The sequence below is a fragment of the Lynx canadensis genome, chromosome C1 (genome assembly GCF_007474595.2).
Source record: "Lynx canadensis isolate LIC74 chromosome C1, mLynCan4.pri.v2, whole genome shotgun sequence".
NCBI classification, from domain to species: Eukaryota; Metazoa; Chordata; class Mammalia; order Carnivora; family Felidae; genus Lynx; species Lynx canadensis.
In genome coordinates, this window is record NC_044310.1 from 3,599,979 (window position 1) to 3,849,973 (window position 249,995).

At 56.9% G+C, this 249,995-nt stretch overlaps 3 protein-coding genes across 10 annotated transcripts in view; 1 reads left to right on the plus strand and 2 right to left on the minus strand.

The window, feature by feature from the left end:
* Positions 1 to 47,294: 47,294 nt before the first annotated feature.
* Positions 47,295 to 157,047, minus strand: NPHP4 (nephrocystin 4). Its single transcript, XM_032594185.1, is given in 40 exon segments — positions 47,295 to 47,770; positions 48,362 to 48,505; positions 48,745 to 48,924; positions 49,523 to 49,694; positions 50,537 to 50,622; positions 51,178 to 51,263; positions 52,029 to 52,185; positions 55,375 to 55,426; positions 55,428 to 55,456; positions 56,259 to 56,430; positions 56,553 to 56,779; positions 60,520 to 60,557; positions 60,560 to 60,648; positions 60,650 to 60,728; positions 62,191 to 62,200; positions 62,992 to 63,110; positions 68,988 to 69,053; positions 69,056 to 69,206; positions 73,065 to 73,198; positions 86,090 to 86,207; positions 86,209 to 86,278; positions 86,712 to 86,794; positions 86,796 to 86,904; positions 87,052 to 87,203; positions 88,593 to 88,618; positions 88,621 to 88,663; positions 88,665 to 88,701; positions 90,585 to 90,645; positions 97,489 to 97,600; positions 97,602 to 97,628; positions 101,099 to 101,281; positions 114,162 to 114,288; positions 114,978 to 115,159; positions 117,047 to 117,183; positions 128,211 to 128,366; positions 131,760 to 131,824; positions 132,939 to 133,111; positions 140,933 to 141,085; positions 150,696 to 150,868; positions 156,669 to 157,047. Coding segments are annotated over 39 exon segments (4,281 nt in total). The 5' UTR covers positions 150,831 to 150,868; positions 156,669 to 157,047; the 3' UTR covers positions 47,295 to 47,629.
* Positions 157,048 to 158,034: 987 nt separating this feature from the next.
* KCNAB2 (potassium voltage-gated channel subfamily A regulatory beta subunit 2) lies at positions 158,035 to 243,492 on the plus strand. 8 transcript variants are annotated; one of them, XR_003971205.1, is made up of 17 exons: positions 181,491 to 181,651; positions 191,965 to 192,093; positions 193,259 to 193,300; positions 217,658 to 217,701; positions 218,508 to 218,545; positions 225,250 to 225,329; positions 228,067 to 228,111; positions 230,073 to 230,117; positions 230,827 to 230,870; positions 232,116 to 232,202; positions 235,917 to 236,002; positions 237,780 to 237,900; positions 238,056 to 238,150; positions 239,098 to 239,218; positions 239,553 to 239,641; positions 240,728 to 241,259; positions 243,367 to 243,492. XR_003971205.1 is itself a non-coding variant. In XM_030327424.1 (16 exons), exons 2-16 carry the CDS (start codon positions 192,017 to 192,019, stop codon positions 240,815 to 240,817), a joined length of 1,104 nt encoding a protein of 367 aa, XP_030183284.1. In that variant the 5' UTR covers positions 158,035 to 158,135; positions 191,965 to 192,016; the 3' UTR covers positions 240,818 to 243,492. The 8 variants fall into 8 exon arrangements, 7 of the variants coding, with proteins under 7 accessions (XP_030183284.1, XP_030183288.1, XP_030183283.1 ...); XM_030327424.1 differs by lacking the exon at positions 181,491 to 181,651 and adding an exon at positions 158,035 to 158,135 and having other exon boundaries at positions 240,728 to 243,492; XM_030327423.1 differs by having other exon boundaries at positions 240,728 to 243,492.
* Positions 243,493 to 247,195: 3,703 nt separating this feature from the next.
* The window catches only part of CHD5 (chromodomain helicase DNA binding protein 5), a 43,729-nt gene continuing 40,929 nt past the window's right edge, over positions 247,196 to 249,995 (minus strand). The window contains 5 exon segments of the mRNA XM_030327453.1: positions 247,196 to 247,528; positions 248,387 to 248,440; positions 248,542 to 248,656; positions 248,779 to 248,942; positions 249,702 to 249,897. Of these exon segments, the coding sequence (XP_030183313.1) occupies positions 248,433 to 248,440; positions 248,542 to 248,656; positions 248,779 to 248,942; positions 249,702 to 249,897 (483 nt within the window). The 3' untranslated portion in view covers positions 247,196 to 247,528; positions 248,387 to 248,432.

Below are 249,995 nucleotides of genomic sequence, written 5' to 3' on the forward strand. Positions count from 1 at the left end.
GGGACCCATATTCCTGGTATTCAGGCCTGGGGGGGGTCCATGGGAGAGAGTAGTGTGTTGAACAGTGGGCCCCAAAAAAGATACATCCACATGCTAACCCCCAGAACCTGTGACTGCTATATTTCTGGAAACAGGATCTTTGCAGCTGTGATTTGAAGTTAAGTGTCTCCAGATGACATCATGCTGATTATCCAGGTGGGCGCTAAACCCAGTGACAAGGGTCCTTATAAGAGAAGCCCGGGGAGTGCAGCACGCGGAGAAAATAGAACGTCATGTGAACACAAAGGCAGAGGCAGAACCAGAAGCTGGAAGAGGCAGGAAGGATCCTCCCCTGGAGCCTCTGGGGGCAGCTCGGTCCTGCTGACACCCTCATATGAAAGGCCTTCTGTCCTCCACACTACGACAAAATAAACCTGAATCGTTTTAAGCCCCCAGTTCGGGGTAACTGGCAACGACGGCCACAGGAGACTAATGCCCACAGCCTGGCTCTTCCAGGTCCGACCATGCCCCCCAGCTGCTCAAGCACTTCTCTGACTCCCTGGCACCCCCACAACAAAAGTCAAATTCTTTAGGAAGCCTCCAGGGACGTCTACAGCCTGGCCCCATGTGCCATTTCAGTGGCACTAGCCCGACCCAACTTCAGGCAGCCTCAGTGCACCCTGGTGGGCCAAGGGTCACAAGTGGGGGCACAGACCAGGTCCCTTCTGGGGTGCTCTGGATTTAGAGACCATGAACAAGGCTCATGGCAGGGCAAGAGGACCCCAAGTCCACAGATGACTTCTTACTCTAACCAGCCATGGTCCCTGGTCCTCCACTGGCCTTCCTCTGAACGATCCAGGGCCAAGGGGGGCAGGTGGCCGGATGGCAGCCCATAGGACAGTCTTAGCAGATCTCAGGGACACCCCACTGGGACAAAGCCACCGGGGCTGCAGGGACACCGACTGCTCCCGGCTGCCCCAGGGGCTGCACCGCTTGGCCCGGAGAGAAGTGGGACCCAGCTGACAGCATCCTGCCAAGGTAGGCAATTGATGAGCCTACTTTCTGCCAGGCTCAGCCCGCTCTGCTCTCCTGCAGGCCACGTCTGTGATACGTATGAGGAATGGCCGCTCCCGAGACCATTTCTGTCCACAGCCGGGCTCCACGTCCCGGTGGCCAGAAGACTCACCACAGTGCTCTCAGGTACGCGAGGCCACGGCCAGTCCGCCCCTTGAGGGATGCGTGGGGGCGCTTCGTCCAGGGAGTGAGCAGAGAGGAAGGGAGGAGGTGGGGAGGCAGCTACCGACTACTGCTGGTATTCACGTGACTGGGAGACCAGCCCCCAAACATCCACCCTGGGCCCCCCACCTGCTCACCGCAGGACAGCAGCACATGGCCCTGGACCATTCGGGCCCTGGGTTTGCATCCTGGCACGGCCGCGTACTAGCTATGTGACCTGGGGCGAGTTACCTACCCTCTCTGCACCCCAGTTCCCTCATCTGTAAGTTAAGAATGATGCTGCTGATACTAATACCTATCACAGGGCTGCTGTGCACTAGTATTCGTAAAGCTAGAAATTAATGAGTAAACTGTGTCTCTGAACCTCGGCTTTCCCAGCTGTAAAATCATAGAATTTTCCTGAGGGACAAATGGAATGGAGAATGGTGGCTACTTAACACAATCCCCGGAACATAGCCCATGGTAAGGAGTGGCTACAGTCCCTCACCGCTGTCATCATCCTTGTAATCTCCCCATCGTCCCCATCGTTTGCAAGGGGGACAGTGGTGTCTTTGCCCCGAAATGCACAGGGCTGGAGGGAAGGCACCTGAAATTCAAGAATACCTCACAAAGGCATTGTTCTTATTGTTTCTGTTCCCCCCCCCCAAAAAAAAAAAGCTGAGCCCTGCTTCTTTGAATCCCTGAACACATCTTCTCAAAAACCGATCTCAAGTTCCTGCACCACATTTGTTAGGATGCTCACCCTGCAGTTCTAGGCTCCCTGAACCAGAAGTCTCATGCTTCCCTCAGTCCAAGGGTTAGGGGCCCCCATCTGGTCCTTGGGGTGCAGGAAGATTGCCCCAGACCCCAGCCAGCCAGAACCCAGTGTCACCAGAAGGAAACACCCGTTGTATCAATTAAGCCTCTGACCCCTGAGTGCTCAGCCTTCCTCTGCCCCCAACCACTGTGAATACACACACACACACACACACACACACACACACACACAATCTCCTTGGCCAAGGAACCCAAGATTAGTTGGGCAACAAGCCAAAACCTCCCCTCACCAAAAACATCTTCACATTTCACATTCTCTCTCACCTGCCACAACAAAATGCCACCGAGTCTCTGGCCCCTCCCCACTGAACCGATCTCATCAGTGTCAGGCATTTACACATCAACTGGGCATCACATGATGCACCTGAAAATGTCAAGACCATCGGGTCAGACATAAACAATTTAACAGAAGCTGAATGAGTCTCATTCCGAAGCCTCCATTCAGTGCTGGAGCCTCTAGTGAGCAGAGCGGCAACAACGTGAATCTCCTCCTCAGACAGAAGTCAATGCCTATCAGGATGCCCAACACCTGAGCCTCCCCCACCAAAAGGAAGTGCTTTCTCAGAGCAAAAGAGAAATGATGGGGGGAGGGGTAAGAGTCAAGGACTGCCAGGTTCTCTGCCAGAGCCTGGGGCTCTGATATGGTTACTATAGTCTACCAAACAAGTCGTTTCTTCTTTCCGTCCATCCATCCATGCATCTTTCCTCTTCTATCCATCCTTCCACATGCCCATTTTTTGTTCGCTCAGAAGTGACTCTTTCCCAAAGCGTTTTGCATGCAGACTGGAACCTCCCACAGCCCCTGGGCATCATAGGAGAACCCCTCACATGTAAACATATCAACTTGCTCTGTGTACTTTGGAGCCCAAGCTACAAATGGCTCCAGAGGGCATTTTTACACAGTGATAAAAATGGAAGAGGAGACCCTTTGGTTTTCTTTTATCAGAAAGACATGAAGACTTCTTTATTTTTTACATACCTCAGCAATAAGAGTGTTGTTTGGAATATGCCTACTCTGCTCTTATTTCATTCAGTTCTTACAACGTCATCACAGTGTTTGGAAAAGCCAGATCTCCCTGGGGGCAAATTATCAGGCAAATGTCACGATCTGCTCAGAAACCTCATCCTGCTACCAGCAGGAGACCCTGAAGACCTCGCCTTCACTGGGATCCCTTCTTGACCCACACTTGACCTCCACTGTAGCATTTCAGTCCTTCAAACGGGACCATCATACGAGTGTCAGCATGGCTTCCCGCCCGACTTTGGCACAGCAGTTGACTGAACAATCCTAGGTGATGACGAGGTTGAGTAAATACAAAGTCACAATTTTCCCCTAGGAAAATAGCAACAAATTAAGCACATTAGGAAGAGAAGTATCAGATATTATTCTGCATAGGTTTATTTTATATTTTTATTCTGAGACTAGGCAATCAAACTTGTGTATATCCTGTAACAAAAAAGCCAACATAGGTATCCTTCAGGTTGCCTCTTTAAATCTTGTCAGGTTGGAACTTTGCAGGAGGACTATCAAAATAGGCATACTTAGCGATGCCCTATTCTAGAAGTCACCTTGGCAAAAAAAAAAAAAAAAAAAAAAAAGAGTAGTCAATTTTAAGGGACCAGAATTATTGATACAAGCCCATAATTGTCCCTATTTTTCATGAGCTACATGCTCAAACTTTGCAAAATTATCTGGCCTAAATATTTTGACTACCTTCATCTCTCTTTCTGCAACTTGGATTGGCTTCAAGAGCCTTTCAGAATTGATTTGATGTAATGCTGCTCTGTTTCATTATCGATTTTAGTTCCAGAGTAAAACAAGAGGTTTATGTCCACATTTAGAATATAAATGCTACCACGCCATCTAAATATTATACCTCACTGTCACGGTGCGACACTGAAAGCGTACACATACTTTGATTGACCTTCAGGCACTTAGAGTAAACATAATTCATACTCACGCCAGGATTGGAACCTCCCTTCATCACGAATACAATACCTTCTGGCTGTGCAAACACTCACAAAGCCATCTCTCTTCATTAAAAAGCAAAGACATATGGAACCTTCCCCCGACAAGAGGCACTCCGTCTATTCACTCCAAGAAGGCCGGAGGGACAATGAGTATAAGTAGTGTGTCCTCCTACATGACAGGCAAGCGGGTAGGTCTTCACCAACCTAGAAACCGTTTTCTCTTTCTGGAAACACACAATGGTTTTGGTGAGAGAAGGTTAAACATGTCCAGCACCATGGACAGGGCATGGGGTAAGCCATCCACCGCATTTCCTAAAGGGAGAAAAATATAACCATCTACCCAACCATTTTCTTCCAGAAAAAGAGAGAGAGAGAGAGAGGTAAATTAAATCTGGATTAGATGGGTTTTTTTCGTGTTTAATTCTTTAAACAGGAGTCAGCGAATGTTTTCTTAAAGAACCAGATGTAAGTAGTTTATCTTTACAGACCATACCCTCTCTATTGAAACCACTCAAATCAAAAGCAGCCAAAGACAACACGTAATAAATAGATGGGTGCAGCTGTGTTCTGATAAAACTTTATTTACAAAAGCAGGCAGATTTGGTCTGTGGGCTATAGTTTGCTAACACTTGCTTTAAGTTAGTAAAAGTGTTGAGAAATGGGCGAGGGCATCAAACAGACGGGAATTCTAGGGTGTCTCTGATTTTAGAAGGACTGCGATCATGTGGTCATGTCATGACTCATCGGGAACTTACCCTTCTGGTAAGGAATCAGCACTGTGTCTCCTGATACTCAACCAAGTCCTGTCGATAAACTTTTTTAAGTTTATTCCACGATTTCCACCTCCTTAAGCTTCAATTTACGAACTTGACAGCAGTAAAAACTGGAATGATGAAAAAGATCAGAGATCCCAATGAGCACCTCTCTAAAGATCGTTCCTCTACCCTTTACCCAGGTGGTCATCCCAAGGCTGGAGAGAGCCCCATCGAGCAGAGAGAGTCGATACTCGGGCTACTGATCCCTCACTGTTACCCTGGTAACAGAGCATCTCACTGACACCTCCAGTAGCCTCAGAAATGGTGGAGGTCTGAACGGGAGGTTTGTAAGGGAAGCTGGTTCTTTGGAGACTACAAATGGGGGAAAATGAGGAAAGAGTAGGCAGAACTGTGTTGAAAAGCTTCAGGAAGGCTCTGTTCAGCGGTAGATCTGAGCGCTTCTCTCATAATTAAACACTCCAGCAGCTAATTGCCTCCAGCAATTTTTTAAAAGACTAGATTCAATTTCCACTCCCTTAAAATGCAATCTAGACAATTTATGAAAAGCAACCAAATATACTGCAGAGATGAATAGACTTTTTCTTGCCATAACCTTCCTTAAAAGCACTCGGAGAGGTAAAAATATTCTTAAATCAAAAGGAACATCATACTTAATAAAAGGAAAGCTGGCATAGTTAATTTAGTGGCTCCTTTATTATCATAAAGGACAAACAAAGAGATTTGTTTCTACCTCTTAGGTTTTCTCCTGGATGAGTCCACTAGGACAATTTCTAAATTTTATTTTAGAGAGAGAGTGCGCGAGTTGGGGAGGACAGAGGGAGAAAGACAGAGAGAGAGAGAGAGAGAGAGAGAATCTTAAGGAGGCTCCATGCTCAGTGAGGAGCCCGACATGGGGCTCAATCCCATGACCCTGAGATCATGACTTGAGCCAAAATCAAGAGCCAGATGCTCAACCGACTGAGCCACCCAGGCACCCCTAGAATGGACAGTTTTAAAATGAGGACGTTTCAAGCTGCTAAAGAGAAGTGCAGACCCCATAAAACCTCCTGCTATTCAGAAAACACACATGGCCTTAGCAGGAAACACAACCCTTAGAAAAGGGGAGGCTGAGAATGGCCTCCAGGTGCAGAGACAAGAGGCAGGGCAATAGTGACTGGGGTCTACAGACTCAAGTGCAAAGCTGAGCTGGGAGTGTCTGGAAGAGGAATAAAAAGTGTGGTGGGAAACCTGTAAACAGGAGAGACAGAAGGTGCTAGAGGGAGATGGGGAGGGGTAAGGACCCGCTGCCAGGAATCCCCATGTGGATAAGGCCTCTCAGATCAGTGAACGCGAGCATGCATGTGCGGAGTCCACGCATGGCACACGGAGAGACACAGAGGCTAGTGTAGACACACACGCATACAGCCACATACACACGTACACACGCAGACACAGGCACAGAACAGCGGGCATGTGCACACACACACACACACACACACACACGCACACACAGCCACACCCTCCCACGCACTAAACACACAAGCACACAGACACAGAATGGGCCAAAACACACACATTCAAGTGCACGCATCTATGTGCACTCACACACCAGCACAACATACATATTACACGCAGCTGAAGAAGGAAACAAATTTGCTTCAGGGCCCAGGTCTCGGATGTCTCTCGAGGTGACTGGGAAAACCTCACCTGAAGAAGACACGAGAAACTTTATGCACATCTTGCTAAGCACTGTGTTCGGAAGATGAGGAATGATGTATCATTCAATGATGTTGTCAACAGTCAACACGGGACCGGCACATAGTAGGTGCCCGTATATGTTGCACGAAGTACACATCGTCTAGAGTGTAAGTCCAGAATCTAAGACCAGTAACCTGAGGCTTCTGGCTCCTGACCCCCTCCCAGTCCTTCCCACACAAGGAGCGCATAGGGGTGCCTTTCTAGGCTGACCACTCCTCCCCACTCAGGGTCACACAGACACCCACCGAGCAGGCACCTGGCTTCACGCCTTCATTCTCCAGAATCCGGCAAAGGAAAGCGGCCAAGCATGGCTCTGCCTGCCTTTGAACCTCAGCTCTGCCCCAAATCTCAGCTCCGAGCTTCGCAACCTCAGGATCCTTGCTCGGGTCTCCGCATCCGTCTCCTTGTTTGTGCGTGGGAATCTGAGCTTTAGAGAAGCTGAACCATGACGCTTTCCCCCCAAACCTGCTCTACCTTAGTCCTCTCTGTCTCTGCCGATGGCAACTCCTTTCTGCCACTGGATTCCTCTCTTTCTCATGCGCCTAATAGCGGCTCTATCGGCCAATCCTGCTGGCTCTGCCGTCAGGACAGATCCAGAATCCAAGCTCTTCCCCCGCCCCTGCCCTGTCGTCTCTCACCCGCAGTGGCCTCCCACCTGATTCCCCAGCTTCTGCCCTGAACCCTCTGCAGTGAGCCCTTCACTCATCCACCAAAGTGACGCTTCACAATCCAGTAAGCAATCCCTACTTCGCCCAGAGTAAAATGAACATCCTTACCCTGCCCCCCACCCCAGGCCCACATGATCCGCCTTCCGTTAACTCTGGACTCACTCCAGCCACCCCCTTTCTCTTCCCTGCACACAGCAGGCGGGTGTCCACCTGGGTTCACAGCTGCTGCCGTCTCTGCCTGGAATACTCTTCCCCAGATACCTGCACCTGATTCTCTCACCCCTTCCAAGTATTTGCTCAGAGGCCATCTTTTTCTGGAGCCCTAGTGTGGCCGCCCTGGTTTCTACAGCCTTCTGCCTCTCTCCCACCCTGGCACCACTATTCCCAAGCTTGGCATTTTTGCACAGCAATACCACCTTCTAATCTAGTATATCACTCGCTGATGTATTATGTAAATCTCCATTTTTGCTCGTCGCTGTGCCCCAAGCACTTAGGACAAAGCCTGATGCACAGGAAGCACTCGGTGGAGATGAGTCGAATAGATGAATGAGTGGTCTATAGGTCAGATGCCTACCGTGTGCTCAGCGCTAGGCATGGGGGATGAAGGAGTCAGAAAGAAAGGGGGATGTGCTCAGCTCCTCCCCCACCAGACCTTCTTTCTTTACCTTTACAACAGTTCTGTGAGATAAGACACCCAGGGTTTCCCTCCACTTCAGGGCCCTGCCCAAGGCACTCGGTAAGTAGCAGAACAAGAAGTCAAACCCAAAATGATCACCCCAGATTGTGCACTCCGTCTTTTAAGACACTCAGGAAGGATCGAGGGGAGGTGAACATGCTCTGTAAACTCCCCAACGCCGGATAGAAATTACTGCGGTTACTAGGGACACACCTTACTCTGAATCCGCATATGGTTAACCCGATAAGCAAGCATGGGTTCAGAGGGGAGCAAAATCCAAGGAGAGGATCTGAAAGCAGTTAAAAGTGTACATAAGAACATGTAAATAAAGTATTTACCAATTCATTTCCTACCATTTTCCACCAGGTCTCAGAGCCACAAGAAGCATTGTTAAAAAATTCATTATGAGCTCAAAGAATAAAAACCTAAAACCAAGAAACAGAATATCCCTCAGTTTTGCCATAAGCGTGGAGTCTTTTTTTCTTTTTTTAATGAAAACATGCTGGGACCCAGGCCTGAGAGAGTCCTTTGAGGGACTCTGAAAGGTGATTGGGGGAACCTGGGGAAACCTTCTCCCTGCAGCACAGGATTGGGGCAAGGAGGCTGTCTGGGGGCTCATTCATCCACCAAGAAGGGCCATAACCTTTCTTCTTAAGGCCATGGGACAGCCCTTTAAAGGAAGCATTATATGTCAAGGCATGTTTCCTTCCTGGGGTCTCTCCCATCTTAATTAAAAATTTTTTTAATGTTTATTTTTTGAGAGAAAGAGACAGAGCATGAACAGGGGAGGGGCAGAGGGAGGGAGAGACTGAATCTGAAGCAGGCTCCAGGCTCTGAGCTGTCAGCACAGAGCCCGATGCAGGGCTCGAACTCACGGACGATGAGATCATGACCTGAGCTGAAGTCAGACGCTCAACAGACCGAGCCAACCAGGCGCCCCTCTCCCACCGTAATTTAAGTTGATGTCAGTTTCATCGTCCTTGACCCACAGAGAGCCTGTCCGTCCTCCATAAAGTCTCTTTCCATTGGAACCTTCCACTTAAAAGCCTTGTGGCCTTGGGCAGGTCACTTGACCTCTCTGAGCTTCCATGTATTTTCCTGGCCCACCTACCAGGCTGCTGGGAGAACCCAATGGGAGGAGGGAGAGGGGCCACCCCCCCAAGTCATCCCCCCACTTTCCCACAGGCTCACTGATGCCTTTCTGTTACCTTCTTATTCTAGAATGTAGTTCCAGCTCCTCGACAACTTCTCTGTGAAGGCTCCTCTACGGTTTCCTCATGCTTCTCACCCACCCACACACCATGCCTACGCCCACGTCTACACACATTCTCTCACGCTTCTGTCCGCACGCACACGCACTCACACACTCACACACTCCGAGGCGCAGAAGCTTGTGTGGATCCCAGCCCCTCCCCTGCAGAACTTGATGCACCCACCAGACATGAAGTCTCCCCCCTGCAAAACGCCTGCCTGATGTTTCCGCCAGAGGAGGACTCAAAACGATGATGCCTCCTTCCTATGCCCCATTTGCCAAGAATTTCCTCCCTGTGCCTAGTACACTGATCTCAAGATACTCGAGGTGGGCTCTTGCCCAGCGGGGACAGAGGCTGGTTAGGAATCTAGACAGTCATGGCCACGGCATGTCCCGCCTGCTAAGGAAGGAAGAACCCACCTTCCTCCATAAGTACTCATTACAGGTGTCTAGGACCAGCTGGTCAGCCCCTGCTAACAGCTTCCAACGGGCTCAATGGACATCAGCCTGGAAGCTCAGAAACGATGCTGTTTGCCATTTCAGAGCTATTACCACTTTCCAAAAAGCCAGACTCCCTTCTGGGGTCTGCAGGTGCACTCTAGAATCCCCACAAGGTGAAAATCTCTCATATGCAGAGCAGAAGGCAACTGTCAGAGCTCTGATGCCCCTGGACACTTGCTAAATGTGTCTGCCTTCCAGCTTTGTGGAGCTGCTCAACCCCCACTTCAATAAGGAAGGAGCCTCTGGAGAGCTGGTGGGACTCCACACGAGGAAATTCCGACTGCATTTGGCTCCCCTGGATCCGAGGGGATAAAGACACCTTTCACGGATTTGAGTTGGGAAGGTTAAAATTGTGAAGTCAAGACAACCTGAAAAGGGAAATCGATTGTGCCCAGCTATGAGCAGGGACCTCGCCCAACCGCAGGTCTAGGCTATCACCCCCAGGGATCTGAAGAGACAAACCCCATGGCTGAAAATGAGGTCATTCAACTGGAAATGCCCTCAGAAGCCATTTTTAGATTGAGGTGATAACGGACGCATCGATCCGACCAGCTGAAGACCTGAAATTCTGCTTCATTGAGCCCAGATGTGAAATGAGATGAAAGGAGGCCAAGGAGGCCAGGAAAGAGAGTCTTCGCTGAGATTGGCTGACGGGGGGGGGGGGGGGGGGGGGGGGCAGAATGGTCTGGTGTGCAATCTGCATCGCTTGAGACAGTATGGTCACACTGCAGGTCACCAAAGCAGATGCCACCTCGAGAAAGCATACAGCCTGCATTCTAGAACCCTTGGGTCAGACACCATGTTCTCTCTCACGCCTTTGCACAGGCAGCTACCAGACCTGCCAGGCTGCACGCCATTCTCTCCCCTCGAAATCCCTCCACGACCCATCCAGACTGAACGGATAAATCCATGGGGCATGCCGACCGATGGGAAGACGGGATTCAGGCAGACCTGCCCTCAAACTCCAGCACCGGCTCTCACTGCCCGTGCGAACCCGGCCGAGTCCCCCCTTCCTCATCTGAAGACGGACCCATCGATGCCCGCCTCCCCACAAGTTGTCCTGGAGATTAAACAACACGATGTAAGAAAGCATTTACCCCAGAGCCTGGCCTAGTGAGTGCTAGATGAATACCGATTGTTCAGATGAAGACAGCACTGCCCACAGCTTCTCCATCCTTACCAACGGTGATGATCGGCAGGAGTGTCTCCTGGTTAATAGGGCTTTCTGGCCAAGAGGACGTATTAGGGCGGTTGGCTGCTCTCCGCAACAACACCAAAACCCCAGCGTTCTCATAATCCCAGTTTGTAGCCCTCTCAAGCCGCAGTCCGGAGTAGGCCAGACAGCCCTTTTGAGTCTCGTCCAGGCGGTGACTTGGAACTCCAGGCTCCTTCTCTCTTGCGATGTCATCTTCAGACCTCTGAGGTTGCCAGGAAGGGCAAGTGAAAAGGCCATGGCCAGGCCTGAAGGTGGTGTGCACCACTCCTGGTCTCATCCCATTGGCTCATCCCATTGGCTAGGGGCCATCAGGTGACCCTGATCTAACCGCAAGGGAGGCTGGGAAGTGCAGACTTTATGTGTGCACAGGGAGAGGAAATGCAATGGATCGTCCTCTAACAGGCTCAGAGGATTAAATACGAGATCCTTTTTATTTAATCGTTGTCGTTTTACAGTTTTCTTTTTCTCCCTTCTTTTTTCTTTTCAGTTTATTTATTTTGAGAGAGAAAGAGAGACCACAAGCAGAGGAGGGGCAGAGAGAGAGAAGGAGGGAGAGAATCCCAAGCAGGCTCTGCTCGGTCAGCTAAGAGCCCTACACGGGGCTCGAACCCGTGAACCGGGAGATCATGACCTGAGCTGAATGAAGTCAAGAGTCGGACGTTCAACTAACTGAGCCACCCAGGCGCCTGTCTTTTTTTTTTTATTCATTTATTTTTTTTTTAATGCACACAGTCTTCCTCTGTAGTAATACTCCAGTCTTTCTCTGATGACTTCAGGGTTATCCGATACAGTAACGGAGATACGTAAAACGTTTTAGATTTGCCTCTATGAATACTGACAGCAGTGTATCCATTCTATGGGGAAATTTTTTATCAAAACCTTGATACAGACATTTCCCAGACGTTTTCAAGAGGGGAAGAATTGGTTCATTCAAATGTTATTTTTGCTCCAATCTAAATTTCACTTCGAAATTTCATTTAGAAATCAGCCATATGAAGGCCTCATTTTACTTTTCAGAAAGCTAAAACCAGGAGATCAGGTGACCACAAAGAAGCGGCCACATGTGTGTTCCTGGAAAGAGGGAGCATGGCGTGATTCACTGGCCAGCACACCTGGACAGGCATCAGACTATCTCTGCAGGATCTATGCAGAATATCTCTGTTAAAGTGCAAATATCTAGGGGCGCCTGGGTGGCGCAGTCGGTTAAGCGTCCGACTTCAGCCAGGTCACGATCTCGCGGTCCGTGAGTTCGAGCCCCGCGTCGGGCTCTGGTCTGATGGCTCAGAGCCTGGAGCCTGTTTCTGATTCTGTGTCTCCCTCTCTCTCTGCCCCTCCCCCGTTCATGCTCTGTCTCTCTTTGTCCCAGAAAAAAATAAATAAACGTTGGAAAAAAAAAAAATTTAAAAAAAAAGTGCAAATATCTAAACCCCGCCCCAGCGACTGGAGACGGGATCAAGGTAGGTAAATAGTGGCACACTCTACCCGTGTTTCTGGGGCTCAACAAAGTGTGAGAACCCACCACTGTTGTAGAAAGTAAACAGCCTTTTGGGACTGGAGAGTCCTGGGTACCAATCTAAGCTCCCACTCCGATACGATGGGCTCCCTTGGAGGAGGTATTAAACTTCCCGAATCTCAGCTTTCCCATCCATAAAATGGGGGTGATACTTCCCCCCATCGATTATTGAGAGGAGTTAACGAGACAACAAAGCACTAAGTTCAAAGCCTAGCACACGACAGGAGCGCAGTCACTGGCGGCTTCTGTGAATGAGAATGATCTCCGCACGTTGCAAATGTCCGTCGGAAATCAAGTTTCCAACTCAGAAAGTAAGGGCTGTAACGCTGATCTGCTTTTACCTCAAATATGCCAAAACATCCAGGGTGAACAAGAAAGGGAGAGAGGGACACAGAAGGCTGCTATGATCTCTGAATGCCTTTGGGGCGAGTGGGGGGTCGCCATGAAAGCAGAACCATTTCGAAGGAAGCCAGCGAGGTGGTAGTGAGAAAGGGGTGTCTCAAAGCACCCCGAAGCCAACCCGCTCCCTGGAGAGCTGCACAGATAGAGAAAAGCAGCTCCCAGCCAAGCTCTCTCTCTCTGCGGGGGGGGGGGGGCTCTCTCTCTGTAGGGGGGGAGCGTCTCTCTCTCTCTCTCCCCTCTCTCTCTCCCCTCTCTCGCTCGCTCTCTCTCACTCTCCCTCTTTCTCTCTCTCTCCCTCTTGAGAGGAAGTCTCCCCCAAAGCAGTGTGAGGAAGGGGGGAGGACGAGAGGGGAAAGTTCCTCAAAGGGTGAGACAGGAAAGGCTTAGAAATGACTTTGGGTGGAGAAGCCAAGCCCAGATGCTGCTCTAAATGACACCGACTCCAGACCCCCATGCAGAGAGAGCTTGAGTGGCCAGGAGAAAACCTCAGCAGCTCTCTCTAAACATGCTGACTTCCCTCCTTAATGAGAGAGGGAGGGGGAGGTGGGGAGAGGGGGGAGGGAGAGGGGGGCAGGGGCGGTGAGGAGGGGAAGAAAAAGGAAAGAAAAACCACAACACAAGCTGCTCTCAGGTAAAAGCCAGTATTTGCCGCAGATAAAAAACATCGTTTTCGCTTCCCGAAGTTTCTTTTTACAGTTACCCTTCTATTTTTGAAAAGCGGATTCTGGTGTTTCATTTGGGACAATGATATACATACATTTCCCTTTGGAAAGAAATGTATTTAGCTGAAACGCCGAGTCCGTCTGAAGAATTATAACGACGAGACGGTACCAGTATTAACCGGGGATGGCCATGACTGTGCAGAAGGTCAGAAATGACTGAGGTTTGGGCCGGGTTCCCCACGCCTTCACCCGACAGGTCAGAAGTCTGGACACCTATGGAGCTTCCTTTGCCCACACACCTTACGCTCTCGGGTGTGACTGGGTAGCACTGTTCCTCTAAGTATGAACCCCAGCTTTCCCAATGACACTGGCAGACGTATTTTTCATCCCCGCCCAGTGGCAAGGTCTGAGACTCAGGTCTGAGGGGTCGGGAGAGGATGGCACTCTCTGCACCCAGAGCCCAGCCGGCCAGAGACCCACAGGCGGCACACCAGGGCTGCAGCCGCTCCCAAAGGTTTGCTGTGCTTGTCTTTGCCTCCTTAAGTGTCTCTCTTGGGGCTCTGCAGGGAGGGGGCTGCTGGGCCAGGGCAGAAGGCAGGGGTCCAGGCTTCCTAACCAATATGTTGTCCTAAGAGCTCCCATCCCCCAACTTGACACCCTGTGTGACCGGCCCTGTGTCAGATGCCTCTGTGGATGTCTCATGTAAACATACCCACATTCTCCAAATCACGTTCAAGTGGCCTTGGGGTGCCATGAATAGGCTCATCTTGGTTGGAAAGTTGACCAAGGAAGAAGAAAGTCGAAAATGCCTCCATCAGTTGCCCGATTTTCTTTCACCAGCAGGGTGCCCAGCAGCTCTGATGTCCTTGCTTCCCCGATCCATCAAAACGAGGGCTTCATGGGAACCAAAGGGTCCCCCTCTCCGTCCAGGGGCCGACCTACACAGGACAGACACCTACCCACACAGACACATCCCTCCCAATAACACCTCCCTCCTTTCCCAGAAGCCAGAAGGCACGGGCTCCCCTTAGAGACGGCAAAATCAGCCACCCACCTTACAGGGCCGTTTCCTCCGTATCTTTATGAGGGGTCGGAACTTCCCATGCGCACATTAATAATTAAAGCGTATCCCAAATTTGGGGAAAGGAAATATGATGCCCACTCAACTCGCCGATATCCTGCGAGAGCATTTCCTCAGTCTGCCAGAGCACCAGAGTCTCTGGGGAGCATAGCTTTGTTTCCCTAACAATGCGCAACAGCCAGGAGCCCAAGCATTCCGCAGCCCTGAAAGTTAGGGGTTTTAACCTGTAGAAACCGGCAAGGAGTAATGGTTTTATGTTTCCAGTGGAGAAAATGGCCCCGAAGGTTCTCTTTTTATTGCTCTGTAGGCCATTAAGTGGTCTTGAATCTAACTTAGCAAGCTTATTTCAGCTCATTTCAGTTTGCCTTTCCCCACTGACTTGCCCCTGACTTGTTCTTCAAATCAGCTACTTTTAAGTTCCTGCTAGCTCATTAATTCATTCCTTACTAAAGTCAATTAAAGTGTAACATGCTCTCGTGCATATGTAGGAGAATTTTGTCTTAAGCAATGCAACGAGGTAGAACCAGTATTTGTAGGACAGATACGTCAGCAATATCAATAATTATAATGAACAAAACCCAGCATTTGTTAAATGCGTATTCTCTGCCAAGCAATGTACTAGGGCCTCTATAAATATTATCTACTTTAATCTTCATATAAGTTCCAGAGAGTGTGTAATATGATTGTGCCCATTTTACAGACGATGAAAAATGAGGCACAGAAAGGAAGGAACCAAGGTCACGCCTCCAGGGGAGAGAGAGCATTCAGAGCCAAGCTATGGGCCCCGTGCAAAAAAAGAGTCAAAGACACGCTTGACAGGATACGAGTGACAAAATCCGCATCCCGTGAGTTTATGGCAAACTTGATAGGTCGCAGAAGCTCCCAGTGCTAAGGAGTGAGCAGTAGCTAAGATGCTGACACCAGTCCGGCCCTAACCTCTTACCTTCTGTCCTGAGTTTTAGGGGCCCACTTCCCCCCTGCTCCGGGAGGGTGGGAGATCAGGACAATGTGGTATGTAGCCCATGCCACCCTTTGGAAAGCGCAGTGTCCAGGGATTATGGGCTCTGTGTGGCCGCGGGGCGCTGGCTCTCTCCATCTGTTCAGAGTCGGAGCACGCCTTCCTGGACTATGGAAGCTGCAACGCTAAGAACTACATTTCCCAGAACCCTTTGCAGCTTGAGTTCAAGCTGAGCTGTAGATTCCACCCATCACATGCACCTGTGCAGGACTTAGGCTTGACCTGAGCTGGGTGGGTGAGTGGGCCCGCCGGCTCCTGGGCAGCTTCCTGTCCTTCCACCAGGCCGGTGCATTCCGTGGCGGATTGTCTTTCCCGGACACTCAGCTCGAATCTCTTGTTTCCGGCCTCCCGAAGTTTCCTGAAACCATTTAATACGCGATAGTGAATCCCTTTACACTTCAACTAAGTGAAATAGATCTTTTCTCTTCCACTGAACCCCGAGCCGCACAGGAACCGGCACCAGAAGTGGAATCTGAATTGGCTAGGGGACCCGACTACGCCTAAAGGGAGCGACGGATTTTCGGGCCCCGGAGGATAGAGCTCGGTGGGGAGAGGGAGCCATGGTAAACTTAGTGATGCGATTGCCCTGGGATCTCAGAGCAGCAGCGCTCATCCCCCAGAACCCAGGGGGTACGGTGACCCCAATGAGCGGCCCAGCCAGAATGCTTACCGGAATGGCTTCACTCCAAGCGCTCACTGATAGCGAGCGATTGATCACGGAACCCCGGGGCTAAAATCGGTGGCAGCCTGCCGCGGTCCTGCTCGATCAGCCCTTCGGGCCTGGTGAACAGGAGCCTGACCTGAGGCACTGCAGTAGTTACCGCCCCTTTGCAGCCCCGAGCCCTCTGAGTGAAAAGGAGGCCGGGTCCCCTGGGGGTCGGCACGTGTGTCTGCTAGACCTTGCTGCATAACAAACCACGCGAAAACCGAGTGGCCGAAACATTACTATCGCTCATGAGTCTTGAAGTCAGCTAGGAAATTCTGCCTCTTAGGCCGGGCTCAGCTCGTCCTGGCCAGCCCCTCACGAGGCCTGGGGCCTCGGCCAGCTGGCCTATCTCTGCCTCCTGTGGCCTCTCATCCCCGAGGAGGCCGGCAGGGCTGGTTCCAATGGAGAAGGCGGGGTTGCCAGGGAAGGAATAGAGGCAACTAAGGCTTCTGAAACCCTTGCCCCGAACTGGCACAATGTCACTTACACTACATTCTGTTGACCAGAGGAAGTCACAAGGCCACCCAGATTCAAAAGGAAATAGTCTCTACCTCTTGATGGGAGTTGCCGCAAAGTCACATTGCAAAGGGATGTGCGCACAAGGGACGATGGCCCTGTTTACAAATGGCCTCACACAGCCCCACACGTGTGTCCCGTCAAGCTTGTTAGCCTTCCCCAAAGGGACCTGTGGCCACAGACCGGTGCGCTGCCCACGCAGGAGAGAATACCCAGCCCTTGGACGTGGCTTTGAGCTACGGATGATCCTGAGACCCCGGGTCCACTGTGGCCCCGTCAGCATACAGGCCCGGGGAGGCCACAGCACCTTGACACTTGAGCCTCAGCTGTCTCACGGTGAGCCCAGCAGGCTCACCAACCACACCGGCTATTTCGGCACTTTCTGAGAGTGTGGTTGGGTGACACAGGCACGGAGATTGGCACAATCCTACACGGGCCCCAACCCACGCAGCGAGAGTCGTTATGAAAGGAAGGAGCAAGGCCGAGGCTCTGGGACTACCGTGTCCTCCCCCAGAGCAAATGAGAGCCACCCTGCCTCCCTGGAGAGATTCAGGTCCCGTGTCACCATCAGAGACATATTCCTATGTCTCCTTGTCACAACCCCGTTAGGCCCACCTGATGGATCCACGCAGAACACAAGTGGGTCTCAGAGAGCAACCAGGGGCCATCACAAACTTGCTCACGTGGTGACTGCAGTCACTGCCCCGGGGTGGTCCCCTTGATGGAGTGCCTGATACTTGGCTATTGACCTGGCACGTGCTTTTTCCTCTGTCACATTTCCTCTGCCACAATTCCATTGTCGTACCTGGAGCTACATCAGCTCTCTGTCTCAGAGTCCTAATTCCATCCATAGGGGCCTTCATCACCCCCAGGGCCCCCTAGGGGGTGCTGGTGTCCTTGTATGGATGACCCCATGGCAACAGGGTCTTGGAGCAAGAAGTCCCGGGCAGACCTCTTTTTTTTTTTTTTTAATTTTTTTTTTAACGTTTATTTATCTTTCAGACAGAGAGAGACAGAGCATGAACAGGGGAGGGTCAGAGAGAGGGAGACACAGAATCTGAAACAGCCTCCAGGCTCTGAGTGGTCAGCACAGAGCCTGACACGGGGCTCGAACTCACGGACCGTGAGATCATGACCTGAGCCGGAGTCGGACGCTTAACCGACCAAGCCACCCAGGTGCCCCTCGGGCAGACCTCTTAAACCTTGCTAAGACCCAGGTGTGCCAGAAGGTAGGAGATAAACCTCTTGAAAATTCAGGGACCTGATCTGGGGTATGTTCCGATGTCCCCTCCAATGGTGAAAATAAAGAGGTTGCTATACCTTGCCGCTTACCACTAAAACAAGGCACAGCCCCCCCCCCTCCCCCGTGCAAGACTGGGGCTCACAGTGGGAGGAAGCTCGCTAGCTGGTCCGGGCTGTGGCCAGAGCAGCATTTCCTCTTGGCTCTTAAGATCCTTGAGATCTGGCAGGGCTCAGAGTGTCTGTGGCAGATGGGGAGACTGTATGGAGAATCAGCGTCTGTCCCTTGGGTTTTGAAGTGAAGTCACAGCCTCTTCAGCAAACAACGATTTCCTTTAGGGACAACTGCGTCTCAGTTGCTATTAGACGGAACAGAGACTGTACTTCTAGTCAGGCACAGATCCCTTCAGAGTGCCCAGGGACCCAGTGTCACCGGATGGGATCCCACCCCCTGGGCCACGCCAAGCAGCAGCCCCATCTAAGGCGCATACAAAAGACCAAGGCCAGCAGGCCCTGAAAACCCAAGATATCGCATCAGGAGGCAACTCACAGCTACTCCAATGGTGCGGCCACCTCTCCTTCCACCCACCCAGGGGTCTCCCCGTGACGAGCCGACTAAGGAAGGAAAAGCCTAGTCTGCAACCTCTGCACAAAATGCCGGCACCGACCAAAAGCAGATGTCGCTGTGCCAAGGCTCTCCCCCGGGAGGGTCCTAAAGTGGGTTGGCAGAGGGAAATCTTCCCTGTGGGCAGAACCCCAGCAGCACAGCTGATTTTCCACCGGGTCCCAGAAAGAGAAATGAGAGCACACAGGCCCAGTGAATGTGGGAACGTCTAAAGGTTTGGCCGAGGGGTTACACTTGGGAAGAGAAAGGGTGGAGGAGTGTGGGGGCTGGGCCTCTCAGAATGAGCCCCGGTCCCCACTGCAGGGAAGGCTCTCGAGAATCAGGTGGACCAGCCGACCCATTCTGCAGATGCCAGTGAGCCTCTGTCCCCGGCCACCCCCATGTGAGCTCAGCGGGCTCTCGGACACAGAGACGTGGAGGCCAGGATGGGGATTATGGGAAATGTCAACGGCCGGCTCTCCGCTCCCAAGGCAGCTCCACCACCACCCTCCCAAGTGCAGCAGAAGTATCAGCTGAGCCCCGACGGGAGCACACACACACCCTGGGGAACCAGGCTCTTTCCATCAAAGATGGGAAAGCCAGTTGGCCTCCCTGGAACAGACACTTATCTGGAATACAGATTTGTTTTCCCCACTCACCGTGCTTCTGCAAATCTATAGACCTGCCGACTGCCTTCCGTGCCACCTCACACAGCGCGGCTCCTGGCAAAGGAACTTGCCACACACACACACACACACACACACACACACACACAAAAGGAGGCGATGGTGTGGCATGTGGAATGCACCAGTCTTACCCTGCACCTGTCACCCAGAAACATGGCATTCCAGAGTAATGGCATGAGATAGAGGACCTTCCAAAGACTCAGTCATGGTGCTGGATAGAAGCCGATGACGACACATCAGGGTGAGCGCCATCTTGTGGGGTGCGGGGTGAACTCTGAGCCCGCAAGTACCCTGCAACACTCCCCCAGGGAAACACTGGGTGTAGGCACCCGATGACTGTTTGTTTCATGTCTGCACAACTCCAGGCTCTGCCAGTTTAGAGGCCTTGGTGCCCTAGGGAAGACCTAACTGGAGGACACAGCAATGCATCCGATGAAGAGAAAGGACCCCTTGGCCATCTGGGGCTCATCGTGCCACTGGATCAAGAGAGAACATTGTCTGGGAAACTGATCCTGAAACTCAAGGCTGCTCACCTCAATGGAGGTAGAGGGAGTGTTCTAGATGCCACACGATTTGGGGGAGCTGCTTCCTGTTACTGGAGTGTCTTGTGATGGGGTTGATCGAGTCTACAGTAGCCCCACAGTGGTGGGACCACCAGGAGCTCAGAGCCAGCAGGGATAGAGCTGTGAGTCAGCCTCCAGGTTGGGAGCCCAGCCCTGCAGAGGCGCTCACTGAGGATCAAAGAACAGGGAACAGCAGTGGAAGGAAAAGTTACAAATACCGACGAGATGGCTGACGGGCCAGTTGCATACAGAGAAGGTGTCTTGGGTTTCCTTTTTCCCTCTCTTTGCCCTACTACTTTAAATTGGGTGGGTGCTCAGTGGCTGATTTTAGAATTTGGTGGAACTTGGGTCCTCCTTTCGGGGAAGGATATGGACAGTTGACTTTTATGACAGATGTCTGCATTCCATCACACAGGAGCAGCTGGTCACTCATGTTGTTTGCTCTGGAGTTGGCATTTGGGAAGGAGTAGGGTCAGGGGATCTTGGCTGCAGAGGGTAGACCATGAGATGCCTGAGGCCCGCCTGCTGGTGTCTGTTTCGGCCTCCTCAGGGCTGTCTTATTCTGCAGAGGCTGGGGGGGGGGGGGTAAAACTACCTCTCCCAGAATCCCCTGCGGCCCACCCCAGGTGTGGTCTAGGCTCTACCGTCAGTGGAATGCGCTCCCACAAGGCGGGCGCGTGGACCCGAGCTCTGGGGAAGGGTGCAGGGATGTGCTCCACTGGTGGGGCTCAGAGCAGGGGCCTCTGGGTGCCAGAGCCTGCAGTAGTATCAGGGGGCCCCAGTTTAATGGAAACAACTTCCTGATCATACCTCAGAGCTCACACTGGAATCTGTTTCTTCAGCGCCCCACTCCCCGCCCCCAACAGTTTAAGAAGCCATGTAGTACTCCATAATAAACCTCTTTCTGCGACACTCCTGGGGTAAAATTCCTTCTCTGTGAGTGGACCCCACAAATCTCTGGGATCTTCCCACACTAGTGTGCTGCTCAGAAATTGAGAGGTGGGGGCGCCCAGGTGGTTCAGTCGGTTAAGCGTCTGACTTCGGCTCAGGTCATGGTCTCGCAGTTTGTGAATTCGAGCCCCGTATCGGGCTCTGTGCTGACTGCTCGGAGCCTGGAGCCTGCTTCAGATTCTGTGTGTGTCTCTCTCTCTGCCCCTCCCCGGCTCACCCTCTGTCTCTCTCTGTCTCTCAGCAATAAATAAACATAAGAAGAAGAAGAAGAAGAAGAAGAAGAAGAAGAAGAAGAAGAAGAAGAAATTGAGAGGTTGAGTTAATTGAGGGGTGATGATAGATTTAGGGTCCTGAGAAAGAAAAGGCACGTGTGGATTTAGATCATTTAATTCTTGTTTCCCTACTTAGGGTTCCTTCCTTTGGGCTCCCTACGAATATTGTAATGGCAAATTATCAGCTTAGAAAAGACACAGACACTAGATTCTAACAAGGAAATCTTTGAGTCCTTGATGTACAGGCTCTTTGAGCATCAGATTCACAAACCAGATCAAAGGTTAAATTGAGAAGCAAATAAGTGGTCTTCTCTACTCCTCCTCCCCCACCTGCCACCTCCCAGCACCCACCACAGGTGCCACAGGATCTGCCTCCCTGAACCAGGCCTCATCCACACTTGGCCACTGCCACTGTCCTCTGAAGTCCTGCCCAAAGAATGGCCAGGGCTGGGCAGGAGCCCAAGTCCCAGAGAACGAAGAGAAGGAAAACACCAGCGCTCGTGGTCCATGACAGAAACTATTCTGACATCTTTCGAAACACAGAGGGTGGTTTCCTCAATGCCTAGAGGCTTTTCCTCCAAATGACAGTGATTTTCTTCAGACGAGGGATCCTGGCTGAATTAAAGACCTTCTCAGTTGGATAGAAACACAACTTAAACTTGCTCAACCATCCCAGGGGACCTTTTTGGCTCGTGTCACTGACAATTCCAGGACGTGTCCGAAACAGCTGCCGCCTCGCACTGGAATGATGTCATCGGAACTCAGTTTCCCTCCGTATTGCTCACTTCTGCCCTCCCCACCGGTTTCGCTCCCAGGCAGGCCCGCTCCTGAAGCTAGCCCGTGACGATGTAAGCCTGCATTCAGCCGGGTTCAAGATCAGAATAAAGAGATTTTCTCTTTGCAAACAATTCTAGCAAGAGTACCAGGATTAAAGCTCCTTGAGTCAAGGGGAATCATGCATTCCGTTATTCTGAGAGCCCAAAGCCCAAAGGAAAAGTCTAACTGATTAGGTCTGGATGCCATCTTTACTCCTAGAACAGGGTCACGGAGCAGGGAGGGGGCGTCTAGTCCATACGACCCCCCACACGCAGAGTAGAGAAAGGTATTCTCCCCGCCAAAAGAAAAAATAAATGGAGGGAGGGGAGTAAATGCCAGACGAGCAGAACAACAGATGTGCCGCCTCTGGCTGGCCGGAGTGGACCAGCTCTCCTTCAGAAGGGACAGCAGGAAGCCAGAACTCTACACAAAGTGGCGGCAGGCCGGTCAGTGCAGAGCAAGCATCCCAAAGAACAAGCTAGTCTGGGTAGCCTCTGAGAGCAGGACGGCGACTCTGCAGGGCAGGACACAACCAAGACCTCTCCAGCACGTGGTGCCCGCTCTGTGAGCAGGGCCAGAGGAAACACTCCAGTGCCTACAAGAACAGACAACTCTACAAAGCTCCGCTGCTCGAAGTGAACGCTGCAGAGGCCACTCAACAGGGAAAATGGCATCAAATAAAACGTTCCCCAGAAGGAAGAACAACAGATCACCTTCTTCTTCCCAGGCAAAGATGTCCTTCTTGACCTGCTCCTGGACGGGTCTCCTTTTGGCTTCTCTTCCCAAGAGTGGGGCCGGCCGGGCACTCAGCCACCACACCCCCCTCCAGTCCGTCCTCTTCAGGGAGCTTGAGTGCAAAGGCCCAGGCACAGGGCCCGGCGCAGGGTGACACAGGCCACGGAAGGCGGGGGGAAGTGGGGGTCTGCTCAGCACTCGATGTCGGAGGCTGGAGGCATGGCTCGCTTCTCCAGAGTTCCCACAAGAAGACCCTTGGGGTGAGAGAAATGCGGTGTAAACGCATAGGCCAGGCTGCTTGCTGAAAGAACTCCTTTTGCAAATTATTTTGTGCTGTGAGAAGTCACCCCTATCAGTCTCTGTGAAAAGGATTCGTTTCCCAAGTGGGGCTCCCTTTACTATAAAAAATCATCGTTGCCAAGTAATATCATCTTTTGTTGGTCACCAGGGGCTTTTTTGCCATCTGAAGCTCACAGAGATCCTGATAGAGGGTGGCCGTGCTGGTGGCAGTGGTAGGGATGTGGACGGTTAGGGTGACAGGGTTGTGCTGGGCGGCAGTGGCTGGGGAGGTGGTGATGGTGGTGATGATTGTGGTGGTGGTGGCCGGGGTAGTAGTGATATGGTAGCAATGGCGGGTGATGGGGACAGTGATGTCAAGAGCGTGGTAATGGTGGTGACGAGGATGGTGCGGGCAGTGACGCGGGGGACAGCTCGCAATGGCGACCATGAGGCGACTTCCACTTTGCTGATAACGAATGTGACTTGAGACTCTTCAAGCTCACAATGTTTTGTCCAAAAGAGATGAAGTTTATTAGCTATGCTCCGGCCCAAACAGCAACTACCCAGGTAGGGCTGTTTCAGTAATGTTTAAACGATCAGGTACCTCATTTCACTTTAGCCGTGCATTTCACGAACTTCCTGGATAACTGAAATGCGCAGGACCCGTGTTTGGTCCTTCCGGGAGCTCACTCTTGGAACCCAGCTGCCACGCTGTGTGTGTGTCTGCTTCCACACCTGGAGGGATTGCGAGAGGGCAGAGAATTTTAGCCTGATTTTCCTGGATGTCAGAAACTCCTTGAATGTCCTGAAAGTGTTGGCAAAAGTGGGTGTTAAGTGCATTTCTGGGAGAGGGGGCCACATTTATTACTTATCTAAGACAGCGTTAACAAATCGTCTGAATTTAACAGCTATGAACACTTATTATGTCACAGTTGCTGTGGGTCAGGAATCTGGGAGTGGCTTAGCTGAGTGGTTCTGGCTCAGAATCTCTCTCGAGGCTGCAGTGGGGCTGTCGGCTGGGGCAGCAGCATCCGAAGGCCGGCCTGGGGCTGGGCTGAGAGCGGCCAAGCTGGCTCACTCACACGGCTGGTAGCAGATCTCCGTTCTCACCGGCTTCTGGCAGGAGACCTGGTCTTATACAATCTGGATCCACTTGAGTAGGGACTGCACGAGTGTCCTCGCAGCGTGGCAACTGGCTTTTCCCAGAGTGATCCAAGAGAGAGCGAGGCAGAAGCCAGATGATTTCTGTGACCCGGCCTCAAAAGTCATCGTCTATCACTTCTTCAGTATGTTACATTACAGACTGCAGAGGCTAGCTCTAGGTAGTGTGGGCGGGGACCGCGCGGGGGTGTGGATATCAGAGAAGGCCAACTCAGGGGCTGGCTCCCGTTGCTTTCGTCAGTCTCAAAAAGGCCCTGACACCTCAAAAGGGTGTCCTTCAAATCTTGAGTTCCAGGGGTCTGTTGCTACCAAGGACCCCCTCTGCTTCCTTCAGAAATGGAACCAACAGGAAAAGTGACAGTGGCTAGAAATGGGAGCGTACATTCTCTCCTGACCTGTCCCATCTCCAGCAGGTGACTAAGAACAGGGTGGAAGAGGGACGAGGAAATGTCGGTCTTATTCTCCCATCTCTCCCGTCAGCCCCCTCACTGCCCCAGAACAAGTCACCCACACACCTTCCGCTCATCCCAGCACGTCCCAGAAAAGTCAACGGCCCTCTCTCCCGTCAGAGCATCTCTGCGGTTTCAAGACAGGCTTCAAGGCAAAGATGTAGGGATGTCTATATGCAGCTCCCTGAGAGGAGGGCCGTAAGCCCCATAGTGACAAGCATGGCCTTGGAGGTGGTAGGTCTGACTTCTGACAGCGGGCCCAATGTCAATGGCGATATGTATAGGGCAAGTGCCTCAACCTCCATGAGTCACCTTGTGTCCTCTCAAGGTCGTTGGGGATCATTTTAATAAGAAAAACGAATTATTATTACATGCCCAGCCCTTTCCCAAGTCCCTGACGTGTTCCACCTCTGACCCCTGGCATCAGCCCCATTTTACAAGAGGGTAGAATGAGGAGAGGCAGGTTACGCTCAAGGCCACCAAGTTTGCAAATGGCAGAGCCAGAAATGAAACCAAGAAGTCTGATTCCAGAACCTGAGTCATTCATTCATCACCAAATGAGCCCAGAGGCTGTGATAAAGACAGTAATGGTGCTGCTGCTGCCAATGATGTGGTGGGTAGGGATGCAAACGTGGTAGCCTGAGGCAGGACCTGCCTGGTAGTGATGCTGATGGTGGTGGTGATGATGATGGTAAAGATGGTGATGGTGATGATGGTGATGCAAACATGATAGCTGATGGTGATGGTGATGATGATGATGTTGAAGAGGGTGATGATCATGATGGTGATGATGGTGATGATGGTGATGGTGATGATGGTGGTGAAGATGATGGTAAAGATGGTGATGGTGATGATGGTGATGGTGATGATGATGGTGATGGTGACGATGGTGATGGTGATGGTGATGATGGTGATGATGGTGATGATGGTGATGATGGTGATGATGGTGATGGTGGTGATGATGATGGTAAAGATGGTGATGGTGATGATGGTGATGATGGTGATGGTGATGATGGTGGTGATGATGATGGTGGTGATGATGATGGTAAAGATGGTGATGGTGATGATGGTGATGATGGTGATGGTGATGATGGTGATGATGGTGATGATGGTGATGATGGTGATGACGGTGATGATGGTGATGGTGATGATGGTGATGCAAACGTGGTAGCCTGGGGAAGAACCTGCCTGATAGTGATGACGATGATAGTGGTGATGATGGTGGTGATGATGGTGAGGATGGTGATGATGCTGATGGTGGTGATGATGATGATGGTGAAGATGGTGATGGTGATGATGGTGATGATGGTGATGATGGTGATGATGGTGATGATGATGATGGTGATGCAAACATGATAGCTGATGCTGATGCTGATGATGATGATGTTGAAGAGGGTGATGATCATGATGGTGATGATGGTGATGATGGTGATGATGGTGATGATGGTGATGATGGTGATGGTGATGATGGTGATGATGGGGATGCAAACGTGGTAGCCTGGGGAAGAACCTGCCCAATAGTGATGATGATGGTGATATGGTGGTGATGATGGTGATCATGGTGATCATGATGTTGATGTTGGGGATGACTGTGATGATGGCGGTGGTGGTGATGATAATGGCGATGATGATGATGTGATGGTGATGCAAACTTGGTGGCCTGGGGCAGAACCTGGCTGATCGTGATGATGACGGTGGTGGTAAGGGTTTTAATGAAGCAGGGGAAAAGACAAGGTCCCAAGACAGGGGTGGGGTCTTAGGCCAAGATGACCAGGAGAAGTTAGGGGAAATGTTAGGCAGGAGACCAAGGTAACGGGTAAAATTAGGAAACTTAACAAGGGGAACAGAAACCCAAGGCAGAAAAGAAATGAATCGTGTTCAACTCTTTCATTTCCCAGATGACCAGACCAAAGCCTGGAAAGAAAATCCACTGGTCCAAGGTTACTAGCCTGCATCAGTGATCAGGCCCAAGCCCCACATCCCAGCTCCTAGTGAGGAGTTAATCACCCAGCCTCTTCACAAAGAGCTGAGTGCCAACATGGTACCGGGTCATGGGTGGGCTTCCATTCATATTTGTTGAATTCCCACTGACTTACAAAAGTTCCCAGCATGCACCAGAAATCTGGAAGGATGCCACCATGCAGCCAGCAGAGTATCCAGTCTTGCTTCTAGGGAAGACTGAGGGGTCCTCTAGGGCCCCAGAAAGATCCTGGCAAGAGGCAGAATACCCCAACAACAGAGCCTTTCTGACAACCACAGGTACCGTCTCAGGAATGGGGAGTGGATGTCAGACCACCCAGAGCTGGGCTAGGCCAACCATCAAACCACAGCTGCTGACCTGATCCGCTGCCCTCCCCACCCATCAGCTGCTGACTGCAGACCCCCTTTCCAGCTACGGAGAGGTCTTAAGCTATCCCCAGGGTGCCAGGAAGCCAGCACAAGGAAGACCGTAGGCTGCAGAAAAGCCAGGAGGCTGGGGGGTGGACAAGGCCGGCGATGCTGGCTCCCTAGCCAGGGCCGCCCAGCTGCTCCTTCCCTGCCCCTGTCCTGGTCTCCAGGCCCTCCCCTGTCCACTGTCCAGCCACCGTCCTCTCTGCCACCGAGGAAGGCCAGAGACCTCAACAAAACTCAGTGGTGGACTCGGGCCAGGAAACCTGCAGGGCTGTCTGGAAAAGAGAGGACTCACTGCCCAACCGGCTGCCCTAGCCTCCCCCCCTCCCTCACTGGCCCCGGCCCAGGAGCCTGCAGAGCTGGCTGGCCCGGTGCCTGGTGTGAGCCAACAGCGCCACCATCAGATGCCAGCTGGGAAATCCTCCCTCCCCCTCCACCAAGACCCACCCTTTGAACAGAGGCTCAGCACCAACAGCTTGCCTGTGCCCCGGGAACCAGAGCCATGATGGAGTGAGGGCCTTCCTGTCCAAGTGTGTGTGGAGAGCTACTGGGGAGTCTGAAAGATCACATCCGCCCTCTCCCTCAGCGGTTCTAGGGCTGGGGCGGCCATGCTGGGGCTGAGGATAACAAGCCAGGCCATCTCCAGGCACCGCAGGCCCAGCACAGACGAAGGCAGACAGACACCGGCCTGCGGGCAATCAGTAAAAAGAATAAGGAACGTTGCCTGGGCTGCCGGCTTGATATTAGGGATCCTCCCTGGACACCCACATCCGAGGCAGCCACGGTCTTGTTCCCTGGGTCCACAAGAGGGATTGAGGCTCGGAGGTGTCAAGGGCGCTCCTGGCATCATCCCAGAGCTGGCAAAGCCACACGGGGGCGGAGGGGAAGCTCTCACAAGGTTGCCCTGCCACCTGGACCCCAGTCACGAGGGACGTCTGGATTGGCAGCTGCTGCTCAGAGAGAAGGAAGATTTTGGTATCTCCCCCTGCTTAGGCCTTCAGATGTGCCCTGGGGTCATTCCTGGTGACCCCAGGGTGCCCAGAGAAGATCAGGGGTGCATGCACCTGTCAGGACCAAGCTAGTCTCACACAGGCCCTTCCAGGGAATAACCCTGGATGAATCCATTTTGAGGTAACATGTGGCTAAGCCCCGCCCAAGATGACCAAATCCTAGGTTTTCCCAGAGGTGACGGTAAGAGGGCCTGGTAAAGTGGCAACCAGCACAGGGTCTAGCACGTGGAAACACCCAATGTGACCACGCTGCACGATGGGTCTCTCTAGTCCCAAAGAGGGCTGCCTCGGGCTCCCCTGGGGCTTCGCAGAGGTGAACGGAAATCCTACAGGCCCACACAGAGGCAAATGCCACAACACAGCACAATGAGAGTTCGTGGCTCAGGCGACACCGGGGATCCTGAGTCACTGGACTGCGGAACGACCACCTTAACCGGCTGTGGTAGAATTTGGAATTTCCTGAGTAATAGAACCATGTTTTATTCTTCATGATGAGCCCCTTTCAACCCTACACGAGTTTACCCTAATGAGGTGACTCTTGGTGGACCTCTAGTAGCTTCTGGGTGGGGGCCGGTTGCCAGGGAAACCAACCCAGGGTTTAGAGGGTTGGAATTTACACCCCACCCCCTGACCTTTGGGTTCAATCACCAGCGACCAATGATCTAATCAAGCATGGCTTCATCGTGGAATCTCCATAACAACCCTAAATGATGAGGTTTGGCAAGCTTCCAAGGTGGGGAGCCCGTGCAGGTGTGGGGAAGGTGGTGTCCACACCCCCCACCCAACCTCGCCCTATGCATCTCTCCCATCTGACTGTTCTGAGCTGTATCCTTCAGGACAAACCAGTAAACCCACGTAAAGCACTTTCCTCAGTGTTGTGACCTCTTCAAGCAAATTATCGAACCTGAAGAGGGGGTCGTGGGAACCCCCAATTTATAGCCAGTTGGTCAGAAGCACAGGTGGTCTGGGCCGTGTGACTGGCCTCTGGAAGAGGGGGCAGTCTGTGGGACTGACCTCTTACACTGTGGGGTCTAATTCCAGGTAAGTCCGCGTCAGAATTGAACAGAATCCTTGGACACCCGGCTGGGGCCGGAGAATCAGACGGATTGCTTCAGAATGCTGACGTGGCCGGTAGGCAAGCCCGATTCGGAGTCCCCTGACCCACTGACAGCTCCCTCCAGGTGGCACCCATGTCGCCCAGGGTTCGGAACGGCCGTGTCGGAAATTCAGTTTCAAACGCGTTTGCCAGTGTCCCTCGGGGACATCCCCGTGGGGGCACCAGGGAGGATGGGCCTGAGGTTTGAGGGCTTTCCCGCTGGGTCTCCCCTGCCCTCGGCTCAGCCGCACGAGGGAAACACTGGGCTTAGCAAGGACCGCTTCTGAGCCCAGGGGAGGTGGGCATCACCCCGTATGTCTGCTCGTTCCAGCTCAAACACAGCCTTCCTCCTGCGTCGTAACCCACCCCGAAGTTCCTCCCCCCACACACACACTGAGCAAGTGAAACCCGGAGCCTGGGCAGCACCCCAACCTTGTCCCTCTGCCTCCCGGCTCCTGCCTGGGCTGCGGTGGATGGTGTGTGATGTCTGAATGGGCCGATGACATTGCTTTTTTCCCCAGATCACAGACTCGATCCACAATCCAGCCAGACCTGTCAGAAACCAACAGCTGGGGCCGGTGCAGAGAGAAGGGGTGTCCCCATACCATCCCCCAAGTCCACATCCAGACCAGGATGACGGAGGTAGCCTCAGTCGCCCCGAGGTACAAGAGGACAGGAAGAAGGTCTCAACATCCTTGCACAACCACCATTTTGTTAACGTGACAAAGATTCTGTCTTTGACCAAATTCTACAGGTTCCTCTGAGCCCTTTACTTTTTTTTTTTAATTTTTTTTTTAATGTTTATTTGAGAGAGAGAGAAAGACAGAGAGAGAGCAAGGAAGGGAGAAAGAGGAAGACACAGAATCCAAAGCAGGCTCCAGGCTCTGAGCTGTCAACACAGAGCCCGATGCAGGGCTCGAACTCACAACCCATAAGATCGTGACCTGAGCCGAAGTCGGACGCTTAACAGACTGAGCCACCCGGGCGCCCCTCCTCTGAGCCCTTTTCAACCAGGCCTTGATTTTGACTTTCCATGTTCGCCTCCCCACCGTCTAATTTGAGTACGAATCCTGCTGGGTCAGTCTAGCCAGAATCCCCTACCCTCCATATCTGACAGGGTCCCTCATCGCCCGCCATCCCCAGGGGGTGTCTGATCACCCGGGTGTAGCCCGCGTCTCTCTCACTCCTGCTGTTTCCTCCTGGTGATTTTCCATCCACTGCCCCCACCCTTCTCGGTGGCTATAAATCCCCATGTGCCCATTTTGTGCTCTGAATTGAGCCCCACCTCTCCCCCACCGCAAAACCCCACCGAACCTATCGCGGTAGCCCGCCCCCGGAGCAAAGCCTGCCTTACTTTGTTCTTTAACTAGTGTCACTGAGTAATTTTTTTTTAACCAAACCTTTGGGAACGTAGAATGCCTGAAGGCACGCCAAGCCGCAACTTGGCACGGAGAACCCCAAGTTTAGAAGCGATTGCCCGCTCCTTCCTGCCAACACTTAGCTGTTTGCTTTCTCCCAAGCAGCCCAGCCCCGAGTCCCACTCGGCGTGGGCATCACAAAGCTGCGTCTCAGGCTGTGAGCTCACGACGATGGGGCTGGGGACGAGGGGGAGGGATGTGGAGGCAGGACGCACGTGGCACTCACCGAGTGGGGACAAGATCTTTGGTCTGCGGTGTCCCCTATGTCCCGGGCCCAGAGTGGCACCTGGCACAGAAGAGGCATTCAGACATCACTCAGTGATTGAAGGGAACAGACAAGTCTCCCTGGGGACACGGCTTCCGAAACACGCAGGTGCACAGTGGTGCAGGAACGGTCGGCTCCCAGAGGAGAAGAGGTGCACACGCCGGCTGGGTGCTATGGCGTGACCTCTGGCCGTCTGCGGCAAGGAAAGGCCTCCGCGGGAACTGGCTGCTCACGATTCCCCGCCAGGCCAGGGAGAGCGCCCCCACTCTGTCTTCTCGGAAACCCAGTGGCCCCCCAGGCCCGAGCTGTGAAGGGCCAGCTGGCCCGCCCAGATGGAGTCCCCGACCGTGGGCACGACAGCCCTCCCTCCAGGAGACAGACGCGGGAGCCTCCGCAAGAAAGGGAGGGTTCCCACAGTGACACAAGGCCCCTGGAAAGGCAGCCTGGCTCCGCCCTGGGGCCCCTACCGCGGGGTCCTGGACACTCAGCTCCATTTCCAACCCCAGGCACTGGCCGGGCTCTGGGGAGCCACCGAGGACGTCACTGTCCCCGAGGGCACTGGCAAGCCCTTGTCCCCTCGGCAGCCGAGCCGAGCTGAGCCATTTGCTCAGATTCCCTGACTGTCAGGCGAGGCGGCAGGGCCTCAGGGAGCTCCGAGAGCCGGGTCTGTGCCCAGCGGGGGCGGGATGTCCCCGACTGGTGCAGCCTCACCCTTCTGCCAGACCTGTCCCCGTCAGCTTCCAGGGGGCTGGATCAGGTCCTGGCCTCAAGCGGGGGCGGGAAAGGGAAGCAGAGCCCAGGGGAGGGGGAGCCAAGCACGGGGTCGCGGCCCTGGCCCTTGAGTCCCTGAGGCTCACGTGTGGGGTTTCCTCCCCCAAAGCCTCCGCAAGATCTGTTCACACACACGCCTCCCGCCCGCTCCAATACCCCTTACTGGAGCTTACCCCAGCTCCAGCATGCCCGCGGCCTCCCGCCCTGCAACACCTCCCCAAAACTTTCTTATTTCATTTTATTTATATTCAAGTAAGTTAACATACAGCGTAGTCTTGGCTTCAGGAGTAGAACCCAGTGATTCATCTCTTACATATGACACCCAGTGCTCATCCCAGCAAGTGCCCTCCGTAATGCCCATCACCCAGGGCGCCCGGGTGGCTCAGTCGGTTAAGCCTCCGACTTTGGCTCAGGTCACGATCTCACGGTTCTTGGGTTGGAGCCCCGCATCGGGCTCTGTGCTGACAGCTCCGAGCCTGGAGCCCGCTTCGGATTCTGTGTCTCCCTCTCTCTCTGCCCCTCCACCGCTCACGCTCGTCTCCCTCTCTCAAAAATACATAAAAATTTTTTAAAAATTGCCCACCACCCATCTAGCTCATCCCCCCACCACCTCCCCTCCAGCAACCCTGAGTTTGTTCTCTGTACTTAAGAGTCTCTTATGGTTTGCCTCCCTGTTTCTATCTTAGTTTCCCTTCCCTTCCCCTGTGTTCATCAGCTGAGTTTCTCAAATTCCACACATGAGTGAAAGCATATGATATCTGCCTTTCTCTGACCGACTTATCGAGACAATATGGTCCTGGCACAAGAACAGACACTCAGATCAATGGAACAGAATAGAGAACCCAGAAACGGACCCACAAGTGTATGGCCAACTAATCCTCGACAAAGCAGGAAAGAACATCCAATGGAAAAAAGACAGTCTCTTGAGAAAGCGTTGCTGGCAAAAGTGAACAGTGACAGGCAGAAGAATGAAACTGGACCGCTTTCTTCCACCGTCCGCAACAATAAATTCAAGATGGATGAAAGACCTAAATGTGAGACAGGAAACCATCGGAATCCTACAGGAGAAAACAGGCACCAAAAACATTTTTAAGCCAAGCCTCTGCTTACTCCTGGGAGCAAGGAGAGCTGTTCCTCTGCTTAGCCCCTTCCTGTCGAGCCCCTTTCTGGAAGGATCTGCCCCACTCCTTCCCCCCACCCACTTAGGAGAGGATCTCTAACCGGCCCCCTCTTCTCCCCGCAGGCAGCTGAGCAGATCCCGAGATGCAGTATTGATAAGCCCCTTGTTGCTGTGGGTTCAGACAGATGCACCCAGCCAGGCTGTCTGTCAGTGAGAGCCAGCTTCCAGCCCCCGCATCCCGCATCCCGTACCCAGCCCCCGCATCCCGCATCCCAACTGAGAGCTTGGCCCAGGGAAGCCAGGTTCCTCTTTGAGCCTTGTTTGATGTCTCATTTCTTCCCCTGGGCTTGCAGCCTGCCTGGGGCCCAGAAAGCCAAGTCTGGGCCCCCACCTTTCAGCACGAGGGCAGAAAACAGGCTAAAACCACACAGAAAATCAATTCGCTTTCGGAACCAGAGAGGACAGCTCTGTCCTCCCCACCCCTGCAGAAGTCCTGGGGGAGCCTCGCAGCCCTCTCCTCCCTCCTCAGCCTGCCCCTGCCATCAGACCCCAGGTTCCCTGGGACTTCGTCTGCAGCAGGGCCAGCGGGACAAGGTGAGGGAAGGGGTGAGGGCAGCGGTAGCCCAGGCTGTGAGAGATGCGAGTCTGTTGTCAATCAGCCCCGTGTGGGGTTGTCGTAACGGCAGCCCAGCTAGGCAGGGGCATGGGAGTGGCGGAGGGCAGTTCTCCGTTCCGATTAGCGTGCCCTGTCTACAGGACGTTTTTCCAGAGTGTGTCTGTCCTCATTCTGAGCACTTACATATTCTCTCCTCTACGAAATGAGCGTGGCCAGAATAGTCCAAGTTTAGAAGGAATTCTTTCAATGCCCTTACTTAGCAAATAAGTTAGAAATTCCAAACTGACTCTCTGGCATTTTTCTAAGTTACTTTTATTGACCCATGACATCCAAAAGTTAGCAGTTCGGGTGGTGAAACATCTCCCCCCACCCCGCCCCGAGAATGGCCCACCCAGGAGCCCCTCAGCGGCCTAGCCGTGGCGTCTGCCTGGCTACCAAGCTTAATCGCTGGCTTCCAAAGAGCCAGTTAGTTGAGCAGGACCAGGCTGCTGCCATTAATTCTGTCCTAAGTGGTCACACAAGGCAGTGGCTGGGTAGCAGAGGGGGAAGCTACGGTTGTAATTTCCATGAGCTGAGCTCATGCGTGTTAGAGAATTAAAAATAAAATTAGAAAAATTCTCACCAGAAGCAAGCCAGAGTCAAGCCCACCCCATTACATTTCATTAAGTCTGGACCACTGATGTGTCTCTGCGGAGACATGGACACGGGTGGCCAGGTAGGACACAGCCAGGGGGGACATTTACCAGAGGCTCTGAGCCCTGCGCAGAGGCGCTGGGGACAGAGAGCTCACCGAGGCGACTCCAGCGTGGATGATTCCAGAGACTCCCAGGCCCGTCCATCCTGGGGAGGTAAGGGGGCGAACGTCCTGCCCGTGAGTTCATCTCACAGTCGCCAGAAGCTGATTTTCCTCCTGCTGGGGAGGGGACAGCAGGAGAATGACAAGCGGGAGTGATGTGCACACAGTGTCGCTACCGGGGACAACTCCATCAGCCAGCCCAGACAGCACAAAGATCACACTGGCACTTCCAGGTGGGTGCCCGTGGGAGACCCCGGCTTCCCCCCAGTCAAGCTGGCTGGTCCCTGCATTCTGGGGCAGGGGGATGTGTCCGTGGGTCCAGTCTGCCTGTGAAGAGACGGGGACGCTCCAGGCCTCTGGGGCCGCTGCCCTGCGCTCTCTCCACTGAATTTTATTCTGGGGGCCACGGCCCGAGAGACTCCAGCCAGGACCCCTTGTAGCCAAGGTCGAGCGAGGCCGGGGCCACCAGGCTCAGGCCCAGCATCCTGGCCTCTCCCTCCCAGAAAAACCAGGCCTCTCCCCGGCCCAGCTGGGGTCCCCGCCCCACACCCCTGCACGGTTTCTCTCAACAGACAGAATTCACACACGTAAAACTCACCCTTTTAAGGTGGTTTTCGGCACATTCACAACGGGGCACAACATCACCTGTACCTAGTTCCGGAACACTTAATCCTCAAAAAGGCCTTGGCAGTGCTCCCCACTTCCCCCAAATTCTAGGCAACCACTAATCTGCTTTCTGTCTCTGCATTTGCCTATTCTGGACATTTACGTGGAGGGAATCGGATGCTGCGTGGCCTTGTGGGTCTGGCTTCTCTCACTCGGCACCACGTTTTCAAGACTCTTCCGTGCTGTAGCTCATGTGAGCGCCTTGTCTGTCCTTCCACGGGACGGATGGGCCACGTTGCTGTACCCGCTGATGAATGAGGCAGCTCCCGGACATGGTCCCCATCAGGCTGCACCTCTGATGGCACGGAAGTTCACGGTTAAGTCGAAGCTGATGTCGTGAGGACAGACTACCAGGCTCGCCCGGGATCCTGGAGGCAAGACAGGCGGGCGGCCCCTCGTAGGTATGGGGCGCCTCCCGCACAGAGAGGCTGGGGTTTCAGGCAGGGCAGTGCTGGGCCTGGCCGGAAGGGGGTCCGGGCCGAGATGCCAGCCACCAGAAAGGCCTTCACGCCTGGACTGTGCCTCCTCACCCCCAACACCGGTGACGGCAGCAGACCGGCGCTCACTGCCCACCACCGTGAGTGACGCCGACCCTGCTCCCCAGGTCCCCACGCTGCGAGACGGCAGGAAGTGACCACGGGCAGCACCCAGAGGGGCCAAGCTGGCTCCTGCCGATCCACTCGCTTGTTGCCTCACTTTCTGGCAGAGGAGAGCGCCGGGTCTCGGGAGCTCAGGACCCCGAGGCCAGGAGTCTGCAGTGAGCCGTCCGGCCCAGGATCCCGGGCACAGGCGGGGCTGCTGAAGGGAGACGCGCTTCCCGGGAGAGTCGCCTTGCTTCCTCCTGTGCGCGAGATTCACGGCCAGCAGCGGCTGCAAATCCAGGCTCCATTCTGATGCTCATTAAGTGCCATATGTATTAATGAAGAAAAGGCCTCGCTAATTAAGGCTGTCACATCATCGCTTTATGGATCTCACCCAGGCTGAGTGCAGCCGGGCCTTAATTACCTGCTAAGGTGGCTGAACTTTCACAGGAAGCCGACTGCACTGAACAGCACCCCCTCCCCTCCGGCTCCCCCAGGTAACAAACCCCCGATGCCAAGACTCGGGGCCAACACAGCACCCAGAGCGCGTCCTCTCCCTGCTCCAGACTCCAGCCCCACCCCCGCCCAGCTGCTGTCGGTCGGTAGAGTGGGGGTCCTTACACCCCACCCCCTGCCCAGCGGACCGTGGGGCTCAAGCGCTCTGGGCCCCACCCTCTCCGATTCAGGACACACCCAGTCCCCCAGCGCCTGCCTGTGCTGGACAGTGAGCCCGAGGGTGGGCGGACCCCGCTGTGTTCTCCCCACCCCCGCCCGTCTGCCTCAAATGCTCTTTCCTACCCACCCACACACCATTCTCCCCTCTTAAATCTCAGCACAGGCTTTTTTCCCTCTGGAAAGACCCCTGCCAGCCCCAGGCCTGAAGCCGGGCGAGCAGCCCCTCTCTCTGGGTTCCCCCAGCCCCATGGTCACCTCGAGAGCCACACGCCCACGTCCAGGAAGCATCTCTCCTACTGCTCTGTCCCCTCGGCCGCAAGCACAGAGCATCCCGGGGGCGCCGGAAGTTTCCCCTGAGTGGTCCTGGCCAAAGCCAGCACTGTAGGTCATGCTGTCCCACCAGATTCCCCGTGGCGAGGGTTCTCAAAGCCCTGCTCCCTCAGTCACCCAGCACAGCTGCATCTTCCAAGAGTTTGTTCACCAGGCGGCTGGCCTCAGGGCTCAAAGATCTTCCAAAAACCCAATCTTGACCCTCATGCTGGGGTCGGAGCGGGGGGTCACCACACAAGATCCTTGGGGCCGCACCGGATTACAGTTCAAAGTCCCGCCTCCGTCACTGCAGGGGACATCACCGCATGCCCTTGGGGTGTGGCTTTGCAGTACCTCCCGGGAGGGCGAGCCTGGCGGGCCTGGCCGCGGGGCCTGCTTTGGCCGACAGAACGTGAGCGGGTGTGAGCGAGCCAGGCTCTCACCCGCCCGGCACTCTGCCGCCCCCCGCCTTGCTTCTGCTACCCGTGAGAATGGGCCCCGGGAGGCCGCTGGTCCCAGCACGAGATTCACGCAGGGCCAAGCTGACCCTGACCTGCAGCCCAAAGCGGAGCCGCCACTGTGACCAGAGAACCGTGAGCAAAGAAGAAACGCTCTGCTGGAAGCCACTGAGCTCGGGAGATGTTTGTTTCGCAGCATTATTACCGCCCGGAGCTGCCTCATGTGCCTCCTACGCCCACCACGCTCTGAACCAACAGGGATAAAGGGAGCATCAGGTCGGTGCAGACGGCACGTAGCTCACAGACAGTAGCTCGGTTGTCGGGCAACAATGGCTTCCTGCCACTTGCCCCGAACTTGGGTAGAACCGTCTACCTGTCACAGGGAGGGGCGAGCAGCCCGGCACACGGGTCACCGCAGGCTGGTGAGTCCTGAGAAGAGAGACGGGCCCGCAGCTCCTCCCAAACGCTCCCATCAGGGGTTCACGACACCCGCCTGGGGAAGCCCTGCCCCCACCCCCACCCCAGGGGAGTGAGAGGGAGGACTGGCTAGGGAGTTTGCAGGGCCCTGTGCAGACTGAAAGCCTGGAATGCCTTGCGGAACAATTATTCCACGTTTCAAAACAGCAATAGAGCATTAAACCGAGTGCAGAGCCCCCCCTAAGCAGAGAGCCCCCCCCAAACAGGGAGCCCCCCCCTAAGCAGGGAGCCCCGTGCGACTGGATAGTCACACACCCACAGAGCCATCTGTGACGGGGAAGAAATGTCCCCGCCTCCACACACGTCCAGCCTGGGCCTGACAATGACTGGCTGACTTTCTCCCTGCACAGAGGGGGTCTCAGAACCACAGGCTCTCAGAGGCTGACGAGCTCAGGGTTTAGCCTCTCACTGACCTCACTGACCTGGGTTCAAGTGCTTGGGCTTGGGGGAGAAGGAGCTATTCCTGTCCCCCCGGCAGGTGCACATCCTCAAAGGCGGGGGGGGGGGGGGCATTAAACTTTCCCACCCCAGGCTGCAGGTGCTGGGGACCCAGCTCAGCTCCTCCCTCTACCTGGAAAGGGTGACTGGAGTCAGACAGCTGTGCCCCCCCACCCAGCTCCAGCCCCCACACCCTGGAGAAAGCTGATCAGAATCTCAGAAGTGCCCAGGCCCCCTGTCCAAGCCGACAAATCCAAAGACCCAGCGGGATAAATCTTTCCCAGTCTCCTCAGTACCGCAGCCCCGGCACCTGCCGCTTCCTCAGCTGTTGCGCACGGGGCGTCTTAAAGATACCTGTGAGCGAGCACCTGGAAACTGCAGTCTCCGATCGCGTTTAATCTCCACACAGCCCCGGAGCCTGCCAGGGTAACTCTGATGCCCGCACCCGCCTCCGTGTTCCCAGGGGAACCTAACGGGCCCTGCAGCTTGAAATGGTGCCCTGGAGCCACCCCCGGACATTTCTGGCTCGTGGCAGCTAAGGAGAGACCAGGGCTCATTCACAATCCTTAAGAAATGTTATTATTCTGGGAAAATTGTTCAGTGGCTCCACTTTAATAACCCTGTGTAGGGCCCTTGATGTACTGTGGTCTTGACAGAATTCTTTTCAGAAATACTAGCTGTCACTTTCCATCCACAGAGCTACAGAGGCACCCGGCATGGGCCCTGACGGGGGTGCCCACTTCTCAGCTTACATTCCTCCCCGCAGGGCATCATCTCCCCGAGCCTAGGGAGGGTTTGGGGTGCAGACAGGAAGAGCAGTGAGCGGCTCCTAACAGCACCCCAGGCAGACCAGGGCCACCCTCTGCCTGACACTCAGGGAACCCAGGGCTCACCTCCATCAGCACAGTGACCTTGGGGACTGTAAGTGAGCAGCGATGACTGGGCTGTGTTCCAGGGATACAGAAATAGAACGGAGTGTCTGGGGCAGATGGACGTCACCCAGCACATCAGAGATCCCTGAGACACAGCTGTTGAATGAATGAGTGAATGAACAAATGAACGAATGAACAAACGAACGAACGAACCGATCAACTCACACAGCCTCCCGGCAGAGTCATAAATACCACTTGATGCCCTGCCAGCCCACACGCCCGGGGAGATTGGCAGGCGCTGGGAGCTCCCCACCCTCCCATCTGCCCCCCGCATCCTAAAGCCTACAGTCGTCTCTGCCTAGAGGCCCCCAGCCTAGGACACCTGCAGCAGCGACCTCCCGGCTGAAGACCAGGCCCTTCCCGGGGCCCAGAGCGGGTCAGGGAGAGGCTCCGGGTGAGGTAGCCCCTCCCTGGGGACCGGGGCCCCTCTCTCCAGTCTGTCCCAGGCCCCCCTCGGGGCCGACACTTCAGATCTCTTCCAGACCACGCTGCTTCTGGAAATAAACTGTTTCCAGCAATGTCTGTTTCCAAATCCTCATTGATTTTTGTCTCTGTTTTCTCAGCGTCCTCTCACAACGGGTCATTGCAGGTGACGGACAGGAACTCACCCTGCATTAACCCGCCTCCTCAAAGCTCTGGCCTGCTGGGGTGTGCGAAGGCCTCTCCCCTTCCTACCCCGGGGGTGGGGGGAGCCTGGGAAGCACAGCTGGTATTCCGGGAGGCCCAGCTGACCCATCTGTCCTGTCCCCACTCCCCACTGCAACAGGTTGCAGGGGCAGTTCAGCCTCCCCTCCTGCGTGGCACCTGCCACCTCCCGGCACTGCCCTGCCTGGCCAGCCTCTCCTTCTCTCATGCTGGACACAGCACCAAACACATGTCCTCAGAGCCCCTGTGAGCAGGCACTGCTATTGTCCCACCTTACAGGTGAGAAAGTCAAGGCTCAGACAGGTGAGTGGTGGGCACTGAGCGGACAGAGACCTGCCTAGTGATGAAGATGCTACTATTGTCCGGGAAGGGCTCATCAGGGCTTGCTGACCTGGAAGCTGGGGCTCAGAGGTCGGCCAGTCCCCTGGGCCGGGGTGAGGAGGGGACATTCAAGTGCAGCGGCCAGGGTCGCCCTCCCCCTCCCTGCTCCACACTGGGGACCTTTCAGACCAGTAGGGCAGGCTGCTTCTCCTCTGCCTCCGAGGGACCTGCTCTACGCACTGGCCGTGGGGACAGCAGGGAGCGGGGCCACCCTGACCCAGGCAGGCAGGCGTGAGCATCTTCCCCAAGACCAGATTCACACACTGGTAATAACTCTAAAGAGAGAGGGGAGTGTCCCTGGGCCACACGTCCCAGACAGTGGCAGCCACGTCAGCTTGGAGCTATTGGGACACAATGAGGGGGCTTCGAGCTAGAACCAGTGAGTGTCAGGAGGCCTCGGAGGCCCGGCACCTCCTCGTGCGTGGGAAGTGAGCAGACATGCCAGCCAGTGCAAGACAGAGGGGGGGACCCAGCAGGGCCTCCCCAGGACACAGAGAGACTGGCTGGTCACCTCCCTCCTGGACCCTGGGGCCTGGCTCCACACAGAAAGCTCTGCCCTGGGTGCGGGGAGCAGGCAGGCCCCGAGGCTGAGGGGACGGAGCCTCTCTGAGCCTCAGTTTTCCACAACTGGTTCATACGGAAGGTTCCTACACGTTCTTGGCCACCCACCGCCAAGCGCAGCCACGCGGGAGGACAGAGCGGGTTGGCAACATGGTGGACGTCCCCGAGTCCGGGCCTCTTGGGGCACAGCCGAGCATGACCGTCAGCGGAGAGCGGGGACCAGGAGCGGGGGACGGGGCGGCTGGAGGGAGACAGGCCCCTTCCTACCAGTGGGCACCACGCGCATCCAGACCCCCAGTGAGGCCCAAAGCTGCCATGGAGGAGGCTCAGAGGCAGGACCGGGGTAAGGGCCAGGCTGACCCAGCAGGGACCGCATCCTGCCAGCAGCACCTGAAGCAGGGACGGGGGGGGGGGGGGGGGGGGGGGGGGGGGGCGGGCTGCAAAGTCCAGAGCACCAGCACCTGGTGACGTCAACGGGGCACTCCCTCCCCTCCCGCCACTTCTGGTCACTGGTGCCGTGCGTCCCGTTGTAACCCAGCGCCGGGGGAAGGACCCAGGACGTGGACGTGGGTGGGTGGCCTAGGCTTCTGACAAGGCGCCCAGGCCACTGAGCCTCAGTTTCCCAGCCTGTTAGGTACGGTTCCCTGGGGGGGGGGGGGGTCCCTGAGGCCCAGACAGCGAGTCCAGAGAGAAGGCGTGGAGGGAAGCCGGGCTCTGTGATCTGTCAGTCGATGAGTGAACGAGGCCAGGGGTTTGGAGGGGTTTGGTGTTGGCCGCTATTCCGGAAGCAGAGCAGCCGGACCAGGACACGAGGAGGCTGTCAGGGGGCCCTTGCGACAAAGTGGCGGCGTGTCCACTGTTTGTTCTGTGGGACCCACCGGTCACAGTCCCACCGGGACGCAGGGGGCTCTCAGAGGGCGGCGCCCAGGAGGGGAGCTGTGGGCAGGCCTTCCCTGCCGTCCCCCATGCCTGCTCCCTTGGGACACAGACTGGCGGGGATGTCCCCTCTCCAAGACACCCCAAAGGGGGCACCTAGCCAGGACGCGCAGGTGGGCTCACACACAGCCCAGGGGGCCAACCAGGAAAAGCACCCACGGCCCTGACGCGTCAGATCCCCTAAAGCACCTGAGGCCACAGACCTGACCTTCCTCCGGTGAAGGTGAATGTCTGACCCTGGCCTCACCTATGCAAGTACCCTCACCTCAAAGGGAGGACGGGGGACCCCGCCTCAAAGGGAGGACGGGGGACCCCGCCTCAAAGGGAGGACGGGGGACCCCGCCTCAAAGGGAGGACGGGGGACCCCGCCGCAAAGGGAGGACGGGGGACCCCGCCTCAAAGGGAGGACAGAGGACCCCACCTGACAGAAAGGACTGAGCACGCCCAGAGAGGCCCCCGAAGGAGGGTCTGCTGAGCAGACATATGGGCAGGGTTGGTCCGTGGTCCTCGCACCCCCAGAGGGAAGCCAAGGGGTGAGGGAAAGTGTGGATGACGTGGGAGGGAGTTCAGAGACTTCGGGCCTGAGACAGCGTTGCCGTCCTCCCCACTGACGGGTGTACAAGGGAGGCCCTGGGACTAGGCTTGGGTTTCCTAGGGTCTCGCTGCCCGCCGGGGGCATGAGCTGGCGGGCCATGTGTAAGCAAGGAGAGCAGCCAGGAGGCGGTGTCTGGCCGGGCCCAGGAGGGAGAGAGGAGGAAGCGCAGATCCAGGCCTCCTCTCCCTGCACGTCTGAACGTCAGCACGAAAGGAGGCTCTTCCTTGTCTCTTCCCTTAAATGTGGTCAGAACCCTGGTCCTGGAGACCCTCCCTCCCGGGGAGGAGCGCGTCGCTCCAGCACGCGGTTATCTCACGGTTGAAGTCTGGCAGAGAAATGCCGGAAATCCCTGAGGCACAGATGAGCTCGGGACGGCTGACAAACGGGGACAGACAAGTGGAGGCTGCTCCTGCCAGAGGAGGACGGCCACGCCGGGGCTTCTCCCCACGCACCAAAGTGCCCCCTGCCCGTGGGCCACTCCTCAGATCCACACCACCCCTCCCCCCACCCAGGGACCAGAAATCTGGACCCCCGGGCCGTGTGGGCCCCAGAACTCCTTCCGTGTTCGTCTCCCGGGGCTGCCACAACCGACTACCACGGGGTCAGTGGCCCTGGAACAAGGCACTTTCACTCTCCCCCCGCCCTGGAGGCCACAAGTCCCAATGGCAGGTGTGTGGGGGCGGGGCTGCTTCCTTCCAGAGGCTCTGAGGGAGAATGGGTCCCAGGCCTCCGTCCTAGATTCTGGTGCCTTCCGGCAATCCTTGGTGTCCTTGGCCAGTCCCTCCTCCCTCTCCTGTCTCTCTGTGAAGCTCTCTGCGCACATGCCTGAAAATATCACCGATGCCACTACGCTCAGACTGCTGGGGGTCAGACCAACAAATGTACCTCGACCGCGTACAGGAGGAGGTAGGAAAGGTTGTTAAGGGAAACGTAATGGTTGTTTTCTCCAACCTCTTAGAACCTGAAGCAACAATTTTAAAAGGCGCCTTAATTTATTTCTAAATCGAGACAAACATAGCATTAAATCATTATCAGACATGAGAAAAGCAAAGCAGCTAATCTGGCTTTCATTTGACTCCATTTAGTTAAAAGTGGCTTTCAACAGGAGTGGGAGGAGGAGGGGCAGGAGGGAAGGAATATAATAATACCCAAAAAATGCCCTTGATGGAAATGATAAGGTTCCCGCGTGAAGAAAGCCGCCGCGAGGCTTTCTCATGCAAATGCCCCGCTGCCTGGGAAGCCAGCTGCACCCTGGGACTGGAAACCGCACAGAGAGTCCCAGTGCCAGTCCTCGTCTAGGGCAGAAGGCTCGGGGTTCACGAAGGAGGGGAGAAGGCCCACCCTTCACAGCCCGGACCGCACAGCAAACCAGACCTGGAGCCCGGGCCCCAGCAGAAGAGCCTGAGTGGCCAGATCAAGGCCACGGTGCTGACCTTTATCTGACACTGGAATTCTGTCATAAGAGAAATCTCTGTTCTTTGTGAGAAAAGAGGAAGGAAGGAAGGAAGGAAGGGAGGAAGGGAGGGAGGGAGGGAGGGAGGGGAGGGAGGAAAAGGCTCAGAACAGCGTCAAGTTTCGAGAAGTATGAGCCCCACCTTGTGCCCGATGCTCACTTCCCAGAGGGGCCCCAGGTCCCCACCTGTACCCAGGAGAGGGCTCTGTCCCCCACAGGGACCAGAGGCCACGGTCCCGCTGGGGAAGGGGCAGGGAAGAGGAAAAGAACGGCTGGGTGTAGACAACCTGCTTTTCTGATGTAACCAAGTGCAGCTGCACCCTCCTTGCCAGCCGAGCCCAGCGCCCCAGCCCCGTAGGCACCGAGGCCGCGGGCAGCCTGTCCGTGCAGATGGCACACGCCCTCGGGTGGACGCTGGGCCAGGTCACTGGGTTAGAGCAGGTCACTAATTCGGCCCCAGGTGCCGGTGCCAGGGCAGGGCGTCTGTCCACGCCCGCCCCATAGGCCCCTGGTGACCCCAAGAACCGAGTCCAGACTCCTCCCTGCAGCCCAAAGGCCCGTGAGCTGGCCCAGACCCTCGACTCCTGGCTCCTCCTTTTCATCCCGTATTTTGCTCCTCAGGCCTCAACCTCCTTTCTGAACTAGAAAACCCCAGGGTGTCTGGGGGGGCTCAGTGGGATGAGCGTCAACTCTCAGTTTCAGCTCAGGTCACGATCTCGAGGTCTGTGAGATCGAGCCCCATTTGTCGGGCTCTGTGCTGACAGCGCAGAGCCTGCTTGGGATTTTCTCTCCCTCTCTCTCTGCCCCTACCCTGCTCTTTCTTTCTGTCTCTCAAAACAAAAGCCCTGTCACTGCGTTTCCCCTTCACAGACTCTATGGCTAACTAACCATGTAGGATGTGCCATTTTTTATCGTCTGGGCCCCAGGAGGAGTTCCTGACCTGGGGCAGGGACCGTGTCTGTCTCGAAGCACCACAGACCCCTGCCCCTGCACGGTGCCCAGCATAGACGGGTGCCCATGAGTCCAAGTTGGGGGAAGGGAGGGAGGGAAGAAGGAAGGGAGGGAGGGAGGGAGGGAGGAAGGAAGGAAGGAAGGAAGGGAGTGGTGAATAAGTGACGGAACTCTCCAACCTCTCCTTCATGAACCCAGGTCAGCTCTGGCTGATTGCATCTGTCTTGCCAAAGGCCCTGGGGTGCTCCTGGGGTACCAGTGAATGAGCCGCCTACAGGCCAACCCGGGCAAGCCCAGGAGGGGCACCCGCCAGCCACTGCCTGCCACCAGGGGTGGCACCGTCTTCCTGCCTCCACACGGCAGGGGCACAGCTGGGCAGAGGCGTGCCCCCTGCGCTAGCTAGGCACACCGATGTGGTGTGACGGCACACTTCAGAGCACTGCCAAGACAGCTTGGCCAGGTTTCCACAGCCTCCTACCTGGGCACCCAGCACAGAAGGGCCCCAAATGACCCCTTTCAGTCTTGGTCTTACAGCCTACATGTGGGATAAGCAAGGTCCGTGACCCCACCGTTGCACAAGGACAAAATGGACTCGAGGTCGATCCGCCTCTCTAGGAAGAGCAGTAGTCCTGTGACTTCCCAGCTCTTGGAAGCATCTGGAAGCGGGAGGAGACGGAGGTGAAAGGGTCCAGCGCCCCCCCTCCCCCACGGGCGACCCCTCCTCACCCTGTGTCACCAGGACAGCGAGCGAGCACAGTGACCAGATCTTCTGCCGGGGCTCAGCAGCACGCCAGGTGTGAGAGTAAAGTCGGGGCGTTGTCCGCTCGGCCAGTCCCAGCCTGTGAAGCCGGGAGGTGTGGGAACCCAAGTCCTCAACCCCCGGCCACTGGGAAGACAGACCCAAAATCCTGACCTTCCGCCGGGAGCCACACAGCACAGGCACTGAGGGACACAAGCCACAAGCAGTGGGGAGTGGGGGTCGTCAGGGAGGGCTTCTCTGTAAAGAGCCCCGAAGGCACCCCCATTTCACAGGGTGTGCAGGTCCCTTAGGGGCACAACAGAAGAATGACCGCCTTCTCTGCTCCCTTGAGAAGCCAGCCTGCTTCCGTCACCCACGGCGTCGGCTGCCCCCAGGGAGGCCACCTTTCCCCCCTCAAAGACACAGCCACCCGCGCGTCTGCCCTCAGAGACCCCCTCCTCCCATCCTCCCTGTCCCCGTGTGGCCGTGGGACCGAGGACCTGCAGTCCTGGAGTCGCGGAGCTGGCCTGCTTCTGTACCACGGGGGCCCGCCGACCGCCACCTTGCAGCCCAGCGGGCCCTGAGAAAGGGGCCCCCCGACTCTCCTGTCCGTCTCTCACCTGACTCTCCCGCGGCCCCAGTCGCCTGTCGCCCACCCCCAGCGCGGACTCCGTGTCCGGACAGACCTCCGTGCATCTGGCCGAGGTCTTCTCCGAGAGGAGGAGGAAGTGGTCCCAACCCCCCTCCCCAGCGAGAGAGAGTGGCTCCGCGATCACATCCACCAACACCGAAGCCATCTGGCAGGAGACAACCCGAGCAGCTCGTCTCCCTGCCGGTCACGGGCAGTGGCGACTCACGAGCCTTGATCGCAGCCGCGCAGCCTTGCGGGAACGGCAGGAGACTCAGGAGGCGAGGCCGACGGAGCAAGGCCGTCTCCCCCCAACACCTCGCTGGGCGAGAGCGACAAGGCTGCCCGGATGGAGGCCGTGAGCGACGAGACCCTGCAACCGCTGCCACAGCTTCGCCACGCGGCGCTGGGCAGGTGGCACCGCAAACCAAAGCCTGGAGGTCTCCCTGCAGGCTCGGGGCCAGCTGCCTGGATCTGGCTACACGTGCTGGGCCCGGCAAAGGGTGCAGACAAGCTGAGCTCTTGCCCTGTGACCCAAGTGCAAACTTAGAGGCCACCCTTTAGGAAAGCACAGCGTGGGGCGCGCAAACAACAACAGAGACGGAGATGAACTTTGGTACGTTGACGCACGGTAGAAAGACCCATAAGCACACCTGCCGAACTTGCCCCAGAATCCGACCTCCACGCTGCGGTGCACGCTCGGGGGCAGGGTTCGGGACCCGTGCCCAGGCAGGGCACATGGGCAGCAGGCCGGCTCCAGCACAGATGATTCTCTAAGCCCGCCAACAGGGCCCAGCTCTAAATCAGGGTCCTCGAGGGCATCTGACGTCCTGCCCCTCACCGCTGGGCTGCCTTGAGGACCGTCTCTCCAGCGTCTATTCACAGCCGTTTGTGAGCACACCCGTGCCCTGGGTCTTGCTCCTAACTGCGGGAGGACCCCCGCCCCCAGCGCAGGGTGCCCCAGAGACCCACCCCCACAGGCTTCCTCTCTCGGTGGCCTCGGCTACCCGTCTGCACACTCGGACGGCTGGCCGCCACTCTGCTGCCTTCCCATCACCCCAGATTAGGAACAGCCTGGTCACTACCTGCCAGGGCTCAGGGTCCCCCGCTTCCCGCTCATCTGTGTTTGCAATGAACTGAAAGTGAAGTTTTTGCGGTCAAACCGCACGATGCTCTGCGCCCTGGTTATGTTCCATCCTCTGTCCTGTCCCCCCACCTCCGAGTGTGCTCCCAGCCCACCCAGGTCGCAGCTCCTCCACCAGCAACTGTGGCAAAGGCCGCAGTCGTCCCCCAAAACCCGCTCCACCGGCTCAGTCGTAACACCCCCAGTTATCTGGACACACGACACCCAACAGAAGGGCAGTTCCCAGACCCTGTGGAGCTGGGTGCAGCCACGTGACTAGGTTCTGGCCAAGCGGATTCCGGTGGACAGAAAAAGGCCCAGGGTGACCCCATCCTAATCCCTAGAAGCTATGACTAAGTGACCCGACATGCAAAAGGGGACTTTGTGGGTGGGATTAAGGAAAGGATCTTGAGACGGGACGGCCACCCTGGATTTTCATGGGGGGACCCAATGTAATCATAAGGGTCCTTGAAAGGGGGAGGCGGGGACCAGAACCAGAGGTCAGGTACCCTACCCACCTCGGCCAGGTCCAAGCCAATTCCCCGGGAGGCCAGAGGCCCCAGGCCACCCCACTGCCCCTCAGCCATGTTGTCCTCAAGGTCAATACAGGCTTATGCCTGATGATGCCAGAGCCTCTGACAACAGTGAAAACAGCAGAAAGCACTCAAGAAAACCGTCAACAGAGAAAACCGGAGAAGGTTTAGTATTCCACCACAACTTAAAAAAAGATATGAAATAATACCAATATAAAACATTGCATAGCAAATCACGTTTGTACAAAATCCAGTAAGAAAACATAATTTTATCATTTAAGATGATTCATAAAATACACTTTGCTGAGAAGCAAATCAACATCATAAACAGTGACGATCTCCCGAGCACAGCAGAGAGACACGAGCCCCGCGCTTCTCGGCGCCGTGCCCTCGCTGAGGACGCCCGCGTGGCTCGCCGCGTGGCTGGTGCCGAAGTAAGAGCGGTCAGGAGCACGGCGCCCCCTCCACCCTCGGCCACGCTCACCAGTGGCGCCGGCAAGGCACGAGGGGAGGAGGGGCCAGAGCACGTGCGTCTGTCCCCGTGCTGCGGCAGGAGGGCCGTGCCGGCCCCTCCGGCCACCACTTCATTGGTAGGTGACCTTCACGCAGAAGGCCTCTTCGTTTTTGTCTTCGTGGTCGTTGATGTAAATCAGAATCTCTTCCTCCCCGGCGCTCTGGCGAGATGCAAACCGCAGGCCGATGGTGTAGGTCTCTCCTCCCCCAACCTGGACGCACGCAGGTAAGCATCAAATCCTAGCCCCACCCCAGCCACTACTCTCTCTATTCCGGCAAGTTCTACATGCGCAACCCCAGGCTGACGGAGGATGTTAAGCTGAGGCTCCAGCCCCGGGTGCAGGGCGCGTGCGGGGCCCCCAGGCGCCACATGTTCCGAACTCCTTTCCCAGTGTCCCCGGCCACACCTGCTCTTCCCACGTCCCGGGGGACGCTTCCCGCCTGAGGAAACGCCCTCCCCTGGCCGCCAGGCTGCCAGCGCCATACTTGCCTTGAAATACCCACAACGGAGGAAAGGCTAATTTGCAGGGCACTTACAGATGAAAGCGCTGATGAACTGAGGGCAGGCTGGCCACCAGAACCCCCACAACGGTGCCCAGATAGGGGGGCCCCAGACGCACGGGCAGAAGAGCTCAATGAGGGGTGTCTGCTCCCCCCACCCCAGTTCAGAACGGCTCTGCTCCCTCCCGGGCTCTCAAGACCGTCACTGGATAGAAATGCTCCTAAACGCGGTGCTCACCTCACACCGCAGGGTCCGAGGGGCCCCCACACAGCCCCCCCGCCCCGCGCCCGGCGTTGCGCACCTGGAAGGACTCCTCCCTGAACTGCAGCAGGTCCGGGCGGTCGCTGAGCAGGCGGTAGGTCCTCGGGGTGGGGTAGGGGTTGGTGTAGGTGATGCGCTTGTTGGCGCCCTTGCCTTCCCCTGCGGCCAGTGTGATCTCGAAGGCCTGTGGGGGCGAGGACAGTCACCCTTCCCGAGCCGGCTCAGCTCGTGCGGCCCAACTTAGGGCACGTCCACGAATACGACAGACGGGGGCTCACCGTACAGGAGCAGCCCCACCGCCACCCCCAGGCCACAGGCGACGGAGAAGGCAACCCCCGCCTGAGATCAGGTCGTAGGACCAGGTGACAGGTGACGAACCACCCATACCCTGTGGCCCACCACATTGCTCCCTCCCCCACTGACCTTGGAAATGAGAGGAGGGCGGCACGAGAGGCAAACGAGCCACGAGGCCACCAGCTGGTGGTAGTCCACATCGACCAGGTTGAGGTGGATGAACCGGGTCCCCGCCCTCCGGGGCGTCACGCCCACATGCAGGTCCTGCACCCCGCGAGGGGGCAGCACGAACACACCTCTGGGGTCAGTCTTCGAGAGCAGAAGAGAACCGGGTCAGGACACGGCCCCTCGCGCTGTGCAGACCAGGGCTTCCTGGACGCCCGCGGCGCAGGGAACGAAGGGAATCTGAAGGGAATCCCAAGGGAACCCCAGCTGTTCCGGGGTGGGGGGGCCCATGTGCCCTGCACGAGGTCAGCAGGGGCCCGAGGGACAATGTCAGCCTCGCCCTCGGCATCACGGTGCGGCACGGTCCACATCGCCACCCATGCGGGCAAGTGCCCCCGTGTGTGACGGTCCCCTGAGCACCAGGGCTGCCCCGGCAGGGGAGACCTCAACGAGCTCCTCTCTCCACCCTGGCAAGAGGCAGGGAGTCCGCACAGCCCCCGTGACCCGGATTCTAAATTAACTGCAGAGTCGCTTTTAGCATTTACCTTCCACCAATCCTAAATATCGGCCTTTGGGGTTTCTAGGTCACTCATCCAGGATGGCGTATCTAACAACCTGAATGAAGACGGCCAAGCCCCAAGCCTGTTCTCGGGACTCAGGCTGGCTGCAGCCAGTCCCCACGCCGTCCGTTCCCAGGGTGGGGTGAGGGTGAGGAGAGGCCAGAGAACACCCAGCGACCTACTGTCAGCTCCTGGGGGTGTGAGGTGAAAGCTTGCACTCTCCTAACCGCCTGTGTCCCCCGAAGGACAAGGGACAGGCGGGTCCGCTGGCCTGTGACGCAGGACACGTCCACGCGCTGTAAGGAGTGGAGGTGGATCCGCCATATTTGGACAGGTGTCGCCAGCCAGCGATCCCTGTGTGGGACGGAAGCACCAAGCGTGAGAGGGAAGCCAGGAGGAGGCCGACAAGGTGGCCAGGAGGACAGGGGCCAAGGGGACAGGGTGGAGCCCGGCCGCTGTCACGTTCACACCACTTGGACTCTCCTGCACGACACCCTGCACGAATGACGACGTGGGCTTCTGCCAGAAATCAACAATCCCAAACCAGGGGGTCTGGGGCGAAGCGCGTAACATGGAAGTGCATGTGGGCCTAGAGGCCACGCGGGCCTGAGCTCGAGGGCCCCATCCCAGCTGCCTGGGGCCACAGGACACGGACCCTTCCTGTGAGTGGGGCTCAGGAGCGCTGCCCCTTGTCCACACAGCCCGAGACGGGCCCTGAGCTCAGTTAGCCCTGCCCCAGTCCCGGACGTGCTATTCGAAAGCCCCCAGCCGGCCCCAGTTTTAAAGGGTCCTCAAGGGGTTGGGATAGGAGACTTCCGAAGAAGAGGTAAAAGAAAAGGGTCATTTCGACTGAGTGAGAGAAGCAGGAGGTGATGTGATCACCATCTCAGGCATCGAAGGACAATGGCCGCCACCTCCCGTCTCCCCTCATTGGAACCAGGCACCGTTCTAGCGCAGAGAGCACCTTGGAGGGCTCTCTGTGCGTCCCCCAGGCTGCCGGTGCCTCTCTGAGCAGAGGGCGCCCTTTGCGAGGCTCCTGCCAGTCCTGGAGTCTCACCTCCCGTGACCAAAGACCCGACAACGACCCCCGTCAGGAGCTCAGGAAGGCCTGGGCCGGCCCTTCCAATGCCAAAGCCAGAAGTTTCTCACCCATGCCCGCCCCTCCAGACCTCCGGGGTTCAGGTTCTCAGACTTACGTGTAAACGAGGACAAAGAAGTCTTTGCTCTCTGGGCTCCGACCACTAGCCACCTTCAAGAACACGTCCCGTGGCTCCCCAGGGCCCTGTGAGACACGGGCACACCCTAAGGACACCGCCTGCCTGCCCACTCCAAGCCCAGCCCCCTGAGCCACACGAAGTGAAAACAGGCATGAACCAGGCTCCCTTCCCCCCAACAGGTGTTTAATTTTCAGTATTAGTCAGAATTTGCTATCTTTTTTTACTGCCAAAAAGAAAATCATTAACTTCTCGATTTCATATTGAGTTCAATAATTATATTCTGCAGGAGACTTTATCCAGTTTCCTAACCAGTCATAATACAATTATTGCCATTATTCTTTACACAATGGCAATTAATAAGTGGTTTAATTACCACTCAATCTATTCACTCTGCTTCACGCCTTTTTTCTTTCATTTAAATTCAGATCATCAAAGAGCTGATCTACTAGCAGAAGAGATGAGAATTCATGCATAAAGCTCCCACAAGATGTCCAAATAGCCCTTGAGCACCTGAGAAAGACACCACTTAATGGAAACCTCACAATGAAGAGGCCGCAGGAGGTCAGGGGCTTGGACGACAGGAGGAGGGCTGGCTGGGAGATGGGCTAAGCGGGACTTACCACATTCTGGGTCTCACAAATGACGTTCGGGTCACTACATCGGACATGGACCTGGGGTTCCTCGCCAGGTCTTCCCACAGGAGCACCTGGTGAGGGGGATCATCCAAACAAACATCTTGGGGCGCCCGGGTGGCTCGGTCGGTTGAGCGTCTGACTTCGGCTCAGGTCATGAACTCACGGCTCTGTGAGTTCGAGCCCCGCGTCGGGCTCTGTGCTGATGCTCAGAGCCTGGAGCCTGCTTCGGAGTCTGTGTCTCCCTCTCTCTCTGCCCCTAACCCACTCACATTCTGTCTCTGTCTCTCTCAAAAATGAATAAACATTAAAAAAAAAAAATCTTTTCTAGACAGGCCTGGGCCGTCACAGGGGCTCAACAGATGCCCGCTGGGCGGTGGGCAACGCCACCCTACCCCAGTCCCGCCTGCTGGGGCACCGGCACCTCCGCTGGGAGCCGCGGCCTCGGGGCCTTCTCCAAAGGGAGGGACCAAAGTAAACGGGGGGCAAGGGGGAGACGACGGAACAAGGCGCCGTCGTGCTCTGAAGGCACCGGGCCAGAGCCACGCAAGTGAGTCGGGAGCGGGAGGCACGCGCGTCCTCCCCGCACAGCCCTCGGGGCCGAGGAGGCACCAGCAGCCGGCCAAGGACACGCCCCGACATCTCAGAGCATGCGGGAAGGTGGCCGTTTCAAAATCCAGAATCCAAAATTCAAAACGGCAGAATGTACGGACGGGTCACAGGTTGGAGTCCGAGCATCGGGGGATAACACGATGATGCCACTCGTGCCCCTCGGGGAAAGGCCCCTTCCCGTCCGTGGAGCCTGGCAGACGCGCGCCGCGGGGACAGCTGGGACCTGCCTGGGAGCGTGTGCCAGGGGGGCAGGCGGATGGCCTTCTTCAGGAAGGTGAGCTCCGGGTGGTAGAAGCGGAAGACCTGGTCCGCCGCGGGGGGCTGGGTCTCCACGGTCAGGCAGAGCACGGCGATGGGCTTGCCGCCGCCGCCCCGGAACACGACCTGCGGGAGCGGGGGGCGCCAGCGTCAGGACCGGCCCGCGGGCTCCGGAGAGCCGCACGCGCCACACCCCACGCCGGTCTGGTCTCCGCGGGCCCGCTCGCCCCGGGGGGCGGGGGAGGGGCGGCCGCATCAGAAACGGGGCAGAGTCCGCGGCGACGTACGCCCACGCCGAAGGGGCGGCACCCGGCACGTGGCTGCACGCGGGCACGCCCCTGGGGCACACGGGCCACGCGGGGCTGCCGCGACTGCCGCTTCTCGTCAGCCAGCCACGCCCCTCAAGCGCCGCTGACGAAGGTTTGCGGCCCAACGTCGGCCTCATCCCCCTCCACCAGGCGTGCGCCCCGGGAAGGCGCTCGGGGGCCTGACGCTAGCGGAGGGCAGCGGGGCACGGGCTGTTTGATTCCGGGCGGTAAAAGGGGGCTGTACCTAAAGCAGAATGGCTACAAACATAAACTTCCTTTTAAAAAAAAGTTACCTAACTTCTCTATCCCAAAGAGGCACTGCTGTGGACGACTGACAGGTGTCTTCCTTCCCCGAGCCCTCCAGGCCCCTGAACGGGGGCAGGCAGGCAACCTTCCCACGTCCACAGAGAACCCGGGCCTCCATTCAGACCCTCCACACACGGGACGGACGTTCCGCGCGGGCCTGTTTGATCGTGGAATCCCTCAGATGTACACACATAGAAAGCTGTCCGTGTAAAACTACGTTCAAGCCACAAATCGTAACAGGACGGCCACCAAGGGCCCACATCCCCGCGGGGACAGCCCGGCCATCCACACCGCTGAGCTCTGGGTGCCCCGCCAGCCCCGCCGGAAGAAGCCGCCCTTCCAGACTCCAGGGGCGCCATCCTGGCTTTTCTTTGCTGGTTCCCCACCTTCGGCCCCTCGAGCAGAGCTGCGCGTGGTCGTGCCTATTCGGACCTTCACCCGAGAGGTCTCCTTCCCTGTCTCACGCGTGCTCACCCGGCTGCGAGAGCAGCTCCCACGGGCCCATCGTCTGTGCCCGGACCCTCTGGCCAGAACTGCACCCCAACGCTGAGACTTCACGCCAAAACACCTCCACGCATGGATCCAGCTGCCCGTGCTCATTACACGCCAGGTCTCTGCCCCCCACTCTCGCGGCTGGGCCCCCCCACACCAGGTCTCTGCTCCCCAGGCGGCTCCTGGAAGCACAGAGGACAGCCAAGGCTCCGGAGAAGGGAAACTTCCGGTCAGCCTCACCCAACAGGAGCTCTCCCTACAGCGGGCTTGGATCCAGAGTGCGACCGTCCACACCGCAGACCCTGAACGGCAGGATGGCGCCCTCCTCGAGACAAGTCTCAGGCTCACCACCCACGCTGAGCCCCCCGAGTCAGGATTTCTGGCTTCTTCCCTCTGTTCCCTAGCACAAGTGGGGCGAGTAGCCGCTTTCTGCCATTTCTGCCTCCTTGAAGGCTTCGAATTCTGGTTTTACCCCTTCCAGTGACTTGGTAACATCAGAGTTAGCCTAGTTAACGGTGCTTTGAAAGGGAGGGCGGTGCCAGAGGGAGGGCAGGTCCAGCGTCCAAGGCTGGCCACAGCCGAGAGAAGCAGCAAATATAAACCTGCGTTCACAATGAGACTCCAAAAACTGGGCCATCCCTGGAGGTTGCTAGGGCACAATTCATTATTTGAAAATGATAAATAAAATGAAAGAGTCCAACATGTACCCTGACTTTCTGGTGTAAAGTATCTTTCAGGCGCAGGGCGCCTGGGGGGCTCAGTCGGGTAAGTGTCCGACTTCGGCTCAGGTCATGATCTCACGGTTCATGAGTTCGAGCCCCGTGTCGGGCTCTGTGCTGATAGCTCAGAGCTTGGAGCCTGCTTCAGATTCTGGATCTCCTCTCTCTCTCTGCCCTCACCCACTCACGCTGTCTCTCCGTCCCTCTCTCTCTCTCTCTCCTCTTCTCCCTCTCTCTGTCTCTGTCAAAAATAAACATTTTTTTTTAATTTAAAAAAAAAAAGACGACATTTCAGGGCAACCACACTGCTGGTGGGAAATGCTTATTTCCGGCAGAATCACAGCAAACAAGCACAGGGAGAAGGAGAAAAGTTGAATTTCCCCGTTTTCCACCCTGAAAATGAGCGTGGGCAATGAGTCCGAGGTGGACAGCAGAGGCAGGGCACGGGATCATTGGCCCGGACTCACACAGACCAGAGACAGGCGAGCACAGAGTGGACTGTTGGCGGCACGGCAGGGACAGTGGCACCGTCCTCACGTGTCAGGCACACAGACTGAGGCAATCGTGGGTGAACTCCTAAGATTTCTGGGGTTTGCTTTCAAACTCCAAATTCACGTAAGGAAAAGGTACCAGCCTCTCGGATTTCATCGACAGCCCTAATAAAGCGCTGACGTATTCCTTAAACAAGGCAAAGCTGTGCCTCCACGTCTAGGTAAAATATAGCCATTTGCACTGGTGATGGGGCCGTGGGCACCAAGCTGCCACCACGGTGAGACGGGGACACAGGCCTTCCCATTGGGAGCTGGCTCCTCATCTGGGACTCACTGGAATCCTCTGTCCCTCGGCAGCGATGGGGCAAAACCTTGTCGCTTCTGTTTTTACTTTCAAACTACTTCAAATGGGCATTTGTCTCCCCCAGAAAAGCTTCAGAAACTCCTAAACACAAGCGCCAAGCTCTCACTGAGAACATTCTGAAGGCGGCAGCTGTGTGTGCAAACACGCTTCCCTCAGAGGCGGCAAGAAGGATCCCCAGAATAGCCCTCCCCCACCCCCTGCACTGACCTCTATGGGACCGCGGGAATGCCGCGGACGAGGGTCAAGGGGCCCGTCTGACCCCCGTTGTGTGTGTGGCCGCATGCTGGGGACAGCTGCGCTTGCAGGGGCCGTGGGGTGGCACACACAAACCAAGAGCTGCAAGGTGCCACGCGGCCAGGGAGACGCTTTCCACTCCAGACGCCCACCCGGAGGCTGTACCGGTATCGGCTGAAGCTGCCACCCGCCCCGTCAGGACACGAAAGTCCACCTCTGGGGGCCCTGCCCCGCCACCAACCCTCCCTGGCAGCAGGGGCAGGGAAGGGCCGAGGCCGGGACCCAGCGGCCGAGTAACAACAGAAATCGTGAACACCTCACCGGGTCAGCTCAGAGGGTACACCTGGCTCTCACCCCAAGACCCTGCGAATGTCGGGGACCAGAGGCCTCCCGCCCCCTACCTTGGCGTGCTTGGTCGGCGTTGCACTGCACTTCTGGGGCGATCCGGGTCCGTGCCTTCTCAGAGATCGGCTCAGCAGGGGCCTGTGAGACACCAATTGGCGCCAGGAGTCACGGGATGGGAGTCGGAGGTTGACAGGCACTGTAGAAACAGCTGTCCACCTTGGGGCCCCTGTGCACGGTGTCCTTTGCTCTCTACTGATAAACATTCAGGGCTTCACTGTCACGAACCAGCCTCGCTACCCCAAAGAGGAAGCAGGAGCTGCCATGAGCCGTTGCAGCGCCACCAGCCCACCGCGACCCCGCTCTGCCTGAAGCCAAAGGCCTGATCTTCACTGTCCCTACGACCTCTCGTCCCAAAAGTGCACCCGAAGAGCTGCATAGGGATCTGTATGCCTCCGAGAGTCCCTCAGGCCCCTTTAAGTGAGGAGCCCTGTCCTACAGAACTGACCTCAAAGTCAGTAAAACGGACGAACCGCGCGCCTCGCGCCGCCCCCCCCCCCCAATCACACGGGCACGTAGCGCTCACGTCCCTCAATGGAAACCCCCACGCCCGCATTTCCCGCAGCAGCACACACGCCACGGAAGACGTGGGCAAACAGCATTAACTAGAGAACACAAAGTGCTGGGAACTTTCAACCCGTTAGCTCTTCTGAGGGAAGGGGCGGTTCTGTGCCCACGCGGATACGAGCATTCAGAGGGGACGGGCCGGCCCTTCCCGAGGCCCGCTGTGGACACACACGCGCAGGGGCCGGTGGAGCGGTGACACCCGAAGGCTAATCGGCCTGCAGCACGGGACAGGAAATGGGCCACCGCTACTCAGCCTGGCGCGATTCCCCCGCATGCCTGTCCAGCCCGGCCGGCCCTGGAAGGGCGGCCTCCCCACCTGCCCCACGGAGAAGGTCTGGTATTTGAAGGGGATGTGGGCGGTCTCCCGGGGGCGCAGGAAGAGCTGTGGGGCGAGGCCGCCCCGCAGATGGAACATGTCCTCTTCCACCGGTGTGTGCAGCTTGGCCGCGTCTTTGAAGAACCTCCACTCCCGACTGTCCGAGATGATGCTAGAAGGTGGGGGAGACGCGCTGCTGAGGCAGAAACGTGCTTCCTGGCGAGTCCCCTGCCCGCCCGCTCAGAGATGGCACTGGGGACGGAGGACCCCGTCGGGGCCGCCGCTCACACGCACCTCAGCTCAGGGATGTCCACCTCGATGGTCACCGTGTGCTGCGTGTTGTGGGGGTTCCGAAGGGCGAACTCGAAGAACTCGGCGGTGCCCAGCGTGACATGCACGGTGTGCTTCGTGGTGATGGCCAGGCTCAGCGCGCTGGTGATGCTCTCCGCCTTCGTGCGCTCCCGATAGGCGGCAATGACCTGCAGGTCGCGTGCGTGCTGTGCGCGGACGCTCTGCTGAGCCTGCGGGGACACGGGTGCCCAACCGGGCCACGGTCCTGGCCTCACTCTCCCTCTCAAGGACTATGTGGCCACCTCCCCCCCCCCCGCCCCAAATACCAAATTTCTTCTGGAATCACCACCACCCCCCTCCTCAGCCAACCTGGGTTGATGGGACTGGCCCGCCCTAGCTCCAGAGGACAGAGAACAACGGGTCTACACAGCACTCCAGGCTCCTCGGTGCCCTGTCGAGGTCAACCCCGGGGAGGCAGGGTCTGCCCTGCGTGTTCCCAAGAGACCACAAAACCGCCGTTTGAGGCCACTCCCCCCAGGGCCTCAATGGCTGGCGTCTGGGCGTAGTGGGGAGTGAGTAGAAGCAGAGGTTGTCAACAAAAGAGGAAAAGAACGGCCTCAGAACGAAGACGGGACAGGCTGCTGCGCAGGTCTCCAGCGTGGCAAGCAGGAGCCTACTCTGCGAGCAGGGGCCCGAATGACCTGAGCTGGGCCAGAGTCCAGACAGTGGGCACGCTGCCTCAGTGGGGCTCAGCCACAGGTCCCTCATCCACCTCCTCCCTCGATGCCCTGACTCCTTGGGCTCGGCAAAACGGAGGTGTTCTAGAGGCCAGAGGCCGGCCTGCTCTTTTGTGTGACTTACCAAGGAGTGAGGCCCGTGGAGTCTGCCCCACAAGATCTAAGACCTAGAAGGGGACCCCCACACTGGGAGGCCCCGTGCTGAGAACCTCTGAACACCAGGGAGGCCCAGGCATCAGAGGGCAGGGCCGCTTGGATGCCTGTGGACTTCACCTCAAGAGGTAAGGACAAAATTTGGTGTAAATTATTTGGATATTGACTTTCCAACATCCTTTGCCCCCCCCGCCCCTGGCAAGGGGAGCCTTCCATTCTCCCTGTGGATCTAGAAACAGGAGGAGGGTTGTGTCCACACTGGAGGCTTCCCTTACATGGACAACCGATGATTAGCGCTTCTTCACAGAGTACGTGGCAGCACGGCCAGACAAAAATTTAGGCCGAGAAACAGAACACAGAGCGGCTTTCCAACCAAATTGAGGCAGTGCACTATTCTGACCCACTCCCAAGTTGTGGGGACAAAATCTGAACTGCCCCCCAGTGGACGACACACGGCAGGCTCGAGGGGAAGAGGCCGGGGCAGGGCACCACGACATCACTGCCTGGTTTAGCACAGACCACACGTGAAAGGCCCACAGGCGGAGTCGGCATGACCCTGCGGGTTGTGAGGAGGGCTCCTCGCCGGTCCCCGCGCCCTTCCATCCATACCACAGAGGCGGCTAGTACCAGGCGGCCCGGGCCTCCCTCCACCCCCACTGACACGGGCGACTTCTCTGATAGAAAGTTCTGGAGTAGGAGCCAGGCAGCCACAGCCCTGCCCTACCCTTGCATCTTCCTCTTGGGACCCGCCTGCCTGGACACAGCATCAGGTGCTCACTCTGGTCCTCGCCCGCGGTGCGGGGTGGCGGGGGAGAAGGTGCCGCCGTATGGCCTTGCCCGGGCGGCTCGGGTCTGGCCTTAGCTCCATACTCCGTGGCTCGGCAGCACCGTGCCAAGTCTCCAGGATCTGCTTTACGGTCACTAGAGTCATCAGTACCAGAGTGACACTTTGGTCTTCCCTCTGCCATACTACCTGACTTCTCAATTCAAGATCCAGGCAGGCAAAGGGTGAGGACACTTAACCGGATCCCTCGGGTCCCAACAGGCAGCAGAGCCCCTCCCTGCATGTCCCAGTGACCAGGTCAAGGGCGAGCGCGTTACCCTGCTCTGATTGGGCCTCTCCTCCGTGGCACTTGGCACAGGATGGCCACGTGAAATGGGGTAGTGCTGCCAACGGCTACCGTGAGGGACGATCCGGGGGCGGGAAGAGGCGGGGCGGGTCCCAGGGCCTGACAGCAGCAACCTAGGACCGCCTGGCAACACCAGGCTCAGGGTGCTGGGCACCTGCTCAACACGGAACAGCCGGTCTGGAGCCCAGGCGGGGGGCCCTGGGGACCCCACTGCTGCACAGACCTGCGTGCGCTGGGCTTTGTCACTGCCGCCTCAGAGGACCCCCCCCCACCACACACACACACACAAGGAGACTGCCAGCCCTCCTCCCCAGGCTCAGGGGCGAGAAGGGGCATTTGTGGAGAAGGTGCCCAGACCGAGGTCTTCCCGCAGCCTGGGACTCGCACACAGCACACAGCAGCTGAGGCTGATCCGCCGCCAGGAAGCAGGGCCGCACTGCCCCGGGCACCGGACACAGATGAAGGGGCCCACCGCAGGTGGAGGCAGTGACTGTCCGAAGCAACAGCCAGGATGCGAACACGGGCATCTGGCCTCTCTCCAACGCTCTCCACTGGCCCAAGAAGCCCCCAGGCCATCAGCATCCCTCGAGTCTGTCACGACTGCCGGGGAAGAACACCACACCCAGAGCTGTTCTCCGCCCTCCCGAGGTGCAGCCTCGGGGCCCAAGACCACCAGGCGGCATGAACCCGTCAGGCGCCAAGGACCAGGCCAGGGGCCCAGCGCCTCTGCCGTGACAGCCTCTCCACTTCCAGCGCTCCTCGCCCAGAGGACGGCGGATGCCCTGAGCTCCTACCCTCCTCTCCCGGAGACGGTTTAGATGCGAGGGAAAGTGCGCCCGTACCCGACAAGCAAGTCACTCTCAAGATCATGAGAATTTGGTGTAAGTCTTCCTCATACTTAGAAACCCAATTACTTCCAAATTCACTGCTGTATTCAGAATGAGGGCTCCGAGCTGCTGAATCTCTACCAGAACGTGTCAATATGAGGAGACGCTTCCCCCGCCCCCGATATAGAAGAACCGACACCAGCGCCGACTCTGGCAGCTGCCTCACTGAGCACGTGCAGTGCGCCAGGCCCACCGCCCTCCGGGGCAGGGCTGCTGGAGAGCCCAGGTGGCTACCGACACAGCCAAGGGGCCTCGAGCCACCAGGCCCCTCAGCAGCTGCCGTAGGGGAGGAGGCCCATCCAGACCCCAGCCCCGCCAGCTCACTCTCGGGCCTCTCCTCTCCCACCACGCTCTACATCTTGCTCGCTGAGCTGTCTGCGCCTCGCTCCCTACAGCCCCCGCCTGAGGGCGGGGAGCCCTCTTCCCCAGCTTCTGGGAGCCCCAAGGGCCGAGCAGGCTTTGCCCCTGGAGAAGACACATCTCTCCAGACACCTGCCTGCCTTGATGTAGACGGTGACCCTCAAACATCTTTCTCGAGATCCCTGCGGCTTCTTGACTCCAGGAACCCTTCAGGTACAACCACCCTCCCGTCATTTTGGTGCCGCACGATTTTACACCAGGCTCTTCTTGAGATTTTTAGCCCAAAATGGGAAGTTTCTGGTCGGGATGACCAGTTTGATTTGCACTGACAGCCCAAGACACGGAAACCGTTCGCAGCTCTGACCCCAAACCTGGGGGACCCTCAGGATCCCCCGCGGAGCTTCCGAAGAGCCCCGGTTCCCAGGACCCCCGGCCCGACTGGACACAGGATTTGCAGGCGTGCCGCCCAGGAACCGGCTTCTGTCAAAGCTCTCCAGGTAATTCTGGCTTGAAAACCTCCCTTGATGGCTGAGAGGGGCATCTCCCCTACATTCTACAAGTAGGATTTGGGAGGGAGAAGAGAACCACGCGGGGAAGAGGGGACAAAGGACAAGGCTGCTTTCGCTCACAATGACTTTGCCCCCCACCCCCTACCCTGCACGGGGACACCCCGGGGGCAGCGGGGGACGGACGAAGCCCTCACCAACATGCTGGCCCCCCAGCAGCTGAGCTCTCCTCGGACTCCTGAAGGCGCACGGACCTCATCCGCTCCAGCTTGCGCCTGCGGACGGCGTCCCCCTCGCGGCCGGCGCCCTGGGGCCCTTTGCTCCTGCTGCGTGGGCACAAACAGCATGGCGGCCAACTCACAGTCCACATCAGCCAGCTTCTGTGCTTGGACCACGTTTTTTACTGCTGGAAGGTTCAAGAGGAGCAAGAAGTTAAAGTGTAGAGTTTATGTTCTTTAAGCAGACCCGGCAACGGGCCTCCGGCCACCTCACCCAGGGAGGGAGCCCAGCGATACGGACGAAGATGGTAATCCTATAACCTGGTCTCCACGGTCCCTCCCTGCCTCCCTCCCTTTACTAGCCTTTCAAATGAAGGAACTGATCTTGGTCCTTACCGACAAATTAATACACTATTAGATGATCTTCCAGAGGAGAAAAAGATCAGTGTTCTAGAAGATGATGCTCCCTCGATTCTCAAGGGCTGCCGACACCCTCACCCAGGACATCCACCACTCTGCGCTCTCAGTCCTCAGACCCACCTGTGAGCTCCCATCAGGAATCAGGGGCTCTGAGGAGTTGCCCACTTGGACTGAAGCCCCAGGCGGCTCAGGAGTGGGTGGGGCTCAGACCAGACCCGCTCTAGAGCTCATGCCCTTGACTCTGCACCTGGCTGCCTCTAGACAGCCGGGCCCCCAGGGCACCGACTCCTTTGGGGGCCTCTGCTCAAACCACGGATGTACACGAAAGCCATGTTCGCAGACAAATGGAAGCCGAAATAGGCCAGGCACCAGCAGGAGCCTGAGGGCGCTGCACTCCCTCAGGTGACAAAGCCACACGTGGCTCACAGCAGGTCACAAGCTGACACACGAGGTTCCCGGACCACCACTCAGCTGGCGCAGGTGGGCAGATGGGAAGGAGTACCCAGCTTAGGACTGGGCCCTCCCTGACTCCTGGGACCAGCAGACCCCACGGGAAGTGAGTGTCTATTTTAAAGGTGTTTAGCTGCTTTTCAGACGCCATGAGTTGGTTTAGACTAGTAAAATGTCCACCCCAAAACAATGTTTCTCACATCTGCGGTACAGGCATGTGCGGGGGCGACCCCACCCGGGCAGGTTGGAGCGGCCGAGGCCCACAGTCCCGAGGGGAGAAACGGCAAGAGACAAGCAAGGCTGGGGGTTAATCCACGGCTCACGTGTCAGACTGCGTCACCCAGTCCCGAAGACACCAGAAACGGGATTCCAGCACTGCAGAGAGCCTAGAAGCACTTCCTCAACTCTGCACAACGTCCCACTTCCCGAGCCTTGCCCGGTGGGGGAAGACAGGCTGTCCGATGAAGCGCCCGTCCTCTGGCTTTGATCAAACAGCCCCGGTCGGGAACCAATGACTCCAGAGACTCTCAATTCGCTCAACAAACCCTCACCGGTCACAGCTGCCTGCGCTGTCTGGCGAGCCCCTGACCTGCTGGGTCCCGAGGCCGTGCCTTTCACACATACTCCTAGCCTGTTCTTGGCCGGCCAGGATGGAAAACCAGCCCCTAAGTGGGAAGTCTGGATTCCCACCCAAGTTCACCACCCTTACCCACTCAACAGGGCACATCACAAGACCTCCTCTGCCTCGGCTTCTTCAACCTACACCAGGAAGCCTGGAACGCCTCTCAGCCTGACTGGATCACAGCTCTCAGACCCCTCTGAGCATCTGGAGCCCTGGGCCCCTCTCCAGGACAGCATACGAGCAGCCACGAGTCTCGGCTGGAGTTTCAGGGAGCTCGTGGGGTCCCGGAGGCCTCGAGGAGCGGGGGCACGGTTCAAGGCCAACAGCATCAGAGGACCGTCCACACGGGAAGCGCAGGGCAGTTGTGGATCCACACCCGGTGGCCTACAACATGGGGACACTGCCCGGAGGGCGCACCCCGCGTTTCGTCCCACTGACACCTACTTTGCGTCCAGTCTGCGGGGTTATCTAAGGGACGGAAAACCCTGGACGCTCCCTGCTGTGAACAACATTCTCAGCAAGTGCAGCCTTACTCCCAGCTCCGTAATGCTTTATTCCTCTCCCCGATGTGGGTTTTCAAATTTGCTTTTTAAAACTCAGTCTCCGTGCTTCCTGACCTTTTCTTCGTTTCCGCTTCCCCTGCAGATGGGCAGCTATCCAAAAACATGCTACTCTCGCAGGATTGGAATCTGTCTACAAACAGCGCAGACAGCCTCCACAGAGCGCGGTCCCCAGCGTGCTGGGTGCTGGGCGGCCTGCCGGCCACTCAGGCAGGCACTGAGCTGGACACGACGGCCACGGCGCTGCCCCAGATCCAGAACGGCAAAGCCCCACCCGGCCCACACGTGCACCTGCGCGCACGCACGCACACACACAGCCCTCACTCCACCCCACCCCCACACCAATCTCACGTGCAAGTGACCCAGCTGCCCCCGCCCACTCCCCACTCACGTCTCGGCGCCCCGCCCTGAGCAGCTGCCTCCCTCGAAGTGGCCGGTTCTGTCATTCGAGATGACCCGTGACCTGGAGGGTGGCAACGTGCTGGAATCCCTTCCTCTCTGCTCACACACGTGACCTAAATGAAGTAAGTCATGCAGAGAAACAGATACCATATGTTTTCACTCCTATGTGGATCCTGAGAAACTTAACAGAAGACCATGGGGGAGGGGAAGGGAGAAAAAAGTTACAGAGAGGGAGGCAAACCATAAGAGACTCTTGAGGACTGAGAACAAACTAAGGGTAGATGGGGGGTGGGGGAGAGGGGAAAGTGGGTGATGGGCATGGAGGAGGCACCTGCTGGGATGAACACCGGATGTTGTATGGAAACCAATTTGACAATAAATTTCATAAAAAAAAAAAAAAAAACACCCCAGCATAAGGTATTAACACTGAAAAGGAGTCTGATGAGACATCAATATTCTCTGCAGGAAGTTCTGGTTTGCAAAGGGCCTGTCCGCACCCCAGCCTGCTAACACCCCAAAATGGCACGCTGGGTCCCGAATCTGCTTGGTGGTCGAGACGCGTCCGCTTCCCCACAGCGAGCTCAAGCTGCAGGTACTCAGGGCGCCTGCTCAGACTCAGGTCGTGATCTCCCCAGCAGCCCCGTGATGTGGGACGGCTGTCACACCCCGGCGCCAGCCTTTCCGATGTCACCCTGCTCAAGGAAGGCCTCTGTGCACGTCCGCAAAACTCTGACAACACGCTGAAGGTAAAAGAGCCTCCACAAGCTAGAATCTTCTGGAGCTGTTCCCATAAAGAAGCCTCAGACAGAAGCATGAGTTTCAGAGGGATGGGGCACGAGCCCAGAGGCATAGGGCACCGCACAGCTGCCCAGGCTGCTAATGGGCCGATGTCTGCGAGGCCGGGGACAAGGAGTGTTGCCTGCAGAAACATCTCTCCCGGGAGGGAGGACGGAGCCTCGTGCCCGGACACGACTCCCACCGCAAGGAGGCAGAGCACAGCTGATGACGTCAGATTTCCACACGAAACACTCGTGCGGCTGGCTTCCCTGAATCCCACTGGCCGGGGCGGAACACCTGCAGGTGTGGGGCGTCCTGGCGATCTCTCTGGGAGTACCCCCTCCCCGCCTCCACTCTGCCCAGGGGAGGACAGGACAGAGTGGCTTCCCGGCTCCACTCTGCCCTCCTCTGCCTCTGTTCTGCCAGAGGCGGCCGCTCTCAAGGGCGAGCCCGGCGCCGGGCACACGAGCACCGCCCGTGACCACGGTGTGAGCAGGTCCTCAGCAGTGGTGACAAAAGTGACATTTTCATCTCCAGCTGCCTGACAGAGGGTCTCCCTCTCGACGGGTTCGGAGCTGAGGCTGGGGAGGAAATGCCCGTCCTTCAAGGCAGGTCACGTGGTCTCTGCTGGCCACCAATGGGGCCACTGCTGCAGCCACCCCTGCAGACCCGGGGATTAGCAGCTGGACCCTGCAAGCGCAGCCGGGGACCCCAAAGATGTGGTGTGACAGCAGACCACTCTCAGGAGGCCAGCGAGGACAAAGGCTCTAACCTGGGCGTGGGGGAAAACGCTCGATTCAAAATGACAGATCACCAGCTCTGGCCAAATCAAGGAGTGACTCACTCGGTGTGGTTGAGAGGCCGGCGATAACGGTAAGCAGGGTCGTCCCCTCTGGGGACTTTTGTCCTTCTCGTTGCAAATTCCTCGGTTGTCTTGAGCGCCTCTGAGCATCCCAACCAGACTGGCCTTCCCCCCAGCCTTCGTGCGACAGGAGCTGCTCCTGGTCACCCGCCCTACTGCCCACAGGTGCTCACAGCTCCACAAGCAGCCCCGGCAGGCGTGTGTGACGCGTCCTCGGCCTCCCACGCCCCGTCAGGGAGACCACCGCCTGGGGCAGGGGCGGAGCATCCTCTGACACAGCACCTCACTTCAGGCCTGGGGAGCGAGGGGGTCAAGCCACCTGCCCACAGCAGGCAGAGAGCAGTCCCGGAGCCCAGGCGCCGCCTGCCGGGTGCACGCCAAGTCACCGTGACACGCCGGACGGCAGGACTGCCTCCTCTGCAGGCAGGCCCCTCACTCGTCCGGCCACTAAGGCGGCCGCTAAGGTGACAATCCAACCCGTGCCGGCCCTGTGTCCTGAGAACGCGCTTCTGGAGCCCCGAATGTTCTCCGTCTCTGCTCTGCTGGGAAGCTGAGAACTTGCCCACAGGGGTCCACCCACCGCCCACCCTCCGTGACAGAAGCTGTGAGTCTCCTGCCAAACACACTCCTCTCATCTCCTGGGGGTCTGTTTACCGCAGTGTCACAGGCTCGTGATGCTTGTCCCCAAGAACGGAACCTGGTGTCAACATCCTGCTGACGCCTCAGGGCTGCTTTGTCCCCTCAAGTCCAAGAGGAACAGAAGTGGAGGCAAGACGGGGCCGCCTGCTTGCTCTCCACCCGTTCGTGAATCTCTCACCACCAGGCCAGATCACCATGGCCGCTGCTGGTCAAACACCCCCACAAGGCAGAACCAGCAGTGACCCCAAGAAGCCCCGGGGCCCCTAGGGGGACAGATGGGCAGGGACACACAGCCTGGTCAAGCAGGGCCAAGCTCCTGCTCCCAGGAGCACAAGCCCCAAGTCTGACTCTCAACGCCCTGGTGCCAGCCAGCCACAGGTGCCCAGTTCCTGCCGCCAGCTGGGGCTCCTGGCTCGCAGCGCGGTTTCTTCCTGGTGAGGAGGGCGGCGTGGGGCCAGAGGGTCTCGCAAGCTCCCCACCCCACCCCGAGGACCCGCTCTGTCAGTCACCTGGCAGTGGATTCACGCCACTCCTGAGGGAAGCTGGGAACCATCTGTGACCCTCCCTGAAGCACAGGCCAGGCGGCCTTCACCGCAGTCTTGCTGAAACGCACACACTGGTGACAGCTCCACTGGGAGGGATGCACGGAAACCCGGGGAGCACACGCAGGGCGGGGTCTGGTGCAGACAGCTCACAGGGGCGGCCGGCGTCCTTGTAGCCCCGCCTCTCAGGAGGAGGGACGACAGGTCACCAGAGCGTGCCGGCGGGACCAGCAGGACCACGTGATCACCTCCGGACGGACAAGGGCCTTCCCTGAGCTCCACCATTTCCTCTGACGGTATCTGTGCTCACGTCGGTGATTCATTCGGAAGCGGACAATAAACCGGATAAGCTGAACGTACACGTGCTTCCTCAAGGCCCGGACGCAGCGAAGACACAGGCCCTCCTCCGGGCACGGTCCGCGATCTCAAACTGCTGTGGGTTTTCTTTCCCTTCAGGGAGACTGGGTTAAGCTGCGGACCCACATGTTTGCTGTGGGAGCAGAAACTGGCCTCCAGGCGGGCAGGGCTCCCGACGCGGCGGCCGCAGAGCATGTCACCGCTGTCCGGCCCCAAGTCCAGGCTCCCTGTCAAAGCGCACAACCACCTGGTCCTCCTTCGGCCCTGACAACCCGGGGATCCGCCCACAGGGCCGGGGATCGGGGCAGCCCCTCACTCTCCCGGGGTCCCCCAGGAAGGGCTGCAGACACAAGTGATAACTGAGCTTCCCGATGAGCCACAGCCACACCGCACAGCCAGGACCGCTGGGAGGGGACAGCATGGCTCTCGCGATCCCTACGTGACCCACGATCACCGAGAGACACGGCAAACGAGGCCACAGAGACCATCACGGAGCCCGTCGGAGCCGAGAGGCCGCCGGCAGGAGCACCACCCCCACCAGGGAAGGTTCACGGGAGGCCTGGGCGCGGAACGGGCCCCTCGTCCCGTGGCCTCGCGCTTCACCCCACGCGCTGGGAATGCAGAGCCACGGAGCACCATCCGGGAGAGGCCAAGCGGGCACTGTGACACCGGCCATGACCCCGCTCCCATCCCCCGGAGGCTCACACGGCCCTCATCCGATCTGCAGGCCTGTGCCTGCAGCTCGGCGCAGAACAATCGGTTTATAAAGAAACAAAAGCTACGACACTTCTTTGTTTTATCCGAAAAAATGCAAAATTTACACAGGCAACCACAGCGCGCCGCACGGACACAAGTGTGCTGCTCGGCATCTGTCCTTTGTCAGCCCCCCCTCCGTCCTCGCCCGGCCTCGCGGCAGCGTCTCCAGCTCTCTCCCCTCAGGCGCTATCGCTCTCTTGCAGGCAAAGTATGGAAATGACAATTTAAGATAACATATAATGGAGCTAATCTTTCTTCTGAAGATAAGATTTAAAACCCGGAGTCACTGCACATTTGTGGGCTGGTGAATAAATAAAAATAACCAACGCAATCTCAGAAACAGAGTGCCTCTCGCAGCTCCCTCGCTCGTGTGAGCTTCTGATGATGTCTGCTTCTCACATGAGCTCATTTATTTCTCCAGAACCTAATTGAGTTTTGCTGTTTCCATATTGTCTGTTTTCAAGGCTGCCTCGGATCCTACATTTGTAAACAAGCAGGCAGAAACCTCCAACCTGACTTAATGAGCTGTGCCCTCCTCCTGCTGCGGCCGCCCCAGCCCGCCCGCCTCTGCACCGCCCGCACGGCCGGATGGGGCCCATGGGGCTCCAGGCTTTAAAGTCGGGCTGGGCTTCGAGGAATGGAAAATTCCCCAATAAAACGAGAGAGGTTTGAGTCTCATCTAGATAGACACGACTCCAGAAACCTCAAATGGCTTGCTTCCATCCTGCTTGCCATTTCACCCCAAAAAACCCCAATCCTTCCACAGGCCCTCAAGGGAGACTGCGTGGGCTTGCCCTCTGGCCCCACAGGCCCACTCCGGCCCTCTTCCCTGCGGGGGGCACAGGTAGGCGTGCCGGCCCAACGTCTGTCCATCAGGGCCTCGGTGGAGCTCCAGAACGTCCAGGCGGGACCACCGTAGCCCCGCCCAGCACAGCCCAGCGCCCTATGCTACCCACACGAGGACAGAGGGGCATCCGGGCTGTGCTCAGTGTCTCTGGGGAGCAGCCCTCGGGACACCGTCAGAAGAAGGTCGGAGCGCTAGGCTCTAAAGAAGTGTGTTTCTCTGTTCCTTCCTCCCCAAGCTGCATGGAGGTCGAGGAACACTTCTTGCCTCTCTTGTGATGAGGTAATTCTATGGGCTGATGCTCTAGATGAAAATCTTTCCTGAACCAGGCATTTCATCTCTGTGACAGAGATGCCCATAGACAGCACCAAGAAACAAAACGTGGGCAAGGCTGAGATGATCAGAAATCGGGAACACCAGGGGCGCCTGGGGGGCTCAGTCGGTTGAGCGTCTGACTTCAGCTCAGGTCACGATCTCACGGCTCAGGAGTCTGAGCCCCGTGTCAGGCTCTCTGCGTCAGCACAGAGCCCACTCTGGAACCTCTGTCCCCCTCTCTCTGCCCCTCCCCCGCTCACATATGCACGCACGTGCTCTCTCTTAAAAATAAATAAACGTTTAAAAAAATAGGTTTAAAAAAAAAGAAATCAGGAACACCAAACAACTGGTGCCAGGACAGGCTCGGGGGTCAAGAGCAGACCTGGTGGTCGAGGACAGGCTCAGGGGTCAAGGACAGATGCCCAGTAATCAAGGACATATTCCCAGTGGTCAAGGTCAGGTGTCCAGTGGTCAGGGACAGGTGCCCAGTGGTCAAGGACAGAAGTCAGTGGTCAGGAACAGATGATCATGGTCAAGGGTAGATGCCCGGTGGTCAAGGACAGATGCTCGTGGTCAGGGACAGATGTCCAGTGGTCAAGGATAGATGGTCAGTCGTCAAGGACAGATGCTCATGGTCAAGGACAGGTGCTCAGTGGTCAAGGACAGATACGCACAGTTCAAGGACAGAGGCTCATGGTCAGATGCTCAGTGAGTAGTCAAGGACAAATGCCCAGGGGTTGAGGGCAGACTCAGTGGTCAGACGTGAGAGATTTTCTCAATTCCTACTGATTACGTGATGCCCACGATACGGCCACGAGGGAGCTCATGCGCCAGCTAAGAAAATGAGCGTCCACCCAGGAGACGGCACAAGGCCAGGCAAAGCTACGGGCCTCTTACCTATTGTTGGCCAGGGTCAGGTGTAGCCAGCCCTTCACCACCGCGTAGACGCCGACGGGCTGGATGCTGCAAGCCTGGTCACGTCCCCACTCACCACCACGTCCTGTTCATATTCGGTCGCCACGACCTCGAGCTCGTGCGAGACCTGCACGGCCGGCCGCCCCTGGCGAAGGAGATGCTGCAAAGAAAGCGGCAGTCAGAGGGCGGCCAAGGCAGAGCTCACCTGCTGAAAACCTAAGTCCTCTCGGGTTTTCCCGCAAATTCTTTAATAAAGTGCACCCGATTCACCAAGTAAACGCCACGGATTCACAAACAGGCCGGGCAGCCACCCTCCTGGAGCCCCCCCTTCTGTGGGAAGAACTATGGAAAATGAGCAACGGAACAAGGCTGGGGACACAGAGCAGACCCCGTCCCCGGCGAGAGCTTCAGGAAGGAGGTGTAAACCAGGCAGGGAAGGCCGGAGGCACAGCAGGCCCAGAACGCAGAGTACAGACCCCCACGCACGCGGGCTGGGAACATCGCACTTCAGCGTGGCTGGAAGACAGGTGGCGGGTGGGAGCAGGGTCACGGGGTGGCTGAGGCCCGACTGTGAGGGTCCACACCAGGACCGGGCTGGTGACAGCCAGCACCAGGACCTTCCTGACCCGGTTCCCTCTGCCAACCCAGCTCACCCCTCGGTGCTCTGCCTGAGCCCAAGCATCAGTGAGGCCCTCAGGGGGATGGTGGGACCACAGCCACCCCCAGGCCCAGCTGGGCCTCGGAGGCCGTGGTAAAGTCACCTGCCCTCTCACCTAGTGCTTCTCACACACAAACAGGCGCGTGGGACCAGACGAAGGTCCCGGCTTTTGGAATTCTTCTGCGTCTACGGCACCAGGCGTGACCGGCTCTGGGAGCAGAGGTGTCCAAAATGACCCCTCCTTAGTGGGTCTGGCGGCTTCCAGGTGCTTCAGACCCTGCCTGTTTGGCAGCGCGGGTCCACAGAGCCCCACATAACCACACACACGTTCACAGCCAGGACCCCCCTGGAGAACGGCCAACCGATCTCCGTTGCAGGAACCACACCCTGCCACACCGGGAAGCAGACATGCCAAAAACCCAAAACAAAACAAAACAAAACAAAACAAAAAACAAGAGCTATCACTTCCCACTCTGAGATTGGAAAGACAGTCTTTAAGCTAACACCCTTAGAGGTGGGTGTATGGGACCAGCAGGCGCCCTCGTCCTCATCCAGGAGGAGCGGCCCCACCAGGCTCCCGGGCGGCACGCCGGCTGGCTCTGCAGGCCGAGGCTTTCGCACATGCGCACCTCTGACTCAGAAGCACGCTTCTGGCAAGTTCTCATCTGTGGACAGCCGAGCGTAAGGGCAAGGAGCACAAGTTCCGAGTCAGAACTGCGCGAAAAGCCTGGCGCTGCTCTCGTCGGTGTGACCTGGGGCCTCGGTTTCTCAGCCGGACATGAGGATAACGCGGTGTGAGCTCAGGGCCGGGTGGGGACACAGTCAGTGAAGCACGGGAGCCACTGTCACCATCACCCTAACTAACTACATGGTCGTATTCTCAGGAACTGAAGATGCTGCCTGCACTGTCGCTCGCATCGCTGGCTCGAAGGGACAGTCCCCCGCCCACACCAGCAGCAGGTGAGGGCAGCCACGCCCCACGCCTTGCAGAGCACCCCTCCCGCAGGCCCGGCTCCTTAACTACTCAGCATCTCTGAATCCAGGGGATTCTCTCCTCTCGGCCACATTTCCCGTCTCCACACTTTTAAAGACTTTATTTTTAAAAAGTAAAATTTAACCTGAGTTTATCCAAGTAAGTGTCAATAATCACAACAGCGTTTGTTTAAGAGGCTGTTCCTAGAGGACAAGAAGAAAAGAACTTCCTCTCCAGGTGACGGCACCCAGGGACACAGGGCTCAGCTGGGGATGAGGCAGGAGCCACAGTGGGTCCCAAATCCACAGGGGCTCCTCTCTGCCCCTCCAGCGCGGCCCCAGTACTGCCATGAGTATTCCTCCCACATTCGTCCACTCCCTCCTTCCTCCTTCCCCATTCCCTCACCCCTCCCTCTTCCTGCATTCATCTCTCCACTCACCATTCCCTCCTCCCGCCATTCATCCCTCCTCCCTCCGCTCCTTCCTCCCTCCGCCCCTACTCCTCCTTCCCTCAAGCCTCCTCCTTTCCTCCCTCCTCCCCAACTCCTCATCCCTCCTCCTTCCCGTATCCCTCTCCCCCCTGCTCTGTCCTCCCCCCACTCCATTCTCCCTCTTCCCCCCACTCCCTCACCCCTCCTCTCTCCATCGATTCTCCACCCTTCTTCCCTCCCCCCTCACTCCGTCTTCCTCCTCCCCTCCGCCCACTCCCCTCCTCCCATTCCCTCCTCCCTTCCTCCACTCCCTCCTCCCTCCATCCATTCTACCACCCCCTCCCCTCCTCCCATTCCCTCCTCCCTTCCTCCACTCCCTCCTCCTTTCCTCCATTCCCTCCTCCCTCCGTCCATTCCCTCACCCCTCTTCCCTCCTCCCTCACTCCGTCTTCCTCCTCCCTCCGTCCACCCCCTCGTTTCCCATTCCCTTCTCCCTTCTTCCACTCCCTCCCCCTCCATCCTTCCCATCCTCCCTCACTCCCCTCCTCCTCCCTCTTCCATTCCCTTGGTACCTTCCTCGCCTCCTCTCCACTCCTCCAGTCCCCCCCCTTCCCCCTCCCTCACTCCCTCCTCCTCCCCTCCTCCCATTCTCCTCCTTCCTCCACTCCCTACTCCCTCCATCCATTCCTCCCCCTCTTCCCTCCTCCCTCCTCCCATCCACCATCCTCCTCACCCTCATCCCCTCCCTTCCCCCCCATCAATCCCCTACCCCTCTTCCCTCCTTCCCCACTTCACTCCTCTCCCCTCCCTCCCAACTACCTTCCTCCCCCTCCATGCCCCATCACCCTCTTCCCACCTCCCCCTACTTCCTCCTCCCCCCTCCCATCCTCATTCCTCATCCCTCCTCCCCCCTTCCCCCATTGCTCTCTCCGTTTGCTCATTCTCAGTCACACAGCTCCATGCCTACTGTGGGTCACGACTGTGCTGGAGATGGGGTAACCGTCCCAAGCCCACCCTCCAGGACATCACCAGCCAGTGTGGGAAACACACAGTGGCCATGATGATCCCTTGGGGCCGCACCGGACAATGACCCAGGAAGGCCCAAGGGACCGGAGTGAGGACCGAGTGAGGACCGAGAACATGAGCTGACACCTGCGAGTGCGCGCTGTGGGCGACCCTGTTCCCCTGGGGGCAGAGATGGACACCGAGGCGGGTGGAGGGGGGACGCAGCCCCATCGGCCCTTAGGAGGAGGAAGGGGAGCGTGGGTCAGGGGAATCACGCGCATAGCCAGGGCTCACAGCGGGGGGGGGGGGGGGGACCGAGGGCCCCCGAGGCTGAATCTGGAAGGAGGTCAGCTAGTGGGTGACTCTCAGAGCCGGGGGGGCTGCAGCTGTGGAGCCGTGTCCTCTCGCACCTCCGTGCCACCGCTGGGACGTCGTGTCCTCAGTCCCTGGCCCAGGAGCACAGTGCAACTACGCTGACCCTCTGGGGCAACTCTGGGGAAGAGCCTTAAATTCACCCACGGACACAGGTCTTAGTATACAAGGAGGAGGGAAAGCTTAGAGACAGAATCAGGTTCCATTACAGTGAGGAAAGCACGACTCGAGTAACCGAGAGCAGGCACCAGGTGATCTTGGCACACTCCACTTGGGGCCCCAGCTCCTACCTCCGGGCTGAAGGGGGGACTCCCGCAGGCCAGGCCGCTGCCCCCGGGGAAGGCGCATCCTCACGTCGAGGGGGCGGGAGGGGACCTCACCAGGGGTCAGTTTTGGGGGGAGTGGACCGATGGCTGAGAAATAGAACCTGGTGTTGCACAGCTGAGACCCCCGTGAAAACCTTCGCCTCGGGGCGGGACAGGATTTGTGAACAAAGAAGTCAGACCCCGGTCCCGCACCGGATGATGACCACCGAGCGGGCGGAGCCTCCCAGAAGGGCCACCCCACCCGGGCCGGGCTCGGCCTGCAGAGCGCAGCCACCTTCATCGGACGGCTGCAGATCAACGAGGAGCAGAGAGTCTCCATCCCAGACGTCCACCTGGAGGGCCTGCGCGGCCAGGTAGTGGCTGAACCGACTCTGCTCTCCGGGCCTCAGGAATCCAGGCTCCGCCAGGAACTTGAGCTGAAAGCCAGGAGAGCCTGTGCAAGAGGCCCCAAATGAGTCCACAGGTAATTAGAGCCATCTATCATCTTCACACTTTGAGAGGATTTCTGCTCTGGTCACGATCACTAATTTCTGCTTCCGTCGTAACTACAGTTTAATAAACACATTAATCAAAAACGTCATAAAATATCCAAATTTACAAAACAAAGAGTCGTGTCCGGAAGTCTGCATTTCTTCCCAATACATACAATGAACTCCTCCCAAACACGATTAGGGTTTTCACCCGAACCCTCGGGGAACAGTCCCTCCCGAACGGGGACAGGCGTCCCGGTGGGGCTCGCCGGGGGGAGGCCGGTGATTCCGTGTGCAGAGTTTAAGGAGCATCGCAGTCTGTGTTCTGCGTCGCGTCAGAGCGGGGCCGGCAGACAGCCGTGGGTAGCTCTGCGCTGAGGTCGAGCTGAGCACCACGGGGCTTCGCGAGGCCCAGCCTCCGCCCCAGCACGGGGCATCGCTTCGGGGCTGTTCCCGGCCGCCAGGCTTATTACTGACAAGGGAGCAGACGGCAGCCCAGGCCTTCAGCCTCTCGAAGCGGCAACACCGTCCATTTCTACGTCGGCAGAGACAGCGAGCTGCAGCGCCGGGGAACACGCTCACGGAGCCCCTGGTGAGCCCAGTACTAAGTCTCGGGAGGAAGGGCCACGTGTTTACTCAGCAGGGGAACGGGTTCCAGGGTCCTCTCCCCACCCCAGGGGGGCCCCACACAGTAACGCCCCGTCTGCTCTCAGGACCAGGACAGTGCTCCCTGTGGAAGGAGGGAAGCCGGTCGGGACAGGACACCAGCACTGGGGGCTGAGAGCGGTTGGGGGTGGAGGGACCTCGCACGGGCCCAAGGGATACAGAGCCGGGACCAGCTGCCAACGGCCTGGCACCGGCCACAGCGAGGGAGGTCACAGGGGCACCTCCTGGAGCGGGGGAGCAGTTAGGAGTCAGGACAAAGGCTCAGGGAGGGCCGGCCGTGACACCGTGCAGGCCAGTCCCGAGCATCACATCTCCAGTGACCAGACAGAGTCACAGGATGAATGGAGGCCAAGGACACCCACCACCCCCTGCCCCGGTGCACCAGCCAGCTGAGACATCCGGTTGCTCTCTGGACACCCCTCATAATGGGTGGCTCAGAGGCATGGTGGACACTGGAAGAAAGACCTGTGACCAGCCCAGCCCCAGCTCAAGGCACGATGCCACAGCTCCACCTGCCGGGTGCACCTGCACTGCGGAGAAGGAACAGCTCGGGCACCGGCTTCCACGCCGGTCCGGCTTCCGACTCAAAGAGGCAGAATAGATCTGAACCCTGTGGCCCAACTTCCCAAACTACACCCATAGACACCTGGCCCTGGGGGCCTCCATGCTCCACCCCGGGGTCCCCCAGGCCCAGACTCTCCACCCGGGTTCTACTTGCTCGCCAGTGTCCCCGCTGGACCCTCGACGCTCCTTCCCACCCTGGCTCCTTCCCAGCCTGCGAGGCTGGCTCTTTCCCCCACCCCATCGCTACCTCCCTATCAGCTGCTCGGTCTTCTTGACGCAACATAATAACTGGGGCTGCCCCCACGCACCAAACACCGCGTGGGGACCACGGGAGAAGAGGATGACGGGTCCCCGCCTGTGGAGCTCACGGCCTCAGGACAACACACTTGAGCCCAGAGCTGATGGTGTGCTGAGCACCTGGAGGAGGCCTGTGGGGCTGTGGGGGCCCTCCTGGTCTGGGCCCAGCCTCAGGGCTCTCATGCGGGAGCCGCCCAGTACCCCCCCGCCCCCGCAGGCTTGGGTCCCTTCACTCTGTCCGGCTCAAACACCGGCTCCTCCGACGGCTCCTCGGCGGCCTCCCTGGCCTCCGTCCCTGTGGTCCATCCACATCACTGCCACAGCAGCCACAAAGGGAGGCCCTGTGCCATCTCCGCCACCCTAAGAAGTCTGCGATGCATGCTGACCATCTACTTAACCAAGACAGACCCCAGGGGCAGTGGCACCTCCCCAGGGTCCACTCAGGCTCCCAAGCTTACCTCCCTCTCCACCCTCACAAACACCGAGCCCCAGCCCCCCACCCCCCCCCCCGGGCTCCTTCCTGAGCCTCAGTCCAGCCACACCCCTGTGTCCAAGTCTGGCGGAGGCTCTTCCTCTGGCTGGACGGTCCCCAGCCTCTGCCCCTCCTTCCTGACTCACAAACACCCCTGCTCCGTGAAGGCACCCACAACTCCCACAGATGACAGGCATGTTCTAAGACTACAGTCTACAATCACCAATGAAATACAGCAGCTAGGAATATCTAGGCACCAATGACAACGCAAAAATCTAGAGACACAAGGAGAAACAGATAAAAACATAATTAATAGTAGAGAACAACTAATCACTTTGTTTTCAAGGCAGGTCAAGTCCACAATAAATAAGGATATGAAAGACCAGACCAGCTAATCCCTGAGGTGGAGCGTGTGCATATACGTACAACACTGCTCCCCAACAACAGAATACATCTTTCGAATGTATTTGGGACGTTAATAGAAGTTAATTATGTGTTAGGCCACAAAGAAAACCTAACTACACTCCATAAGGTAAAAATATTACAAATGATATTCTCTGATCACCATGCAACAAACCAGAATTGGAAACAACTTTTAAAAACAAATTTACAACTTACTTTTAAATAATTCAATGTCAAGGGGAAACAAAATTGAAATAGATTTTCTAGAAAAGAATGAAAATTCTACTTATCTGAATCACCAAAACATAATGCAGCAACCAAAGGAAAATTCATAGCCTTGAATATTCTGCATCCATAGAGACAGAATTAAAATAAATGAGTTAAATGACTCAAATTAGAAAAACAACAGTAAAGAACACCCGCCCCCCCCAAAAAAGTAATAAAGATAAGGTAAGATTTCGTTGGTTTGAAAACAAATAAACAGCAAAACCCACCATGAGGTACACTTCTGAGTCTTTGGAAGACGGTGTAAATAGAAATGAGCAAGTGAGGAAATGTCCCTGTGCCTGGCAAGTCTGCTCCTGCCCCATGAGGGCCATTCTCTTCATGTTAACCTAGGATCCCCAGAACCCCCTAAAAAGGGCCTAACAAGTTCATTTGGAAAACCAAGCCCAGCCAGAATGTACAGAGAGGTGGGGGACGGGGATGGGCGGGGCTGCTATAAATACAAAGCACAGCCAAGTAGCACCTCTGACCAAATAGCATGCCTGCCCTTTCGTGGTCAGATAATCTAATGCAGAGTCTGACAAACCACAGCCCACAGGCCGATCTAGCTGGGAGCTAAGAATGGCTTTCATCTTTTTAAAGAGTTGTTAAAAAAAAGAAAAGAAAAGAAAAGAAAAAAAAAGAAGATCCAGAGGGAACATATGTAACCCAGAAAGTCTAAAATATTTACTATCTGGTCCTTAACAGAAATCAGTTGCCAACCTCTGGTCCAATGGAGCAAAATATAAATCCAGAAATAAACCCACTTAATAAAAAATGTTGGTACGTGATAGGGTGGCCCTCAAGTCCCTGAAAAAAAAAAAGATGTCCTTTTAATAAACAGCACTGGGTCAAAAGGAGAGACATTTGAAAAAAGATAAAATTGGATCCCCTATCTCCCATCACACAATAGAATAACCTGCAAATAACCAGAAATCTCATGTGAAATATGAAACCTACAACCCTCCAAGAAAACGTGTGCTTCTCTCTACAAGCTGGCGAGGAGGACGCCCTCGTATCCAGGACTCGGGAAAACTCCGAAGCAATACAAAGGAAGACTGGCACATTAGAGGGGACGAAAACAAAACTTTCCTTTGGAAAACCCACCAGAAGCAAAGTAAAGATAAAGCAGGAGAACGTATCTGCAACTGACGTCACAGGCAACAGTTAATCCCCCTAATAAACAGAGTTCCCAAAACAGAGGACAGAACGGACAAAAACTCAGGGAGAGAAATGGAAAAAAGATAGGAATAGAAGTTTGCAGACAAGGACAAATCTAAAAGACCCTCACTTCACTCGTTATAACAGAAATGCAAATTAAAACTTCACAAAGATCCATCTCACATGATCAGACTGTAAAACTCCCAAAGGTAAACAACGCATTTTGTGGGCAAGGCCTGAGGAAAGAGCAGCCCCAGGCACTGCCAGTGAATCACAGGAAGGTCATGGGCTAAGCCGGGGGGGGGGGGGGGGGGGGGGGGGGGGCAGGGAGCGTGGGTAACCCAGTGGGAGGGGCTAACCCGGTGGGGGGGGGTGCTGGCACATCTGTAACCTGACAGCTTGCCAACGCACCCTAAACACACAGCGCCAGGCGCAGAGAACCACGTTGACCCTGGTTACTAACTACCACCTTCTCTGAAAGGCAAAGCCCTGGAACCAGCCCGAGTGTCCCTCAGCAGGAGACCAGGCCGAGTGAAGCACAGGGCAGGTGCCCAGAGCAGTTCGATGCGGCGTGGAAACCAGCGCACAGGGGCTCCATGTGGAGTCAGGTTCGGGGTTGTAAGGTGAACTGAGAAAAGCAATGGCGAAAGAGTGTTATTTGCTATGCTACCTGTTGAACAAAGAAACAAGGAGAAATAGAAATATCGTTGCTTACTTTTTAAAACAAACAAAAACATCAGAAGGAGAAGCTGGAAACTAAAAGGCTGGTTACCTCTAGGAGGCTGAGTGGGGTGTGGATGGTCTGGAGAGGACAAGGGGTTTATATTTTGAGCCATGTAAATATTCCAACATAAAATTAAAACAAATGGAAACCAATGAATCTGATCTGAATATCAAATTGGTACCAGCTCCCCAGAATCGTCTCCAGGTCTTTCCTCAGCGGGACGTGGCCCAGGAAGGGAGAACGCCAGAAATCTGACCCTCACCCTTAGCATTAACAGTAGCAATGTAATTCTTTTTTTTTTTAATGTTTATTACTTATTTTTTGAGAGAGAGAGAGAGAAGCAGCAGAGAGAGAGAGAGATAGCAGAGAGAGAGAGAGACACAGAATCCGACGCAGCTCCAGGCTCCTAGCTGTCAGCACAGAGCCCAACGCAGAGCTCAAATTCACGAACCATGAGATCATGACCTGAGCCGAAGTCAGACGCCCAACTGACTGAGCCACCCAGGTGCCCCCAGTAGCAATATAATTCTGAAAATACATGATAGAAATTGTAAGGAAAAGTAAGTAAATACAATTGTCAGGAAACACGATTCCCAGTATAAAAAGATACAAATAAATTCCTTTGAGGAAAACAACTAAATCTCAATGAGGAATACCAGTGTGAACTCATGCTACGATATACTCTCCAGCTCTACCAGGAAAGGCTTAGAAGCAATGCGACCCAGAATCAAAAGCACCCCAGCCCTGGGTCTCTAAGCGTTGCCCCACACAGGAGAAGCAGCTGGTCCAGGTCGGAGGCAGAGAAGGCACATGGGGAGCCCAGGACATGGGGCCGTTCCAGAAAGTGAGGCTGCGTCAGGGCTCCTGGCCCACTGGGAGGTCTCCTACCGGCCAAACATAGGGAAGCCTGAGCATCAGAAGTAGTAACGACTGGGGGTGCCTGGGTGGCTCAGGTGGTTAGGCCTCCAACTTTGGCTCAGGTCATGATCTGAGGGTCTGTGGGTTCAAGCCCCATGTCGGGCTCTGTGCTGACAGCTCAGAGCCTGGAGCCTGCTTCGGATTCTGTGTCTCCCTCTCTCTCTTGCCCCTCCCCCACTCACATCCTGCCTCTCTCACCCTCAAAATAAACAACAACAAAAAAAGTAGTAACGATGAATTTAACACACTGAATAAATATCAGAGTGATGTTCTAAAAACAAAACAAGAACACGGACAGGACATTATCAACTGTGGACTGTCCCTACTGGAGTAGCTGTTACAACTTCTTACTCTGCAAACTGGAAATTCAAGGGAAAGTATCAAGCTTCTGTTCTGTTTTGGAGCATGTATATGTAGTTCACCCTTGGTTGATAGGGAAAAATTTTTTGTTAATAGAAGAATGTCAGTTAATGGAGGGAAACCAAATGATAAATCAGAAAAACTACCACTTACAAAATTCCAACTGAAGTTTATTTATTTATTTTTGAGAGAGACGTGAGCGAGTATGCACGAGCAGAGAAGAGGCGGAGAGAGAAAGAGAGTCCCGAGCAGGCTCCACGCTGTCAGCGTGGAGCCAATTTGGGGCTCGATCGCATGAACCATGACATCATGACCTGAGCGGAAACCAAGAGTCGGGACGCTTAACTCAGTGAGCCACCAGGCGCCCCGACCAAAATTCCAGTTAAAGACTTGACCCAGGCAAAGCTCCACGAAGGATGTTAGAAGAGTGGGTGAAAGTTGTTGGTGGATATTCACGTGGAGCCCAAGAATGGCCTGAGAAGTCCGTGCTGAGTGCCAAGGGGAGCCACCTCCCTTCCCCCAGAGGCACGTGGGGCGGTGCCTCACCCAAGGGACCAAACCAGCACCCTCACCATGAGCCCTGACCTCGACACTGCAGACGGGATGTCACATGAGGCACGTGGAACGCTGGTGCCACCTCCAGACCCTGACGGAGCGCGTAAGCCCTGACCTCCGTGCGCAAGACCTACCCGAGGGCCAGGGTCAGTAACAATGTGCAGAAACCATCACATGCACGCAGAATGAGGGACGTTCTCCAGGACCATCGCCTGGGCCCTTCAACAGCCACTGTCGCTGGAAAGAGAAGGCAGGGGACTATTCCAGAGGAAAGGACGTTAAGAGGTAACCCCCAATACCACACAGGTCCCAGACTGCGTGTCACAGAGAAAAGCAGCCACAACAACGTTATGAGGGAAAACGGGGATGGGGCAGTGAGACTCCTGTCCCATTCCAGGACAACGGTGGAAACCATTTCTCAGTAAGCTGACACTGTGTTTAGAGGTGAAGTGTCACCTCCCCTGATACCGGCTTCCAAATGATTGAGGGAAACAGAATAAACAGCGAACGCAAGCGTGTCACAGTACACAGACACGGTTTTGGTAGGTGGGGACGTGAGATTGTACGTGGAGAAGGCACAGGTACACAGGAGAGCCACCAAGGAAGAAGGCAGCAGCCAATGGGCCCAGAGCGGGGCTGGCAACGCCAGCACGAGAGTTCTCCAGACCAGGGGGCTCCGGCTGACCCAGAGCTCAAGGACTCCAGCTCCGTGCTAAGAAAGGTCCCCATGGCCTAGACGTCGGGAGGAACGTGTTAGAGGACGCCCAACTCCAGGCCAGAAAGCAAAGGAAATAAGGGGAAGAAGGCGTCGCATGTGTGCGGGAGGATAGGGACCACGCACGGCTGAGCCCTCTGAAAAGAACAGGGACAGCAGTCGGCAAGGGAGCTCTGTCTGAGGAAGGACTGGCAACAAAACACAATTCTCCTCACGAGCCGGAACACTGAGAATGGGAGCCTGGGGCAGAGGCAGCCACCAGGTCCAGGGCCGTGGGTTCCAGAAATTCTGTCCAGGAGGCTGCCACGTCTCCCGCTGGATCAAATCTACTCTAATGGATGGGCATTGGGGAAAATCTGCTTGCCAAATCGACTAAGATGACACGTGTGCCCTAGAGCAGTTTCACTCAAAGAGTCAACACTCGTCCATGGGTGCACACCCAACACCAGTGCACGCGCATACATATGCACCCAAAGAAGGCGCAAAAGCCGGAAACGAGTCACATGTCTGTGGGCAAACCGAATGGATAAATGGTGTGGAATACTCAGAGGAAGAATTTCCATACAGCCAAGATAAAGGCGAACCACCGCTCCACGCGGCAACCTGGATGGACCTCACAGACACGTCCAGCAGAAGTGAGACTCAGAAGGGCACGCACAACATGATCCTGCTCCAGTCCAAAACCACAGGTGCGCTGGTCTACAGTGACAGACTCTGAGGGGCGTTCACCCCTGGGGAAGCCAAGGATGGGGGGGTGGGGGAGGCCCAGGTACCAGTCTGCAGTCCTATCGGGGTGGCTGGGCTCGTGGTCACCCAGCGGTGTTCACTTCGTGAACACTACAACGTTTATAAACATTAACTCAAAACGGATCACAGACCTAAACTTGAACACAAAACTCTGGTACCCGGGAAGACAGGGGACACAAATCCAGGTGACCTTGGGTGTGGTGACAGGTTTTTCGCTCTAATACCAAAGACACAAGGCACCCATGACAGAAATAACTGATAAAACCGGACTCCATTCAAATCAAAAACGTCTGCCTTCCCAAAGACACTGGTGAGACCACGAACAAGGGGAGCCGCAGGCGCAGAGAAAACATCCGCAAAACACACATCTGATGACGGTCTTTTGTGCAAACTAAACAAGGAACTCTTAAAACACAACAGTAAGAAAACCTAGTCTACAAATACGCAAAAGGAACAGGCAGACAGCTCCCCAGAGAGACGGGCACGTGGCAAGTCACTCTTTGCGGACGGCTCCCCATCGCACGCCATCGGGGAAACGCAAGCCAACCCGGCAGCGAGATACCACCGTGTACGTGTGAGAACGGCCTAAAACCCACAACACCGACAACGCCAATGCCGATGAGGGGGTGCAGCAGGCCCGCGCTCGTGGCTGGCGGGAACGCAACATGGTGCAGCCACTCGGAAAGGACAGTCCTTCAACAGCAAACATACCCTTACCTTGCGACCCAGCAAATGTGCTCCCAGGTGTCACCAAGAGCGCTGAAAATTTATGTCCACACAGAATCTGAGCGAAGATGTCTATAACTGCTTTATTCGTAAAGCAAAAACTGGAAGCCGTCAACATGACCTTCAGTAGGGGAACGGAGAAATACACGGGTTGGTCCCTCCAGACGATGGAACAGGACGCAGCGCTAAAAGAAATGAGCTACCGAGCCCCAAGAAGTGATGGAGGAATCTTAAATGCATGCTACTAAGTGAAAGAAGCCAGTCCGAGAAGGCTACGTCCTACACAATTCCAAGCATACGACACCCTGGAAACGGGAGAGACCGTGGGGACAGGAGAAAGATCAGTGGTGGGGAGGGGGAGGGGGGAGGGGGGCGGGGAGCGGGAGGGTTGAAGACATGGCCACGGGGCATATGTGCGGGATGAAGTATCGCATGATACTGTACGGGGATCTAGATGTTCTGTGTTTGTCAAAACCCGCAGAATGTACACCACCAGGAGCAAGCCTCGTGCAAACTCTGAGCCTTAGTTAACAACAAAGCGTCAACACCTAGTCCATTGACTGTGACCAAACGTCTCACACCTGTACAAAAGGCTGCTAACTGGGGAGACTCTGGGAGCTAGCGGGTATTTGGGAACTCTGGACGACCAGCTCAGTTCCTCCATAAAACAAACTTCTCCTTAAAAAAATAAAACCTATAATTTTCAAAGGCTGGTGCAACTGAACGCTTCGTTTACACACATGTTCTATCTCAACAACAGAAGAAAACATATCCTAAGTGAGGTCAAGAGAGGCTAGGTGCTAGACTGCGAGGACCCCAAGTTGCGCACAAGGAAGGACCCAAGCTGGGCCACAAGGAGGACCCAAGCTGGGCATGAGGACCCAAGCTGGGCCGCGAGGAAGGACCCCAAGCGGAGCCTGCTGGAGGGAGCCCAGGACCTGCCCAGGCAGGGGCAACATTGGCTAAGTCAGCTGGGTACGACACAGAAAGGAACTTTTTTTTTTGGACTTGAACTTAAGATTCTGACTTTGAATTCTAATTCAATGACAAATTTTGATTTGGGAGTTTTAACTTCTTTGGACCTCAACTTGCAAGGACAATTTCTTTTTTTTTTAAGTTTTTTTTAAGTTTTATGTATTTTGTGGGTGAAACGGCACAAGTACGGGAGGGGCAGAGAGAGAAGGAGAGAGAATCCCAAGCAGGCTCTGCACCATCAGAGCAGGTCCCGATGGGAGCTCGAACTCATGAACTGTGAGATAATGACCTGAGCCAAAACCAAAAGTTGGACACTTACCCGATCTGAGCCACCCAGGCACCCCAGGAAATTTAATTTTTGAACTAATTTCTCTCTGAGAAATTCATACGGTAAAGGAGTCTATATTCAAATCAGGCCTTCTGTCCGGAATCGCCTAAACACTATCCCTTAACCTCACTGCAGAACCTCCGAGAGCTGCCCTAGATAACGTGGCCAGATGGGACTCAAAACAGGAAATGGAAGAGGAGACACGTTCTCGGCAACAGGTGCGTGGGAGCCTTGAAATCAATGCACTATTCTGATCCATCTCAGAGCCTTCTGGGGACATGAGCTCAACTGTCCACCAATGGTCCCGGGAGGATGGGCAAAGAGAAGGCAGTCGGTTCGGGAGAGTGGTCCCAAGAAGGCTGGGAAACCCAGGGAGCTGAAGAGAACAAAACCTGGGAACGTGGCAAAGGTCCTTTCCTGGCCACATGCTTCCAAGCAGAGGGACCTCCTGCGCCCACCCTCTGCCCAGTGCAGGCTCCTCACCAGGCCAAGGACAGCTCATCAGCCAGAGGGTTTTGGAGAAGGAGCAGACCTGAACTGCACCCCCTTCCCCTCTCTCTTTTCAGATTTGCCTGCAGGGAGAGAGGATGCCAGGGGCCTCAGACAAGCAGGGGGCGAGGGCTCTGCCCTGGGGTCGCGGCTGGCGGCAGCTGTGCAGCTACCTATGCCGGCAGCAAAGCCCATCGGATGGAGAGGACACCAGCAAGACACCCGGCTCTCGGACCCACCAACGCCTGCAACAGCTCTGACCCTCTCGACCGAATTCTGACCTTGTGACTCCCCCCCACCCCCCGGCCCAGCAACTTGGCTGACCCTGTCTGCTGTTTTCTAAGCATTTATGCTTATTTTCAAATTTCTCTCCCTCCACTTTTTTGGATTTGTTCTGGTTTTTCCCAACTTCATGAGTTGAACAATTAGATCCGCATTTTAAAAATGCTTTCTTTCTTCCCCAATACAAGCATTTAAAGCTGTAAATTTCCCCTGGGGCACCTGGGGTGACTCAGTTGGTTAAGCATCCAACTTTGACTCCGATCATGGTCTCACGGTTTGTGAGTTCAAGCCCCACATCAGGCTCTGCACTCTAAACATACAGCGTACTTCAGATCCTCTGTCTCCCTCTCCCTCTGCCCCCCTCTTGCTTGCTCTCTCTCTCGAATATAATATAAAAACATTTAAAAATAAATAAATAAGTAAATAATAGTCATTTCTATTTTTATTTCTTCATTAACCTATGGAATAATTACAAATATATTTTAAAATTAAAAAAAACAAAAAACCTGGCAGTTCAGAGCCTTTTTTTGGGTGAGGGAATGGTTGATTTCTGATCTGCAGCGTTTCGGTCAGAGAATGCCACACCCATAGATCGGATACTGAGTCTCCTGGTACAAGGTGATGCACTGCGTGATGGCCTAAAACATACACACATGTCTGTGAATGATCAGTTTCCATAAGTCTCAAAGTATGCTTGAAAAGAACACATATTCTCTAAACTGGTCCTGCAGGGTTCGTAAGATCATCTTTTAGACTGTATTTTACAATTTCCCCCATTATTTCTGCCTGATATGTCAACTCACTGACAGGTCGGTGCAATCTTCTGTGACTGCAGGTTTGTCAATTTCTGCATAAAGTCTATCAATTTTTCTTTTATATTTTGAGGCTATGTTTTCTGGAAGTTCAACAGATACAGAATTTTTCTTAGTGATTATTCCCTCGATTATATTTCATAGGTTTCTTTATCCATAGCACCGCATTTGCCTTTTGCCTCTTTTGTCTGTGCTAATGTCGTTAAACTACCCTCATTTGATTAGCATTTTAACACATCGTTTTCCCCTGCCCTTTCTACTTAAGAGACACAAGGTACCCAGCTCTGCCCCTTACCATGTGACTGACCATCAATAAAAACAACACTTTTGATCTGTTTTGATCTACTGCAGTTTAAATCCACTGGTTTATAATGATACCAGAAACAAACTTTGGCCCCACTCTCGAAGGATGCTAGGGAACTGGCTAATTATTGTGAAAATTAGTAAATAAAAGGGAAGAACTGAGCATTACTCTGCCTTTCCTACGTGAACTGTACCTCAGAAAGTTTCTCTTCATGGAGGCATTCCAGCTGACAAATGAAGAGGGGTTCCAGAAGGAGAATGTCACCACTTAAACCCTGAGCATAATTATCCGCCCATCAGCAACGGACCTAGTGGCCACCGACACTGCACAGACAGAAGCGACCGGGCCCTGTGCAGCTGCCAGAGGTAGTGAATGCAACCCCGGCCCCGGAGAATTCCTAGCCCAAAACAAAAACATGCCATCTGGCCACGCACATAGATCTCACTCCCAATGTACAGAAAAAACAGGGACAGAGAGGTCATGCTAAATGTCATCATTGGGAAGCAAAACCCCAGTGCAGACTGAGGGGAGCTCCACGGGACAAGCAACGTGGCTACTTCAACAAACAAATCGGAAGCAGAGACTGGGGACGGCAGGGGGACCGCAGACAGACACGAGAGCGACGCCACTGCCACGTCCAGGGAAACGTACCTGAGAAAACCTTTAAAAATGTTATCATCCTCAAAAAAAAACAAAAACAAAAACCCTTCTTCAACCTCAAAATAAAATGCATGAAGTTACTGGGAAAATTTTAACATCAGCTATTTGATGGCATTATGGGATTATTATTCATTCAAGCAGGATATACTGAGTTTACAGTGTTCAGACAGGACTCCTTACTTTTTAGACACACGTAAGGAAACACTCGCGGATGAGATCAGACGACGTCTGGGGTTTGCTTCGAAGCGACCCTGGCTCGGGGAGGGGGTCTGGGGTGGGGGGCCCGCCGGCGGACACACTGGTTCCCTACACCGTTCCTTCCAATTCTGCACGTGCTGGAAATGTTTCATCACGCGTCATTTGAAAATAATAGAACTTGCAGACAAGGCTCGGTGCCGGGCTTCTCACGCCCACCAGACGCACGAGCACTTACCAGCATCGGAGGAATCATCTCTGTCGGCAAGAACCAGGAGATGCAGCAGAGAACCGGGGAGCGTCCTGCCCGCCTCGTCCAGCCTGACCAGCTGCAGCCGCGGCGTTGTCCCGGGCGGGGAAACGGTAGAACTGGAAGGTGAAATACACGGTCTTTGGCCACGGCGCTGCCCGGCTGTCTTGGGACACTCTGAATCCAATAAGAGCCCAATTAATCGAGCCTCCAGAGCAGAGAACCTGGGCTTTCAACAGCCCAGTGCCACAGGCCACACGCCGCCTCGTCAGCCCACCGGGCAGCTCCACCCGGGAACTCGGGGAGCCCGCTGGACAGCAACCCACTTCAGCCCCAGCTGGAGAACCTGCCCACGTAGCACACGAATACCGAAGAATTGACCAACACAACACATTCAATCACAGAAGACCAGGCAAAAGCAGGTTTGACCGCGTTCAGAAATGGCTGAGTGGGGGTCGTAGTGAGATGAAAATAAAAACAGACAGCGTCCTTAGGTCCGGTAAGATCTCAGCATGGAGGGTTCTCCCAGCTCAGAACCACACAGAGGTGTTTCTTCAACGCAAGGAAAGCGAGAGCCAGAAAGAGGAACACAGAACACTTAAGAACGTACCTGCTAAAGGCAAGAAACTGCAGTACTATTTCGTTGCCTTGTAGACAATCGGCTTCTTCCTTCTGAGGGTTGAATTGCACGGGGGTCTGCGGGATTTACAGTCTCGGCTGGTTGCTTATTGGCATCCAGAATCTCAGGAAAGCCGGAGGCCTGCAGGAGCACCATCGAGGCCCGCGAGAGCTTACTTCCAGAGCTGAAACAGAAAGACCCCCGCAGCCGGCCTCCAGGAAAGAGACAGGGAGGGGCAGGACCTGTGGCCCACCTCTTGGGGACAGCCTGTCGTTCAGGGTCCGTCTTCACGTCACAGCACACACCGGGCCCTCCCACGGCCGCCCCTCACCTCCTGGCCTGGACGCCCGCGACAATCGGGACGTGCACCGGTGTGAAAGGCAGCTCCTGCAAGTGTTCGGCAACAGATGCTCCCAGGACCAAGGACGCCTGGCTCAGCTCGGCTTCCAGGTGACAGATCCTGCCCTCCAAGGGGAGCCCCTGCTGAGCAAAGTGTGGGCCCGGGTGAGGCCAGCCAGGATCCCAGCCTGTAAGAACCAAGGATTGCTGGGGTGTGGGGGTTCACGGAACGAACCACCTCTGTCGGACTGCCAGCTTCGGCAAATGAAAACACAGGAGGCCCAGCTGCCTTTTAACATCAGGTAAACAATGAATAATCTCGGTATAATGTAAGTACGTCCCGTGAAATATCCACGACTGACTTATACTAAAAAGTCACCGTTTATCTGAAACTCGGGTTTATCTGGGCATCTCGTATTTTGTGTGAGTCGGGAAGCAACGAGAAAGGTAGCATCAGTTTTATGAACAGGTACCATGGGAGAGATGTGCTGTCTGAGAAGGTCAATTAACATAAAAACCACATTTATAGAACAGAAAAAACAAGCCCTCCTTCAAACCGCAAGACACACTGGTCCCCAGCCCCCGGCTGGCGCGTGCAGACCTTCCTCTCATCCCATGTCACCGGGGTATTCTAGTCATCCCTGTTATCCCACCTCCCATGATCCCTCCAGAGTAGAAGGCGTGTCTAAATGAAGAGCTTGTCTGGGGACCGAAATACTCTCCTTCGAGCCTGCTTCCCCAGCTTTCCGTTCCAGCTCAAAGGAACACCACAAACCAGGGAGGACTCTCACACATCTCAGCTGTCAACACTAAGAGATTTAGGCTTTCATAAACACACGAGCCCCGGACAGACTTTAGACCAAGGCATTTCACGGTCCTGGGCGTGTCTCAAATAGATAAGGGAACGGCACTACTTTTCCTCAGTAGACTCCCAGTATAGGACTGAAGACGCGGTTTACAGGAGCGGCAGCCAACTTTTGGAATCAGACTTCACGTGCGCTCCCCAAGGTCAGCGGCAGCACAGGCCTGAGCCCAGAACGCACCAGAATCCAGGACGGCGGGTTCCGCTGCTTCTCCTTCAGCCTGCTGACAGCGAGGAGAGTGTCCCCGAGTGCTGCAGGCTTGGGTCGGCCTCTATTTCTACCTCTGGCAAAACTGTCCTTCTCTTTCAGGCCCAGAGACCCGAGGGGGGTCTAGCTCTGTCTGGTCAGGTGGAGCAAAAGCCTGATTAAGCCCTGTGGCAGGAAGAGCTCCCACACCTAATGCCTCCTTGGTCAGCAAGACAGAACGGTGGCAAATACCGGAAGCAAGAACTGTTAAGCCATGTCCACACACACACCCTCCCCCCTCCCCCTCCCCCCCTCCCCCCCCCCCCCCCCCCCCCCGCGACCGTCACCATGCCCGTATCACGGAGAGCCCATGAGGGTCTCGGCCGCCTCACCAAGGCCCGGCACAGCTCGCAAAGCCAGAGGCCTCAGCAGAAGTCAGGGTTCGGAGCCACTCCCTGGAGGAAGGAAGGGAGGGCGTACTTACCGCCTGGGCCGGGGAGGGCTCAGAGCGGCAGGTTGCGGGGACGACGGCGTGGCCGAGCGGCACCGGGCGGCGGGACCGTGGGGAAGCCGCCAGCTGGGGAGAGAGAGAGCTGAAGGGGAGGAAGCGTGGACGAGACTTGAGACGCACCCCCGTCACGTCACGGCGCCGCCCACCCCGCTGGCACAGACCCGTAAGCGTGGCATAGAGGGCAGTGGGAATGCGACCTTCCGTGCTCGGTGGCTGCTCTGGAGCCCAAGACCGCTCCTGACTTCCTTCAGTTTAGCTGTGAGACGCGCAAGGGCCGTGCCCTCTCCCAGATGGTAACGTTTGCTACAAAATCTTTACTAGAACAACAGAGCAAGTGGAGAGAGGGAGGGCCGGGGAAGCCAGGGGTCTCTGCCACTCGCGGGCTGCAGGGCGGGCTGGTCTCTGAGCCTGGGGGGTTTCGCTTCTAGCCGGGACTGAACATCTCGAGACCCTTCGAGTCCCAGCACCTTGCTCCCGTGACATGAGCCTGGCACGAGGGCAACGACTGCCAATGGCGGCCCAGGCGGGCTCTGGAGACAGACCGCTGGGATGGAGTCCCCACGTCATCACTAGGATCACGCGACCGTGGGCAGGTCACCAGACACCTTTTTTTTTCCCCTCCGGTGTCCTGTCTGTACGACGAAGAGAGCACCTAAATCACAGGACCAGCTGGGAACGAAGCGAAGAAACCCGCGGGGAGGGGGGTGGCAGGGAACCCGGCACGTGGCTAGCCTTCCGTAAACATCACAGGCGTTCGGAAGCTGAGTGCGGCTGTCAAGGGGGCCCACCGTCCACTGGAGACCCCCCTCTCAAATCCCGGACTCTGTCACGCACAGCGACAGCCGGCCCGAGGAGGTGCTGGTGCAGAAGGACTCGACACACGAAGAGGTGGTGAGGGCATACGACCGAGTGGGGGCGTTGTGCAACAGGGGACCCCAGAGCCCTCGAGGGGGCAGAGGAGAGCTGCAGGGTCTGTTCAGCTACCCTCAGACCCCACAAGCTGTCTTGAGCCTCTCCTGCCTCTGGAAGCAGACAGCACTGTCCTGTGAGTCCCGAACATTAGGGTGACATGGAAACTTCTGGAAGGAAAGTGCTTGAACAGGCCAGCAGGGAAGCCTGGGAGGCTGTCCCCACACACGTGTCTTCTGGCAAATACAAGGCTCACTACTGAGCCAGTTTACAAGCTGCATGGTATACAGGAAAACTGCTTCTGTGGGGACAGTCTGATACCGAATTATTCGACTTTTCTAGGAAGTCAGGTCCTAGGGTGCTGCTGGCAGACGACGTTGGCTGGAAAACAAGCCAACCCTGGCCCTGTACAAAATGGCGCAGCCGGAACCGCGGGCGAGCACCACAACCACTCGGGTTTCCAGAGGCCAGAGCAAGGCAGGGCCTTCTCTTCCTACACAGGAAACCCTCAAACGCAGAGCCGTCTGCTGACGGGCGGTCTCTGCCGGCCGCAGCCTGTCTCCACCAGCACCAGCTGCTCAGCAGCCGCTGGGCCTGGCTGGTGCCCCAGGCAGCCATGACCTCGCTGGCCAGGACACTGGTCACTGCCAGGCCCCTCTCCTGGCAGAGACGTGGGGAGGAAGGAGACAAAGACCATACTATGGAGCCTCAGAAAAGCAACCAAGGCTGTTCGTCCCGAGAGACTCTCCAGCCGCTAGACATAACTGCCGGGGGAAAGACGTCATTTCTCAAAGTATTGCAATGTGCCTTTGATGGCTGACCGCAGATCACTGATAACACTGGTGGCCGCCGGATGCACGGAGAGCCGCGCAGCCAGGAGGGTGGGGCACAGCGGGGGCAGGGCAGGGACGGGACGCAGCACCTCGGCCCTCCCCTTCCCCAGCCCCAGCCCACCAGGCAGGACACCACTGTCCTTCAAGACGCAGAGAAATGTAGCTGGAACCTCGTGTAACTGAATTTGGAATTCTGAAACAGGCCTCTCGGGCCTGGCTTAACCCTGGTCCCACGGGCGAGTCCTGGGGGGCAGCGTGCCCCCGGGCTGGCAGCGCTGGTGGGCCTGGGGGGGAAACAGATGGAGGTGGGGAGGGAGCCCGAGTCAGCCAGGACCTGCCCCGTCTGCCCCCTGGCTGTGACCGGTGCCGCCCAGCGGCCCAGGCAGCAGCTACTGGGCAGAGTCCGGGGGCCCAGCACTTTGGAGCAGACTTGGCCTGGGCAAGAGTGAGGATCGTCTCTGCGGGTGACAGCAGAGGACGGAGCCTGAGCAGGTGCGCTGGGGCTCCAGCTTCTCCGCATGGCCTCGCGCTCCTCCGATCGTGTGGTCTCACCAAGGGTGGGCTTCGTGACCGTGAAAGTCCTTGCGTGCCTGCCCAGGGTATTTCCATCTTCCCGCCGCTCACTACACACCTGACTTCAAAGAGCTGGGTCCCGTGTCGGCGGGCCTGGCATCTCCCAGGTGTGGTGGACTTGACGTCGGGTAAGGAACTTCTAAACACCCCACTTTTCCTGTCTCCCAGCCCTGCTGACGCCCGCTCACTCCAGGTGCGGACGTGGTGAGACCGGGAGGGGTAGAGGCCCCCAGAGCAAGGGGCCACGTGTGTCCTTTGACCTCAGGGATGCCAAGGCAGGCTCCCACCGGCTCCAACCTGCATCCACCTCGGAGTCCAGAGGGCACCCCCGTCAGTGGCCTGCCTGCCCCTTGCTACAGGCCAAGGCAGGTGCTTCCTCAGGAAACTTAGAAACACTTGAGTCCCAGAAACTTCAGTGCCCCAAACTAGCTCGTGGCAAGTCACTGATCAAGCTGTGCCTCCGGGGAAAGGTGTCACCTCGCCAGAAGCAAATGCACATGAGGATTCGGCCAGCCAGGGCACCTCCGCTCCATTTCAGCCACCCTCCTCCCCGAAACTGTCCAGCCACCGAGTCTTGCTTTTGTCCCCACCCGGAACGGGGACCCTGGGAAGCCCCACAGCCTGACTTTGGCAACAAGCATAAAACTGCAGGAAACGCCTCCGTGGCCCTCCACTAAGAAAAACCGGAGCCTGCCGTCCAAGACCCCCTCCACGCACCCTTGTTCACCCACCTTCTCAAAGCTGGGTGCTGTGCGCTACGTTTCTTGAGGTAATAAGTCTTTACATCGGGACTTATGCAATCTTATCTTCCTAGAGAATAAATCAGCACAAGGAAGACTTTGGCGGCAGATTAAAAAGATGCCTGCCGGTGACCCCAGGGCCGGGACGCCCGGGGGGCAGGGCCTGGCGAAAACACACCAAAACCACAAAACATCCCGGCTCCAACTTTTTGTTCCAATGCTCTGGGCGGTAATAGGTGGATTCGCTGGCCATGTTGCTTCCCAAACAAGACCACCTACCAGCCACAGCCAGACAACGTGTCCTCCGGAGCGTGGCCACTTCAGTGCCTCCAAGAGGCTCCCTGAGGCCACAAGGCCGGACCCAGGATGGGAGGCCTGAGCTCCAGCACAGGGCACAGCCGGGGCCGGGAGCCACCGGGCAGCACGTGTGTGGTGACGGCCTCATCAGAAAGAGCCACGTGCACGCAACATGGACACACGGAGGGGAAGAGCGGCCGTGGTCACATGTGCGGCCTGGTAACAACCGGGGCGGGGGGAGGTCCTGATGTGGAAAGGGGACCAGAGAGGTCATGGTGTGGGAAAAAGCCAGTCCCCAAACAACCTGTGTCATCTCATCCACGTTCAAGGGGGAAAAGTTGGAAAAGAGCGCCGTGGATGCAGGAGCGTAGATAAGGCCACTGAAATCTATGCAACGGGGTGCGAGGGCGAGAGGTTATCACCTCCCCCTTGATGCGCCAGGGTAAGCATGCACATTCACAGGTCGGTGGTGAAATTACAAAGAACTTCGGGGTGCCTGGGCGGCTCAGCTGGTTAGGCGTCCAACTCTTGGTTTCAGCTCAGGTCATGATTTCAACGGTTTGTCAGTTCGAGCCCGTGTTGGGCTCTGAGCTGCGCGTGGAGCCTGCCTGGGATTCTCACTCTCTCCCTCACTCTCCTCCGCCCCTCCCCTGCTTTCTCTCTCTCAAAATAAATAAATCAACTAAAAAAAAAAAAAAAAAAGAACAAAATTTAATGTAACAATCATTACGAGGTGCGACTTTGCATCTCCATCGGAACCCGAAACGCTCCCAGCTGAACCAACGACAGCGGGCAGCGGGCAGGCGGCCCGCAGATGGAGACACCACGGAAAGGAGGCTGCTAGCCCCAGAGGCTCGCCCGCACGTGCCCCTTCTGGGAGCAGCACCAGCATCTGGCTGAGCAGCCACAGGGCTCTGGTCTCCTGAAGAACACGGAAACGCCGAGAGGACCAGCAGCCCGGCACGGGCTCTGGGCGGCTCAGGGGCCACGCAGCCTGGGAAAGCCACGTGCACCTAGGCCTCGGAGGTGGCACAGAGGACAGCGGGAAGGGCCTACCCAGGTTGGTTCCCCCGCCACCAGGGCTGAGTGCTGTGCGGACAGCATCCCCACCGACCCGCCCGAGACAGAGGACAGCAGGTGGGCCACCTGAGTGAAGACGCATCTTCCCCGACACCTTGCCACCCACTGGTTAGCCTCCACTTGCTGAAAACCACCGTCAACAGAAGCTCCCATCCAAGCCGCCCTCTGTCAGTTTGGCTTCTAGAAGCCCCAAACTGTGGACACAGACCCCCGGGTCACGCAAAGACCTGTGTCCTGGCACCTCCTCCGCCTGGGGGACGTGTGTGCAGGATCACGCAAATCTGAAACGTCAACGCTCCACAGACCGGGCCTTTGGTGAGGGGACTGGGCAGGGGTCACAGAGAGTTAGGCAAACAAGTGCACGGGTCAAATGGAAGACCAGGCGTTCGTGGAGGCTTCCTCCAGGCTGGAGGGAGCAGAGGCCTCTCCGAAATGCCGGGGGGCCCACAGCACACCACCTCCCTGCCCGTCCCCAACCAGGGGCCAGCCCGTACAGCAGGTACCACCAAGCCCTTTGTCCCAAAATGCAAGCTGTCTTCCGGGAATGCTTTTCTTAAACACCGCTGTGCGTTCTGGGGGGAAACTGAGGGAAGGAGTCAGCAGGCGGGCCGGATGAGGGGTGTTCACAGAGGAAAATGCTGTCCAGGGGAACAAACCAACCTATGTCCAGCTGAGGGGTCAGTCATGGACTAGCTCAGGTCTCGGACCAGGGGGTGGGGGGGGAGGGTCTGGCAACATTACAGGATTAGAACAGCAGACACCAAAAGCATGGCCGAGGAGGGTCAACACTGCTAAAGACAGTGTCACCGTGATTTAAAGAAAGACCTGGAGAAAACAGATTTCCTCACTGAGCCTTGAAAATAAAGGATAATAACCAGTATCTGATGGTTATTCAGACACCAAGAATTCATACGGCAAACCCATTTGAAAGGCCCTCATTCCTAATTATTTGGGGGTAAACAGCCATCCTCCCTGAGACTCTAACCACAGGAAATGGGGACAATGAACAAACTGCAGAGATTAGGGACAGCCAGCTCAGAGATGGCGTGGCTATGGGGCTTGGTGCTGCACCCAGGGTGCACGCGGGTGGCCGAGGGTTTCCTGCACACCGGATGCCTGGGGAGGCCCAGCACACCTGGGGGTGCTGCGGGGGAGGGCTGGGGCTGCCCACAGCTGCACAAGCCCCCCTCCACCCCCGCCGCAGCCCGCCGCCATTGCTTAGGCAGGCCGGGCAGTCAGGGACAGAGAGGGACACGCATCCCGAGCACACCCGGGGGTCCTAGGGTCCTGCTGCGCCAGCAGCTGCCACAATGCTGCTAAGTTAGGGCCCAGGGTCCAACATGCACCTGAGAACCTGGGAAGCGGCTCCCGCACCTGCGGGAGCAGCCGGGGTTCTTTGTGCGAGAGATGCGTGCACCTGGTAGAGACGCCCCAACCCAGATGTCCCTAAGCACAGAGGACACGGGAGAAGATGCATGCTCCAAGGGCTGACGAGGGGGTGCACCACAAGGTGTCACGTCTAATGTCTGTCCATCCTGCTGCTGGAGGTGCCACGAGTGCACCAAACCAGGCCCCAGAGGAGTGGGTGAGAGCCAAGGGGTGCCCAGAGCCTGAGGCCGGGGTCAGTGTCAGGGGCTGGCCACTGCAGGGACCTGCCCCTTGCCAAGGCCTCTGCTCTGGGCCACCCGCTAACGTCCTCCCCCAGAGCGCACACCTGGGATCCCTTGAAATCTGCTGGCTCACGTCACTCCAGCTGGACAGCTCAAACGCCCCTTCCTGAATGACTGCCCTGATGACACAACCCAGGGCAGGGAGCCGCCTGTCGGAGAGGACGTCCCTGCGGTGCCAACACACAAAGGGTCACAACCATGGCAAGAACCCAACCCAGGGTATCCTGGGAAACACCATGAGGACAGGTTTCCCACGACCCCTTCTACCCGGCTGTTTTTCAAATCCGTGAAGCGAACACACGGACATTCTGAGACCGCCAGAACATTCAAAAGTAAAATATGGTCAGGGAAATTCCAAGTTCCAAAAACCAAGAGCGAGTGCCCTCTAGTGGCTCCGTGCACTCGCTCCCGGAGGGTGATGAGTGGGCCTCTGCTCTCTCGTAATTCTCCAGAGGACATAAAAAAGATAATTCATAACAGAGAGCCAAAGTCCCTCACTTAACGTGACAGCCGCGTGTCGTCAAGATTTCCCACAGAACCGGGTAAGTTGGTAAAATATCGAAGGAGGAAAGGTTTCCATCACCGCTTAAGCACAAGAGATATTTAAGTCTCTTGCGTCGGGTCCTGGGAGGCCAGGCCTTCAAATGCTTGGAATCTGGGATGAAGGCAATCCTCTCAATGTGACGTGAATGCAGCGATAAATCCCAATTAAATAAACCAAATGCAATCAGGTTCCATCCGGGCGGACCTGCTGGTCCCCAGATGGTGGTGGAGAATGGATGGCACTGCCACCACACGTCTGTACTAGGTCTGGATCCTTCCAGCAATCTGTCTGCCATGATGTGAACCATAACTCTCCTAGTAAAGAACTCAGAGGGCGCAAACCCTGCATGCCCAACTAGGGCTCGGTGAGCCCCGCACGGGGAGCACACACCCCCAGCCAGGCATCCAGAGAAGATATCCGTCCCACTGACTAACATGATCATCTCGAGCCCAAAGCCAGCGGCGTCTGTGGGGAGGGAGGATCCCCTTCCCCCCTGAACCTCCACAACATGCCTGGAGCCCAGGAGTGTCTGGCTTCCCATGGGCACTGCTCTGTGCCTGGCTACGTGTGGAGAGCTGGAGAGACTGGGGTCCGAGGGACAGGCCAGCTCCCGCCGGTCTCCGTCCTCGCATGGCACAACAGGGGCAGGACTGCTGATATCTGTTCATTCGAACATCTCGAAACGCAGGCAAAGCTGGCCCAAGCTGGGAGGCCGCCCCGCGGCAGAAGTGGCAGAGCGCAGGGACCAAGCGGGGACTTGGGTCCGTGGGTGACACGTCTGCTGGCCCCACCCTGACTCCACACTCTCTTCCGAGAGCAGCACCGATGGCTGCCAGTCGGGAACCACGCGGACAAAGGCAGGGGACGCAGCAGGGGCCCCGGTCAGGACTTCTATGGAGCGTGTGAACGGAGGTTCTTTCTGCTGGGATTCCCCAGAGCTTCCGGGGTCACGACGCGGAGAAACTCTTCCCGGAAGGAAGCGAACCACGAGAGAGCTCAGGGGTGAGGGGATGAGGTGTGGGAGGCAGGCGGACAGACGGACATCACTCGAGAGCCGGAACACAGCCAGGTCTATCATCAGCTCTGCAAACGTGTGCTGAGTGCTTTACGGGCAAGACACAGAGGCGGACACACAGCCCCTGGCACGAGATGTTCCCAGGACGTCCTCGGCGTCGAACAAACCGCCCGACACCGCGACCTGCACCTCTGCAGCGGAGTGATGCTCCTCCCCCCGCCCCCCAAGTGCCCACTCCCAGTCCCAGAGCCCATCGCTGTGATGCTCCGCGGCAAGGAATCGTGGCCGCTGCTCGGGGAGGCACCATCCTGGATGACCGGGTAGGCCCGACGCCATCACAGCAGGCCTTGTCGGTGACAGGGTGACACGGAGGGCATCTGTCAGGAGCACGGACAAGGGCTAAGCCCCCTCTGCGGGCCGACACATTTGTTCACTTCCCAGCTTTCTAAGAGACGAGCCTCCTGTGATCTAGAACATTCTTTCAGCGGGCACGACCTCTAGAAGCCCCGGGCTGGGGCTCAATGCCCTGCAAGAGCGAACTTCCCTCGACATCAGCCCTGCTCTCGCACCCACTGGTGCGGTTCTCAGCCAGACGCTGCCTGGGCGTCCCTAGGCAGAAGCCAAGAGGCCCCGGCCACCAGGTGCTGGGCCGGCCGGACACGAGGCCGGCAGCCGCGGGTCACTGCTTCACCAACTGCACCAGTGCAGGACACGTCCCCGCCCACGGGAAGGACGCTGCTCTGCTGGTAGCCCTCACTCCCTTCCTCCCAGGCCCGAGCTGAGAGCAGACGCCCCACTCTCGGACTTGAAGCGGGTGGGAAGCGCCTCGTCAGAAGGGCAAACCCACGACGCGCTAACAGCACAACGCAGAGGCGCGCCCATGGCGCTCAGCGCGGCTCCGGCTCTCGGGCCCGCGTCTCGGGGACCCCCGTGCCAAGGGCCCCGTTACGCGTCACCGGCACAGCCTTCCGCGGGCTTCTGGTCAGGGAGCTCCGGGTGACAGGGTGACACCGCGCCAGGCCAACCCCTGTCACCGTCCAATCCTACACCTCCACATCAAGGCAGAAGCTCAGCCCACTGGCTCAAATGACAGCAATCTGTGGCGATTCGCGGTATGAACGTTATTGTACCGGCCCCAAGTACGTCTCCTCGAGAACAGGCGGGAGTCACTCTGTGTGCTCCAAAATCAGTGCCCTGCAAACACTTACTGGCAGGGGACGCGGGGTGGCTTCCTGGAGGGCGTTGCTCCGCCTCCGGGCCGTGGCCGTGCCCTGGCAGCGTGTCCAGGTGTCCCTTGGGGCTCAGCGAGTACTGGAACTGGGACCGTCCCCGACGCCACCTGCTCCACCTGCGAGGAGAGAGCAAACGGCAGCCGCCTCCCTTAGTCGCGCCTTCGTGTCGAATCGACCCGGGAGCGAGCCCCCCTTCCTGTCACCTTGACCCGGGAGCGAGCCCCCCGGCCCGAAGTCCGTGTAAAACCAGCGATGTCTGAAGCCACAGGCTCTGAGGTCATAATCGAGTCACTTGCCAAGCAGAAAAAGATCAGCGTCCAGCAGCATTCAAATCCCAGATGCCCACACGAGCACAGAATGGCCCCTACACAAGTAGAAATCACACCTCCCCAGTTTCGAATGTGTTTTTTAACGAATCTATGCAAAGCCGACCTTTTAAATTTTGGTGCGTAGTGTGAGTGCCACAGTCAGTTCTCAAGGTCTTTGGTACGCTGTTCAGGGTCAGACTCGGGCACATGCACCTGAGGGTTAACCCGGCATTTCTTAAGCAACGTTAGGGGCTTGCTTTCCAAGCCCCTCCCTCTTCATGGCCCCCCCCCCATCCATACTGCCCAGTCCCCTTTACCATCCTCTAGGCCAGACCTCACTGTGCTGCACACTTCTGGCAAGAAATAGTCCCTGAATCCGAGGCCACAAAGTGGGAGGACAGAGTGGTTTCTTTAAACAGTGCGGGAGTGCATCAAAGAGCTAACGTTCTCATCTGTCATTACTGGAGGTCAATATATAACGTCTAAAATTAATCAACTAAGAAATAGAAGTAGAAGCATTAATATTTGGAAACAAAGTAAATGCCAGAAGTCACCGCTAAGAGTTGGAAGTGGCCGCCCTCTGGAGATGGACGTTTTTTTTTAAAAGACAGTAATTTGCTCGTAGGAAAACTACAAGAGTTGTTTAGGAAAGAAAACATAACACACCGTTCTTACCTTCACGGTAAATAACACTGAAATAATCATAACAGAAGCCCTCAGATTTACTTAGTCCAAAACTATGGGATGTTTACAATCTTTGTATTTTCCTCCAAGTAGTATCTGCCACTTCCCCTTAACTGTAAGCTCACGGGATCAGGGATAGTTTCCAAGAATGTATACAGGTGCTCAATAGCAGTTCACTGAATGGGGGCACCTGGGTAACTCAGTCGGTTGAGTGTCCGATTCTTGGTTGTGGTTCAAGTCACGATCATACAGTTTCGTGAGTTCAAGCCCCACATCGGGCTCTGTGCTGACAGCGCACAGCCTGCTTGGACTCTCTCTCTCTCTCTCTCTCTCTCTCTCTCTCTGCCCCTCCCCTGCTCACACGCACACATGTGAGATCTCTCTCTCTCTCTCTCTCTCTCTCAAAATAAGCAAATTTTTAAAAATTTAAAAATTAAAAAAAAGTTCACTGAATAGAAGAGTAAGATAAAGAGTGGCCTGGCGTAGGGGTGGAGACTAGGCACACACCAGCCCGCAAGCTCTCTGCCTGCCAGACGCCAGCACGGCTGTAGAAGACAAAACACGGGAGGGAAGCGGAGGAGGGTACAGAATCGCCGCTGTGACCCAGCTGGGGCCCACTGTGTCAGGTAGTTACACGTGTTTAGCACAGTGGTCCTACCAGGTGCAATTCTGCTCCCAGGAGACATCTGGCGACGTCCGCAGCCACTGTGCTCACAGCTGGGGGCACGCTCCTGGCATCTAGAGGGCAGAGGCCAGTGGCTGGTGACAAACGTCCCCGCTGTGCAGGACACCCCCGCAGCACAGCATTATCAGGCCCAAAATGTCAGCAGCGCGAAGGTGGAGAAAAGCCAATTAGAAGTGATATTCCTTGTGAAAAAATGGCAGTACTGGAGGTATCTGTGTCCTCAAGACAGTCGAAACTTCCAAACGCTTACCCCCCAGTACAGCTTACATACGCACGTAGAAAGTGAAGGAAACGTAGTGGCACGACAGGCTAAAATTAGATCCAATAAATATTTATTTAAAACACATACATACACCCACACAGAGAGAGGGGGAGAGAGAGGTGATGGCCTCAGGATTTCCAGTGGCAATTTTATAACAAGGGCTCAGACTAGTCCGTGGGGGGGATGCAGCAAAATGTGGCCCATAATGAGACGCTCCTGGAACAAGAAAAGCCGCACAGTCAGCCGCTCCCTCATCCAGGTCCCCAAAGCATCATAAATAACAACACAGAAAATGATGTTTGTCGCCTGAGTCAGCACACAGACGGCGTGCTGAAATAACACAGTGGCCCTTTCACCAAAGAAAAATGACACAGTTGAGCTCTAAAAGGTTCCCGGCCACACCACTGACACAAGGAGAACACGTTTCAGGAACGTGAGCGGAGAACCGAGAGCCCTTCCTCGACACAGGCATCGGGAGAGACTCCAGCCATCGGCCGGGGCCGTGGGGTCACTGCGGTGTCTGTGACACCCCAGGTCCCTGCCACCCACCCTGCGAGGCTGCCGGTGGGTGGGGGAGGCGGGGGACGAGACCCCTCACAACAACCACACGTCAGCTGGCCCTGCCCCCCCTCTTACCTGACTCCTCTACTGGGGTTCAGAGAAAGCTTCGTTCCAAACATGGATTTTCAAAACTGCTGCTATGGCCTGCCCTCCACACAAAGCTGGAGGGAGCCAAGGGCCAGCGGGCACGAGCGACAAGTCACACGGACGGGCCGGGCTGGACGCGGACGGCCCGGCTCCGACCACAGCCCTGAAGCCCACCCCTCCATGGCAAAACGCTCCAAGAGTCCTTTTTAAAAAGGCATGGACAGGGGCGCCTGGGTGGCTCAGTTGACTGGGCGTCCGACTTCGGCTCAGGTCATAATCTTGCGGTCCGTGAGTTCGAGCCCCGCATCGGGCTGTGTGCTGACAGCTCAGAGCCTGGAGCCTGTTTCAGATTCTGTGTCTCCCTCTCTCTGACCCTCCCCCGTTCATGCTCTGTCTGTCTCTGTCTCAAAAATAAATAAATGTTAAAAAAAATTTAAAAAAAATAAAAAAATAAAAATAAAAAAGGCATGGACAGGGGCGCCTGGGTGGCTCAGTCGGTGAAGCGGCTGACTTCGGCTCAGGTCACGATCTCACGGTTCGTGAGTTCGAGCCCCGCGTCGGGCTCTGTGCTGACAGCTCGGAGCCTGGAGCCCGCTTCAGATTCTGTGTCTCCCTCTCTCTCTGCCCCTCCCCTGCTCACACTCTGTCTGTTTCTCCCTCAAAAAAAACATTTAAAAAAAAAAAAAAAAAAAGACACGGAGAGCACAGAAGTGGATCTTGTTACACAGAATGTACAAATAAGGGTCACAGGCCACCTTGCGAGACTGATGTGTGAACAGCACATCATAAGCCCCGAGGTGAAACCAGCCTCAGTGAGTTCGCAGCCAACTGTGACTCAGCAGTCACACCTGTCTTTTAAGGGCACATCCGTGACACGAGACACTCTGCTCATGACACATCCACAAACAGATCTGTCAACTTCTGGTTCTGAAAACATACGAGCTTGCTAAAAGCTTACGAGCCAGGACTCATACTTACAAAAGCACCTCAACAATTTACCTCTTTGGAGCTCATGCAGGCTGGGGGCACTTTGTAGACCAGACGGTGCGACGGGTTGGGCCGGATCCCACCCTGCAGGGGTAAGACCACCTTTCCGGAGCCGGCTTCCGGCAAGGGGTTCCACACAGCCCAGCGGACCATGTGCATGCAGGCCACGCTGGACAGAGAGGTGACCGACGTTGCCTGGAAGGGAGACAAAGCACAGCGGTGTGTGAGTTACCAGCAAACCGGCTGGCAAACACCAGGAGCAGGGCCGCCAGGCAGGGACCGTGCAAGAGGGGCCTGTGTAGCAGGAGGAGAGCACAACACAGAAGCTCGGGGGACAGGGAAGCAGCCGCCCACCTTGAGGAGCCCCCCTCAAGCTAACCAGCACCCTCCTCCGTCCAGGTCTCCCTTTCTGGCTCAAAGCAGCGGCGGCTTTTCTTTCAAAGACCGACATCATCCTTCTGACCTTTCCTGGTCCCATAAGGCTCTTTCTGCAGGTTTGTAAACAGGCTGTACCTCGCCCACGTCTGCACAAATCCATTAGGAAAACACCAGGAATGACACTTGTGTTCGTGATAGGAAACTTTGCAAAATAATGAGGAACGCACATGGGAATTCAAATCAGGATTATTTACACACAGTTTCTGCAGCTAAGTCCCAGCTCAGAATGAATGGCACGTTTCATCCATGTGACTCCGTGTACCTGGGAAATCAGCCAGGTCCTTCTCCTGCTTTCTCTATCACTGGCCAAGTGAAAGCAGTAAGGACACTAAGGAAAACCTAAGATTAGGGAAGAGTCATTTTCTCCAATATGGTTCGAGGGCTTGAGTCAGCAGTGTTTAATGGCACACTTTCATCCATTCACTGAGAAGTAAGAATAAAAACCACATTCCAGGCCCCGGTCGGGTGGGAAAACCCCTCATCAGCTGGGCAGTGATGCAAGGCAGAAGGCAAGGTCAGGAACTCCGGCTCTGACCGAGCCCGACAGGCAGACGCCGCAGGCTCCCTGGGAGGCAGCACATCGGGACCCCAGGAAGGCAAATTCTCGACCAGGGGCCACGGGACACTTGCAAGGAGGTCAGACTGGGAGCCCAGGAGGGCCCTTCCGGCCCAAGAGCACAGCGGCCCTAACCAGGGTCACAGTGACACAGTCCAGACCCGGGCCGCAGCCACACCTCCTCATGCCCCGACTCCAGGCCGGCTGGTGACATGGGAGGAGCAAACCCCGAAGGTGGCGGGCAGTAACTGGAGCACGAGCACAGCACCCCACCTCCTGACGCTGTCCTCAGAGGCAGCAGAGGGCCATCTGCCCCCGTCTGGCATGAGGACGGTGGTGCCATGTGGTCCCTGGGCACCGAGGGAGCGAGGGCCTCCGACGCTCTAGACCACCAGCCCACACGCGCTAACCCAGCAGCCCGGTTCGGGCCACGGTTGACAGGGAGGGTGGACAGCCTGCATGGAGGGGGCCTCACACTCTTGGAAAGGAACCGAAGCCACGCCCCATCTGTGATGGTGAAGGAGACATCATACCCAGAGAGAGGAGAGAGAGCCAAGGCGCCCGCTGACACGGGCTGCGTCCAGCAGAACGGCTGGGGCTCCAGCGGACCCCGCCTTACTTGCTGGACACGGGTCAGCTGCCGCGCCCTTGTCCTGGCCAGGAGTCGACTGCGCTCGGGTCCAAGGTCACACACGCACAAAAGGACTCTGGCTGGAGCCCCACGCGGATGGCTCGACAGTCAGCGAGGCCACATCATAGCCGAGCGTAGGTGCAAACAGGCACCCAACATGGAAAAGGAAGCACATTCGTCTCCTCAGTCAGTCCTCTCCAGACTGTTCCTTTGCCAGAGGCTCTTCCTTCCTGCTGTTTCCCTCAGTCACGTGGGGATAAATGTCCAGAGTCAGCGTCTGGTCTTGAATTAATCTCTTCTTGAGGCCCCGTCGTTAGGGGACCGACCTCACTTCAGGGGGGCCCGTTCTGACCCTTTAACGGAGCCAAACTTCAGATAACAGCTGGGCTACCACCACCTCTGCCCTGGCTACAGGGGTGACCGGGGATTTGGGTCCCCGCCAGATCGAGAAAAACACTCACATCCTGGAAGTACAAGGAACCAGCAAAGCAAGAAGCCGAAGCACATGACCCTGTGCGACACTTCCAATGCGTGTCGAACATGAAGACGATGCCTGCGGCTCCCCATCCCGTTAGCCAATGACAGGGACACAAACCAGCACCAAGCAACTATAAATCCACTGCCCTTTAAAAACAAATTATTGGGGTGCCTGGGTGGCTCAGTCGGTTGGGCGTCCGACTTCAGCTCGGTCATGATCTCACGGTTTGTGAGTTCGAGGCTCTGTGCTGACAGCTCGGAGCCTGGAGTCTGCTTTGGATTCTGGGTCTCCACCTCTCTCTCTGCCCCTCCCCCACGCACGCTCTGTCTCTCTCAGAAATAAACATTAAAAATTTTTTAAATATTTTTAAGGGGCGCCTGGGTGGCGCAGTCGGTTAAGCGTCCGACTTCAGCCAGGTCACGATCTCGCGGTCCGTGAGTTCGAGCCCCGCGTCGGGCTCTGGGCTGATGGCTCAGAGCCTGGAGCCTGTTTCCGATTCTGTGTCCCCCTCTCTCTCTGCCCCTCGCCCGTTCATGCTCTGTCTCTCTCTGTCCCAAAAATAAATAAACGTTGAAAAAAAAAATTTAAAAAAAAAAAAAAAAAAAAAAAAAAAAATAAATATTTTTAAAAAATGACTATACATGTACCGGCAAAAAAGGCCACTATAAAAACTACACAGACCCAATCATTTCTAGACTACTTTTCTAAACAGTCATCTATAAAATCCAGTTTATTATGGGATCAAAACTAAAATGAAATATGTGGCCAACTTTTCATGCTCTTTGTGCAAGTCCTTGTGGTTTAATCTTTCAAATTAGGTGATTCTGATATGCAATCTTCCAATTTCATGGTTCCTTTGGTTTCCCAGTCCTTGATCGATAGAGCTCTCCTCTGCACAGCGTATCCAGCTTCCCTCGCTCGTGTCTCCAACAGCTCCGACGAGAGGAGACAGTTAGCAAGTCACTGAGCGCTCCTTTGCAAAGATTTCTGCGACAATTAGGGCTCGATGGCAATTCAATTGCCATTTATTAGCCTGTGCTCCCTCTCACCAGGCCAGGGTGACAGCTGCAGGCAGGAACCTCCCCCACCCCACGTCCCTCAAATCCCCCCAGCCCCAGCCCCAGGCTCTGCGGAGAAGGTCAGGTGCATCCAAGCAGGTGGGCAGAGTGAGAGCAGCTATTTAGCTGGCCAACATGACAAGGCTCCTCCTGTCGGTGAATTCTAGTGGTCGAGAGAAGATTGGTTACTGTAGAACGTCTTATCCTGTCCAATCGGGTTTGACTTCATGAAAAGAAGAAAAAAAAATGCATCACATTGCTCCCACTAAGACTCTTAATTGTAACAGCAAACAACACACGGGAGGCCAAAGGAACACACTTGGAATGTGAGCCAGGTTTGTCGTGGAACAGAAGAGCCACGCCACCATTCACCAGGCGGAGCCCAAACAGACAGAAAACAGACACCTGACCCTAGGAATGCCGCACTCTGGGCTCCCTGAGGTGGGCTCGACGGTGGCCTCAAACACACACGTTCACATCCTAAGCCCTGAGCGTTGTGACTGTGACCTTATTTGGGAAAAGGGGCCCACGGAATTAATTATTATGAGATTAGCACATCTGGATCATCCAGCTGGACCCTAAATCAAAGCAGGACAGACAGGGAGACAGAGGGGGACGCACAGAGGGAAGGCTGTGTGCAGGCGAAGGCAGGAGCGGCGCCACCAGATAAGGGCCACCAGCAGCCACCAACCCGGAAGAGGCGGGAAGGACCCTCCCCTGCAGCCTCCGAAGGGAAGGCCGCCGCCCTGCCTGCACTGGCTTCGGCCCAGCGCAACTGACTTTAAATCCGAGGCCTCCAGACCGTGAGAGAATAAATGGCAATCACTTTGAGACACACACAGTTGGTGGCAATTTGGGCCGGCCGCCCCAGGAAATGAGCAAAGTCCCCTTGGCTTCCGTCCTCAGACCAACTTGAAAGCCATCTAGAGGCAGGTAAAAAGTTCACGTTATTCCATGAGGGTGATTTTCTCCAGCATTTCGGGGAGACCTTTCTCTTCCTGCCCCAGGCTCCTGGCCAGCACCAGACTCAGGGCCTGACCACACCATAGAGGTGACAGCAGCGCCTGTCGGGGGACACGCTTGGGCGAACCGGAATGAGGAAACAAATGTGTGTCAAAGTGCCTCCCGGTGTCCCCAGTGTCAGCCACATCACAGAGGGACAAGGAAGCCAGAAGAAACGAGACCAGAGAGACATCACAGCTGAAGGAGGGGCGAGAGGCCGGGCCCTGGGCTGAGAGCAGGTAGGCTGTGCCCCGAGAACGCCCCCCACCAACGCAGGTGGCAGGGACCAGGGAACGGCCTCCAGAGGGGCACACGGGTGCAGCCAGAGCCCGGCAAGGAGCAAGGCCGCCTGTTAGTTGCTCTCTTCCCGGCATTCTCCTCGAAGGACGCCAAGTCCTTGATCCCGGAGGCAGACTGCACAAGGCCACCCGAGGTGAGGAGCCGGGAGGCAGACAGACACCCAGAGCCTGGGTGACGCCCACCGGGCAAAGCACAGGCTCGCACAACAGGTGTCACCGGCCCGGAGTCGTGCTTCCAAAAACGGATGGTTTAGATGCCAAAGCCCTTTGCAAATCTGACAGACAGTGAGGTGAGCTTGGCAGTGGCTGCAGGCTAATTTCCTTCACACGCATTCACGGTGGAAGAGGAAACCCAACAACACAGAATGAAAGTCACTTAGTCTCCCCTTGTAGGACACAGATACATCACTTAAAAGCATAGGAATCTTTGAGAGGCAACATATTCATTTCATTCTGTGGAATAAAGGAATCATTTCTGAACATACACGTGAGCAGTGAAAATCAACAGGACCGTGGTTTTAAGAAAGTTCCATAACCTGGGACAAGTCTTCATGCTGACTAAAGGGATCATAACGCTTTGGACCTCTCTGCAAAAAAGGTGTCACTTGACAGTGAAACAAGGAAGCAAAGGCGAAACGGCCCTGAGCCCGGAGCTGTGCCTGGACCCTCTGGACACCGAGTCCCCAGCCAGCCGCCTTTGCACGTGCGTCCGCAGGAGAACCGGCCCCTTGCCTTGTTCTTCTTCCCGCCCCCTCCTCACACTGGGCCCATGGATGGCAGGGCCCAGGCTTGGCGGCCTGGCATGCCTTCCTGTGGGCACAGCCCCTCCACCTCTCAGGGCCAGCCCCCCACCCCCGCCACAGGTCAACAGGGGACTGGCGTGCTTTGAAACAGCCACTGCTCCAGGGAAGGGGTGCACGGGAGGCCAGGGCTCATCCCTGGGTGAGGGGACCCCCAGGGGCCTTGAGAGAAGGCAGCTCTCTTCCAGAGTCAGCATCGGGGGAAGAAGTGAGCTCCTCCCAGTGGGAGGGGGAGGGGGACAGGGAAGGACGAGGGGCTGACGAGGCTGCAGACGGTCCAGGAGAGCACTCGCCAGGCGTCAGACCCGAAGGAAAAGCCAACCAGGGGATGTGACAACACAGCTTCTGCTTGTCCAGAGACAGGCTTCCCCCTGGGGATGGTGGGAGAGGGACACGGAGCCCTCTGCGTACTCCTTACAGTGGGACTCACCTCAAAATACGGTGCAATTTTAAAACCAGTGTGTGGTATAGGGTAAGAGTCATGGGAACCGCTGATAAGTTTGTAAATGACTCTCCAGAAAAAAAACACCCACAGTGGTAAGCGAGAAGGTGCCATCAATGGAGGAAAAGGCCCTATTTACAACAGCAGCACAGAAATCAAGTACCTATCAATAAACATAATAAGCAACTGTTCAACTGTTTAAAAGCTACATTTTAGGGGCACCTGGGTGGCTCAGTCGGTTAAGCGTCCAAGTTCGGCTCAGGTCGTGATCTCGCGGTCTGTGAGTTCGAGCCCTGCGATGGGCTCTGTGCCGACAGCTCGGAGTCTGGAGCCTGCTTCGGACTCTGTGTCTCCCTCTCTCTCTGCCCCTCTCCCTACTCTCTCTCTCAAAAATAAATAAGCATTAAAAAAAAAAAAATTCTTAAAAAAAAAAAAAAAAAAAAAAAAAAAGCAGGCGACAGGGACGGGAAACCACAGCCCCTCACAGAAATGGCTGATTCCGGGGCTGGAACAGGGAGGACGCAAGGTGAGCCTGGGGCCTCTCGTTATGCCAGGGAGTAGGAAACAGAGAAACAGAACATGATGGAGGACATCACAAGGACACAGCCCGAAGGCACCGTGGACACTCTGGGACACTGTGAGCACCAAAATAATCAGGGACGGCAGCTTTCGGCTTCTGGGGTTTTTTTTTAAAGGTGTCCGTGAGTCCATCCCCATAGGGAGCTGGAAACCCTCACGGCTAGATGAGGGGCGGAGGTCTGTGTAGCATAAAGGTCTCCCCACAGATTGCTTCTCAGCTGCAAGGAGGAAGACAGCAACTGTCCAGTGGGGACATCACACAGACCTGACCGGGGATGCTGGGGTGCTCAGTCGGTTGAGGGCACAACACTTGATCTCGGGGTCGTGGGTTCAAGCCCCACGTTGGGGGTAGAGATTACTTAAAAAAAAAAAAATCTTTAAGGGCACCTGGGTGGCTCAGTCAGTTGGGCGTCAGGCTGCTGATTTCAGCTCAGGTCATGATCTCACTGTTTATGAGATTGAGCCCCACGCTGGGTTCTGTGCTGACAGCTTGGAACCTGCTTAGGACTCTCTCTCTCTCTCTCTCTCTCTCTCTCTCTCTCTCTCTGCCCCTCCCTCACTCATGTACACACTCTTTCTCTCTCTCAAAATAAACATTTTTTGAAAATTAAAAAAAAAAAAACAAAATCTTAGAGGCGCCTGGGTGGCTCAGCCGGTTGAGTGTCCAACTTTAGCTCAGGTCATGATCTCGAGGTTCATGAGTTCGAGCCCTGGGTCGGGCTCTGTGCTGACAGCTCAGAGCCTGGAACCTGCTTCGGGTTGCGTCTCCCTCTATCTCTGCCCGCCCCCCCCCCCACTCGTTTTATCTCTCTCTCTCTCTCTCTCTCTCTCTCTCAAAAAAAAAAAAAAATTAAAACATTAGAAAATAAAAAATAATAAAATCTTAAAAAAGAAACTAACTAGGCCAATGAGATGGGAGGGACCTCCCACATCTCTGCCATGGGACCCTGAGGGACACACCGCACCCCTACCCCTCTGCAGTGTTCCGGCAGGGATGCAGACGCCGACTCCATCAGGAGGAAACACCACCAAATCTAACACAAGGAACACTCACTTCAAAATGTTTCTTAAAGAAGGGAGACTGTCCTATAAAAATAAAATCATGAAATAAAGCAAGTGTGGCAAATGAGAACAGGTGAATCTGGGTTAAGAGTGGACTAATATTCCTGGTACTTCTGTAACTTGTCTGTAAGCTTAAAATCATGTCCAGATAAAATGGTTTTTTTTTCTTTTGTATTTGAACGCTTTATTGTTTGAGCATGAAGGCTTAGCCCGTGGATAGTTAAAAAAGAAAGAAGTTTGAGACAAATGCAAAGCAGTATTGCTCTACAGAGTAAATGAAACATGTATGAAATTTGCTTTCCTAAGCACCAGTGATAATAGAAATGTAATTTACAAGAAAAAACTACAAAGAGTTTCGTAGCAGGCCAACAGGTTTAGGGCACATTCCTGATCTGTTTAAGGGGCGACCAAAGGAGAGTAGTTTCTCTAGCATGGAACTAAGTGGGCTGGCGTGGGTCGGTACAGAGGCTGCCACTGTCCACGCCAACCTTCTCCCGGTGTGCTGAAATGCACAGTCATTCTGGGATATCCAACGTTCTGTGTTCCAACAGTAGGGACCGAGGCACATATGGAGACTGTGATTTTCTTTAGCATCCAAAGAAAAAGTTTTTAAAGACATTACATAAAGTCCTACTATGCCTTTTTTCCCCAAGAACAGTGTTAAGAATACGGAAAAGCAAGTGACAGACTGTGAGAACATATTCACAATCTGTGTATGTGACAGAAGACTTTTAGCAAAAATACATCAGACAGACTCCTATCTACCCAATAATAAAAAAGACACATAATCCTAAACAACGGAACAGCCACTTCACAAAGGACGGTTAGAATGGCCAACCAACACAGGAACAGGACTCATCACTGGTGACCAAGGAAAGGCAAATTAATGCCCACTAGAAAGGCTGAAATTAAAAAGACGAAACCAGAAGGTGGTAAGGATGTGGAACAACTGTAATTCCCAAACAGCACTGGCACAACCACTTTGGAAAAACAGGCATTGCTTGGAAAGGTAACCTGTATCTACCTAGGACCCAGAACTCTGTTCCACGGCATTCACCAAAAAGAAATGAAAACATACGTCCACAAAGACTTGCCCAAGAATGCTTAGAGCAGCTTTATTTATTAGTTGGAAAAGCCAACCAACAGTAAAATGAAAACACAAATCTGCAAACACCATTACCTGATAAAAGATTAACATCCAGAACGCAGAAAGAACTCCTAAACCCCGCAACAATACAAGAGACCACCCGACTCAGAAATGGGCAACGGACTTGAACAGACATCCTCCAACGAAAATACAGGCCCACAAGCATGTGAGAAGATATCTGTTCAGCATCACTGACCATCAGGAAAATGCGAATCAAAACCACAGAGAGACACCACCTCATGAAAACTATGAGTGCTGGCGAGGGTGTGGTGAAACCAGGGCCCTCAAGCACTGTTGCACTGTCGGCGGGGAACGTAACGTGGTGCAACCGACGTGGAAAAGTGTAGGGGTTCCTCAAAAAATTAAAAGTAGAATTTCCACACACTTCAGTAATTCTGCTTCTGGATATACACCCAAAGGAATTGAAAGGAGGGCAGGGTCTCAAAGAGACACGGGTATTCCCATGTTCATATTAGCATTATTCACAATGTCAAAAACGGAGTAGCCATCCAGGCCCCTCAACGGATGGCTGGATCAGTAAAATGTGGGATAGCCGTCCTTCAGCCGTAAGAAGGAAGGAACTTCTCCAACACGCAGCAACATGGATGAGCCGTGAGGACATTATGCTGAGTGAAGGAGACCAGTCACAAAGTACAAATACTGAACGATTCCACATACGTGAGGTCCCCAGGGTTGTCAAAGTCATAAAGACAGAAAGCATATGGTGGTGCCCGGGGCCGGAGAGCGGGGCCAAGGAGGAGATAGTACTTCCTGGGGCCGGGGTTTCAGCTTTACAAGAGGTGAAGGGTTCTGGGGATGGATGGGGGTGACCACTACCCAAGAGTGTGAACATGCTTAATGCCACCAAACCACAGCGCTTAAAACCAGTGAAGATGGCCAAGTTTATGTTGTGTATTTTTACTACAAGAGGAAAAAGACATTAAAAAATAAAAGTCAGAATACCACTAAACCGTACACTTTAAAATTCTTTTAGGCCTTGTGAATTTCTCAATGAAATATTTTTTAAAAAGACAAACCAAACAAACAATTTCCAAAAGATAAGTAAGTGGATATCTTTCTTAAAGCCCCGAGGGAACCCCAACATTCAGGACAAAACAGAAGAGCCGGCAGCAGATCCCCTCTCATTCAGCGCTCCCCCCGCCCACCTCCCCCTCCGCCGCACACACAGGGCGCACTCGGCGGGCACCCCTCCCTGCCCCCCCCACACACACAGTGGGCACTCTGGGCAGATGGAGGGCAGAGGCCCAGGTTGAGCAGGTGGAGGTGTGGCTACGCCATATGGAGGGTGCCATGGTGACGCTGGGACACCCGGCTCACTGAAAGGGACGAGCCAGGTTATCCTGAAACATTTCCAGGAAACCCTCAAGACGCCTCTATTTCCAAGTTCTACAAGTGCAAATTCACATCATTTCAGAATAAATCAAGGCATGATTCGCACATGCCCGATACAGATCGTCAAAACGTTCGGCTCTGAGGAATCCCAGGCACCTGGCGAGCACCCAGATCTTTGTTACAGGGACTTGTCTTGTCCAGAGAATACCAGCAAACACGTAAATAACAGACCAGCTCACCTTCCCCTTCTAGACGTCCGGGAGGTATTCTGCCATGTGACTCCAAAAAAAAGGGCTGTTTTGATCCCTGGCAGCCCGTGGGGGCTGGCACTTCTGACATAAAAACGCAGCAGAGGACCTTGGGCCCGATTGTTTTTACGGCTGCCTTCGTTCTGTGTCTGCCTCTCAGGCCCTGGGAAGTCTGCTTTCTCGGCAAACGCTGATGGAGCCCACACTCCCGCAGCTGCCAGCGTTCCAAAACGCGCCGCCCCGTGCGGGCACACTGTCCCCACGCACTCAAATTCCCGGGAAGGAAGCTGTCTGGTGGGAACAAGTACCCCTCCGGCTCTTCACCGCCAGCCCAAGACAAACCACCCAGGCTTCAGCTGTGCTGGCTAAACACAAGATGCGAAAGCCCCACAGCGGACCGCCACCAAGGGGCGTGTCTTCTCAAAACCGTTTCTCTAGTTTGTTTTTAGTGACCGAACAAAACGCTCAGGACCAAAAACTTCTCTCAGACACAGGTGATGACTGGGTGTAAGCTGGACACACTCCAGCCCGGATGGTGTCTCCCCATCCGGATAAACGAGGTAAAAGTGACCCGTCTCACAAAGGGCCTCAGGAGACTGAGGCCCGTAGCTCCCAGTCCAAAGCGGGAGGAGTAACAGAACATGGGGTTGAGGGACGCGGCCAGGCCATCCTGACAACAGGTCGCAGCACGAAAGGCAGCATCCGTGAGGGAGACGACCATGGCTGCCCCAGTCGTGCAGGAAGACCTGCTTCAGAAACCGTTTTCCAAAGAAAAGTACAGTTAGCTTTCTGGCTCTGCCAGTTCCGATTCAGGAAAGGAGGCGAAGAACGTGCACGCGGGCTGCCTGGGCATCGATCGGGTGATACTGGAGAAACCCGCGGTAGGCGTTTAGGCGCGTCGACGGTTTTGCAGCGGTGTTTTTAAGCCCCACCGTTGGGAGACACGTACCGAACCGTTCAGAGAGGCAGCGATGGGCTGTCTGGAACCTACGCGTCTGGCCGTGAGCAGGTAACTTCTGGGTCCGCCACAGGCTTCTCTCTGCCATCGTATTTGAAATCTTCCACAACGAAAGGGTTAAAGGAAGAAAAGAAACGTACGTGCCACGACGTTCACAGTAATGAAAGCAGATCGTGACTGGATTTTGCTTGAAAATAAATCAAAACGGACTGTGGGAGTCAGTCCAGACAGCAGAGGGCAGTGCACACAGGTGTGACACCACTGGGCCACCCGGTTCATTTCACTGTTCGCCGTCTGCCTCAGTTCGTGTCTGAAGCATCCGCCATACGAAGCTCTAACTCAGGAAAGGAAGGGGAGACCTACAGGTGGAACGCAAGTGAAGAGTGTGCCCCACGACGGCCCAGAGAGGGTCCCAGGGTGAGCTGGCTGCGGCCTGTCCCCTCCCCCCCCCCCCCCCCCCCGCCCCCGCCCCACACCCCACCACCTGCCACGGGTTAAGCATTTCCATGACGAGTTAACAGAATAATAAAGTGTCACGTGAGACACATCCCTTTCTGCTTAGGTGCTCTGTAATCGCAAGCAAATTGACACTGTATGCGACACTATATGTTACATCATTACGTGGTATGACCACAGTCAACGTTCTGGCGGGACACCATCTACGTAAATGGGACACGGAGGGCGCCGCGTCTCCCACCGCCACCCACGTCCTCCCAAGGGCAGCTCTGGGGTTCCAGCCCCAGAAGGCCCTCCCTCCCCGCAGAACCCCCCCACCCAGGCCCAGGATGCCCACCCCAGGCAGCCAGGCACGCTCACACACGGCTGCATCTTAGATACAGTTCCTGGTAATAAATAAAGAAAAGCAGACCTGGGAAGGACACAGTGTGACCGTGTGTCCAGCTACAATCACAACACCCGCCTCCAGATTTGCTCACCTGATCAGGGCTCGCGATTATGCTGATCTGAGGTGTGGATGGCAGAGAGGTCAGCTCACTGCTGCCAGAGAACATGAGAAGATACAACCGCCCCTCCGCTCAGCACCCCGCTCCCCTTCCTAAGGCGCACCCCGGGGGCCGTGCTCAGTCCCGCTCCTCAGACCGGCCACCATGGAAGGTACCCGGTCATCCTGGTTTTGTTTTTGACCTACTTGTTAAATTGATAACTCGCTTTTTCAAACGGAAACCGGAATCTTAAGTGTGGCATGATTTGGGTTTTCCAAAGAATCGACCTCCATGATGTAAATGATGTCTATATGCTATACCGTGACCTCTGAATAAGGCAGGGGTGTGGGTACCGACCTCCACATGGTCAAAAACCTGCGTGGAACTTTTGACTCTCCAAAAACATAACTGCTAAAAGCCTACAGCTGACCAAAAGCCTTACCAATAACAAACAGTCGATTAATACATGTTTTGTATGGGTACGTATTATATGCTGTATTCTTACAGTAAAATCGGCTGGAGAAAAAAAAAATGTCGTTAAGAAAATCGTAACAAAAAACAGAAAATCTTAAGAAAAAAATACACTTACAGTACTCGACTGTATTTACCAAAAAACACCTGTTAAAAGTGGATCCTGTGTTGCTCAAGGGTCAACTGTATTTCTTCCAACTGAACCCTACAAATCCTTGCTCTTAGTTATGAGATAAGCACATTATCAAGTCACTGTAAGACATTTATCACTTGTCCAGATTCAAGCTTTACTACACTTAATGTCATATGAAAAATACATTAAGATGAACTCAGTTTCCAAAATAAGTATCAATCTGGTAATTGTGAATTAACGCTGTGGTCATGCCCACCTGTTGCACTCTTTATCACCACCGGCTGGCAGAGCGTCCTATCACCACAGAGACGGGAAATGACAGTGACAAAGCGATCACTAGGGAGAAGTGTTTTCTAGGCTCACGATCACAATCTACACCTGTCACCCACACTGCTAATATTACGCTGCTCTTAACAGAAACAACATTAGTGGCGACTTTGTTGACTCTTGGGGCACGGAGCCCAGGGCCGGGTTCTCACCTTGCCGTCTGCCCCTGAAGGGCTGTTGAACACGTACTCCAGCTGAAAGACGATGGCGAACGCAGGGTGACGGACCAGCTCACGGAGTCGGAGGCGGCTTCTCAAAACTAGAGCCTGGTTTCCAGAGCTGGGTCAAGAACAGGGCAGAGGCACGTCAGGCTGTGCCCCGCTGCCCTGCACCCACCTGGGCGCCGGGCGCTGCTGGTGCAGAGTCCCCCCCTCCCAGCAAGGCCACTGGGCTCTTCTGTGTGTCCGGCCCCCAAGGCAGTTCCCAAATCAGAGCCTTTTCAGGTGCCTCAGTCAACACCTAAACAACAATTTCCAAATTGCCAGAGCGTATGTGAGGAGGACGGAACGGTACGGCCGGGTCTCCAGGGAGGCTCGTCCTCCAGGGCGCCCGCCTCTGCCCGGATTCCCACGCGGCACTCCTCGGAGAGGTCTCAGGTTCTGACCTGGGAGGTACAGGACTCAACGGGATGCAGACCGTCCTGCCTGCTGGTTCTCCATCATGGGAGAAATGGATCACAGGCACAGCTGGGGGAAAGCGTGCCAGGGTCTCCTCAGACCCTAAGCAGCCAGAGCAGGAGGCATCTCTAATAGCACAAATCAGGATTTTCCCAAGCTTGTAACACTGAGGTCTGCTCCTGATGGGTACAAGTCGCCAAGACAAAACAAAGTCAGCCAGGAAGAACCCCAGGCGGGCGGTGCACACTTCTCGTGCAAAAACAAATTGCATCTCGCTCTGATCCCGGGTTACATGCACACTCATCCCTCCTACCTCCGCAGGACCAGACCTCACGTCCCCGGGAAGAATACCTGGCCTTTGAAGAAGAGCCAACTTTCCTGCTGAAACTGGCAGAGCGCGTCAAGGCCACGTCCATCTCGGGCACCAGCACCACGACCTGCGGCCTCTGCACGAAGCCCAGACCGTTGTGCACACCCACGCACAGGCGCCGCTCCAGGATCTCCAGCGTGCCGCCGTCCCGCGGAATGCCATCCTAGGAAAGCACGCAGGAGACAGAGTAAGTCCCTGCGCGGGCGGGCAGAAGCTCCCGGGGGAGGGGCAAGCAGAGAGAAGAACGTTCAACAGAAGTGGCAGGAGTCTGCAGATCAGATGGTGCTGAGTGAACAGGAGTCCAGGCAAATGGCAGGCAAATAAGGCCATCGGAACTACTGGCCCCAGGCCATTTTCTAAGTAGTTGCAGCTTCTCTCACAAGGACAGCCTTCTGGGAGCAATGCACCCCGACACCACCTCCCCAGAGACACCCGAATCGTTGAACTCTTGCTCAGGCTTCCATGGCGGAGCTCAATTCTCAAGGCGCACCAAACAAGCAAGCAGGGACCCAGGCCCCAGGGTGCAGGAGCCCACCGCCCCCGAGGCGCCTCCGCCCTCCCCGACACTCAGACACCGGAGACTTGGGCACAGGGGGCAGCAGGAACAGGGAGCATGTTTACGTGGGAAGTCATAAACCAATAAACATGGACTCTGCCCCAAAGTGATCGCTGGATATTAAAGTGTTTCATCTTAACAAAAAATGTACAGGCACTTTAACAAATGAGCAAGGATAGTCCTCCAGGCTATCACTGTTTATTAAATTGTGTGATCGTTGCACAACGGTCCCTGAATTTTCAAGTTTTCTTCACTGCCCATTAATCAAGCTGAACAGACCTAAACTCAGCCTATGAGTAACGAAAATAAAGCGATGGAGGTAAGAGAGACCAGCTACCAGTTAGGTGGGAACAAAAATACAAAGCAGTAAACCACATGAGAAAGTGCTTTTTATGGGAACACATAGAATTCAATGCTGATGCTCCTAAAGCAGCTCCCCCCTCACGCAATCCACTCTGAGCGGCAAGAACACAGCGGGAACCACAGCAAGAAAATGTGCGCTGCTATGGTTCCCCCCTGTTCTCTGCTTGCGTTTCCGTGTCATACGACACATCACAGGGAGCTGCCTTTTCGAGAACGGGTAGTGAACACAGAGTCCGTCTCACCCGTGCGTGCCGTACTGCCACAGAGTGCCGGGGGGGCACCCGCTGGTGGCATCACCCACCGTCACGGCACGTGAAGACGAAGGTCCGTGACGGGACGGCACGGTGTGACGCACCTCGGCTGCAGCGGCGAACCAGCCAAGTCCCTGTCCTCCGGGTGCAAACACCCCACCGAGGGGACGACGACAGAGGAGCGGAAAGGTAAGGAGACCGGGTGCTCTCGGGGAGGGCCAGGCACCCGGAGAAATGAGCCAGGGGGCGGGAGGGGCCGCGGCCTCAGTAGCACGCTCAGGTGGCCGGTCAGGACAGCTGGGTTCGCACAGAGACCTGAAGCCTGAGAGGAGCCACGTGAGGGTCTGGACACAGAATCTCCAGGAACGTGAGCTACGTGTCCAAAGGTCACCGTAGGGACGAGCTATGGCCCGTGACTGCCCGGAGTTGATGGGAGCGTGTCACACGGGCAGGTGGAACTGGACACTGTGAGAGGAAGCCCCGTTCACAGAACGCGGCTCCACTGGGGTAAAATGACAGATTTCTAGCCTTCTCCTTGGAATGAGCCAAGAATCTCGAAAACGGCCTTTGTAAGTGCAGAATGTTTTACTGGTTTCCCTATGCTCGTTTGGAGGTTTAATTTATTTTTAAATGAAGACTGTTTTAAGATATAACAAAACCAAGGTTAGCAGCTTACGGTAACAACACCTTTGTCACACCGAAGTTAAGACGACAGGCTAGATGTCCCTCTTCAGCCACAAAGAGGGAGCACACGGGACCGTGTCATCAGGGGCTGAGCCGTCCACCCTGGTGGCATCAGAGGCCGGCAGCACCCCCATCTCTGCCCTGCCCTGCCCGCGTCTCTGCTGATCAGACGAAGTTCCCTGATGGAAGACAGTACCTCCCGGAAGCGATCACTGACGAGGAGTTCCAGAAGCTCTTCCTCAAATTTCTCCAGGGAAGGATAGAGCGTGAAGAACAAATCATCCAAGTCCCACGTGACAGACTTCTGAAGGCGAGGCTTTCTGAGGGCGTCCCCTGAAACAATGAGGGGGCTCGTGTAGAGTATCCGCGGGGAGGCCACGAGGGGGTCCAGGGCTCTCCCCCACTGAGGGCCAGGCCGTGGTGCCCGCCCTCCGGGCAGAGGAGAGACCACGGGCACGGCACTCAGACCGAATCAGAACCCACCTCCGTTCACACGGAGACACCAAGCTGATTCAACAAACCCAGATTTCATTTACAGCCCAATTTCTCCCTCCACCCTCCTCCAGACACACGTTTTATAATTCAGCAATCCAAAGAACGCAGACTACAGAATGCAGGCTAACATCTGTTCCTTTCGGTTTGGTTTCCCTTTGTCACTGACTTCCTCTCTAGCGAGAACCCAGCCAATGATGCCGTTTCTTATTTTTGTACATTTACCTTGAACCATTTGGAAACATGCAGAAATACTCACGAGCACATTAAGGCAACAAGCAAAAACACTGTCTGGGCTGGCACCACCAGGCAAGAGCCCCCGTCCTGGTCGGGAAGCAGCCCCAGACTAGGAGCTCCGTGAGGACAGAAGGGGACGGTGGATCCTGGCATCTAGCTCGGTGCCCGGCTCAGAACAGGTGCATAAACCCTCGGCCTCGAGGGGCGCGGTCAGATCTGTGCAGAGCCCTCCCCTCTGGGCTGTGGCGCAAAGACCAGGGCAGCAGGACAAAGGCCAAGCCCACTGCTTCCCCACGAGCCCGCAGCCCAGGCTCTGGCACCATGGCCCCAATCCCTGCATTCGATCTTCCTGCCCTGCCGCCCTCTTTGTCTCTTCCCGAGCTCCTACGAGCAGGAATTAAGGTGCAAAGTCAGACTTTCAGAGCCAATTCCGAAGTCAGAGAACGAAAACAATCGATGTGAGACTGGCGGAGGAGAGCGCAGTGAGATCCCCCCGACGTCCTGCGGAAGGTCAATCAGCACAGCCAGAGGGACCCCGTCATTGCCCCCGCGTGTACCAAGACCCTTAAAAATATCCACAGCCACCTTCGGCCTCGGTGATTCCACTTTTTCATCCTATTCAGCAAAATTAATCAAATGTAGAAGCAAAGCTTTATGTGCGAGAATACTCATGAAACCTGATTTATAACAGAAAAAAAATAAGAAACTACCTAGCACTCACTAGCGGGGGATGCTGAGTAAACTACTGTGTGTCCATTTAAAATGAGAATGAACTCATATCGCCAAGGATTACTTAATGACTGAAAAGCAATCATAGCATCGTAGGTGAAAATAATCCACATAAAATTGTGCATCAGACCCTTTAGTGCCAGTTTTTCTTAAAAATCTATGCACGTACAAGGACACAGATACCTGGGGGCAGTAATCGCAGATTATTCCATTTCCTTCTTTACGGTTTTTCTACACCTTCCCCGTCACAAACACGCATCAGATTTGATGCTTCTGAGAAATTTTCTGCATTCCTTTGTAACTTAAAAAGGAGCCTCTGAAGCTGGTCGGTTGATGAGTCAGAACCCATTAAAAGTGCAGGTATAATTACTCACAATGGCCAGAAGGTAAAAATAACCCAGTGTCCCACAGCAGATGAACGGATAAGAAAAACGTGGTCGACCCACACGTGGAATATTCTCCAGCCTTCAGAGGGAAGGAAATTCTGACACGCGGATGACCCTTGAAGATGTTATGCTAAATGAAATAAGACAGTCACAAAAAGGGCAAATCCTGGGTGATTCCAGTCACGCGAAGTACCAGAAACAGTCAAAGTCAGAGACAGAACGCAAAAGGGTGGGCGCCAGGGGCTAGGGGGTGGGGGTGGAGAGTGTAGACAAGGAAGTTCTGGCCGTGGATGGCGGGGGTGGGTACACGGCAACGTGAATGTACTTAATGCCACAAAAGTGCACGTTTTAAGCTGCTCACGTGGCAAATCTCATGCCATATCGACTTTCCCACAATTTTTCTTTAGAGTCCAACCTTTCTCGAAATGGTCCAGCAAGTGTCTGAGGCACATCCTGAATGGAGACCTTCCGTCAGAGGAGGAAGAACCACATGTTTGCACAGCCTGGCCCTGAGGAGCAGAAACCACAGCCCCAGGGCCTCCCCCCACACAGGCCGACGGGCCACACGGGATTGCTCACGCAGGATTTCAAAGAAGACGAGGCAGGGAGGCCACGGCCCTCCGGAGGCAGAGAAAGGAGGAGCCGGGACCGATCCCTGGCCAGTCGGACCCGGGCCGATGGCGCAGGTGAACGAGCAGAGCACCAGCGGCGACGCAGACCGGGAAGCGAGCACACAGACGCAGCAGGAAGTTGAGGAAAAGGAGGACAACGTAAAAGCGAGTCTGCTATCTCGTTCTTTTTATAGGCTCCACGCTTCCCGTCAAGTAGAGAGCAAGGGCACGTTAGTCACTCGCCCACACGGTGGGCAAATAGGCTCAGTCCTCTAGCGGCCCTGGTGGCACCCTCAGCACACGGCCGGCGCCCTTCTCCCACAGTCACCAGAAGGAACACGTTGCCCGCACATGCATGCTGCCTGGAGACACAAGCAACTCCTTCGCGGGTCACCGAACAATCCCTCCGCTCTTGACTGTGGCTGAACTGTGGGCCAACACAGCTGGCCAGAGACAGGGGCCAGTCTTGAGGGCTCCAAGGGGGCACAGTGGCCCTCAAGCTCCCGGTGAGACCCCCCACTACTGGCCTTAATGCAGTGGGACCACTTCCCCCTGCCCCCGACCTGGGCTCTGGTCACTGGCCCGAGGCACCCTGGGGCGGGGGGACAACCAGCTGTGCCCAGCGCCCTCCCGCCTGATGATCCTGTGCCAGCAATGAAGAAGGTCGCCGTCACCCTGCACGACACGGCCCGCGGGCAGGGAGGAAGGGAGCAGCCACACCGCACGACACAGCCTGCCCGTCACCTTCTAGGTGCGGAGAATAACATGCCCTCGGTGCCCGCCTCTCCCAAGTGCTAAGCCTTGTTTCTGCAGAAACACAAAGGGGAAGCCCCGGGGCCTGCCCACCACGACCCGCTTCTCCCCGAGCTACTCCTGGGCAGCCCCCGGGCCACAGGTCCTTCCGGGGTTCCAAAAGCACCACTGACCGTGGAAAGACAGCCCACTGTCTGCAGGCTGCAACCAAACGCAAAACCTTGGCCCAGGACCAGGGGCATCACAGCCAGGACAGAGCCACGCGTGCAGTGGTCGCTCAGAGCACGACAGCCAAGCGGCTCGGCAGGAAGGCAGAAGTTACAGGAGGCTCCGGGGAGCAGGAGACAGAAGAACAGGGTGGAGAGGCACACCGGCAGCGACACAACAGCTCCAGGGCCCAACGTAACACCGCGACGGCGACAACAGACCAAGGACAGGCCGGCCACCAGCAGGCCACCAGCAGGCCACAGCAGACCACAGCAGGCGCGGAGCCACATCCGAGACGCAGCAGACGGGGACGGGCTGGGCCCTGCGAAGCACAGGGGACGGTCACCAAACCAGGGCCCGTCAGAGGAAGAGGACAGGCTGGCGGCGGGGTCTCCATTTCCCTGGGCCGACGCCACCGCCCGCCGGGGAGGGCCCGTGCGTCTTCCCGGCAGTCAGAATGAACTGTGCGCCTCCTGGAACCAGGGAGGGTAGCGGGGAGGTTACGTGCGCTCCGGGGCCGGGGCCCGGGTGTGAACCCCAGTTCTAATCCTCAGCCTCCTCAGCTGTGAAAGCAAGGTGACAGCGCCCACCGCAGGACGGCGCTGCGGGGACCGAGCTAATACGTCAACGCTGTGCCCTGGAGAGGCGCCACGAGCTCGGAGTCACGGGCTCCTGGGAAAGGGCGCACACATATGTGTACGTATCTCCCAGACTGTCATCTTAAAGCCTCAGCACGGCTCATCCCGGGAAGAGTCTATTCTCTTTATCTTACAAAGGCAAACGGGGCTTGGACAGCTAAGTGACTGGCCCGAGGCCACCCCACTCACAGGAACGTGCATGAGGGAGACTCAAATACTCAAGCTGCTGAGCACACGTCCACGAAGGGCCAGGCAAGTACCGTGAGGACTTCAGGGAACGAGTGGATTCGCAAATGCAGAATCCGTGAGCAACCAGGGCGGGGAGTGCTGGGAGCAGTGGACTCAGGCAGAACTTGGGGCGCTGGCTGAAGCCAGCCCTTGCAGAGACAGGCTGGCAGCACAGACGGACGGACAGACTCACGCTGTGTGCTGCCGCCACGGCCCATCCCGCGGCGAACCCGCTCCCCCTCGCCAATCGCCCACGTACGTAAACTGAAATGAACTAAATCGGTGGGGGGCGCGGGCCATTTCCCAGACAGATCTCCCCTGGGATGAGTCCTTCTGGTACCACAGCTCTAGGGGTGACAGCGCGGCAGCGGGGGCGAGCCCCGGGTGTTAGGAAGGGGGCAGGGCCCAGCGCTTCTGGAAAGGACCCGGTCCGGCAGGAAGCAGGCTCTGCACAGCCTCCCCATGACAAGAGCCATCAGCGACAACAAGAAGAGCCATGACCCGGGGCGCCTAGGTGGCTCAGTCGGTTGAGTGTCCAACTTCGACTCAGGTCACAATCTCACAGTTCATGAGTTCAAGCCCCGTGTCAGGCTCTGTGCTGACAGCTCAGAGCCTGGAGCCTGCTTCAGATTCTGTGCCTCCCTCACACTGCCCCTCCCCCGCTCATGCTCGCTCGCGCTCTCTCTCTCTCTCAAAAATATATAAACGTTAAAAATAAATTAAAAAAAAAAAAAAATAAGAGCCATGACCCTGGTCTCACAGTGAGGAAGAGCGTCCCAGGCACAGAAGGGGGGGAGGAGGGAGGAAGGACACCTCTTCCATCAGGACACCAGGCTGAAGAGCCATATCTGCACTGGCCACATAGAACCTTCTAGAGCCTGAAGGACCCGGGAGGCAGGGCTGGCTGGCATCCGGCAAGCTGTCCCCGGGCCATGTCTTGTGAAAGGCACAGGCTCCAGAGAAGGGCTCTCAGCAAAGCAGGCCTCCCTGGATGCTGTACCACAGAAGGTAGCCCCAGGGCGGCCACAGCAGAGGACAGTGTCCCATGGAGAAAGGACAAGAGGTCCTGGGCTGAGCCCTTTCCAAGTCCTTGGCACTGGGCTCCACCAGCCCAGTCATCTGCTCCCAAAGGCATCTCCGGGACAGGTCCCAAGAATGTCCCCCATTTTATGGAGAAAACGCAGCAGCAGAGACTGGGAGAGGTTAGGAAACTCAGGGCTCACCCCACGGCCAGGAGTGGAGCCACGCTCACCAAGGTCTGTCGGCCCCACTGGACGGCTCCAACACCACCGTCTGTATGTACTTGCTCAGTGCACCACCCACCTCAGCGGCCAGGATGGATGGAGCCTCCGCAGAGCCGACCTCCCCAGGGGGCAGCTCTTGGCCCTCATGCTCTGTAACTGGGCCTAGCTTTCATGTGTCTGTTGCCAAGCCTTTGGGTATAAATCTATTTCCCCAAAATAGCACTGCTCCTATGGGAAACAGACCCATTTCCCTCAGGGATTCCCACGCACGCACTGCCGAGAAAATGGGGGTTACAGGTGCTGAACAAGCAAGAATTCCCTCCTAGTGACATCCTTTGGGGAGGTGCTTGGAAACACCCTCAGGTGCCCAAGGAGCTCCCCACGAGGTCCCAACAGGGTCCACAACCTCCCGGGGACACAGCTCTCCTGGAAGGATACTGGATTCATCAGAACGCACCCTACCACACGAACAGCGCTGCAAGAGAGGCAATGGGAAGAAAGGAGGCTGAGACGTGGCGCTTCTACAACACCTGCTGCCTCCGATGGCCGTGGTGAGGCGTGGGGTCTGCCCCTGCTGAAATCCACCCAAGACACGAGCACTCCACTAAGAGGCACGCGCCGTGCCCTCACCCCTGCTCAGGGCCTGTGCACACAGATGCACCCAGTGAGCCTTCCTGAATCCCAGACAAACCAGAGCATCGGTGGCCAGAAAAGGTATAAAGGTGCACACCACGCTGGGGGCGGTGGCTTTCTCTGGGGCGGTTCCCTGGGGACTGAGGCCGGAAGGAAGACTACCTTTGTCGTGTTAAAACTGGAGCTCACACAGGGCAGGAGCCTGCTCTGCTGGCACCACCCCTGCCCACCCGCGCCCCGCGCTCACATGGGGCAATCCAGAAGCCGAATCCCCTCCTCACAAGGATCTGAGTGGTCTGGGAGCCTGGGAGAAGAACCCCGCAGCCGCTGAGGTGCCTGGATGCCGTCTGCTGAAATGCACCATCAGCAGGTCAGGGGGCGGTGCATCCTTAAGGAGCACCTCAGGGCATTCCTGAGTGGGGACACCAACCAGAGCGGGCCACCATGTGGCAGCCGAGGGAGGGTCCGCGGGAAAAGGCCGCTTGCGGGGCATGTGTACAGGAGCGGACACGCAGGAGGGCGGGGCAGGGCCTTCCCAGTACAGAGCGGCCACTCAGTGAAACCAAAGGGAGGGACGAAGGAGGAAGGCAGTGAGGAAGGAAAGGTGGGAGGCAGATCACCAAAGCGGGTGTTCAGAGCGGATGAAGGGGTCAGAGAGTCACTGGTCTGCGGGTCAGGGAGGACGAAGGCTCACTGTGAGGACGGCCATGGGGGACGCGCACGCAGCAGGGACACCTCAGCGGCAGTCTTCCTCGGCCTCCCTGCCACGCACACGTTCCCGGGACTCACGGCATCCAGACCACCTCTGTGACCTCCACACAGGTCTCCCCGGAGGCCCCGCCCCCCCCAGCCCAGACGCCCCCGCCCCCCCCCCCCCCCCCCCCCCCCCCCCCACCCCCCCCCCCCCCCCCCCCCTCCCACCCCCCCCCCCGCCCAGATGCCGCCGAGTCACAGCTCACTCCCACTGAGCCCCTGGCAGAGGTCCATGGTCAAGTGCTCTGCTCCAGACGCTGCCGTGGTGGCAGCTGGCTGGGTGTGGGGGGAGCGGGAGGCCCTCCGCTTTCCTCCAGCTAGAAGCACCATGGGACGTGGACCCAGGACCCCCACACCTCCCTGAGCACCTGGCGAGGAAGCCTCGCTCGGGACTCCATTCCGTCCTGGCATGGGCCCGTGGCCTTCGGGCCCAGTTCTAGAAAACGGGCTTCCCGCTTACGTTGATGACCAGCTTCCACTGCACTCAGCCACTTTATGCAAAGCTCTGCATCTGCTCCAGGGCCGGACGAGCGACCCGAGCCCTCTCCCAAACCCATCTCCAGAGACCACCTCCCACGCCGAGAGAGGCAGCCGCACGGCACCGGGCCCGTGACCGGCTCACAGCTCTGCGGCCACGAGAGCAGGCCAAGGAGCCCCAGGGCAGAGACTCGCTCGAAGCCAGGGTGTGGGGGCTCTCCTTGCAAGCGGCAGCTTTCAGGGGCACGTGAACAGTCACCCTGGTGCTGATGCGGCTGTCCAGGCCTGTCACACAGAAGCAAGGGAAAGGTCAGAACCAAGCAAAGAACAGAAGACAGAGCGAGGGAGGCTGCATGGATTTCCTAGTTGCAGAGAAGAGACGACAGACCGACAGCACCTGCTAATCTGCACAGATTCTGGAAGCGTCCCTCGAAGGGAAGGCCTGCCTTTCTTCCGGGGAGTGACGAGGAGCCACCAGAACAACCACAATTAAGACCTGTCGTTTCCAGTCCCTCCCAGGCTGAAAACCACTCTTCAAAAGTCAGTCCTCACACAAAGGGGGGAGTCAAACCAGGGAAATGGGGAGAAGGTCGCTGACTGTGTCGCCATATCCTGGTCGTGACGTCGTGCGACAATTTGGGGCAAACTGGGCAAAGGACACACGGACTCTCCCTGCATTATTTGTTAAAACCACATGTGAATCTGGAATGACCTCAATAAAAATTTCCGTTAAACAAGTCTCAATCCTCCTGTACTGTGGCATTTCCCAAGCAAACAAATATCCACGTCCCCCCATGACAGCAAAATAAAGTCAGACCAGCTGCAAACTGCACGTGAATTCCACCACGGAAGCCGGTCCCAGTCCCTGCCTTGGCCCTTTCAGGGCGATAAAACGTCACCCAGCAAAGAAACCCTTTTCCAAGACTGAGTCACAAAAGCCCAGAAGACCCTGGGCAGGATTTATAACACAGACCGTAACCGCTGTCAGGACGCAAGCTGAGGGCCGCAAGGCCGTGAGCTAGATTTTCAACCTGGCATCCTGCACGTGAGGCGAAGGCTGAGCACAACGGGTTTCCTTTCTCAGAGTCTCAGGTGGTCACTGGGGGCCTTGGTGAGAAGCTGCATTCTGGTCCTTTCTCCCCGAGAAGGGGGAATGTGCCTGCCTGCCCACCCAAGCATATTCAGGCTCCACTCCACAGTCCCTGGTCATTGGTTTTTATTTTTTATTTTTTTAATTTTTTTAATGTTATTTATTTTTGGCAGAGAGAGAGAGAGAGAGAGACAGAGCATGAGCAGGAGGGGCAGAGAGAGAGAGACAGACAGAATCCGAAGCAGGCTCCAGGCTCCGAGCTGTCAGCACAGAGCCCGACGCGGGGCTCGAACTCACAGACCGGGAGATCATGACCCGAGCCGAAGTTGGACGCTCCACCGACTGAGCCACCCAGGCACCCCATCCTGGTCATTGGTTTTTAAATATGACACAGAGGCGCCCGGGGGGCTCAGTTGGGTAAGCATCGGACTCTCGATCTCAGGTCAGGTCATGGCCTCAGGGTCACGAGATCGAGCCCTGTGGCTCGAGATTGGGCTCTGTGCTGACAGCGTGGAGACTGCTCAGGACTCTCTCTCTCCCTCTCTCTGTCCCTCCCTCACTCACTTGTGTACAAGCGCTCTCTCTCTCTCTCTCTCTCTCTCTCTCAAAATAAATAAATTTTTACGAAAACAACAACCTAAACTGTCATCAGTTTTGCAATTTCACAGGCACCGCCTGCATCCGGTAAGTGCCCCAGTGACCAGCTGGCTGCCCACATGAAGGGGGCAAATGGGAAGCCACTGGGGTTCAGATCCCTTCAGAAGACACGACCTTGGAGGACTCTGTAGCGGCCCCCCGACCCCTCGGACTGCCACGAGATACTGAGAACAGACCCGGGGCCGTCGGAGCTGCCCTCTTGCCCCAGCCGTAGTGACACAGACACAGGCCCCCGATGAGCTGTGGGTATTGCCAGGTTTTCCCTGCAGCTCTGCTGACACCCGCTGGCGAGTCTCAAAGTGATGGAGCCGCCTCGGGCCCCGACGAAAGGCTGCTTTCCCAGAACCCCAGGTCGGGTAAGACTTCCGTAAGGGACTCTACGGCAGGTGTGCACCTAGGTTCTTGACATCAGTACACGGCACAGCGGCACTTACAGGGCCCTCCGTGACCGACGGGGCCAGGGTCTCCGAGCCAGACACAGGCTGTCACGTTGCTTTCAATCTCGACAGCAGAGACCCTGTGGCATTTTCTCTGTCTCCCTGTCTGTCCCCTCCTCCCTCTCGAGGGGACACAAGAGGATTACAGAGGGCGGTAAGACTTCCCATATGGGGCTGGGGGGTGGGGGGGGTTGAAGCTCAGTGAGCCACGGCAGACCCAAAGCCGGGACCAGTCCTAGGACTTGCTTCTGTTCATAGTTAATTTATCGTTTTTCACGCATCGTTATCTCTTCTCAGGAAAAACAGTGACCTCGTGATGAGATGACCCCCACGGACCCATCCAAGAAACGCATGAACTCAGATAACAACGTCTGCATCCCAGCACGGACCCGAACACCAAGCCACGTGCAGGGACACCGTTACTGGAAACATTCTCATACTGGAGCTGAACTACACCTTTTCTTTGGGTTCTTGAGAGTCGCTGTTCTAAGTCAAAACTCGGCACATCACAACTCACACTCACGCCCCATCCTGCTCTCCCTGGGCCAGAACAAGGAGCCAGACCACCCAGGACAAGAGGTTCCGCCATGCGGGCGGGAAAGAACTGGGGTGGTCCCTTCTCCTGGATTCCTCACGCAGCCGGACTAAAAGCCCCTGGAAGTACCCAGAAGGAGCATGAGGCCCAGGTCAAGGCCCGTCAGCAGGACCCCAGAGCAGAGCACATCTCTGCAGTGATCTCCGAGGCATGAAGGGGTTGTCCCAAATCCACCGCTGGAGAACCTACTTCTAAATCACGCCAAGACGGAGTCCTGAGCCTTCCACGTGGATTCCAGCGTTCAAAGATTACCAAGCCACTGCACACCACGTTCATAACAGCATTAGGCACAACAGCCAAAAGGTGGAACGACCCAGGTGTCCATCCAAAGGTAAATGGATGAACACAACGTGGTCCATCCGTGCAATGGAATATTATTCAGCCTTAAAAAGGGAAGGAAATCCCAAAATGTGATTCAACACGATGACCCTTGAGGACACGATGCCAAGCGAAATAAGCTGGTCACAGAAGTGGAATCCTGATGATTCCACTTCTAGGAAGACCTTAGAGGAGTCAAATTCAGGGACAGAAAGAACGGTGGTGGCCAGGGGCTGGGGGAGGGGATACGGGGAGTGTGTATTTAGTGGGGACAGGGCTTCAGGTTGGGCCGATGAGAAGGTTCTGGATGTGGATGGTGGTGGTGGCGGCTGCACAACCACGAGAATGTGCTTAACGCTACCGAACTGCACACTTGAAGAGGGTCAGAATAGTAAATTCTGTGTCGTGTCTATTTCACTACAATTTAAAAGTAATTAATAATCGAGCCACGGACAGGGGCGTCCAGGAAGGCCGAGAGATCTAGCAAGTGGTTTTCCTGACCTTGGTCATAAAGATGTGAACTACATGTCTTACGAAAGCGTTTCCCCAGGAAAGAAAACAGAAGTGATTTGAGGGACACGAGACACCGCTCAGAAGGGATGACAGGCAGACAGGGCATTGCCCCTCCCTCCTCCTCCCTCTCATCCCCTCCTTCCCCCCCACCCCCCGTCCCTGCCCTTCCCCCTCGCCCCACATCACCACCTCCCCCTCCCCCCTCCCCCCCTTCCCTCTCCCACCACCACCTCTACCAGGCCACTTGCTGAGGGTGCCTAGCCACACCCAGACCCCTCTGTAGAGCCCAATTCCTATGAGGTCTAGCCATCAGCCGTCAATAATACAGACACACCAAATGGAGAGAGACGAGCAGCCCTTACCCTTTTCTCCGTGGGCGGGAAGGAGGCCAGGAATGTGCTGCAGACCAGACACCAGAAGGTTCTCGGGAAGAAGATGGAACACGGGCTCCAGGAGCGGGTGTGGCCTCAGCATGTACTGCAGGCTGCAGCTCTCCATGAGGGTCATATGCTTGTTTTCTGGGGGAGAAAACACCCATGTGACAGCTGTGACCAAAGGCCCTTTGGGTCAAACCAGTCGATAAACTGAGCATCTAAGAAAGAAACACCGCAAGCAGGAAACGCATTTTTCCATGAAGGCAGGGGAAATGCTCTGTTCAGCCTAAAAAGCAAAAAGAATTGATCCTTAAGAACTCTCTGGTGAAACTACAAACACACATACCTGCTTTTTTTTTTTTAAAATGTTTGTTTATTTCTGAGAAAGACCATGCATGCCACAAGCAGGCAGAAAAGGGGGTCAGAGGATCAGAAGCGGGCTCTGTGCTGACAGCAGAGAGCCCGATGTGGGGCTCGAACTTACGAACCGTGAGATCATGACCTGAGCGGAAGTTGGACGCTCACCCGACTGGGCCACTCAGGCGCCCTCCCAGATACTCGTTTTTAACGCAACACCACAAAATCCCTCCTGCTCACCCCTCCCCACCGAGTCACGAAGTCCAGAAACCGCCCGGTCCCCATTATCACCAGGGGTCCAGAAGGCACCCTGGGCCCCAGCCTGCCTCCCTCCCCGCTCAGCACCCGCATCATCGAGCCCACGGAGCAGCAGGACTGGGACCTGAAGGACAGACCAAGACACAAACACCGCGATACCTGCAGCACAAGGGAGAACGGGACTGAACCCCAGGTAGGTGTGGACAGCAGACAGCGGACCAGGGAAAGCGAAGAGGGAGAGCATCCTGGAGAACGCGACGGCTAAAAAGGGTTCGGACGCAGAGCTCGGGAAGATGGAGGGAACAGCATCAACAGAAACTCAGGTTCAAGGAAGGGCGGCGCCCAGAACCACAGGGCCCTGGAGTTGAGACGGACCAGAGACAGCCCCTCTACACAGCCCCCCAAAAAAGTCTTGCTGGGACTTGATTTCTTCAAGTCTGACAGGAGCCTAAGCACCTACTACAATGTGCTACACGATTTCATAAGAAATGAGCTAAATATGACCTACTGCATTCGTTAGAAAACGAAATGAACGAAAACTATATATTTAATACCTAACCACCACAGACACAGGGTCTGCTGCCTACTTTAAGATTTAAATGCCCTGAAAGGCACTCTCCGTATGGCTGGTTGGAAAGACGCTGGCCGGGCCTCCATGGAGGGAAATCAGGAGAAATGTTACAAACTAGTCCTCAGACCCAGCACCCCGGCTTCCGGGAGTTCAACCCCCAGCTGCGCGGGCACGCGTGCAAAACGGCAGCTGTCCACACCAGTAACGTTCCCAAACTCTGTTCCCTGGGTCCCCCAAGGTTGGCTCGCAGGACCACGCAGTAAAGCACGGATCGCGACCTCAACGACAGCACGCGGCCGTAGGAAGAATGGGGGGCGCTCCAGGCACCAACAGGAAGACTTCACTAAGGCAAACTGTCAAGGGGAAAAGAGGAGGCAAAAATGAGAGCCCGGAAATGTGCTCTTGCCTCTGTCCCACACGAGGGTCCTAGAGACACCTAGGGGTGCAAGGGAGGGAGCAGAGCAGCGGGGGAAGGCCTCACTGGACGTTTTTAAACTTTTTTATGCTGTTTTAATTCTCAATCATGTGAATGTGTTGCCCATTCGAGCAAGAAATCGGTACATTTCGGGAAACGCCCACGAGAAGGTGACCCTCATGCTCTCAGCTCCCAGCACACAACCTTCCACTGCTGCCCCAGGACAAGCCGCTGGCTGTGCACATCCGTCTAAAGGTCCTGATCCTGGGACACCCGGCTGGCTCAGTCGATGGAGCATGTGACTCTTGATCTCAGGATCATGATTCGAGCCCCACCGTTGGGCATGGAGCCTATTTAAAATTAAATTAAAAAAAAAAAAAAAAGGGGCGCCTGGGTGGCGCAGTCGGTTAAGCGTCCGACTTCAGCCAGGTCACGATCTCGCGGTCCGGGAGTTCGAGCCCCGCGTCGGGCTCTGGGCTGACGGCTCGGAGCCTGGAGCCTGTTTCCGATTCTGTGTCTCCCTCTCTCTCTGCCCCTCCCCCGTTCATGCTCTGTCTCTCTCTGTCCCAAAAATAAATAAAAAACGTTTAAAAAAAAAAAAAAAAAAAAAAAAGTCCTGATCCTAAGGGTGCTCCAGGACACAAAATGCCAGCAAAGTAATGATTAGACTCAATTAAGAAATAACCTAAAAGTCAATTTCTATCAATAAAATTAAGTTTCAGGGGCACCTGAGTGGCTCAGCCGGTTAGGCATCCAACTCTTGATTTCAGCTCACATCACGATCTCAGGGTTCCTCGCGAGTTAGAGCCCCGAGTCAGGCTCTGCACTGACACCACAGAGGCTGCTTGGGATTCTCTCTCTCTGCCCCTCCCCTGCTCGCTCACACACATGGATGTACATGAGCTCTCTCTCTCTCACCCTCTCTCTAAAATAAGTAAACTTTTAAAAAAATATCTTCGGTCGCCTGGGTGGCTCAGTGGGTTAAGCATCCAACTTCGGTTCAGGTCACGATCTCCCATTCCGTGAGTTCCAGCCCCGTGTCGGGCTCTGGGCTGACAGCTCACAGCCTGTAGCCTGCTTCAGATTCTGTGTCTCCCTCTCCCTCTGCCCCCTCCCCACCCACGCTCTGTCTCTCTCTGTCTCAAAAATAAATAAACATTTAAAAAATTTTTTGAATACTTTAAAAAATAAAGTTTTGGACTGATTGCTCCTCTGTAATGAAATTTTCGCCAAATTCAGTGGGCAGTGGAAGGCGTGGGATTGGTTCGATTTTCAACTCAGGCCACGGGGCAGGCTCAAAGTTCCTGTCACAGAATCCGGCAACAACAAGTCTAAGACAAGAAAAGCCATCCTCCCAAACGGATCCACCTCCGACCACCTGACCCCTCCACACCCCCACCCTGGGCCTCGGAGATATTCTGCCAGGCGCCCCCATCCATCTGTCCATCCTCCACACGGCTGCTGGGCCTCGTGGGGGACGGCGGGAAGCCCCGCGGGACGCTCCTCTGCGGTCAGGCACAGCTGGAAGGCCATGCCGTGCCGAGCGGAACCAGCGGGCCTCACGGCGAAAGGTCTCTGGTGCCCGCGCAGCCGGTGACCGACAGCAACTACCCCGTCTGGTGGGCAAGGCTGCCGCCCCGGTGGCCAGGAGGCTCCGGGGCCGCTGTCCCAGGGACGTCCGCAGGAAGCAATGCCCTCCTCTCAGGCTGGCACGTTAGAGTTCCTTCAGTTGTGTCCAAACTCCAGGCCCGTGAGAAGTTTTGCCCTAATTCACTAAATAAATCCGCTAAGCTGATAGGTTTCCACAGAGAAAGATCCCAAGATGGACTGAGGGCAGAGAGCACTCAGAGTTACAGGGTGAACCAGTGCTGCTGAGGACGGCAGGACCTTCCGCGGCAACACCACGGGCCAGGCCGGGCCACGCCTTGTCGCTTACGTTCTACGGGGTCGTGGAGAAGCGGGTGCAGGAGGGCTCGGGGGGTGCCGTGGTACAGCTTCAACCTGCAAGACACGTCCAGGGGGTGCATGTCAACTCTCCGCGTCTTGCTTCCAGTCACCAGACGTCAGCCACACGTCTCGGAAGGAAAGCACGCAACTCACCAACCGCCCCACACCTACTAGAGCTTTCTACACACCAGACAATCGTACCTTCCGCAGAGAAGAGAGATGGCCAAGCGAAGCAGCAGCCCCCCTGTGCCACCCACGCCCCTGGCGCCCCCCACACCCCCCCGTGCCCCTGGCCACACACTTCCAGCACACGGAGAGCCCACCCCCACGCACCCAGGTGCTAGAAAACTACACCAGGGAAATTTATAACGCTCTGAAATGTCCCAGCAAAGACAACATCTGAGGAAGTGCCATGGTTGTGTATCCAGACCACTGGTTCTCAACCAGGGGTGAGACTGCCTGATACTTGGTAGCGTCCACAGCTATTTCCAATGGTCACAAGTGGGGGGAGGAGGCTGGGAGGTTTCTGGCATCTAGTGGGTAAGGCCAGGGATGTTCTCAGAGATCCTGCAGCACACAGGATGCCCCCCGGCAAAGACTTATCCAGCCCCAGGCGTCAGTCCGCCAAGGCTGAGAAGCTCTGCTCCAGAGGGACAACGTAAGCGTCAACCCCGGCCGGCGTGGGGACACACGGTCTTCTCCATCGTGGTCTGTGCGGCTCCTGGACAGGGCCTGGCACCAAGTGTGCATGGAGGAGTGCCCACTGCTCACCGGGTGCGTGCTCGAGAACATATTTAGTACTCCCGCAGCCTTACGAGATGCACACCGTTCTCTCTCAGGCACACACGAGGGAATTCGGAGCCAAGAGTCTAGGTGCCTGGCCCAAAGCCCCCCAGGACTAAGTGAGAGCCTGCGTCCGCCTTATACCACCCCCACGCCCAGGGCCAGAGCCGGCCTCACCCCCATCTAAAGGACAACTCTCTGGCTTACTCAGAAATGGCAAACGCAGCTACTCCAAAGCAAAGACCTCCCAGGGTACACACCATTGGGAACAGACCACAACACAAGTGGACAAAGGGAAAGCTTTCTGTGTGGGGGATGATGAGCGGTTAACTCTCCCCAAAACGAGGCTGGAAAATCCCAAGGATAAAGAAAACGAGGCAGATACCGCTTGTCCTGGGAAGCTGAGGTAGGAGACTCCAGCTTGTTGCCGAAGATGCGAAGAATTCCGAACCCACATGACAAAGCCTGGAGGGAGCCATCCGGCCTCCTGCCCTCGGTGACCGCTTCGACCACAGCCACGATGTTAGGGTGGTTTAAGGACGTGTGAAAATACAAGGACTGCAAAACAGAAACCAGAACGTAGGTGATGGACTGTCCTGCAGGTCCTAAAATGCCGCAAACGTGTCTCCTCCTGGGACACACCTCCTTCTAGGGCGCTGGAGCAGAAGAGCTCCGTCGGAGTCGGAAGCTGGTATCACGGCTTTTCATTCATGAAGCTGTTCTGTTCCAGGAGCTCCCAGCCACTCCCAGCCACTCCCAGCCACTCCCAGCCACGGAACGTGCCGCAGGCCCTGCACCTAAAGGAAGGCAGGAGCGACTTCACGCCCCCGTCACCTCGTGGGAACCAGTCATCGCAAACACACACGCCTGCCGACCCGTCCCACAGAACACTCACCGCCTGAAACTTCAGCCCAGCTTGCCAACGTCGGCCCTAGTCCCTGTTTTCTGTGCAGCCGTTAAGAAGTTCCACCAAACCAACTGTTTCAACTAAGCAGGATCCTTAGATTTCTTGAGACGCTATGTAATCATCCCCAGTTCAGAGCCCAACTAACATCTTTTTACGACAAAAATCACCTCGACAGCATTTTCTTACAAGACTGTTTTTGGACCTAAGCCAAGTAGACGGTATTCAGGTGGCTCCTAAAAGGTTTCCCACCTGTCACCTTTCCGCTCCATCCTATGCAAACGGAGCCCCAGCTGGGCCCTGTCCCGCCCCGCCCCGCCCCGCCCCGCCCCGCCCATCCTGGGGGTCGTCCTGGTGGTGGCCTTAAGGGAAAGACAACAGAGAGGAGTCAGAGCCACCTGCCTCTCCGCCTGTGCACGGTGGCGCTCTCCGTTGGCACAGAAGAGAACGCGCCTCCGCTCTGTGGGCTCTGTGGTTCTTTTATTTCGTGAGCCCAGCGCAGTCACCTCTGTTTAAAGCTAATAAACGTCGTCGGCACCGAGGATGCGGACAGGATCGCGGCCGGGCTTCGCAGGTCAAACCTAGACAGAGGTGCTGAGCTGTGGCTCTGCACTGGGAGCGTCCCCGGAACTGCGTCCGCACTGGGGGAGAGTGACGGGTGAGAGGTCACCCCCTTGCACACATAGACCCCCCCACCCCAGCCAGGGAGCGGTAAGGCAAGGCCACGCTGGGCAGCTTCAATGTGATTTAACCGTGGACTAATCCCCCATTAACGAGTCATTACCAGGGTGTCACCGAGAAAACGTTTCCTGTAATCACAGACTGTCAGCCCAGAATAACAGAGAGACACATTAAAACATCAGCCGTGAGATATAAATCGTTATTCTATTATCTTTTATGGCAAAATGATGAAATAATGGCCACTCACGGCTGACAGGTGGTGGGACCAAGAGAGAATTATGTTTCTGTTTCCGAGACTCAAGAACTGTTTTTGAACGGCCGGCCGCAGCGTCGGTTTGTCACCATCTCACCTGTCCTATCAATACCTGGGTACGTCCGTGTTAGCAACACCGCCCGCTTCTCCTTTCGGCAGTGAAACAGATGCTCCGATGCAAAGCCACGAAGGTCCCCCGCTCGGAGGTCACCCTGACGCTGCTCTGCCTAGAGCAGTAGCACCAGCTGTTCAGCAGGTCCGAGTTCGAATTGAGGGCCGCGGCCCTTCCCTGCCATCTGCCCCCGAAGACGATGATCTGAGACCAGAAACGACGACGGCAGAGCCCCGTTGCTGTCTGTCCCCAAAGACCCCACCTTCAACCAGGAGCGTCGGCCGCCGGGAGCACAGCATGCCGACCGTGACCCGAGGCCTGAAGGGTGTTGCCCTGTCACTACTGACCGTGAAGGGCGCGTGCTCTTTTCCAAACGTCATTTACAGAGCCTTCAGCGTGGGGAGAGCACTGTGCTGAAGAATCTCTAAGGAACCTGAAGACATGACCCCACCCCCAAGTTCAGAGCTCAAAGGTAAGGCCAGCCTCGGCAGGTATAAAACACAAACCCAGTGCAGAACCCACCGGAAGCCTGTGGAAGTAAAAAGGCTCCCAGGGGTGAGAGCACAAGGCAGCCGTAGAGCTTCTCAGAAAGAACACAGCAGGCCCCAGGGTCACCTGTGCCGAGCCCCGGTCAGCAACCAAGGCCACGCCTGACCCAGTGCGGTCTCTGCCTCGCGGGCACGTAACCTTTAACCCGGCAACCTGGGACTCCCTGGTCGGTGCTGGTGACACAGACCGCCTGGTTGACCCCTGCCTTCCCCCCACAGGAAGGGGACCTCGCCCGAGAACAATGTTCTCTCTGCAGACACGACTTTTTCCCACCCTGTTCTGTCTACGAAAGCCCCGCACTCTGTCCAGCTCCCCGGAGCTCCTTTCTATTTGCCGGATGGGATGCCGCCCCGTTCATGAGTCGTGAATACAGCAAATTAGATTGTCAAATTTACACAACTGATTTTTGGTTTTGGGGTTTGTTGGTGTTTTTTTTTTTTAGCTTAGTTATTTACTTTGAGAGAGAGAGAGAACACTCAAGCAGGGGAGGGGCAGAGAGAGGGAGAGAGAATCCCAAGCAGCCTCCACACCATCAGCACAGAGCCAACACAGAGCTCAGACTCACAATCCACGAGACGGTGACCCGAGCAGAAATCCAGAGTCGGACGCTTAACCAACTGAGCCCCCACGGCCCCTGATTTTTGTTTTCTAACAAGCTTTAATCCTCTGGTCGCCTTGCGGGGACCTTCCCCAGGAGGGCAAAGTGGGGCCAGCCCGGCTCACCCGGTACCGAGGTGCCATTCCCACCTTGCGGCACGCGATTGGACTCCGCCAGCACTCCCGCCAGCACTCAGCTGAGCCAAAACTGCAAATAAGCCCTTCAGTGTAAGGATGTCTAATTAACACCACGCGGCAGGCTGCGAGAGGAAAATCCTGTGCGTCAACTAAAACCGTGTGATTAAAAGTTTGAGTCAAGCCCATCAAATTACCTGCAAGAGAAGAACTCTCGGGACTGAAGAGGGGGGCTCTCGTTCACTCCAGTCACATCCCCACTCATCTACACTTGACAGGATTCCTCCCTGATGGGGTAAACAGGTTAATAAATCATGGAAATGCTCCTGTCTTAATGCCTTCATCTTCCAAAACATGGACACCATTTTGCCCAGGGGCCAGGTCCTCATTTCTCACCCACATGACAGAACTGAAATGGGGCGTCTGATGACGCGCCGTGATGGAGAGGCCGCGGCCACGTGTCCCCAACTGCACTGCCACTCGACCTGCTCGCTTCAGTCGCAAGCGGAAGGCTGGGCGGCAAGGCCAGGGAAGAGAGGAGCAGAGATCACAAGTGTCTTTGAGCAATTCTTTTCCAACAAGCCTTTAACAGAGGATCTTCAGGAAGGCAGATGGCTTACCAACACTTCCTGCGGCCTCCCACTTGAGGCTCAGATGGTTTCCTGTGCACTTCCCACCATGAGCCCGAGTGCCCCAAACCCGGGGACTCTGTGACACAAAACTCTCCTCTGGGAAACGCAAAGTCTCCAGCTCCAAAGTCAGAGGCTTCTGTGCACCCAGGGCAGAGCCCGCCATCACCCACAGCACACAACACACAACAGGGCCAGCCCCAGGGGTCAGCCCGCCCAGGCTGAGAGGCCCTGCTCCAGAGGGATAACGTAAGCATCAACCCCGGCCGGCGTGGGGACACACGGTCTTCTCCATCGTGGTCTGTGCGGCTCCTGGACAGGGCCTGGCACCAAGTGTGTATGGAGGAGTGCCCACTGCTCATCGCGTGCGTGCTCGAGAACGTATTTGGTACCCCCGCAGCCTTACGAGATGCACACCGTTCTCTCTCAGGCACACACGAGGGAATTCGGAGCCAAGAGTCTAGGTGCCTGGCCCAAAGCCCCCCAGGACTAAGTGAGAGCCTGCGTCCGCCTTATACCACCCCCACGCCCAGGGCCAGAGTGTCCACTTTTTAATTTTTTTTAACATTTATTCATTTTTGAAAGACAGAGAGAGACAGAGCACGAGCAGGGGAGGGGCAGAGAGAGAGGGAGACATAGGATCCGAAGCAGCTCCAGGCTCCGAGCTGTCAGCACAGAGCCCGACGCAGGGCTCGAACTCACAGACCGGGAGATCATGGCCTGAGCTGAAGTTGAACACTTCAGGCACCCCTAGAGTGTCCACTTTTAAAGAGGAAATCACATGGCTGTCACCGCCTGACGAATTAGGACCATGTGAGAGTGGATTCTCGTGGCACTGGCATGGTAGCAGAGACTACCCCACTAGCTGAACCTCGAGCTCAGGCCGCTGGTGTACCTACCCCTGTAGCAACACCAGGGGCTGAGGGGAGCCCTGGAGGCAGCCAGCCCGGTCTGTGTGGTGGCGGTCCTGTCTGGTCACTCCCATAAAACACAAGGAGGAGGAGAGACACCTGGGTGGCTCGGTCAGTTAAGCGTCCGACCCTTGATCTCGGCTCAGGTCATGATCTCATGGTTCACGGGATCGAGCCCCGCATCAGGCTCTGTGCTGACAGTGTGGCACCTGCTTGGGATTCTCTCCCTCTCACTCTCCCTGCAGCTCTCCAGCTCGCTCTCTCTCTCGAAATAAATAACTTAAAAAATACACGAGGAGAAGGAAACAGGACGCTGTCACTGAAAGCCTGCATGTGCTTTGTTAGGGGGAGAGTTTAAAGGAGAATGACATACGTCTCAGAAGGAAAATGCAGAAACCGCACGGTACTTTGGCTTCCCAGATTATTTTTCAGAAGATACTTTTTGAGAGGTGGAACAAATTATTAACCATCTCAGCGGAAGTGAAAGGCGATTCCTCTGCACCAGGAGGGTCTCAAAGGACAGCACAGAACTCTGGTCTCTGAGCTAAGAGGCTCCACCAGGCAGCGCCCGGGTGGCTGAGCCTGAGGTCAGGAGGCTGAGCCTCAGCGGCGGGGGGGGCAGGCAAGCCGGAGTGGGGAGGCTGAGCCTGAGGAATTCATCACTCACAGAAATACCAGCTCAGGTTCAAGGCAAGACTTCTTTCTTCAATGTCTTTCTCCAAGACGTTATTTGCCAAGCAATAAAGTCGGGACCCATAGGACACTGACAACTCAGTAAAAACCCTGAGCACACGGGCTTCGCTCATTAATCCACATTTAGACTAGACGGCCATGGTGATTCCAAGGATGGGGGCCTGCTACTGGCGGCCTGCCCACCTCCAATCAGATCTCCCCACGCCACTGCCGACCGGTAAAACCAGAAAACACAAGCAATTAATAAAACCAGAAAAAGATCTTTGCCAAATTCCGAATCCCCTCTAAAAAGGGCAAGTTGTACTTATTTCCAGAGGTGCGTAGGCAGAAGGTGCAGAGCCTCCTGTCTGTGGGTGCCACCACGGGAGTGCTCCACATTTCCACGGCTCGCGTGCATGGAAACACATATACGCGCACACGCACACACGCACACACACACACTCCGCACGGGGTATTCTTTCCTTAACTAACTCGAAAGGAGCTGATTTTCCCGTATTCTGATCATCAGAATCAGACAGGAAGTGCTGGGCTGGGAGGACTGTGCTCAAGGGCACAGCAGGCCGGCCGGTTCCTGGGGCGCCACTGGCCTCTGCTGCTCGCCTTGGGCATAGCAGCTGGACAGCAGCCACTTCCCGAGCAACTCCTCTGGCATCACCGCCCCCCAAAAACCCTCTGCTCACCCACTGGCCCTGCTGCACGCTCCACTTCAGCAACTGCAAGACTGGAGGGTGCAGAATTTTCCAGAAACTTTAAACACTGTGTCCTCACTAACGCACCGTCCCCCGCCGCATGGCCGACTCAGCAGGAGACAAACAGCGAGGGAGGCTGAGCAGACGTGGAGAGCCCAGGACCGGGTGACATCTGACGCATCCCGCGGCCGGTGTGGCAGCAGAGGCCTCTGGGGGAAGCAGTGCTGAGCCTGGACAGGTCCAGCAGGAGCAGGGCAGTTCCGGAGGCTGTTTTCTATGGTGTGGCCAGTTCCGTAGGCCACCATTGCCGAGCCACTCTGGGCAGAGCGTGGCCTGGGGGACGTGACCCCGCCATTACAGGGAAGTCCCACCACTCGGCACTGGTCAGGGACAGGGGTGCCAAGGGGAGGACGTGGGAGAGGGACTCGTTCCCAACCCACGACTGCAAAGCACTCAGGCGCTGATTTCAGGGCTCACCTCCACCCAGTGACACGAGGGGCCTGGGAGCGGGCACTCCCGGCCTCCTGACCTGCTGATGACTCTGTAAGGAGGGACATATAACACCGTCCTCTGGAGGAGGGCTGAGGGGACGGAATCACATAACGTGCTGTGAGCCAAGGCCCGGCCCACGGCCCAGCCCACGGTGAACTCCCACGTCCACCATTCCTCATTCACGTCCACACCTCCATCATTCGCTGTGGTCATGTCACAAACCAGGCTTCCGTGGGCCTGACCGGACACAGGACAAAGAGAAATCCGAGCAGCCTGGCCCTCGAAGGCCACCCCCGAAGGCAGCGGAGGCTGAGCCCGGCCAGGTGATCCACGACCCCAGGGCCACGCTGCTCCTGGCGAACCTCTTCCAGCCGTGTCAGGGGCGAGAAGGCCATTCATCGCCCATGCTGACACAGCCCCGTGAGGAGTTGTCCACAGACCCACACGTGGCTCACATACGATGCAGCCAGCCAGACTCTTCAGTAGCATTTGCATAGGCTGTGTGACAACCTGAATATCAGACACATCTTTCGTCCCCAGGACACATGCTTTCCCAAGACCTCATTTAACCTTCCTGACCTCTGGGGGCATGAGCGCCCTCCTACCCTGGGAAGGCAGGGCTCCAGCGGATGGATCCGCGCCCCGACCACAGCCCGAACCCTGGGTGGCAGCCAAATGCAGGGAGCAGCGTGCTCAGCCGGCCCCCCGCAGCTTCAGGACTGAGCCGGGACAGTCCCCAGCAGCAAAGGGGCACTCGGGCTGTGGTCACATGCGGTGACACCTCCAAGGACGGCTGTGGTCACTGCCAGCTTCACCATTCACTGCACTACGGCTACAGCACCAGGCTCCCCTGAGCCCCGCTCGACACCCGAGAAGGATCAAGTCAACAGGGCACCGGCCCTCTCCACACCTGTGACGTCCCCACAGGAGCCCAATCAAGCAGACGGGCCGCGTCAGGAAGCTGGTGCGTGTGTGACCCTGCTCTGCTTGCAGCGTCGGCTTCAACGTTCACTCAGGGGAGCCCCTCCTTCTTCCCCTCCCCGCAGAGGTCTCCCCGTCCCCCTGGGACAGCAGCGTACTGGCCTCCTTTGGAAGCTCACCACAACTTACAATGACTCTGTTACCTGCTTCTGCACGTCACCCCCCTTCTGCGCGGTGAGCGCCGTGACCGTGCCGTCCGCCCTCACCCCCGGCACCCAGCCCAAGGCCCGAATACATGCATGTATTGGGGGCAGCCGGACAAAGCCAGAAACCACCGGCCCGCGGGGCAGGGGCCAATCACGTTATCAGCAGTGCCAACGCAAGCACCCAGTGTGGACACAGAAGGCGTGGGTCCCAGTCCAGGCTCTGCCCCCTGCCACCTGGGTAAGTCGCCTTCCCTCCTGCTAAGTCTCAAACACCCGTCTTGAAGACAAAGAAGGAAACCAAACTGAAAGAAGAAGGGGGACAAGGAGGGTGAGAGAAAACGGGGGAGTCAGTGAGACCGATAATCTCCTAACTTCGCTCCACGAACTCCAGGGTTCCTTGAAGGTGACAAGACCCGCGAGTGTCCCCCACCCCACTGCTTGGACCAGAGCCACACGCTCTCGTCTGCCCGGGACACGTGGCTCCCGCACAGGTTGGGTCTGGAAATGGAGTGCCCCAGGGCTAAGACCAGCTTGGCGTGCCTCGGGTCTGAGATGCACAGGGCGTGTGCTTGGCCCCAGAGCAGCCCCGCCCACCTCCAAGGCCCACCTCATCGAAGACGATCCTGGACGGCTGCCTGGAGAGCTGCTCCACGGGCCTCACGGCGGTCTTCCACGTCCTCCCGAAAAAGTGTCGGTAGGTGACATCAAAGAGGGACACGCGCAGACAGCAGCCCACCTCCGAGAGCACCTCCAGCACTCCCTGCGAGACAGAAGGTGCCGGCCCTGAAGGCTTCCCGACGTCACGAGCCATGCCACACGTGCTGACCGGCCAGCCTGGGAGAACTGGGGCACTCAGAATCCACCGGTTTTAGGGGTCAATATCCTCTGGGGGAACTGCCTCTCCCGTGGCTAGTGCTCTTGGGGTGTTGGGGGGGGGGGGTTATGCGTCAAAGGGCTTGGCCCTCCCCTGGCCAATCCAAGCACTAAAGTCCCAAGGTACAGACAACACGGGCAAAAGACTCACCCAGTGCCAATGAGACACAAGAGGCCACGGCTGAAGAGACACAGGCACCTGACACCACACGGGCCCGAGAGAGAACAAGCCCAGGTTATGGCACTTGAGACCCTAGATCAAGCCACACCTGAAGTTTGTCCTAACTATGGATTTGTCTGTTGTGTGAGCTTTCTCTAACTTAAGCTGTTTTGAATGGGGTTGTCATTATTTGCAAACAAATGAGTCCTTCTTGATATGATCACAAACTCTAAATCCTCAACTTGTCAGAATTATTCTGGGGTGGTATTAGCAAAGGAAAAGCAGATCTTTGAGGACTGAGAAGTCATGGCTGCCAACACAGACGAAAACACCCAGGGACTATAAACACAAGCCATCTTCCCAGAGCCACACAACCTACAGTGAGGCTCTCCTTTGTGCTCTTATCGTCTGCCCTGGAACCAAGAAATGGTTTTCATTCACTCATTCATTCACTCATTCATTCATCAAACATTCATTAAGCATCTACTCTACGCATCTACTCTGTGCCAGGCACTGTTCCAGGCACTAGTGAGACAACAGGGAACAGGGCTCATGTAAAGAACAGTAAGAGTGGGGGAGATGGTGGGTGTGCATTTTAACAGGATGGCCAGGGGAGGTCAGGAAAGATGATGTTTGAGCTGGGAACTAAGGGGAGGGGAGACACCAGGCAGAAGGAGCAGCAAACCAAAGGCCCTGGGGCAGAGGAGAGCCGGGGTTCTCAGCGACCCTGGAGAGCCTGCACCAACCATACTCAACTGTGTTAACTAGTTTTTCTGACACTGTGTTCTTGGTGCGAGGCTGACCGCCCCACCCCACCCCCCACCCCCCCCACCCCCCCCACCAGGACCAGCTAACTCCTACACAGAGTAAATGACTTGCCTTCCAGAACGTCTCTGATATGCAAACCGGCCAATCCGGAGTCCAGACTCCCACCTGGTCCCCTATCTGGCTCCTAGCCTCCAGGAGGCCGCTGAAATGATTCACACCCGCCAATCCTACACCTGGTCGAGTGCTCACCCTGCCTTGTGCCTTCCCTCCCATGAAAGCCAAGGTGAAGACTCTTGGCTATGGTCTCCCCAGCTGCTCCGCCTCCTGACAGACCCCATGACACCCTGGGGCCACCCCGCATGGCCCTATGTGGCCTGGCATACCCCGCCTCTTAGGAACAGTAATAAACTGTCTTCTCAGTGTTGCCCTCACCCCACATAGGTTTGTTTGTTTTTTTTTAAGTTTACTTGAGAGAGAGAGCACGCGAGCATGCAAAAGCAAGAATGGGGGACGGACAGAGAGATCCCAAGCAGGCTCCACACTGTCAGCACAGAGCCCAACATGGGGCTCGATCCCACATGACCTGAACCAAAATCAAGAGGTAGATGCTCAACCGACTGAGCCACCCAGGCACCTCTCGTGACATGGGTTTTAAAACTAGGCCCCCCCCATGGGGCGCCTGGGTGGCTGAGTCAGTTAAGTGTCTGACTTCAGCTCAGGTCATGATCTCATGGTTTGTGAGTTCGAGTCCCACATCAGGCTCCGTGCTGACAGCTCGGAGCCCGGAGCCTGCTTCGGATTCTGTGTCTCCCTCTCTCTCTGCCCCTCCCCCACTCATGCTCTGTCTCTCAATAATAAATAAATGTTAAAAAAAATTTTTTTTTTTTTAAATAATGATATACCACCTCTAACCTCTCAGGTTAGCAACAATCAAAAACTTTGACAACTTCTGCCACAGGATGGGGGAAATAGGTATTCTTGTACAATTTTCATGGGCATATAAAATGTTACCATCTCCACGGAGGGCATCTGGCAATACTGAAAATCTGATCAGATGCACCCTTTGCTCTAGCAACTCAGCTAGAATTTGTCCTCTGGACACCCTTAGACAAACCCATAAAAATATGTGTATAAGAATATTCCCTGAGGCGCCTGGGGAGCTCAGTCAGTTAAGCATCGACTTCAGCTCAGGTCATGAACTTGCGGTTCATGAGTTCGAGACTCGTGTAGGGCTCTGTGCTGACAGCTGGGAGCCTGGGGCCTGCTTCGGATTCTGTGTCTCCCTCTCTCTCTGCCCCTACCCTGCTCAAGCTCTCTATCTCTCTCTCTCAAAAATAAACAAACATTTAATAATAAATAAATAAATAAATAAATAAATAAATAAAAAAAACAAGGTCCCCCTGTGTAACTGCAGCAACCGTGAGGGAAGAGGGAGGGGCCGGATGTGTCATTTAACTCAGTGGGGGTCCTCACAATGTACAGTGTATCAAACCCCCCACTGGGCACCTTAAATAGCTCACAATTATTTTGTCAATTTCATCTCCCTCCAGCCAGCACCAGGAGCTCAGCGAGGATGGGCTGGATGCGGATGTGAAGGACAGAACCACAGAACAGGTAAGGATGGGGTGGCCAGCTGCCTCACGGCGCCCAGGCTTCTCCTGGGTCTAGCGCTCGTGAGTCCCACGTCCCTAGTCCCTAGCAAAGGATGATGGCAGTGTTTTCTGTCCCTGGAAGCTGGGAGCGAGGAAGCAGGAAGACAGCAAACAGGTAGGGAGGAGGCAGCCAAGCCTGGTTTCAATCACGGAGTTGGGGGGACCTCCCCACTCCCCAGGCCTCCACACACCTCTCTCAGCATGGCCCCTGTCTCTCTAGCCACATCCCCTTCCCTCCTCCTATTCCCCCCAGCTACCTCTTCTCAGCAACCTCATTCCCGTGCCTTCCCTGACCTCCACCATCTAGACCCCTGCCAGTCCTCTGACCTTGCTTTCCCTTTCCCCGGGGTTCATCCAGTTCTCTGCTGCCCCCAACCAAGCGTGAGCTCTGGGAGGATAAGGGCCCAGAGTATCCTCCCGGATACTCTTCCCTGCCCCATCCTTAGGGCCTAGAACGAGACCTTGCCCCATACTCAGTGCACTTGTCCCCAGGGGCCTGATCCTAAGCTTCCCCTCACTGCTGATGCTGCCCAGGGTGCCACCAGCAGCCTCTTAACCCTCCTTCTCTTCCCCATTCGTCTTCTCCCCTTCCCTCCTCCTCTCGCTCCTCCCCCCCACCCCCTCCCTCCTCCTCCTTTCCCCTCCTCCCTCCTCCCCATTCCCTGTTCTCCTTCCTCCCTGCCACTCCTCCCCCTCCCCTCCTGCCCCTTCCCCTCCTCCTCCCTCCCCCCTCCCTCTTCCTAATCCTTCCCCCTCCTCTTCTTCCTCCCCATCCTCCTCCCCCCTCCCCTTTCTCTCCCCCCCTCCTCCTCCCTCCCTCCTCTTCCTCCCGTTCTCAGAGATGTAAGCACCAGCCACAACCTGCTAATTCCCAAACCTTTCCTGTTGACCTAGCCCTCTTCCCAGAACCCAGACCCTAACCACCCTTCCACCTCTATGTGACTCCGTACCCATTTCTAATCAGGTAGGTTTCTAAACAGTCTCTGTTGGTGTGTGAAGACAGAATGTGGGATGGTCATCTGTGTCCCCCCACGCAGCTGCAAATATACAGTGGTGCCCAAGAAACATCAAACTGAATTGGAATAGCCAAAGCAAAGAAGAACAATCAACGTTCATGGTAAAGTTAAACTCAATGGAAAAGGTAAGTGGGACAGCAAGAAAGACATACTAAAATTATTAAGAAAGTATCCTGAGTTCAAAAACACGTTAATATTTTTAGCCAACACCTTTCACAGGGAAGTTTGCTGTCATCTAAAGCTGTCAATTCCCAAAATAACTCAAATCGTATAAACTTTGTAAGACTATGCTTTTTACGTTTGTTTCCTACTTGGTCTTCTTTTATTTACTATTATTATTTTTTTTTTTATGTTTAAGGAGGCTTCACGTCCAGCATAGAGCCCAACACAGGGCTTGAACTCACAGCCCCAAGATCAAGACCTGAGCTGAGATCAAGTTGCATGCTTAGCCACCCAGGCACCCCAGTCTTCTTTCAAATGCTGTCTTTTCACTGATTTCTTGTACGTACGGCCGACCCTTGAACAACACAGATTTGAACCGTACAGGTCCACCTATACGTTTTTTTGTTTTATAAACACATTATAGGACTGTAGATGTGTTTTCTCTTCCTTGTGATTTTCTTTTTTTTTTTTTTTTTTTCTACGTTTTTTATTTTTGGGACAGAGAGAGACAGAGCATGAACGGGGGAGGGGCAGAGAGAGAGGGAGACACAGAATCGGAAACAGGCTCCAGGCTCCGAGCCATCAGCCTAGAGCCTGACGCGGGGCTCGAACTCATGGACCGCGAGATCGTGACCTGGCTGAAGTCGGACGCTTAACCGACTGCGCCACCCAGGCGCCCCTCCTTGTGATTTTCTTAATAGCATTTTCTCTCCACTAGCTGACTTTATTGTAAGAACACAGTACATAACACATATAGCATACAAAATACGTATTAATCAATTGTTTACATTATTGGGAAGGCTTCTGGTCAACAGCAGGCTATTAGTAATTAGGTTTTGGAGGAGTCAAAAGTTATATGCAGATTTTTGATTTTGAGGGGGTCAGCACCCCAACCCGCATACTGTTCAAGAATCAACTGTAAAAACTGTAAAACTTTGGGTTCCTGTGTTAAACCCCATCTGATTGTAAGGTACTAACTAGATCCTATGTCCCAATATTTTAAGGTTTTTTGTGTTAATATTCATGAGGGACATTAGTCTGTACTTGTGATATCCTCGCCTGATTTAGTTATCAGTTATGGGGGCTCAAAAAAAAAAAAAAAAACCAACACTGGAAAGCATCCTCTCTTCTCTTTTCTGATAGAGTTTGTTCTAGAATTCATATTATTGCTTCTTTTAATATTTTATAAAATCCAACAGTGAAGTCATTTAAGTCTGGAGTTTTCTTTGGAGGAAGATGTTTGCTTATGAATTGTTTCTTTAATGAATATAGGACTATTTAGATTTTCTATTTCCTCAGGGCACCTGGGTGGCTCAGTAAGTTGAGTGTCCAACTTCAGCTCAGGTCATGATCTCACAGTTTGTGGGTTTGAACCCCATGTCAGGCTCTGTGCTGACAGCTCAGAGCCTCGAGCCTGCTTTGGATTCTGTGTCTCCCTCATTCTCTCTGCCCCTCCCTCGCTCATACTCTGTCTCTGTCTCAAAAATAATTTTTTTTTTAATAGATCTTCTATTTCCTCTAGTGTCACTTTTGGTAAATTGTGCTTTTCAAGAAATTTCTCCATCTCAACTAAGTTATCAAATCTCTTGGCACACAAGTTATTCATAATATCTCTTGATTATCTTTTTTAATTTTTTAACATTTATTCATTTTTTTGAGAGACAGAGGCAGAGTGAGCAGGGGAAGGGCAGAGAGAGGGAAACACAGAATCCGAAGCAGGCTCCAGACTCTGAGCTGTCAGCACAGAGCCCAACGCGGGGCTCCAACTCACGAATGTGAAATCATGACCTGAGCCGAGGTCGAAAGCTTAACCGGCTGAGCCAGCCAGGTGCCTCTCCCTTGACTATCATTTCAACGTCTGTAAGATATACTGTAATACTCCCTTCCTTCCTAATATTGGTAATCTGTGTTTTCTCTCTCTTTGCTCATGACCAGACTTACAGGAGTTTGTCAATTTTATTAAGCTTCTCAAAGAACCAACTTCTAACTTTGCTGATTTTCTCTACTATTTGCCTTTTTAATTTATTGATTTCTGCTAAATAAACAGAAATCTACCATTTCCCTCTTCTATTTTCTTCGGGTTTAACTTCTTCTTATGTAGATTCTGATGGAGGAAAGAGATCATTGATTTCATACCTTTCTTCTCCTCTAACATAGTCATATAAAGCTATAAATTTCCTTCAAAGGGGGCGCCTGGGTGGCGCAGTCGGTTAAGCGTCCGACTTCAGCCAGGTCACGATCTCGCGGTCCGTGAGTTCGAGCCCCGCGTCGGGCTCTGGGCTGATGGCTCGGAGCCTGGAGCCTGTTTCCAATTCTGTGTCTCCCTCTCTCTCTGCCCCTCCCCCGTTCATGCTCTGTCTCTCTCTGTCCCAAAAATAAATAAACGTTGAAAAAAAAAAAAAATTTAAAAATTTCCTTCAAAGGACTCAAATAGTTGCACCTCATAAATTTTGGTATGTTCTTCCATTCCTCACTTCAAAATATTTTCTAATTTCCCCATGAGTTCTTCTTTGACTCATGGGTTAGTTGGTAGTGTGTTAATTTTCTGCTATTTGAGGATCTTCTAGATATCTCGTTGCTCATTTCTAATTTAATACCATACTAGTCAGTTGACGTATGTATACTCTATAAATTTCAATCATTTTAAATCCATGGAGACTTATTTTTATGTCCCAGCATATGGCCTATCTCAGTGAAGTTTCCACACTTGAGAAAAACGCATATTCTATTTGTTGGCTGTAGTGTTTTAGAGATAACAGACAGGTCTAGGTGGTTGGTGGTTTAGATCTTCCAAATCATTATGGGGCGTTTTTTGGGTTTTGGTTTGTTTTTGTTTTTTAAATTTTTTTATGTTTATTTATTTTTGAGACGGAGAGATAGAGTGCAAGCAGGGGAGGAGCAGAGACAGACAGGGAGACACAGAATCCAAAGCAGGCTCCGGGCTCCAAGCTGTCAGCACAGAGCCCGCCACGGGGCTCAAACTCACAAATGGTGAGATCATGACCTGTCCTGAAGTCGGACGCTTAACGGACTGAGCCACCCAGGCGCCCCTGTTTTGGTTTTTGGTTTTTGGTTTATTTGCTCTATCAGTTAGTGAGAGAGGAGAGTTAAAAGTCTCCAGTGGTGACGGCGAATCTGAACCGTGCTCCCTTTAGTTCTACACGATTTTGCTTCACGTGTTTGGAAGCTGTGTTACCAGGTACCGTGCACAGAAGAGCTAGCACGGCTGGCCCAACTGTGTGCTCTGAAAGGTGGGTCCACGAGGCTGGCCCTTGGCTGGAGGCTGGGAGTTCCCCTCACTCTACCGATCATGGTGTACTTTGCCTAAGCTGTACAAAGTGGTTTATGCTGAACACCTGCTTTCCTGCTGGAAGTCTGTGATCTGGGAACGCGCTAGGCAGAAGATGCCCACCTGACCAGTCCCCAAAACGTCCGGAGCCTCTAACAAGCTTCCTTGGCTGGGAACGTTTCACACGTGTTGTCATGACTGTTGTTGGAAGAACTGAACGCACCCTGTGGGGCTCCACTGGCAGAGCACCCCTCAAGTATATGCCTGCCCCCACACTTCCCCCCACATGCCTCTCCCATGGCTGATCCTGCTCCGTATCCTCTCGCTGTAGTAAATCTTTCCTGGGAGACGGACCATGTGCCGAGCCATGGGAGTCCTCCCAATGAATCACTGAACCTGAGGGTGGTCTTACAGGCCCCAAGAGAGGCACATACACATTTAGGACTGTCATATCTTCTTGACTGCCATCATCATAATGAAATACCCCTCTAGAGGAGCCTGGGTGGCTCAGCTGAGCTTCTGACTCTTGATTTCAGCTCAGGTCACCATCTCACAGTTCATCAGTTCAAGCCCCGCATCTGGCCCTGTTCTGACAGTGCAGACTGCGTGGGAATCTCTCTCTCTCTCTTTCTCTCTCTCTCTCTCTCTCTCAAAATAGAAGGAAAGAAGGAAAGGAAAGGAAAGGAAAGGAAAGGAAAGGAAAGGAAAGGAAAGGAAAGGAAAGGAAAGGAAAGAAGGAAGGAAGAAATGCCCCTTTATCTCTGGTAATACTCCTCACCTTGAAATTGACTTTATCTGACGTCAGTACAACACAAAGATTTCTTACAGGGTTTACATGGCCTATCTTTTCTCCATCCTTTTACCATTACACATACAGTTCACGTCTTTCTGTTTAAAGCACTTTTTTTTATAAACAGCCTATAACTGGGTCTTAAACAATAACTTCTAACACGTGACTCTCAATCAGGAATCCCATTTATAGGACTCATTCTACAGACACATGTGTACATAAAAAAAAAAACACGTAAATGAAGTTATTCATTATAGCTGTATCTGTGACAGCAAACAACTGAAAAAAACTCTATGTGTTCATCAATAAGGGTCTGAATAAATAAACACAGAATCATCCAAAGAAATACTATGTTGTCATAAGAGAGAATGAAATTCTTCACGTGACGACATGAACATCTGTAAGACCTTGCTAAGAATATTTTTAAAGCATAAAATACAAGTGTATTTATTTGTTGCATTTGCTTACAATTTCTGGAAAGCTATACCAAAAAACAGGTCGTGCCGGCTGTGTCCAGGGAGGGACACTGGGGCCTTAGGGACTCCGTGGAACGATACACTTTGCTGGCGTACCCTAGTGAATTCTGAACAACGGTAATCACCTTTTCAAAAATAAATACAAATAAACGAAACAAAATGGGACAATGAATAAAATCTCCTTCGTAAAACTCCTAGGAGAGAGACAGTGCCGTCACCGACTCGTGCGCTCCTATGAGGCAGAGCCCCCTGGCTGTCTGCCCCACCGGCCGCCTAGAGCCGGGCGTCCCTCACAACCGGCTCCGCTGGTCTCCGACCGCCTCCTCTTCTGACGGCCCCGGCTTCGGGACAAAGCAGGCCGGCACAGGAGAGTGCTGGGCGGTACAGCTGGGGGAACAGCAGCTACCGCGGGGCCAACGCAGAGGCCGCACACAGCAGGCGCCGCCGGACCAAAGGGCTTGGAGCCGGAGGGTGTGGGCGCCTTCGCGGCAGCGAGCTCTTACAGACCCAGCTCCCCAACGACTTGGACATGGAGCATCGCCCTACCAGCTCTAGGACCACCTGCAGAGGAGGACGCGGCCCTGCCAGGCCAAACCCTACAAAAAGTCACATGCTCACACTGGCAGCTCTGGATCCTTCCCACGCACCCCACTGGACCTCACTGGAAGCCTCCAATCACGTGACTGTCCCGCGGGCAGCGCAGAAGCACCAGCTTCTCCCCAGGTTCCCTGCCCCGGAAGGACACGGACGCCTGCAGAGCCACGGAGCAAGGGCCCGAGTGTGCAGACGGCCGTGGTACGTCCAGGCACACGGCTTCTGCCAGGATGCCCGGAGCTCTGTCCCGGCAGCTCTAAGGGCCAGGCCGCAAGCAGGCGGTATTGAATCGTGCACGAGCCCACCTCCTGCAAATATGCCGGCTCAAGGGACCCAAGAAAAATCAGATTACCGGGGTTTTAAAACTGCTCCACTGTGGGCAGAAGAAACCTTCACCCGGTTTCAAAAGTGCTGACCGAGTCGCTGAATCAGGTATTCTCTTTGCCGATGGGCCACTTTGCCTCCAAATACTGCCAAAGCCCGAGGTAATGGGTACAGTGGTAAGACTCAGATACGTAAGTGAAAATCAATATCCTCTCAGCTGGAACAGTAACGACATGCAGTTGACAACCAATAGCAAATTTCTTTACCTGCTTAATTAGCGGCCCATCAAGCCACTTCAGGACGCACTGAAACGCAGTCGATTCCTTTATAGGCTGGCGTGCTCTCTGTGGGTGGGGAGGGACCAGCACGTTTTGGTCAAAAATCCTGAGCCAGTCTTTCATTCTGCCAGTCTGAGGATGACTCGGGCCTCTACGATTACCTGCGTGATTTGTGTTCAAATAAATAAAGGAGTTTTAAGGGCCACGGTGCTCAGAGCAATTCTGAAAGTCTCCTACCTCCCACCACACCATCCCCAAAACCCACCCTCCGCCACTCCTCCCTCCGAACCCCATGCTGCTTTCCCCGGGGTTAACGTGCCCCGTCTCGCTCCGGATAGCCTCTCCATCCTTGCCGTCCTGGCCCAACTACAGCATGACTAGGCTGGCCTCAGCCAGTGACCGGTATAGAGACAGGCACATGCAGGGCTGCTTTGTACAGTTGTGGAGGTTGAGCACTACACAAGAGTGCCAGGCCTTGGGGACTAGGGCCGTCTTGGAAGGGACTAGGAGGCATGACCCAGTCAGAGCCAACGAGATGCAAATCTCACAGCTTCTGCTGCTCCTATTGAGAGAAGGAAATACTCTTTTCTGCAGCCCTTAAAGCAGAGAGGTCATCAGTGTGAAGCTGTCAGGGGCCACCACGGGAGCAGCTTCCGTGAGACACACGTGGAAAAAGCAAGCAGAGCAAAAGGACCAGTGGGTCTAGGTGTCATGGTAAGAGACCCTAAAGCCACCCAGGACAGCTCAGCTACATGGGCAGTCCCTTGTTGCCAAAGCCGATGTGGGACAGGTTTTGAGTGCTAAGAGCTTCTTGGGGACCTGGCTCATCGAGGATGTCATCCACCTTCCGGGCAGACAGGGATCTGAACCTTCTCTAGAACTGTCAACCTTGCAGCTGACACACAATCTTGGCTTTGATAAGAGGCTGAATCCTGTACACTCAAATGACAAGCAAGACAGGGCAGTGATCTGGTCTCCTAAGACAGCGGTTCTCTAAATGTGGTCCCCAGACGCTGCGGTTCCCCGGGGTTGTCAAGGGCTCCACAAGGTCAAAAATATTTCCACAATATTCAGATGTCATGGGCCTTTTTCTCTGTATGGACAATGTGTGCTGATGAAGCCACGGCAACAGTGGGCGAAGCTGCCGGGGCACCAAACCCTTCGGGCCGCTGGGTGTTCTTCACCACTCACAGCAGAAGACACGGAAGCTTCGCTTAAGAACGTCTTTGGTTGGGGGGCCTGGGGGACACAGTCGGTTGAGCGGCTGGCCGACTTCGGCTCAGGTCATGATCTCGCAGTTTGCGAGTTTGAGCCCCACATAGGGCTCTGTGCTGACTGCTCGGAGCCTGGAACCTGCTTCGGATTCTGTGTCTCCCTCTCTCTCTCTGCCCCTCCCCGCTCACGCTCTGTCTCTCTCTGTCTCAGAAATAAAAATGTTAAAAAAATAAAAATTTTTTTAAATGTCTTTAGTAAAGCTGTGAAAACCACCACTTCTTGGCCCTTGAGTACACACATTTCTAATATTTTGTGATGATGTGGGAAATCCACAAAAAAGCCCTTCTGCTACAAAATGAAGGGTGATGGTTGGCTCGGGGTCAGCTGCGCATGATCTGTGCACTGTGCGGGGGACCGGCTGCTTCTGTCACTCAGCAGCACCGTTTTTACTAAAAGACCAGCTCAGAGACAAACCGTGCTCGTTTGAACTTGGGCACCTTGCAGACAGACAGACGTGAACAAAATGAGTCTGTCACTTCAAGGAAAACTTGTAAGAATTGAGCTTTCAGGCAAAAATCAGAATCGGGGAAATCGGTATCCTCCCCCGGGAACCTGACAGCTTCCAGCTCCTTGAAGGTTTTCCTGAGACGGATGGTGACGGTAAGGAAAGGGATCTTTTGAAATTGTAGGATTAAATCTGCACTGTTTAGAAGAGGAGCCTACCTTAGAACCAGTATTCTCCTAGCGTGCAGGGCCTAACGATATAAAAGCCTGCATGTGTAAAAGACCCACCCAAAGTGCAGGACAGATCAAAGGACTGTAAGTACCAGAGTATGACAAGTTCACTGACAGAGTGTCAAACTCTACTTGGCAACAAACGTTCAAGAAACTACCGCTTTTTGGTGAAGCACCAGAGGAGAACATTCCTAATTTTTACCCAAACACTCCTCCCTTCTGAGTGAGGCCAAGTTTCTTTCAACGACTGCGACCAAAACAACATAGCTCAACAGGTTCAAAACAGAAATCTGTATGAGACCCAGCTGCCTACTAAGCCAGACATTAAAAAAAACTTACGAAAACGCAAAACCACCCCTCTTCCTGCTAATTTTTTTGTTCTGGGAAACAGTTGGCTTTCATAAAAAAAATACACTTCAGGCTAACACGTAACAGGTCTATCGCTATCTTTAAATGAACAACAACATTGTTGACATTTCTCAGTTTTCATTCCTAACGTGGTAAATCCTGGTAGATGTTAAGCTCCTTGGAGTCCTCAACGATTTTGTAAAGCATGAAGGGCTGTTCTAGCGGGACCCAAAGGACAAGGGCTTTTGTGCAGCGTGTGGGGAGCAGAGCCCACAGAGCACAGATGTGACTGGCCTGAGATGCTCTCCCACACCAGAGGGCCCGGGGAACAGCCCTGTCCCTCCACGGGAGTGCCCCCGACCCCGGAGCCCCCCCCCCCCCACGGGCAGGCATCCACCCCAGCATCCAGATCTGGGCGGTTCCCGAGCAGGACAGCATGCATGCATTGGGGTCCTTGTCCCGCGTTACTTTGGTCTGCACGATACCCCGTTTTAAGGAATGACCCTCCCGACCCCATGTGTGGGAAGGCCGCCCACAATTACAGGCAGAGCGCTCTAGTGGCGCGCTCACAGATGACATGTGACCCACGGTGTGCAAACCACCGTCTCCCCTGGGACTCCAGCCACGGTTCCCTCTGGAGAGGTTGTCTCTGCTCAGAAGACAGGAGCTGCCCAAGCCAGCCGGGAGCCCCAGGGGCCGCCTGCCACTCCAGGGAGAGCCCGAGGTCGAGGCCAGCCCAGGGGAGACTGGCGGAGATGGGGGTGGGGAGGACCCAGACCTCCAGGTGGAGACAGGCTGACGGAAGGCAGCCCCACTCCCACCGGAGCTGAGTTGCCAGGAAAAGCCCTTGGAGGCTTTCTGTGCTAAAGAATTGCCCCCAAAGCTGTCCCTGTCCTAATCCCCAGAACCTGAGAAATGTGTGACTTCACATGGCAAGAGGGACTTTGGGGGCATGATTAATTAAGCTAAGGACCTTCAGGTGAGGAAAGTGCCCTGGACTCCATAGGCGGGCCTGGTGGGGGACCCAGGAGGGTCAGAGGGAAGCTCAGGTGACCACAAAGCAAAACAGATCCTCCCCCACACAGCCCTGCCCACACCTCGACTCCGGCCCAGCGAGACGGACCGTGGACTTCCGACCTCCAGAACTGAAAGAGGAGAACTCTGTGTCGTCCTGAGCCACCCAGCACGTGGTACCATTACAAAAGCCACAGGACACACAGGTGCGCTTCCGAGCAGCGGAGGCCTGACACCCAGCAGGAGGGCCACCTGCCCAAGAGACCTTCTGGGAGGCTCCCAGGGCCAGCTGCTGGGCTTCCCACGGGCACGGCTGCCACCTGCCCTGTACTGGCCAGCCACCTGCATAAAGGGATCTATTTTCCCGTGTCCTTGGTACCTGGCTCATCATCAGAACTCAAAACATTTTCATAAAATCTAATTGAAGTCTCAATAAAGTTGACTCCCAAGCATTTTTTTTTTTTTTTAGGGTAAACGTCTTCCCATGCACTTGTTATAAAACTGGGACATTGGGGCGCCTGGGTGGCTCAGTCGGTTAAGCGTCTGACTTCGGCTCAGGTCATGATATCACGATCCGTGAGTTCGAGCCCTGCGTTGGGCTCTGTGCTGACAGCTCAGAGCCTGGAGCCTGTTTCAGATTCTGTGTCTCCCTCTCTCTCTGACCCTCCCCCATTCATACTCTGTCTCTCTCTGTCTCAAAAATAATAAATAAATGTTAAAAAAAAAACTTAAAAAAAAAAAAAAACGGGACATTAATTCATACCGAGCGAGCGCCGCGACAGCCTGAAGCTCGCCGTGTAGGAAGGCCTTCCTGCCTCAGGTAAAGCGTCGCCTCTGAATGGGGCCTCTGCACGCTGCCTGTAGTGTCTGCCCAGCTCTGGGGCCGTGCCCCCCTTGCAGGCCACTGAAGACCCTGCCCACTTGGCCCAGATTCCTGACCGGGCACCTCCTTCCCCTCCTGCCGGCGACCGCACTTGGCCGGCAGGTGCCGAGGAACACTCACGTTCTGGTCCACCTGGCAGGGAACGCGAATCCACGGGAGTGCCCCCGGCCCAGCAGGACCCACACCGGGCAGAAAGGCATCTGCTCTTAAGGGAACAGCCACCCAACCAAAACAGTGAGCTGGGCAGGTGGAGGTAGACAGCGACAGTCCGAGTGGGCGGTGGAGGGAGAGAGGACACCGGAGACACAGGCTCCTGGGGGTGGAGACCAGGCAGGCACAGAACTCTCCCCTTCCTCCCAACCCCCACAGAACAGCTGCCACCTGACCCTCCCCCACTCCACCACCCCTCTGCCTTTGCTACAGTCCCTCATAGATACCATGACCTCTCTGCTCCCCTCAACACACATACACAAGGCCCCTAGAAAACCCACACACATCCTTAGAAGTCAGATCCGATGCCACTTCCGCAGGGTGAGCACCCCCAGCCCCCTCCAGTGGCTCCCCCACAAGGGAGCCTGTCACAGAAGTCACCAGGCTCCCTGAGGCTCCCCATCTCTCTTGTCCTGCAAGACTGAGCTCAGTGAGGTCAGGGCTAGGTCCTCAGTGAAAATCTTTCCAATGATGAAGTATAATTAAATTGTGCCGTGCAGGAATCAAGGCGGCTACAGAGGAAAGACAGAAGGACCTCTGGGGTTGGAGGAAACAATAAACAGAAAACATCGAGGGCTCCATGCTTCGAGCCTAGGGAAAGGGCTCTCTGGGGGAAAAAACCATACAAGAAAACGCACCAGTTTTCATGAGTTCCCACAGTGAGCTGGGCCCTCTCAAGCCTTTCCACGTGTGTTATTCCAGCAACTGTGTAGATAAATATCACTGACGAGGACAGTGAGACTCAGGTTAAAGGGCCAGGCCAAAGTCACACAGCTGGTCGTATATGACCATTACAATCGAAGCCAATGAGACACCAGCCGAGGACCCAGGCTTACCCCCACTGCCCTCAGGCTTCAGGGAAGTCTCCTGCCCTCCCTGCATCTGTCTCCCACCTGTAAGATGAGAGGGCTGGGAGGTTTCCTAGAGGGCTCTGCTTCTGCTCACCTATTCTGTTCCAGTGCATGCAATGGTGAAGACCCACCAAGTGCCCTGTTGTTAAGAATCTAAAAATCCGGGGCACCTGGGTGGCTCAGTCAGTTGAGCATCTGATTCTTGATTTCAGCTCAGGTCATGATCTCGCAGTTCGTGAGTTTGAACCCCATGTCCAGGCACTGACAGCATGGAGCCTGCTTGGGATTCTCTCTCTGCCCCTCCCCCACTCTGTCTCTCTGTCTCTCTCTCTCTCTCTCAAAAATAAAAAAAAAAAAAAGGAATCTAAAAATCCAGTGGGAGCAAGAGTGAGCAGCACACAGAAGATGAGCCTAATCAAGTCTCTGTTTTTGTTGGGGAGAGGGGGGTGAGGGGACAGAAAGAAAAGGGGGCTTGGGTGCTGAACAGGGTAAGCTGGGACAGAGTTTCCCAATGGTTTACCAGAGAAAGACGGGCCGGAGCCACGAGGTGCTGTGCAGGCTGAGGGAAGCTTCTTTCCAAGAAGTGAACGAGATTTGGGGTGCCTGAGACCAAAAAGCTTTGGGAAGGTTTTTTGGGAGCAAGTGAGGTCTAGTTAAGCGCTGCCTTGAATTTGCTCATTCAAGCAATCTTCTTTGCATACCTACCACGCGCCAGGGCCTGGAGACACCGCCCTGAAGGTAGCAGACCAGCTCCCTGCCCTCACGGGATGGATCTGGTGTGAAGCAGAAAGACAGGAGATAACTTAGCACACAACGAAGGCAGGGTGTGATCTATGAAAATGACAGAGGTGGTGAGGGTGCAGCGAGCTGGGATGGAGACTGGGTTGGAAGTGGAGCCGGCTGTCCACAATCACAGGACGCACGCAACACGGAGACCCAACCGCTCTGAGAATGCAGCGGTCTTCTACGGAGACAGGCGGTGGCGACATGTGCACAGGTGGGGCCTCTGACTCATTAGGAGCGCTTAGGAGAGCAAGCATGCGGGAGGGGCCCAGGTGGTCAGCTCTTAAGTCGGTCAGGAAGTCAGCGACACGGACAGCGGAAGGGAAGGCAGGACCAGCAGGGCAGACAGAACCTCCTGCAAGAGCCAGAGTCTCGCAATCTCCCCTGGGCGGCGGCTCTGGGATGCGCCAGCAGGGGATGAGGGCCCGACCCGGGAACAAACACCCTGCAGGAGTCCCCCACTGCTGTCCGGCCGGGGAAGGGCAGCGGGACGCCGAGTGCAGTGGGCCTACGTCCATCAGGGTCTCAGCAAAGCCCAGGTCGTCCGCACCGCGCTCTCGTCTTAAGCCCAGCGGCTGCTGACGGACGCCAGGGCCAAGGGCAGAGGGCGCGCAGGGTGAGCCCCAAGGAGCCCCCACTGGAACCCCGGGCCGCACCAAGGGTCAAGACAGGGGGCGGGATGCCACTGACGCGGGCTCCCTGTCCCCGCGGAGGGACGCACGGAGCACCCCTAGCCCGGGCCCCAGCCCGCTCCGCCGCCCGCAGCGTCCCGGGCCCCGTCCAACCTCCCCTGCGGCGCCAGCCAGCGTGGTTCCGCCCGCCGCGGACTGCGTTACCTAGGAGACGGGCCCGCCGCCCGCCGCGGCCGTGCCCGGCGCGCCGAGGCCCAAGCTGTTGAGGAAGTGCCCCCACGACCGACCCAGGGCCCCGCCGGTGCCCTCGGGAGCCCGCCGGAGCCGCAGGCCTAGAGGACAGAGGACCGGCAGAGGGTCGCCCAGTCCGCCACCACCGCGGGAGTAGCCTCGGCAGGCGGCGCGCCGCGCGCTCGCGCCCAGAGCCCGCCCCGCGTCAGCGTTGCTGGCAGGCCCGAGGGACCAATCAGAGCCCTAGTCCAGGAGCTCCGCTCCCGTAGCGCCAGCCAATCGGCGCAGCCGCGGGCCCGTCCTGATTTGCATGGCCGACGACCCCTTCAGCCAATTGGAATATGACTGACGTGAAGGCCAACCAATGAGAAGACAGTAGAGGCGTGGCCCAGGGCGTCCCACGAGGTGAGGATGCTGCAGGCGGAACCTGGCCGAGCGAGCGGGATTCGGGGGCGCTAAAGTCGCCGGGGCAGGGCGGGAAGGAAGATCCGGAGCGGGGCACAGGATTCGGAGCTGGAGCCCCCAGGTGAGTGCCGGGGGACCCCGGCGGGCCGCGCTGGCCACCGCCGTGCGCCGGGAGAGCAGCGGCGGGCACCCGCGAGGCCCGCGCTGATTCTCCATCTCCTCTTCCACAGCGCGTCCCCGCGCCCGCCTCCGTCCTCACCTCCTCTCCAGCCGGCTCACCTCCTTCTCCATCATCTCCCTTCCCCCATCCCGCCCGACCTTTCAGCTCCCATCCCCGACCCCTGCCCCAAACTTCATCCCTCCCCTCCTCCGGGTGCCCTCCTCCCCACCTCTGCCCCCTCCCCTTCCTGCAGCCTCGCCTCCCCCTGCCCCCAGCCTTCCTTCCCATCCCTTCCCGCGGCCTCTGCGCAGCCCCATCCGAGCGCGCCTGGCCACGGACCTCCCCATCTCTTCTCCTTATTGCTTCTGAAGGCTCATCCTGCCTCTCTCTCCCGATCCTTGTTCCCATCCTCCCATCCAGTCCGCTCCCAGCCCCTACATCTCTCTCGGTGGGCGCTCTCCCCCCACCTTGCAGGTCCCCAGGTCCTTGGCACTTCCTTCCTGCACCAGTTCCTCGGGCTACCTACACACCCAACCCCACCCCACCCCACTCCACCCCGTGCCTAAGCCCCTTCCCCATCTTCAGCTTCTCTTCTTTCCCTACGTCCCTACCTGGTGCTGCTCCCGCAGGATGCAGAGACCCAGAAGCTGCACCGTTTCGTGCTGCGGTAGCGGCAGCCAGAGTACCTGCCCACCTTGCCACCCTCCCACCCAGTCACACCCTGGCTCCGCTCCTCCTGGCGCTTATCCTGGGGGATCCCGTGGGGGGACTGCGCTTCACCTAGAGCATCCCGGGGGGCTCCAGGTGGGAAGCCCCTTAGCACCCTTTCCTGCCTTCCTCCCTGGCCACCATCTCCCTCCCCACCCCACCCCCACTTTCCTGTTCAGCCTCACTTTGTGATTCAGCATTTTCGGGGTTGGTAACTTTCTTTGCCTCCTGGCCTGACAGAACTCGACTGCGGGGCTGAAGGCTGGGGGTCTTGACCCTGCAGTTAGTTACAAGGGCCACCTTAGGAAAGAGACCCGAGCTGCCTGGTGGGGACATGGGTGGGGAGCAGGGGACCCGCCAGTGGGGGTTGCCTTCTCTCCCCTTCATTTGTCTGTCCTGTGTTGAACCGCATCCAAGGGGAGATGACATAAGTAATAGCTCTTGGGGAAATGGGCTATTAGCATTTATGGAAATTAATACATCCACATCCGAGGAGTGAGAACACCAAGTTCAGGCCACAGCTGTCCCAGGGTCTGTCGTTTCGGGGTTTCTTCTTTCTCTGCAACTTCTCCTCCCCCTCAAAAATGCCATCCCCCTTCCAGTGCCAAGAGCAAGCTCCCACTCTGCTCACACATTGCAGGGTTGGGGGACCTGCGTGTGGAGAGTCCCATCTGCCCTCCTGGTTGTTGCTTGGAAAAGCATCCACCTGCAGAGCCAGGCTTATGTGCAGTTCCTGGGCTCCTGCCCATGTGCTGTCTCAGTGAGGGGCCCAGAGGGCATTGGCTCCCCAGGTTGCGTCCATGGGAACACTCCAGATCCACACCCAGCCTCAGTGGCAGTGATGGTGTTTGGGCTGCAGCTCGTTCCTGCCTGGAAAGCCACCCCGGGGGAGACCTCCCGTATACAACTGAGGTTCAGCTGTTGTGTTTCTCTCTCCCCTGCCAGTTGCCAGACTCTGTAGACACTCCTCGGCACCCCCCCCCCCACCAGGACTGAGCCAGGCCGTGGGGGATGGGAGGGGGGTTATGAAAAATGTGAAACCCAGGTCTTGTGCTCAAAACCCTTTGGGTCTGAATGTGGAGCCTGGTTGGGAAGAATTGGGCACAGAAGTGATTGCACACCACAGGTGTGGCGAAACGGGATACCACTTCCTGCCTTGCGAGGGTCCCAGCCGTCCATGCGCTCTGGGAGCCTGAGGGACGAGTGAGCTCTGTGGACGGGGACAGCCTGAGAGGCTGGCTTTCTTTGCCAACGGTCTCCAAATGATTCAGGAGGAAGTGAGTGGCACAAGTTTTGATTTGGCAGTTTCCGGTAGGGGCTCAGAGGCGGGGGGGGGGGGGGGGCGCCTCCAGACTTTCTGTTAGTTGGTGCTGGGTCCAAGGCAACCGGACACCTCAGAGTGGCGAAGGAAGGCCTCCTCTTTGTTGGAACCTGTGTCACGCGTTTCGTTTCCGGGGACTCCGGCTGAAAGCAGCACGTGTTTAGTCCTTGACGACATTCTCAGTGACCTTCATGTCACCAAAGGTCCCAGAGAAGAGTGATTTCCTGGAGTCCCTGAATAACAGGGCAGGGCAGTGGCAGCTGCAGGCGGCACTTGGGGAAGACCATCTCTGAAGGTGTGGGGGGCCAGAAACACTGAGCCTCCCTCCATCCCCTCTCCCAGCGGTCTCACCTCATAGAGGCGAAAGTTCTTGGCCATCTTGCCCCCTAAGGGAGTCCACGGAAGCCCAGAGGCAGAGACTTCTCCAGGGTCACCGAGGGCAGGGGTGGATCCAGACCCTTCACACCCCACTAATGGAAGCCCAGGTCGTCTTCCGCTCTCGCAATCGGAAGAAGCCAGCACCCTGTGATGTGCCCAACCATTGGATTCAGCTGCCCTTTGGTTAGGCCACTCTGAGATGTTGCTGACATGTACAGAGGAAACCGGTGCCCTGGGGTGTGTCTGAGTCACTGGGGAGCTGTTGTGGGAGGCGGGGGGGAATGTCATCAACCACAGAGAATTCTAGTGATACCATCCTGCTTGGCCTGGCAGGTCCCCAGAGCCAGGGCGCCATGGTTCCAAAGAGGTCACCAAAGAGAAGGCAAGGGGCCAAGGCACCTGGCAAGATGAAAAGAGAGAAGAGTCTTAGGTCATCCTGGGCCTGCACTTTGGACCTTGCTCTGTGACAGATCTTTGTAAATCACCCTACAAGGTGGGCTGGTTAGCCAGGATGGGGAAACTGAGGCACAGAAGGGTGGAAAGACTGACCCAGCCTCCTAACTCCTAAGGAAACCTTGATTCTGTTCCTGCTGTGCCAAGACTCTGAGACAGGTACCACCCCTCCCCCTTCCCACCAAGCTCCGGAAATGCCGGAAATCCCCGCCCCCCCCCCCCCCCCCCCCCCCCCCGCCCCGAGCTCACACACACAGATGGGTCTCAGATCCACAGCAGGGCCAGGGTTCAATCCCAGAATCCCAGCTCCCAAGGGACATGGAAACCCACCCTTTTCACGAAGGGGAGCCTAACACACTCTGCCCTCCATTTACTCCAGGTCCTGCCTTTCTCTGGAGCACTCTGTGAACAGAGCTGGTCCTTGGCCGACCTCTCTTGGCTCAGCCACTTCAGGGGAGGACGAGGGAACAGGGCCTCCCCAGGAGAGAGAGCACCCCTGGGACCAGATGGTGACCCACCTGGTCGTACTGTCTCTGTGGGGTAGCTTGAGGCTTCCATTCGGCCTGCCTTGGCAGGTAGGAGAGTCTCCCTGCCGGGTGGGCGTGAACAGCTGCCGTGTCTTCTTACACTTTACCACTTCCTGTGGGGCTCAGCTGAGAGCTGGCCTTCCTCTCCCTGTATCCCCAGGATGAGCTCTGGGCCCAGTGCCCCCCAGCCATGAGGGTGCCCCACAGCCACACCCAGCTTTCTAAATCATAGCCCCACGGGATGTGGTCTCAGGAGGCTCTCCCTGCTCTGCCAAATCATCGCCACGTACTTAACCCTGGAGACCTTGGCATGCGTGTGGGCTTGTGTGTGCCCCTCGTAGCACAGCCAGTCCCCCAACACCTGTCTTGCCCACATCCCTGGCCCCCGCCTCCCTTGCCCTCCCCCTTGCAGCCAGCCTGCTTCTCTCTCACCCCAGCACACAGGCACCTGCAGAGTTGGCTCTCGATGTCGTGCGGGGTACAGATAAAATAAGATTGGGGCAAGAGAAGAAGCGGAAAGGGGGGACTATCTCCTCCAGCTTCGTACCCATGCTGCAGACTCAGTTTGGTCATTTTCTCCACGGAGATCTTGGGCCCTGGCTGCTGGGCAGTCATCTACCTGGAGGCTGAAAGCTAGGCAATGCCCTACTTCTCGGATCCCTGCCCCAAGTTCAAGACAGAGCAGTAAAGTGTTCGTCACTAGGCCAGTTTCCCGGTAAATGAGCACATAAACACCAAGCCCATAAAGACCCCTAAATACCGGGTCTTGTCCACAGGGCCCTCGGTCACCAGTCTGGCCCGTGGACCCTGGTGGGAAGTTAGCTCCGCATCTCCCTCAGTCTCTGGCTCTCGCCTTCTCAGCCATCTGGCTTCACTCTCTTTCTGGATTGGCAAAACGAGACTATGTGAGTAAAAGCATAGGGACGATCCATGTCTCGTAGCAGGGTGTCCGGTCAATTCGGCTACCCTGCCACCTTCCACTTCTAGTCACGGACGGGGTCCAAATGATCGCCCTACCTGGAGCCCAGGGGGCTCCCTGGAAGGCTTGAGCAGTGACTCGGGTCCCCTTTTGAGTGACTTCATGACCCCCCCAGGGCTGCTCAGAATGGGCCCAGCCGGCCACTTCCATGGGGAGGGGGTGCCGTCCCGTTGCCATTGCAGAGAAGAGCCTCTCTGTGAATGGAGGGACGCACCTCGCCCTGTCCTCCCTTACCTCAGGCCTCCTGGAGGGCCAGGCCAGTCTGCCCGGCGCCTGTCTGCACGCCCGCACACCCTTGCAGTGGGCACTGGGGGGGCTGCTGAGCCGCTGTCTGAGCGTACCCACTCCCCTTCACCGCGGCATGTTTCCATGTTCCCTCGGCAGCTGGGGGATCCTTCGGAGCAAACTCCAGCCCTGATGCCCACAAGCTGTCAAATGCAGCCAAGGGCAGAAGGATCTAGAATTCTGCCTGCGAGCCATGCTTTCCTGAACGCTCTGTGGTGGCAGGGCCTCCCTGGGAACAGTGCCCTTCCCGCCCCTTCTAGATGGAAGAAAATCGGCTATACTAGAAGGCACGAGCAAGGAGATTCTGATTCTCCAGCTTCACTGGTAGCTGTGCACACAGTGTGACTGCAGAGCGGGGAAGCAGGGGGCTCCGGGGGTCTCAGGGCTCCAGACGTGCCAAGGGCCATGGGCGCACACGCCAGAACTGCAGGGAGGGGCACCCGAAAACAGTCCCCCGAGGGTCCTGATGAAGCTCCATCTTTCGCCAGCACTGGTCCAGGGGTTCTGAGACCTCACTTTGAGAAACACTTCCAGCTTGTTGTGTTTATCGGTGAACTTGCGGCTCTCGCTTCTCCCTAAGGCAGCTCACAGGGAAGCTTCGGTCATTGGAGGCTCCGATGCCAAGGGCACCCTGGGGCTTCCTCGAGTCTCAGGAATGCATGAAGCCCACTTCTCCAGGAGTGACCTGCCACACCTGTGTCATCTGTGACCTCAAATCCTGCTTTTATCTTGACAAGCGTGACAGGGTGTCATTGTCAGTAGCGTCGTGGTCCTCTCGGAATGAGGTTTGTTGGTTGGGGATGCTGACGGTCCGTGCACTTGTCTGATGGAAGCCAGGCTCTACAGAGGAGTGGGCTCTGTCCCTCTGGTCTCATCCTGTGGCATCTCGCCTCCCCCATCTCGGTAGCCTGTCTCCCACCTCTGCTTCTGGCTTCTTCTCCCCGTCCCCCCAGCCCCGGGGGTATTGCCTTTCCCTCTCAATGAGAAGAAGGTATTTTTAGTCACCCTGGCCAGGAGGTGTTCAGGTGTCAGGGACAGGAGGCCCGGAGCCATCTCTGTCCCTTTGCTCCTACAAAGGACACATGATACCCGGAACAGAATTGCAAATCCCAACCCAAAACGGCCACCTTTCTTCAGGGCCACAGGCAAGCTTTGACTTTCCTGGAGCAGTAGACCCCTCCCCATTTACACCTGTTGGAGAAGGGAGCCAGGGGTGACGGGGGGGGGGGGGGGGGGGGGGGGGGGAGTAGGAGGTCCCAGCTTCCCCGGCCAGGGCACTTTGGAGGCACCGGGTTGCCCCCTCACTGTGCTTCCCCTTCATGCTGAAAGATGGGTTTAGGAGAGGCCACCAGGGCACGCGGGGCATCTGCTGGGGGACGTGCACCCACTGTCCTAACAAAAGGATTTGTTTGGATGAGATGCGTCAACCATCCCAGGCCTGGTGTCACAGCCCGAGCAGCTGTGCTTGCCCGTAGGAGATGTTGTGCTCCCAACCCCGGCTCTGTGCAGTTGCGGCCTGTGCCGGGAAGTTACCCATTCCTTCGCTGTCCCAAAAAGGTGTGGATGAGGCCACATCGGCTGGGGGAGAAGACGTGGGGTCCGGGACACATGGGTGCCCCTTGGGCCACAACAGAAGTGTCTTCAGGCTGGGCAGGTGCCACCAGACAGCGTGCATCCTATGTGGTCAGGAAGAGACGTGAGGCTGAAGCCAGAGTGTCAGGGGGACCTAGGACGGAGCACCATTCTGGGCAGGGAGAGCTGCATACAGAAAGATCAGGGACGGGGTGCCCGGGGGACTCAGTTGGTTAAGTGCCCGGCTCTCGTTTTCCACTCAGGTCATGATCTCACGGCTCGTGAGTTCGAGCCCCACATCAGGCTCTGGGCTGACAGAACAGAGCCTGCTTGGGGTTGTCTCTCTCTCCCTCTCTCTCTGTGCCCCCCCCCCCCACTCACTCACTCTCTTTCAAAATAAATAAAGAAACTTAAAAAAAAAAAAGTGCAGGGACAGCGAGAGGTACTGGCATGACCTCAGGGAAAGGACACTGGGCCAAGCGAGGAAGCGTCTAGGGGGCTACTCATCTTTAGAAGATGTTTCCTGCCTCTTCTGTGGGTCTGAGCTGGGTCATTCATACAGCGTGGGGAGAGGGAAGCTGAACAGGTCCCATGAGCGCCCCCAGCCCTGCCTTGAGGGTCCCTCAGGTACTACCACCTTCCCAAACACGCACATTCACACAGCCCAGGCTGCATCTCACCCATGCTTAGAAGGTTCTGGCAAAGCCCACAGAGTGCCCCTGGGAGGGCTGCAGAAAAAAGGGTTTCTCCCCACCCTCCTGCAGGCTGGTAACCATGGTAACCGCTGGAGGTGCCCAGCCACCTGCTGGGCTGTATGGGTGTGAGGGCCTGGCTGGGCCCCATGGTATGCCCACGTGGGTCCCGGGGTAGCAGCCTGTGTGAACAGTAGGAGAGGGGGCGGCAGGTGCAGCCCAGGCTCTCACCCAGCACTCTGCACGCAAAGGCATCACAAGCCAAGGGGCCCTTCCCCCAGCCCCTCACAGAGACAAGGGCACCTGTCCCCCCCCGCTCGGCCAGAATCCCTGGTCTCTAACACAGCCCCAGTGTGAGCAGGCACTTTAACTAATACAGGGCTTTATTTCACCCGGCATTGCTTCTCCAGCCAGTGGGCGTCAGCAAAGTCCCTTCAGGCCCCTCAGTCTGGTGTCCTGTAGTCCAGCGACCCCATTTTAGGAAGAAGGAACCAAGGCTCGGGGAGGAATCCTACCTGTTGGCTCCTGACCGCTGACCTGTGTTGGGTCCCTGAGCCGCCTCGCTAGCCTCCCGTATGCCTCTGCACTCCATAGTGGCCATTGTGGCTGGTGTCTGGGCCCTCCTAGACCGTGTGCCCACGAGGACAGGGCATGTCTGTGTCATCACCGCTGCAGCCCCCGGCTCAGCCCTCAGGGGGGACGCGCCAAAGCAGGCTGTCAGCGACCATCAGGAACAGTGGACACTCCCAGAAGGCAGGGCAGGGTGGACAATGGCACGCGGAGCTCCCGTTCGCCCAGCTGGAGGCACCCTCTGCCGAGCTGGGCACAGGTGCAAAAGCGTGGCCCATGGACCTAGAACGGTCAGAGAAGGGAACCCTCTGGGCAGAAACTGAACCTGTGCCATGGTCCCTGGGACCCCGCTCCATGCATTGGACCGTCCTTAGAGGAGGGGCCCACCCATCATGAGGACTGCTCTTGCAACCCAGCCCAGGCCTTCCCGCTTCCTGAGCCAGACAGCCTGTGCCTCGTTCTCCAGGGAAATGCTCGTTTCCCTGTATGTGTTGGTGAAATAGCCTGGTGCCAGGGCATCGCCCCCCACTCCCCCCACACGGGCCCCAAGCGCACTCGCCTGCCCTGGGCTGACCTCACAGTCTCCCGAGTGCCCACAGTCCCTTGAAGCAGCACACTCCGTGCCTCAGAGGCCAGACTCACCACCCGACTCCCTCACGGCATCCGTGCCCAGGGCTCAGAGCTGCAGAGACAGGTAAATGCCACCGTCCAGATGAGTCCGTGAGTTCCCCGTGGCTCAGGAATGAAGTCGCGCCTCCCGCCCTGGCACTGCCCTCCACCAGGACTGCTTTTGGGGCTCCCCTTCTGCCCACTCCTCCACCCCAGGAACCTCCAGAGGCTCCATTTGGAGGAGCTGAGCTGCGGCACGCTCCCCACCTCATGGGCTCTGGGTCCTTAAGCTGAGACCATGGGACCAAGCCTGGGCTCCCTGGGGGCGGGCAGAGGCCACCCCCACTGCAGGCTCCCTCGTTTCTTCTCCCCCATACTGGCTACCCGCCAGCAGATCCTCCCCCAAAGTGTCTTACCCACCACCGGATCCAGGGCACGATCCTGGCACACCCTGAACACCAGGCAGTGCCCCAGGGGGGGTCAGGGCAGCCACGGCCTCTGGGCCTGGCACCCAGCCGGAGACGGCGGCACGTGGGGACTGAACCTGCATGCTGAGACAGCTGCGGTCCTGGGGCCGGCAGCACCGGCTGATGGCCACAGCCTCCCAGCCGCCTGGCGTCTGAATGGACGGCCTCTGTCCTGCAGCCCGTCAGCCTCCCGGAACAGACCACATGTTCAGTGCCCAGCAGCCAGGATGCCCCTCGTGTTTTTACAGCCAAGCCACTTAATTATGCGGAGATAATTCCTCCTAACTGCAGACACTGTCCCAGGGCATGCGGATTGAGTGGTCCCAGGTGGCAGGTAGAGAAGGCCATGGCCCCACCAGCAGATTTGCAGGGGAGCTGAGGGCCCGGCAGTTGGGGGGGGAACCTGAATAGCTGAACGCCTTTTGTCGTGCTGTGAGAAAGAGCTGGCACTTCATCTGGATGTTGGAAGATGATGTTGATGGTGACATGGTGATGATGGGGATGATGGCGGTGGTGATGGTGATAGTGGGGATGGCGGTGGGGATGGGGGTGATGGTGGGGATAACAGTGGTGATGGGGATAGTGATGGTGGTGATGGGGAGGACGATAATGGGGGTGATGGTGGGGATGGCAGTGGTGATGGGGGTGATGATGGTGGTGCTGGGGAGGATGATGATGGGGGTGATGGTGGGGATAACAGTGGCGATGGGGATGGCAATGGTGGTGACGGGGAGGATGGTGATGGGGGTGATGGTGGGGATGGCAGTGGTGATGGGGATAGTGATGGGGAGGATGGTGATGGGGGTGATGGTGGGGATAACAGTGGTGATGGTGATGGGGAGGATGATAATGGGGGTGATGGTGGGGATGGCAGTGGTGATGGGGGTGATGATGGTGGTGCTGGGTAGGATGATGATGGGGGTGATGGTGGGGATAACAGTGGTGATGGGGATGGCAATGGTGGTGATGGGGAGGATGATAATGGGGGTGATGGTGGGGATAACAGTGGCGATGGGGATGGTGATAGGGAGGATGGTGATGGGGTGATGGTGGGGATAACAGTGGGGATGGGGATGGTGACGGTGGTGATGGGGAGGATGATAATGGGGGTGATGGTGGGGATGGCAGTGGTAATGGGAATGATGATGGTGGTGATGGGGAGGATGATAATGGGGGTGATGGGGTGATGGTGGGGATAACAATGGGGATGGTGATGGGGATGATGGCGGTGGTAATGGGGATGGTGGTTATGAAGATAGTGATGGTGGTCACGACGATGGGGTTAATGGTGAGGATGATGGCAGCAACGATCGCTGTCACTGTCATTATTTGTACCAGAGCTGCCTTTGTCCAAGAACAGCCCTGCTCTTTGTCAGGCCCCTGGTTAAACCTGGCACGCATTTGCTCTTAATCCTCCCGCCACCCCAGGATTGGGTAATATGATTCTCTGCGCCTCACGGGGGAGAACGGGCACCATGCCTCCCTCGGGTCATGCAACCAGAGGACGGAGCTAGGATATGACCTCAGAGGACTCCCGATCCTGTGTCCCAGACCAACCTCGTGACGGGGCAGGTGCACGCCCCTGGCCTCACTCCTGGTCTAGGGTCATCGGGATCCCTGGTCCAGGTCAGCATACAGGGAAACCCCAGGAAGGCGCCGCCCGGCCCCCAGCTGGCCACCCTTGCTCCAGCTCCATTGATGAGGAGGTGAGAACTGGCCCTGGCAGAGCACCACCCCCACCCCCGACCCTGTGGGATTCCCAGGCTGCCACCGGGGCCTTTCCCTGCGTTGTGCACACAGGCCGTCCTCACCAGAAAGGGGACTGAATCTGAAGCAGCAACAGGGTGGCTGGGAAGAGGGACCCCTCCCCTGTCACCTGTCTGCTTTCCCTTCTGCCAGCGGAGACGTGGGAGCTCTCCACAGTCCTCACCCAATTATGGGGGACGCTCACTGCCAGTGACTGCGTTACACCCTATTGGGTTTCCATCATTCACTTAAACATCATTTCCTTAGGGGTTTAGCGGCTGTAGTGAGGTTTGTGTGTGTCTAGGTTTATTTGCTCTCTTGAACCTCTAGGATATACTTAGAAGTAGGATTTCTGGATCCCAGGCTATAGATCTGTATTACCCCGGTTGTTTCACCAGAAGATTGTGCCGTGTAGCCCAGAAGTAGCAACATCTGAATGGAGTAGCTTCATCGTAGGCTCACCAACAACGGGTATTCTCATTTAAAACTATTTTTCCCTGTGAATTATGATCACCAAGGCACGGCGCCTGGTGACTGTCTTCTGCGTAGCTCTTAATTCAGCAGAGCCTTTAATGGATGTGCTGGGGTAAAGCTGGCTTTCAAATTGCTAGTGTGGTGCTGCATGGGCAAGATATTAATCTTCCATGCCTCCGTCATGTGGTGCTAGGACCGTAATCCTCTTTGAAACCATTTGTTATTTATTCCTACAGCCCCCTGGAGAGCGGGGAGAGCCCCAGGAGCCTGCTCACAGATGCTAATGCAGGGAGAGCTGCAGAAATATCCCTGTAGACTCCCCGCCCCCACTCCTGACCAGGGTGTGGAGCTAAGCCAGGGCTGGGGACACGGGGCTCCAGCGCCGCCCCCCCCAGGTGGTCTCCCCTCCCCCAAGAGAAGGCTGTTCCTCTGCCTCCCGTACAGCCTACTGAGATGGCAAGGCTTAAAGGGTTCGGTGGTGGGTATGTCAGTTTCCTAGGGCTCCCAGAACAAATTACCACAAATATGGAGGCTCAAAATAGCCGTATTTACTCTCTCGCAGATCTGAAAGCTACAAGTCTGCAACCAGGGTGTGGGCAGGGCTCATTCCCTTTGGAGGCCCCAAGGAAGCACCTGCTCCAGGCCTGTCTCCCAGCTCCTGGTGCTGCCAGTGACGTTCCCAGGTTTCTAGATGTGTCATCTGCCCCCACCTTCACATCTCCTCCTTTCTGTGTCTGAATCTTCTTCTCTTCTTACGAAGACACCTGTCACTGGATTAAGGGCTCCCCCCACCCTCCCAATCCAGAGTGACCTCATCACTGGATCCCTACCTTAATTACATCTGCAAAGACCCTGTTGTCGTATAAGATCATACTCTGGAATTAATACTTTGACCTTTTGGGGGGGGGCGGGTACACACCTCAACCTGCTGCAGTGGGGTTCTGACCCCGATGTCCACCCGCACCCCCAGTGCCCTACAGAGGGTTCTATGACTTTCTTTCTAGCCTCCTGTTTATTTTCCCCTTGGCGAAGATCACATGTCAGGTGTTGCTGGCTGGGGGTGAGAGTTCACGAGGACCCCGGAGTGGGGGCACGGGGGAGAGGGGGTTGTGTCAAAGGCCCACGGTTACACCAGAACTAGGGCTTCATGCTGTCAAGAATGGGGTCTTTCCAGGGGCGCCTGGGTGGCGCAGTCGGTTAAGCGCCCGACTTCAGCCAGGTCACGATCTCGCGGTCCGTGAGTTCGAGCCCCGCGTCAGGCTCTGGGCTGATGGCTCGGAGCCTGGAGCCTGTTTCCGATTCTGTGTCTCCCTCTCTCTCTGCCCCTCCCCCGTTCATGCTCTGTCTCTCTCTGTCCCAAAAATAAATAAACGTTGAAAAAAAAAAAATTTTTAAAAAAAAAGAATGGGGTCTTCCCCAGCCGCATCTGCCGGCTTACTTGGAAGGCAGAACCACCACCCCCCCCTCCTGCCCAACCAGGTTTGGCTCAGCAGCTCGGAGAGGCTGTGGGAAGCCCAGGCCCTCCTTCTAGAGCTGACCTGAGGGTGACAAGGTGAGCAGGTAAGACAGGGCCCTGTGTCTCATTGACGGTGGATGGGAGGCACTCAGGTAAACCCCCTTTTCAGGATACCAGCCTGTGAGGGGGCCCTGAATCTGTCAGACATGCTGCTCAGCCAGGATTCTGCTTCTCAGGATCCTGCTTCCCCTCTGCAGCTGGAACCAGGATCTGGCCCCCAACTTCCAAGGGTCACTATCGAGATGCACATGAGAGTGAGGTTAAGAGCTACCATCCAGGGATCCGACCCCCACTGTGTGTGAAATCGACACACAGTTGGTGCAGACGGCCAGCCTGGAGCTGTGCCGGGCACTGTGCTAAGCACAAGGGAGGGGGACTGGCTGGGGACATGATGGCCAGAGTGTCCCAGTGTGGGGCTGGCCCAGAGTAGGTGGCTCCGGTCCCCACAGCCCAGGACCAGCCTCCCCACCTCCGATGTTGCTGCAGAAACTCACATCAGTGAGCAGGATGGCAACAGCCGCTGCTCCCCAAACAGGCTGCACAGGGGGTGGCTTCCTGCAGGGCTCCAGAGGGGAAGAGACCGCAGCCCCACCTGGGGGAGGCCCAGGTGCCCAGGGACTGCTTGGGAACACAAGACAATGCCAGCGTGGCCACTTCATGTGGACAGACTGTGAAATTGCCCGTCTGGGAACACCAGGAAGCTGGGGTCCCTCCTCCTCCCGTCCTGGGGTGTAAGCGGTTAAAACGCACCCCTGTGCCACGAAGCTTGGAGCAGCTCCATCCATCGGTGGATGCCACCTCGGCTCCCTCCTGTGTCAGCTGCTCTGACTGCTGAGTCAGGCTCTGAGACGCAGTAATCAGTGCTCATGGCTGTAACCACCGGCAGAATTGCCTGTCTCCTTCCCGTCCCTGGAACTCTGTTTTCCTGCCTCCGCTCAGTTAGGACTTGAGCCGTTTGTGAGAGGAGATGTTTTCTTTATGGTCTCTTATCATGGATGCCCCCAGAAGAGAGGGGGAAGCCAGGCCCCTCCCAAGGACACTGTGCAACACCGTTACTCTTGCCATCGCAGGGGATGGGGCTGGGGCGGGGCGGGGGGGGGGGGCCTCCGGGCCCCTCCCCTACCTTGAGCAGCCCCTTGATTCATTGATTACCCTGCTGAGAGGTGGACGCGCCAGCCAGGTCCTCGCAACCCTGCAGCTGCAGCCGCGGCCCAGAGGTGCTGGAGATGCTACGGCCGTGATGGCCATAGGGTGTCCTTAGCTCGGTGCAGCCTGTGGGTTGCCCGGCCACCGCCAAGGGGGCCGCTGCCTCACCCCGGATCCCCACTCTAGCACTGGTGAGGAGGGAATCCTGGAGGGGAGCCATTGAGACCTGCAGGCTTTCTACTTGGCGTGAAGGGCAGGGCTTGGGTTTTGCAAGGGAAATGACCCCTGGTCTGGTCCTGCTGTAGGAAGCTGCACCTCCCCAGCCCCCACCCCTTGCAGGACTGCCAGCACCAGGGACAGATCTCCCGTGTTCCCCGTGCATAATCTTTAAGAGCCTCTCCTCTCGGAAGGACCAGATCAGCTGGTCCTGACACCAGAATTGGTGAGAACCCTCCTTGCCCAGCCCCATGATCTCATGCTGCGTGTAACTCCCACCCAGGAGGGGCTGCCCCTTGGGAACTCAGGCCTTGGGCTGCCTCGTGGGGAGATGCCTGTGGCCTCCATCATGGTCTGGCTCCCCCGAGGGAGGCACGGGGGCAGCCTTGCCATTCCTCTGGGAGCGGGTGCAGCTGGAGCTGTAGAGACAGGAAATTGGCCTTGGCCAGGGCCCAGAAGGAAGAAAGCAACAGCGCCCCTGGGTGTGCTTCATCCCCAGGGAGGTAGGAGCAGATCCAACCCCCTCTGCCTCCCTCCAGAAGTGTGGGACACGCTGAGTCTGTTTGAAATGCGCCGTGGCTGAGTGTGCACTTCCCCTGAAGACCAGCCCGAGGGTCTAGGTGGCATCGTGTGCTTCTCAAGTCCTTCTGGCCACCTCATACCCCTGTGGGGACCCTGGGCCTTGGTCTTTACCTGCCCCGTTGGCATCTACTTTTTAGAGCAGAAGGAGGCTGCCCACGGGGTGGCCTGGGACATCAGTGCCTTCTACACGTGGGAAGGTCAGCACTACCCGTCTGGCCCGCGCGGGGTGGAGTGTCTGGCCTCTGGAAGGCGAGGCCTTTTCCTGGCATCTCTGGGTACCCAAGCACCAGCAGACTACGGGCCACTTGGCTACTGGGTGGCATGGGCCCATGTGTGTGCATGAATACGTGTGAGTGTGTGTGCGCACGCACATGCACACACGCCTTCAGATCTGCTTTCTGCTTCCCGTGCCTACACCCCCCTCCCCGAGCTTCTCACCAGGGCTGGCCTGGAACACGCCGTCCGCCGGGGCAGTGCAGGGGGCGGGGGGGGGGGGGGTTGGTGGCGTTCTGGTCTCTCCCTAGATTCTCTTGATAAACTTCCTGTAAGATGAGAAACCCCTGACACAGTTTCCCAAAAGGGGATGTAAAATTAGTTTCAAAGGCAAGCGAGAACCGCACGATGTCCTGGAACTCACATTCGCCCTGGGCGTCTGCTGTGGAGTCCACACGCCCTCTCCTGGGACTGCTGGGATGAGATTTTGCTAGGATGTCAGAGACACTCTCTCGCACTCCGCTCTCTGTCTGTCTCTCTTTGGCAAGATTTCCCACGCTTCAGCCACTGGCCAGCCATCTCAGGATCTGGGTTATACGTGCACACTTCCAAGCCCGTTTCTGCGTTTATATTTTTCCCTTAAGCTTTTTTTTTTTTTAAACAAGCTTATTTTGAAATGAATTTTGCTGCCCCTGCAAAAAAGAGAAATCCAGCATTACTTGTCATAGTTTGGAGATAACTAGAAAAGAAGTAGGTAGATGTTGGATTCAAGAACGATCTCAAGGGGCACCTGGGTGGCTCAGTCGGTTGAGCGTCCGACTTCGGCTCAGGTCACGATCTCGCGGTCCGTGAGTTCGAGCCCCGCGTCGGGCTCTGTGCTGACCGCTCAGAGCCTGGAGCCTGTTTCGGATTCCGTGTCTCCCTTTCTCTCTGCCCCTACCCTGCTTGCTCGCTCTCTCTTTCAAGAATAAATAAACGTTTAAAAAACATTTTTTTTAATCTCAAGTGTGATTAGGACATGCAGACTTTGACTGTCTCTGCCTTAGGGGATGTGGGATGAGCCCTTGCTTGCCTTCTGGAGATTCGGGGGTGTTCCAGTCACCCCATCCCCTAGGTCACAGGCAGGCTACTCATGTTCTCAAGGGCGAGCTGAGGAGTCCCTCCTGCCCCTGCTCTGGTGAATATGAGAGATGGGGGAGCCTTGGGGCATCAGGCATATGTATATATATATATATATATATATATATATATATATATATATATATCCCCTTATTGGATTTCGGCTCTGGGGCAGAGGGCAGTTATTGGGGAGGGGGTGCCCAGGGGCAGGGCTGGCATTCAAGTGTTGAAGACTTAGACGAGAAAACTACAGGGAGCGTTCTCCAGAAATCATCGCGGATTTGGGGGCAAAATGGCATAAGGTTGTCATTCAGAGTGTTGGCTTTGCAGTTAGGCAGACCCGTCCTAGCTCTTTGCCTCTTAGAGTTGTGTGACTCTAGGTAGGTCTCTGAGAGGACGCAGATGGTACAGGGGTTAGAAATGGAAAGTGCAAGCTGCCTCCCCGCTGTTTCCCACCCCCGGGGTAGCCCTGAAAATACTGCGGGGTGACCCGTCTAGGCCTGGGGACCTGCCGTTGGACCCTGAGGCTGGTGAAGGCCCTGGCAGATGGGGAGACGTAGCGGTCCCCCGAGGCGACAGCAAGAACAAGGACGGGACTGCCAATGGCACAGGGGCATGAGGGAAGAGGCAAGCAGTTGGCCCCAAGGTCGGGTGTGCCAGAAAAGAGGTGCAGGCAGGTGGGCCCAAGGTCAGGTGTGCAGGAGGTTCAGAGAGGAGAGAGAAGACTGGAAAAGTCGGCAGGGCTGGCCGTGAGTGGTTCAGCATGCAAAGCTGAGGTGCTTGGACCTGACGGAGAAGGCCCTGGGCAGCCATTGAGGCCTTTAGGGAAAGGCATGATGTGATAGAGCCCTGGCTGGGCAGCAGGAACGGGACTCTGGTGACAGGGGAATGACCATAGTCCAGGCAGGCACTCCCAAGGCCAGCGGTGGAAATGGGCAAGAGAGGGAATGTTCCAAGGGATGCTCATGTGGACAGAGCCCACAGAGCTGGGAGTAGGAACCTCTGCTCGGGGCAGAGGGGTGACACGGAGGCACGGCTAGCCGTGGGGCTCATGGTGGCGGCCAGAGCTGAAGCTGGCGGGGTGGGGGGGGGGCGGGGAGGGGCAAAGAAGCGTCCTGGAGGGTCGTTCAGGGGAAAGGCTCCACGAGCAGAACACTGGAAGCAAGAGTGCTTGGAGGAGGAGGAGCAGCCTGGGGTGCAGGTGGAGGGGACAGAGTTGGGGAGGTGACGGAGGTGGTACAGGTGCAGGGGGCAGAGGAGATGCGGATGTGTGCGCGCGTGTGTATACGTGTGTCTTCACGCCCGTGCACGCGTGCCCCTGAGGCGCCCGGCTCTCCGCACGCTTCGGGAACCCAGCATCGTCCTGCTGGGGGTCCAGACCTGGGGGAGACTCGAGTCCGGCTACAGCCCGAGATGCTGACCAGGGCCCGGGCAGGCTGCACCGTGGCACCGGGCGGCCCCTCGGAGGAGCAGCTGGAAGACGATGTGCTCTCACCTCACCACTCACCACCCTGCTCGTTTCGGCCTCGCAGGGAGTCCGCGTTAACTAGAAGGAAAGCACCGCCCGATCGGAGCAGCAGGACATGCCTCGTGCGTTCAGCCTGTCCTGGCAGGAGGGTCTCCACGGGGAACGAGGCAGACCTGGTCCCGCCACAGGGGGCTCGCCATCAAGTTGGGAGACAGCCAGGTGAGCAATCACGAGCTCCGAAGGAGAGGCACGCGCTGACATGTGACAGACGGGTCACTTTGGAGAGAACACTCCAGGACACTGCCTCTAGAGATGTGACGTTTGAGCAGGGACACAAAGGAAGAGCGTGCCAGGCAGAGAGACAGCACCTGCAAAGGCCCTGCGGTACAAGAGAGGAAACCGCTCCGGCCAGGGACTGAGGAGCAGGAGAGGACACCACCAGCCTCTCACCTGGATGTCCAGTGGGCAGAAATCAAGAGTGGGACACCCAACCGAGGGAGCCCCCCAGGCGCCCCAGTGGCGCTTCCTCTATCCACGCCACTAAGAGGACACATTGTACCCCACCCATGCAAAGTCCAACTTCGGGGCAGGACCTTGAAGGCCCAGCCTTTTCTCCGGGACTGCGCAGGTCACCGTGTCCAGGAGAGTGAGGTGTGGCATCTCTGGCCTGCTGTTTTCATCAGGTGGAGGCTCTGCCAGCGTGAGAGGGCAGGTGGCCTTACGGCGGAGGACGCTCTCCAGGTGCGTCGCTCCTCCGCACTAATCAGGAGCATCACAAGCAGGGTTTAAAAATACTATGCTTATTTCATTTCAGTGCAGGAGCGAGAAAGAGAGCGTACAGCCTGTATGAGCAACTCACATCAAAAATAAATGAGGCAAAAAGAGTAACCAAAAATAGTACGGCATCGGAGGCAGCAGCCTGTGTCCCTCGGCCAGCTGTCCCCGGCGAGCGGCATCGCAGAGAGCGGCCAGGAGGACGGCTTTGCGTGCTTATTCCGGAACAGATTAATCAGGCCTGCAATCCGATGATAGATCAGAATTACTAGCAAAGGAAGAGCAGGATAATTGCTCGGGGCGCACAGGGCCCCTGTACGTCCTCCCCTCCAGCCCTGCACCCCCGCCAAGCAGCGGGCCAGGGTGCGGCCAGCAGGCAGTGTGGGGTCACCTCTGACCTTCCTGGCAGAATGTTCACTCAGGACAGGCCCCAACGAGGGCCCACACTTTTGTCTTGATCTCATTATGGTGGACGGCGCCTTTATTTTTTTTACGTCATTGATCAGGGTTTTACAAACTACAAGGACCCACTCCAGCCCACCACCTTCTTCTGTAAATAAAGTTTTATTAGAACACAGCCACCCCCGTCCAGTCACACACTGTCTCTGCTGGCTTTCGCACAGCCTTGCTGCCGAGACCACCTGGCCCACAAAGCCTAAAATATTGACGCCCTGGCCCTTACCCGCCCAATCTTGGCAGGTCTCCCGCCCTAGATGTTTTTCATCATATGCCTAAGCATCCTAGGCAAGCATGCTGTCCACCTAAAGACAGGGTGACAGGGTTCGGTTTGGGGCTGTGTCTGTGCTGATGTTGATTGGAGCTTTAGACGTGTTGCTGGGGGCGAACAAAGAAAAGAAGATTCTGCAATAATTAGGTTTCTCTTGCGTCAGGAACATCTTTGGGGCAGGGATATTTGAGCCACACAACTAGACTCAGACCCCCGCCCCCCGGCACGCCCCTGTGAAGGGAGAGCATATGTGCCGCCATCTATGGACAGCTACAGGTGTCCCACTGGCCCCCGAGGGCCAGGCGGGGTCCCCACGCCCACCTGCTGGCCTCCCTCCCTGCTCTGTTCCCCAGGCATCGGAGAAGGAGCAGGTAGAACCCTGCTGGGCAGGGCCGGGAGGGACCTCGCTCTTGGGGCGTCCCTTTCCCTGCAACGTTGTCTGGACTGTCCCTCTGGCTTCCATGAGTCACCGTGGAGCCCTTTCAAACCTCGAGCTGGGCCTGTGGCCCTGCGTCCACCCATTCTGGGGCCTTCTGGGGAGGGGATCCTTTCAACAGACCACAGAGCCAAGTCCTGAATTCAATCAGGTGTTTTGACTTGGCCTGTCCTGAATGCTTGGGAAATCTGCACGGCATGTTCCCTGGGGAGGCGTCCCCCAGGAAAGAAATGCAGGGAGCTTTTCAACCGTGAAGGCTCACATTGCTGCGAAGGCTCCGGGGGACCTCTCACACATGGCGTGACAGGTGGGGAGTGTAGGCGGGATGGCGGTGGCATTACTGAGCACGTGCCAACAATAACTCACCGCGTGGGGACACGTGGCCCCCCGCGTCAACAAGGGCTCCCCCTGATGTTGCTCGCCTCTTCGTGGTGAGGTTTTGGACGAGGATGAGCAGAACCCTAGAGGTCACACCGCCCCCGAAACGGGTCTGCCTTCTGGATAGGGGTTCTTAGCGTGGATTAGCGAGTCCAATCCCCAGAGGGGAGGTTGTGATCTCATGAGACGAAAACCCCCAGCCGACTCCCAGGGTTGGCTTGAAAGACACCAAACCCCCCCACCATGCCCCCAAATGCGAGAGACAAATAACAGAGTCCAAGAGCATGCTTGTGACTCAACGCTGAGCGCCACGCAGAGAGAGGTAAAGACCCAGACCTGGGTCCAGAAGCAAGTGTGGGCACAGGGTGGAGAGGGGTGTGGGACGGGGAGGCTCGTGTGAAGCAGGCGGGTGGTGGGGGGTTCGTTTCTCCAGGAGGGAGGCCAGGCTGTCTAATGAGGCGTGGTGACGAGCAGTGTCGTCCTGGGTCAGGGCTCTGCAAACTTCATGTACGAAGGACTAGAGAGCACATGTTTCTCGTGTGCAGGTAATGCAGTCGCTGTCGAAACCCCCCGGCCCTGCCACGTAGCACGAACACAGTCGTGAACAATATGTGACTAAGTGCTGTGGTCTGAATGTGACACCCCCCCCTGCCCCCACCCCCGGCTCCAAATTCACATGTGCTGACCCCCATTGCAATAGTGTTTGGAGGCGGGGCCTTTGGGAGGTGATTAGGATTTGACGAGGTCGTGAGCCCGGGGCCCTCTGATGGGATTGGTGCCCTTGTAAGAAGATGATGAGACCCCAGCAGGCTCGCTGTCTGCCATTTGAGGACACAGCCCGACTGTGAACTAGGACTCGGGCCCTCACCAGACACTGAGTCTGCCGGCACCTTGATCTTGGACTTCCAGCTTCCAGAACTGTGAGAAACCCACGTCTGTTGCCGAAGCTCCCCAGTCTGTGGCATTTTGTTATCGCAGCCAGAGCAGAACAGCACAACAAATGAGCATGGCCCTGTGCCAATAAAACTTTATTTATGGACGCTGAAACTTGAAGTTTATGTAATTTTCATTCCCATGGAATAGTCTTCTTTTGTTTTTCTTCCAACCACTTAAAAGCCACTCTTCGCTCACAGGCCACGCAAACACAGGTGATAGGCTGGATTGGGCCCCCAGGCCCTTGCCAAACCCTGTCCCAGAGCAAGGAAGGAGACCCCCTCCCTCCCTGACTGCTGACCAAGGCCTGAGATACTGTTCCTGGCTCCGGGTGCCTTGTCGTTTTCCAGAGAATCTCCACCAACAGCAGACTGGAGGATGTGACCTCAGTGTTGATGTTCCAGAAAGACGCCATACCCAGGGGTGGCTGATTATGTGCCCATGGGGCTGAAGTCAGCCCCTCAAGCGTCAAATCTCTGCCCCTGCACTTAGCGGCCAGCTGACCCGGGCCCAGTGTCCTCCACAGCATGACGGAGTCTCCCAGCCACCTTTATGGTTCTGTAAGGGTTCCATGTGACAGAGAAGCAATGCACATCGCGTGCCGTTGGCCCAAATGAAATTTAAGTCGGAAACCTCGGAGGGAAACATTGAAAGACGCAGCAGGGGAAACATTGAAAGACGCAGCAGGGGAGCGGTGCGGGATGTGTGAGGATGTCTGCGAGATGGATAGGAGCGCCGTGAGATGTAGAGACAGGATTTGCCTCTGGAGAGCAGAAGTGGGCCTAGCGGGTGTAGTTACAAGGACAGGGATTTCAAATCAACATAAAAAGGACCTTTTTCATCATTTCGGTTGTCCTGGGGGGACTCATCTGTCCCCAGGGGACTCATCTGGGTGATTTTCGAGATCTGCCTGCGAGGGAATCTTGCAGAGGAAAGCGGTGTCTCCAGCGCCCTGGACCTGGGCCTCTGCCCCTCACCCTGGGGGAGTCTAGCACATGCGAGACCAGTTCTCTGGCTACATACGCCCGGGGAACACGCCCCCTCCCCGCCGCACCCCCCCACCGGATCTCAGCCGGAGGAACACGAGTTACATCAAGGCAGTACTTGCTTCTTAAATTGTGGAAATATCCAGAACCGCTGTGAGGTTCCCCACCTAGCAGGAAGATGTTTGGGGGTGGTCTCAAGACCAGTCTGGGACACGATCTTGTTCTCTGGCGGAGTCGTGGGGGACAGCAGTAGACTCTGCCCGCTGCATGTCGCCCCACTCGGGCCTTTGTGGCACCACCTCCTGGACCCTGACCCTCTCTGAGACACCCCCCGCCCCGCCCCGAACTCCCAGCGTCACTCCTTCTGCTGAAAATGGAGGTAGAACGTGGTCAGCAGCCTCCTCCATGAGGAAGAATGTACCGGAAGACTCCCTTTCCATCAGGAAAGCGAAACTTTCCTGGAAGCCCCACCCACCGGGACTCTGCCGTAGACCGCGTCCCAGGCCACAGTAGCTGGGACATAATTCGGGAGTGGCGACTGGGCCAGCAACCCTACCGCCATGTTTACAGATCCAGCCTGAACGTGGGGCTCAGACTCATCGGTGCCAGAGAGGAGCCCCTCCTGTGGGGTGTCTCCAACGTTGCTGCCCCGCATTTGCGCGCTCGCCAGCCCTCCTGGTCTAAGGTAACTGTTTACAAAGAGTCGGTGGATGCAATAGCCACGTAAGGGCCGGGGATGGTGCTGGGGTGTGAGGGCTGCAGACGGTCATGTGAAATGTTCGACTTTTGCCTGCTTCCTGGAGGTCTGTGATAGCACTGAATTAAGCCTGCCTTCTCAGGGCACAGGGTCACGGGGCCAGCGGGCGCTGGCGGGGTCCCGAGTCAGGCCCGAGGGGGCGCTTCAGACCAGCAAGAGGAAAGAGCCCCGGTCCAGAGTCACACCCTCCTGGTTCCCCTCCCAGCTCTGCCACCGACGACTGAGTGCCCTGGGATACGATTTCGTATAGTGAGCCTTGGCTTTCTCGTCTATAAAGCGCTCCGGCCTGTGGGGGCTACAGGGCGGGGGGGAGAGCCTGGGGTGCGGCCCAGAGGGGCTCCCCTCCCCCACTGCCTCATGGTCTCTCTCTTCGATTGTCCCGTTTGCTCTCCTCTCTTCTGCCTCCTGTTCACCTCCCATCACTTGGGAGATCTGAGCGCCCCAAACCGTTCACTTCTCTTACCTCTTTTCCCCGTCACCCCGTCCGTGTCTTAACCCTGCTGGGGACGCGTAGCGCCACCCCTGATCTGAGGCACAGGGGCTGAGCTGGCCGACTCCCTGTGCCCACCCCTGGGGAAAGGGGAGCCCGCTCTACTCCCCGGAACCGTGGGGAAGGGGACGGCCAGGGCTGCGGTGGCACAGCACAGGGGCAGAGGCCCCTGGCCGGCACAGGGACAGAGGGGATGCTCCGTCCGGATCCTCCCTTGGCCTCGCTCTCCCCCAGCTGAGGGGCCTCCCCAGGAAGGAAGGGTAGAGCAGGGAGAGGCTATGAGGAAAAACAGTCCCCTCCACCTGTCCTCCCCCCGGGGCTGCCCCACCTGCACACAGTTTGCTTGCACCTGCTGTGCCCTGGCACCGTGTTGGGACCCCTGGGATGGGAAACGGGTGAGGCAGAGCCGTGCGGAGCTCAGAGCACAGCTTGGGAGCTGGGTCTGAATCCCAGCCATGGGTCTGACCTTTGACCCTCAGTGTCATCAGCTGTAGAATGAGGAGGGCAGCAGTACCCTCTGAGGGCTGTGGGGATGACCAGATAAGGGGAAACAGGTGAAAGTCGTGCAGCCCAGCCCTGGTACCAAGCTGGCACCGAGAAGCGGAAGTCTGTGACATCACCAGGACCAGCCGGGAGCTGCATGTGTGTCCCTCTCCCCCTCCGGGAAAGGGGCCCACTGCTTGCCTGCCAGGGTCCGCTCCTGTTCTGGAGGGAGGGGACACGCCCAGTGTCCTTCCCCTTCTCATCCCCTGCCCCCTCCCCCGGAGAGGCGGCTGTGCTGCCAGCCAGGAAGGTTGGGGTGTCCGCCCGGGAGCGGAGGCCCCACCCCAGCGCCTCGGGGGCCCCTGGCTCGCCAGGAACCCTCCCACATGAGCTGCCACCCACTTCCTGGTTGGCCCTGTGGTCCCGTGCCTTCCACCTCATACGCACGAAAATGGTCTTGTCTCAGGAACAGGTACCTGGGGTGTTTCAGGGATCCTGTTTGCCGAATGGGGTTTGTGCTCGAGGGCGGTGGGCACCCCAGCTCCCTGAGCGGGGCTTAGCGCTCCCCTGACATCCAGGGTTAATCGGGCCGGCCACTGCCCTGGGGCCCCGTGCCCGCACGGGGCTGGCTGCAGCCGGGAGAGCTGGCCCTGCTGGACCCAGGCACAGCCCGTGTGGCCATCTGTCACAGCAGAGCAGCTACAGGCGTCCTGCCTGCACGGGGACACCGCAGGCCCCCCACAACCCGGCGACAGCAGCCAGGGCAGGCGGGTGGGGCCGAGCAGGCTGGTACCCAGCAGAGGTGTCTGACTGGGACACGGGACACAGTTCTGCCTGGCGTCTGCTTTCATCCCTGGGGCAACAAGACAGGAGCTGCCTGGAGATCAGAAGCGCTGTGGGGCCACCTCTGTCCTGCCCTTGGGGGAGAGGGAGCGCCAGCTGCCAGGCGCTCCCACAAGCTCCTGGAGGGATCCCTGCCCATCTGCTTCTCCCGAACCCCTCTCCGGGGAGTTCCCGTCTCTGAGAGGAAAGTAGTTTCACAGGCAGAAGAAGTGAGCGTCCCTGCCTTAGAAAGAAATGAGCGGGTCCCCACCCCTCGTGTCTCCCGCAGAGCTGAGCACAGGGCCAACAGCAGGGTAGTGGGGGGGGGGGAGGATAGGGGGGACCCTGAAGCCACTCCCCACCTGGCGGCTCTGTCTTGGGGAGACAGCCCGTGGCCCCCATGCGGGAGAGGAGGGCAGGGGTGGTCAGGGAGTTCCCTGCTGCCCAAGGGGCTTCCTCCCTGCCCAGAAAAGCCAAGTGCCTCTGGGACGGTGTTCCCTCCCTCCCCCACCGGCTTCTCTTCTCCACTTCTGTGCCAGGGTGTGGTCACGGTAGGAGGGTGAGGCGGGGGTGGCCAGAAGGAGGCGGCAGGAGGGGCCTGCCAGCTTCCTGAGGTGGGGCAGGAGGGCCACCAAGCTTTGCTGAATGAATGACAGAGGGGACGCCGTGGTTACAGGGTTCCGGAGCACGGAGCACGCGGGGGCTCGCGTCCTACTTCTTGCCCTGACTAGCTGCAGCTCTGAGGCCCCCTCTGCCCTGGCTCCAGGTGAGGGCCCGTCCCGCTTGTGGTTGGCGCGACCCGGATGGACGGGGTGGTGCTCCTCGGCGCCAGGGGTGGTCCAAGCTTCCACTTACTCTCAGGGGGGGCGGGGGGCAGTTCCCAAGACTGGGGGTCTTCGGCCCCTGACCCCGGCAGACCCCTGTCGGTCGCTGTGCATCCCCTGGGTGTGACTGGGGGCCACAGCAGGGCTCCTGCTTCAGTCGGGAGGCGCTCAGCCTGCAGGTGCATGACGGGTGGATGTGGATCTGGGTGGGCCGCATGAGGGCAGAGGCGTTTCAGTGTCGCTCTGGGAAAGTTGAAAGTTTGGGACCATGATGGGTTTTTTTTTGTTTGGTTGGTTTTTTTTTTTTTTTTGCATCGTGGCACTAATGAGATGTGAATGGGACCTCTCCCTGCAAGAGTGTAGCCGGAGCCCCATGCTGGGGTGGCCTGTGTGTCATCGGGGGACAGGCACCCGAGTGTTGCTTTGAAAACAATTTCTAGCCTGTCGTCTTTTTAAGAAATTCTCACTGGGACTCTGCAGCTTGGTCCCTCTGTGTCTGCTGCTGTCCGAACACGTGACATCCACGGTGCTCCCTGTCAGGTGGGCTGATGGCCATGCCGCTCCTGGCTCAGGAGCTTGGAGGACAGACGGAGGTTTCTCTGTGGCAAAGAGCAGGGGGTCCTGGCCAGGGCCCCCTGCCCCCAGTAGTGTTTTCACCGTTCTCCCTGCCCCCCATCCAAGGCTGAGCATGGCCTGGGGGTACTGCTTGGAAATGGGATTGTGGGTCCCCGGACCGCCTCCCCACCGGGCCCCTGGGCCATCCTTCCAGCCCCTGGGCCTCTCTGCTCACGCCCAAGACGCCCCACAGGCAGAGCCGATCCCCCGAGTGCGCTCGGACTGGCAGTGCCTCCGCGGACGGACTCACTCTTGCCCGCCACCCCTGCTCACGGGGAGGAGTGGGCTTGCGTCTCGCGGCACCCCGCTTGTGGGAGAGAGAGGAAGGGTGTGTTACGCAAGCAGCCTTCCGGATCTGGTGGTTTTGAGCAGTTACACCTCTTCCTGTCTCTTTGTGGGGTGCACACTGGCTGCCGTGGCTGCTGCAACTTTGGACCCATAAAAGGCGGTGGTTTCACGCCATGTCATAGTCACAGTGGTTTTTCGGGGCTCTGGCAGGAAGGATTTCCAGGGACGGAGTAGCAACACGCAAAGTAAGGTGAGCTCGACAGACAGGAGCTTGAGTCCCAGCCCCGAGCCCCGAGGCTTCTGGGAAGAGCCCCCCGACGTCCACCACCCCCAACAGCACGAACCTCTCCTGTCTTCTCCCCCTCAGGCAGTGTTCACGAGCGCCCAGCGTGTGCCTGGTGCTGCTCTGGGCACTCGGACCCACCGGGGAACAAAAGAGACAGAGCTCCCTGCCCTGGCGGAGCCGACGTCCAGGGGTCTCACAGGAGATGGGGAAGGAGTAAACGTAGGAAATCACCCATCGCTGGTGTCTCGGTAATGACCCGCGCCAGACCTCCGGGTCCTCGCCCCCGCCCCCTTATTAGGGCTGGCCTTTGCAGCCAAGAGAACAAAAGTCCTGAGCCCCTGGCATAAAAGACATCGAAGCTTCCCTCTCTCCACCCCTCCCTCTGGAGGAAGCCAGCTGCCTCGGCATGAGAGACCCAGTGGTGGGAAGGGGGCCCCTGCTCACCCCTGTGTGTGAAACATCTAGCGTCTCCAGCCCCAGCCCAGAGGACACCCTCACCGCAACCTCAGGAGAGACCCTGGGCCAGAGCTACCCGGCCGGGACAACCCCCAATCCCTGACTTTCCAAAGCCACGTGAGAATTCTTTGCTGTTTCCAGCCCTAACCCGGGTCACGTGACAGTAGGTGAACTCATGCAGTGTTAGAATTCTTTTTGTTTTTAAGCTTATTTTTGAGAGAGAGACAGAGACAGAGACAGAGTGCGAGCAGGGGAGGGGCAGAGAGAGAGGGAGACACAGACTCCGAAGCAGGCTCCAGGCTCCGAGCTGTCGGCACAGAGCCCGACGTGGGGTTCGAACCCACAAACCGCGAGATCGTGACCTGAGCCGAGGTTGGATGTTTAATCCACTGAGCCACCCAGGGGCCCCCAGTGTTGTAATTCTTAAATCCTCCACTAGGTGGGGACAAGCCTTCGGGAAGCTTGGAGCTTCCAGGATGATCAGGAATTGGGATGGCCCAAGAAACACAGGTCCCACTATGACGCTGAATCATCTCTGCATGTGGCTGGCCACATCCACAAGGGGTTCGTCTTTTTCTGGGGAAAAGACGAGCAGCCCCCACGGGCAAAGCAGAGAGGCGGCGAGGGAAAAGCAGATGTAGCAAATCTGAGGACCGTAAGAAGATGAGACCACCGCCTGGGAGGAGGCGGGGGCACATCTGTGCCCCGTGGTGCACACCTCCTTGAGGAAGGAGGTATGATCAGGGGCTCCCCGGTCCTGGACCGGCACCTTCTGTCCACCAGGGCCAGGCACAGGTGGATCCCAGCCCGCGGCCCTCCCAGCGCACCCCCACCCGTTAGCACGTCAGATCCTCCTCAACTCCCATTATCCCATTTCACAGATGGAGAAACTGACACTTAGGAAGGTTGAAAGAGCTGCCCCAGGTCAGACAGCCGATCTGAGCCCAACCGGACCTTGCCTCCCTCCCTGACACCTGGAATGGTCTCCTCGGGTCACCCACAAGGCGGGATTGTGTCATCAGACCAGCCCTGGAGGAGGATAGAAGCGTGTGTGGTGGCTCTGGTGAGGCTTCGAGTCAGGAACTGTGACCCAGGGCTCAGGAGCTTGTGCTAAATGACGTTTCCCACTGCCCGGTTTTCTTGCGCTCCAGAATCTACGGCGGTGAGACGAGCGGAGGCTTTTTCCGCCAACTGGAGGTCCCTCCCGTGACTCATGAGTCATAACTTCATGTAACGAGGATGGGCCTGAAGGCTGAAGCCAGTAGAACATACTCCCAGGAGGGCTGAAATCACAGCTCCATTCACCTTCCGCGCGACAGTCCTGGGGGACCAGGGGGTGCGTTCATCCGTGGCGATGGTGGAGGCAAGTCTGCCGAGGCTCAGGCTGGAGCTGACACGGCCTCACTGCTCACCATTGGCCAAAGTATGTGCGGCCGTGTGTGCGTGTGCATGTGACTGTGCGCGAGCCCTGCGTGCAAGTGAGAGAGCGAGGGAGGGAGAGGAGGAGCAGAGAGAGGACGGAGAGCAGGTGTACAAACCAGACAAAATACAGACAATCGGAATAGAACGGAGGGCATATGGGCGTTCCTTGCTGTGCTGATTCTTTACAACCTCAATGATGTTTGCAAGTTTGCAGAATAGTAAGCTGAGGAGAAGAAAGGCAGCGCCCATAGATGGAGCCCTGGGCTTTGGGGGGGCCTGCCGTCGTTGTCAGCCCCCCTCCCATACTGTCTGAGAGCTGGGACTTACCCATTTTCTTCCCTCCTGAGCTCAAAGCGTTTTCACTCCTTCCCTCTGCTTCCGTGAGAAAGTACAGGCAGGGCTTTGTGAGTGTTTCATGCCTCAGTTTCTCCGAGAATGAGTCAGGCGGCTTGCTCAAGGTCACATCCAGAACAAGTGGATGGAAGTGCAGGGGACGGAGGGGCCCAGACTGCGGACCTCCAGGCTGCACCCTGGGCCAGGTAGGCTCTCAAATGGCTTCTGAAGCCTTTCTCCCAGCCTCCCTTCTTCCATGATCCCTGGGATCGGCAGCCTCCCGCTAGCACACTGGCCCCTCGGGATGGCCGCGGGACAGACGCGGTCTCTCCTACCTGGACTGTGGCGACTGCAAACGAGGAGGAGGGCTCTGGGCAGGCCAGCTGAATGCAAGGCAGGGGGCAGGGGAAAACCTCACCGGTCCCCCTCCCTCCCCAGGAGGTGGCAAAGGCACCAGCCCCCCAGGAGGAATGAGGCCTGTCGTTCTCGTGAAGTGGGCACGAGGGCGTGGCCAGTGCCTGGCTGCAGGTCGGGGAGTTGGCCGCTGGCTCCAAGGGGAGCCTGACCTTCGGAGTCCAGGCGAGGTGGAGAGGAGTGTGACAGGCGGCCTACTCAGGGGCACCTCCCTGAGTGCAGCCCATATTGTCCCTGTCCCTGTAGCTGCCCTGAGTACCACACCTGGGACCGACAGAGCATTGCACCCTCCAGAGAAGACTGCCCTTGTCCCTCATGCGGCCAGGGTCCCCAGGCCCACCCAGCACAGCGGGCAGTCTGTTTGCCCTTAATGCAGACGCCTGGCCCCTTCCCCTCTGCTTTCCCTGGATGAGCCTTCAGCAGGCTGAGTCAGACTCATTCATTCATTCATTCATTCATTCATTCAACAAATATTTGAGTGTTTCCCGGGCACAGGTGTGAACACAGCAGACAGATTCATGGAGCTGGTGTCTTAAGGGGAGGGAGACACAGCCCACAACTGGGACACTAGGTGAAGTAGAAGGTATGTTGGAAGGTGACAGTGCTAAGGAGAAAAATGACCAGGAGAGGATTAGAGGAACACGGGGAGATGGGGTTTGCAATTTAAGACAAGGCGTCCAAAGAAGACTCAGCAAAAAAGTGACCTTTGTACAAAGAGGCAGAGGTCGGAGAGGGGGCCTTGGGTGGTTCACGGGGGGTCAGAGAGCTTCCGGCAGAAGGAAGCCCAAAGGTCGGAGTGTCTGTGGGTTCATGAGACACCGAGGCCACTGGTGAACTGCAGGCCTTCCCTCTCGACAGAATGGGCAGCCACTGGAAGGTTTTGAGCAAAGTAATGGCATCTGATTGACGTTCTAGTAGGATCGCTCTGGCTCCTGTAAAGCAGACCATGAGGCGTAAAGGTGGAAGCCGAGACCCATCAGGAGGCCGTTGCGAGCACTGTAAGAGGGAAGGTGGTGGCCTGGACCGGAGAGGAGGTGGTAGGGGCCACTGGGGCAAGCATGGGATTCTGGATGTTTCTGAAGATGCCTGTATAATGGGGGAGCCGGGGTAGCGGCGGCCAGGGGCTCCACGTGGGACAAGTGAATCTGAGACGCTTGCTCCGCACCCTATAGAGATGCCCAAAGGGCAGTTGAATAGATGAGTCTGGGGTCCGGGAGGGAAGCTGGGACCTGGAGGTACAGTCGCACGGGTTCCGGTGTAAGCACACGATTCAGAGCCAGGAGACAGGTGGAAATACGAGGCGCTTCTTGTGATGCAAAAGAAAAGAGATTCACGGTCGCAGAGGCGAACGGGGCAGCCAAGGAGACTGAGAGGCAGCAACGGGGTGACGGGAAGAAAGCGTGCGTCCCAGGAGCCGGAGGGTGGGGGCAGCCCCGCCGTCACCCCCGAGCCGTGGGCACCATCAGACTTAGCAACAGGAACGTGACCTTGGCAAGAGTAGCTTCCTCAGAGCGGCGGAGGCAGAAGGGAGAATTGCGGACCAGAAAGGACAGCTCTTTTGAGGAGTCTTCCCGTGAATGGAAGGAGGGAAGCAGGACAGTTGGTGGAGAAGGAAGGGGATCCAAGAAGCTGTGTTTTTTGTTGTTTAAGATGAGAGAAGTAATGAGCGACCGCGTGAGGAGGGCAGTGCTCCATAGAGGACAAAGAATCCGCGTTGAGAGTCGAGATGCTCTTGAGTCGGGGCGGGAACGGGGTGTGTGCTCAAGCGGGCGCCGTGGCCGTGGCCGTGGCCGTGGCCAGGCGTCCAGGTGGCAATAGGAGGGGAAACAGAAGGTTCTAAGTCACGTGGCAGAGGACGCGTTGGGGACTTCAGGGGAGAGGCACGCCAGCGTCATGCTGGAGGCGGGGGTGGGGCCTACAGCGGGGTCAGCAACCTGCTGTGTGAAGGGGCAGGTGGTAAATATTTTAGGCTTTGGAGGCCAGACGGTATGTTGTGGTGGCCCGGTGTCACAGTGTAGCACACACACAGGTGCGGCTCGTGAGCTGACGGGCACGGAGGTGTTCCGGTAACACCTTACAGAGACAGGCGGCAGGCTGCATCTGGTCTGTTGTTGCTAATTTGCCAGTTCCCGGTCCGGGACCCAGGCTGTGGGCCAGCAGTCCTCAAAGCGTGGTCCCTGGGCCAGGAGCACGAGCATCACCCGGGGGACTAGTTAGAAATGCAGATTCCTGGGCGCACCCCATATCTGTGGAACCTGAGACTCTTGGTCCCCACAACCATCTCCAATTCAGACGGAGCTTGTGATTCTGGAATCCTGGGAGTTAAGTACCCCTGAGTGCCCAGGCTGGGGGTTGAGACACCACCACTTAGCAACTGGACCCAGGGAAAGGCAGACAGGAGAGAGTGGGGTGTGGGCTGGGTCACATCCCCCAGTGAAGGGCACAGGCGTCCCGCCTGCTATGGGCTGCCTGGCCCCATCCCCTTCCACAAGACCCTGTGAGGACATGCTGCGTCCCCCACCCCCGTGGCCATCCCTCCTCCCCGGTGACCTCTGGACCACCGTGTTTGGACGCAATGCCTGGCACTCTGGGGACCCCCAGTTCTGTGGCTGTGGTTTCCTGTCCACGGACAGGGCTCCTTGTTGTACAGGCAGCCACCAGCACCTGCGCACAGTAGGGCCTCGACAGACATTCTGTGCGCCGGTAAATGACTTAAGGTTAACGACTTTCATGAGAAGGTTGGCTTTCGTGCCCTGAGCCACCTGGCAGAGCAAACCCCAGGAGCACCTGATGGGCACAGAGGGGAGCCTGCCTCTGAGGCCTCCCACCCCCAATACTGCAGGACTCAATTCCCCTGGAGCTGTGTAACTGACCTCTTTCTGCGGGAGAGGCACCGTGCCTCTTTCTTGCATAGATTTGGGCGGGGGCAGTCAGGCTGGTCCGTCTGGTGACAGTGACCCTGATGGACCCCAGAGTAAAAGAATAGGTCACCAGGAGGCCCTCAGGGTCTGCCCGGAGCCATCCACCAGGTGTAGATGGACAGGGCCAAGCAGACAAGGGGCCTGGGGCCTGGGGAGAGGTGAGCCTGGGTCACAGCATCGCAGGTCGTGAGGAATCAGCTGATAAGCCCGAAGACTGGATTCGGCATCAGCCAAGGATCTACTGCATTTCTTTTAAGGATTTAAGTGCATTTTTTTTTTCATTTTGTCATTTCTTTCTGAATGAGATTTCTTAAGAATGAAACTTTGCAGGGGGCGGGGGCACCTTCATGGCTCAGTCAGTTAAGCATCCAACTCTTGATCTCGGCTCAGGTCTTGATCTCATGGTTCGTGAGTTTGGGCCCCGCATCGGGCTCAGCTCTGGGCGCGGAGCCTACTTAAAAGAAAGGAAAAGGGGCGCCTGGGTGGCTCGGTCGGTTAAGCGTCCGACTTCGGCTCAGGTCAGGATCTCACGGTCCGTGAGTTCGAGCCCCGCGTCGGGCTCTGTGCTGACAGCTCAGAGCCTGGAGCCTGTTTCAGATTCTGTGTCTCCCTCTCTCTCTGCCCCTCCCCTGTTCATGCTCTGTCTCTCTCTGTCTCAAAAATAAATAAACGTTAAAAAAAATTAAAAAAAAAAAGAAAGGAAAAGAAGAAAACTTTGGGGACCTTCGCTGTCTGCATCATTTCTGTCATTTCCGTGAGGCTATCTCTGTAGTGAGATAACCTCTGATTTGCATTTTCTCTCCCCATTTTTCCAGCATGTTCACACACATGCGCATGCCCCTCACTCAGAGGAGAGCTGAGTGATGAGTGAGACCTAACCTGCACTACGTACGAGCCCTCTGCCGGGGTTGGAACGTGTCCAGAGAAAGGCTGCTTCCTGCTGGCAGGAGGGTCACGTCCCGGCAGAAGGAAGAGTGATGGGCATTCACTGAGAGGCCCCGCTGGGAGCAGGCAGGGCTGCGTTTTGAGCCCAGACCATCCTTTTAAAGCCCATCGGCGTGGTGATTTCGGATCAGAGGACCATCACTCTTTTGGAAACCCTGTATGACATCCCTGCTGAGTACCAAGCCCTGTTTGAGGCACAGAGGATGTAACAGTGAACAAAACCAGCAAACTTTCTGTGCTGGTGGGGATTGCACTCCAGAGAGAGTTAAGACCTCATAACTCAGGGACAGACCATCAAGAAGGTCCCTGGTGCTGACTACACAGGACAGCAGGCAGGGTGCTGGGAGAGAACCCCTGAGCATGATAGTCAGGGGCGGGCTCCCAGAGGAGACCCATGCTGAGAAGGTCGGTCATAAGGGTATTTCAGGCAAAAGGAGCTGTAAGTGCAAAGGCCCTGTGGTAGGTGTGCCCTTGGCCTGTCGGAGAAGAGAAGAAAGGGGTGCATGACCTAATCTCCTTTTAAAGTAGAAATGGAAGGAGGGAGAGCAGTCAGGAGGTCCAGGTGACACGTTGGTGGCTCAGCCTGCGGGTAGCAGGGGGAAGAGCGAACGGACAGACGTGTCTGTTGCATTCATTATGTGTTGCTACATAAAAATACTGCTGGAAGCGTAGGGCCTGAAAACTCAGTTTCTGTGAGTCAGGAGGCCGGCAGAGCACAGCTTACCAGGGTCCTCTGCTTCAGGGCCTCACAAGCCTGCAGCCAAGGTGTTTGGCCAGGGTCGGGATCTCATTTGAAGGCTCGACTGGGGAAGGATACTCTTCCAAGCTCACGCAGTTCGAAGGATTCACTTCTCTGTGGGTGGTTGGACTGAGGGCCTCAGTTCCCGGCCTCACGGGCCTCTCCAGCACGGCAGCCCGCGTCGTCACAGCCAGCAAGGGAGAGAGTCTGCGAGCAAGACAGAAGGCACGACCTGTATCACCTGATGATGGAAGTGACATCCTGTGACCTGTGCCATGTCCTGTAGGGCGGGAGCAGGTCATCAGGTCCGGCGCACACCCACGGGGAGGGCGTGAGTCTCTGGAGCCGGGGTTATCCGACTGGCTGCCTTCCTGGAAGCTGCCCCGGGGCACCTGGGAATCTGCAGGCTCAGGGATGAGCCTGGGTGGTGGTGGTGCCACTTCCTGGGACAGGGGAGACAGCCAGAGTTCTAAGTCCACAGATTTCCCCTGGCACCACCAGGAAAGGGCTCCCGGACCCTCAGGAAGGCAGCTGGGGAGGCGGAAGGGAGAATACTGAACCCGACCACCCGCCTTGTCTGAGCCCCCATGGGCTGGTCTGTCCATCTGGTGTGGGGGGTACAGGTGCCCGACATACAGGGCCTTCAGGATCACAGAGCCTTCTGGGCAAACCAGACTGCCCTTTTTGAACCACCTCCCCTCTGCTCTGCTTTTTCTCCAGAATCTTCCGTCCGTGAAGAAGAGGGCAGGTCAGCACAAGTGAGGCCGGCTCCATGTATCCGGAATCGACAACGGGCTCCCCAGCGCGGCTCTCTCTGCGGCAGACGGGCTCCCCTGGCATGATCTACAGGTGATTCCCCCGCTCCCCCCACCCCAGCCACCTGGGCCACTCTCGGGGTCAGTCCTGCGTCTGGTTGGGGGGGGTCCCTGAGGCCAGCCCCACCCCTTGGCCCAGAGGGAAAGATCGAGGGAGGCCCACAGGACTCTGAGGTGCATGTAGGCAAGCTCTTTCTCCAAGGAAAGGAATGGAAACTTTGAAAACCAAAGTGGGACAGAAAAGCCCGCGATTTTCCCAGAGAGGTGAAGCCAGGATTAGACTTGGCCCTGACTCCCCTGAAATCTTGGAGGTGGCAGGCCCGGAAGCGAGTGGGGGACCCTCCCCAGTTCCTGTTTCTTTCTTACACATCACAGGCCGTGCAGCCCCCTTTGAGGGGGGCTCAGAGCCTTGCACCAGGAGGGTGGAGGCATCCAGCAGCTCACCAGGCACCCTTACCTCTCTAATGTGGGGGCCGCCTCCCAAACCCAGCTCTGGGTCTTTCCGTTTGGAAAGTAGCCCAGGCTGAACCACAGGGAGGGCACGCCAAGGCGTTGGGTGAAGGCTGCTGTCCCGGGCACGGAGCACAGAACCCAGATGGCAGTGGTTGTCCTGAAAGATTGGGGCCCGGGCGGGACACCAGGGGGGCCCATCGGTCCCGATGGATTGGGCCTTTGTCAAAAATTGTTAGGGCCTGATCCAGAGCAAGTATCTGTAGAGCCCACAGGGAAAGGGGGCGTCTCGCCTTCATCCAAGTCCTAAAAAGAACCGCATGGTCACATGCAGACGCGCCAGCACGTGGGGTGGCCGGCAGCTTCTCGGCTTGAGGGTTTTGTACTGTCGTTCTAAAGCAGGTTTCGTTAAAACCCAGACCGTCACCCAGAGGTTTACCTCTCCTCTTCGCTTCCCTGCCCGCCCCGTGTGGGGAAGGAGCCTGGGCGCCCGAGGACCCCGCGTCCGCGGCCAGGCCGGGCCTCCGCCTCCCTGTGCCACTAGGTGGCGCTGCCACCGAGCACTTGGTACGCGGGCGCGCGTCCTCCCGACCCACAGCCCGGAGCTGAGCGGGGAGGGGCCGGGCCTCGGGGCCGTCGCTGGTGTGTCCCGCGGGGCCGTCGCCTGCACCTCCCTGTGGCTGATGCCAATTGTGGACTCTCTCTCTCTCTTTCTCTCCTTTTGCTCTGTCCTCCATCGCTGTCCGCAGTACTCGGTATGGGAGCCCCAAAAGACAGCTCCAGTTTTACAGGTAACGAGCCCTCCGTTTTCCCTAAGACCCGCACGCTGAAGGCAGGGGAGCGGGTGGGAGGGCCACGCCCCGTGCAGGTCGGGTGTGCCGGTGACCTCTCCAGTAAGACACGGGCTCCGGTGGCCACCCACACGGCACCGTGGAAGGCTCTGATGAGCAACGTGAAGCCGCTTCCGTGTGTGAGCTGATCTCTAGAGTTCGCTTGCGTTTGAGCAAACGGACTTGCGATACCTGCTTAGCCCTCGCCAGATCCACCTTAAAATCTCACTCGTGGGGCGGCAGATGTGGCTGTCTCCTGTTGTCTCTCGTGGGTTTGTGCTTCTTGGGTGATTAGAGCCAAAGAGACGGGGCGAACCCAACTGTTCTCCCCTTTTCTTTGGATGTGAGCTGACTTGTAATCAGAGTTCGATACCGCCTCAGGGGCGTGTGGCTCTGGCGCGACCCGGGTCAGGGGCGGACCTGCTGGTGTTTGTCTGGTGCGCGTCCCCGTTGCTGAATCAGCACAGCGTGTTCTTGGGTCGGAGGCTGTGCCCCAGAGGGACAGGGCGTCCAGGTGCGTCCAAGGCAGGTCAGCCAGCAGAGTCCTCCTGGGCAAGTCCCTTCGGCAGCCTGTAGCTTACCTGTGCAGTGGGGAGGGGAGCCACCAAGGTGGGTGCTCCTCGGGAAGGCTGTAACTCCAGAAATTTACTTTGATTGACATTTCGGGAGCCCCGGGTCAGCCCCGCCGGCCTCAGGACCACGTGGCTCTTGGGGGCAGGACCCTGGTGCACAGTGTTTGTCCTGGCATTCGGGCCTGCGAGGTCTGTGTCCAGGAGCAGCTCCCCAGGGTCGCACACACCCACCAGCGCAGAGCCAGGGGGCGGTCGCCGCCGACACCCCCCGGAGGACGCGGGGACCTGGATTCCCACAGCCCCCCCACACCTCTGAGCGTGACAGCGGGTCTGGGTCCTCGGCCTGATTTCGCCACTACTCCAGTGCCTCCCGTGGGGTCTCACTCCTTACGGAGAACCCTAAAATGGTGACTGGAATTGTTGCTCGATGAGATTTTGCCTGAAATAGTTAAATCTGAACCTGGGCTTGCAGATGCTTTTTTCGGATGACACTTTTGCCATCACGTACGTATGACGGCATGGTGTATCAGGGCGAGTGCGAGACATTCGTCCCGGAAGGACTTGACCACTGGGACCAAACAGGCCTTCGAGCTGCATCCTCTGAGACCCCGGAGGAGAGGCGTGACAGGGCGGGTGGCGGGGCCGTGGCACAGACCGCCGCCTAAGGGGCCCCGCCGCGGGACGGGACGAGTAGATTGCCAGGTATCACAGAGCCAAAGTGAAGGAGGGTCCCACTCCCCTTGCTGGCCCTCGGGGCCCCACAGATCCAACCTGTTGTCCACTCCCTGAGGAGCCTTCTGGTTGACCGCCCCCCCCCCCGTGCCCAAGAGGCTGTCTTACCCTGAGGCGAGCCCTGATGGAGAACTGCACCCCAGATCCGCCGACCTCTGTCCCTGATGCCCACAGGCTCTGACCGTCCTGCCCTTTGCAGCTCCAGTGTGGTTGCTTCTCACAGACACTGAGGTGTCTCCTGTGGGGTCTCCTACTATGACCTCTAAAGAGGCTGCATCTGTGTTTAATGTACTGGGTGCCACTCGCAGTGGGGCATCCTTGTCACCTGGGCCCTGACACAGCTACCAGAGGGTTAAGTCCATCGGCAGCGTCCTGCCGACTGACCACCCCTCCCCGAACGGGGCAGAGGTGTTCAAGGTGTGCGCCCTGCCTTGGGGCGGCTCACGGACTAGTAAGGGAGGTGAGACCCTGTATCTGTCAGCTCTCCCAGAGAGTGCCTCATAACAAACAGGCCCCAAACTCAGCACCTTACAAGGAGAAGCGTGTATTTCTTGTTTATGTGTCTGTGTCAGTTCATGCGGGCTCGGCTGGGTTTGGTCTGAGCCGCAGGTGGGGCCCAGGTGTTCATCCTCCCGTCGTTTTTAACCAGAGGCTATTCCCGGCAAAAGTGCCAGAGGACGAGCAGAATCATGTAATGTCTTCGAAGTTCCACGGTTGGAACCGGCACACCGCTCGTTCTTTTGGCCAAAGCAAAGCTCACGACCACGCCAGATGTCCGAGGGCAGGAAGATATTCTCCCGCCCTCCCACCCCAGGAGAACCACAGTCATGTGACGCAGAGGCGGGTAGAGGACCCGGCATGATAATGCAGTCTACCCCAGAACCCAAATAACTAAAATATCTAGAAGGCAGAACGTGTCGTGCGGGAAGTCTAAACAGCTGTTGGCGTTCCGAGGAAGGCCAGGCGTGGGCACAGCCCACTGAGAGTCGGGGAAATCTTCATGGAGGAGACAGCATGACGGCTTTGAGCGGGGCCTTGGGGGCTGGGCAGGCTCCTACATAGAGCCCAGGAGGAACCTTCCAGGAGATGCCTGAGCCACAGCTTGGAGAGGTGCCAAGAACAGGAGGTGGTGGTGACACAGACCGGCCGTGAGGGACGGGATGGAGAGGGACAGGAGGCCAGACTATAGAGGAAGATGGAGGTCAGAGGGGGAAGGGCCGTGAGTGCCTAGCAAAGGAGCTTGGACCGCATTCAGTGGGCAATGGGGAGCCATCGACGGTGTCTGAGCAGGGATCAGAGCTCTGCTGCGGCAGGGAACGAGACGACAGGTGGAAAGGCTGGGTGGGGGAGCCCAGGAATGATGGAGTGAAGGGCAGCAGGGCAGGAGGACGGGAAGTCAGAAACCATGTCCTCCAGGTGACTGATGGCTGGTGCTGAGAAGGATGTTGAGTTGACAGAGGGGTGCGGGGCCTGGGGGGAAGGAGACGGGGTGTGTCAGGGTATGGCAGGCTGATGCCACCACCCAGCGGTGGGCCCTGTGACAGAGAGGCCAGGGAGCTGACGTGGCAGGTGGGCGCCTTTGAGAGGGACCACCCGGCCCCGTCGCTGGGGCCTCTCCAGGTAGAAACCTGCTGGCGTTTGCCTGGCTTCCTCAGCCTGCTTCCCGTTTTGTTTGCTTTCTACTCCGGGTCCCGAGCCGCAGTTCCCCAGCAGGGTCGTAGACAGATGTAGGTTTGTCATCGGACAGCCACTCGGCCTCCATCCAGGATCCCTCGTGCTGGAGGGTCGTGTCATGCTGAGACTTCTTTGGGATCCTAGGATGACAAGAAACGCCCCCAGGGTCGTGACTCTGGAACAGGGGCTCGGCATGGCTACTGCCCAGAGCTCAGCCTCAAACCCCAGATCAGAATGTGTGCCGTGAGGAGGGGCCCCTGCACCCCTGACTGCAGGGAGTGGTAGCGTGGTGTTCAAATAGCAGACTTCCAGAACTTTCTGGCCATGTAAAGGTACTGACAGGGTAAGTACCCTTGACTGGGGCATGTCCCAGCAGAAGGGTGGAGGGACATCCGTCTGCCTTGCTGAGGGTCTCGCCAGACCCCCAGCCCCTTCACTGTGGGTGGTGGTCACGCGCTGTGGGACCCCTTACTGCAGACATATGAATGTGGTGGGGGTCCCGAGCTGCAAGCACGGGTCCTGGCCTCAGATCACCGGAAAGCAGGGCCTGCCGCTCTCCACCTGTGGCTGGTGTCCCTGGCCCTCGGGGGCACGGGAGGCCTGGTGGGCGAATGAGCCTCAGGCAATGCCAGGACCCCAGTGGGTGCCCCCTCCCAGCCCCACAGGCCAGGAGCTGGCCTCGGCCAGGCTGCACCGCGGGACTGCACTTCCCGGGCTTTTAGGGGAAAGAGACGCTGCTCGTGAATAATTCAGCCTTTCACTGAGCTGAAAACGCCCTAATAGACTAATGGACTCCCTGCCTCCAAACTCGACCCTCGTGGGGCGCTTCTCATTCACCAATTGCTTCTGACGTCCTACAGTGACACTCCCTAATGAACCAGCTGCCGCGCCAGATCCGTGCAGCGGCTGGTGAACCCTATAAACTAGACTGTGTCCTTTTTAACGAGCAGACGCCAGGAAGGCAGGTGAGTGGCCCCCTCAACTCCAGGAATCCAGGGGCAGCTGCTGTCCCCGGCGGTGGGGGGCAGGAGGGGGGGGTGTTGCTGCTTGGGGACACGTGGCCCAGGAATGGAAGTCACAGAGGGACAGTATTGGGGGTGCATTTGGCTGATCCGAAATCAGATCCCCTATATTTTTTTCAAAGCAGAAAACCTTAAAAAACAAAAACAAAAAAAAAGCCAGCCCTGAGTAACTGCAAGGTGACAGTGGGAGGCAGGATGGTGGGCTTTCTCCCGCTTCAGTGAGCTTGCCTCCCAGACCTGCCGGCTGGGACCGTCCGTCTTCCTGCCTGGGGGAGACCCAGACATCCAGCCACACCTTGTTGGGGTCACCATTAGGATTTGGCATTGTCGAGGTTGCCCCGAGAATGACAGCAGGGAGGTTTGGCGGCTGTCAGGAAGGTCTGTCTGGAAACACATGGCCTAGGGAGCTGGGGCAGGGTCTGGGATGGGGGAGGCAGGGCGCTTGTCTGGGCCTTGGCTCGCTGATTGTTCTCCCGCAAAGGTGGTTTTGTTTTTGCCCTGATGCGCTGCTGTGCATTTTAAAGCTGCGCTCCGGAATGATGCCGTATTCCTTTGCAACCCCGCTTCCAGGAACTCGGGCTGGTTTCTCTAAGATCGAGACAAATGTCACCGTTTAAAAGAGCTGTTCAGGATTCCTTCCGAACCTCACGTTTCATGCCTTGGTGGCTTTCAGTAAACAGACCACAGTTCAGAAATTCCAGGTGGAAGGCCCTTCGGGGCGGTCGTGGTCCCCACTGACTTAATGAGGTCGGTGCCTTCAGTTCGGTTTTTCCGTGTCACGGTGTTCGTTTCCTGGAATCCCCCTGAGCCCTCCCTCCACAAGAATAGATTTGCAAAAGGCAGGCCCCGGCTCAGGGACGAACCTATAGGCGCCTCATAATTAGCAATGGCTACCGAGGAGGGGGCGGGTTTCTCTTGATATGGGGTGGGGGCTGGATCTCGAGGAGGAGGAACACGAGGTCAGGGTCACTGCACCTTTGAGCCCTAGGAAGCAAAGGGCCTGAGGCAGGAGCCCCGGCAGTGGGCGCTCCCTTCTGGCAGTGTCTCCCTGTGGCCCCTTCGTCCAGTGACCCCAGCCTGCCCCCAGTCATCCCGGGAGGAGGCTGGGAATAAGCCCCAGCGTGAGGCTGTCCAGGAGCTGGACTCTGTCCTCTCCCATGGGCACCACTGCTGACCATCAGAGCCCCTCTGTGCCTTCTGTGTCCTTCCTCCTCGGTGGGGTCTTGCCTCCCCGGAGGCGAGGAGGAACGTGTCCTAGCTCCTCTCGCGCTGTGCGTGGCCATCTGGCCACAAACCTGCTCGTGGGCACCAGGTGCTCACCCCTGCGGCCCCCCAGCAGGGCCACCGTGCTCTCCCACGCCCACCTCCCTGTGTCCCTCAGCCGGAGCCTGCCTGGCATCATGGGGACACTCTCCGTGCCCTCCATGCCCCCGGCGCTGTAAGGAGAGATCACAAGCAGGGGTGACCCCAGCCCCCACAGAGATGGTGCACCCTGCCCTGCCCCCGTCTCATAAGGAATGTGTGTTCTCTGTGAGACCCGGGTCGTTTATTAAGGTCTATGTTGATCCTATTCAACCTTTTCTAGTAATAACGGGTATCTACACCACTCCCTCGTATCACAGAAGCCCACGCTCACGTGTGCCCTCTCCAGAGGCCCACCCTGCCTTCCAGCCTCTGTCCCCTCCGCCTCGTTTTGTGTATTTCTGCCACCACCCCAGTTATCCTAGCTGGTATCCTACACCACGCTGCGACACTGTTGACGGCCGCTTCCCCGCGCATGGCATGCGCCCAGCCGCACCCACAGCCCCGCCTGGTCGTCTAGACAGCGGGTGCAATCAGCCCCTGCTGGGCCCACTTCACAGACATGGAGACTGAGCCTCGAAGCCGTCAGGGTGCCTGCTTGTGTTGCGCTAAGTGGGTGACAGCCAGGTGCTCGGCCACACTGTCACCCCAGCCCCGGGACCCTGGCTGGACCTTCAGAGCCACACCAGCCCGGATTGCTGTTTGTGGGTGGTGTCTTGAAAGCTAATGGTTATTGATCTCTGCCTGGCTGGGCCTGTGTGCCTGCTTCCTGCTCCCTGCAGCTCCGGCCTGCCAGGCTCTTCTCTCTGAGGACGGACCCCCAGGGAAGCCAGACTGGCCTGCCTTTGCCCCCTGCAGGACGGGCAGCCGGCCACACTGCCACATCTAAAGCAGCTGCCCGACGCTGCCCTGCCCCCACCCCGGGCGGTGCTTGGAGGGGGCCAGGGGCCAGCAGGCAGGGAGGGAAGGAGGGGCGCTCCATTTCCTAAGACAACCCCCCTCCTGGAGCCCTGCGCCCCTCCTCTGCCTCCAGAGTGATTCTCCTGGAACATGGGGATTTTCATGCCAGGGACATCCTCACCTGCTTTAGCATCCATCAGAGAGCTTAGTCCAAACCCTTGGGGGAGGCCAGAGGTCCTGGGCCCTGCAGGCCCCCTCCCTGTGGATCTGAGCCATAGTGAATGGGAGTCCTGGCCCCAGAGCCCCCCACCACACCCTCCAGGATAAGGCATCCTTCTTGGTGCCTTGGGCCTGAGTCAGGGGGCCAGCCCACCCCTGCCAGGTGCTGTCCACACCGCCAGCCCAGCGGGAAGGCCCAGTCTCCGCTGTGGGCACTGAGCCTCAGTGGTGAAAGCGGACAGAAAGGTCCTGGCCCTCCTGGACCTGACCTTCAGGGGCTCAAATGCAACAAACAGACAAGATGATTGGGGAAGACTCTAGCAGGTCAGGTGAGGACACGGCTGTGGAGAGCAGTTGAAGCGGGAAAGGGGGCTATGAAATGTCGGGTGCTGGTGGAGAGCTTCCCTGAGGAGGGGGGTGGGGCCTCAGCCTTTGCAGCTGCCTCGGCTCCCAGGACAGCTTTCCTTGCCCTTCCCAGGGATAATCGAGCTTGTTCTTTCTGGGGGCAGAGGTGGGGACCGCGCTGGTTCCTCCAGCTGCCAGGGCTGGGCTCCGGGACCCTGTTTTGCTGACCCAACTGAAATGATGACTTCCATGTCACTTTCTGTGCTCGGTGATGAGGCGGGGGTCGTCCTGCAGGCATCTGAGCCTGGGCAGAGGGCTGCGGTCAGGTGCCGACAGGAGTCCCCGGATCACAGAGCCCCCCTGCCCCGCGACCGTGTCCTCGGCGTGTAGCCATGGTGCCACGTTCCTTGATTCACTCACTCATGTACATCCATTAACACAGATGGTAGCACTCCTTGCACACGCGTCTTCCTCTCTTCCCCTACTACTGTCTCATAGGATTCATTGCATCATCAGCCCATGTAGAGAAACCTCACTGAAGGCCGCACAAGTCCCATCATTGGGACGGACTATCATTTATGTAACCTGTCTCCCCGTTGATGGACATCTGTGCTGCTCTTAGTTTCTGAGAGAGTGTAGCCATCACTCAGAACGACTATTTTCTTTTTTAACGTTTCTTCATTTTTGAGAGACAGCGCATGAGTGGGAAAGGAGCAGAGAGAGAGGGAGACACAGAATCCGAAGCAGGCTCCAGGCTCTGAGCCGTCAGCGTAGAGCCCCGTGCGGGGCTCAAACTCACTGACGGTGAGACCATAACCTGAGCCGAACTCGGACGCCCAACCGACTGAGCCACCCAGCCGCCCCCAGGATGACTATTTAGTGATGGTTCCTCCCATTTTAGCCTTGCCCTCTCCCTGTCTGTACTGAACCCCTGTCCCCCCTTGTCACCCCGCTCCTTACGTGCATCCCGTTCAGTCTTTTTACTGCAAAATTTGTGGATTGTGACATACTTAATCCTCATGGAGGACGGGGCCCAAAGAGTCTGCAGGTGCCACGGTGCCTGCGAGCAGAGAACGTGTGTGTGGATATCGTTTCCCTTGATGAGGCTTGCGAGCAAACAAATAGGGCGTTCCTGGGGTGGGCTCCCCTAGCAAAATCACACCGGCGTTTGCTTCCATGACGGATGTGCTCCTGCCCCTTCCGGGAGACAGCCCCGAACCTGGTTTTACCTTGCGAGCACCTCCGGGGAGCACTGTGACGTGGCGCCTTCGCTGCGGGGGCCCGGGCTCCCTGCATGCTCTCTTGCCTCTGTTTGCATTCGGAGTCCCCGCTTTGAGTTCTCACGCCTGGAATGTGGCTTCGCCAGTGCTTGTCTCGGGGCCGCGCGGGGCGGGGGGGGGGGGGGGCGGCTTAGCCAGAGTCCCCGGCCCGTGCAGAGTCAAGGGCTGACGGTGTCGTGCCAGGAGGCGTTTACACCCAGGGGCCCCGGCCCCAGGCGCCGAGACCCATTCCTGCCGCTCTAGTTGGAGGAGGCGTCTCTGCGGCACCCCTGCCCCGGGGCCGGCGTCCCGCGGGGCACCGGGGCAGGGCAGCGGCACCTTCGCTAACTCACGGCCACTCGGCGTTTCCCGTCTGGACAGCGGCGGCTGCCGGGCCGGGCGCTACCATGTTGTCCATGACGTACAGCGAGAGCCTGAGGAGCGTGAGCAGCAGGTGTCACTCGGACTGGGCCCTGCACCCCGTGCGCCAGACCGACACGCTGGAGCTGCAGCGGCTGCGGGAGGTGCGGGCGGCGGCCCAGGCCAGGAACATGGAGAGCTTCCTCCGCATGCACGGCCTCTCCCTGGACGGCTGCACCGCCCAGCGCACGGGCATGAAGTACCGGTAAGGGCCGGGCTGGGGCCGGGCGGGAAGGACTCTGCACAAGGCCGGAGCTGCAGCCCGGGAGACGGGGATCGATCGTGACATTATCGGATGTCGGGGTAACTAGTGTGTGTGTGAAAAGTCCAACCGCGTCCGGCTTCGGCTCAGGTCACGATCTCGCGGTGCGTGGGGTCGAGCCCCGCGTCGGGCTCTGTGCTGACAGCTCGGAGCCTGGAGCCGGCTTCGGATTCTGCGTCTCCCTCTCTCTCTGCCCCTCCCTCGCTCTCCCTCTCTCTCAAAAATAAATAAACCCCCCCCCAAAATTTTTTCAAGTCCAGCCATACCGAAATGTACGAAGAAGAAAACGAAAGTCTTTTCTCCAAAGGGTAGTCCTGCCCTCAAAGATGAGCACTGTTACCGGTTTGATTTATCCTCTGTGGGAGAACGTGGTTTCCTGAAAACGCTTTGCAGCAGGGGTTAGATGCATCGTTTCATTTTTCTTGAGGCACCACTGGGACAAAGTAATCATGAGGGGTTGGCTGGACATGAATTAACGAGAACGTCTCTGGTCATCTCTAACAACAAATTCATCCTGGTATCAGAATCCCAGGCTGGGTCCTGGGGGCAAAGATGTGCTCCCCCGCCCCCCATCTGACCTTAAGCTGGGCTGTCCTCGTGGGAAGCGGCTTTCAACAGGCAGTCTCTGAATTAGCACCTACGCTTGCGTCCAGAGCAAAGGCTGTGGCTTCATGTCCCCTGTGTTCTCCGGGTGATAGGCACGTCGGGCTCACTCTCCTTGGAACTTCAGAAGGACGTTCCCTTTAGCTGGCTCATCTTTGAATTCAGCATCTGGGGCAGAGCTCCGGCGGCCGGCCCACTTTCTCCTGTGAAAGCCTCGGAGAAATGGCCAAAGAACCCCAGAGCTGGTGTTTGCATTCATACCTTACGTATATGCAGCTTTGCTCCTTTGTTAAATTTGAATTTCAAATAAACGTTTCCTTTTGTTAGTATAAGTATATCCCACACAATATCTGGGTCATACTTATGCTAAAACGTTGTTTATCTGAAGTTCAGACTGAACTGCGTGTCCCGTGGTTGATCTGGCAGCCCTAGACCCTTGGCTTCCATCTAACACGGGCCTCCCGGGGTTTTTCTGGCTGTTCTGTGGGGAGGAGAGTAGAGACCTGTTGCTTAACACTTTCTCCTGTGGACAGTGTGTCTGGACCTTCGGTTCATTGTTTGAACGCGTGGTTGCCATTTAAAGAAACAAAACACTTCTTCTCGGAGTCCATTAGATGGCAGAATTCATAAGGTTTTGTGTTCTGAATCCAGCTGTGTGGGAGGGACAAAGCGTCAGCTACTTTGGCCCCAGTAAGTCCTAATTCTAATGGAAATTTCTCAAGACTGAGAAATGGGGGGCAGGGAGGGGCACTGGCCGTTAATATTTGTCCTTAATTCAGGAGATGTTTGTTAAGGGTCTGTTAGCTCCAGGCAACCGGCCAGAAGCCACACAAACAAGATGGACAGGGTCCCCACCCTCACAGCTGGTGCGTCCTCGTGTGGGGAAGCAGAGAAAAAAGCAAGCCGCCACCCAAGGGCGTGAGAGAGGCCAGGCACAGCCCAGACCTTAACCATCTGAAAGGGAGACATTTGAAGATGTGGGGTAGAACCTTCCAGGCCAAGGAGACAGGGGGACATCTGAGGAGCAAAGAGAAGGCCCGGGTGGCTGGACCAGAGCAAGGAAGGTAGAGGGCTGTAGGGTGAGGTGGGGCGGCTGGAGCTCGGCCTCCTCCCCTGGGAAGACCCCAGCCCCCTCCACTGTGGATACAGTTTATGATGGCGGTTGCAGTGGAGTGCATCGTGTCCCCAAAATTTCACGTCCACCCTGAACCTCAGAATGTGACCTGCTTTGCCAATAGGGCCATTGCCGATGTGATCAGTTAAGATGAGGCCCTACTGGGGGTGCCTGGGTGGCTCAGTCGGTTAAACGTCTGGCTCTTGGTTTCATCTTGGGTCATGATCTCACAGTTCGTGGGTTCAAGACCCACGCCGGGTGCTGTGCTGACAGCTGCGGAGCCTGCTTGGGATTCTCTGTCTCCCTCTCTCTCTCTGCCTCTCCCTGGCTCACTCTCTGTCTCTCAAAATAAATACATAAACATTAAAAAAAGAAAAAAAAGACAAGGCCCAGCTGGAATAGGGTGGACCCTAACTCCAATGACAGGCGTCCTTATAAAAATATCATGTGAAGACACACAGGGAAGAAGCCACGTGGTGGTGGAGGCAGAGAGTAGAGTGTCGTGGCCACGAACCTGGAAATGCCTGCAGCCACCAGAAGCTGGAAGAGGCCGGGAGCGTGGTCCCCTGGAGCCTCTGGAGGGAGACGGCCCTGCCCACATCTGGCTCTCAGACGTCTGGCCTTCAGAACTGGGAGAGAATCCATTTCTGTTCTTTGAATCCCCGTTTGTGGTGCTCTGGTATGGGAGCCCCGGGACACTAACATGGGTGGGTACGGGGACAAGGACAAATCTTATTTGCCTGACCCCCACCCCCCCAGCCACCAGGAAATCTGGGCCACATCTGAAATGTGGGGAACTGACCAGGGAGCTAAGTACCCAGGGAAAACTCGCTTCCCAAGTTGCAGAGGAGACCAGAAAACCACCGTGTCTTTAGCAGTTGATGGGCCAAAGGCTGTCACACCCACGCGGCCCTTTCTTTATCTGGCGGATTTGATCTTGCTGCATCCAGGGGGGTTGCAGTTATCGGGAAACAGGGGCCTCCACAACTAACACCAGCAGTTATTAAAGATCCCAGATAAATGCCGTTCCACAGTTAACGTCCCCACCAGCAGTAGGGCTGCGACTCTGTTAAACTCGGTCTTAAATATTAATGTAAAAAAGATAATGCCTTCAGATAAGCAAGGGGACAGCTGTGCCCCAGGCCCGGGCGTTTTATCTGCCGAACCGAGCCTGCAGCTTGGGAAAAGCCTTCGTGTTAACTTCCTCCGCTTTTTAGCTTTCCTCAACTCTTGTGATTAAAAAAAAAAAAAAAAAAAAAATGCATCGAATTTTTAAATCCACACAGTGCATGTGTAAGCTCCCCTCCCCACACCCACCTGGTGGTAGCAACGGGAGGGTCCAGAGATGTGGCCTCAGAGATGTGGCACCAAATCCCCCCAGACCCACGTGGTCCCTTGCCTGCTCTGATTTCAGCTTAGACCCCTCTCCCTCCCGCTCAGGAGGCTCCTTCCTTCTGTATCTCGAAGATGCTAAGCTCCGTCCATCCTCAGGGCCCTTGCACATTCTCGTCCCCCAGATCTTCTCACAGCTGGCTCCCTCCGTCAGTCACATCTTGGTCCTCTGGGAGACTTCCCCGAGTGCCTCGTCTAATAACATCCTCGCAGGCGGTCCTCGAGTGCGCTGTCCTGTCCTGTGGTCATCCTCACATCCCCCTGCTGTCCCTCTTATCTGCACTCCCTAAGAGCAGGGCTTTTGTCTGTTCCCAGCACCTAGAACATCTGGAGCCTCTATGGGTATGGCCTGGGTGGTATTGAATGCTGCTGGCCTTAACCCCCTTTCTAGAATATTCCCCTGTAAAATGTGTCTCCTTCCTGCTGCTTCCTCGACCGCGGTTCTGGAGGCTGGGTCTGCGCCTCTGTTGCAGCCCAGATGTGGAGGGGGGTGGGGGGGGCGCCCTGGGCAGTGAAGCTTGGTCATCAGCCCCTGGAACACCTGCGGGTTCGGACCCTGGACCATGGGCTCCTGCCACGAGCCAGCATTTGTCACCAGGCACTGTTTGATTTGTGGTCAGGTTCCCGGAGCAGATTCTACGTAGCTGCTCAGTTATTCCTAGGAGATCCCTTGCAGGTGGGCCATCAGAGAGGGCTTCCTGAAAGAGCTGAGAATCCAGGTGTGCCTCAGAGGGCAGGTGGGCAGGACAGGTGTGATTCAGAGGACCCGGTGGGGGGGGGGGGGCGGGGGAGGAGAGGCAGGAGAAAAAGAGCAGAGGCCAGAGAGGGATGACGCGTGGACCAATCTCAGAAGCTAAGTAGGGGACAAGTCCACCTTGAAAAATGTCCTATACTGCGTTCCTGCATCTGCCACAAGGAAATACCACAAATGGTGGCCTAAAACAACATTCCCTCACAGCTCTAGAGGCCAAAAGTCTGAAATCCAGGTGTGGGCAGGACCCCACGCCCTCTGAGGGCTCCAGGAGACGACCCCTCCCTGCCTCGTCCAGCTCCTGGTGGCTGCCAGTGTCCCCGGTGTCCCTTGGCTCATAGACGCTCCGGTCTCTGCCTCCGTCTTCACGTGGCTATTTCCCGTCTGTGTGTATCTGCCCATCTCCTCACAAGGACACCAGGCATTGGATTTCGGGCCCACGCTGCTCCGGGACAACCTCACCTTTACCTGACTACTTCTACAAAGACCCTACTTCCAAATAAGGTCACAGATACAGGAGTCAGGACCTCAGCATGTTTTGGGGGACGCGTTCCCACCCACAACAGGTCCCAAGGGCTAAGTCAACTCCTTGAGCCTACTGAGGCCCGGGGGAGTGTCCCGGGAGGAATCCGGGCTCCCCGCAGGCACCTTTGTGACCTTGGATGAGTCACCTGGCCTCTCTGTGTCTCAGTTCCCAGTCTGGAGAGTGGAGACCGCAGGCATTCCTCACGGAATCGTCTGGAGGACTGCATTAGGCAGTGGCATCACTGAGAGCTCCAGGGAAGAGCCGCTCCGGCGCCACCGGGAGCTGGGAGGATGGCCGGCATGGGTGACTTGTGGGTCTCCGTGGAGGGCCAACCGGGCCACGGGGTCGGCATAGCAGCCACCGCCCCCGCCACGGAATAGGAAGGGCCGCGGCGGGCCTAACACCTCCACCAGTGGATTGTGCTGTAACCAGCTGACAGCACAGCCCGCCTGGCCTCGGGAATCAGGGGCCTAGCTGTTAGCAGTCCAGACCCCCAGGCCTCCACCCCGAGGTCTGCGGGGATCCACCCCTCTCGTTGGACAAGGATGGGGACCAGGATGCTTGGTTCTGTATTGTCCACCTAGAAAGGCAGGGTCAGCACAGCCCGATCCAATCCACAGACGGCACCAGGCAGCCCCCCGGAGACTGCCCCCCAGCCCTCACCCTTTAATCCGGGGCTCTGAGAGCGGGAGCCACTCCATGGAAGGGGCCCTGACACCCTGCTCACCTCCCACCCTGCCACCCCCGTGAATGAGGGCGGAGCCAGCGTCTGCCTTCCTTGCTTGACCCCTGTGTGCCTCCGTTTCCCCGGGTGTGGCAGGGTGCGGTGGGAGTTCAGCTACACAAAAAGGGCTTGGCAGGACGGCTCAGTGAGCACCGTTTCATTGATAGTGCGGTGGCCATTGTTGGTGCCTCCGAGGTGCTCCTGGCGATGAGGCAGGAAACGTACCAGAAACACTTACTCAGGGCTTGCACAACCGCTTTGTACACGCATCAACTAAGAAGCAAAAGGAGCTGACTGGAAGCCACTTAGCCCTTTTCCCCTTCTGGTGACTGGGGTATGAGGTCCCGAAGGAAGCCCCCGAGGGGTCTTCGGCTCTTACCTGCCAGACGACACCTCCTCCAGGAAGGTCACCGGTCTGCCATCTTTTGCTCTTAGAAACTTCAGGGGCCAAGGACCTCCCATCCCACTGGAGCAGCCCCCAACTCGTCAGCATCCCCCCCCCACCTCCTTGGGCAAGAAGTCACCTTTGGGTGCAAAACACCCTCCATTCGGCACGGTCCGGGCAGCCTCGCGGGTACAGGGGAGGCACCTGGGCCTCTACAGGACGCAGCCGCTCGTCCTCACTCTTGAGTGACTATTGCAGTCTGCGCTTTTATTTTATTTATTTTTATTTTTTCAATGTTTATTTCTTTTTGAGACAGAGACAGAGCAGGAGCAGGAGAGGGGCAGAGAGAGGGAGACACAGCATCTGAAGCAGGCTCCAGGCTGTCAGCACAGAGTCCGACGCGGGGCTCGAACCCATAAACTGGGAGATCATGACCTGAGCCGAAGTCAGATGCTTAACCGGCTGAGCCACCCAGGCGCCCCAGCCGTCTGGGATTTTAAAAGCCATCTTTAAAACTTTTGCTCCAGGCCTCGAGGCCTCCGTGGGCCTCACTCTGCATGGGGAGAGTGCCCATCACCTCCCCACTGTGAGGCTGTCGCCATTTTGGAGGAACAGCCTGCCTCCTTCGAAAAGCTTCCAGCGTTTCCCCTCTTGCCTAATTCTTGCGACCTCCTAGGAGTATTGCAAGTGGTGACCCCTGTTTGGGGCAAGTGGAAAGTTACAGATTCTGGCCAGCCCTTAAAAACCTACCTGCTCCGGCTGGCAGTTCTCTGCTGAGGACAGCACCTGTTTGCCCTGGGTGTCCCCAGGGGAGTGCTGAGGTCAAATATTCATCATTTCTATGACACACTACAATGGGATGGAGTGAGGGCTGGAGCTCTATCACCAGGCCCTGCTCAGGAGTCCTGCTGACGTCTGGAAGGAGTGCGTCTTGCAGAGAGGAACCGGCAAGTGGTTCCCGGCCCCCTGATGTGTCGCTGGGTAGAGCGTCGTTGGCACTTGGAGAAGGAAAGGGTTACATGTGCTTAGGGAGCTGGCTTCTCTGAGGTGATATCAGAGGGCGAGGAGGACTTCAAAAGCAGACAAACAGGAAGGATGCTCTCACAGGGAGCAAGAGTGAGACTGAGGCCCAGAGACTTTTGAGGCAGGTGGCATTTTGGGGGGCAACAGCTTTATGGGGATATAATTCATATACCATACGTATGTTTAAAGTATACAGTTCAGGGGGCGTCTGGGTGGCTCAGTCAGTTAAGCATCTGACTCTTGGTTTCAGCTCAGGTCATGATCTCACGGTTTGTGAGTCTGAGCCCTGAATCAGGCTCTGCACTGACAGTGTGGAGCCTGCTTGGATTCTCTCTCCCCCTCTTTCTGCCCTCCCCTTCAGTCTCTCTCTCTCTCAAAATAAATAAACTTTTAAAAAAAACAATAAAGTATACAGTTCAGTGATTTTAGTATATTCCTAGAGTTGTGGAAAACTCACCACAATCAACTTTAGAACATCTTAAGCACCCCAAAAAGAAACACTATACCCACATTAGCTATCACTCCCCAATTCCCAATTCCTGCCCCCCAGCTCCTGGCAACCACTAAGCTACTTTCTGAGACAAAAAGCTATGTTTCAGATTTCTATGATAGCTGTGAATTTGCCTATTCTGAACATTTCATATAAATGGAATCATATACTATATGGCCTTTGTGACTGGCTTATCTCACTCAGCATAATGTTTTCAAGGTTCATCCGTGTTGTAGCATATATCGGTGCTTTATTCCTTTGTATGGCTGAGTAACATTCTGTTGTATTGGCAGGCAGACCATATTGTGTTTATCAGTTTGTCAGTGGATGAACATGTTGGTTATTTCCACTTTGGGGCAATGATGAATAATGCTGCTGTGGACATTTGTGTTCAAGTGTTTGTGTGGGCATATGTTTTCGGTTCTCTGAGCACATACCTAGGAGTGGAATTGCTGAGTTGCATGGTGGAGCAGATGATATTTTACCCACTGTGGTGACTAAGTCATTGTGATTCTCACTTAACTTGGTGCTGCCTAAAGCACACCATCTGAGGCACCTCTGAGGAATGGTAAGATGCCAGATCTGATAGTTTGCCAGAGCGCAGAGAGATGAAATATATAAGGAAGAAAGAAGTAGAGGGTTTCCACATCCCCTAGACCAGGTACACAGCACAACCAGAAGCTCTTGACGAAACACAGCTTCCCAAGCCCAGCCCCAAAGCTGCTGATTCAGTAGATCGGGGGGGGGGGGGGGGTGGGGTGGCCAGGCATCTGTATTTGTAACAAGCTCCCCTCCCGGGAGGAGCAGAGGCAGGCTTTGCCCCTGCAGCCTCTTTGGCAGGCCTGTGGGCTCCCTGAAGGCCAGGGCCCCGCTCGTGGAGGGGCTCGGCACTATAGGTTGCCCTTTGATCTTCTCAGGCCCTGCCCACTCGAGAGGCTCAGGGAGGGCCAAGCAGGCCTGTGGCTTATGTGGGCAGGTAAGAGACTAAGGCAGAGCTGGGCCTCTGGGTCCTGAGGGCCCCCTGCTGGCCTGTGTAAGTGGTGTCTGTGATGTCTGTGACCTGCCAGGGCTCCCTTGGCGAAGGCCCCAACTCCATCCCTGGTCCAGGTGTCACCCTCAGGGTGTGTCTCCTGCTGCTGCGTCAGGCCTGTGGCCCTGAGGGGGTCAAAAGGGGTACAGTGACCAGTGCAGAGGTGGAGGTAGAGTCTTGCACACGGGCCCGGACCAACTGCCACCTCCAAAAAGCCCTTCCTTCGGGGCGCTCAGGTGGCTCAGTCAGTTGAGGGTCTGACTCTTGATTTCGGCTCAGGTCATGATCCCAGGGTCTTGGGATCAAGCCCGACATCAGGCACTCTGCTGAGTGTGAAGTCTGCTCGAGATTCTCTCTCTCTGTCTGCCTCTGCCCCTCTCCCCCATTCATGCTCTCTCTCTCTCTCTCTCTCTCTCTAAAATAAAAAATAAAATAAATTTTTAAAAAATTTACAAAAAGCCCTTCCTTCCTGCTGAGGGATCATCCCATACCATTTGTGATCTGACCGTGCTCTGTGTTCTGCATTGGACACTGAGAACACTGAGGCCCGGAGACGAGGTCTCTTGCCCGAGGATGCCCAGCTCAGGAGCAGGGAGGCCAGACAGGAGCAAGGTTTTATTCTTAACTTCTGTGTCAAAAAGGCAGGGCCGGGGCTGAGAGCGAGTTCAGGCACCATCCCTCGTGAACATCTTTAGGCGGATTCATCTTTGGACAGTCAGCTGGTTGGGAAGGGCCCTGTGGGTCCAAGCCGGGAGAGACAGAGAGGCTTCTCAGACCACGTCTGTCACTTTGTCAGTGGAGGCCCAGAGAGGGCAGGCCCCTTGCCTGCGATCACACAGCAAATTAACAGCAGAGCCTGAACTAGACCCTGATCACCTGTCTCCCATCTAGCTCTTTCTCTGCCCCCTCCTGCATGGCAAGAAAGACCCCAAAAGGCAGCTTTGGCCAGGGCTCACCTCACAGGGTGAAGGTGGCATGTTTGGGGTCAGAGGACAAAGCAAGTCCCTCCTGCCATGAGGGGGGGAAGAAATCTCCTTGGCTTTCAGGAAACCCCATGAGCTTTGTTCCAGGAGGAGAGCCTTGCTCCCAAGTCCATCCTGAACCCATGAGTGTGGGAAAGAAGGCTGGGGTCACGGGGAGGGGTGTCCTCATTCACTCATGCATTCACGCATACATTCCAGAGGCATTTACTGAGTGTCTGCTGTGAGCTAAGAACTGTGGAGTGCCAGAACTCAGGTCTCTGGCCCCACGACCCCCAGGCTTCTCTCCTCGGGTCGTCTAGACGGAGAGGTCTTTTCTCCACATTTCGGGTGATTCTCCTTCTCCTCGTGCTGGTGGAAGCCCCACTTTGCGGGGCGAGAACCAGAGGCAGCTGGGGGGGGGGGGGCCCACGGCTGGCTGCCTGTCCCCGTCCTGGCCCAGCGGCTGTCAGCCTGCAGCAGCCAGGGCCAGCCTCCCAGGGATCGGCCAGGGCGGGCGGCGGAGCATCTGCGTCATTAATAATGAATCGCTAGATGCCTCCTGAGCTTCCCACCGGTCACCTAATTTACTTGGCGGGGGTGCCCGACGGCCCGTGGGGTGCACAGCCAGGAGTTGGACTCTGGGAAGCCTGGGGAAACAGCTGCTCCCCTGAACCCCCCCCCTCGCCCCCGGCAGCCCCCAGGCCACCACCCTGACGGGAGGCGCCCTCCCTTCTCCCCTCTCCCCTGGAGGAGGGCGATGTCACGCGGAGGTCGGGAGTAACCTGCAGCCCAGCCCTGCCGGACACCGCCGGCCTGGGGACTCTGGCAGCCAGAGCCAGACCAGGGTGAGTGCAGGGGAAGGACCAGTAGAGCCGAGAAGGATGTGAGCGGAGAAAAAATGGCACCGCCCCCACCTGGATTTCCGAGTTCCCTCCGATAAGGTCTTTCCTCGCATGCTTCTGGACATTCGATTCCCTTCTCTCGGACACCGCACAGGATTTTTCTCTCGTTGCCTTGGGAAATCCTCGCTCCCGGAAGGAGCGCCTCGCAGCTTCCTGGCTTTCTGGGATAAAGCCTTGTCCTGGGAACAGGAGGACTTCTAGGGGCAGTTGACTTCAGAGCCCAGAAGGAGGGGGACACAGCCAGGAGCTGGGCCCCAGCCTTGGCATGCAGGTGTCTTTTGTGTGCTCGGAGCACAGCCTCAAGGGCCGGGGCCCCGAGGAGCGGCTGGGCCGGCCGGCTGCCAGCAGCCCCAGCCTGGGCTCCCGTGGCCGCTTCCGCGCCGTGGCCATGGTGGCCCGGAGCCTGGGACACCTGTCAATGCAGAGCCTCCCGTGTGCCGGTGACGCCAGCGTGAAGCAGCCAGGGATGAAATATAGGTACGGGCTCCGGGGGTGGCTTCTCAGGGTCGAGGCTGCCTCCCCACCACCCCCATCAGGGAGAGCCGGGGAAATCTGCAATCCATTGTCAGATTTGGACACTCTGCGTGCTAAGAGGTGGCAGAGGGGGCGGGGGAAAGAGCTCCTAGCACTGGGTGGACTGGGTGAGAAACAGCATCGAGGCTTGGCTCACGTTCAGCCCCAAATTTCTTTCTTCACCACCACAGGGCTAAGATGTATGATGGTTTCTCTTCCTTCTGCCCGTTTGTTTCTTTTGTTGGGGAGTGGGGGCAGTGGGCGGTGGTAGCAGTAGCCAAACCATCCATGTGATGGTTTCCAAGACTCAGGGATGCTTTCTCTTCCTGGGGACCACCGCCAACACCGGCCAGAGGGCCTCCTGCCCTCCATGCCCTCCCTAGGTGGTCTTTGCAGTTAGGCCCTCATGACAAGCGTTGGTTTGCTATTCAGGGACCATTGGGTGAACCATGTGATGAAATTCATCTTCCAGACCCCAGGCCGGGGTCCTCCACAGGCAGGACCACCACTCGGCAGGGCACAGAGCGGCATCTGGACCCTCCTGCTGGTGGCTTAGCCCAGACTGCACTGTGTACGTCTGCCTGGGCTCAGTCCGCCGGTACGTGGAAAGGGTGCAGAGCATGAGCGTCAGGGGCAGGGACCTTCCTCCCCCTCCTTGGATGTCACCCCTTGTCCCACCCTGGGCCTTGCTCAGATGCTGGGCACATGCACCCAGGTGGAAGAGGAGAGTCCCCGCTTTGTACCAAGGACCCCTGGGGTCAGGGTCGGAGGGCACCTTGCTTGGCAGTCCGGCCTTTCTTACTACGAGTGTTTCTGTATGTCCACCCTTAGGCCTTTCTAGAATGATGTTCCTGGGAGATGATGTTACAGCAAACAATCTGCCGCGGCTGGACCCAAAGAGTCACATAGGCTCAAAAAGAGCCACAGAAGATTCTAGTTGTATTTGAGGAGAGTGTCTGGGTGTCTAGCTGGTGGTGCTGACAACTTGAAAAGTAATGAGAGATTCACTCCTAACACCTGAGATGTTTAGCTTGAACCTCCCCCAAAACCAATGCCTAAAGTCAGACCTCGCGTGAAAGAACCGTGTGGAGTTCCATGCCTCCCGGAGATGAATTTTGGAGGAACTCTGATTTCTTTTGCGCCTCTGCCTGTGTCCCTTCCTTCCCTGGGTCCTTGGGGGTGTTTGATATTCTTTATGAGCCTTTGGTGTAAAAAGGCTTGTGTTCCCAGCCTCCAAGCTTGAGGAGGACCATCCACATTGGAATTCTCCAGTCTTGGAGCCCAGCCGGCTTATCTCTTTTTGTTAAGTTGGGATCAAAAGCTAAGAGTAAACAGACTATATGTTTCAAGCGAGGTACCTGTTACCGGCTGATACTTTTAAGTCAGTCCTGGGATCATTAAAGGAGTTAATATGAGTGAGATCATTTCTTAAAATGTAAAGTGCTGTGTAAATGGAAAATATGGCTATTCACATGATTTCCCTCCTAAGATCCTGTGGTCGATTAAGGAGTAAATCTCAAAGAGCCTGGTCGCTCAGGATTACCGCGTGTGCATATGTATGTGTGTGTGCATATCTGTGTGAGTACACACGTGGGCACATGTATGCATATATTTGCACATGTGTGTGTGTGTGCATTTGTGTGTTCAGGTTTGACACATGCTGGAGGCAGGGAGGGCGAGACGGATGATAAGGGGGTTTGCAGTCCAAGAGGCTGGGTTCGGATCCCAGCCCCAGCACTTCCTAATTATGGGACCCCCCCCCCCCATCTGTCCTTACATGTGGCCTGGTGAGCTTTTCTGGACTACAGTGTGGGGGGAGGAAGGCGGGTTCTACCTCTAAAGGAAACGTAGTTGCCTAGAAGCTGAAGTGTGAGCCAGAGTCCAAACCATTGGGTACCTATCCTTGGTGAGCATAGGGCACCTGCCTTACAGGTAGAAACCTGCCCCTCCTGGGGTTGCCGCATAGTGACTGTCCCAGCGCCACAGCTTGGGTGCAGATGAGGGCTGCAGGGGGCCTGGTTATTTGCCCCCAACTCCGATCACCTTAGGAAGCTGGCCAGAGGTGGGGGAGGCCTCCAGCCACACCCTTTGGTGCTGAGGGAACAAAAGGTGGGTGGCCAGAGCGCCACATTCTTGCCGGAGGGCCCAAGAGGGGCTCCGTGGTGGGAGAGGCGTGATGCCAAGCCCTGTGAGTAAGCGGCGGGGCCTGGCCTCAGGGCCTGGGCTTCCCACCCCCCAGTTTCCCAACAAGCAGCCCTGAGACCCTGCAAAGGTCAGCTGCAGTCTGAGGACGAAGGCCCAGAAACCCAGGCCTGTTCTTAGGGAGCCTGAAGTCTGTGAGCGCGGCAGACGTGTGAACAGGTATGTTCCCTCCTCCCTCCTCCGTATGACAGCTGATCAGAAAGTGGCCTGGTGCCCAGCCCCGGTCCAGCTGAGGCTGAGATGTCTGGGGCTCCCCCCCCCGCCCCCCCGCCCCCCCGCCGCCGTCGCAGAGCAGTCATGTTTGTAAAGCTTTTCGCCCGGAGGTACCCTGTCCCTTCTCGTCCCTTCTCCCGAGGCCTGGCAGCGATGGCAAAACTAATACCATCATTTTATCAGGGAGACAACTTGAGCGGGGTAATTGCAGCATCACGCGGTGTCCTAGTTTCATTCGATTATTCCTGTGGGCAGTGGGTGGAAAAGCAGCTGGAGAGCCTGGGTCGGAGGCGAGGAGCCCCTTCTGGCGGGCGAGTTTCAGCCACAGACCCAGGTGGACACAGCCAGGCGTTCTGTACCCTCATCTGCCTGTTGCTAACGCCACTCGTCTCCCTGAATGCGCAGCACGTTCAGGCATTTGGTTCCATGCTGGTAAAAGGGAACTCCGAGAGGACATACCTAACGCTTAGCCTTCCTCAGAGCCTGGCCAGGAAATTGCTTCCCACGGTCACAGGTGGGAGCCGGTTTTGCAGAGTCGGGAGCTCAGCCCCCCTTCCAGCACCTGGATTTATTGAGAGCAGGTGCCCGGGACCCTGTGACCCGCTCCCCTCGCTGCCCGCCGGGCATTGCTAACGGGGTTCTGGGGGTTTTCGTGTCCTTGCACATTTCCAGGGAAGGGGTCTGTAGCCTTTATCAGTTTCTCAAAGGGGCCTGTGACCTCCCAACAGTTAAGAACCACTGATCAGAGTCCTCTATCCTTTTTGCTTCGTTACCAGACTGCTTTTAAGCAATGCTCTGATTTCTCGCCACGGGTCCCTTCCAACTAGCGTGGGGAAAATTGTCTGCACCGTTAAATCGGCCCGGCCTGATGCGTGGTCTATAGGCGATGTGCTTTGCCTTTCTTTCTTCCTTTTTTTTTTTTTAATTGCTTTTTAATTCCAGTTTATTTACAGACGACAAAACAAAAATTACCTTCCTGCCTAGCAAGCAACAGCAATTCACACACGGTTTAAAGAATGTAAGAGAACTCTCAAGTCACGTCTTTTGACCACTCAGCCCTTGGATTTCATACATACTCTATTTTAAATTTCTCATAGCAGATCTGAAGTTAAATCAAGTATTTTCCCACAGGCTTCTGGAAATGTGGTAACACTGTGTAAGGCTAAGGTATACCACATAAAGACCTGACGTGTGTGTGTGCACTATGAAAGGGTCACCACGATACGTATGGCGACTGTCCCTCACCTCACACATCGTGCCTTCCTTGAGAGCAGCAAGAACATATGAGACATGCTGAGGGCACCCTCAGGTTATTTCACTGATTTCTAGGGGGAAAAAAAAAGTACTTGACTGGTCCATTGCTTCTCACGTGAGGAAAAAAGGCCTCTGTCTGTGTTCTGTGCCCTGTCTCTTGGAAGTGGGACACATGCAGAGTCCGTGTTCTGTGACTCTGTGCCCGGGGGAACACGTGTTATCTCGTGTCATCCTCTCGGCCGGCACTGTGAGCCCATTCTACAGAGGGGCACACTGAGGCATCACGAGGTTACATCGCACACCCAAAGACGCATAGCCAGGGTTTGAGCTCTGGCTTCAGAGCCTCTGCTCCATCTGCCCCCCTCCCTGAAAGAGAAACCAGCTGCTGTTCTGTTCTGTACTTTATTTAGGGAAAATCCCAGCCCTCCCTGCAGGAACTGTGGGCTGGCAGCCGGGCTGGTTTTAATGGGAAATTTGAACAGAAGCCTGCGTATTCCAGAACTACTTTAAATTTGGAGACACGTGAAACTGTTTTCAAACCGCTTACAAGTTTTTTATACCCCCTCCCCACCCCCCCACAACCACCTGTGGATCTTGGAAGCAGGAAACCGAAGCTTCAGAGGGCCCGAGGGGGCCAGGTTTGGGTGGAGAATGCTGAGGACACAGCATCCACTAAAGTTGGAAGTGGGGTACCCCCAGGGAAAAGCTGGGGCCCTCGGGGACGGAGGCTGGGGTTCACCCTCTGGGTCTGTCACAACTCTCTGACTTCCCGGTGCCTGGCCGGGGGTGTTGCACCCGGGGGCCGGTCCCAGGACTGAGATGCCGGCAGTGGGGTCCCCCTGAGGGTAGTGGACTCCGACCCTGCCCTGGCCAACTTCCCCATCTGGGCAGCTCGCATCCTGTGTCCCCCGTGAATGCGGACAGGGTCATGCCGTCGTGGTGGGGAGCATGCTCTTGGAGCTGACCGCCTGGGTGGACTCCTGGCTTCGCCGCTCCTGGGCGGGTCCGGCATGCTCTCAGGTCAAGTGGGAACATTGGGAAAAGGAAGGTGCCTGACCCACAGAGCTGTGGAGGATCCTCGACGAGTTGCTGCCCCCGCAGGCCCCCAGCCGGCCTGTGCCGGGACAGATGGGCATCCAGTCCTCAGCAGAGCACTGCCACGCCTACATCAGCCTTGTTTCGCCCGTGAAACAAGACACTGTCCACTCTGCCAGCCTCTCTCTGGGGCGCTCTCCAGGCCCCACCATGGGCACCAGCAAGGCCCAGGCCATGGCCGAACCGTGGTGTGTGTGTGGCAGGGGCGGGGGGAGGGGGGCGGGAAGTGGACAGTTGGCTCTTGACCCCCGGGGGGCAGGTGAGCTACAGTAGGACTCTCTCCAAAGGACCCGCGGCCTTCAGAGCCTCAAAAGATGCATTGACCAGGGTGGGGGGCTCAAGGAATAGGGCACTGGGAATGGGGGGGGGGGCTGCGCCTGGCTGCCAGGTCCTGTGCCTCTCCTGAGAACTCACACCAAGTTTGTTTTCCAGGAACCTGGGCAAGTCGGGCCTGCGGGTCTCCTGCCTGGGGCTCGGTGAGTGTGGGGCCCCCTTGGTCCAGTGCCCCCCAAGGGAGCAGGGGCTTTGGGGGGGACTCAAGGGGCCACTCCTGGGGGTAAGGGTAGGGAGCCAGGATGGGGGGGGGGACGCTGGTGAGGCTGTTGCCACGGCAACCAGGAAGTGGGGGTGTCCTAGGAGAGAGAGGGGGGAGACAAGGCAAGTTATCAGGGCCCTGTGCCCACACAGCCCCCTGCCTCGTGCCAGAATATCAGAGAAGCACGCTGGCCCCAGGTGTGTCTGGAGACCATCTTCGTTCCTCACGTGGCGGAGTCCTCATAAAGGGCAGGTGGATTTTTTGCCCGGATGTGAGTTCTGCTCCCAGAATACACTGTCCCTCCACCTCCATGGAACACACAGTATGCTCCCGCCACACCCCTCCACACACATACATGTGTATGCCGTCCAGCAAGACTGTGGGCGTGGCTGTCAGACATAGCCTGTTTTCCGGGAGACACCCCTCATCCTGCCCCGTGTGGCTGGTCACCAGAATGGGAGCCGTGTCGGCGTGAGCCCCAACGAGCAGCTCAAAGATCTGCACCCGGCTGCCTGCTCCGGGCACGTCCTGTCCCCCAGGTTGGTGGCCCCAAGAGAGGAAGACTTGCCCTGAAGGCCAGGTGTCCACACGTGCCGAGGACATGCTCACCGCAGAGCAGAGGGGCACGGTGGCCTGTGGCTGCCCCCCCCCCCCACCCAGGCCCTGCAGCCTGAGGACTGAGCACTCTGGGGGAGGTCCAAGCTCCCTGGGGAGGCTCTCTGACTTGAGCTGTGTGTCTCCTTCCAGGAACATGGGTGACCTTCGGAGGCCAGATCACCGATGAGGTAAGACGGGGCTCCCTCGGCCCCCAGGTCCCAGCAAGGGCTGCCCACGCCGGGCACATGGTAAAGTCCACCACATGAACCACTGGGCCTGTGCTCACAGTGGCCACCGCAGCCTCCCTCTTTCTGTTCTTCAAGGGTGCCTTGACCCTTTGGGTAGCGGGAACGGTGAGGTGAGCCACGGCAGTATCGAACGATCTTCTGCCTGTGCTTAGCAGCTGGGTGCCTTGGGGCGTCCATGAGTCCCCTAAAGGCACAGAAACTCCGGCTTCTCACCTGCGCACCTATTCCACCGCTAGCCAGGAGAATTCAGGGAGCGCATGCTTTCCAAATTACAAAGCCCGATGGATTTCTAAGCTGCTCCGACAGGGAACACCCACGCAGATCTGGAACTTCAGTAAGTATCCGTGGAGGTCATTCCGAATGCGGATTCGGCAAATTTGACCGCAAGCTGAGGACTCTGAGTGGCTCCCCATTTCACCGAGCTCCTAACTGCGTTTCCCGGAGCTGCCGTCGAAGGTACTTGCTGGGGCTTCTGGCTTCCCACTGCCACGCAGCGTCTGCCGTGGAGAGGCAGGTGCACCCCGGGCTGCTGTGCACGTCGGGCCAGTGAGTGAATATCCTGGAAATGAGAACAGTGGCATTTGCTTAGAGAGTCCTGGACATCTGCACAAGAAGCTGTCCTCATGTCTGCCCTACTTACTCTCAGAAAGGTCACGTTTAAAAATTAATCAGTGAGTTCATCTGAGACCGTGTTAGCTGTGATTGCTCGGTTCGTTTTCAAAGGAAAAGCTTTGCTTCCGTCAAAATCGAAATGTATTTAACTTGTGCTTTTGTTCCGTTTTGGTTTTGTGGCAGTCGCTGGTCCTCGAAGTCCCTTGCCCTTGCTTTGGGGGTTCTGGCTCTGGACTATCTCAGGGTAAAGTGAGGGGTTTTTAAGGTGCAGGGAATTGTTTCGCCTTCAGCTACCAGATTGGTTCAGAGCACTTAGAATATAAAGTCGGAGCCCCGGAGCCCATGTGGTTCACCCTAAGGAAGTAGTGAGTGACTCACCTGTTTCCCTTTTGACGTGGAGGGGAAGGACTTATTTTCCCCCACGTGTGACGTCTTTGTGAGAAAGATACAGAGAAGTGGCGAAATCATAACCATCCAGTTAGGTGACGTCTTCACCAACAGATACATTGCGCCCTGAGTATTGATTAACGATCCAATGGCGGCCTCGCTGGTTCCGGCCTCCGCCGCGTCTCCGTCCTGTATATAGTGACACGTGTGAAGATACCAGAAGTCGTTTCCAGATGACACAAAGCTGGGAGGACAGCGGACACAATAGATGACAGATTTGGGGTTCTAAAAGGTCCTGGCAGGCGAAAGTGATTGAGCGAGGGAGCAAACAGAATTTTCGTATTAAATCCTACATTTAGTGTCCAACAAGATCAATACGTCAAGGATGAGGGGCCCACCTCGCCGCGGTTCAGATGAATGGCCGGGTTTTATTCTCTAGCTGGCTGGCTTCCTGCCCAGACCAGGGTGGCCACGGGTCACTGCGCATTCCAGACGGGTGCCCCACCTGGAGCACGGTGTGTCCAGAGGAAGGTGCTTGCCCTGCCAAAGAATCCGGAAACGGGGTCCTGTTTTTAGAGCTCCCTTTTGTACACGAGACGCCGTGATGCCGGGGAGATACAGAAACAAGGAGCCGGTGGATTTTCTGTGGCAAAGTGGTGTTCCCCGGCAGGACTCCGCAAATGGCAGTGAGCAGCATGGCCCTCGGGCCAACTCTGGCCCCCAGCCCAGTTTTGGTCCTTTTTTTTTTTCTTTTAATTAAGTATATGAAACATAAGATTTGCTATTTGCACCGTTTTTATTGTGGTTAAGTGTGCATAATATAAAATTTACCACGTTAACCGTTTATAAGCATACAGTTCGGGGGCATTAAGTACATCCCCTTTGCCGTGCAACCATCACCACTGTCTGTTTCCAGAATTTTGCATCGCCCTAAACAAAACTCTGGAACCGTGAGGGAATAATCCCCCAGCCCCTGGGGAGCCTCTGTTCTACTATCTCTATGAATTCCACAACCAGGTGTTTATAAATAAAGTTTTGTTGACTGGCGGCCACGCCCACTCATTTACATATCGTAATGGCCACTTTCCCAGAACCCCACCGCCCCCAGACTGCAGTCTTTACTCTCTGGTCCTTCCCAGAAAAGGTCTGCCGTTCCCTGTCTTCTGGGTTCACAGCAGCTCGCTGCAAATGTCTGTGGGGCTGTGGCCCCGGGGAGACTGGCAGAGTGTTAGTAAAGCTCTGATCATGTGGCCTGGTGTGGGGGCCGCCCTGGTCAGAGTCAGGTTTCCAAACTCTAGTCTGGTGCCCTTCCTGTGACCTGACACAGCTGCTCAGGCGAAAAACTCCTCTTCAGAGCATGCGTTCAAAGCGGCCCGGGCATTAAAAATCTAATAAGGATAGTAGCTACAATCTTCACATTTATTTTTTTTTTTAACTTGTTTAATGTTTATTTTTGAGAGAGAAAGAGAGTGTGAGCAGGGGAGGGGCAGAGAGAGGGGGAGACACAGAATCCGAAGCAGGCTCCAGGCTCTGAGCTGTCCACACAGAGCCCGACGCGGGGCTCGAACCCTCGAACTGTGAGATCATGACCGGAGCCGAAGTTGGACGCTCAACCGACTGAGCCGCCCAGGCACCCCTAAACTTGACATTTATCATGACACTCCATCCTCCATCGACCCAGGGAGGTAGTGTTAGCCCTATTTCGAGGACACAGAGCTCCAGAGACACGTCAGGTGCCCGAGGTCTACCTGGAGAATCCTGGAGGGGGGCCAAGGTCTGGGATGGGATGGGTTCCTGGTCCCCCGAGTAGGAGCGGAAGGGAGGAGGCCCATGTGTCTCCTAAAGTTCCTCCTGCCATTAGTTTCTGATGTTGGAAATAGCCATTCACAAAATAGAGGCCCCATCACATAAAGTAGGACAACGCCCACAGAGCGGAAGTCTTCAGAAGTCACGTTTTGAAGAATGACGGGAACAGGCCCAGAGAAAGTGCGTGGATAACAGCACCTGCAGCGGTCTGTGTGTTAGAGCCGTAGTTTTGCAGGGAAAAAGCATATATTCGCATAGAAAAACCCGAAGAGGAATTATACCAAAATCCTAGCATTGACAAAAATAAAAAGCCCAGCCCTGAAAATTCCTGTGCCCTCATTCTCTTTCTCACCGCCCTGGTGTGGTTAGGATCGTGTTTACGTCCTTCTGCTAAGCGACAGGTGAAATGGGACGGGTGTCCTCTGAGTCAGAGCCTGCTAATCTTCCGTGCATGGCGGACAGGGCCTGCTTTGTGCGAATTTGCCCGGCTTCCGTCCTCCGTGGGGGTGGGATCTAGGCGTGTTCACAGCACTCGTGCTCTAGCTTAGTGAACAGGAGGAGGTCTCCCTGGCACAGGAAGGGAGGAGCAAGGCGTAGACAGGGACAGTGAGGAGGTGGTGGGGGAGGGCGGTCAGGAGGCCACCGGGGCCAGCTGAGGACAGTCTCCACCCAGCTCGTGCCTGGTGGGCACCCGCAGAGTGCCAGGTCCCTGTCATCGGCTGCTATCTTTCTGGGGAGGGGGACAGACCGTGAGCACATCTTATCTCTGAGGGCGAGATGTGTCCTGTGGCTGCATTAACGAATTACCACCAACTGCATGGTTTCAGAACTACAGAAGTTTCTTTTCTCACAGTCCTCTGTTTGTGACCACATCACTCCAGCCTCGGCCTCTGTGGTTACGTTCACGCTCCTCTGTGTCAGATCCTTCCTCTGCCTCCCTCCTACAAAGGACACCTGTAGCATTCAGGGCCCACATGACAATCTGAGAGCATCGCCTATCTCAAGACCCTTAATGTAGTCACATCTACAGAGACCCTTTTTCTACCCAAAGGACCATTCACAGGCTCCAGGAGCCGTTATTTAGTCAACCGCAGAGAACAAGAAATCAGAGAAAGGAGTTCTGGGATGTGGGCTCCCAATTTATGCAGGACGATCAGGAAAGCTGGAGTGAGAGTGAGCCATGTGGTGATTCAGAGAGAGAGCATTCCAGGCCAAGGGAACAGGACTGTCCCCAGCCTCCAAGAGGCCACAGGAGGAGCCTCAGGTCAAAAGATGGGATCAGAGGTGAGGGAGCAGATCTGGTGAGGACTTTGGCTTTGACCATCCGTGGCAGAGAAGCCACTGGAGATTTTTGGACAGAGGAAATTTGACCTGACTTAACTCAAAAGGCTCACTCTGGGTGCTCCACTGAGGACAGCCAGTCCCTCCCGCCAGATGGTGGGGGCTGCTTCTCAAGTTGTAATGTATGCATGAACCTCCTGGAAATCCAGTTAAAATGCAGGTTCTGCTGTGACAGGTCTGGGCCAGAGCCTGGGATTCTGCATTTGTGATGCTGATGCTGCTGGTCTGTGGACCGCACTTTGCTCAGGTAGAGTGTTGGAGGCAAGGACAGAAGTGGAGAGAGTCAGGGGCTACCACAGAAACCCAGCCGAGGGCATTCTGGCTTGGACCAGATGGCTGCAGTGGAGGTGGGCAGGGGGGTCCAATTTTAGATCAGCTTCAAGGGGGAGCTGGAAGGACCGGCCAAAGGTTCTGATGCTGGAGTAAGAGAAAGCTGGGCAAGGAGGAGGCCCAGGTGTTGGACCTGCGCACAGGAAGGACAAGACACAGCAAGCTACCCTCCTTCTATCGCCCCCCTCCACCTACTCTCCCCCTTCCCGCCTGACAAACTCCTAACCATCCTTCAAAACCCAGCCGTGTAAATCCTGACCCACACTACAACATGGAGGAACCTTAAAGGCACCAAGCTAATGAGATAAGCCAGCCAGTCACAGAAAGACAAACACTGTGAGACTCCACTCATATGGGGTAACTAGGGGAGTCAAAATTATAGAAACGGAGAATAGATGGGTGGGCACCAAGGGGCTGGGGGGGGAGGGAGGCATGGAAAGTTAGTGTGTCAGAGAACAGAGTTTCTGTTTGGGGAGATGAGAAAGTTCTGGAAGTGGGCGGGGGTGATGGCCGTACAACATGCATGTACTTAATGTCACAGAACTGTATACTAAAAAGGTTAAAGTGGTAGATTTTATGTTATGCATATTTGACCACAGTTTTTAAATCGTTTTAGCTAATTTGGGTTGATTTCCAAGATGTAGCGTGAGAAGAGCAGAGAGCAGAATATCCACAGTGGGCAGTGTCTGAAGTCTCAAAATAAAAGCCCTGGCCCTGAGTCACCTCGGCTCAGAACCCTCCCCAGGAGGCAGCGTCCCCCCCAAACCGTCTGTATAACCCTGCCGGGGCCCAGCACTGGGTGCTCTCCCGGGCAGAGCTCGGGCGGCTTGGTGGGACGCACCCCGGAAAAGTCTGGATGAAGACAAGACGAACTGGTGAGGGAGCCTGCTGTGCCTGGAGCGCTGAAGAGCAAGAAAGGGACCCCCGAGGTGGAGAGAGATGCATGGGGGTTTGGGGGAGGCTCCGGGAGGGCGCCCGGATGCCTCCCGACAGCATGATCACACTTAAGTGCCGGTGAAGCCATCAGCCCTGCCGGTGGATCCAAAAAATCCTCCGCGGACAGCCTGACCACCCCCCGGGCTTTCTGACTCAAACGACAGCTGCTGACTGATGGCAGTTAGCTTTGGCCTGCTCAGTATCAGAAATATTTGGGGTTCCTTGCCCACGTTTGAAAAATCGGGAAATTTTTACCACCCCCAAATTCCCTGGATCTCTGGCTTCTCTTGAAAAAAATCAAGGAGTGTGGTCACGCTGAGCTGCCTTCCCAGGGGCAGAGACAGAGTGTGGGTTCCCCACCGGCCACCGGCCTCACCCTCCATACCTGTCCGGCCCTTGGGGCTTCTGAGTCCGGGATGGAGAGAATCTCTGCGAACCCGAATGTGGCTGGCTGTTCATCCTACGGGTTTTGAGGGTTGTGGAGTGTTACCGAGCCCACCCTGGGCAGCTGGGGACGCAGGCTCGGCACCGAGCTGAGCTTTGAGGAGTGAGGGGCGGGGGAGTTCGCCTCCACAACTCTCAAAGGGACACCTGCGCTGTCCAGAGGACCGGCAGAGTTCTCCGCTGCAGCGTGGGGGGGCTGCTGACGGCAGGGGGGCCTCCCCCGGCTGCTCGAGCCTCACCCCCACTCCCAGTGGGTCACTGCTGCTGAAGCGCGAGCTCATACTTAGACCAGCCTGGGCAGCAAACTCTGGCCTCCCGTGAGGCCAGCGTGCCCGCCGGCTCAGGGTGGCATTGCCTCCACCTGCAAACAGTAGTAACATCATCCTCGTGCGGTTGCTGGGAAGGAATCGGGCATGCGGCCACAGGACACGTCGTAGCCGTAGCTTTAAAAACGTATTCATTTCCTACCCCACCCCCGGATCTATCGCCCTCCTATCGGGGGGCTGTGTTCAACCCGGTATAGGTGCTAAGCTTTGTGATGACCCAACAGACAAGAGTCCCGCTTACATGAAACTCGCAACCCATAAGCTGTTCCTTCTTGTGGGTCCGCTGCTGAGAGCTGCCTCCACGCCTGTCCCGCGGCAGGAGAGGCCGAGCGGAGCCCCGGGTGCAGGGCCTGGACGCCCAGGGGACCCCCCAGCCACGAGGCGATGCCCTGGAACCCCAGGCACGCCCCCCAGCCTGGCAGGACAGGGCTGTGCACTGGCAGCCTGGTTTTCTCATTTCAGATAGCAGAGCAGCTGATGACCTTGGCCTACGACAATGGCATCAACCTCTTCGATACTGCGGAAGTCTACGCGGCGGGCAAGTACGTGTCTTTTCTCGTGGGGAAAGTGTGGTGCAGGCCGCGGCTTCCCTGGGAAGAGCCAGAGCTGCTGGTACTCCGGTCCTTGTTCCCAAACGTCCACAAATGGGCCTCCCACTCTGCCTGCTTTGCTAAAGTCTAAGTGGCTTCAGAAGGTGTTGTTTTCATGGGGCCAGAATTGCAGAACACTGGGACACCGGTCACTTACTAAACTCCCCATGTATCCAAACACAGAGAGGACCACAGTCCCTCTGGTGCCTGAGATGCTGTGCTGGGCCAGAGCCTGATTAAGCTGTCGTCCGTCCCCCGCGCTCCTGCGGCCAGCGCCACATGCCTGACATTCCCACGTCTTAATGGTACAGTGAGGGCTGCAGGGAACGGCAGGGCCTCTCGAGCTGGGGGGAGCAGAGTCTGGCCAGCCGAGCACTGTAGGAAGCACTTCCCATCTTGGCAGTGAACTTCCCTACTCAATTATGTAAAAGCCCTCTTCAGCCAAGGCTGCTGGCTTCAGTTTTAAAGACTAGCTGTAATCAAATCATCCACTCTCCTGCATCGGGTTTCCAAAAGTCAGCTTTTGTTTGTGAAGTCATCTGTTGGCTCTCTGTTCGTCCTCCCTCTGGCCCCTCCTGCCTGGGGCGAGCCAAGTTCCCATCAGCTGGGTCGGCTACAGCCTGGCTGGCTGTGCACCGTGGCTGCGGCGGGGCCAGCACCTGCCTTGAGGGCTCTGGGTTCTCACCTGCGGCTTGAGTTGGGGCCCAGAGCTCTGAGAATCAGGGACCCAGCAGGGCATTTTCTCAAGTCTCAACCCAGGGTCTGAGGATCTGACAGCCCCAGGAACCTGCACTGGGACCCCCAGATCTCCTCAGTCCCTGTCAGCAGCCCTCTGCCCGCACCCCCCCCCCCGGTGCTACAGCCCCCTCCCAACCCCTCCCTGCTGGCAGCTTCTTCCCATCAAAGTGAAATGCTTTCCAGACAGATGAACCAAGCAAAGGGTCAGAGGTAGAAAAGCCCGATGCGGATGCCAGGCCCGCAGGCGTTCCCTGGCCCTGCTCCTGTCTTGGTTTCGCTGCCCATGAGAGCACGCGGGAGACAGCTCCAGGCGGCCTTCTCGGGCTCCAGATGGCCTGGCCCCCGTGGACAAGCCTTGCACACCCCACTCCACAGCCGCCACACTCCCTGTGTCCCTGTCTTCACTCCCCCCGAAGAACTGGACACCCAGGGCTGGCATAGCAGGGCAAACGCACTGGGTATCTGGCAGCCTCAGGGCCTCTCGGAGCCCCTTGCCGGCAGCCGGGGACTCAGAGCAGCTTCCGGTGGGTTATTGTTACCCCTGGAGCCCACTGCCCTCGTCCTGTCCTCCTCTCCTCCGCACGCCTCTGCGGCTCCTTCTCAGTCCAGCCCTCAGTCCCATCAGTGGCATGGTGCCAGCAGTGACCCACACGGGAAGCAAGGGACAGGCCAGAAGAAGCTGTTCTGGGGGGGTGGGGGGGCTGCCGGGCTCCTCCGGTGGCTTCTGGGCCAGGCACTGTCCCTCTTGCTAACCAGAATGCCAAGCACATATTTTGCTGAGCCCCCTGCTTCTTATGCTGATGCTAATTTGGGCGCTTACCAGAGAGCTGCAGGATTTCTGTACCCGCTCCACCACCGCCCCCCCACCCCAGCCCCAAGCAGATGTCAGGCTTCCCAAATGCAGGGCCACAAGAATTCACAGCCACAAGCAACAGGCTTTGATTAGCCGATGCTCTACAGCTCCTGCAACCCCAGGACCACTCCTCATTTTTCTCCCTTCCTCCTTTCCTCATCTTTTGTCCCACAAATGAGGGGCCAAGGAATAAAAGGAAGAGGCCCAGGGCTGAGTGAATTTCTGTACATCTTGACCATGAATGACGAGCATTCAGAATGTATGCTGAACAGCTTGCAAATTAGAGCCCATTATTTCTGAGTGGATGACTCAGGCGCTTTTATAATTGGAATGTAGCACTGGGTATGGATCATTCTCCGTCTGTTGTTTTTACTCAGAAACATTTCGCTACAAGCAGAAAGTTCTTAAAAGTTAAGCCAGCGCTACAGTGCCAGGCAAGGCTGGAACAGCCCCGCCCGTGACCCCCGCTAGCCCAGGTTTGGTGCAGGGCCAGAGTGACGCCAAAAAGAACAGAGAGCAGTCCTCATGGCGTTTGTCTCTTTAGCGTTCAAAAGCAAGAAACAAGAGAGATGCACGCACCCACACACGTGAGCACGCACACACGCATGCACCCTGCTGGAAATTCAGCCCCTGGCCCTGAATACATGTTGATCGTCTCTGAAAAGAGAGGATGCACTTGATGAATAATTTACCTTTTTAAAAAATATATATACACTTCTCTGGAAACTTCACCCACGGAACGTTGCCAAACATCTTCCCCGGTGAATTTCCAGCAGGCCAGGGAAATGGGATACGGCAGGCCTCGCCAACAGGACATCAGCTCCTTCCTTCTCTGTGAGAGCTGGAGCCGTCTGCTCGTACAGGCTCCTGCAGGGGCACCGCTCACGGCCACCTTCATGGGGGGTGACAGCCGCTCGCAGGCTCTCTCCTCGTTCTGGAATGAAGTGTCCAAGGCAAGGCGAGCATGAACAGCCTGGCTCTCTGGGCCCAGTGGCATTTCCATAGCGGGGACCAAGTGGCCCATCGTCATGGTAGGGGCGAGGTTTAACGTTTTTGTCGCGCTGTAATGAAATCCCCGTATCTCGGTCTTTCTTGCAGGGCTGAAGTGGTATTAGGAAACATCATCAAGAAGAAGGGATGGAGGTAATTACCCTGTTCTCTCTGTGGTCAGTGTCCAGGGCGCACACGGGGAAAAGCGTGGAAAAGGCAGGTGGGAGGGAGGAGGGCACCGTGAGGGACAGATGCGTGCTGGGTCCTGGGCGAGCTCCGGCTAGGGCCCCGAAGCTGCTCTTTCCTATTGCCCAGTGGAGTGCTCAGTGAGGCCTCATTGGCCCTTGGGCAGCCGGCCAGTCCTTCGAAAGCCTGGAACGTCTCAGAACTGTTCTCACTGGGCAGGGGAGAATATTCCAGCCCCGGGCTGCCTCCAGGGGTAGAGAGCATTCACACTGTGGTGGGGGGTGCTGCGGTGAGGCCGGAAGCTTCGGCTGAGTCACCAAGTGAGGTGCCAAACTCCGTTCCCCAAGACCAGAGGCATCTCTGCTTGAGGGGGGAGTCGAGCGGGGTGAGGGGGGGGTAATCCTTGTGCCCCTGACTCTGCCCCTCTGCCTCTGATCTCTACCTCTGGTTCAGCAGGGATTCAGGGGGCCAGGGAACTAGGTTGCGCTCTGATTTGTGTCAGGCCAAAAAGATCTGGACATGAGGACTTCCCAGACGGCCCGGGTAAGGCAGAGGGTATAGCCACTGAGGAGAGGGACATCCTTCTCCGGACTTGGACTCCACCCTTTGCCACTGGCCCTACCTGTAAAGGGACCACGTCTGGCCTCCCTGGCAGGGCTGTCCTGAGGCTCGAGGGCCTGAGTCTGTCAAACGGCTGGCCAGCTAAGGGCTGCACATCACACTTGTCTGGGGAGTGGTGGCCCTTGTGGCTGGGGTCCCCCCACAAGGCGTTCAGAAGCCTGAGGGTTCCACCCTCCCCAGGACAGACAGGGCTGGGCACTCGCCTGCACTTGGGGGCCCCTTGAGGCCTGCATGTGTTTATTTTCAGAAACAGCAGAAGCTGTTGTAAAGCTGCCCCCCCACCCCACCCCACCCCATCCCACCCCCCCCCCCCCAGCGAGTGCAAAACCCCCGGGGGACAGATGACAGACACCCTTCCTCTTGTCCCAACCGAGCTGTTTGTTTCTTCTCGGCTCTAATTCATCACAGAATACCTCCTCACACTGTAATAAAGGAAATCGCATGTATTCGTGGGTCCCCTGAATAGGTCTTAGCTGAATACCTCGGGAAATGCATATCCGGTCACCCCCCTGCCTGGAGACGGAGCTCAAGGGGACCACAGCTTCTGACTTTGAGGAGCTATTTCCTGAGCAGCCCCCCTGCTTCCAAGGGAGGAAAACACAACCACAGGGGACACGGGCACCCCCTCCCCTGGGAAGGGTCTTGATGAGATGTGGCCTGGAGGGGCCATCCTTATCCCTGCTCATCCCTCCAGGACCAAACAGGTGTCAGCTCCTGCCTCTTGTGGATTCACAGCAGGAGGCCCGAATCTATTCCTTTCCCTCGGGGCTTTCCATCACCCCACACACCAGCTCCCTCACACCCCGGGTCCTGCGCCACCCACCTGTCTCTCCCTCCGGATGCCCCAGGCTCTCCCCAAGGCCGTCCCGCAAACCGCTTTCTGAAAGCCTGTCTCCAGCCTGTAGGAGAAGAGCCAGGCTGCTTGGCCCCCTCGCCTTCCGCATCCCCACTGGAGCCCCTCCTTCTGCTGCAGCCCCTGCATTGACCTCCTGGGAGCGTGCTCCCTGCACCCCCCAGTGTGTGTCCTGCTCTGGGCTCTGGTCTGGTGCGTGAGACTCCATCCCCACCCCCGGCCCCCACTGCCCAACTTCAAGATGAGTTAGTTGCGTCTGTGGCTTGTCTCCTGGCTCGGCGGGGAGCCCCAGGACCCCGGGCTCGCACCCGGCAAACATGAAATGATCTTGAAGCACCCATTTCACACCCCGTGCTCCCAGATGAGAAGGGTGTTTAGGACCCTCTTTGTAAACTGAACACACCCCTCCCCACCCCAGCTACGTCCAGTAACACCCCTCTTCTTCTGTTCGCAGACGGTCCAGCCTGGTCATCACCACCAAGATCTTCTGGGGAGGAAAGTAGGTGCAGCGCAGGCATGCTCCCGGCCGGGGTCAGGGGTCAGCAGCCACGGCCCCGAATCGGGGGGCTCTCCCGGGGCGGGGGGTGTTGTGCAGCCGTCTGCCCCGGCCGGTGCCCAGCCCCACTGAGGGACATCAAGTCCCGGAAAAGCAGCTTCGGCTGAGTTGCCTTTTACTCAAACCGTGTTTCATTTGTATTTTTTACCTTCATGGGCTTGGTTTTTGTTTGTTTGGTTTTTTTTTTTTTTCTTTTTCTGATTACAGGGGTAACATCCCCAAAACTCTGGGAAACCCAGAAAATTCGTGAACTGTCTCAACCACGTGCCACCTTCCCTGGCCACAGACCACCCCTGCCCGTTTCCAGCGGTCTGGCCCCTCATTGTCTCTAGGGCCGGACCAAATCGGCTTCCTAGGAATTATAAATACGATTCATTCTTCACTTAAAAAAAAAAATCTAAGCAAAACAGAAGGGCCGATTGGAACCCAGAGACCCCTCCCCCTGCATCCACCCCCACTCCCCCAGGCCAGCCGGGCAGCGCCCCTCCTCCTGGCTGCATGAACGCACCCCTGGAGCCTGTGATTTGTCTCCCAAGTGGAATCAGATGCACGTGGCACTCACTGACCTACTTTTCTTGGCCTAACGTTGCATCATGAACATTTCCCCCAAAACCGCTTGCAACATCACACACGCTGTTGTGCTGTTTTTCAGAGCGGAGACCGAGAGGGGCCTTTCCAGGAAGCACATAATAGAAGGTGAGGGAGGCGCGCTGGCCCCACACGGCCCCTGAACCCACGGAGCCTCCTGCAGATGCCCAAGTGAAGGACACAGAGTGCCCCCGCCCACCAGCCACACGCGCAGGCCTAGGCCTGGAGATGCCCCGCGCTCTGGTCCCACCCTCTCCTTCCACCCAGCCTCCGCGTCACCAGAGCAGGGCACCACCGCCTTCAGATGGGCATTGTGGTCCTGGGGAAGACAAGACAGGCCTGGGCCGGGCCCCATGCTGACTGGTGGTCCTGAGCAAGGGACATCACTTCCCCAAGCCTCTGTGGCAACATCTGTAAAATGGGTGTGGGAAGAGTGGCCACCTCTGGGATTTGGGGGAGGACTGGGAAGAACCCAGGAAAGGTGCGTGTCAGACACAGCCAGGCGCTCCGTGCACAAGTGAGAGAAAGAGAGAGAGAGAGAGGCAGGGAGGGGGGGAGAGAGGGGTCGGGTAGGCTGTCCGCTTATCCTATACTTGTGTCGTCTTTGTGCCCTTTTCCACCTGGGCTCCCAGATGATACGCCCGTCCCTTTAAGAATCACACGATTGGGGCGCCTGGGTGGCGCAGTCGGTTAAGCGTCCGACTTCAGCCAGGTCACGATCTCGCGGTCCGTGAGTTCGAGCCCCGCGTCAGGCTCTGGGCTGATGGCTCGGGGCCTGGAGCCTGTTTCCAATTCTGTGTCTCCCTCTCTCTCTGCCCCTCCCCCGTTCATGCTCTGTCTCTCTCTGTCCCAAAAATAAATAAACGTTGAAAAAAAAAATTAAAAAAAAAAAAAAAAAAAAAAAAGAATCACACGATTAGGGGGGCTTTGCTGCGGCCCCCGCAGCCCCAGCACTTCTCTGTGCGACTCTGCTCTGAGCCCTTGCTCAGCGCTCACTGGTGATCTGTGCCTTTGGTGCGTGGACAGGGGTGCAGCTCCCACTCCGTGCGGGAGAACCTGGCTCTCCCCGTCACCACGTGGGCCCCCAGGGCGTGCGGGAGGGCACCCCCTCGTGCAGTCACAGAGCATTGGCCTGTGGACCCGACCACACGGCCCCCCGCTTTGGGGCGTGCACCCACTTAGGTCCTGGCTCTTCTTCACCTCCGGTGGCACCTGCCCACATGTGTCCCCACGCCGTGTGACGGCTCCGGGTGCCTGGGACCTCTTGCTCCCTGTGCCGCACGCAGGTGCGCGGGTGAGGGCCCAGCAGTGTCAGTGAAGATGGTGACCACCCCTCCTGACTCCTCCCCCCAGGTCTGAAAGCCTCGCTGGAGCGGCTGCAGTTGGAGTACGTGGATGTGGTGTTTGCCAACCGCCCGGACCCCAACACGCCCATGGAAGGTGGGTTCTCCGCGGGGCACCCAGGCCTCCCGGCTGCTGGGGGCGGGCGGGGCGGGGGGGCCTGGCACCTCCAGGCGGAGTCCCCGAGTCCCCGTCCTGGCCTTGGGTCCATATGCACCTGATCCGTGCGGGCTCTACGCCCCCTCCCGGGTTCAGAACCGAGTGGAATGTTCTCTCCTCTCAGCTCTTGCTATTTCGTAGCTAAATGAAGTCACGATATGATGGCTGTTTGCAACTGCTGTGTTCTTTTCAGTCATACTCCCGTTCTGCCGGGAGGTTTTAGGGGCCTCCTGCTCTGAGAGATAAATTGTTACTTAGAGGAGAAAAAAAAAAAAAAAAAGCGCGGTGCTTTGAAAAGCAGTTTTGGTTTCTTTGCGCGTATTTATTCTTTCCTCTCCCGCCATCTCCGCCCTCCCATCACCCACCCCCCCCCCCCCCGCCATTCCTGCTTCAGGCTCCTCATTTGTGCTTTGCTGCTTCAGGGATTTGGAAAATGAAGTTGTGTTCAAGTTATTTTTTCTTCATTTGTTTCTATATATACCGAGCACGCGTGCGTGTATATATTTGCGTGTGGGGTCTGTGTGGTCTGTTTGCTTTTTGTCTTTTCGTTTTTTTGTCTTTAAACAAAACGAGTATTCTGGGAAGATTTGTGCGTCCCCTCCCCACGCTCTCTGTCATACCGCGCCTGTCCGTGTTCCCACAGCTATAAACTCTGGTCTCTTTAAATCTTTCTTTATCACCAGGGGACCCATTTAGTTCCTCCAAGTCAAGGACATTCATCATAGAAGGTACACAGTACCCTTAGCCCGACTATTGACTCCTGTGTCCGAGCTGCATTTTATGAGACAGTGTTTTTATTTACACTACTCTCTTTCCCCCCAAGACAAACTTCTCCATAAAATGCATAAAGGAAAAATAACGCCCTATGAGAACATCTTGCAAGTGAAGGAAAAGCAAAGCAGTGTGGAGCCCCCGCCCTCACCCCCGCCTGGCCAGCGCTGCCATTTCATTTCTCCTGCCCCCCCCCGCCCCCCGCCCCATGCATGACCCCCCCCCGCCCTGCCCCCCCAACCCCCCCCCCCCCCCGCCTTGCACTGCCGTGATCCTCGAGGCCGGCTGTCTGTCCACCAGGGCTCCTCTTGATTTGAGGATGCTGGGATGGGCGCCTGAAACCTTGACCCTGGATGGTCTGGGAGAGGGTTGGGGAGACCAGGGGCCCACAGGAGTCAACACCGGGGGGATCCCTAGAACGAGCGGCCTCCAGCGCGTGTTAACGTTGTAGGTCACGTCTGCTAGCTCAAGCGGAAGCAAAACACACCGGTGGCCAGCTGCCCCGTCACGGCACGCGGGCTCCTCCACGAGCATCGTGGCTGCGCGTGGTGCTCACGTCCCCTGGGCGGGCTGGGCCACCTGCCGCTCTCGCCCCCTGCCACGCAGCCCCACCCCTCCATCGAAACGCGGTCACTGGCCTCCTTGCACGATACCTACGCGAGCAGGCCAAACCCTGAGACCTGGCGTGGGCTCTGCCTGCCCCCGAGCTAAGGGCCGCCCCAGGGCAGGCCGTGGTCTCCCTGGGAGCCGGGCTGTGTTCCACAGTGGGAGGGCGCCTGCCTGCCAACTGGTGCTGCCACCTGACCCCTCCCATGTATTATTTGTGACGAGGCAGGAGGTACTGTGGGTTCTGGCAGCAGCTGGAAGGATCGGGCCCTCCTGCTGCTGCCGGCCGGCATTAAATATCGAGGTGCAGGACAGTTGTCCCCAGTGGTCCCTGCGTCTGGGGCCGCTGACATTGGCTTGGGCAGAAGCGCAGAGTGCCGGACTCCCGTGTGTGGGCCGTCCACCCAGCCAGCCGTGCCCGGGACCCCTTCTCTCTCAAGCTGGTCGCAGGCTCCGGCGGGCTCCTGCCCCGGTGGCCCGCCCCGCCCCCCAGGCACCCGGCGGACCCCCTCTCTGCATGGAAGAAGGGGTGCTGCAGTGTATCGTGCCATTTCCCGGGTGGGGAGACAGCTGTGCTGAGGGATGAGAGGGAGCCAGGCTGGGGAACGAGGGTGTCCGCTTCCCTCTCTGGCATGTGGGCCGAGGCCGTGGCTGAAAAGAATCGGCCGTTACGCTGCATGGTCACAGGGGACCCTAGGAGCGTTTCTGAGGAAGCCGACAAGGACAGCGGCCAGAAGCCTGAGCTTGGCCTTGGGTGTGGGCAGATATCTTCCCGGGCCCCCCGGGCTTTCCGACAAGAGCTGTCCCCCTTGGCATCGAGTGGTGTGGGCAGTCAAACCGGGCGGCCTGTCGGTGGTCCCTGGGGGTTGGGGCGGGGCTTCGGGCCTCCCTGCCAGCCTCCTCCCGAGGATGGGCAGAGAGGAGCCCAGTCCCCGACCTTGGAAGGAAGGAGAGGGCAGGGGTCGGCCTGAAGGCCTGGAAGCCGAGGTGTGATTTTTCGGGGGCCCTGGGCGTACCTGCCCCAAGACCAACACCCCAGAAGCCCCAGCTACCTTAGCTTTCTACCGAAAGAGGGGACCTCGGCCGAAGGGGCGCTCAGGGACCCGGGATGGGGGCGGGACGACATCCAAAACAGAGGTGCCGTTCTCTGCGGGAGAAGGTGCCCGAGGGTCTGTGCCTTTCAAGGGGGAGCTTGGGTGAACAAAGCCCGCATTCTCCTTCCTTCCTCCGGCTCTCCCACCCCCCTGCCATCTTCAGGGGCCCCCCAGCCCCCCGCCATGTCGGCGGCCGATGAGCAAGCCACCTGGGGAGAGACAGGACTTCCAGGGGTCAAGGTTGCCGCTTCGTTTTGACAGACACTTGTTCTTGAGCCCCCCTTCCTGCCCTGCCTGTGGGAGTGAGACTTGCAAGCACTGTATGGGACCAGCGAGGAGTCTGACGACGCAGCCCTTCTCCCCGCAAAGCTGAGAGACATTTGAGGTCTTTAAATTCGAGGCCAAGTATGTTGTTAACACCACAGCATCCCCGTGGGCTGAAACAGCCTGGTGCGGGAGCAGTAGCGAGACTGTAAGTGGCAGATTTTCATCTCTCAAAACCTTTTTTTTGAGTACTAGGAAGAGTGTATCGTGTAGCTGGGGCGAGGGTCCCTTGCCTGCTCCTGGGCTGGTTTGAGAATCCGGGACGGATACAAACGGGGCTTTCCATGTCCACTTCTGGCTCTTGGGGACACATCTGGAACCATCCAGGGCCCCACCCTGCCCGCTGTCCGGACGGATGCCATTATTACCTCTCTATTCAGTCCTCCAGATCCCAGGGAGAACCTGGGACACCCCGAAGCGGGGGGGACTCGAAACAGGCAACTTCCTGTTGCCCTCTGCCAATGTGATTCGTCCCCAGACTAGAGATGCGCCCCCCCCCCCCACCATTCCACCGTCTAGAATGACATACTCTGATCTCACCTTTCCCTCCTCTCTCCAATCCGCCATAGAAATGCCACCATCCATCCAGAACCCATTTTTCAAAGATTCCGTAAGACTCGTAACTACTGGGGGAAATTGTTTTCAAGGCCAGCTGCTTGGGCTGTGGTTCCCTTTTTCCTGCGGTCCCTGGAAACCCCAGCCACACCCGACTCTGGAGCCAGGAAGTACATTGCTTGCAAGACATCTTTGCAGCCCCCCACCTCCTGCTCCACCTGTCTTTGCAGAATGTCCCCAGGCTGGGCCCCATGCCCCCAGTCACCCCACCCCCGACCCGCAGTGTCCCCTTCTCTCCCGACAGAGACCGTGCGCGCCATGACCCACGTCATTAACCAGGGGATGGCCATGTACTGGGGCACGTCACGCTGGAGCTCCATGGAGATCATGGTACGGCGACCTCTCGGCACATGTGCGTCCATGGGGTTCCCTGCCCCATTCTAGGGATGAACACCCAGGACTCTGGCTCGTTCAGTGCCATTGGTCCCGATGGCACAGACAACTGGGTACTACAGGGAGGGACAGTATGGTAACCTGTGGCAGCCACATCTGTAGGCAGTGCTCTTGACTTGGATCCCAGCACTGTGTGGCCCTGGACAGATGGCTTCACCTCTCTGAGCCTTGGTTTTCGCACCTGTAGAGCAAGACCGCTAGCATGACCCCCCAGGAGGCTGTTCTGAGGACCGAGAGAACAGTTGCGAAGCTCTTAGCAGAGAACCTAGAGCTCAGCCAGCGCTAAGCAGCAGTAACAGTACCAGCCACTTGCACCCGGCTCTCATGATGCCCCAGCTGCCGTTAGACTTGAGGGCCTCATGCGGACTGACTCCCATTGAGACCTCCCAATGCCCTAGGAGGAAGCGTTACTGTCCTCCTGTTTCTCAGGTGTGGATACTGACGCACAGAGAAGTTAAGTAACACACCCAAGGTCAGCCAGCTCCCTCTGAGGTGGGTCCCCAGGCTGCGTAGCACCCGGCCTGGGCTGCCTCAGAATGTGCGCTGCCGTTGGGAGCCCGGCTTCCATCTCCTAATCCGTCACGTTTCCCACACTTTCAGGAAAGCATCCCCTTCCTTGTCATTTCCCTCCAGGAGCCATCAGGGACAGAGGACTGCAGATGTCTCTTGGTATCAGGGTATCCCAGAAGGGTCAGCGGGGTGGCGCTGTGCTCCTCAGAGGTTGGAGAGCAGAGGCCTGGGGATCGGGTCTTCCCAGGACTGGCTCTGAGGCTGACCTGCCACCCCTGCCTCCAGGGCCCTCCCGGCCTCAGCCCTTCCCGTGCCCCTCCTCCCAGAATTCCCCACATCCCGGTATCCTTGGAGGGGGGGGGGGTTCTCCTCTAGTGAGCCCCAGATTTCTACTTCATCACAAAAATTAAGCAGAATCTTCAAGTTCAACACAACTCTAGGAGCCTGTGCTTTTAATCAGCCTTTGGCACTCACAGCATTAATGAGTACTTGCTATTTCTCTGAAGCTGCCTCGAGCCAGAACAGGGCTCTCTGAGGTGTCAGTATCCTATTCCCACTTTACAGATGCAAAAACTGAGTCTGAAACCGAAGAGGAAAGGACCTCTCGTGCTGGCAGGCAGGGCTTCCCCAGGAATCTTGTCAGGAGACATCAGCCCTGGCTCACACCCATCCAGTAGGAGCAGAGGGAGAGTCTGCAGAGTTCAGGCCTTGAGCTCCAAGTCCCAGAAATGGGCTGATGCTACGTTTCCTCCTGACGTAGCCTTTTCCTGCCACTGCCACCATCATCCCAGGGCCAGGGCCCTGGAATAATGATCATGATAAAAACAGTTAACACCGTAGCAGGCAGGCACTGCCCTCCTGAAGGCTGTGAACGCCGTCGGCTCACTTGACCCTCACAACATACAGGGAAACTGAGGCACAGAGGGGTGAGCTCCTTGCCCAAGGCCACCTGGCCAATAAGTGCCAGAATCCTCCCCATGCCTTCAACGCTGGGGTCCCATCCCGTTTTCCCAGCAGAGACGGTAGGGGGACAGGCTACCTGTTTCCCAGGAAAGCGGTGAATTTCCCCGGGGAGGAGTGTGGGGGGAGAACAGGTGCGCCGGCTGTTTCCTGGGGATGTCTTTGTGTCTCCTCCATGCTGCCCGAGCAGCCCCCAGACCCACTGACGGACAGGGACCATCCACGGTCCTATTTGCGTTCATAGGAGGCCTATTCCGTGGCCCGACAGTTCAACCTGATCCCGCCCATCTGCGAGCAGGCCGAGTACCACATGTTCCAGCGCGAGAAGGTGGAGGTCCAGCTGCCGGAGCTCTTCCACAAGATAGGTGGGCTCCCCCGCCTGGTCCCGTCCTTTCTCCCCTGCCCCGCCCCTCCTCGCTCCCTAGCTCCGCCCCTCCTCTCGCTCCGCCCCTCCCCCCTCCTCCTCGCTCCCTAGCCCCGCCCACCCCGGGCCTGACCTCGCCTGGCTTTCCTCTCCCAGGAGTGGGCGCCATGACCTGGTCCCCTCTGGCCTGCGGCATCGTTTCCGGAAAGTACGACAGTGGCATCCCGCCCTACTCAAGAGCCTCCTTAAAGGTGAAAAGAGCTGCCAGGCTGGGAGGAGGGGACGGGCAGGTGACAGGCATTTTGGATTGACAGGCATTTGGATTGATGGGTCTGGGCGGGGCTTCCCTGGGCCCTTGTGGGGGCGGTTCCAGGACAAGCGAACTTGGAGCCCCTGCTGGCCGGATCCCACCTCCGGAAAGGCCATCCTCTTCTTGGGATGCGCCCCCGGTGAAAGGTCCCCTTCACTCCCTCGCCACCCCCAGCTGGGTTCAGCATTGACAACGTGGGCTGGGCGGACCACCTGTGCTATTTGGGATGGCCCCTCCCACGACGGGTACCCCCCTACACACTCTCGAGGCCAACTCTGAGACCTCTGGGCTGGGGGCTGCAGAGCTGCTTCATTTGTCCCTCAGAGGCCACCCCCTGGGACAAGACACGCCTCTGGAGTGGGGACTCAGGAGGGTCTCCCAAATGCGGGGTTTGGGGGGTGAGAAGCAGGCAGAGAAAGGCCTACTCAGGTCAGGGCAGATCCAGCACTGGAGCTCCCCTGCCTGGAGTTCAAAGACAGGAAGGCCTGTCCCACCCACTCCTGCCCAATCCACACCGAGATCAGGGATTCCCTGGAAGGCATTGCAATCCCAGGGGTGGGGGCAGGTAAGACCACAGCTCCCCCAGAGCCTGGGGAAGGGGTCCTCTGGGCCAACGGCCAAAGCATTCCTCTTCCCCCACCCCCACTTCGCCCCGGGCTTGCCAGGCCCCCGGTCCTGGCTCAGGGGCCCCGCCTCAGCGACCCTGAAGCTTCTGGCTTCGGATTCAGCAGGCCCCATCCTTCCACCTGCCCAGGTCTTTTCTGCAGTGGGACACGGTTAGGCAGGGGTGGGGGTGCTACCTTGGCACAAATCACCAGCTGTCTGCACGCAGAGGTCCAGGTGACCTGCCCTCACCAGTGGGCTGTGCTTTCTCCCCACCACAACCAGGGCTACCAGTGGCTGAAAGACAAGATCCTGAGCGAGGAGGGCCGGCGCCAGCAGGCCAAGCTGAAGGAGCTGCAGGCCATAGCTGAGCGCCTGGGCTGCACCCTCCCCCAGCTGGCCATAGGTAACCGTGCTGGGGGGGAGGGGGGGAGGGTTGACCGTGGTCCCCGGGGCCACCCCTCCATCAGGCAGCCATGGGGCCCTTACATTCATGGGGAGAGAATGGGGGGTGGTCCCTGAGCACTTGGGCCCCCTCCCCCCCCCCCCCGCAAGCAGTTGGTGCCTGGGCTTCCGCAGAACCCAGCATGCAGAGCTGTAGGCTTACGGGGACCCTCCTGGGCACCCTCAGCCCCATGACCAAGAGGCTGGATCTGTGTGGCCCAGTTAGGGACAGGGCAGAGCCAGAAAGGGCCCCTGCACTGGGTGTGTCCCCCTCACCTCTGGTCTTCCTGCCCCAGCCTGGTGCCTAAGGAACGAGGGAGTCAGCTCCGTGCTCCTGGGTGCTTCCAGCGCAGACCAGCTAATGGAGAACATTGGAGCGATACAGGTGGGTCGGGGAGGGGGCTGCTGGGTGTGTCCCCCCCACCCCCCGGCCCTTGGGCTGAACGCAAGGTACCGCTCAGTCATTTGTCCAGCACATGTTCGTCGGGCACCTGCAATGTGCCAGGCACCGTGCTGGGCGTCTGGGCTACGTCACTGAGCCACTAAAAGCCCTGCTCTTGAATTCAGAGCACACAGTGGACAGTAAAATGAGGAAATTAGAACATGAGGGTGACAAGCACTGTGGGGAAAAAATTGAGCAAGGTCCGGGGCATCAGTGGGCACAGAACAGGGTGGGGGTGCCGTGGGCCCAGGTTTGAAGGGGGCCGTGGGGGTAGACTTGTTGAGAAAGTGCCGCGTGAGCAAAGGCTTGAAGGGTGAGGAGTGCGATGTGCAAATTACCTGGAGGAAAAGCATTCTGGGAGCAAAGGAGGCACAGGTGGGCATGGGCTGGAGCAGAGGGGGTGGGGCAGCGCCTGGGGCACTAAGGACTTGGGAGGTTGTTGGGTGAGATGGGAGTCCCCAAGAGCACAGGAGGGGCAGGACCCCTCTCCCCGGCTGCTGAGTGGGGGAAGGGCTTTAGGGAGCAGGAGGGGGTAAAACAGAAAGACCCACAGGGAAGTGACGGCAGGCCCCCCGGGAGAGGGCTGTTGATGGTCCCGAGCTCAGCTGCTTGGCTCCTAGATGTTCAGGACGGGTTGAGGGTGAGGGAGAGTCCAGTCAGAGTTAGCCCGTGGGGTTTTGTTACCTGGAAGGGTGGCCTTGCTGTTGGTTGAAATAGGGAAGGCTGGGAAAAGTAGGTTAGGGGTGCGGAGATCCGGTGTCTGGCCCTGGAATCTGTGTTTTATGCCTGCCAGACATAGTTCTAGCACGTTCTGGCATTTGAGGTGCAGAGCGTGTACCAGGGCAGGCTTCCTCTCTGCCCCAGACCTTCTGGAACCCAAAAGCAGCATAGCCCCCATCGGCTTCAGCGGGACGCTGAGGCAGGACAAGCCTGGGCCAGCAGTGGCCGGAAGATTGTCACCCAGCCTCCTCCACAGGCCCGTCCTGTCTCCTTGGCGGGATTCTGATTAGCCCTTGTCCTTGCCCACAGGTCCTTCCAAAACTGTCGTCTTCCATTATCCACGAGATTGATAGTATTTTGGGCAATAAACCCTACAGCAAAAAGGACTACAGATCCTAAGAAGCCCCCGGCCGCTTGCCCGGACAGTTTCCGTTTCCCTCCCAGTCTCTCTGTTCGCTCGCTTAAGCTGTTTTGAAGCCAAGTCAGGGGTGTGGTTTGCATCAAAAAGAAAACATCACGCGGCACGAGACGTTGTGGGGAAAAGATCTCAAAAGTCGCTGCTAAGACACCATTCGCCGCTTCGCGGGACGGAATTCTGACCCGTGCTGGGGAGACCACGCTGACTGGGAAGGGTGTTGGCGCGGTCCCGTCCAAGCTCGCCTGCAGCCCTGCTCACCCTCCTGGAAGAGACCACCACGTTTTCTCCCAGCCTCGGCCTTTCCCAGAGACGCCCCGAGTCCAGGCCAGGCCGAGACCCGGTCGGGTGCTGGGGGCAGCAGGGCTGGCCTCTCCTCTGCTGAGCACCCCCACCTGGTGTTGGGGGTGGGAAAGAGGAAACCAGGTCTGGCTCCTCCCGTGGCCCCTCTGCCAGGACACTGGACATTGGGCAGGGCCTCCCAGGTGGGGCCCTCAACCTCCCTCCTTGCCAAGGGCTCCCGATACTTTACCATGGGCCCGACCTCAGATTCATTCTGCACCCGCTTCTCCACCACCCCCTGCCCCAGCGGGTCTCCAGGGGGCCTTCCAAGCTGCCCCTTGACCCCCACCCCCACCCTTGCTGGCAGGGGCAGAGATCCGGGGGGATTCCTTACCAGTTTGGGGTCCACGGGAAGTTGGGGGGGAGGGTTTCTAACCACGCTCATCGCCCTGGCAGCTTCCTCCCTGCACACAGTTGACGATCCCTGTGCCCAGAGCAGCCCTGAGCATTCGGGAGGGGCCTGAGGAGCAGGCTCCAGCCCAGGTCCCTCCAGGGCCCCACCTACCCTCCTCTCCAGGTGCCCTGCCCACTGCCCCTCTGTCCTTGCCCCAGAATGCCCTGAGGTCATGCATACTTAGCTAGACTGTGGTCGCTGGCTGGCCACATGCCAGGCGGCCCACCTCTGCTCTGCCTGGGTAGTGGCCTCAGGGTCTGCAGAGAGAACACACTTAGGCCCCTGGGGTTTTCCGTGCTGCGTGCGCGGGGGAGCTGGGGAGGCCGAACATCCGGCAGAAGCCCCCACGATCTAGGAAAAGGCCCCAGGAGCCTCCCCCTGGAGCAGTGCCTTCTTCAAGGCCTCAGATCGGGTCAGGGTGAGGCACCCCACATTAGGGTGCTAGGTCTAGGTGCCCAGAGCAGGTTACCCGGGCAAACGGGCAGCAGTACCAACCCCGGAACCACCACATGCACCCTGTGAGGAGGTCAGGACGGCTGGAGCCAGGCATTCCTGGCGATGCATCCACCCCCCGCCCCCCAGCCTGGAACAGGACAGAACCGTCAGCCCCCCGGCTGGGAGGATGAAGGGTACAGGCCTGCAGCCGGGAGTCCTGAGGTACCAGCCTCTGCTGGCTATTTGGAGGCAGGAGCCCACTCTAGGGTGCCTCTGTGTCTCCGGTCCCAGCAGGTAGCAGCTGGCCCCACCTCGACACCCCTCCCCCTCCCCCGCCAACGGTCTCACTTTCACTGCAGCCGGTATGCCCGGTCCTGCTTTGCCCTCCCATCCTCAGAGAGCCTCCTGGCCAGCCCTGGCTGGGCTGAGGCCTGAGAAAGCCACAGACTTCCTGACCTTTATGCTGACCCTGGAGTCTAGAACCTTCCCCCCCTCCCAGCCCAGGCCCCTGGGCTCCTCACCGAATCTATAAGCTGCACACTGTGGGTGTGGGGAGGGGGTGAGCCTATCCTGGCAGGGGCCCCTGGCCTGTGGCCACTGCCCACCACCACACGGGATGGGTGTCTAGCTCCCAGGACAGGCAGGGACCAGGTGCTCTGGGCCAGGCAGCCCCCGTACTGAGGGACCAGATTGCCCACCCCTCACTGGGGAGAGCTGCTGGGCCCCCTTCACACTGCTGCCCCCTTCATGGGGAGCCACACCTGGGAAGGCAGTCCCCTGTTGGCCACATTTGCCCCCAGAGTTGAGCTGGGCCAAGGCCGAAATACCCATGGCAAGGACCCAGGCAGCCTCCCCGTCCTGGGGCACTGTCCACAGTCTGATTCTGAGCTGTCATTTCTCCCACACCCACTTGCAGGGAGGACCCGGCTCTGCTTCCTGGGGGAGGGCCCCTGACTTAGAAGGGGTCTGGTGGGGCGGCGGTCGGGGAGGGAGAGAGTCTGGAAACAAGCTGGGCAGAGTTGGGGCCTGGAGGAGTGTGGCCTGGGACCCAGCACGGGTTTACGCTGGCCGCCTGGTCGAGGGAAGCCTCCCAGCCTCTGGCCCAACCCTTGAGGCAGTTTGCCCCAGGGGACCCCCTCCGGGAATGCCCAGCACCGGAAGGAGGTCCACTCTGGGAGCAGGGGTGGGATCCTTCTCCCTTGCTGACACACGGAGTCCCCCCCCCCCCCCTTTCTCATCCCAGATCCAGTGCAAATCCGAGGTCCGGAGGAATGACAGAGGGGCTTGCTCGGTCTTCTGTCATGTAAATAATGTGCTTTTCTTCTCTCCCCCTTTTTTTTTTTAATGACTGTGGCTCCTCAGCTAACTGCACTCCCTACGTAGGCAGAGACTGCCTCATGCCTCGCGCTTCCAGACGACAGTCAGCGAGACACAGCCACCGTATTTATGGAATGACAAATAAAACCCCAGCCTGTCGGGGTCTGCGGCTTTCTGCTCCTCTCCTTTCCAGGGGCCGGCCGCGGGCAGTGGGGAGGGGAGGAAAAGGCTGCCACCTGCAGGGGCCGGCACACTCGCCCCCGCCCCCCCCCCAATCTTGACCTTGGGGCAAAGGGTAGGGATGGGGAAAAAGGGCCCTGGGGAAGAGGCAGAGACTGGGGACTCTGAGGCACCCCATATCCCAAGTGATTTGGGGATAAGGGTGCCCCCCACTACCCTCAACACATTCTCTGCTGCTGGGAGGCTGCTGTGCCCTCTGGGTGCAGAGAGATCGGGGTCCAGGAAGGTCCACGAGGTGCCACTGGGGGCTCCATGTTGCCCTGACGCCACGTTGTGTCTGTGTTTGGGGTCCAAGTGGGAGAGACAGGCACCACACCTCCTTGCCCCCCCTTTCCCAGCAAGCCCCTCAGCCTCATGAGGCCATGTCTTCCCAGGGGGGGCGGTGGTTTGGCTTCCGGTGACACCCCATCCCCCACATTCCTCTGCCGCCTCCAGCCCCCACCCCCATCCTAGATCATTGGGAATCTAGGAAAACACAGATTCTATCCTTTCCCAAAGGATTTATTAAAACACAGAAAACAAAGACATACACACAGAGTACAAAGTAAAGGGGATTGTGTCGGCTGCAGGCTCTGTCCAGCCTCTCCCGTGTCCTGCCAGGGACCGGACGGGTCGCCACTCACGGGGGCTCAGCTTCCAGCTCCAGCCCCCTGGCTGGGACCCTCCCAACTCACCCAGGCTCCTTTGCTGGCCTGGGGGTGTACCCAGGGCAAGGGGCCCGGCCCCCTTAGCTGGGCCAGATGCCAGCCTGCGCGGGAACTGCTCCCTCATACCCTCATGGCTCCAACACACAGGGAGCAGGACCCCCCCTCATCTCCGCACACAGGAGCCGAGGGGGGCTGGGGCCCCCCTGTCCACGTCAGGGGTTCAGGACATACACACACACCCAACGGGCCCTTTCTGGGTTATCGCACCTAAAAAAATACTTTGTTTAAAAAAAATCTGAAAACTAAGAAAAAAACCCAAAACACAACGCCAATGACTTTGGGCTGATGCACCACGACCTGTAAACTTCCAGAAAGAGAAAATGGGGCAGGAGCCAGCTTCCTCGACGGAGGTGGTAGTGGGCACAGAATAGCCGCAGGTGTTGGGGGGGGACCCGAGGCCATGGCCAGGCCATGACCTGACCCCCGCCTCTCGGCCAAGTCCCCCACTCCCGCCCCAAGCTTGGAGGCGCTCCTGTCCCTGAGCCAACCCTCTACGTGAACCTCCCCCCTCAAGCCCTCAAGAGCTCCGGGACCTGACGCGAGAGCAAGAGCTACCGTGTCACTGGGGCAAGGCTCATCCAGCCACAATCTGGGCTGGGGAGGCCCCAGAGGACCCTGGGAAGGATCCCCCAGAGAGCAGGAGGGCAGGCACCTACACCCCTTGTGGGTCTCAGCAGGACCTTGGTCCTAAGTTGAAGAAAACAAAGGAACTCCCAAAGGTGGCTTACAGGGAGGGTCTCCTCACATGGGACACACTTCCCGGGGCAGGCATGTGCGGGGGGGGGGGGGGTGGTGAGGGGGGCCCTTCCGGACGTGGTCAGTCCAGCCCAAGCTCCCCTCATCACCTGGGAGCCCCCGTGGCCCAAAGGTGGCTTGACAGAAAGCCTACTCAGCACTGGTTTAAATGATAGGGTGGCTGGAAACAAAAATGCGGGCTGGCACTTTAGGATTCTGCTTGTACACAAAGACCCTCATTCTGCCAGCAGCAAAAACCAAACCCAGCCGGAAGATGCCAAAGACAGGGGACACCGCACCCGCTCGCCACCACTCTTGGCTGGAGAGAACTGATAAACTAAGAAGAAAACAGTCTGAGATCCATTTTCCTCTCCCAAACCAGCTGACCAGACAGCCACTCCCCAACCGTCCAAAGCCCCCGATCCCGGGCCTCTGGGGGACGCTGGTTGCAGAGAGCTGAGCCCTTCCCGGATCTGGCCATCTGTGGGTGCCTGGCTCTGGCCCGGGGACAAGGGCAAGGGGGAGGTCTGGGATGGAGGCAAAGATGGGGGGCACAGAGGGAGGCTTCCTGGGGAGGAAGGGCTGACAGCAGGGGGGACCACCAGCCTTTGGGGCCAGACAGTAGAGATGCAGAGCCCTGCCCCGCCCCCGTGTGCCTCCCGGCTGGACACTCCGGGCCCATCCGCAGCGGCCAGGGAAGGTCAGCACTGTTCCAGTGAGGCCAGCCAGAGGGCCGACCAGAGGTCTGGGAGGGGAGCATCACAGGGCTTGCGGGGGGGGGGGGGGGTGCCTACCTCGCCCGTGGCCCAAGCCAGGAGCCTTCGCAGGAGGCACTGACCACAAGACACAAGCACGTGCACGTGGCACTGGAGGAACCACAGCGGACAGGGACGACCCTGCCCTCCCCAGAAGGCGAGGCCAGTGCTGCTGCGCACGTGTCCTGGAAGCCGGCGGGCCACCTTCCAGATGCTCGCCGCTGCCCCCACCTCGGTGCTTGCGCTGCATCAGCCTTGGGGGCTTTCAGAGATGCTGAAGCGAGGGGACACCAAGATGGGAGAGGTTTTGGGGCCCAGCCCTCCCGTGGTGCACAGAGAGCCACTTACAGAGGACACCTGGGTCCTGGGACCCTGTAAGGGCTGGCTGGCTGCCCAAGAGGCCCCAAGACAAGCCCCCAAATCCTGGCCCCATCCTGGATTCTATACCCAGGGCACTTCCCCAGGAAGCCACCCACCCACGGCTGGGAAACCTCCTTCCGGGCCGAGCGAGCGCAGAGGAAGCATCAGACACAGACAGGCCCGGCCTGGCTGTTCCTCCCCGTCTGCTGGGGCCCTCGCAGGAGACAGGGGGTGTTCCCGGCAGGAAGCCCGGGATGCTCGAGGGTCATCGCGTCCAGTCCCCCGTCTCCAAGCAGAGCTTTCTTTCCCCAGGCCATCTGATAACACGGCAAGGGCGGCTGTGATACCGGCCCCAGCGGCAAGTGACCACATGGAGGCCTCTCTGGGGACAGGACGGCAGGGAGAAGCCCAGGCTCCAAGGGGTGGCCCTGTTTCCTTGCATCTGTGGCCATGACACCGAACAGGGAGAGTTTACCTGGAGGTGGGTGTGATGGGCCTCCCAGGGCACAGGGCAGGACCAGGGTCTCCTGGGCCACCCTCAGTGCCACTGTGACCTTCCCCGCTAGGATGCTAACCACATCCCGGCAGAGAGCAAGCCCCTTCCCACATAGGCCAAGAAAAAAGCTCTAGGAGGCTCTTCCCCTCCCTCCCAGGAGCACATGCTAGGCCTGCCTTGCTCAGATAAGAGTCCGGGGCCCGCAAGCCACTCCGGGCCAGGGCCAGACGCCTGCTGACCGGCCCCCTCCCCCACACAGATAGCACATACCTGGTGGTCTCCAGCCCTGGGAGGAAGGGGGTGGAATAACCCCCTGCCCTGGGCATCAGCCGAGGTCTCCACCCTCGGGCTGGGCAGCTGCTCCCCAGTCCTGACCCACCCAGCACTGGAGAGCCCCAGGGAGCAGGGGGCCAGGACACGGGTGGTCAGGCAGTATGGACGGGATGGGGTGGGCGGGAGCACAATGAGGGCTGCCCAGGCGGACCGAGTCCATGGGGCAACAGCAGGGCTTCTAGAATCTTCCCTTGCAGTCTGGAGCCCGTTGACAGAGAGAGACGTTAAGTGTAGCAGGTCAGACCCCCTCCACGCGTCACTCAACTTTTATCAAGACAAACTTTTCAAGTCTTCAATAGGAAAGTGCAAAAGATGTACAAATAAATGAAATCTCTTCTAAGAAGTTGTCCGGCAAAGGCCGCCACGGGGCACGTCCCAGTGTTGGGTGGGTGTGACGCTGGGTGGGACACTTGCATTATGATGAGGTGGCACTTCTGGGCTCTGGCCCAGCCAGGCTGGGCCTCGTCCCCCATGTGATGGCATTACTCAGTTTCCCTTTGTGTCCCAAGGTGGCACGGCTCCTAAAAAGGCGGTAGCTTTTCTCTCCTGTGGCGGTCGGGCAGGTGGCCCGGCAGGTGTGGCTGCAAGAGGCAGATCACAGGTGACGCGGCTGAGCGCCAGGGCTAGACTGGGACACCCAGCACCCTGCCGCCACCTACCGCCGCCTGTCACAGCCAACCACACACAGCCACCACCAGAAGGCGCCGGCACCCAAGGGGCGCCTGGGTGGCTCAGCCAAACCAAGTCCGACTCTTGGTTTCAGCTCAGGTCATGATCTCAGGGTCGTGGGTTCCAGCCCCGCACCGGGCTCTGTGCTAACAGTGCAGAGCCTGCTTGGGATTCTGTCTCTCTCTCTCTCTCTCCCCCTCCACTTTCTCTCTCTCTCTCTCAAAATAGATAAATAAATTTAAATTTTAGAAAGAAAGAAAGAAAGAAAGAAAGAAAGAAAGAAAGAAAGAGAGAGAAAGAGCTCCAGAGTCAAGACCTCCCTACCACACCTGCAGTGCCGAAGAGGCCCGAGGAAGAGCGGCCCGTCTGGAAACCCCCAGCATCCCAACCCTAAAGTGGCAGTTCTCACGGGGACAGACAGGGCTTGGGGGGACCGGGGGGGAGGAGGCCTGAGTGAACTGGCCGTTTCTCAGGAATAAGCTCCCCTCTCATAGCCATTAACACTTAACCCCCTCAGTCCCTGAGCCACCCTCCTCGTACCGGGCAGGGGGCCAATGTCCTGGGGTGCCCACCACCCAGCTGGGCAATGGAGGCGGAGCCGTGGAGGCCGGGTTTGGGGCTGAGTCACTGCCGTGGACACGTGTGCACACAGCCATGCTTGTGGACACCAAGGGGCACGCCCGAGCGAATCAGGGTCCATTCTGGCCGGACCGGACCTGCCAGTCCGAGGAGGGGACAAGGGACAGTGGAGGACCCAGGTGCAGGCTTACCTCAGCTGGAAATGAGCACTGCAACAGAGGGACATCGCGGGGACAGCTAGATATCTGTCAGAGAGAGAGAAGCTTGCTTGCCTGGGGTGGCGGCGGGCAGGCCGGGCCCCGGGGAGCACCCCTGCACATGCCGCCCAGAAGCGACAGGCACCTACCGGTCACATAGGGCCCCAGGGGCATCTGGTTGTAGTTGACAATCCCTCCCGGTCCAGGGCCCCGGAAGTTGGGCCCAAAGTTGTTGTTGTACATCTGGGAGTTGCCGAAAGCGCCCTGGAGGCAAGGACTCAGGTTTAAAGGTCGCAGTCCCAACACCCCACCCCAAGCCCCAACCCCGGGGCACCCAGGACTCGCGTGACGGGGACCAGGCCCAGGGCATGTGGGCCAAACCTGACCTGCTGAGTGGTGGGGTCACCAGCTCGGTTGGTCAGGCGGCTCAGGATGCTGCGCTCTGACATCTGGAGACGGGCAGCCACGGGGGGGATGCGCGACAGCATGGAGGGCAGGCGCGTCACGTCCGCCTTCATATCACTCAGCAGCTCCTCCAGCTGGTTCAGGACTGCAGAGGAGGGGCAGGTGGAAAAGCTGCCGGGGGCCAGCACCCCCCAGGCCGGGGGCACGGCGGGCGGGCGCTCCTCACCCGGCCCTCCAGGCCCACGGAGCAGAGAGACGCCACCTGGGCCAAGAGCAGGCGTCCCCAGGGGCCCGAGGGCCGAGCCAGACACTCTGACCCAACACTGGGCTTCCCCCAGGCCCTCAGCTAGAGTCCCGGCTCCCAAGGAGGCCCCCGCCCTAGCCCACCACTCAGGAGGCGTCTCCCAGACAGAGGAGGGGCAGGCAAGCCCGGGGGCTCTGGTTTAAGCTTGGCCTTGGCTGCCCCCGGCTCTCTAACTGGCCCGGGAGCTTCCTGAAGTTCCGGAGCACAGGAGTCAAAGGTGTGAATCCCAGGAGATCTGGGGCACTGACTCCACCGCCCGTCAGTGTCTCTGACTTTAAAATGGGGTAATACACCTTACCGCTTCCCGGTATCGTGAGCATTGAAGAGATAACGTGCTTATCTCTTTAATGCGCAGACCAGGGCAATGCCCAGACCAGGGCCTGCACGGAGCCCACCCTGAGGAAAAGTCCAGAGCACGGAGGGCTTAAATTTCCCTGGACCGGATGATGGATTGTCCCATCCCGGCTGGGAGGCTACGCCCTCTGGACTGACGTTTGGTCCCCAGGCCCCCGTCCCATCGGTGCCCTCGTCGATGGTGAAGGCTCTGCACCGGCAGGAGGAAGGCTGGCAGGCCGGCCTCTGGGAAGGGGGCTCACTCACCCTTGTGCAGGACAGCATTGGCTGGCTTGTTCCCGGCAAGGGACTCCTTGGACAGGTGCTGGTGGCTCTCAGCAAGGCACTCCACCTCGGCCAGGCGGGCGTTGAGGGCCATGGCTGGGTGGTTGGGGTCCTGGGTCATGTTAAGGTACGCGGCCCTCCGGAGCTGCTCCTCGATGACCAGGGCCTGCTCCAGCAGCTGGGGGATGGGGCAAGGCGAGATCTGAGCGCTGGCCCGGCCCCTCCTCCACCAGCACCCACCCCCGCACGCCTGGGATCTGGCAGAAAGGAAGGAGG

Excerpts from the sequence above, each read along its gene's own strand:
- KCNAB2 (XM_030327430.1), top strand. The coding sequence starts at position 201,772 with ATGTTGTCCATGACGTACAGCGAGAGCCTGAGGAGCGTGAGCAGCAGG. Across the intron at positions 217,702-218,507 it reads GGTCTCCTGCCTGGGGCTCG|GAACATGGGTGACCTTCGGA; the intron begins GTGAGTGTGGGG and ends GTCTCCTTCCAG. Across the intron at positions 237,901-238,055 it reads GGAGCTCTTCCACAAGATAG|GAGTGGGCGCCATGACCTGG; the intron begins GTGGGCTCCCCC and ends TTCCTCTCCCAG.